General features: G+C 46.9%; 1 protein-coding gene and 1 pseudogene across 2 annotated transcripts; both read right to left on the reverse strand.

The window, feature by feature from the left end:
- Window positions 1-15,288: 15,288 nt before the first annotated feature.
- ets1 (v-ets avian erythroblastosis virus E26 oncogene homolog 1) lies at window positions 15,289-130,341 on the reverse strand. 2 transcript variants are annotated; one of them, XM_070894264.1, is made up of 10 exons: window positions 130,221-130,341; window positions 128,872-128,953; window positions 117,769-117,910; window positions 53,523-53,642; window positions 51,017-51,217; window positions 47,963-48,049; window positions 47,128-47,370; window positions 45,324-45,584; window positions 22,326-22,444; window positions 15,289-18,957 (listed from the first exon to the last, which is right to left on the reverse strand). In XM_070894264.1, the coding sequence occupies exons 2-10, from the start codon at window positions 128,938-128,940 to the stop codon at window positions 18,742-18,744; spliced, it is 1,458 nt and encodes a 485-aa protein (XP_070750365.1). In that variant the 5' UTR covers window positions 128,941-128,953; window positions 130,221-130,341; the 3' UTR covers window positions 15,289-18,741. The 2 variants fall into 2 exon arrangements, with proteins under 2 accessions (XP_070750365.1, XP_070750364.1); XM_070894263.1 differs by lacking the exons at window positions 117,769-117,910; window positions 128,872-128,953; window positions 130,221-130,341 and adding an exon at window positions 81,722-82,014.
- Window positions 122,765-123,212, reverse strand: LOC139275882 (macrophage migration inhibitory factor pseudogene; annotated as a pseudogene).
- Window positions 130,342-288,358: the final 158,017 nt, after the last annotated feature.

Here is a 288,358-nt window from a genome sequence, read left to right on the forward strand (position 1 = left end):
ATCCTCAACCAGACCAACATCCCCAGCATCGAAGCACTGACCACACTCAACCAGCTTCGTTGGGTGGGCCACATTGTTCGCATGCCTGAGACAAGACTCCCAAAGCAAGCGCTCTACTCGGAATTCCTACACGGCAAGTGAGCCCTAGGTGGGCAGAGGAAACATTTCAAGGACACCCTCAAGGCCTCCTTGATAAAATGCAACATCCCCACCGCCACCTGGGAGTCCCTGGCCAAACACCGCCCTAAGTGGAGGAAGAGCATCCGGGAGGGCGCTGAGCACCTCGAGTCTCATCGCCGAGCGCATGCAGAAATCAAGCGCAGGCAGCGGAAGGAGCGTGCGGCAAACCAGTCCCACCCACCCTTTCCCTCAACCACTGTCTGTCCCACCTGTGACAGAGATTGTAATTCTTGTATTGAACTGTTCAGTCACCTGAGAACTCACTTTTAGAGTGGAAGCAAGTCTTCCTCCATTTCGAGGGACTGCCTATGATGATGATATTCTAAAACATTTCATCTGATGTAGCTTTTTTCTTATTTAGTTCTCTTGCATTTCTTTCTTTGATTTGAAAACATTAGTTTAGAAATTTGGTGCTCATTTTTGGGTGTGTAAGGTATGATTCCTGTGCTGGAATGATGAGGCCCAAGGTGCCCCCGATATTGGGCCTCGGGCCTCATTGCCACAAAGTGGGCGACCTGCCAAGAATAAGAATTATCTCAACCAGCGAAGAATCAATTAAGATTAGGCCACTGCAACGCTAGCAGCGCCCCTCAGGTCAATGCTGAAGGGGGCAAGTGGGTCAGAGGGTTTGCGGGGGGGGGTATCATAAGAACATAAGAAATAGGAGCAGGAGTAGGCCATTTGGCCCCTCGAGCCTGTTCCGCCATTCAATAAGATCGTGGCTGATCTGATCTTGGGCTCAGCTCCACTTCCCTGCCCACTCTCCATAACCCTTTACTCCCTTATCACTCAAAAATCTATCTATCTTGCTTTAATATATTCAATGACCCAGCCTCCACAGCTCTCTGGGGCAGAGAATCCAAAGATTCACAATCTTCTGAGAGAAGAAATTCCTCCTCATCTCTGTCTTAAATGGGCGACCCCTTATTCTGAAACTATGCCCCCTAGTTCTAGATTCCCCCATATCCTCTCTGCATCTACCCTGTCGAACCCCCTCAGAATCTTAAATGTTTCCATAAGATCACCTCTCATTCTTCTCAACTCTAACGAGTTTAGGCCCAACCTGCTCAACCTTCCTTCATAAGTCAAACCCCTCATCTCAGGAATCAACCTAGTGAACCTTCTCTGAACTGCCTCCAATGAAAGTATATAACCTTCTCTGAACTGCCTCCAATGCAAGCATATCCTTGTTTAAATAATGACACTTAAAAACTGTGTGCAGTAGCTAGGTAGCTGGGTCAGAGGGATCGCTAGCTGAGTCAGAGGGATTGCTAGCTGGATCAGAAGGGTTAGTGGCCGGAGCAATGGTGGCTTGTGCTCTTTCAATGTGGGGTTGGGAGAGGGGTCACTCCTGCTCCTCTCAGCCCCACAATTAGGTAAGTATATTTTCAACACTTGCATTGTTAGTTGCGGCCTGCAGTGGTTCTTTTAAGGCCGACCTGTTGGCCTCATGCTAAGCCAATCCTGCAGTGGTGTCCCTCAAACAGGCCTGAGACCTTTTGGGCTGGATTTTCGGTTGGAGACTTCATAGGGCGCTAAAGGCGGCGGGGCAGTACATTGTGTGCGGGGAAATGGTTTGCGTCGGCATCCGCAAAATTCAGCAGCTGGGCCTCGAGTGTGGAGCGGAGTGCTAAGGGAGGCGTTCCACACCTCTCTCAGGGCGCTAGGCCGTCTGAGCAAGTGAAAATACGCTGCTAAAGATCCAACTTCAGAGCACCTTAAGAGAGGCATCCCTGAAAAAAAAGAATCAGGATACAAAACACAGAAAACATTCCCGATATATTACTGACACGAAATAAAGATAAATCACAAAAAGAATACAAAATAAAACAATCACACTTGCCTCATAGAAAGTCGTTCCTTCTCTCGCCACCACCGGGACGGCTCGGACCACCCACTTTCCCTGCCGGTCCCACTAGGGGGCGCTACGGATGCCACTCCAACCAAATTTCTCAATGCAGTCGGAACCGGGGACATTGCACACAGCGCGATGCTCCCAGGCGCTACTGCGCAGTGCCGCTGCAAAACCCACACCAAAGGTTCCGGTGGGGCGCTGGAAGCGGGCAGCCCGGGCGGTAACCATTTCCAGAACATTCCGGGGCGCTAACAGAGGTGGAATCAAAACGAACACCCAGCCTATTATTTGTAAAAGCAAAGAGATTAACCTCTGTTTTAGGCGTGGGCGCTGTACGGCAATATTTTGGCTTTGAGCAATATGGCGGATTACGTACTAACGACTTGTAATGAGCACACGCTTCCTGCCCATGATATTGGAAGCTCAGGGGACCCTTTAACGTCAGAAAAAGGGGGCTGCACAGTTGAACTTATTATTTGCTGCAGCTACAAATCTTTGCTCATCTAAATTCCCTAAAACATTGTCTCCGCCTTTCAAATCGAGTTTAAAATAGAATTCGCTAACGTTATTCTGCTTTTCTAAACCTATGAGCCTTAAACCTCTAATGCAGACGGGTGACATTACTTAGTGTGGGAAGAGTTAAATTCATAAATTGCTTTGTTGCAATGAAACAATAAAAGCTTAATCAATTTATTCCAAAGAGATTGCTTTTGTAAACTTCAAGGGACTGTGACATTTTATTGACTGGAGTTAGTGGCAATGGATGAATCACCACTTAACCAGGATTTACGTCAGATCTCTGGAATTCCCATTCACAGATCAAGGGGAGTAAAATCCTTGCGAACCATCACATAATATCCTCACTGTAATCCAAGCGGTTTTAGTTTGGTGACAATTCTGGAGATGTTTCTCGGGCCTTTCCCGATTGGGACCAAACATCGTGGAATGCAAACTGGTAACATGCGCAAAGGTCATCTACATAACAGGAATTACCGCAATTCAAAAGTAATCCATCGGCTCTGAAACATTTCGCAAAGTCTAGAAGACATGACTGGCACTATATAAATGCCTTCTTTCTCTGCCTAATTCCGGAGGAGAATGCCAAGTTCAGTCATGTTATTGAAAACCCACTTTTTCATTACTTTATTTATTCTCCCAAGATCAAGACACTGGGCATAATCAGTAGAATAGTGGTTATGTTACTGAACGAGTAATCCGGATGCCTGGACTAATGATCCAGAGACGTGATCCCACCATGGCAGCTGGGGAATTTAAATTCAGTTAATTAATAAATCTGAAATAAAAAGTTGTATCAGTAATGGTGACCATGGAACTACTGGATTGGCGTAAAAACCCATCTGGTTCACTATTGTCCTTTAGGGTAGTAAATCTGCTGCCCTTACCCGGTCTGGGCCTATATGTGACTCCAGACCCACAGCAATGTGTTTGACTCTTAACTGCCCTCTGAAATGGCCCAGCGAGACATCAGCGGTGGCAGCACAGTGGTATAAAGTCAGGAGGGAGTGGCCCTGGGAGTCCTCAACATTGACTCCAGACCCCACAAAGTCTCATGGTTTCAGGTCAAACATGGCCAAGGAAACCTCTTGCTGATTACCACCCACCGCCTCCCTCAGCTGATGAATCAGTACTCCTCCATGTTGAACACCACTGAGGCACTGAGGGTAGCAAGAACACAGAATGTAATCTGGTTGGAGGACCAAGACCATCACCAAGATTGGCTTTGTAGTACGAAGGGTCTTCGATCTGAAACGTTAATTCTGTTTCTCTCTTCACAGAGAGAACCAACCTACTTGACATTATGTTCACCAATCTACCTCCCACGGATGCATCTGTCCATGACAGTATTGATAAGATAGCCACCTTGTGGAGACGAAGTCCTGGCTTCAAACTGAGGACACCCTCCATCATGTTGTGTGGCACTACCACCGTGCTAAATTAAATAGATTCAGAACAGATCTAGCAGCTCAAAACTGGGCATCTATGAGGCGTTGTGGGCCATCAGCAGCAGCAGAATTGTACTCCACCACAATCTGTAACCTCTTGGCCTGGCATATCCCTCACTCTACCATTACCATCAAGCCAGGGGACCAACCCTAGTCAATGAGGAGTGTAGAGGAGCATGTCAGGAGCAGCACCAGGCTTACTTAAAAATGTGATGCCAACCTGGGGAAGCTACAACACAGGACTTCATGCATGCTAAACAGCGGAAGCAGCGTGCTATAGACAGGGCTAAGCAATCTCACAACCAATGGACCAGATCAAAGCTCCGCAGTCCTGCCACATCCAGTCATGAATGGTGTTGGACAATTAGACAATTAAACAATTAATGGGAGGAGGAGACACCATGAACATCCCCATCCTCAATGATGGCGGAGCCCAGTATGTGAAACGTTTGCAACCATCTTCAGCCAAAAGTGCCCAGTGAATGATTACTGAAATGCCCACCATCACAGAAGCCTGTCTTCAGCCAATTCGATTCACTCCATGTTACATCAAGAAATGGCTAAACGCACTGGATACAGCAAAGGCTATGGGCCCCGATAACATCACGGCTGTCGTGCTACAACACTGGCACCTAACTAACAAAGTGGAAAATTTCCCAGGTATGTCTGTCCACAAAATGCAGGACAGATCTAATCCGGCCAATTATCGCCCCATCAGCCTACTCTTACTCATCAGCCAATTGATGGAAGTTGTCGGGAAGAGTGCTATCAAGCGGCACTTACTCACCAATAACCTGCTCACCAATGTTCAGTTTGGGTTCCACCAGAACCACTCAGCTTCAGACCTCATTACAGCCTTTTGTCTAATCATGAACAAGAGAGCTGAATTCCTAAGGTGAGATGAGAGTGACTCCCCTTTACACCAAGGCAAAGTTTGAAGAGTGTGGCATCAAAGAGCCCAAAACTCTCCACTGGCTGGAGTCAAAAAGAAGATGGTTGTAGATGTTGGAGGCCAATCATCTCAGCCCCAGGACATCGCTGCAGGAGTTCCTCAGCGCAGTGTCTTCGGCCCAACCACCTTCAGCTGCTCTATCAATGACCTTCCCTCCATCATAAGGTCATAAGTGGGGATGTTCGCTGATGACTGCACAGTGTTCAGTGCCATTTGCAACCCCTCAGATAATGAGCAGTTTATACCCGCATGCTGCAAGATCTGGACGACATTCAGGCTTGGGCTATTAAGTGGCAAGTAACATTCACGCCATGCAAGTGCCAGGCAATGACTATTTCCAACAAGAGTCTAGCCACCTTCCCTTGACATTCAACAGGATTACCATCGCCGAATCCCCTAGCAGCAAAATCTTGGGGGGGGGGCGGTTGCCGAACATCTGGGTTTCCCGACCTCAGATCATTGCCCTCGCCCCGCTCCCTCCCCGCCTCTGAGCTAATATCCAGCTCAACGTTTCAGGTCAGGGTGGCCAAAAGCTAGGGTGAAGAGGTGGGTTTTTAGGAGGGTCTTTCAAACTCTTGTGGAGGTGAGGGACGTTTTTTTCTCAGGAAGTGAACATTGTTCTCAAGGGCTGGCATTCATGTCTGCGTTGCTAGTTGCCCTGTACAGGGGATGGTGGGCTGCCTTCTTCAACCGCTGGCAGTGGTTTGCTACAACTGAGTGGCTTGCTGGGCCACTTCGGAGGATAGTTAAGAGCTTACCACATTGGTGTGTGACTGGTGTCACGTACAGACCAGACCGGGTAAGGACAGCAGGTTTCCTTCCGTAAAGGACAGTAGTGAACCGATGCGCTTTTTATGACAATCAGCCAGCTTCCTTATCATTGTTACTGGTACCAGCGTTGTTTTTATATCACTGAATTCAAATCCTCAATCTGCCATAGCGGGAGTTGAACTCTGGTTGAATTATTAGTCCAGGCTTCTGGATTACTGATTCAGTAATATGGCACTTACACAACCTTTGTAGCATCTGCAACATTCAAAGGTGTAGCTATGCATGAGTCAAGTTTCTGTCAAAACCGCAATGTCAATGCCATTACCCAAAATAAGGTCATGGATGGCCTTGTTTGTGAGGGAAAGAACATTCGGTATATTTAAATCTTTCGATTTCAGAGTCAAAACCAATAAAGCCCAGTAACATACACAGTCACTTTGCCTGTTCAGCCCAGTGACTGGTTTATTGTCATGGTGAGCAGCTTAAAGCTTGATGTCAAATCTGCATCACGTCAGGACAGAGGACAAAGTTCCATGGGTGGAAGGTACTGATGATTCAGCCAATGAAGCATCTCAACTCTTTTGTACATTAAAGTACAGCATTCTTTCTGATAATAAACTCAATTCTGGTTACAAGCGTAGTCTTTGACCCAAAGGCTGATTTCCTTTTGACCTAAATTCAGCAAAAATAAAATGTGAAATTGAGACAAAATGCATGTTTGCACTGTGAGGTGTCCTAACCTGATTATCTCAAAACCAAGGCGTTCCTTACTCATTTCTGCATAAGCCATTGCTCTGTGTCACAACCAACGCTGGTTAATATCACAAACATAACCAGCTAAAGTGCTTTAGCCGACCACAGACTCATAAACCTTTTCACACCTAGCCTAACTGTCAATTATCCAACCCAAACCACATGAACTATCAGCATATGCACGCCATGAGCTGTGAACTCACTCCCATCCCCACCCCCACGCACACACACCAGCAACAATAACTTTTATTTATACTCTTCTGCTGCGGAAACCTTCATTCATACCTTTGCTACTTCTAGACTTGACTATTCCAACTCACTCCTGGCTGGCCTCCTACATTCTACACTACGTAAACTTCCAAAACTCGGCAGCCCATGTCCAAACTCGCATCAAGTCACGATCACCCATCATCGCCCCTGTGCTTTCTGACCTACACTGGCTCCTGGTTAAACAACGCCTCGATTTCAAAATTCTCATCCTTCTTTATAAATCACTCCATGGCCTTCCCCCTTCCGATCTCTGTAATCTTTTTCAGCCTTACAACCCCACAAGATGTCTGCACTCCTCAAATTCTGCCCTCTTGAACATCACTTATTATAAATGCACAACCATTGCTGGCCGTGCCTTCAGCTGCCTGGGCCCCAAGCTCTGGAACTCCCTTCCTAAACCTCTTCACCTCTCTACCTCTCTTTCCTCCTTTAAGACACTCATTAAAACAGACCTCTTTAACCAAGCTTTTGGTTATCTGCCTTCATTTCTTCTTTAGTGGCTTGGTGTCAAATGTATCTGGTTTGTCTTGTAACACTGTTGTGAAGCGCCTTGGGACATTTTACTATGTTAAAGGTGCTATATAAATAAAAGTTATTATTATTATTACTATCAATAATAATAATACTAATGTTTTTATTCATGACAACAGTGATTACACTTCAAAAGTACTTGATTGGCTGTAACGTACTTTGGGACGTCCTGAGATTGTGAAAGGTGCTATATGAATGCAAGTCTTTCGTTCCATCTTTTTATTGTAGATATACATCCCAAGCTGCCTCACAGGAGTGTAATCAAACTGACATCAATGGCAAAAGCTTGATCAAAGAGGTGGGTATTCAGGAGGGATTTAAATGAGCAGAGGGCTGTAGAGGGGTGGAGAGGTTTAGGGAGGGAGTTCCAGAACACAGGGCCTGGGGAGCTGATGTTAGGCAGGGCCACCAATGGTGGGGCAAAGGGAGTGGACGCTGCACAAGAGGCCAGTCAGAGGAATGCAGGGCTCTCGGAAAGGTGTTAGGGAGGGGGGGTGGGCAGTACAGACATAGGGTGGGGTGAAGCCATAAAAGGATTTCAACATTAAATGGATTAGTAATTCAGAGAACGTGATTCCAAATCCCACCATGCCAGTTTGAGAATTTGAATTTGGTTAAAAAACAATCTGGAAATAAGCTGATGGCTCGGTTTCATGTTTGAGAACGCGCTTGTGAACCACCTTGGGATGTTTTACTATGTTAAACACACTATATAAATGCAAATTGTTGTTGTATAGCTAACATAGAGGAGGACTGGAAGACATTAATAAATTTGCAGAATGAGTGCATAATTGGCAAATGAACTTCAACACAGATAAATGTGAAGTGGTACATTTTAGTAGGAAGTATATACTCCACATACTCCTTGGAAAATAAGTGTTTGAATTGGATCGAGGAAGCGAGGGACCTGGGGGCACGGATACACAAAGGTTAATAAGGCCATAAAAACCAAGCAAACCAACCACGGGCTCATTTCTAGAGGAATAGAATGGAAAAGCCGGGAAGTTATGTTAAACTTGTGTAGAGCCTTGGTTCGACCACCCTTGGTGAACTATGAACTGTTCTGGTCTCCATATTATAAAAAGGATAGTGAGATACTGGAGAAGATGCAAAAAAATGACCAGAACTGAGAGTTTGTACCTATCAGGGAATGTTGAACCGGCTGAGAGACTTAGGGGTAACCTAAGAGAGGTCTTTAAGATTATGAAAGGGTTTGATAGGGTAGATGTAGAGGAAATATTTCCATTTGTGGACAAAAACAGAACTCGGGGCCCTAAATATAAGATAGTCTTATAAATCGAATAGGGAAGTCAAGAGAAACTTCTTTACCCAGAGAGTGGTGAGAATGTGGAACTCACTACTACAGGGAGTGGTTGAGGCAAATACCATAGATGCATAAATACATGAGAGAGACGGGAATAGAAGGATATGTTGATGGGGTTAGATGCAGAAGGGCGGGAGGAGGCTCGTGTGAAGCATACAACCAGCATGGACATTTTGGACCGAATGGCCGTTTCAGCACATTAAATGCTATGTAATTCTATGCAACAGTTGCTCATACACCCTAAACTGAAACGTTCATTCGCCATTATCTAATATCCATGACAACCCACACAGATTGGCATAAAGATTGGAGATAAGGAAATGTACATGGAGCGACTATTAATTATACTGTCAGTAATTGCTGCAAACTAAGCTCTGTGCAGCTGCCAGTGTGGGTGGAGTGCACCATAGCAGAGGTAAGTCCTGTCAGCAGCCCAGACTGCATCTTTAACAGGAGTGTAGCACAGGTCAACCAAGGTTACACATTAACTTCCACACAATGCGTGTGGGGCCTTATTAGGCCGAGTGGGATTCTCACACTTTTAGCTGAGTTACAAAGTGCCGACGTTGTGATGTGTACAACTGCATTGACAATGTCGTGGAGAGTTTGACTCATCAAATGCCGACTAGCACTTTAATATCATTATTGCTGGTGTATTCTGATTGGCTGAACACATAGTATTGAGGCTTTTCAAAATACAGCTCTCTGATAATTTCCTTCCCAGGCCTTGGGTTGGGGGAGGGGCAATAACTCCCACTTTGTCGATGAATCGAAGTGTATCCACTAGCTCCAGGAAAAACACCTTGGGATTTTCCGTTTTCGGGGTGAAAACGGAGGTGGGGCAGGAAAGTTACCGGCCGGGAATAGTAAGGAATTTTCACCATCTGGGCCCTGCGTCAGGGTGTGCAGCGCGGAGGGAGGTGTTGCACAACTTTTGAGATGCAAAAATGGGAAACTTGCAAAATAAAGAACTGGACCGTGTGCGCTCCGAGAGAGGCCTTGGGGGGGAGGGGGGGTCATTGGGGGGTGTCGGGGGGGGTTGTTGGGCGGGGTTGTTTGGGGGGGGGGGGGTCGTTGGGCGGGGTTGTTGGGGGGGTCATTGGGGGGAGCGTTGGGAGGGCATTGGGGCGGGGGCGATGGGGGATTGATGCGGAGGGGCGGGAAACCTTTAAAAACCCCATAAAAACATGGAATACAATGTCGGAAAATGTGAGGTCATCCACCTTGGAAAAAAAAACAGAAAAAGGGAATATTATTTGAATGGGGAGAAATTACAACATGCTGCGGTGCAGAGGGACCTGGGGATCCTTGTGCATGAATCCCAAAAAGTTAGTTTGCAGGTGCAGCAGGTAATCAGGAAGGCGAATGGAATGTTGGCCTTCATTGCGAGAGGGATGGAGTACAAAAGCAGGGAGGTCCTGCTGCAACTGTACAGGGTATTGGTGAGGCCTCACCTGGAGTACTGCATGCAGTTTTGGTCACCTTACTTAAGGAAGGATATACTAGCTTTGGAGGGGGTACAAAGACGATTCACTAGGCTGATTCCGGAGATGAGAGGGTTACCTTATGATGATAGATTGAGTAGACTGGGTCGTTACTCGTTGGAGTTCAGAAGGATGAGTGGTGATCTTATAGAAACATTTAAAATAATGAAAGGGATAGACAAGATAGAGGCAGAGAGGTTGTTTCCACTGGTCGGGGAGACTAGAACTAGGGGGCACAGCCTCAAAATACAGGGGAGCCAATTTAAAACCGAGTTGAGAAGGAATTTCTTCTCCCAGAGGGTTGTGAATCTGTGAAATTCTCTGCCCAAGGAAGCAGTTGAGGTTAGCTCATTGAATGTATTCAAATCACAGATAGATAGATTTTTAACCAATAAGGGAATTAAGGGTTACGGGGAGCGGGCGGGTAAGTGCTGCTGAGTCCTCGGCCAGATCAGCCTTGATCTTGTTGAATGGCGGAGCAGGCTCGAGGGGCTAGATGGCCTACTCCTGTTCCTAATTCTTATGTTCTTATGTTCTTTTGTTATTCCCAACACAATGCCCACGCCACCACAATACAAATCGCTAAACAAATTAAAAGAAGATACTCGCACTGACCGTTACACCTTTACCTCCCTCACCGCCGCCGGCACGGTTGGACTGCTCTGGTTGTCCAGGTGGTGATGGCGAGACGCGATTCCAGGCGTACGAGTCGGGTTCGACTCAACACTCAGACGGTGTCGCAACCAGAGGCGTTGCACAAACCAGCGCAGCTCTTCCCGGCGGTGCTGCCCAGCTCCTCCGCAAAACCCGAGGAGCGCGACCGGACGCAGGAGACTTCACCACCGCCTCATTCCAAGCCGCTCCCGGGGAAAATCCGTAACGCAAAGGACCGGAAAGTTCTGCCCAAAATCTTTCGATTTAGGCCATTTACAGCCTTCTGTTCAGAGCATAACCACTGCTCCTATTTCTTCAGAGAGCAAGTGCTGCTAACAGTTCCACTGTTACCATTTACACCTCCTCTCGACTCATATTTTGTTTCCTTTCTTGTCCCATTACCATCTCCTTTCGCCTTGCACCATCATCCCTTTTGTCTTTCAATCTCTTCTGCTGTCCATCTTATCACAGACCTTCCCTTTTGTTCTTTCTTCCCCTCCCCCCCCCCTCACCTTCCCTGCCTCTGTGGTTGCTTAAAACCTGTTACATCTTTCAGTTTTGACAAAAGGTCACAGACCTGAAATGTTAATTCGGTTTCTCTCTCTTACAGCTACTGCCTAACCCGCTGACTACTTCCGGCGTTGTTTGTTTATATTTCACAACAGTCTTAGTGCATCTGTTTGACAGCAAAAGGGGACATAAATGTAGAACCCTTTACCAAAATGTTTGCATATATCTAATATATATTTCAGCCTTTGGTAAAATTACTTGGGTAACGAAGGTGGCAGGAATGATAAATGTGGAGATAGAAAACACAGGTGGGTTCAAAGCTCACATCACGTGTTTTACCCAGCGTCAAAATAGCCCTCATAGTCTTTGGAGTGGAGGGGGACAACTTCATCATCATAGTCAGCCCATTTTAATTGAGGAAGACTTGCTTCCACTCTAAAAGTGAGTTCTTAGGTGGCTGTACAGTCCAATATGGGAATTACAGTCTCTGTCACAGGTAGGACAGACAGTGGTTGATGGAAAGGGTGGGTGGGACAGGTTTGCCGCATGCTCCTTCCACTGCCTGCGCTTGGTTTCTGCATGCTCTCGGCGACGAGACTCGAGGTGCTCAGCGCCCTCCCGAATGCTCTTCCTCCACTTAGCGCAGTCTTTGGCCAGGGATTCCCAGGTGTTGGTGGGGATGTTGCATTTTATCAAGGAGGCTTTGAGGGTGTCCTTGAAACGTTTCCTCTGCCAACCTGGGGCTCGCTTGCCGTGTAGGAGTTCCGAGTAGAGCGCTTGCTTTGGGAGTCTTGTGTCAGGTATACGAACAATGTGGCCCGCCGAACGGAGCTGGTCGAGTGTAGTCAGTGCTTCAATGCTGGGGATGTTGGCCTGGTCAAGACGCTAATGTTGGTGCGTTTGTCCTGCCAGGGCATTTGTCGGACCTTGCGGAGACATCGTTGGTGGTATTTATTGAAGTGTCTACTGTACCTGGTCCATGTTTCTGAGCCATACAGGAGGGTGGGTATCACTCATTTGATGGCTGGCAAAGTGGAGGGGATGCTGTACAAGGTGATGAGGAGGCCGGACCTGTCTGCCAGTGCAGGGCACCCTTCAGGACTGCACTACACGGAGAACTTGAGGGCACAACTGAAAGTTACTAGCACTGGCAGGACTGACCCATGTGCTGCATGGTAGCTGTCGGTGACCTTGCTGCTCTGGTGTCTCCAGGCATCTGCACGCACAGACACTCAATAACAAATAAATTTGACATCGAGCCACATAAGAAGAAATTACAGCAGATGACCAAAAACTTGGCCAAAGAGGTCGGTCTTAAAGGAGTAAATAGAGTTTGAAAGGCGGAAGAGGTTTAAGGAGGGAGTTCCAGAGCTTGGGACCCAGGCAGCTGAAGGCACGGCCACCGATGGTTGAGCGATTATAATCAGCAATGTTCAAGAGGGCAGAATTTGAGGAGCGCCGACATACTCTGAGCAAGATAGCCACTGTGCCCTGACTGTAAATGTGGGCGAGGACTCTGCCACTTCTGGTGCCGTGCCAGCTGCCTGGCATCCCCACCTTGATCCTTCTTCCAGACAAAAACTTCATCAAAAGATTCCCATAGAGCAGCTCTTTATATCAATATTGGGGACACGCCCAACAACTGGGAGAGCTGGGCTCCGTGATACAAAGCTTCTGGAGTAGCAGACAAGAAAAAAATCGAAAAGGTTGAACATAAAAAGCTCAAACTACACCAAACTCTTCTCACAAGGTTCCATGCAGCTCTGCAAATGACACTGACAATTTATATGGGCGGATTCTGGGATATTGTGGTGGAAATAAGTATATAAGTACATAAGAAATAGGAGCAGGAGTAGGCCATACGGCCCCTCGAGCCTGCTCCCATTTCATAAGATCATGGCTGATCTGATCATGGACTCAGCTCCACTTCCCTGCCCGCTCCCCATAACCCTTAATTCCCTTATCGCTCAAAAATCTGTCTATCCCTGCATCCACCTTGTCGAGTCCCCTCATTGTCTTTTATATTTCGATAAGATCATCTCTCATTCTTCTGAACTCCAATGTGTATAGGCCCAACCTATTCAACCTATCTTTATAAGTCAACCCCTTCATCTCCAGAATCAATCTAATGAACCTTTTCTGAACAGCCTCCAATGCAAGTAAATTCCTTAAATACGGAGACCAAAACTGTACACAGTACTCCAGGTGTGGCCTCACCAATACCCTGTATAGTTATAGCAGGACTTCTCTGCTTTTATACTCCATCCCCCTTGCAATAAAGGCCAACATTCCATTTGCCTTCCTGATTACTTGCTGTACCTGCAAACTAAATTTTTGTGTTTCATGCTCAAGGACCCCCAGGTCCCTCTGTACTGCAGCACTTGGTAATTTTTCTCCATTTAAATTATAATTTGCTTTTCTACTTTTTCTGCCAAAGTGGATAACCTCACATTTTCCCACATTATACTCCTTCTGCCAAATTTTTGCCCACTCACTTAGCTTGTCTATATATATCCCTTTGCAGATTTTTTGTGTCCTCCTCACAATTTGCTTTCCCACCCATCTTTGGCTACGTTACACTCGGTCCCTTCATCCAAGTCATTAATATAGATTGTAAATAGTTGAGGACTGAGCACCGATCCCTGTGGCACCACACCAGTTACTGTTTGCCAACTGAAAAATGACCCATTTACCCCACTCTCTGTTTTCTGTCAATTATAACGTTAAGCAAGGCCACATTTAAAGCTTACAACTGGCATTTCCAAAACCTGACCAGAAAATTAAGTGGACACCACATGGGCAAGGTAAGTGCTTTCTGCCCATATTTTCAATTAACTGCACCCATTTTATGCCCACTTATTGGGCTGAACTAACAGTACCATGTCACTCTCTACACTTTGATCAGTTGACAGAGAACTCAGACGCAGTGAAAGATGAACTGATAACCATGTAACTCAAATCAACCATTTGATTTGGGGGAGTCCTGATATTCCAGGGTTCGTTGATCTGTAAAGCACAACTCAATTTATCCCATGAGCTAAATCCCTATGCTCCCCATCCAAGAACCCGATCTGATACTAGGTTATTCCACACATTAAAAACCTCTCATCCCAGTTCAACCAGAGGAAATGACATTCCCATGACTGATGTTGTTTTATTGTGCCAAGTATGCCTTGAGATAGATTTGTACTTTCTCGAGCCCTTGAAACAATCTTCTGAGTTAATGGATAGAATGCTTCATGGTAACTGTTGGTGGCTGACCAACAGTTTGATGAAACAACCAGCTTCCAACATCGTCAAATGTCACCAATAGAAACCGGTTTGACGAAGCAGTTTCCTGTTTATGGACACTTGAATCTCAACCTGTAATCGGTGAAGTCACAACCCAATACCGTTGTGAGAGCGCCATCATAGGAAGTGTCGTGGTTTCAGGAGAAGGCTCAAAACCACCTTTTCAGAGTAACTCGAGATGGGCAATAAATGCAGCCTTGCCAGCGGTGGCCACATCCCATGGAAAAAGAGAGAATTGGAGCCAATTAAAAAAAAACAATAGCCAAACGAGAGAATGCAGAAGCTCATAATGTTGTAGGAAAACTGGAATAGACTCTCACCGAGTCATCTTATCATTCAGGAATCACCAGGAATCATGGTACTGTAGGGACATACTGCCAGGTTTGGAGATAAGAGAGTGACACAATGGTCCCAACAGAATACCGATTAGATCTGGAATTATATAAACTAATTGCAGTTAAAAATAGTTTGCGTAAAATTGCAGCAAGCGTACACCCTGATGCAGTGAACATCATTTTCAGTGGAGGTTGATTTCTTCGCATGGCAACAAAGTTGGTCTATTTTTAAGCCCAAGTGGCAAATGATATTAGTGTGTCTGCATGTCCAGATTATTTTATCTTCCCTGAATTAAATCACTCAGAACGGGACTGAAACCCATGGTCACCATGCCCGTTAGCCTGGGAAACTTGCAATGACACATTCAGTGTTAAATATAAATGGAAGGCAGAAAGACCAGGCGGAATTGTACAGAATAAGCACTTTTTTTATTGAAATAACTCTAATAAACTTCATAAAAACACAGAGTCTTGAGTTCCATCTCAAATGGATGTGGAGGCACTAGCAGCCTTGCATGTCGGCCACAGAGGGCAGGGTTTGGATCGGAGCTACAGGAGGTAGATTCTAACAACTTTTCTGTAAAAATCTTTGAAGAACATTGGCACTGGTATTACATTTGGAGCCAAAAATAATCCAAGTTTCACAGCTCGTTTCTTTTTATGAAGCATTTCCACAATTTGTAACACTTATATTTAAACTAAGAAAGAGTACAATTATATAAAATATCTCCAGCAACATGATGTGCCAGCATCAGCATCTAAATTTACAGGAATCCTCACTCTGCTCCAATGAGATCGCTACATCTCTAAGCTACCTCAGTTTACAAAGCACCAGCTTTCATTTTGCTTTTTTGTCCTTTTAAAAAATATAAATTATTCTTAAAAAAAGCTAAAAAATAAGTCTTGAACAAAATACATAAAACATCTTTTTTTATATCCACTATTTTAGACTTTAAACCTGCAGTAAGAAACCGTTTACTCTGTTGAGGCAATTCATCGGGTTTAAAAAAAAATCACAGAGCCAATGGAATGTCCGGTGGGTTAATACCTGGTCACGGCAACTCTGAAGCAGTGAATTCTGCTTTTGGATTCACACATACATGAGGACATTTGGAGGATGCTCTCTAAAGCACGTTCCACATACTTGCAACATATTACCACATTCCAGCTCCTTGCTCACTCACCAGTGAGACACACAAATCTGTTGAGAAGCAATTTTTCTCTTTGAACAATTGCATGATGAACTGCAACTCTTGACTGCAATCAATCTACGGAACGACTTTGAGAGTTGGGTTCCAGCTCAAAGTCTCATGTTCACCCTTACACATATTCACCCTGACATAATCGCAAGCACTTGTTAATCAAGAACTCAGACATCACCCTTGAAACAGCTACAGAAAGTGGACAAGTTGTAGACTACCTTTCCCCTAGTGCAGTAATACTCATCATACATCTCTGGGGTCATTTGTAGCCTGTTCTCCTTCACCAATGGCCCTCAGGAGACTTACTATACCATGTGCCTCTGGGCTCCATTCACAGCCTGAGCCCACTTGTTGACCAAGCTGAGAATCAATGCTGTTCCCTCTCCCTTTCTTGCTCTCAAGAAAAGCAAAGCTAAGCGCTCATTGTCTATCTCAGCTTCCATACGGTAAGTGGAGAGCCCTCTTAAATAGAATGTTGGCCCTGTAGTTTTTCCCACTTTCTCTTAGGAAGTGACCGAGCTTCCACTTAGATCTGCCCTTCATTGAAAGTTACAGCTCACTGTGTGGGGGAAATCACAGATCCATGTTATGGCCAATATTTACCTCTCAACCAACACCTAAAAACAGATTATCTGGTCATTGTCACATTGCTGTTTGTGGGAGCTTGCTATGCGGAAATTGGCTGTCGCGTTTCTCACATTACAACAGTGACTACACTCCAAAAGTATTCATTGGCTGTAAAGCGCTTTGGGACGTCCTGAGGTCATGAAAGGTGTGATCTAAATACAAGTCTTTCCTTTTTTATTTTCTATCACTCCATTGTGCTGTGTTTCCCAACATTCTTGGCAGTGACCCTTGCTTAACATATTGGCTGGGATTGATGCCCTTGAGAAAAAGGTTGGTAACAAAGCACAACTACATAACTCATCGGCATTTGAATATGAAATTCACACATGACTTGGTCGTTCTGACAAAACTCATATTGCCTCCATTTTCATCATCTTTTGATTGAGCTGGTCGCGCTCATTGGAAAGATAACATGGCCTGTGGGCCAAGTAACCATGAACCAACCATCTGATACTTTACAGTGCAACACTTCAGTTCTTCACTGACGCTTAATACAGTCAAACTGGGTTTGTAAGCAAACTGGATGAGATGGTGCCCGAATGACATTTCACAGGTGGTATAACGTCACTTACTGACGATTGGTAGAAACACCTCGCTAGCAACATGGTCAGGAAAAGTCAGCAGAAAAATGAAGTTAAGTTACACAGTGCACTCCAGACAATGTCTAGACACTCTGGTCAAACATTTTACATTAAAGTCACACAATAGTCTTTGGCTCATTGAAGATAGCAAAGAACAACCATCTCCATTTTGTATCCAGTGACCATACTTAAAGCCTCCCTAGTTCAGTAGTGAAACAAAGTCACGAGGAGGACTGCACTTCCCTTGCTTGGCCCTAATAATGGAATTTCTCCTCAACTTCACGCAAAACTCCAATCAGACAGGTTTCCTGTCTACCTCTGTCATTCCAGACTCTTTGAAGGTTCAAAATGTCCATTCATTCAAACATACACCTGTCCTTCAAACTCTCCCTGCCCGCAGATTAGTTGGAGACTGCCTCAACTCAGTTCACCTGCGAGGCTCCAGAGCCATGAGACCTTGGGGTGGACCTGGGTGGTCCTCTGCCCTTCACCTTATTTTGTTTGGCGAGACTCGAACATGGAGATCTAATCAAGATTCACATCTATCCCATTGTTCTATCTCTTTGGATCTCCCTGGCATAACACGAGGGCCAGTATTCAATTTACCTTTCCATGTAGCCTTTTATAAAGATCTTCCAGAAGTGGTCTAGTTGCACAGAATATATCACAATACATATTCTCTCTATATATAAGCAGTTGTGTCAGACAGTATCACAAAACAATCATAGTGCTTCAGAGCATCTCATCGCCTATATCTCTGTCGCTGACTACTCTCTATTTATAAAATGATGTAACGGACCACATTGATTGTCACACCGGACAAAGAACAAGTCACAGATTCCAATGGGCTTGGCATAACGTGACGTTTTTTGATACTTCAACCTATTGCAACCCTCTTTCAGGTTCTTAATGAGTCATCTTGACGTGGTCTACAGACCTTCAATACTTGATCAGACCACAGCTGGTAAGGTTCCTACACTGCAAATACTGAGACCAACTTAGATATGAGCTTAAGACAAAAATACTGGCAAATAAGGAACATAGTAAACTACCTAATGCATTAGTTTAGTCCACCAATGAGCAAGTCTGTCAATGGATGAGTGGACAGTGGCAATCATACAGCTGGCCATTGCTGGCAATGGTTTCCCTTGCAGGCAGCATGCTTGTTACCGCATTCCACAATGCTTTATGTCATCACAATCCTTGCACAGTCTGTCTGTCGCACTAGTAAGGCAGGGAAAACAAGAGTTTACAAAACCAAAAACACAAATAAAATGATTTTTTTTTTAAGAAGAAGAAACTGGTTTTGTTTGCCTTGTAGAGCTGTGCATTGTCTTTAAATGTCTGACTTCAAAGCGATGATTCTTGGCTTTCTCTACGAAGCTTAAGCAAACAAACCATATACAAGTTCTGCACGTGAGCACATCTTGGAATCCAGTCCCGTGAGCAAGTGCTCCTTATTCATCAGCGTCTGGTTTAACATCGAGCATGGCATGTAGCTCCTCGGGTATGTACCCCAGCAGGCTCTGGAGGTCGCAAACAAACCGGTACACGTAACGCTTGCCCGCTGTTTTGTGAATGATGTTCTTGTCATAGTAATAACGTAGGCCTCGGCTCAGCTTCTCGTAGTTCATCTTCGGCTTATTCTTCCTCTTTCCCCACCGTCTGGCCACCTGAAACGAGTAGAGGCACTCATAGAATTACATTGCATTCACAACACACAAACAGGCAATTTGGCCCAACAGGTCTACGTGGTGTTTGCGCTCCACACAAACCTCCTCCTACCCTATCAACATATCCTATTCCTTTCCCCCTCATGTGTTTATCTAGTTTCCCCTGAAATGCATGTACGCTATTCGCCTTAACCACACCCTGTGGTAGTGAGAGTCACATTCTCACCACTCTCTGGGTAAAGAAGTTTCTCCTGAATTCACTACGGGATTTATTGGTGACTATCCAATATTTATGTGGCTGGAATTTCGGTCTCCTGCTACCCCTCTTAGCGCCCCGGAGGGGCGGCAATGGCGGCGGAGAGGACTTGCGTCCGGGCGGCCAGCTTCCAGCGCCCTGCCGGGACATTCGGTGCCGGTATCGACAGGGCGCGGCGCATTGCCGCCCGGAAGAGGCGAGTTGGTGTGCAACGCCCCTGGTTGCGACACCGGCTCAATTTTTGGTTGCCGCCCAACCCTTAGCACTCCGTAGCGCCCCCTGCTGGGAGCGCCTGCGAAAGCGGGCGTTCCAAGCTCTAGCGGCCATAGTGAGGTAAGTAATGGCCACCTCAGGTAGGTGCGCTTGTTTTAAAAAAAATTTTGTCGAGTTATGTTGTGGTGACGTGAGCTATGGATTGGGAAGGTTTTTGGTGCTTCTTTCTGGTCCCACCCCCACCATCCCAGACCTCTGCTATGGTGCTGCGAGGCCGGCTGTTTAGCTCGGGATTTTCCCATGCTCAGCCGGCTGAACGCCCTTAGATAGGTGTGCAACACTTCCCTTAGCACTCTGCCCCACACTCTGGGCCCAGCTGATGAATCTGCCATATTCTTGCCCACATCCCTTTGCAGCCTTGTTGTGTCCTCCTCACAGCTTACTTTCCTAGCGAACATTGTATCGTCAGCAAACTCCGTCCCCTCATCTAAGTCATTGATATAGATTGTAAATAGCTGAGGCCGCAGCACTGACTGTGTGGTACCCTACCAAAAGTCCCTATCAGCTGTGCACGCGTAACTCTCTGCCGGTCCCACACTGCCCAAGATTGGCTTTTGCAATGTTATTAGTTACAGCCTGCCAATCCGAAAATGGCCTGTTTATTCCTACTCTCTGTTTTCTGTCTATTAACCAATCCATGTCAATATATTACCCCAATCCCATGAGCCCTAATTTTGTGTAATAACCTCTCGTGTGGTACCTTATCGAATGCTTTTTGCAAATCCAAATAGACTACATCCACTGGTTCTCCCTTATCTACCCTGCTCATTACAACCTCAAAAAACTCTAATAGATTTGTCAAACACAATTTCCCTTTCATAAATCCATGTTGACTCTGCCTAATAATATTATGATTTTCTAAGTGACCTGTTGCCATGTTCCTAGTAACGGATTCTTGCATTTTCCCTACTTCTGATATCAGGCTAAATGGTCTATAGTTCCCTGTTTTCTCTTTCCCTCCTTTCCTGAATAGCTTCCTTCCGATCCATGGTGACTGCTCTGGAAAATCAAAGCCAATGCATCCACTACCTCTGCCCATCAGGTCCAGGGGGATTTGGCGACTTAGCCTGACCTGATAAAAATCTATTGATGTCAGTCTTGAAAATATCAACTGACCCAGCCTTTTGAGGCAACAAGTTCCATATTTCTACTCCTTGTGGCAAAAGTGTTCCCTGATTTCACTCTCGAACGGCCGAGCTCTAAGTTTAAGGTTGCGCTCCCTCGTTCATAGTTTCTCTCCATCCTTTCAACATTTTAAGCACCTATATTAGATCACTCCTCAACCTTCTAAACTCAAGGGAATACAACATACGTTTATGCAACCTGCTCTCATAATGTAACCCTTCCAGCCACGGTATAATGTTGGGCCATCTAGCTCAGTGGGTAAGTGGGCTTGCTCAGTGTGGTTGAGCGAGGTCCCATGTCCCGAAGCTGGTCTGTGTTGAGTTTATTGATCTTAGGAAAGCATTCCAATTGTCCTCTCTGTTTCTGGGTTAGAGTGCAGTAGGGCCGGGGAAAAACAAAACCACAAGAAAGCCATTGCTCGCACTCCAGGAACTCCTCAGGAATCGACCTTGGCTGAGGCTTTAATTCAGCGCCACAGACCAATATTTATTCACCAGGGTCGCACCTTCCATGTGAGTTGGGGACGGTACAGAGACTGGTTGCTTTCTAATGGAATCTTGAGCAAGCATGTTGCTGCTTTCAGGCTAACGAAAGGGTGAATGGTACTGCACCTACAAGCCAGCAATAAATTCACCAGGACTCATCTCCCTTCTCAGTACAGGAACATAATATGCATTGGATCACTAAATAGAGGGTGGCGACTCTGAATTGTGACTCTGATTCCCAAAGGAGCCTAAAGAATCCACCATTTGGACCAATACCAAGTCTTGGAGATCTCGACAGCTCCCTGGCTAACATTGGGCTTCTCCGGATCGGAAGTTCTAAGAACTCCACCCAATCTCGTCAAGTGCCCACATCTCAAAGTGGCCTAGGCATTTATGTAAGGACAGAGGAGGCTGAGGGGAGACCTTATTGAGGTGTACAAAATTATGAGGGGCCTAGATATAGTGGATAGGAAGGACCTTAGCAGAGGGGTCAACAACCAGGGGGCATAGATTTAAAGTAATTGATAGGAGATTTAGAGGGGATTTGTGGGGAAATGTCTTCACCCAGAGGGTGGTGGGGGTCTGGAACTCACTGCCTGAAAGGGTGGTAGAGGCAGAAACCCTCACCACATTTAAAAAGTACTTGGATGTGCACTTGAAGTGCCATAACCTACAGGGCTATGGACCGAGAGCTGGAAAGTGGGATTAGGCTGGATAGCTCTTGGTCGGCCGGCACGGACAAGATGGGCCGAAATGGCCTTCTTCTGTGCTGTAAGGTTCTATGATTCTGTGAATATATCCACAAGATGGGGACATTAAGGGACAACAAGGTCAGCACCACAGCCATTGTGGGTGTAGAACACAGCCACAGGAATAACTGACTCAACCATGGTTTTACTCTCCTGAATGTTTAATACTATTCACAACCAAAAGGAAATAATTAAAACCCTGGCCAACAAATTAATAGATTATGATTTCAAAAAATGTCACAAAAAGCTCTTTACTCAAGAGCAGGTTTAATACAGAAACTGGAGAGAAGGATTAACTTTTACACGGTTCCAAGTGACTGGGGATCTGGCAGCCAGATTGGTCCCTGGGCTCTGTGCTATGAACCTGCAGCCTGTGTAAGAATTTGAATACAAGTCTCTAAACCCAGCTTAATGCAAAAACCATAAAAAGCTGGCGATTGGCCAATGTTCATGACACACTCAATGTAACTGCACCCTTACCTCATCGGGATCCGCAAGTTTGAACTCCCAGCCATCACCCGTCCAACTGATAAAGGACTGGCAAGATTTGTCTGTCAAGAGCTCCAACAGAAACTGCCATAATTGGATGGGTCCACTCCCTGTCAGAGAGAGAGAGAAGAGGACGTTAATATACAGATCGCAGAGCGATCACAATGCTCCGACTGTACCTGAATGGGCTGTGCTGCTGACAAGAATTTACTTGCACACAAATCCGAGCTAACTATCTGGGTGCAAAAACACAGTCTCTCGATAATCCCACTGACTTGTTCTTAGAGCAAAAGAAAATCCTAGCGATTGATTACATCCCGTTCACCACCCTGCACTCCTGCAGCAAGGGCGCATTAACACGGCAGTATTTTAATGGACACAACTGGAAGATAGGGGAGAAGAGGGATGTTGCAAGAGGGGAAAAAGACAGGAGAGGGAAAAGAGGGGAGGGGGAAAGGGACGAGGGGAAAAAGGGGTGGGGAAGAGGATTGGCGAGGAAGAGGGCGGGGGGAAGAGGATAGGTGAGAAAGAGGGCGGGGAGAAGAGGGCGAGGGAGAGAGGAATGGGGAAGAGGATAAGGGCGGGGGGAAGAGGGCAAGAGAAAGAGGGCATGGGGAAAGAGATCATGGGGCTGGGGTAGGAGGGAAGAGGGGAGTTGCCAAGTAATCTCACTGGTTGAAGAGATTCACAAACATTACAATTCCCAACTAATGCATCATTCAACAGGAAAAGCAGCAGGATTGATTGCATCAATCTGCATCATGGAAAAGGATAATGACTATTTAACAAGTGTGAATGCTTGCGATGGAAGCGGTGAGAGGATCAATCCAGACCTGCTGGAATTACAGGCATATATTGGGACCGAGAGGCAGAGGGGCGACTGAAGCATGTAACCATTAACAGCACAGCACTGGCAGCCTGGTCCCTGGTGCACCCATACAACGGGCACAGGCTGTGCCCACGGGTGTGGATGAGGAAAGGTACACAGCCTGTGCGGAGCGATCAGCAAAAACACAAGACCTGAGAGTGGCTGCAACTGCGACATGATGGGTGGTTATTGTAATTGCTCACCACTCAACAAACAGCCTTGGAGCCCGGGCCTTGGCACAGGCTGAAGGTTGCAAGTGGGACAGTGATTCCTGAAGGGCATTCCCCGCTCAGATGACCAACTGGTAGGGAGCAGTGCCAGCAATCTGCAGGCTGTCCATACAACACAATTGTTCAACTCTACATCACAATCCAATTCTGGCATCTGACCACGTTACCCCCGAGAGAAAGAGAGAGAGAGAGAGAGAGGGGGGAACTCTTCAATCCAATCTACAGAAAATACATCTTCCTTTGGATGACTATTGAGCAGGTGTGTGTATGAGAGTGTGTGTGTGAGAGAGTGTGTGTGAGTGAGTGAGTGAGTGAGTGAGTGAGTGAGTGAGTGAGTGTGTGTGTGTGTGTGTGTGAGTGTGTGTGTGCATGTGTATGCGAGTGTGCGTGTGTGTGTGAATGTGTGCGTGTGTGAGCGTGTGAGAGTATGTGTGTGAGTGAGGGTGTGTGAGAGATTGTGTGTGTGTGTGAGTGAGGGTGTGTGAGAGAGTGTGTGGGTGTGTGTGTGCATGAGTGTGTGTGCGTATGAGTGTATATGAGTGTGAGTGTGCGTGAGTGTGTGTGTGTGAGTGTATGTGAGTGTGAGTGTGTGTGTGAGAGTGCGTGTGTGAGTCTTTGTGTGTGTGTGTGCGAGAATGTGTGTGTGTGTGCGTGTGTGAGTGTGCGAGAGAGTGTGTGTGTGTGAGGGTGTGTGAGTGAGGGTGTGTGAGAGAGTGTGTGTGTGTGTGTGTATGAGTGTATATGAGTGTGAGTGAGAGTGTGTGTGTGTGAGTGTGTGTTGTGTGAGTGTGTGTGTGTGTGTGTGTGTGTGAGTATGTGTGTGTGTGTTGTGTGAGTGCGTGTGAGTGTGAGTGTGTGTTGTGTGAGTGTGTGTGTGTGTGTGTGTGTTGTATGAGAGTGTGTGTGCCTGTGTGTGTGAGTGTGTGTGCATGTATGTGAGTGTGTGTGAGTGAGTGTTTGTGTGTGTGAGTGTGTGTGTGTATGAGAGTGTGTATGTGAGAATGTGTGTGTGCATGTGTGTGAGAGTGTGTGTGTGTGTGTGAGTGTGTGTGTGAGTGAGTGTGTGTGTATATGTGTGTGATTGTGTGTGTGTGTGTGTTATGTGAGTGTGTGTGTGTGAGAGAGTGTGTGTGTGTGTGAGAGAGAGTGTGTATGTGTGCGTGTATGTGTGTGTTTATGAGTGTGTGTGCATGTATGGTTGTGTGTGAGAGTGTGTGTGTGTGAGAGTGTGTGTGAGTGTGTGAGAGTGTGTGTGTGAGAGTGTGTGTGTGTGTGTAAGTGTGCTGCGTGTATGTGTGTAGGGGGTGGAGGGGAGAGGGGTCGAGAACTTGTGGTATCAAAACAAACTCAGGATCTGTGACTCAATAGCATTGCTCTACCCACTACACCCATGACACCCATTACCCTCCAATTACCGCTCACTGTGAACGCTGTCCTTGGTCAGCTTGTTCACAGATCTGACTTACTATCCATCAGCAGTGGATCTGGCAGCCTGCTATAAGGAAAGACTTGCATTTCTATAGCGCCTTTCACAACCGCAGGATGCCCCAAAGTGCTTTACAGCCAATGAAGTGTTGTCACTGTTGTAATGTGGGAAACGCGGCAGCTAATTTGCGCACAGCAAGCTCCCACAATGAGATAATGACCACATAATCTGTTTGTTGAGGGATAAATATTGGCTAGGACACTGGGGAGAACTACCCTGTTTTTCGAAATATTGCCATGGGATCTTTTACATCCACCTAAGGACAGATGGGGCCTTGGCTTAACATTTTATCCAAAAGACGGCACCTCCCTCAGCACTGCTGGAGTGTCAGCTTGGATTACGCACGCAAATCTCTTGAGCAGGACTGAACCCATGGCGGTGTGACTCAGAGATAAGGGTGCTACGTCTGAGCCACCACTGACATCTAAGCATAAGATTCAAATTCACGCACCCACCTACTCACCCAACAGTCAGCTAAATATAGGGAGGTCTTTTAGGAGGTGCAGAGGGTTCACACTGCATTAACCCTGCCCTTCCTCGCACGCAGCCTAAGAATAGAGCGTGCACCAGGGGATCACGTGGGCACCATTCCCCACAACGAGCACAGTGTCTGCTGAGCAAAATGCCCCCTCGCCCAAAATAAAAAGCTCATGCAGAAATATTTCAGCAGAACTCACAGATGTACGATGGCATCAGTTTATTAGAATGTGGAAACTGAGTATTAGTGTCTCTCTGCTCCCAATCGGGAACAAGGAAGGCATTGATGGGACTGTGAAATGCAGTACAGATAATCACATACAGACACTCAGTCAGTGTTTCCACCCAGAGGTGACAGCGCTGGACTCTTAAGGTCTCTCAAGTTTTCTGGTGATTTCACTAACAAACCCTTTTATGGCAGCGATGATGCAACTGTACAAGAATGTGAGCAGGGTCGCTTGAGGCAAGTGCCGCCAAAATAGGCAGCCAAGAAACAGTCACTGGGAGCCTTAAATCACGAGCTGCAACTCCCCACAACATTCTCAGGCCTGAACGATGTGACTTCCCTATTGCTCCAGCCTGTACTAAAGCTGACAGCACCAGTTGCAGCGGCTGTTTTCTTTACAACAGAAGGGATTAAGCGGGGATTTGATAGAGTTGTTTCAATTTATGGAAGATTGGGACAGGGGAGATAGAAACAAACTGTTTGCAGTGATTGAGAGGGTCTGGATAAAAGGGACATAACTGGAAGATTAAATACGAGAGGACAAAAAGCAGAAGCAACCTTTTTGCACGGAGAGTTGTGGGATAGTCCCAGAGTCAGTGACTGATGCGGAGAGTGTGACAGCATTGAAGAATAGGTCAGATAACTGGCTGCAGGAAAGGGGAGACTAAAGAGAGATGGGGACAGAGTAGGAACGTGGGATTCGGATACTGCTCATACAGGATCAATACCAACACGGACTGCTTGGGCCCAATGATCAGCTTCTACCTTATAATTTCTATTGTATTAACCCATTTATCATATGGTCAGGGCAGGGTTGACATTCTTTCACCCGTCCAACTTTTGCCCTTCCATTCCTGAATCCGCCGAAGGCTTCCACGAGAGCCCACAGCCCTCCCGCTTTACTCAAAGGCAATCGACAGCTTTCACATTCCAGGAAGTTATCGCTGCCATTGAGGTTGATAAACCTCTGTGACAATCCTGGCCCCAGGACACACACACACATTCACACACACACACACACACACACACTCACACACACAATCTTACACACATGCACTCACACACACACACACTCTTACACACTCACAAACATACACATTCATACACACACTCTTACACACACACACTCTTACACACACACACACACACTCACACAGACATGCACTCACACACACACACTCTTACACACACACACTCACAAACATATACACACACACACACACACATTCACACACTCTTACACACACACACACACTCACACTCACACAAAAATGACCTAGTCTTCTGAGCCATTGGAGACGCACTCAAGCCTGAATGGTATGAAGCTAAGACTCACCTATACGAGTAATTTAAAATATGAAAGCCAAAATATATAGAAAGGGTAAGAAAGATCTAAAAAGCTTAATGTCATCCTTTGGGTGAGACATTGGGCTAAGGACGTGTTTGCCTGTTGAGGTGAGCATTTAAAGCTGCAAGGGGAGCGGGAGGACAAAGGGCTCCTCTCGAGGATAGGTCAGGTGCTTCCTACAGCAGAGATGGAGAGCTCCAGATGCGACTGGGCCAATCTACGAGTGGCTGCCTTCGCAGTGGCACAGATTGTTACCTGGCTATAAAACTGGGGCTTAGAACAAGTGAATGGCGTAGGCGGGGGGGAGGAGGGGTGGGGGGAGTCATCTTGGGACAGGGTGGGTATATGTGATTCTTAACGTGGCCCTCGATTAGTGAGTAGGTGGATCTTTCTCAAGATAGAACGCTGACTCTACACTAGTGAGTAGGGTCCATGTGTTACAGTGAGAGACCCTCCCCATAGACTATCCGTCTCCCTGTATTACAGTGACAGACCCCTCCCCATACACTGTCCGTCTCCCTGTGTTACTGTGACCGACCTCTCCCCATACACTGTCAGGATCCATGTGTTACAGTTACAGCCCTCCCCATTCAGCCTGAAGCTCTGTGCATTTACAATGACTGTCCTTCCTGCCCCTCTCGCTCCTGAGCTGAGCAGTCTGAGCCTGGTGTGAGGATTGATATCCCTGAGAGACTATCGGCCACAATGCAAGTTAGAGTCAGCAGCATTCAGCTCAGCTCTCGCCTCAAACAACGTCACTCTGGGAGTAAGTGTGCGAAGTCTCAGGGAAGTCTCCAACCAATCACCTTCCCCCCCCAATTCCCAGGGTAGTAGGGTGGGCTCAGTTTAGATTTTACATTTGTGCTGTGGTGCAGCAGCAGTGTAAATAACACTTGCCGGTATTTATTCGCAAATACATCAAATTCAGGCGATGGCAGATGGTGATTAAACACGGAAAGCTGCAACTCGCTGTCTGAATCGCGCTGCTCTGGTGTTAGCTTCACAAAAACGGCATCTCATCGTCTGGCTCCCCAATGCAATGCAATGAATGCCATGAATTGCTGTATTTGCATGGTAAACTCGCCACAGAGTTACGCCTTATCCATCTCAGTCTAAATAATCTTTTAATGCCATGATAATTGCAAATCAACCACTCTGGCACAAAAATTAAATATTACAAGTGTGGAGTCTCATTCCATCTGATTTAAATTTTTAAAATGTCAAATATGAAATTATAAAATTTTTGCTTTACTTTTACTCTCTCTAATCCAATCTTTCTTCCCTTCACTTTATTTCTCTTTCTGTACTTGATTTGACATTGAATTCACCCACTCTAATTTACACTTCCTTCTCAGTCTCTGCACTGTGAATTTTGCAATCGTACAGCCTGATTGGTTCAGGAGATACCTTGTTGCTTTCCCTGCTCACACAGGTCCCAGAAACCCAGTTTCGCTTGCTGCGGGGTTATCAGCTCACACTTCCAGCAATTTGCCATACAAACTCTTTTAAACCTAAACGTGCAAGGGCAAGTCGAACCACAGCAAGATGCCCCACCACAGCAAATTGTGGCCCAATATCCACTAAACAATACAGATGAACCGTACAACCCTATATTACAAAGCCTTGTACAGTGCGACCATATATGACAAGACTTTATACAGTGCAAACCTATATTATAACACTGTAGAGGTGTGGCCCTATATTCGAACACTCTGTACAGTGTGACCCTATATTCGAACACTCTGTACAGTGTGACTCTATATTAGAACGCTCTGTACGGTGTGACCCTATATTCGAACACTCTGTACAGTGTGACTCTATATTAGAACACTACTGAGCCTGAAATTCATCGGCATAGCGCTCAAAAATGCAATTTTGGCGAAAAAACACCTACATACCACCGACATACCGCCTGCCGATATGCAACCGCCCGTCCATGCAGACCGCCGACATACCGCCCAAAAGTGCAAAGTTCATGACATGCCACCGACATACTGCCGGAAATGCATACCGTCCTGGAGAAGGTGGGCGGTATGGACACAGAGCTGACGGGTTTGTTTGATATTTATAGTTCTCCACAGTTTGATGTATTTTTAAATGAACTGTAGCATTTTCTAATGGGAAATAATATAAATGGTCTAATAAAGTCTTATTTACTCCTTTATCAATGAACTATAACATTTTATTAGTGTACCCCCCAATCTCTCCCACAACCCAGTCTCTCACACTCCCCCAGTCTCTCTCTCTCTTCCGACCCCCAGTCTCACTCTCTCACCCCCCAGTCTCTTCACCCCTACACTGATCTCTCTCCCCCCACAGAGATCTCTCCGCCTCCCCCCACAGCAATCTCCCCCTCCCCCACCCCCACACAGCGATCTCCCCCTCCCCCACACAGTGATCTCTCCCCCCCCACACAGTGATCTCTCCCCCCCCACACAGCAATCTCCCCCCTCCACACCACACAGTGATCTCTCCCCCCCATACAGCAATCTCTCCCCCCCATCCCACACTGTGATCTCTCCCCCCCAACACAGCGATCTCCCCCTCCCCCACACAGTGATCTCTCCCCCCCCACACAGTGATCTCTCCCCCCCACCCCACACAGTGATCTCTCCCCCCCCACACAGCGATCTCTCCCCCCCACCCCACACAGTGATCTCTCCCCCCACATACAGCAATCTCTCCCCCCCCACCCCACACAGTGATCTCTCCCCCCACATACAGCAATCTCTCCCCCTCCCCCACACAGTGATCTCTCCCCCCCCCACACAGTGATCTCTCCCCCCAACCCCACACAGTGATCTCCCCCTCCCCCACACAGTGATCTCTCCCCCCCACCCCACACAGTGATCTCTCCCCCCCCACACAGCAATCTCTCCCCCCCCACCCCACACAGTGATCTCCCCCCCCCACACAGTGATCTCTCCCCCCTAACACAGCGATCTCCCCCTCCCCCACACAGTGATTTCTCCCCCCCACACAGTGATCTCTCCCCACCCACACAGTGATCTCTCCCCCCCCACACAGCGATCTCTCCCCCCCCACCCCACACAGTGATCTCCCCCCCCACACAGCGATCTCTCCCCCCCCACCCCACACAGTGATCTCCCCCCCCACACAGCGATCTCTCCCCCCCACCCCACACAGTGATCTCTCCCCCCACACACAGCAATCTCTCCCCCCCACCCCACACAGTGATCTCTCCCCCCCCACCCCACAAGGTGATCTCTCCCTCCCCCCACATAGTGATCTCTCCCCATCCAACACAGTGATCTCCCCCCCCCCCCACACAGTAATCTCTCCCCGCCCCACAAAGCGATCTCCCCTCCCCCCACACAGCGATCTCCCCCTCCCCCACAGTGATCTCCCCCCGCCCTGCACACAGTGATCTCTCCCCCCCGGACACAGCGATCTCCCCCTCCCCCACAGTGATCTCCCCCCACCCTACACACAGTGATCACTCCCCGCCCCACAAAGCGATCTCCCCTCCCCCCACACAGCGATCTCCCCCTCCCCCACAGTGATCCCCCCCCCCCCCGCACAGTGATCTCTCCCCCCCACACAGCGATCTCCCCCTCCCCCACAGTGATCTCTCCCCCCCCACACACAGCGATCACCCTCCCCCACACAGCGATCTCTCCCCCCCCACACAGTGATCTCTCCCCCCGCTACACAGCGATCTCCCTCCCCCCTACAACAATCTCCATCCCCTACACAGCGATCTCCACCCCCTACACAGCGATCTCCCCCGCTACACAGTGATCTCTCCCCCTCCCCCACAGCGATCTCTCCCCCCACACACAGTGATCTCCCCCCTCCCCCCACAGTGATATCTCCCCCCCCACACAGTGATCTCCCCCCCACACACAGCGATCTCCCCCCCGACACAGCGACCTCTCCCCCCGCCCCACACAGCGATCTCCCCTCCCCCACACAGCGATTTCTCCCCCCCCCCCACACAGCGATTTCTCCCCCCCCACACAGCGATCTCCCCCCCACAAAGTGATCTCTCCCCCCCTCGCACACAGCGATCTCTCCCCCCCCCACACAGTGATCTCTCCCCCACCCCACACAGCGATCTCCCCCCCCCACACAGCGATCTCCCCCCCACACAGCGATCTCCCCCCCACACAGTGATCTCTCCCCCCCACACAGCGATCTCCCCCCCCACACACAGTGATCTCCCCGCCCCCACACACAGCGATCTCCCCCCCGACACACAGCGATCTCCCCCCCCCACACAGTGATCTCCCCCCCCCACACAGTGATCTCCCCCCCCACACACAGCAATCTCCCCCCCGACACACAGCGATCTCCCCCCCCACACACAGTGATCTCCCCCCCCCACACACAGTGATCTCCCCCCCCCACACAGTGATCTCTCCACCCCCCACACAATGATCTCTCCCCCCCCTGCACACAGCGATCTCACCCCCCCCCCCATACAGTGATCTCCCCCCCCCCACACAGCGATCTCCCCTCCCCCCACACAGCGATCTCTCTCCCCCCCCCCACAGCGATCTCCCCACCTCCCCCACGCACACACAGTGATCTCCCCCCCCCCACACAGTGATCTTCCCTCCCCCCACACAGCAATCTTCCCCTCACCCCCTCCCCCCACACAGCGATCTCCCCCCCCACACAGTGATCTCTCCACCCCCCACACAGCGATCTCTCCCCCCCACCACACAGCGATCTCCCCCCCACCCCCTCCTCCCACACAGCGATCACTCCCCCCCCACACAGCCATCTCCCCCCCCACATCCTCCCCCCCACATAGCGATCTCCCCCACACACAACGATCTCACGCTCACTCCCTTCCCCCCCACAGCAATCTCTGGCCTCTTGTCGGTGCCTCTCGGGGGGGGGGGGCGGAGTTTAAGAGCCGTGTGCACAACTCGGGAACCGAAGATTCCCGAGTCGACACGCCTCTCCGCCACACACCACCCGCTGCACTCCGCTCGGCTCACCGTCGAAAAAAGTGCGCTGAAATTCCTGCCCACTCGGCCCGAGTGGTAAAAAATGACGCACCGTCCACGGACCGCTGAAAAACGGACGGACCATGTGTTTGACCAATTTCGGCCCCTCTGTACAATGTGACCCTATATTAGAACGCTCTGTACAGTGCGACAATATTTTAGAACACACTGTACAGTATGGCCCTATATTACAGCAGTCACTGTACAGTATAGCCAGCGATGTATTATGTGGTAATGAGGTAGAAGTCATCCTTTAACATTGCTTCACTGAACAGTTCTGAGTGCAAAGGAGCACAGTGCTTTACTCTCCTTGTACGCACAGACGGAGTACAGGTGGAACGGAGAGATCAGGGTGTGATCTCTCCGTTGTGAAACAGTTTCACCTTTAAATGGTGCAGAGTGGAGCGATGCAGTTCAGCAGCACACTCCGAGTTCTTTGCTGATCTGTGGTTAGAGCCATGTCCTTACACAGCACTCCGAGCCCCGGCACAGGCCGCAATAGAACAAGGGCAGTACCACATCTGAGAGCTGGTGGGCAGCTGTGCCACACGTGACTGTGTGGGCGTGCGCCATGTTCCGAGACAAACACTCTTCTGCATGAAGCCCTTGCAGGTGGCCTATTTACACATCAGCAAGCACAACAAACTGAGGCTTAGTCGCAGCCCCAGAACAGTGCAGTAAATTGAAATTGGGGTACACAAGATTACATCGGATATACAGCACAGAAACAGGCTATTCGGCCCAACCAGTCCATGCCGGCGTTTATGCTCCACTCAAGCCTCCTCCCGTCTTTCCTCATCTTAATCTATCGGCATAACCCTCTATTCCCTTCTCCCTCATATGCTTGTCTAGTCTCCCCTTAAATGCATTTATAACATTCGCTTCAACCACTCCCTGTGGCAGCGAGTTCCACATTCTCACCACTCTCTGGGTAAAGAGGTTTCTTCCGAATTCCCTATTTGATTTCTTGATGACGATCTTTATATTGATGGCCTCCAGTTATGCTCTTCCCCACAAGTGAAAAACACTCTGGCCTAGAAATTCGGTAGGTCCTGCAAACAAGCACGGGTTGCGATGTGATAGGAACCCGCGCCCATTCGCAGGACTGCGTGCTTGAAGCGTTCAGCCGAGCACTGAACAGGCTACTGAGTGGCTGAACTCTCAGCAGCGGGCCCAAGTGCGTGCGAAGCTAGCTCCAATTAAAGCTAGCCCGCACAACTTAAAGGAAGTCTGCACTTCTTAAAGTGGAGGTGTCTCCTGCCTGCAACATGTAGTGGAAGTGATTGTAAAGGATGCGATCAGAAAAATTGTGTAAGGGCTCAACAGGCTAGAGAACAGGCTCCAAGATTCTCCGATGCTGCACTGGAGGCCAGGAGGTCAACTGCAAGAGAGAGGTCCTCTTTCCATGGGGTGGGGTGGAGGAACAGGAGGCCCTCTAGGGAATAGACGAGAGTGGGGACAGACAGCCAATGTGGTCAATGCCAGCAGTATAGCTGTGAGGACTTGGACTCAGTGCAGGAAGACATTTAATGACCTGATATGCATAGTCAAGGATGCAAATTCACCTTGCAATGCCATATCCCACCATCTGCACCACTAGCCTCACACACTGCTCAATGCACCACACCCCGATCACTCATCTACCAGCAATCTCTGCCAAACAAAACTCACATTCATAGCTTCACCTCACTGCTGCAAGCCTTACATCCATATCTCACAGCTTGAACACAATGTCAGCTATTAAATAATAACAGGCACATCACCTAAACACGTTACACCACACTGACTGACACACTTCCCCTTCTCTTACAGCACAAGGTGTTGCATAATCGCAGGCAGCAGAGCTTAACAAGCGTGAGTCAGGCACGCCTGTGTCAACTCATCCCCATGGACTCACACAATGAACCTAATGGGGCGGCCTGCAGAAGAATACTGATGGTTACGCACAATGAAACGCTTGGTACATTGGCAGGCCTGCCAGAGAGCTTGAATTCAGTGTCAAGGAGCATGGCGGAGTCCAGCTCCAGCCTTACACAGGGCTTTGGGCAGAGCTTGGAGCCCGTCCTTTCCAATGTGGAAGGACTGGCCAGATCCATTAATGCACTTGTGGGCCCAACACTCATGCAGCGTCTGATGGCCGAAGACTCTGCTTCCAGTGTCAGCTGTGGCTCAGTGGGTAGCACTCTCGCTACACACTGAGGCCCCGACCTACGAGGAAACATCAGTGGCAGGTCGGGGCCATAAAAGGAGCAGCGAGCGGCGGCCATGAGCAGCAAACCCCTGCAAGGTACAGCGCGAGCTGGTGCAGGAGGGTGACGGCTGTGAAGAGTGATGTCACTGTCATCAAGATCCAGGTCGGTGATTGGAGCGTGGGCAGATACAGCAGGAGCGGCGAGGTCGGAGCGAAGGAGCAGTGAGAGACTTTGGAGGGACGTGATTGGGGCGCAGGGGAGGCGTGAGTTCGGGGCCAGGGCGCCAGGGGCAGCACGGGCCAGCCCACACTGCGATATAGAAACATAGAAAATCGGTGCAGGAGAAGGCAATTCGGCCCTTCGAGCCTGCATCACCATTCAACAAGATCATGACTGATCGTTCACCTCAGTACTCCTTTCCTGCTTTCTCTCCATAACCCTTGATCCCTAAAGCCGTAAGGGCCATATCTAACTCTCTCTTGAATATATCCAATGAACTGGCATCAACAACTCTCTGCGGTAGGGAATTCCACAGATTGACAACTCTCTGAGTGAAGAAGTTTCTCCTCATCTCAGTCCTAAATGACTTACCCCTTATCCTTAGACTATGTCTCCTGGTTCTGGATTTCCCCAACATCGGGAACATTCTTCCTGCATCTAACCTGTCCAGTCCCGTCAGAATTTCATATGTTTCGATGAGATTCCCTCTCATCCTTCTAAACTTCAGTGAATACAGGCCTAGTCGATCCAGTCTCTCCTCATATGTCAGTCCTGCCATCCCAGGAATCAGTCTGTTGAACCTTCGCTGCACTCCCTCAATAGCAAGAATGTCCTTCCTCAGATTAGGAGACCAAAACTGAACACGATATTCCAGGTGAGGCCTCACGAAGGTCCTGTACAACTGCAGTAAGACATCCCTGCTCCTATACTTAAATCTCCTAGCTATGAAGATCAACGTGCCATTTGCCTTCTTCACCGCCTGCTGTACCTGCATGCCAACTTTCAATGACTGATGTACCATTACACCCAGGTCTCATTGCACCTCCCCTTTTCCTAATCTGCCACCATTCAGATAATATTCTGCCTTCGTGTTTTTGCCACCAAAGTGGATAACCTCATATTTATCCACATTATACTGCATCTGCCATGCGTTTGCCCACTCACTTAATCTGTCCAAGTCACCCTGCAGCCTCTTAGCATCCTCTTCACAGCTCACGCTGCCACCCAGCTTAGTGTCATCTGCAAACTTGGAGATATTACACTCAATTCCTTCATCTTACAAACTTGGAGATATTACATTGTGTGCGCACTAGGTCGGTGCAGCAGAGCAGGTCTCCAGTCGCCTTGGTTAACCCTTGCCACTGGACCAAGACCTTGCTCTGTCAAGCCCGTGTGGTGACTGGTGTGCAACGCCATCACACATTAAAAAAATCCATGCACAAGCATCTTCCGTCCTTCAGGATGTAGTTCGGGCCCTTCATTGAAACACTTGTGAACTCGTCCTTTTTTTGTCGTGGAAGCAAGTCATCCTCGTTTCGAAGGACCGCCTATGATTGATTGAGCACTCGTGCCTTTGAGTCCGAAGGTTGTGGGTTCAAGTCCCACTCCAGGGACTTGAGCACAAGAAATCTAGGCTGACACTCCAGTGCAGTGCTGAGGGAATGCTGCACTGTCGGAGGTACCGTCTTTCGGATGAGACGTTAAACCGAGGCCCCGTCTGCTCTCTCAGGTGGATGTAAAAGATTCCATGGCACTATTTTGAAGAAGAGCAGGGGAGTTATCCCCGGTGTCCTGGCCAATATTTATCCCTCAAAAAACAGATTATCTGATCATTATTACATTGCTGTTTGTGGGAGCTTGCATGTGTGCAAAATTGGTTGCCGCATTTCCCACGTTACCACACTGATTACACTCCAAAAATACTTCATTGGCTGTAAAGCACTTTGAGACACCCGGTGGCCATGAAAGGCGCTATATAAATCTAAGTCTTTATTTTTTCCATTGCAACACAAGCACCGAATGTCTGAGTGCTGCACCGGAAGCTGAGGCTAGTCATGCAAGCACAGTCTGCTGCCATCATGGCTGGGTTTATCAGTGTGGAAAAGCGCTTGCAGAGTCTCTCAGCAGTCCAGCTGTCTGTCCTCCAGAAGATTAATAGGATTGCTAAGGCGCCGCCCCTGGGGAGTGGCAATGGATCTGTGGATACTGACCCTGCTGTCCTCTCTCAGGCTAACAATAATCATCCTCCCACAACTGACACTCCGCCAGTGCCCTTGCTATTGCCTGTCAGCCAGCCAGCCCAGGCTGCTGCCACCTTTCAGAAGGGATGCAGTCCGGAGCCGGGCCTACCAGGCCCAGAGCTGCTCGAGGTCATCCTGCAAGGCTATCTACAATCTCGCCCACTGAAAGGCAGCAGCCTTCCACCAGCCATGCTGCAGCCACTGGGGTAGCACTGAGTAGGAACACTCGGAATTCTTCATGTAATATTGGATGCATATATGGATAACGTTTGATTGGAATGTGTTACGTTTAGAATAACTCCACAAGACTGTACATCTTCAGCTCAAACTATTGTGACCTTGGTCTCTTTATTGCAACTCCAGAGTGAGGAAGCAGCATGGTAGACTGCCTTTTATACCTGCTTGCCCGGGGTGTTCAGGTGACCCTTGGGTCTCCCGCAGGTGCACCCCTGGTGGCAAGTTTTACACATTGGTAGTATTTACATACATAACAGAACGTTTGCTTTTTTTTGGCTTTTATTTCAGCATTGTGACCAAGAGGACGCTGTGATGGTCAGTAACAGAGGGACGGTAAGGCGTGGGACTGGTGTTGAAGGGAAATTGGGGTTGAGTTCGTCGTACTGCAGGCGGATGATTTGATCCCAAATATCTCTGCCAGAAAGGGACTGTGTGGGTTTCCACCTTCCTTCCATTTCCTCCTCTTCTGGTCCCTCCTCCTCCTCCTGCTCCTGCTCCTGATCCTGAGCTGGTGGTCGTAACCCTGGTGGCAAGGGCTGTAGCCTCATGATGGCCGCGTTGTACAAGATACAGCAGAGGCCGACGCATCGGGACACCCACTGCAGGGCTCCTCCGGAGCAGTCCAGGCAGCAGATGCTAATAGTCTGTTCTGTGATGTTCTGTGTGGCAGCATGGCTCTCGTAAGCATGCTGCCTACATGTGATTTGGATGCGGAGCGAAGTCATGAGCCATGTCGTTAACGAATAGACCTTGTTGTCCAGTAGTTATCCTCAGTCTTGTCTTGGTGGCTTAAAGACTGATGGAACAACGGGCCGGTGCAGAATAAAAACATTGTGACTGCTGCCAGGATAGCGGGCGTTCACCATCGTGGTCGCACTCCAACTGCATATTCAGCGAGTGGCAATCGTTGCCGTTGCGGTGCAACTGAGCATTTTTATGCGGTGCCCACAAAGCCATGTGCGTGTGGTTGATGGAGCCGTGCACCGTGGGGAAGCCCGCTATCCTGGTAAAGCCACGTGCACGCTCTGGTGCCCCTCTCCGGGCATAAAGAGCTTCTGCCACCCCTCTTACGCAGAGCTGGACGGCCAACTGGGAGATGCTACAGATGTCGCCTGCTCCCGACACGAAGAAATTCAGGGCTATGGCCACAGGCAGTGCTGTCCTTGCCCTGGTGAGAGGCTGCAAAGAGGCGGCAGAGTTCTGTGAGCACCTCCTTCGTAAAGCGCAGACGCCTCACACACTGCTCCGGACTCAGGCTGAGGTAAGAGAAGTGCTTCTGGAAAACCCTAGGTGCTGAGAGCCCTTCGCCCCCACCTCCTCTCTCTGCGAGCAGCTTGTCCTCTTCTTCTCTGCCTCGGCTCCATCCCCCTGTCATGCTGCAGGCCAAGAACTAGAGAACCCATGACTGGGAGCAAGTGGTCTGACCAGAACCCTTGAAGTCAGAAGCAAGGCCTTCTCCACTTGCACACCGCTCCCTCACCTCACCAACTTTAAACAGCTCTAGAAAGCTCCAAACACTTCCACAAACGTACTCAGAGCCATTAGAAATCAAAAGGTTGTTGATGATCCATGTTCAGCTGTGTGGGGTTAAGGGCGTTAGCTCTTGCAATGACGACAAAAATGGCAGGGCTGGCATCAAATCCGCGGTGCACTCTGAGTGACATCATGATCTGCCTATTTAATGCATTTCCAGCACACGCTCCGAACAGCCGTCTTACCGCCCTCACCAAGTTGGTGTCCGGTGCAGCCTGCATCGGAAGTGTGCGTATGCTGCTCGGAAGCTATCTGGCTCCCAATTTGGCACCAGTACTGCCCAGACAACGGATGCTATGGGAGTGAATTTCTAGGTCACTCTCTTTAAGCCCCTCAATGTGACTGAGCTTGCAAACTGAGTGTCAGTCTGCATTCTCGTACTTGTGGGCTTGTGCAGTTACAGCTCTGGAAACAGAAATACTCCACATCAGCCAGGATACTTTGTGACACATCACTGGGACCCACATACACTTAAGGTAATTGCTGCTTGCAAGAATGACAAAGTATAAATATGAATCACTGCCTTCTGAGCAGTGTATAATCGTTGCACACACACACAAACATGTACATACACACACACAAACATGAACATACACACACACGTACACATACACGTACACACACACACACACTTACATACACACACACACATGTACACACACACGTGCATACACACGTACACACACATGTACACATACACAATGTACACACACATGTACATACACACATATACACACACACACACGCACACACACATGTACACACACACGCACACACACATATGTACACACAGGTATTACGTATGCACACACACACGTGCACACACACACACACACGTATACACACACACACAGGTATTACGTATGCACACACACACACACACACACGCACGCACAGCAAATTTAACCAGAAACTAATGCCAAATCCACAGAGCATATGGTTCAAATTTAACTCAGTTTGAATGAATGTGCAACAGTTTTTCTGCTAAGTTAGGATGGCTAGTGGCAGCTTGAAAGAACAGCACCTGTTAAAAAATACACCCTTCTCATCTCAGGTCCTGGGCTTGAATTTAACCCGGAGTGATGGAATGAAAGTCTTGGCTGTCTCTGCTGGCTGTAGGAATGCTTCTCAAAATAAGTTCAGGCCAGTGTTGATTCAGTTCTCACTGCATGTGGCACAATGGTGCCCCTAATTCACCAGAAACTTCCACCAAAATTGGCAATGTCACTCACAGAGGCTAATCCCTGAATTAATAATCCACTCATTTCACGATTACATGGCTGGGGGGAGAGGGAGGGACAACTCCCAGCACTGTGGGAGCACCTTCACCACACGGACTGCTGAGGCTCAAGAAGGCGGCTCACCACCACCTTCTCGAGGACAATTAGGGATGGGCAATAAATGCCGGCCTCGTCAGCATATCCTATATCGTGTGAATTAAATTTTTTTAATCCAGGGGAGAAATCACGGGGGCATTAAAAGAAATTGCATGCTTTTTTCAGTTTCTTTGAACCCGTCCGTTTATTAGTTGTAAATATATTGGAGACGTGGAAATAAGGCTGTTCCACTAAGAGTCAAGAATCATCCAATTGGGTAATGGAGAGTCTGTCTGCTTCCTAATTGGCCATGGGGCAATTGGCGGGGCACCGCAAGTATGGATGTGGTGACCAATGGTGGCTGGGGGCGGAGCGGTTGGAGGCAAAAGGTCAAACTTGGAGAGACCGTCAGGAACTCGCCCAGAGTTGGCAGCCCCACAGGTAGGCCACAAGCAATCGACAATGCAGCAGGAAGCAAACGGTTCACCGAGTCACTCGTACGGCACGTGACCGGGAGTACTGCACATCTCACCCCGTCGGTCAGAGTCACGTGACGTTCCTGGTGGGGGAGGGGCAGAAAGGGCAAATCACTCGTACGGCACGTGACCGGGAGTACTGCACATCTCACCCCGTCGGTCAGAGTCACGTGATGTTCCTGGTGGGGGAGGGGCAGAAAGGGCAAATCAGCCGTCATTATGGATTGGGAATGTTTTGATGGGAGGCACCTTTCCATTTCTGTCCCGCTGACTGCTTTGTTGCGGTTTGATTCAGAAATTAATTAGTTAAAGCTAAAATTAGCCACACTATAATCACTTCGGTGTATTAAACTCGAGACTACATGTAAATCCAGCAGTCCGGCTACAGTCAGCCTTCCTTCAGTCAAGTCTTCTCCCTACTTGGATCTTCTCAAGAACCAACCTTTAGACCAGACCCACAAAACCACAGCACACCAGAGTTTCAGCTCAGCCAGTCTGTCAAAACACCCAACGTGCCCAAAACAACCAACCCAAAGGTTGTCTTACTCAAAATAAATCTTGCTGTCACAAAAACCTGTTGCAGCAAGGAATGCAGCCAATGTCCTGCACCCCATTCCACACCCTACCCCATTCCACCCCACCCCTCGCCCCTAGTCCCCGTGAGCTCAGGGTGGTCACTGTTTCCCATTCACCCTCCATCCAACATTCAGCAAAAACCGAGAGGACGGCAAGGGCTGAAGGGAGCAGCTTTCCCTTCCCCAGTTTTCTCCCCTCCCCTCGGGAAGGCACTGACTCTTAGAAACAGAAACATAGAAAATAGGTGCAGGAGTAGGCCATTCGGCCCTTCGAGCCTGTACCACCTTTCAATAAGATCATAGCTGATCATGCAACTTCAGTACCCCATTCCTGCTTTCTCTCCATACCCTCTGATCCCTTTATCCGTAAGGGCCATATCTAACTCCCTTTTGAATATATCTAACTGCCCTCTGGTACCTCACCCAAGTGCCTGTTCTAAACGTGTTCCATATTTAGTATCAACAGGTTATTCCCAGGCAGGGACATCACATCTGAGCTCAACTTTGTCCCGGTGTCACCTCCACACACGTGCCCTGACGGGACAGTGACGGCACTGGGCATTTGTTACCCCTTCTCGAGCCCAAAGCCAATATGATCTCATCGCCACGGAGATCAGTTGGCGGGTGGAGACCGAAAGCTTTTTGATCTCTGTTCGACCCACCCCCCCACCCTTCACTTGCTGCAGTTCCCGAGCAAGCCAGCAAATGAGCTGAAAAGAGCCTCAAATCCAGCCAGTTGCCGGTCATTGTATTTAAGACCACAGAAAAGAGGATCAGTCAAAAATGAGAGGGAGGCCTTCAAACGTGTGGTGTCTTCGTATTGCCACAAACCCTTGCACCCAGGGCTGACTCATCTGTGACAAGACTGGGTCCCATTTTACAACAGATAAGATCTGGGTGACTGTTACTAGCAGAGTGAGACATGCAGTCACCTGAGGTGTCATTCATTGCCAGAGCATCTCAGTGCTTACTGTGCACCCGGACAGGGTGACAAGTCATAGGACCCCTGCCAATCGGCAGATCCGGAACCTTCTCCTCAGCGGAGTGAATCGGTGAGAGCGGGAATCAGCATTGGGACTGGAACTTCAAGCTCACAGCAGTATCAGCACACACTTGGTCCCAATAATGTGGCTTAGCAGTAGCCTGATATGAGTCAAGGAATCGAGGAAGACTTGCTTCCGCTCTTAAAGTGAGCCCTTAGATGGTTGAACAGTCCAATACGAGAACCACAGTCTCTGTCACAGGTGGGACAGACAGTTGTTGAGGGAAAGGGTGGGTGGGACTGGTTTGCCGCACGCTCTTTCCGCTGCCTGCGCTTGGTTTCTGCATGCTCTCGGTGATGAGACTCAAGCCTGAGAGTAGGACACTACAGTGTAACATCACCTGGTTCCTCACCAGCAATCCTTTGGTGTCTTTTAAGAGTGACTGCCAGTTTGGCGCCAGTGAGGACAGAATTGTGGGCTGTTCTGTGCATCAGAACCATGTGGACGAGAGGCTAAATTGAGGATGCCCCAAACACATTTTGCTTAGGCCCCTTACAGCTAGTGCTCCCAATCATGCTGTCCCTCGCTGCAGCCCACTGCATTGGAGACATGCTGAGAATTGATCCCGTCTCTGTGTTTGTTCTGAATCAGCAAGTATGATGCGGTGCTTCGAAGGTATACAGGGGCAGAACACAGGATGGGTGCTCACTGGGGAGGGAAGGGGCGAAGAGATAGTAATACACCATTAAACAAGTCACCGAACATCTCACTCACAGTCGAGACTCAAGGAGAGGCATCTTTCAAAGCAGAGTTGCAATTCTGTCTCTTTGACTTTCCTATAGAAAAAACCTTGTATACGTGATTTTATCAGTTTCCACAATCTGACCTACTTCTACCAAAGGGGTGAGGTTTCCTTGACAACCAAAGGAGGTAATAAAAACAATCGGTATTGTTTTTTTTAAGTTGTCTCTTTGCAAGTACATCTGCTAAATATTAAAATTGGTGATGGGCTATACTAGACTGGGAAAATCCAATCCTGGGTACTTGGAGCCAAATTAGCCCCAACGTCGACTCTGCTCTCTCCTCGTCTCTAATCTCTTCTCATCATGGTGCAAACCACAGATGATTAATAACACATGCACATTACCAACTGCCGAGATTAACTCTTCAACGCTTCTTCAGATTCAGCTTCAAACCATCAGAGAATCACACTGTATTGTTTCAGAGTATAGCATTAAAGTCAAGCCAAGGGTCAGGAGCGTCCATGAAAGAGCCACCTTTCACTATTCAAACTGGTCAACTCCAAGAATCTTCATAGAATAGGGATTAACTGGTTGTAAATGAGGCATTAACTGATAAGAATGAGGAGCAGGAGTAGGCCATTCGGCCCCTCGAACCTGCTCCGCCAGTCAATGAGATCATGGCTGATCCACCTCAACTTCACTTGCCTGCACTATCCCCATATCCCTTGATTCCCTAATATTCAAAAATATATCGATCTCTGTCCTGAATATAATCAACGACTGAGCCTCCACAGCCCTCTGGGGCAGAGAATTGCAAAGATTCACCACCCTCTGAGTGAAGAAGTTTCTCCTCATCTCAGTCCTAAATGGACGACCCCTTATTCTGAGACTGTGACCCCTGGTTCGAGACTCCTCAGCCAGAGGAAACATCCTCCCTGCATCTACCCTGTCTAGCCCTGTAAGAATGTTGTATGTTTCAATGAAATCACCTCTCATTCTTCTAAATTCTAGAGAATATAGGCCTAGTCTACTCAGTCTCTCCTCATAGGACGATCCCCCATCCCAGGAATCAGTCTGGTGAACCTTTGTTGCAGTCCCTCTATGGCAAGTATATCCTTTCTTCGGTAAGGAAACCAAAACTGTACACAATACTCCAGGTGTGGTCTCACCAGGGCCCTATAAAATTGCAGTAAGATGGCTTTGCTCTAATACTCAAATCCTCCTGTAATAAAGGCCAACATACCATTTACTTTCTTAATTGCTTGCTGTACCTGCATGTTAACTTTCAGTGATTGGTGTACAAGGTCCCTCTGAACACCATTTCCCAATCACTCACCGTTTAAAAAATACTCTGTTTTTCTATTTTCCTACTAAAGTGGATAACGTCATATTTCTCCAAGTTATATTCCATTTGCCATGTTCTTGCCCACACACTGAGCTGATAGTAAACTAGGCATTAATTGACACATTGCTGCTCCTAAAGGGAGGAGTTTTTGTTCCACTTCATGCTATATTAAGGCTCCTTTATGGCAGCAGCATGATGGTTACATAACTGGACGAGTAATCCTGAGAAGGCGAGTTCACATCACACCATGGAAGTTTGAGAATTTCAACTTGGTTTAAAAATCAATCTGGACATAAAAAGCTCTCAAATGTAAAAGTAACCATGAAGCTGTCGGATTGCCATAAAAAACCTAACTGGTTCATTGAATGTCCTGTAGGGGGGAAACCTGCCGCCCTTACCTGGTCTGGCCTATACATGACTCCAGTCCCACAACAATGTGGTTGTCTCTTAACTGCCCTTTGAAGTGGGGTAGCAAGGCTCTCAGCTATATCTAACTGCTTGCAGTGGTTCAAGAAGAAAGCCTACCTGTACCTTCTCAGAGTAACTTCGGATGGCCAATAAATGCCAGCCTTGCCAGTGAAGCCCACTTCCTGAGAATGAATGAACAAAAACAGTGTTGCCACCAACGACAGCCCAAGATTTAGCAGTAATGTAAATAAGACAATGATGGAGATCTATCTGAGGAAACGACTCTTCGGCATGTAGGATACTGTCGCTGCTGCCTCTTTTCCCGCCGGTTCGAACTAGCTACTCGACCCAATCGCAGGTTTCACACAGGCTGGCTCCAGAAATAAACCCCCAAATCACCAGCTTTCAAACTACTGTCTGGCAGTTGTCCCCGTGGAACCTTCCCGAAACATAAATGGGGCCAATCCCAGAGCGGTTCTGTGACATAACGACAGCGGCAACAAAAAACGATCATTATTCACACAATGCCGACAGCCTAATGAGCTGGACACAGGGCTGACAAACTTCACTTGCCACCTGGCCTAGCCTTCACACAAGGTCGAGAGGCAAAAAGCTCACCAGTGAGTCATGTGTGTGTTCTCCCAAGCTCTGGTTCTCCAATTTCCTGCAGCACCGGACCCAATATCTTTCTCTGTCTCTGTTCCCTGACCAGCTCCTCAACTCTGCCAATGTTAGCCGTGGGTCAGTGCTCGCACTCTCACCTCTGAGCCACAAGATCATTCTTGACTTGAGGCGAGACTTCAGCAAAAAGTCCAGGCTGAACCGAGGCCCCGACTGTCCTCTCAGGTGGCGGTAAAAGATCCCATGGCACTATTCGAAGAAGAGCAGGGGAGGCCTGGCCAACATTTAACCCTCAACCCACACCCTGAAGCAGATGATATGGTCATTATCACATTGCAGTTTGTGGGAGCTTGCTGTGCACAAATTGGCTGCTGTGTTTCCCACATTACAAAGGTGATTATACTTCAAATGTAGTTCTTTGGCTATAAAGTGTTTTGTGATGTCCTGAGGATGTGAAAGGCACTATATAAATGCAAGTCTTTCTTTCCTTATGCAAAAAACAGGCACAGATTTGTGAAAAATAGGGATCAGCATCCACTTCCAAATATGAACCAGGTCCTCGACCTAATCCACATCCCAAATCAGAAGCTCCTAAATCCATCGAGCTATCCAGATTTGCATAAATACATCATGATCCCGGCAGCTGTTCCTCCCAGTTGTTGTACCGTACAGTGCACAGGTCACGGGGCGAGGGAGCAGACCTTACCTGTGTATCCAGCCAGAGCTGCGGCAGGGATCACCGGCTTGTCCTTGTTTAGGTCGGTTCGTTCTCGTACATAGTCCTTGAATGTCCCTTTGGGCTTGTGATTGGGCAGGTTGCTGGAGTAATCCTCAGAGTCAAAACTGTCGTAGGAGGGCACTCGCTGGAGGCTGCTGAAGGAGGACTGGCTGCTCCAGGACTGTGTCAAGCGGTCACAGCTGTCAAAACTGTCGATGCTTTCAAAGGAGTCCTGACCACCGAGCTTACCTACGAGAGCAATGAGAGGAGCAAGAGTCAACAGGCAGTTTCAGTGTCTCAGGATGCAAACCTCTCTCTCCACTCTCCCAAAAAATGATGAGAAAGAGCATGGGAATGGGACGATGGGGTAGAATGTCAGAGAGCTGGAACATGGAAGACTGGCCACATGCAATAATTATTTATGGCTCTGATCGACTCGGCTTATATTCACTGGAATTTAGAGGAATAAGAGGGGATCTCATAGAAACATAAAATTTTGACGGGATTGGACAGGTTAGATGCAGGAAGAATGTTCCCGATGTTGGGGAAGTCCAGAACCAGGGGTCACAGTCTAAGGGTAAGGGGTAAGCCATTTAGGACCGAGATGAGGAGAAACTTCTTCACTCGGAAAATTGTGAACCTGTGGAATTCTCGACCACAGAAAGTTGTTGAGGCTAGTTCGTTAGATTATATTCAAAAGGGAGTTAGATGTGGCCCTTATGGCTAAAGGGATCAAGGGGTATGGAGAGAAAACAGGAATGGGGTACTGAAGTTGCATGGTCAGCCATGATCATATTGAATGATGGTGCAGGCTCAAAGGGCCGAATGGCCTACTCCTGCACCTATTTTCTATGTTTCTATGATCTTTCGGCTCTGTATCGCAGGTGTGAAACTACAGCTAGCTGTTCCTTTGCCTCAACAGCCTCTGGTAGTGATATGACAGTATCTGGTTTGAAGTAGACATCTATTCTCTCTCAGCACAGGAGACTTCTGTGGCTTATGTCGGCTCTCAACTGGCTGCCTGATGATGCAATTGTTCCCCTGTTATTGCAGATTTTCAATTTTTATAAAAACGACAACCAGAAGAGACAACGGAAGAGTTGGTGATTAGCCACCAGCCCACCACGAGCCCCTGGAGATTGGCATCAGTCACTGAGTGCCACACACAAGTGTTCCAGGTCTAGTCACCCCCCACCGCTGCTGGTCTGTCTCAGCCTCTTGCTGCTTCACAGGGGCCATCGCTCCAGATCTTTCAAGGCAAGACGTCAAACCCAGAAGTTACTGAATTTTAGCAACAAGCCTCCGCCCCAAGTCCACCCCCTTCACAGCCAACTCTGCCTGTGTGTATTCCAGGAGGTTGCATCACGTGACCTCCCACCTTGAACCGCCATGACCCCACGCTCCCACCATTGCTCCATCCTCTGGGTTCACCGCCTTCCCACGGCCAATGGGAAAGGGGACAGACTCTTTGTTGTCCATGGTGACTGTCAGTCAAACAGTCTTTCCCCGCGCCCACAATCAGCAATATTGTTAAAACTAATAAATGAAAGTGATCAAACAAAAGGAAAACACGCAACGGTCCAATGATTTTACCCCCGGGCGTTGCTCCCATCAGCCAGATGAACCTTCGATTCCTGGAGGCTCTAGCACAATCCTGGACGATTGCCAACCTTACCCAAGTCCCACTCTTTCCTCCCGGGCTCTACAGCTTCCATATTCCCGGCAGGAATTCCACTGGGCTCCTGGTCACCCGCTGCCGTGCTACCCTGCCCCGCGCACGGCCCTCACCTACCTCGGCTGATGCGGCCCACGCACATGTTGTCAGGCGATACCACTTCCTGCTTGATGTAATACTCGGTCTGCAGCGAGTCCACGGGAGCATCGCGGGTGATCACGGCCTGATAGTCCGCCTCGTACTTGAGCGACAGCAGCTCCTCCGAGCTGATGGGGTGCAGAGTTTGGTACGACTCAGTGATGAATCCCGGGTCAGAGTACTCAGAGGGAGGGACACACTGAGCGTGCTCTATGCCGTAGCCTGTCAGGAGAGAGGCTGAAGTCAATGCACAGCAGGGAAAGAGACAATCTCAGAGGAAACAAACCCAGAGCCTCAGCCTGCCCCAGGATTATAGAAACGCAATGGAGGTACTCCGCCGGGAGCAGGGGACGGCCTCACACCGAACTGGCTGGCCGCATGACACCATAATTGCTTCACACTGCTGATTAGTGGTCAGGAAAACCCTGGCTAATGTTTGCTCTCCCGAGCCCAGGGGCAATGAGCCAAGTATAGCTCACCTTCCATTGCCTTGCATGGCTGGGTTTAACAGTGAATAATTGCCTTCACCCACTAGCCACTGCAAGGAGCCATCCATCCACATCTGGGAGGGAGTTCGACCCACACATCTGGGCGGGAGTCTGACCCACACATCTGGGCCGGAGTCTGACCCACACATCTGGGCCACAGCCCTACATCTACATCTGGGTGAGAGTCTGACCCACATATCTGGGCCACAGCCCTACATCTACATCTGGGTGAGAGTCTAACCCACACATCTGGGCGGGATCCCCACATCCATCCGCGAGGCAGGCGACCGTGGACTGATCCCTCTGGAGGTTGAGCTGTAACTTACCCATGGGATAGGCAGAGAAGAGGCTGTTCTCGGAGTAACTTGTAACCACACCATTTACCAGAAAGGGCTTGATGTCTTCTTGGCATTCTGGCGAAAGCGAAAGTTAGACAGTCAGCAAACAATGCTTTATAAACAGGCTTTTTATGCACTCATCAAGTAGAGAGATGCTCATGCTGCATAATGCGGCACTTTGCATTTTAGACACCCAGTGTCAGCATCATATACTCCTAGTCAGGTACAGCACAGGTTACATACGGAGTAAAGCTCACTCTACATTGTCCCATCAAACACTCCCAGGGCAGGTACAGTACGGGTTAGATATAGAGTAAAGCTCCCTCTACACTGTCCCATCAAACACTCTCAGGGCAGGTACAGCACAGGGTTAGATAAAGAGTAAAGCTCCCTTTACACTGTCCCATCAACACTCCCAGGACAGTTACAGCACGGGGTTAGATACAGAGTAAAGCTCCCTCTACACTGTCCCATCAAACACTTTTTGGGCAGGTACAGCACGGGGTTAGATACAGAGTAAAGCTCCATCTACACTGTTCCATCAAACACTCCCAGGGCAGTTACAGCACGGGTTACATACAGAGTAAAGCTCCCTCTACACTGTCCCATCAAACATTCCTAGTCAGGTACAGCATGGGTTAAATACAGAGTGAAGCTCCCTCTACACTGTCCCATCAAACATTCCCAGGGCAGGTACAGCACGGGGTTAGATACAGACTCAAGCTCCCTCTACACTGTCCCATCAAACACTCCCAGGGCAGGTACATCTTGGGGTTAGATAGAGTAAAGCTCCCTCTACACTATAACAACAATATGCAACAGCCCAAATCTTAAGTGCACCCTTTCGCTATAATAGTGTCACAATGTTAGTTCCGATATCAACCATCTTGTGCCCTTGGAGTGAGATTGCCAATTTAAGTTATTTGCCAATTTATTCCTCTGCTTATTTGTGAAGCACTATATGATGTTCTTTGCATTAAAGGTGCACTATAAATGCACCTGTTGTCAATGCATTAGTGCTAAATCAGGGGCAGTTCCGTGCTCTGGACCCGAGCCTGCTGGGAGCTGAGTTGCGATTGGCCAAACTTGCTCCAGGTAGGACCTTCCACAAGGCTGCAGACAGAAGTGACCTTCATTGCAGTCTGGGTCGATGTGATAAAATCGTACAACCACACTCCAGCTGGGTCCTGGCCACATGGCGGCCCCGTATACCAACACTGCCCCAAAACTGGACACCACCTGGAACCTGCACCATGAAACACTTCACACCAAAACGGAGTCATTGGGCTCAATGCTTATGTGGTTGATACAACACTTGTTTCAATACAAGCCGGAGCAGATGTGTGTATGCCTGTGGAAGTGTGCGTTACTGTGTGCGTGTTTATGCATGTGTACGGGTGTGTGTGTGTGTGCGTGTGTGTGTGTGCGTGTGTGTACATGTGTGAGTGTACACATCACATGCCTGTGCCTGAATTAGCAGCTTTACCTGATTGTACATTCTATGGGTCAAATCTCACATCCTGCTGCCTAAACAGGAGCAGTTTCGCATATACTGTCAAACTGGACATCACCAGGCAGTGTGAGCATGGTGTTTGGGGGAGACCACACTCCCACCATCAACAGGCAGTGTGAGCATGGTGTTTGGGGGAGACCCGGCCAGGGTAGATCACACTCCCACCATCACCAGGCCAGTGCGGCAGTCAGTTAAGAACAAGGGGGTGGATTTTCCATTTCTTTGCGCTCCATTTTTCGCCCTGGAGTGACGGCGATGAGGTTTTCTGGGCCCGAGGGGGTTTCGGGACTGATTTAGCGGCGGTGCAGAGGAGCACCAGCCGGAAGTTCTGCGCCCGGTGTGCAATGCCCTGGTTGTGACACTGGCGCGTTTTTGATTTCCACCGACCCATCCGCCCCGCAATGCGCCCCACAGTGACCGTTTGGGAAATCGGGCGGTCCAACCTATACCGACTGCAGAGAGGTAAGTAATGCAGTCCTAAGGTAAGTGTGATTGATAAAAACATTTTTTTTGCGATGTATGTTGTGGTGGCGTGGGCTATGTATTGGGAATATTTTTGTGGGGGGTTTTTTCAGGTTCACTCCCCCCCTCCCGCCCCCCGGCATCTCTCGGAACGCTCCCGGCCTGGCTCTTTAGCTCGGGATTTTCCTGTGCTAAATGACAAGAGCGGCGTGCAACGCCTCCCTTAGCACTGCACCCCACACTCAGGGCCCAGCTGCCCAACCTTGCTTATTGAGGCGCAAACTGTTCCCGGGTGCAAACTTTATCGCCCCGCCACAATTACTGCCCCGAAATCACCAAAGCCAAAAATCCAGCCCAAAGAAAATAATTAGTGTTTGAAAATGAAATGGAAGAAACACACAGCAAATTCTAAACGCAAGCAAACTCCATTGTACTCGTGCTGATAACACAGTTTACTCTCAGTAATTTGACCAGATTTAGCTTTGAATACAGACACAAGTCAGGCAGGCCTGGGAAAAATAATGGTAGCAGAAGTGTGCAGGTCTCACCAGCACAAGTGTCAATGGTTTGCACTCTTTTGATCAGTGCCCACAGAGAGCACGCAAACCTGCTCTTTATGGTCAGCGGACACACGGCCCTCCAGCACTGGGCCATCGAGTCTGGAATGTAAATACCTCAGTGGGATGTAGCAGGATGTCTTGGGGGCGGGCCTTCAGCGGGGCGGGTAAGCGACCAACCGATGTGCAATATACATTAAAGCACTGATTCCAGGTGCTTCTCTACTTTACACTAGAGAACCGTCATGAATCCCAGGGGAATGATCCGACACTTAGGACACAAAGATTAGAACCATGGGGTTATACATTAGCTTAGCGCCCCTGGAAAGGTTTGGGACAGGGGAACTAAAGGGGCGCGGAGCCGTGAACGCCGGCATTCACGCCGCCCGGCACATTCGGCTGAATTTTGTGGCTGCAGACGCAAACCATTTCCCGGCGCAATATTTACCGTCTCGCCGCCATTAGCGCCCTGATTAGCCTCAAAGCGAATTTCCAGAGCCTGCGGCCTACCTTTCTGTAGCTGCTCCAGATGCTCCCAAAGGATGTCGCCCACAAAGTCGGGGGCCAGCTCCAGAAAGCTGTCCCTGCCCAGCGCACACAAACTGGCTCCACTCATTCGGAACTGGTGGAAGTCCACATTCTTCAAGCTGAATTCGTTGACAGCCCAGACTAGCCAGTGAGTCACGTGCTCGTCCATCCACTGTCGCGGGTCTGCGGGGAGTCACAACAAATACGTGGCGTTTCTGTGTCCGACGGCAATCATTCTCTAATTCTCAAAGTACAGGCAGGGCTGTGCCACAACACTCTCTAATCCCATCCCACCCGAGATGGCTCCACTCCGGGGAGGGTTCCCAATGCTCCAGGATTGACCTAGATTCTTCAGAAATTTAAAGATTAATTGCCTGAACACTGCCAGGAGAAATAGCACAGGGCATTTAAAAACAATTGTATTTGTTTTTTTAAAATTTCTTTGCACATTTTTGTTTATTCAAATATTGGAGATGAGGAGAGGGCTGTTTGGCTGGGCGGGATGGCTGAAGGTGGAAGTTCACGTGTTGAAGCCTCCAGGAATACGTCTAAACAGAGTTGGCAACCCTAACCCTAGGCTGGGCCAGGCTTTAGGAGATCACACTGACACTGAAGTGAGCGGGCCAATCGCAGGTCAGTTCCTCCCGCCAGTGAAAGTGTGCAGCGATAGCTTGGGCACGTTTACCTAACTGTCGTACTAACTAACTGCCTGGACAAAGGCTGGTAGTCAGTGAGCCAAGGATCCCATCTCTTGGGTAGAGGTGACAAGTGATCCCCAATGTTCAAAGTGGACGCTGGATTTTTCAATGTTATTTTAACACTGGAGGTAGCACATTTGTGTTAAATTGATTGTAAATGGATCACTGCTAAGATGAGACTGAATATCTAGGTTCAACAATGTGAAATTGAAAAACACAAGTTTTCTTCTCCACTCATGTCCTTTGACCTGGAGACGTGAATTAGGAATCTTCAGCAATAGCAAAATTTCAGAACTCAAGCCAGGATTCCAGCTCCTTCAACATACATCTGAAGCGATTCAAGATGGCAGCCCATCACCAGCTTTAGAGCAAAACTCGGGATCAATAAACCTTGCCAGCTGCAATGTATTTGCTTCATGGGTTCTTTACTTAAGAATCAATAGCAACACATTGCTATTAAGAACTAGTTGGTTTATTAACAAAGGTTTAACAATCACACTACACATTACCAGTTCATCCACCAGGCTCACAACCACCTGCCTCATCGTGGCTCCCCCGAACCCAACTGGCCGGGGTTTTATTGAGTCTTGTGCACATCACGTGACTGGCTAAGCCACTCCCAACTCAACAGCTCTACAACTATTTTTATATAACATTAAATCAAGTGCCCACTTTTGTAAGGGCACCAACACCCACAAATTAACAATGCAACCTTGTCAAATCAAATTCAAATGTGGTTGTCGGAGGTGATGGTGCACTTCAGTCCCTCCGGTGCCCACCTCTCGCGGAAGGCCGCCAGCATACCGATGGAACACCGCGTGCTCCATCTCCAGGGACACTCTGGCCCGTCAACAGCTTTACAACTATTTTAAGCTGAACGTTTAAATCAAGTACACCCTTTTTTAAAGGGCACTAGAACCTATAAATCCAAATTAACTTGGGAACTTTATCAAATTAAATCCAAATCATGTTCCCGGGGGTGATGATGCACTCCAGTCCCTCCGGTACCTACCTCTCGCGGAAGGCCATGAGCGTACCAGTGGACACCACATGCTCCATCTCCAGGGACACCCCGGCTCGGATGTACCCGCGGAAAAGAGGCAAGCAGTCGGGCTGAACGACCCCCTCGACCGCCCGCTGACTGGACCGATTAATGACTTGAGCATACTCACAGGTGCATACATTATACCAGCCACACACACATCCCAAGAATGAATTTTAAAAAGGTCTCTACTATTACCAATGATATAGAATCAGAAGCAGAACATTATTGGTTGGTTACCCACCTTCAGAACACTTTACCCCTTCCCCTAAACACACTTTCTTAATTCCAAACACTGACCCCAATATCAGCTCCCAATCTTGATCCAAACTCGCAGTTAACTAGCTTCACTGCCACGTTCAGACTGGTATAAATTTAAACAGATGGTGCGACAATACATCACTCGTGCGCCCTGAAATGATTTTCCTCCATTTCTACCCTGGACAGGCCTGAGCATTATTTAAGAGGTGTCCATGATTCATACACAAAGGGAGGTGGCCCCATGTTGTCTGATTTTGGAAGAGCTGGGTGCCCTTTTTGATGTCAGACGTAAATATAAATGGGATATTCACAGTGTGATAGACAACACTTCCTGCTTCGAAAGAAGCTAGAAAGCTCCCCTGAAGGTGTGAGAGAGCCCCTTTAAAAATGGCATTACCCCTGGCCACAGCAGCATCTGATTGGAAGATACCCAAGGTGAAGCCGATATAGGAGGAGCTCTCCCATCGCAGTGAGCCGTAATGTTTACCTTTTGGGATTCCCAGTCTCTGCTGTTCCCTGGTGAATTCGCTAAACGTGGCCTTGAGGGCTTGAGACATCATTTTGTTGCTGCTGGGAGTCAGGAGTGGGATATCCCCACATTCCAGATCTGAAAGGAATTGAGAAAAAACAGAGGCATTTTATAGCAAACATCACTCAACATCCAGGAGTCCCGACAACACTTGTGGGTCTGTGAAGGGATGCCGATATTACTTAGGCTGTGTGTCAGTTGGGTATGGGACATGACCATCCAACGCTAGACTCTGGATGGTTCGATTGTGGGAACTGCTGAAAATAACCAGCCAGAGACTATGGCCGTGGTTGCTCACACTCCATCCTCTATCCCGTTCACACACACGGCCCATGAGGCTCCTTTAAATGAGAAATTGAGAAAAAACAGAGGCATTTTATAGCAAACGTCACTCAACATCCAGGAGTCCCGACAACACTTGTGGGTCTGTGAAGGGATGCCGATATTACTTAGGCTGTGTGTCAGTTGGGTATGGGACATGACCATCCAACGCTAGACTCTGGATGGTTCGATTGTGGAAACTGCTGAAAATAACCACCAGAGACTATGGCCGTGGTTGCTCACATTCCATCCTCTATCCCGTTCACACACACGGCCCATGAGGCTCCTTTAAATGGAGGTAACTGGGTAGTGAATCGGCGGCCAGCTTGGGCTTTAGGCCGGAGAGGCCAGAGCCATCCATTGCTTCACAACAAAACACCAAAACACTGCGGATGCTGGAGATCTGAAATATAAACAGAAAGTGTTTATATTTCAGATCACCATGTTCTGATGGAAGCTCATCAACCTGAAACGTTAACTCTGTCTCTCTCTCCATAGATGCTGCCTGACCCGCTGAGATTTCCAGCATTTTCCCTTCTTATTATCATTTTGTAATGCCTGCTGCCATCCACTAACCATGCCATCTCCTGCTCCACCTCCTCTCCTGAACTCACAGATTGGTGCTGGGCTAGAATTTGGTGGGAATCCACTGCCCTCCCATACCTCATCCAAGTGGCTATCCTACATGTAATTATTGTTCCTGTTCATGGTTGGACACTGCCAGACATGGCACTCAATTACTAATGCAGATATGAAAAAAAGAAAGACTTGCATTTATATAGTGCCTTTCACGACCACCGGACGTCTCAAAGTGCTTTACAGCCAATGAAGTATCTTTGGAGTGTAGTCACTGTTGTAATGGGGGAAACATGGCAGCCAACTTGCGCACAGCAAGCTCCCACAAAAGGCAATGTGATAATGACCAGATAATCTATTTTTTGTTATGTTGATTGAGGGATAAATATTGACCGGAGATAACTCCCCTGTACTTCTTCAAAATAGTGCCCTGGGATCTTTTATGATCACCTGACAGGGCAGATGGGGCCGCGGTTTAAAGTCTCATCCGAAAGACGCACAAATGTCCAATACATGCCTCACACCAGGGACTGTCGATGTCAGCTCAATTAACGAAGGCCAGATTCATCTCATCAGCCCGTTCCGACACGGACAAAGAGAGTAAATCAGGAGCAGAGCAGAGTGGGAAGCAGCAGCACAGGAGAGCGAGGAGTGGAATGAGATAGCAATTTGGAGGGAGCTGGCAGATCCTAAGTCAGCTCGGAATGCAGCCATTGGCATTCTCCTCCGGCCTGGGTCAATTCAACCCCACAACACCCAGCTCTACCAACCCCACAACACCCAGCTCTACCAACCTCGCAATACTCAGCTCTACCAACCCCACAACACCCAGCTCTACCAACCCCTCAACACCCAGCTCTACCAACCCCACAACACCCAGCTCTACCAACCTCGCAACACCCAGCTCTACCAACCTCACAACACCCAGCTCTACCAACCTCACAATACCCAGCTCTACCAACCTCACAATACCCAGCTCTACCAACCTCACAATACCCAGCTCTACCAACCTCACAATACCCAGCTCTACCAACCTCGCAATACCCAGCTCTACCAACCTCGCAACACCCAGCTCTACCAACCGCACAACACCCAGCTCTTCCAAACCCACAACACCCAGCTCTACCAACCTCACAACACCCAGCTCTACCAACCTCGCAACACCCAGCTCTACCAACCTCGCAACACCCAGCTCTACCAACCGCACAACACCCAGCTCTACCAAACCCACAACACCCAGCTCTACCAACCTCACAATACCCAGCTCTACCAACCCCACAACACCTAGCTCTACCAACCGCACAACACCCAGCTCTACCAAACCCACAACACCCAGCTCTACCAACCTCACAATACCCAGCTCTACCAAACCCACAACACCCAGCTCTACCAACCTCACAATACCCAGCTCTACCAACCTCACAATACTCAGCTCTACCAACCCCACAACACCCAGCTCTACCAAACTCACAACACCCAGCTCTACCAAACCCACAACACCCAGCTCTACCAAACTCACAACACCCAGCTCTACCAAACCCACAACACCCAGCTCTACCAAACCCACAACACCCAGCTCTACCAAACTCACAACACCCAGCTCTACCAACCTCACAAAACCCAGCTCTACCAAACCCACAACATCCAGCTCTACCAAACCCACAACACCCAGCTCTACCAAACCCACAACACCCAGCTCTACCAAACCCACAACACCCAGCTCTACCAAACTCACAACACCCAGCTCTACCAACCTCACAAAACCCAGCTCTACCAACCCCACAACACCCAGCTCTACCAACCTCGCAACACCCAGCTCTACCAACCTCACAAAACCCAGCTCTACCAACCCCACAACACCCAGCTCTACCAACCTCGCAACACCCAGCTCTACCAACCTCACAACACCCAGCTCTACCAACCTCGCAACACCCAGCTCTACCAACCTCACAACACCCAGCTCTACCAACCTCGCAACACCCAACTCTACCAACCTCGCAACACCCAGCTCTACCAACCTCACAAAACCCAGCTCTACCAACCTCACAACACCCAGCTCTACCAACCTCGCAACACCCAACTCTACCAACGTCACAACACCCAGCTCTACCAACCTCACAACACCCAGCTCTACCAATCTCGTAACACCCAGCTCTAGAATCGGAACCACGGGCAGCGAGAAGAAAACGAAAGCCAGAACTGAGGCATTCTGAAGTAACGCAGGTGACTCGGTCACCCACACACACCAGTGATTTTCTCTAATATATTAGTTTAAACACGTGCAAGAACTGGCCTGATACACAGTACGTGCGGCATGGCAGGTTACACAATGCTCCAAATGTATGGAGAGTGAAGACCAAATTCCCAGCTGGGAATCGCTATGAACGTGGGGATAGGCACAAGGCGGGCCACCGGGTCAAGCTTCAGTTGATACACTTTTTCTCTCTAAAGGCCTATTTCAGATTTCAGCAATACTATTGGCAGGCCCCACTGAATTATACACATTAGTTATTCCTAAACAATGAGATGGTAATTAGGATTCTAGTTTCACGACCCTCTCTTGAATAGACTGAAGTCCTGGCATTGACTGGCACTTGAGTCTGACCATCACCAGCTTGTGAGGACTGTGCTCGGTATAGGCCATTCAGTGAGTTGCTATGGATACAGACAACGGAAGATCACAGTGAGTTCCTCTCCTGCCAACACGCACTAACAGCTCTAAATTAACACCGTCCAATAAAGAGATTTAAACTCGCTACAAAAGGAGGAGCTCGGAAAGAGACCAAATTAGATACCACCCTGGAGGAGAGAGGTGGACAAGGACAGAGGTGAAAGGGAAAGGGTAGGAGGGGGAAGGAGGGTAGAGATGCAGAGAGAGGGGACGAGGAGGGAGAAGAGAGATGACAAGGGGGAAGGGAGGGCCAGTAGACACTGCAGGTAGTGGAGGTGTAACACAATGCACCCCACAGACCAGAAGAGGTAGAAGAGCAGGCCAGAAATCACAAAACATAAATTCTCTTAGTGTCAGGCACGGTGAAAAATACACACAGCTCCACGATTTTATCAGACTTCTCTATGTTGCTGCGCATAAATAAAATGACTCCAAATAGTTCAAAATAATTGTGTCAGCTGTGGCTCAGTGGGCAGCACTCTCACCTCCAAATCAGAAGGTTGTGGGTTCAAGTCCCACTCCAGGAACTTGAGTACACAATCCAGGTATCCAGGTTGACACTCCCAGTGCAGTGCTGAGGGAGTACTGCACTGTCGGAGGGGCCGTCTTTCAGATGAGATGTTAAACCGAGGCCCTGTCTGCCCTCTCAGATGGGTGTAAAAGATCCCATGGCACTATCCAACGAATAGTTGGGGAGTTATCCCTGGTGTCCTGGCCAATATTTATCCCTCAGTCAACATAACAAAAGCAGTTTATCTGATCATTGTCATATTTCTATTTGTGGGAGCTTGCTGTGCGCAAATTGGCTGCCGTGTTTCCTACATTACAACAGTGACTACACTCCAAAAGTACTTCATTGGCTGTAAAGCACTTCATTGGCTGTAAAGCACTTTGAGACGTCTGGTGGTTGTGAAAGGTGCTATATAAATGTAAGTCTTTCTTTCTTTTTCCCTAATGCTGTCATTGTGAAGAACGTACCTTCCGACTGTGGACCCCTTTGCCATCCGGCTGAGCAGGAATCGATGGACCACAGTCACTGAACACACACGCATTCTCTCTCTGTGTCAGTCTGTAAACATTACTTAGACACAGGGTGAAGGGCCAAGGCCTATAGTGCAGGTCAGCACCATAAGTAATCTAGCGACACCAAGATTAGGCTATGGAGCCTGTAGATTGTAGAGAGGGGAGAAGGCTGAGAGCCCGAGTCAGTCCACACTCGTGAGGTTCTAGGACAGCACGTGGTACAGCAGGAGATGGTGCAGTGAGTCGGGATTATTGACAATGGAAAGGAAAGTTGAGCAGCATGAATAATGGGTGATCGATTGACCAGCACCTGCTCTGTGCCCCATCAAAGTGAATCTTACCTCAGTGTTTGGAATCATGGATTTTGAGATTAGGAAGAAGAGACAGTAGTATCAGAGGAGGGGAAAGTGTGAGAGAGAGGAGAGAAAGAGAGAGGGAGAGAGAGAAAGGGGGAAAGAAATGAGGAGAGTGGGAGGGGGAGAGAGAGGGGGAGAAGAAGGGGGAAGAGAGAGAGGGGGAAAGCAATGGATAGAAAGAGGGGGAAGCGAGAGAGAGAGGGGGTGAGAGAGGGATAGAGAGAGGGAGAGAGAGAAAGGTAAAGAGGGAGATAGAGAGGGAGGAGAGAGAGGGGAGAGAGAAGGAGAGAGAGGGGAGAGAGAAAGACAGAGAAAGTTAGAGAGAGAGAGAGGGAGAGAGGGAGGGAGAAGAAAAAGAAAGAGGGGGGAGAGAGATAGAGAGGGGGCAAGAAAGAGCAGATGAGAGATGGGAGAGGGAGAGGGGAGGGAGGGGGAGGGGAGAGAAGGGGAGGGGAGAGGGGGAGGGGAGAGGGGGAGAGAGAGAGGGGAGAGCGAGGGAGAGAAGGGAGAGGGGGAGAGGAGAGAGGGAGGGGGGATTATAAATATGAGAATATTTAACAGATAAGAAGAACTTTTCATTTCAAATTCCTTCAACAAGAGATCTCTGTGAAACTGGCCAACTGGGTATTGGGAGTTTTTTAATTAGAGAACCCAGGACACACAGCAGCCCCTCACCAACAATCCCCGGGCAAACCTCCCACCAACCCAGCATCGCCAGCGACTCTCCTTCACACTTTCCCACATTACAACAGGGACGACAATCCAACAGTGCTGCATTGGTTGTATAGTGCTTTGAGATGTCCGGCAGTCGTGAAAGGCACCATATAAAGGCAAGTCTTTTTCTCTTTTGCAGCAACATTGTTGGTTTGGGTCTTGAGCAAACAGCGGCTGAGCCCACACTGCTCGGTCTTCTAGCTCTGAGGGAACGCAGGCAGATGTGAGTTGGGAGGTCTCGCTGCTCCAGATTGCTGAGCTGCTGGTCGTTCACCGCTTGCGCTCAAAGCAAGATAAATCCCAAACTCGGACACAGCCACACGTCAGGAACGCGGATATTATGGACTATTGTGAGTTCTGCTGCTGTGCCTGGGAATGGAGCCATCCAATCTAAGTCAGAGAACGAAGGTCCTTCACCGATAACCCCTGTCCATTACCGCAGTACAACATCCCAACTGGGACACGCAACATTTGGTCCGATCATTTAGGAAAACCTTCACGGCAGGTTTCACAAGGCTGCGTTGGCAAAACAGCTCACAACACGTTCATGTCTCTGGTCACATAGTCACAACACACAGGGGATTAGCCAGGTGTCAGATTGCACACAATAACAAGCTCTGTCCACTCCCGTTAACATCTGGAGTCCGGGCACTGTCCACTCCCAGTAACATGGAGTCCGGGCACTGTCCACTCCTGGAGTCCGGGCTCTGTCCATTCCCATTAACATCTCGAGTCCGGGCACTGTCCACTCCCATTAACATGGAGTCCGGGCACTGTCCACTCCTGGAGTCCGGGATCTGTCCACTCCCATTAACATCTGGAGTCCGGGCACTGTCCACTCCTGTTAACACCTGGAGTCCGGGCTCTGTCCACTCCCCGTTAACATCTGGCATCCGGACCCTGTCCACACCCGTTAACATCTGGAGTCGAGCTCTGTCCACTCCTCGTTAACACCTGGAGTCTGGGCCCGGTCCACTCCTGTTAACATCTGGAGTCCGGATCCTGTCCACGCAAGTTAACACCTGGAATCCGGGCCCTGTCCACTCCCACTAACACCTGGAGTCTGGGCCTTGTCCACTCCCGTTAACACCTGGAGTTGGGCTCTGTCCACTCCCGTTTACATCTGGAGTCCGGGCATTGTCCACTCCTGTTAACATCTGGAGCTCTGGCCAATCTTGGACATTCTGTGGTAAAGGATTAGTTTCCTTCGGTGGGAGGAATCCATCGCATCCATCAGTGCCAAACTATCAACAGACACTGGCTACTTGGATGATCTGTTTGAGCAGAACCCGTTTTGCTGCCAGCTTGTTTGTTTGCGGTGAGCCGGACAGGTACCAGACGATGGGATGCGGTCAGATTCAAAACAAATTCTCGCACGTTCATGGGATGTCACTGACAAGGGACAACTTCACAGCAGAGTGCAACAGTCGCATCAACTAAATCATTTGGCAAGTTAAATGGAGAAAGACTGATACAGACACATGTGTTAAAGCCAGAGAGATGTCAGTGGGCATTGTTTAATGAGGAGTGAGTGATGGTTACTGTGCACAGACAGCATGCTCGAGACTTCAGATCTCAGACACAAACCAGAATCTCTCTCTCTGTGAGGCCGTCGGGAGAAAAACAGAATGCATTGCTTTCTTTCTCCCCCACCACAAAATGTCCTGCACCACAACCAAGATCGGCCTGGACTCCAGATGTTAACGAGAGTGGACAGGGCCCGGTCCGGATGTTAACGGGAGTGGTCAGAGCCTGGACTCCAGATGTTAACGGAGTGGTCAGAGCCCGATCCGGATGTTAACGGGAGTGGTCAGAGCCCGGACTCCAGATGTTAACGGGAGTGGACAGGGCCCGGTCTGGATGTTAACGGGGAGTGGACAGGGCCCGGTCCGGATGTTAACGGTAGTGGACAGGGCCCGGTCCGGATGTTAACGGGAGTGGTCAGCGCCTGGACTCCAGATGTTAACGGGAGTGGACAGGGCCCGGTCCGGATGTTAACGGGAGTGGTCAGAGCCTGGACTCCAGATGTTAACGGGAGTGGACAGGGCCCGGTCTGGATGTTAACGGGGAGTGGTCAGAGTCCGGTCCGGATGTTAACGGGAGTGGTCAGAGCCCGGTCCGGATGTTAACGGGAGTGGTCAGAGCCTGGACTCCAGATGTTAACAGGAGTGGTCAGAGCCCGGTCCGGATGTTAACGGTAGTGGACAGGGCCTGGTCCGGATATTAATGGGAGTGGTCAGAGCCCGGTCCGGATGTTAACGGTAGTGGACAGGGCCCGGTCCAGATGTTAACGGGAGTGGTCAGAGCCTGGACTCCAGATGTTAACGGGAGTGGTCAGAGCCCGGTCCGGATGTTAACGGTAGTGGACAGAGCCCAACCGGATGTTAACAGTAGTGGACAGGGCCCGGTCCGGATGTTAACGGGAGTGGTCACAGCCCGGACTCCAGATGTTAACGGGAGTGGTCAGAGCCCGGTCCGGATATTAACTGTAGTGGACAGGGCCCGGTCCGGATGTTAACGGGAGTGGTCAGAGCCTGGACTCCGGATGTTAACGGGAGTGGACAGGGCCCGGTTCGGATGTTAACGGGAGTGGTCAGAGCCTGGACTCCAGATGTTAACGGGAGTGGACAGGGCCCGGTCCAGATGTTAACGGGAGTGGACAGGGCCCGGTCCGGATGTTAACGGGAGTGGACAGGGCCCGGTCCGGATGTTAAGGGGAGTGGACAGGGCCCGGTCCGGATGTTAACGAGACTGGACAGGGCCCGGTCCGGATGTTAACGGGAGTGGACAGGGTCCGGTCCGGATGTTAACGGGAGTGGTCAGGGCTGGAGTTACAGCTGTTCGGAGTAATGGACAGGGTCATGTATCCAGATGTTAACAAAATAGGGCTTGGTGAGGCAGCTTTAAATAACTACACTATCCAAATGATCTGCTTCTGGAATATTCCCAGCAGTTCGGAAAAAAGAACTCAACACAAAAAAAAGGTTAAAATAACCCCCTGACAGATTTCCTGCTGCAGAGTGGAAGTTACTTCATAAAGTTGACAGTATATTTTGCAAAGACTCCAATTGACAGGAATAGAATGTCTGACTGTGTCGTTTTGCAGGGCTGCAGTCAGGCCCTGTATCTGTTCACTCACTCCGAACATGGCCAGGGTTATCCGTCACCCCTTGCCTTCCCAATCGCTCCTCCCAGGCACTGTCCATCTGTCAGTGATCGAGCTGCTGAGATTATCGCAGCGTGATTCCTTTTCAATAACGATTCAGCACATTTCCCAATATCGCCAAATATTATTCCCAGCCCCCCAAGTCCCAGGAACTCCAAGCTATGCACAAGGAGCTTGGGGCGCGCCAGCCATGAGGCAATGCCATTACACGGAGGGTGAGGGAGTGCACTCGGCTGGAGGGAGGGAGGGTGGGGACCGATCTGTTTCCTCGCAATCAATTCCTTTCGAAGAGAACGATTTTTGTTTTCTGATTAAACAAGAGCCATTCTGCCGTCTTAGAGCGCCATTGTACAGGCTGAGAATGTGGAGCCCACCCCCACCCCAGGGGACAACCTCCCTCCCCAAACTCGCACCATACCTTCAGCTAATGAGAGAACAGTAGCTTCAATGTAAGAAGATGTGATTGAGGGCAAAACCCTGCCCGAGTCTGACCCCGGGTGACTTGGCCCTTGTAACTGAGCCAGGGACAGGCTGCAGGTCAGGGTCTGACACATTGCAGGCTCTGTTTCCAGCACCCCCCTCGGACACTGAGTAGCTGCTGGTTGTCCTCAATCAATTGGCATCAAAGGGCTCCTTGTCTGTCGGCTTTGAGAGCTATATAAAATCGCCCAGACACACAAGGTTCGAAAAGAGCTAAGTGCTGAATCTCAATGTACAAACTGCAAACACTTTGCTGCTACAGTGTGTGAGTGTGCATCTCTCCCTCTCCATCTCGCTCCCTCTCCCGCTCTCTCTCTCTCCCTCTCCATCTCTCCCTCTCCATCTTCTCTCTCCATCTCTCCCCCTCTCCCTCTCTCTATCTCTCTCCCTGTCTCTCTCCATCTCTCTCTATCCCTCTCTCCCTCTCGCTCTCTCTCTCTCTCTATCTCTCTCCCGCTCACTCTCAGGTGGACGTCGAAGATCCCATGGCACTATTTTGAAGAAAAGCAGGGGAGTTATCCCCAGTGTCCTGGACAATATTTATCCCTCAATCAACATAACAAAAAAACAGATTATCTGGTCAATATCACATTGCAGTTTGTGGGAGCTTGCTGTGCGCAAATTGGCTGTCGCGTTTCCCACATTACAACAGTGACTACACTTCAAAGGTACTTCATTGACTATAAAGTGCTTTGAGACATCCGGTGGTCATGAAAGGTACTATATCAATCCAAGTCTTTATTTTTCTTTCTCTCTCTCCCTCTCTCTCGTTCCCCCGCTCTCTCTCTCTCTCTCCCCCTCTCCCTCTCTCTCACTCTCTCTCCCCTTCTCCCTCTCTTACTCTCTCTCGCTCTCTCCCTCTCTATCTCGCTCCCTCTTCCTCTCTCCCGCTTCTCCGCTTTCTCTCTCCCTCGCTCGCTCCCCTGCTCTCTCTCTCTCTCTCTCTCCCGCACTCCCGCTCTCTCTCTCTCTCTCTCTCTCGCTCCCCCGCTCTCTCTATTTCTCTCCCTCTCTCGCTCTCTCTCTCCCGCGCCCCCGCGCTCTCTCTCCCTCTCTCGCTCCCCCGCTCTCTCTATTTCTCTCCCTCTCTCTCCCTTCCTCCCCACCGTAGCCCACATCTACCTCACCCCCAAGCACCATTTTTATTTCAAGGTGTCTCAGTTTCTATCCGATCCTGTCAGATAATTTTGCGATATCAGTCCCAAACAGAGCAAACAATTAACAAAAAAAAATTTCAGATGAAAAACAAAATAATTCCATTGAGAAAAGCAGAACTCAGCAAGTTTCCAGAGAATGGGAACTATGCAGATATTCAAACGTTGAAATAATTGTGACTCGTATCGCAAGGTATGAAACAGGATCAAACGGTCAGTAATTTCCAGGCACTGTGTGTAGTTGAGAGTCAGTGTGATGGCTGCATTGGTGAGCTGCCCAATTTTGCTCACTGAGGCACAAACTGTTCCGATCCAAAATTTGCCGCCCCGCCACCATTGCCGCCCCAAAATGAGCAAAGTTGAAACCTGTTAACCTGTGGAATTCCCTGCCGCAGAGAGTTGCTGATGCCAGTTCATTGGCTATATTGAAGAGGGAGTTAGATATGGCCCTTATGGCTAAGGGGATCAAGGGGTATGGAGAGAAAGCAGGAAAGGGGCACTGAGGGAATGATCAGCCATGATCTTATTGAATGGTGGTGCAAAGGGCTCGAAGGGCTGAATGGCCTACTCCTGCACCTATTTTCTATGTTTCTATCCAATGCAGTGGATTCATGAACAAGCACAATTATACCCACACCAAGCAGGGGAAGTAACATGCATCAGATCACACGGTATGGGCCACTCTCGTAATCCCAGGTTACATCAGGGGCTCAGCGTATGGTGACTAAAGCCAGCCCATCACGAACTCAACCTTCGGCCAGTAACACCGGCAGCCACGAGGCTGTGGAATCTTTGAAAAGCAAAGTAAAGCAAGTTCAAACTGGGGTTATTCTGATTGAATCCCAGCTTGCTAACTCTCATTTTCCCAAGTAGTGACGGAGTCACAGTTTAACATTATTAGAACCACCTCTAAGTGGGTTTGGGGCAATCACAATTTGGAAGATGTCGTACAGTTTCTTGCCGTGAAGTATGCTTCATCTCACAGCGTGGTTTGATTGGCTCTGCACTCGTGGTACAGTCAATATCCGGGAATATGAGGACGAGGGGGTATGAGGAATAGTGCTGGATGTCTAGGTCCAGAGCTGCCTGGAGCATGAGTGGATATAGCTGGCAACACCCAACACTTGTCCAGCTGGCCAGAGGAGATCAGCGAGTGCGGTCAACTTGACCTTCATGGGATTAATGAGTTTCTGTTTGACCGTGGGACCCTGTAGCTTCAGCCAAGAGAAAGTAACCCTGAATTTTAATAGGATGCTCGTCCAGGTCCCTTGAGGACTAACTAGCAGCAATAACCCAGTGCCAACGCTGGAACAATCTGGGGCACGGAGGGTGCCTGTTTCTTGCTTCAGTGCAGAGACCTGCTTCGATCCAATCCCAATCCAAACTAGCTGCTACAAAACCCAGTGCATGGTTTCACTGGCCTGGAATGTGAGGTCAGCACACCCCTCCCGCCATTGCTGTTTACCCTCCCCCAACAAAGTTGGTACATTCCAGTGCTCGGATTTTTTATTTGTTCCTGGGATGTGGACGTCGCTGGTTAGGCCAGTATTTATTGCCCATCCCTAATTGCCCCTCAAGAAGGTGGTGGTGAGCCGCCTTCTTAAACCGGTTCTTCGTAGCGGTTTGGTTCAACTGAGTGGCTTGCTAGGCCAGTTCAGAGGGCAGTTAAGAGTCAACTACATTGCTGTGGGTCTGGAGTCACATATAGGCCAGACCGGGTAAGGATGGCAGATTTCCTTCCCTAAAAGACATCAGTGAACCAGATGGGTTTTTACGACAATCCGGTAGTCTCATGGTCACCATTACTGATACATTGTATTTTTTTATAATTCCAGATTTATTTAATTAACTGAATTTAAATTCCCCAGCTGCCGTGGTGGGATTTGAACTCATGGACCCGCATTAGCCCAGGCCTCTGGATTACTCGTCCAGTAACAAAACCATGTTGCTCCCATTACCTTGTGGCTTCCGTCTTATTCCAGTGTGATTTTCCACATTCAAGAAAAATTCTTCAAAAATTCAAAACGAAGATGACGAAAGAATCTCGCTCACCCTGAGCAGACAGAACTCGAGGATAGGAATATCAGCCGGTCTCTCTGTGTTCCAACTCCTGCCTAGAACCAATCACCACAAACCCGCTGGGGCAGCGTGAACAATGCCTCAGTGGAGTAGCTCTGGATACTGAAAATAACTTGCTAAGAATCCATGGGAGGCAGAGCTGGACTGCAGCAAGAGGCGGGGAGAAGCCTGCGATAGGATCCAACTCACTAACACATCGATTGAAACGCTGCCCTCAAAACGGCAGTGCAGAAGGAACGTAGACCTAATTTAAAAACAGAGAGATTCCCCTACCCAGTGTGACACTAGGGTTAGAGGTTTGATGACCAGTCGAGCTACCTATCATGGCCCAGAGCAGCAGTCGGCCACTACAGCTGGCCTTACTCTTCCTGGACTGGGCGAGGAAAATCTTCCAAAGTTCTTGCTCCTGCTCGCTGTCCAGTGGCCCTTGCAGGAAAGCAAATGCAGGACGTGGATCGCATGGGACTTGACTATGATGCCTTCTGCAGTCAAATAACCTGTTACAACTCATTGGCTCACACATTAAGAATGACTACTTGGGTGAGATACCTGAAGATTGCTCTGTCTGTGGAACGTGTATCCCAACATGATTCAGCACCTTCAGAAGGAGAAGGGTAATAGGTGGAACGAGCTGAAGGACCACTCATGGGGGGCCATTGGACAGATAGGTGGGCCACTGCCCCGAGGTGTTCCCAGCACAATTCCAGCCAGAATGTCATAGAGCTTTGCCACATCTCAATGGAGATTTATCCTCAAGTATTTCTGCTCTCCTGATGGGAAGCAGGTTCCACAATCCTGGGCCATACCACTACCCAACTCATTCTTGCTTTGTGACTCTCGCCAGTAAATGCTGGCAAGCTGTTCAACCATGGTAGGGCAGAATAGCTGAACGCATTTAAATGTCCACAGTAGAAGATGCTGGATAGCCATTTTCCTAGCTCCCCAAGAGCATGGATGCTAAATACAGAGCACCTACCTCCAACTTATATTTATCCCAATAATTCACAAACCCCTCCGAGTTATTATTCAAAGTATCGGGGCCAATTGGACTGATACTAATAGGTTAATGCTGTGGGATCTGTTCGCATCTTTAAGTCCTCACTTTAAGTAGGAGACAAATGAGGGCTACAGGAGCAAGGTGGGGAGAGGTAATTAGAGTGCGAGGAGGCCCGTGTGGAGCATAAACACCGGCACAGACCACCTCAAACACTCTCCACAGGCAAAACTCACGTTTTGAAGGACAGAAACCGAAATCGGTGTTTTTTCACATTTAAGAACGTAAGAAATAGGAGCAGGAGTAGGCCATACGGCCTCTCGAGCCTGCTCTGCCATTTAATACGATCATGGCTGATCCGATGATGGACTCAGGTCCACTTCCCTGCCCGCTCCCCAATACCCCATAATCCTTTATCAGTTAAGAAACTGTCTATCTCTGTCTTAAATTTATTCAATGTCCCAGCTTCCACAGCTCTCTGAGGCAGCGAATTCCACAGATTTACAACCCTCTGAGAGAAGAAATTCCTCTTCATCTCAGTTTTAAATGGGCGGCCCCTTATTCTAAGATCATGCCCTCTAGTTCTAGTTTCCCTCATCAGAGGAAACATCCTCTCTGCATCCACCTTGTCAAGCCCCCTCATAATCTTATATGTTTCGATAAGATCACCTCTCGTTCTTCTGAATTCCAATGAGTAGAGGCCCAACCTACTCAACCTTTCCTCATAAATCAACCCCCTCATCCCCGGAATCAACCTAGTGAACCTTCTCTGAACTGCCTCCAAAGCAAGTATATCCTTTCGTAAATTTCAAGTGAATACAGTAACACCAACTATTGGGCTTCAATGAAATCCCACAAATAATAATAGCCAGGGTCGCTCTGCAACATATCACGATGAACATTGAGGTTTAACAGTAGTATCTACAGAATGCAACTCACCCCGACTGTCTCTCTACTCATCATCATCATAGGCAGTCCCTCGGAATCGAGGAAGACTTGCTTCCACTCTAAAACTATGTTCTTAGGTGACTGTGTACACCAGTCCAATATGGGTATTATAGTCTCTGTCACAGCTGGGATGGACAGTGGTTGAGGGAAAGGGTGGGTGTGGAGTTTGGTTTGCTGCATGCTCCTTCCGCTGCCTGTGCTTGGTTTCTGAATGCTCTCAGCGACGAGACTCGAGGTGCTCAGCGCCCTCCCGGATGCTCTTCCTCCACTTAGAGTAGTCTTGGGTCAGCACAGAAACACACAACATTCACACGGACCCTTGCGTGCAGAATAAACTCCAGTTTGGACCAGTTGGGCCGAATGACCTGTTTCTATGCTGTAGATTCCATGGCATTTATGTTAAAAAAAATCCCCAAATCAGCAAATCAGGCAAAGGAACCGAATCACCCAGATTCCCTAGCATGAAGAGCAGTTCAGTGCCTTTAATGATACAATGTTCAGATTATAGGCCAAACACTGCACATTACTCTTGTGAGTCCAAATTGAATGAGATGATCCAATGCACTACAGATCTTTAATCAATCAATCCAATACCATCCCAGCAACAACTGTGAGTTCCCCACCAACAGACCAACACCATGCGGGGAGGGGAAGCGAGGAGCTTTCAAAGCTGCAAAGAAGCAAATGAGGCCGCGGCTGAAACAGGAGCAGAACCTGCAGTGGAAAGGGCGTTTTAATCTGGGTGATAAATCTGAGGATGGGGAGGGGAGAAAGTCTGAGGATGGGGGTGTGGGGGGGGCTGAAAATCATAGGTCTCCCCTGTATTGTACAACTCTTTACATAGATCTCTCGTGACAAGATGCCGAGTACGTTTAACCTAGTTAAAGAAATGGCAGCTCTCTGAGGCCACGGCTTCCTGCAGATCAGAATAAAGATGACATTACAGCTAACCAAAGTTTTCATGTGGCCCAAGTGAGAATTCACTGACCTACAAAATATTGCACAGATCCCATCTCTGCACCTGAGCATCCTCCACACCTCAGCCTCTCTTGTACTCTTGCATGCTGTCAGTCATTATCAGCAAGGCTCCAACTTAGTGCCTCATCACAGGAGCGCACGGAGGGAAAGTAAAGTAGATCCTGAAATCCCTCCTGATGGGGCCAGGACGTGACTGTCTTTTTCTACAGGGAAAAGAGCGTGTCCCAGCTTTTGTCAGCCCTATCACAACCTCGAATTTCACACCCAATAAATTGGCATACCATACTTCCATAAAATTGCTTCCCCTGCCATCAACCTTTCACTGAAAAGTACACTGCAACTCCAAAGTCTGAGCCTCCCAATCTCTGTATGTTTACTTCCGAATTCCAGATTAAAATATTTTAGTTATCAGATCGGAACAATGTGCTGTGTCTCGATACTTTAGAGCAGCGTGGGCTCGGATGATGATTTTTGTCGCGGTTTAGAAGAGAATGGGGCCGATATTGTCCCCCTTCGTTAAGGCCTCTGGTCGCCGGAACGCAGCGGCCACGGGGAACCGGGGCATGGCCGCCGAGTTTCTGCGGAGTGGCCGTCATTCGCGCAATTGCCCTTGCGCATTTTTCCGGCGGTGAGCACATCCATCCAGCTACTGCCGAAGCCTCTTTAAGTGAGTCATCAGTGCGCGCACCGCCGAGGGCAGAACCGCGCTAGATGTTGGGAGGTTCTTCCTCTTCCATAGAATAGTGGGCCCATGGAACAGGCTGCCGGTTGGTGAGGTGAACGCTGATTCACTGTATTCCTTCTAGTGAGAGCTGGACCTGTTTCTGGCTGGGGCGGAGATGGCCTTGGACAAGCGACAGATATTCTGGGTCAGGGTAATCTCCTGGACTCATTTTGGTCACTTAAGGGGATTGGAGAGGAATTTTCCAGATATTTTTCCCCCTAATTAGCCTGGGTTTTTATCTCCTGGGAGATTAGATGGCTCCGGGTAGGGTGGGGTGTGTCGCTATTGTGTTTCACAAGGCGCTGCAGTTGTGTGGGACAGGTTGGATAGACCAGTACGTCGTTACCTATTCATTTTCCTTAAACTGTCCAGCCACTGCAATCATGAGCGCCCAAAATTTTATCAGTCATTTTGTTTTTCATCTAAGCCTGTTCCTCAAAGTCCACCACAAGACAGGATACTGTTCCTAAATTGCCTGTGGTGTTGCACGGTCAATTAACGGTTGGAGTTTTATTATGTGCAAGATGGTGATGGAATTGGGAGAGAGACTTGAGAAGCCTGCTCCACAGAGCTACCTACTGGCCAGAGCCTGCAACTACATCTAGACAACTGACTTGTCAAAATTGCCATAGCAATTTACAATAGTAAATGCTAACAGCAAATAGTGACAAAAAATCGAGCCAACAGGAAATTAGGTTTAGGGACATCAAGTGTGTGCCCTGCATGAGATTGTTAAATGAATATATAGATGGGCCTGGTCCTCGAAATGCATTCTGTACAAAGACTGCCAGAATAAGCTAACCAGGAATCTGTTCCACATCCTTCACCATATAAAAGCATGGAACAACTCCAATAATTGAATTATTCGTACCATTTGCTCACAGAACAGTAAACGTATGGCCGTGATTCAAGCAGCTAACAGCAAACTGAGACACTCCACAGCCCTGACAAGCTTCTCCACATTCTGTTGAATAACCAACAGGATAATGAAGTTCCAGGGCTGGGTTGCTATCAGGCTTTGTGTCATGGGAGTTACATCTCTGGACACAGCATTGAAAATTGGTTTCTTGTTTCAACATAAACACACAGAGAAATTCAGTCAAAGAATGTTACTGAACTCAATTATTTTTTAAACGTTAATCTTAAATTCTTGAAAGATTGTGCGTTGGAAAGGGTTACACAGCCTCCTCGGCTCTCACTGGCTACAGAACTAAACCCATTTCTGTTGCTTTACTTGGAACTGATTATGTTGAGTTTTGATAAACTTGTGAACCATTTGGAATGGGACCATCTCGCACACCCACACAAGAAACTGTTTACTTTACGTCAATCCCTATAAACCCTTCTGTAGACTGCGCTGAGAGACTGATACGTGTGTGAAGCATTGCAAACTCTGCCCACAGTATCCTCCATAAACCCACACCAGATTTGCTTTTTAGATTTGTCTAATCCACATTCAGACCAGGATTGCGTGACCATCCTAGCTTTTTATCCTCATTTACCCTCCCATATGATGCCCTCTCTCCTGAGGATGGTCTTCCCTCTAGAGTGGGCCTCCATTCTCTCTCCACCCCCTACACCACCCCCCCCCCCCCATGTGGCCAGATTTCACCATGGACTCTGGGCACTAAACATCAGTGGTGTAATCATCTGGCCGGGGGCAACAGAGTTGAGCCTGACCCTGTTACACGTAACGTACACTTTCCAGCAGGCTGGATCGGAAGCAAGGGTGAGGGCGGGTGTCCTGCCTGACTTAGGGTACTACGGCAAATGCAGTACCCCTCTAACTGCAGTTGGTTACACAGCAGTCACAGGGGTAAACATGGGTTCTACTGGCCTGTATGGCTCAGTAATTCACCATGTGATGCATCTGATCAATAGATTTCTTGTTAGGCAACGGTATCAAGGGATATGTAGTTAAGGCAGGTAAATGGAGTTGAGGTATAGGTCAGCCATGATCTAATTGAAGCAGGCTCGAGGGGCTGAATGGCCTCCTCCTGCTCCTGTGTTCCCATTTTACACACTGAGGGTGGGAGGGGAAGAGATAAGGAATCACAATGAAGATGCCTTTTCCGTCTACCCAGAAATGCACTGACTAGACATTATGGTTATCATAGTCATGCTGATCACTAGCTGCCTCACTATTGTAGGCTTTCAATCAGAAATAACAATGCAACTCCAGACATCAAGGCCAACACATGTTCAGTGAGGAGCAGAATCGGGTCTGCAGCAAATCCCCATGTTCGACCAGTTTAATGGCTATCTGGGAGTGGCTACAAGGCTCCCATCGATTGCCAGGGTTCATAGGATGTAACAAAGTGTGAAAGCACATCCTAGACAGTCTCACCTCGGAACCCATAACATGGGGTGATTGCACCATGGGTACCAGCTAAATGCCACTGCTATACATTGCAAATCTTCCAGCCGTCATCCCACAAACAGTGGATCGTGTGTCCAAGGGGTGGGATCTTGGCATGGAGAAATAGAACATGTTCTTACTTCCCGCTCCCATTGTCATCATCAATCATTCCCTGGTTAAGCATACTAGTTAGAGAATAAATCTCCTTCTTGACTGAACCATGTGTCTTAGTCCCCAAATTCATTCACCTTGGGCCAGAGAAGTGGCTGTAACTGGCAACTGCTCTCTGACAGGCCAGAGAATCCCTGACTCATGAAATAGCAATTGGACATGTTCTCCCTGATGCTGCGAGCAGAGGGAGCTTGGCTTTGAATTTGACATTGTACAGTGCAGAAACATCTTACTCTGTATCTAACCCATGCTATACCTGCCCTAGGAGTGTTTGATGGGACAGTGTAGAGGGAGCTTTACTCTGTATCTAACCCCGTGCTATACCTGCCCTGGGAGTGCTTGATGGGACAGTGTAGAAGGAGCTTTACTCTGTATCTAACCCCGTGCTGTACCTGCCCTGGGAGTGTTTGTTGGGACAGTGTAGAGAGAGCTTTACTCTGTATCTAACCCCGTGCTGTACCTGCCCTGGGAGTGTTTGATGGGACAGTGTAGAGGGAGCTTTACTACCTGCCCTGGGAGTGTTTGATGGGACAGTGTAAAGAGAGCTTTACTCTGTATCTAACCCTGTGCTGTACCTGCCTTGGGATTGTTTGATGGGACAGTGTCGAGGGAGCTTTACTCTATATCTAACCCGGGCTGTACTTGCCCTGGGAGTGTTTGATGGGACACTTGTTTTTCACTTACCCAAGCGGCAATACCATTAAATCCCACTCCCTGAGTGGCCGGCCTCCCTCACAATGCCTGCTGCAGCTGCCAATGCTGATGCCCGGCAATGCTGCAGGGGGCGGAACTAATGTTCGTATCTGGGGAGGTACCGGGGCGCAGGAGATGGTGGCATTAGGGGTTACCACAAGGCTATCCGTGGGTGTCGGTATTCTCGCCGCGCCTGGTCGCACCGTTAGTGCCCCCCCCGGAGGTGCTGTCGGGAGGCGCAAAGGAGACCAATTTCTCCTCCCTTGTGTCTAGCATGTTATATTCACCACACTCAGCATATCATACTTTGTTAGAGATGGAAAACAATGGTTTAAATAAAGAACACCATTTAATGCTAGATGCCTCTGACCTGGAGCTTGATACTATATTTTCCAACCTGCGATTCCCTCACCAAACAACAATTAAACTCTAATTGACGTAAAATTGTGTTTACTTCATAACAATTAAGCTTTGTGGCCTTAAAATGACATTTCTACCATAACAGTGTAATAGTACCTTGTGTATTACATGGCATAACACCCCTCTACATATTAAATATTGCATCATTCACCTGAACTCCATGAGTTTCCCCTGAAACCAATGATAACAGTTCCCCCACTTTATCCACTCAAGGTTACAGCACAATTCCTGCTCACTTAGAAATGTTCATCCTCTGGAATCTCTAGGCCCCGAGATCAATGAGAAAAAACCTTCTACGCCCCTTTAAAGTAGATTGGAAATACTGAAGAATTTACATCTGTCCTACAAGACCGACTGGGAACCTGCAAGCTCCTTGAGGATGTGAGGTTGAAGAGTGGTTGAAGAGCTACCCTCGGACATCCACCTGAAAGGGGGAAGAAGGAAGAGGAGAAATGCACAAGCACCAGGCTCCAGATTGGGAATGTGTCTGCTTATAACAGTATTAAGCTTTGTCTGCAGTTTGGAGAGGGTGTATGTCAGGTCATGAAACCGAGAGAAGGCACATCTGTCAGCTAGCTAGAGTTCATGTGACACTGGCTTCTCAAAATGTGTTAGCTAACAGAAAAGGAAAGAGTTTGACCTGCACTCAATCGCTGTAAGCCTTGTTGAGGAACATCTTGCCGTCCTATCATCATCATAGGCAGTCCCTCGTATCAAAAAGGGATGAGTTCACAAGTGTTTCAATGAAGGACCTAATATTCCAGATCCCGAACTACATCCTCAAGGGTGGAAGATGCCTGTGCGTGGATTTTTTTAACGTGTGATGCCCGTTGCACACCAGCCACCACACGGGCTTGACAGAGCTAGGTCTTGGTCCAGTGGCAAGGGTTAACCAAGACGACTGGAGACCTGCTCTGCTGCATGGACCTAGTGCGCACACATATTGCAGTGTGGGCTGGCCCGTGCTGCCCCTGGGCCCTTGCCTCTTCTAGCCCCGAACTCTCGTCTCTCCTGGGCCCCAAACTCATGCCTCTCCTGGGCCCTGATCACGTCGCTCCTTCGCCCCGAACTTGCCGCCGCTGCTGAATCTGCCCACGCTCCAATCAGTGACCTGGATTTTGGTGACGTCCAATCCAGTCGCCCTCTTCATAGCCATCACTCTCCTGCACCAGTTCATGCTGTACCTTGAAGTGGTATGCTCCACCTTGCTCCTCCTTTAAGGCCCCGACCTGCTGCTGATGGTCCTCATAGATTGGGGCCGCCGACCTGTGAGACCTTGTTGAGGAACATCTTGCTGTCCTATAATCACCTCACAAATGACGTGGTCTTTTCACCTACTCATTTCAATCACTACGACCTTGGCCCTCCTTAGATTTATCAATAATAATAAGAACTGGCAGTTACATAGAGCCTTTCACATACCCTAACATACCCCAAAGCTCTTTAACAATGATGCACTTTTGATGTGTATTGTTGTAATGTAAGGAACCCAGCAGCCAATTTGCAAACAGCAAGCTCCCACAAACAGCAATGAGATAAATAACCAGGTAACCACAAGGAGTGGTTGAGACGACTAACACAGATGCATGTTCATTATAGGTTGAGGGGAAGCTGGATAAGTACACGAGGGAGAAAGGAATAGAAGGTTATGGTGGTGGGGTCAGATGAAGAAAGGTACGAGGAGGCTCGTGTGGAGCATAAACACCGGCACCGACCAGTGGGGCCGAATGGACTTCTGTCTCTGTGCTGTAATTTCTATGTAATAATCTGTTTTTATTCTTAAAAGAAAAACTTGCATTTCTATAGCACCTTTCACAACCTCAGGACGTCTCAAAGCACTTTACAGCCAATAAGGTATTTTTGAAGTGTAGTCACTGTTGTATGGTAGGAATGTTGGTTGAGGGATAAATATTGGCCAGGACACTGGGGAGAACTCCCCTGCGCTTCTTTGAATAGTGCCGTAGGATCTTTTACATCCACCTAAGAGGGCAGATTTTGATTTGATTGCAACACGAATTACTTTTTGAGTGTTGAAAGATTCTATCAAAAAACATCTCTTCAACAAGGATTACTGACTACTACTCGAGGTTTTCTCTTGGTTTAATGTCTTATTTGCAAGATACGCCTCCAACGGTACAAAAACAAGCCATCAGTTGAGTACACAATACATGTGAAAAAGATACAGGATTCCTATTCCCATCCCCTCCAAGTCTGCAAGACTTTTTGTCACCCCCTAGTGAACAGCCCATCCCTCTCCACCATTCATGAAAATACACGTTCCAGACTCCAGACCTCAATCCCTCCGACAGTGAACACTGAAAACCTCCCCCACATATAACGAACACAAGTATTTCACTTTTTCTTTCCTTTTAATGAACATGAGAATGAAATGACTAACTGCTCTCATTTTCTAAATTGTGGTTATATGGAATCTGCCTGGGCCGACTGCATGGACAGTGACATTCCAGCACAATTATATCAACTAATCAACAGCACATGAGTCTCATTTACTACATGGAACTTTATTCAATTTACGCCATGAATTAAGAGATCACAGTTAGAGAGTAATGTCATTAAAATAAAACACTACACCGTTATTTATGAAACCAGAATATTCAGCTGGAAATTGATCCAAATAAACTCCCTCCCCCTCCTAGCACTCGTGTACTGGTTACTGGTATATTGGTTACTGCGTGTTCTGGGTACTTGTGTACTGGTGAACTGGTATATTGGTTACTGGTATACAGATTATCTGGTCATTATCACATTGCTGTTTGTGGGAGTTTGCTGTGTGCAAATTGGCTGCTACGTTTCCTACAATTACAACAGACCACACTCCAAAAGTACTTCATTGGCTGTAAAGCGCTTTGAGACGTCCGGTGGTCATGAAACACGCTGTATAAATCCAAGTCTTTCTTTCTTTTTTCTTTACTAGGTACTTGTGTACTGGTGAACTGGTTACTGGTATATTGGTGTACTGGGTACTTGTGTACTGATGAACTGGTTACTGGTATATTGGTATACTGGGTACTTGTGTACTGGTGAACTGGTTACTGGTATATTGATGTACTGGGTTCTTGTGTACTGGTGAACTGGTTACTGGTATATTGGTGTACTGGGTACTTGTGTACTGGTGAACTGGTTACTGGTATATTGGTGTACTGGGTACTTGTGTACTGATGAACTGGTTACTGGTATATTGGTATACTGGGTACTTGTGTACTGGTGAACTGGTTACTGGTATATTGGTGTACTGGGTACTTGTGTACTGATGAACTGGTTACTGGTATATTGGTATACTGGGTACTTGTGTACTGGTGAACTGGTTACTGGTATATTGCTGTACTAAGTACTTGTGTACTGGTGAACTGGTTACTGGTATATTGGTGGACTGGGTACTTGTGTACTGGTGAACTGGTGAATGTTGTACTGCTCAACATACGGATGGTTTCAATGACCTCTGAAGCCATGTCAACTTAATCAATATCACTCCAGAAAACTCGGACCAGCCGAGTCAAATGATGGGATCTAACCCAAACAGTCTCTATCACACCATGAGATTCAGGAGACCCGGCAGGTCAATTTTACTCCAGAGTAAAGCTCACATCACATTGCTTTGCTATCAGAGTACTATGAGCAGCAGAGAGGCAATGCAAACAAGGTGGGATACAGAGAAGGGCTCCACGGTTATCCCTGAACTAACAGAAATGATGCACCAGGAAAGATCGACTACCCTGGGTCTTTTCACTCTTGAAAAGAGCAGGCTGAGAGAGGATATGATGGAAGTGTTTAAAATTATAAAAGGTTTGGACAAATTGGACACAAGTAAGCTTTTCTGCCCCGTGCACAGAATGTAAGCACAAGGGGTTATATTTACAAATTAAAGATATGAAAATTAAACAGCCAATGCAGCGGACCTTTTTCACTAAAGTGATGGTCAATATGTGGTACAGGTTACGAGCATGGAGGGTAGATCAAGAAATGTTAATAAGTTTCAAGAAGGAACTAAACAGGTTCTTGTCAACAAATGGGATTCAGGGTAATGAGAAAAGCGACTGTGAATAGGAGGGCTGGGTGGACCAACGGTCTAGTCCTGCCTGACACTGTTCCTATGCTACATCTGCAAAGGTTCCCTGATTGAAGTAGCTCTCAATCCCCAATGTTTGGGATTTAACAATGTTGAATTTGAGCTGTATTGAAAACAACGGGCAGTCTCAACCCAGCGCTCATAGCACAAAGATACCCTTAATTCAACACTAATTGGCCCTCTCATTCAGAGGTCAGAATTATTGCTGCTGGTAGGCATGTCACATTGGTGCAGTCGGGAGTTCAACATGGAGGTTAAGGAACAGTGACAAGATATTGTCGGAGAATTATTCTGAATCTAATCAAAGACAATACCTGACCAGTATAAAGGGAGCATTACTCTATATCTAACCCCATGGTGTACCTGCCCTGGGAGTTTTTGATGGGATAGTGTAGAGGGAGCTTTACTCTATATCTAACCCCATGGTGTACCTGCCCTGGGAGTGTTTGATGGGACAGTGTAGAGGGAGCTTTACTCTGTATCTAACCCCAAGGTTACGGCATTTCAAGTGCACATCAAAGTAGTTTTTAAATGTGGTGAGGGCTTCTGCCTCTACCACCCTTTCAGGCAGTCAGTTCCAGACTTCCACCCACCCTCTAGGTGAAGAAATGACCCCTCAAATTCCCTCTAAACCTCCTACAAATTACTTTAAATCTATGCCCCCTGGTTGTTGACCCCTCTGCTACGGGAAATAGGTCCTTCATATCCACTCTATCTAGGCCCCTCATAATTTTATACACCTCAATAAGGTCTCCCCTCAGCCTCCTCTGTTCCAAAGAAAACAGACCCAGCCTATCAATCTCTCCTCATAGCTAAAATACTCCAATGCAGGCAACATTCTCGTAACTCTCCTCTGTACCCTGTCTAGTGCAATCACATCTTTCCTGTAATGTGGTGACCAGGACTGCACGCAGTACTCCAGCTGTGGCCTAACTAGTGTTTTATACAGTTCAAGCCCCTAACCTCCCTGCTCTTATATTCTATGCTCTTGTATTCATGTCTGAATGTTGGATGAGGTTAGGGTGAGGCTCAACTATGACACCCCTCCCCCCCCCCAATGTATAAACAACACTTTCTGGGCTCACACGAAGAGGAATGGTCACTGGTCTGGGGTACTGGTGAACTGCTGGCTCCAATGTCTACAGGAAAGGAAAAGCAAAACAAAAGACTCTAATGCACGTCTTCACATTAAGTATGCAACCCATTTGTGAGTCGACAGGTGAAGTTTTAAGTGTAATAACTGTCTTATGTCACTGATATTTCCGGATGCTCTGGGGCAGTGCAATCCAAATCTCGAAGGCCATTTTGGACCGTCGCTGAAGCCCTTCAGCGATCTCCCCTCAGCCTCGATGACCGAGGGAGGAATGCTTGGAAGAACTGCGGCATGCGGAATGGATTCCTTATAGAGGAGCCCACAGTACAACCTGAAGGATCAAACCTTCCTCACAAACAGTGGGCAACCATCAACCGCCTCAGAACCGGTCACGGTCGATGCTGCCACCTTCTCCATGGGTGGAAGATTAAAGCCTCCCCATCACACGACTGTGGAGCTAATGATCGGACCCTGGAGCACATCATTGAGCACTGCACTCAGGGGAAATCCTCAGGCAGCCTACAAGCTATCCGCGCTGTTACACTTTGGCCTTTAGCCAGCTTTGGCCTGGATATCTGGCGTAGATATTGACATTTGATTTGCTTTGCTACTACCACACGAAAGGAGAAGTGCAATGCAGCTTGCACCTTGCCAGTCAGTGCCTGCACCCACTCAATACAATGACGGACACTTTGTCAGCTCAGTGGGGACTGCGCTCGCCTCTGAGTCAAAAGGTTGTGGGTTCAAGTCCCACTGCACTGTCGGAAGTGCCGTCTTTCGGATGAGATATTAAACCGAGGCCCCGTCGCCCCTCTCCGGTGGATGTAAAAGATCCCATGGCACGATTCCGATTAAGAGCAGGGGAGTTATCCCTGGTGTCCTGGCCAATATTTATCACTCAATCAACATCACTAAAACAGATTATCTGGTCATTATCACATTGCTGTTTGTGGGAGCTTGCTGTGCGCAAATTGGCGTTTCCTGCATTACAAGTGACTACACTCCAAAAGTACTTCATGGGACGTCCAGTGGTCGTGAAAGGCGCTATATAAATGCAAGTCTTTTTTTTATTTCCACTGTTCAGACCAGTCAGCTGGTCCCAGCCCAATAGTCTGACCCCCCGCCCACCGGCAATCCTTCGGCAAGACCCTGTCATATGAGGCTTGCTAAATGGTGAGCATGGTGAAGGCGGAAAGATGTGTGCGGTGAGGCTTGGCGTGGCACCGCAGCCACAGGCAGCCTCGCTGGGAGGAACATACAGCCGCTTCTGGGACTGCCAGTTATCCGCCTGTAATATACCGCTTTGTCCTTTTCCCCCCCGAGGGTGGAGTCACTTTGCGGGAATGCAGGCGATGCTATTGTATGCTAATGAGCCCGAGGTTGAGCCTATTTTGGGCTGCGTATTAAAGCCAGCTTTCGGATGTGATGTCAGTAATAAGGCAGCCAGAAAAGTGAGCGAGAAGGCAGATTGGGTGGCCTTGCCTTGCCTTGGTCTGATGCCGCGGTGGGATACAGGCAGCCTGAACTCGCAACAGCCGATAGACGCTTTGCAACATGCAACATGCACATTTACTGAAGCCCAGAGCCCCTGTGCCTGCACCCTTAATTTTTGCTAATCTCTCTTCAGTGGTGAATAAGTCTGTAGCTGTCACTGGAGGCAGCATTAATCTCTCTCTCTCTCTCTCTGCACCTTCCCCAGAAGGTCTCAGCACACATTGAAAGCGGGCTGCTCGATCGAAAACTAGCGTTTCTATAAAACAGCGCAGTCAGATAGAGGAGACTGTGCGCATGTTTTTGAACAATAAGCCAAACTCCCACACAGTGCTGGGCAGACTATAAAACGGAGCAAGACTGGGGAAGATGTTCCTGGAAATCTTGTTAAGGGGAGAGGTTTTTTTAAAAAACAGAATTTCACAAGTGAACCAAACCTCCCCCAATCTGGATAGAAACCTACATTAAAATGAGCTCTCAGACAGGAACATCGCTGCGCCTCCCTTCTCCCATCGGCTGAGAAATTGTTGGCGGATTTCTCTCCATGCCAGCTCCCGAAAAAGTAATAGTCTGGAGAGACGTGCTGAGAGCGTGATTTGGGCGTTGCTGTTCCCACATCCATTTACGTCCTGACTAAGAAAAGATTATCACCCAGGGTGAATCATTCCTGTATTGTACCGCTACCTTTCAACCAGCAAACCCCCCACCCAGAGCAGGGACACCCTGACACTCCGGCTCCAACAACTCCTGCAGTGTCGCCGCTCGCACCGTGTGCATTTGTAGATTGTATTACAGTCTGTCATTTTACAATCAAATCCCAGGCATTAAATCCTGAGCGTTAGTCCATCATGGCCATCTCACAACACTGCCAGTTTCAGACACACCTACATCAGAAGTATTGGGACCCCCCACCCTCCCCTCACTGTAACATACTCCCCCTGCAGCTCCCGCCCCCCCCCCCCCCCCCACACACACACACACACACACACACATACACACAGAGTAAATCAGAGAGGGCCAGGAAGAGGTTAATGTATAACAGCAACTCTCTGGGAAGTGGAGGCTGTTAAGTGCAATATCGCCCAGAGCTGCGTCCATTGGATCGGTGTCTTTAAGAGCTGCAGTCCAATAAAGATGCGAAGCAGGGCTTGGAGCGCAGCCAGAGAGCAGTGAACGCACACACTGGGGCTACAATCAGACTGCCACCATAAAACCCAACTCACACTGCTTAAAACGGGCGAGATTGGAGCTGAGAGCAGGGCACAGCGTCCTCTCACTCTCCTTCCAGCCTGTCACTGTGCTGAGTAAAGCCCTTTGCTGGTTCTTGGTGCAACAGGTAGTTCAAGTCTGATCCCAGTGACAGTTCCCCAGCTCATCGCCAACTTAAAGCTCTCTCACACACACACAAACCTAGCCCAATCTAACCTGCGGCAATCGGCTCGTTTGTTTAAGAAATAATGCAACCAGGAACTGGCAGGCTCGGCCCCACAGGGTAGCGACCCCCAAGCCCCGGACACAAAGCGACAGGACGGTTCCCTGCTTGCCCACGCCCGACTGACAGCTCGCAGTCTGTCCCATTCACAAATATACAGCACACCCGGGGGGGGGGGGGGGGGGGGGGGTGAAGAGAGGCGGGTAAACCCGCGCTTTGAAACTCACCATCAGCTTTCTCCGTCTTAATGATAGTCAGAGTCGGCTGGTCAACCGCCGCCTTCATGGTCCTCGGCACACACCCAGGAGTGGACAGACCCGGCAACAAAGCTGAACTCAGTTGATGCACCAACTTTTGGGCGTGTGACCGCTTTGGGAGTTGGATGGTGCTCTGCTCTCTCTCTCTCTCTCCAATATCTCTGTGGTGTGTGGCGAGATCTCACTGATCCAGGCTCAGTCACTCACTGATTCAGGGCGTCTCTCTCAGTGTGTGTGTGTGTGTGTGTTGGGTGGGCTTTGAGTCGCATCGAACTTCCAGCCCAACTCATAGGCTCCTCCAACACTTAAAGCAGGGCTCAATCTCCCAAACACTCAGCTTTTTGCTGTCAGTGAGGACTCCCTTCGCCACCAGCCAGATAATTAAATCTCCCCCCTTCTGCACTGGATCAGGCGGATGTGACGCCAATCTTGTTTCTGCTTTTTTTTCTGTCTCTCTGTTTTTTCTTTCTCTCTGTCTCTCTTCTGGGGAAGTGTGTGCGTTTTAACAGATTACAATCGCTGTTTCCTCCTCTTCCCATAACCTCCCAGACCTTGCGGCTCATGTGTTTACACTGAAATATATTTGGAAAAAAGAATGACTGCAATCTGGGACCTCTCCTCAGCTCTGAGCCCACAGCTGGCCGGCTGCAGCTCAGTGAGAGAACAACATGAAACAGAAAGCTCACCATCCTGCTATCAGCATTCTCTAAACACCACACATCTGCAGACATACTCCTGCAAAGCCACACTGCTCCCACTGCAGCCTCTGTTTTGGAAATCAATCTATTCTCATACTCCTTGAAGATTATTTTGCTCTCTGCTCTGTCTTCTTAACGTGAAATCCAACTTTGCCCCAGTCTTCCAGTTGCCGAAAGTTATTTTTAGTTTTGGTTTAACCCTCACAATTTCCCCTACATAGGTATGTAAGGCAAGTTGGCAAAGGTAGATGGGGAAAATACATTATAAGGTACGGCAGTAGATAAGCAGCGGGTAACATTTGAAGAAATATTTAATCATTCTCAACAAAAATACATTCCATTGAGAAACAAAAACTCCACAGGAAAAGTTATCCATCCGTGGCAAACAAAAAAAGTTAAGGATAGCATTAGATTGAAAAAAGAAGCTTAAAATGTTGCGAAGATAGTAGTAAGCCTGAGGAATAGGAACATAGAAAACATAAAAAATAGGTGCAGGAGTAGGCCATTCGGCCCTTCGACGGCCACAGAAACCAGCAAAGGAGGATGAAAAAATTGATAAAAAGGGAAAAATAGAATGAGAGAAAACTAGCAAGAAATATAAAACAGATTGTAAGAGCTTCGACAAGTATGTAAAAAGGAAGAGAGTAGCAAAAGTAAACGTTGGTCCATTAGAGGCTGAGACAGGAGAAATTACTATGTGGAATAACGAAATGCCAGAAACGTTAAACAAATATTTTGTATCTGCCTTCACAGTAGAAGATCCAAAAAGCATACATAAAATGGTGGGAACCAAGAGTCTAATGAGGGTGATGAACTTAATGTAATTAATATAAGTAGAGAAAAAGTACGAGAGAAACTAATGGGATTAAAGCCGATAAATCCCCTGGACCTGACGGCCTACATCCTAGGGTTCTAAAAGAGGTGGCTGCAGAGATTGTGGATGCATTGGTTTTGATCTTCCAAAATTCCCTAGATTCTAGAACAGTCCCAGCAGATTGGAAGGTAGCAAATGGAACACCGCTATTCAAGAAAGGAGAGAGAGAAAACAGGGTACTAAAGGCCAGTTAGTCTGACATCAGTCGTCGGAAAATACTGGAATCCAATGTTAAGAAAGTGGTATCAGGGCACTTAGAAAATTATAACATGATTAAGCAGAGTCAACACGGTTTTATGAAAGGGAAATAGTGTTTGACAAATTTATTTGAGTTATTTGAGGATGTAACTAGCAGGGTGGATAAAGGGGAACCAGTGGATGTAGTATATTTGGATTTCCAAAAGGCATTCGATAAGGTGCCACATGGAAACATAGAAATTTACAGCGCAGAAGGAGGCCATTTCGGTTCATCGTGTCTGCGCCGGCTGACAAAGAGCCGCATGGCCTTTGCTCAGCAGCCCTAAAGGTTATATATAAACCTATGAATAATGACGGAAAGGCAAAGAGCACCCAGCCCAACCAGCCGCCTCACACAACTGCGACATCCCTTATACTGAAACATTCTGCACTCCAACTGGAGCCATGTGATCTCCTGGGAGAGGCAAAAACCAGATAAAACCCAGGCCAATTTAGGGAGAAAAAAATCTGGGAAAATTCCTTTCCGATCCATCCAGGCGATCGAAACTAGTCCAGGAGATCACCCTCTCCCTGCAGTACTTAACATTATATCTGCGCCGTCCAACAAAAGGTCACCCAGTCTAATCCCAATTACCAGCTCTAGGTCAGTAACCCTGCAGGTTACTGCACTTTAAATGCCCATACAACCATCTCTTAAAAGTGGTGAGGGTTTCTGCATCCACCACTCTTCCAGGTAGCGAGTTCCAGATCCCTACCGTCTGCGTAAAGAAGCCCCCTCTCAAATCCCCTCTAAACCTTCCACCAAGCACCTTAAAACTATGTCCCCTCATAATAGACCCCCCCCCCACCAATGTAAATAGACCCTTACTATCCACTATGTCCAGGCCCCTCAATATTTTGTACACTTCTATGAGATCTCCTCTCAACCTCCTCTGTTCCAATGAGAGCAAACCCAGCCTATCCAATCTGTCCTCATAACTAAGATTCTCCATTCCAGGCAGCATCCTAGTAAATCTCCTCTTCACCCTCTCTAGTGCAATCACCTCCTTCCTATAATATGGCGACCAGAAATGCATGCAGTACTCCAGCTGTGGCCTAACCAAAATATTATACAATTTAAGCATAACCTCCCTGCTCTTATATTCTATGCCTCGGCCGATAAAGGCAAGCATTCCCTCTGCCTTCTGAACCACCTTATCCACTTTGGCTATTACTTTCAGGGATCTGTGGACAAGCACATAGAAGCTTATTACACAAGATAAGGGCTCATGGGATTAGAGGTAATGTATTAGCATGGATAGAGGATTGGTTAATGGACAGAAAACAGATTTAGGGATAAAGGTCTTTTTCAGGTTGGCAGGCTATAACTAGTGGGGTGTCGCAAGGATCAGTGCTGGGGCCTCAGCTATTTACAGTCTATATTAATGGCCTAGATGAAGGGACCGAGTGTCATGTATCCAAGTTTGCTGACAATACAAAGCTGTGAGGAGAACACAAAGTGTCTGCAATGGGATATAGATAGACTAAGTGAGTGGGCAGTAAGTTGGCAGATGGAGTATAATGTAGGGAAATAAGAGGTTATTCACTTTGGTAGGAAGATTAGAAAAACAAAATATTTTTTTAAATGGTGAGAAACTTTTAAATGTTGTTCAGAGAGATTTGGGTGTCCTCGTGCAAGAAACACAGAAAGTTTGTACAGCAAGCAATAAGGAAGGCAAGTGGCATGTTGTCCATTATTGCAAGGGGGTTGGAGTATAAGAGTAAGGAAGTCGTGGTACAATTGTACAGGGCCTTGGTGAGACCACACATGGAGCACTGGGCACAGTTTTGGTCTCCTTATTTAAGGAAGGATACACTTGGCTTGCAGGCGGTGCAACAAAGGTTCACGAGATTGATTCCTGGGATGACAGGACTATTATGATAAGAGATTGTGTAGAATGGGTCTAAACTCTGGAGTTTAGAATGAGCAGTGATCTCATTGAAATATACAAGATTCTGAAGGGGATTGACAGGGTAGATGCTGAGAGGTTGTTTCCCCGACTGGAGTGTCTAGAACCAGGGGGCACAGTCTCAGGATAAGGGTTAGGCCATTTAAGACAGAGATGAGGAAGAATTTCTTTACTTAGAGGGTTGTAAATCTTTGGAACTCTCTGCCCCAGAGGGCTGTGGATGCTGAGTCTCTGAGTATATTCAAGGCTGAGATAGATATATTTTTGGAGCCTAGAGGAATCAAGATATATGGAGTAAAAACAGAAAATGCTGGAAATCTCAGCGGGTCAGGTAGTATTTGTGGAGAGAGAGAGTTAACATTTTGGGTCGATGACCCATCAACAGAACGAGTGAATGTTCAAAAAGAACACATTCTTAAGAAGCACTGAAAGGGGGAGGGGAAGAAAGAACAAAAAGGAAGGTTTGTGATAGGGTGGAAGGCAGGAGAGATTAGAGAGACAAAAGGGATGATGGGCCGACTTGAAATGGTAATGGCAGGAGTTAGAAAAAGGTTAGTCTAAATAGGGTGTGAATGATGGGATAATGACCAGCTACCACTGAGACAAAGAGAAAAAACATAAGTTCGGGAGGTGCTGAGGGGAAAGGGAGCCAAAGATTGCTGGCGATTCTGGTCTGAAATTGTTGAACTCCATGTTGAGGCCAGAAGGCTGTAAAGTGCCTAAATGAAAGATGAGGTGCTGCTCCTCGTGCTTGCGTTCAGCTTCATTGGAACAGTGCAGGAGGCCAAGGATGGAGAGGTCAGAGTGGGAGTGGAGTGGGGAATTAAAGTGACAGGCAACCGGAAGCTCAGGGTCACGCTTACGGAATGAACGGAAGTGTTCCGCAAAGCAGTCACCCAACCTGCATTTGGTCTCCCCAATGTAGAGGAGACCGCACCGTGAGCAGCGAATACAGAATACTAAATTGAAAGAAGTACAAGTAAATCGCTGTTTCACCTGGAAGGAGTATTTGGGCCCTGGACAGTGGGAAGGGAGAAGGTAAAAGGGCAGGTGTTGCATCTCCTGCGCTTGCACGGGAAGGTGCCATGGGAAGGGGAGGGGTTGCTGGAGGTGACTGTGGAATGGGCCAGGGTGTCGCAGAGGGAGTGGTCCCTGCGGAATGCTGAGAGGGGAGGGGAGGGGAAGGCGTGATTAGTGGTGGGATCATGCTAGAGGAAGCGAAAATGGTGGAGGATGATCCGTTGAACGTGGAGGCTGGTGGGGTGAAAGGTGAAGACAAGGGGAACCCTGTTGTGGTTCTGGGAGGGAGGGGAAGGAGTGAGAGCAGAGGTGAGGGAAATAGAACGGACATAGTCGAGGGCCATGTTAACCACGGCGGAGAGAACTCCTCGGCCGAGGAAAAAGGAAGACATGTCAGAGGCACTAGTGTGAAAGATGGCATCGTCAGAGCAGACGTGATGGAGACGGAGGAACTGGGAGAATGGAATGGAGTCTTTACAGGATGCGGGGTGGGAGGAAGTGTAGTCCAGGTAGCTGTGGGAGTCAGTGGGCTTATAGTGGATACTGATCGAAAGCCTAGCCCCAGAAATGGAGACGGAAAAGTTGAGGAATATGGAGATCAGGCGGGAAAGTGGAGTTGAGGTCGATGATCAGGCATGATCTTATTGAATGGCGGAGCATGCTCAAGGGGCCATATGGCCTATTCTTGCTCCTATTTCTTATGTTCACTCTGACACCAGTTCCTCGGGTTATCTCCTTATCAGTCCAACTGTAGGGGAATAGGGAGGTAGGGGGAGGATGATAACCCCCTACCATTCAGTCTCTCCCTCCTTACTTCTTTGAGGTGTTGACGCACTGGATTAAGCACACTTCTGTACTTTGCCCAGAAGATTGTGCTTCCTATGTGAACCCAAACAATGGGCGTCACTATTTGCCTGGAGGAGGCATCACAGCAGTCCCAATTCTATCTTCATTCAAAACCCACACATGAACTTTCCGACAGGGATCAATGGATTGTGAGCAGAACATAAGAACATAAGAAATAGGAGCAGGAGTAGGCCATTTGGCCCCTCGAGCCTGCTCCGCCATTTAATAAGATCATGGCTGATCTGATCATGGACTCAGCTTCACTTCCCTGCCCGCTCCCCATAACCCTTGACTCCCTGATCATTCAAAAATCTGTCTATCTCCGCCTTAAATATATTCAATGGCCCAGCCTCCACCGCTCTCTGGGGATAATTCCACAGATTTACAACCCTCTGAAACATTGAAACATAGAAAATAGGTGCAGGAGTGGGCTATTCAGCCCTTGGAGCCTGCACCACCATTCAATAAAATCATGGCTGATCGTTCACCTCAGTACCTCTGAGAGAAGAAATTTCTGCTCATCTCAGTTTTAAAGGAATGGAAGACCGGGCCCATTTTGCTCTCACAGACCCAGGGGCATTGAGGTCAATTCCAGTGCCCAACTCAGGCCAGCTCGCTCAGCAATGGCCCATGGTTTGAGCCTGGGACATTCTGAAATGGGATAGCTCAGTTACACACTGACTTAACAACTGAGTCATCGAGGGAACTAGACGCACTATTTTTAAACTAAGTACATTGCTTGTGGCTAGTCTCATGTCTGAGGTTTGCTTTTAATGTTCAGTTTCTAACCTGGCCTCTGACCTTAAGGCAACAGCTCTAATTAGAAAATCCAGGTAATTGGTGCTGCTTATGTACTGTTGTGCCTACTAGTAAATGTGAGGGACCAGGTCAGTAACTGGCCTTGAACTGTGCTCGCTGACCTACATTTTCTCCTGGTTTAAAATTCTCATTCTCGTGCTCAAATCCCTCCATGGCCTTGCCCCTCCCTTTCTCTGTAACCTCCTCCAGACCTACAACCCTCTGAGAACTCTGTGTTCCTCCAATTCTGCACATCCCGATTTCCTTCACCTCACCATTGGCGGTCGTGCCTTCTGCTATCTCGGCCTTAAGCTCTGGAACTCCCTCCCTAAACCTTCACCACCTCACTTTCCTCCTTTATGACACTCCTTAAAATCTACCTCTTTGATCAAGTTTTTGGTCACCTATCCTAATGTCTCGTTCCTTAGCTTGGAATTAAATATTTGTCTGATAACTCTCCTGTGAAGCGCCTTGGGACATTTTCCTACTTTAAAGGCGTTATATAAAGCAAAGTTATAATTGTTTCTTTTTTTAAAGCCTTGTTTCTATTTTTAATGAACAGTAAGAGCTGGACAATGATGAGTGGTGTGTGACATTTGACGTGTGACGTCCTTATGCTAGATGCAAGACCTTAACATGTAACCAATGAATTGTCCATGGAGCAGCTCATGATAGGTCAGATGATACACTGCTTTATAATGACATTGATAAGGGGAGTGTTTATATTTTGCTAGCTCTTTGCTAATAAGCATAAAGGGACTGACTTGAGAAAAGCTGTCTGATGCTGAGGAGGTGCAGTGTTTAAATGGCCTGTCTCTTTAAGGACACAAAGTCTAATTGCTGTATAGAGGCACATACTGAGGTCTATTACAATCTTGTGCTGAGCGCAGTTTATCTGCAGATTGGGAGCTGTTAAATGACTCCGTCTCCAGGTTATCAGGGTCAGAAAAACCAACAAGAAATACCTGGCTTTTTTTCTCCTTTCCATATACATTGCTTGTAAAGATGTCACTCGTTCATTGATTCACTCGCTGTTCCGTGGTGACTTGTTGCTATTTAATGAATATATTTGCACCAAGCAACTCCCAGGCTGTCACATACTTTGCATGTGTGACACTTCCAAGTGTGACATCTTAAGGTGTGACGGACGAGCTAGACACAAAGTTTTAATTATATATGTTGGCAATGGTCCTGTGGCATTGATGTTATATTGTATTGTAAGGATGGGAGTGTTACACACTGTATTATTCTGCTGAATCTAACCAACATTCTAAATACTTGAAGAAGAAAGGAATTGCAGGAATTTTAGGGAAAGAGCGGGGGGAAGTAGGACTAATTGGATTGCTCTTCGAAAGATCCGGCGCAGACTCGATGGGCCGAATGGCCTCCTTCTGTACTGTACTATTCTATGATTCTAAGATGAGTCCGTGCACTCTTTAAAGCCACAAAATCTTCTTGATATGTAAACAAAAAAGTTGAATTTAACGCGGGGCAAGAGTTATGTGGACAAGGGCCGAGGTGGATGACAAACTCCCAGGCCTCATCTGTATAGGCCCTGTCAGTCTTCCGCCCGAGTCAGGCAATAAACAAGCCTGCAATCTAGTATCAGAAGGAATATCCTGCTAGCCTATCTGAGGCCCTGGATTAATAATGAAGAGCATGCTCATTATAGTTGCTGTATGTGAGCTGATCAGAGGGTGTGAGTCGAACCAAGAGCCTAGCCTACTGACTGCAGAGACAGCGCCTGGCCTAACTTAGAAAGTGGGAACTCAAGCTGGTTACAGTTTTATCTCAGTTGGTAAGGACATGTTAGGTGTGGAGCTATGCGATACAGAGCAGGAGGTCCTAGGTTTGATCCTGCTCTTTTTGGACTTAGCGGAGCTCAGCTTTTTGGGGACAATTTTCCACTTGTGTGCTGAGGCATACCTGTCCCACTGGGAGTGTGTGCGCGGGAAAACGGCCCAATCACAGGTACTTTCCAGCACAGATTACTGGACAACAGTCAGAAGAGGGCACCCTGGGTCATCTTCCCTTCCTTAGCCCAGAGGTACCTTAGTTACTGCCTGGAATGAGATCAGCTAACTCAATGCAAATCAATATTTGAATCTGGAACCTTCCCGATTCCATGGCTTAATACTGCTCACCCATTATAGGACAATATGTATTAAGGAGTATATAACCAGGGCTAATGACACGGAATAATATTTGTACTCTAATATACTGAGAAATATGCTGATTAAATTTGCACTAATAAAGTTCAAAACTACTTGTCCTGCGATATTGGTCTAAAAATGTTTAGGTGAGAGCCTTGGCTCAGTGGTAGCAACATTGCTTCTGAGTCAGAAGGTTGCAATGTAAAGCTCTTTCTCCCATGACTTGACCATATAATCTCAGCTGACACCTCAGTGCAGTACAGAGGGAGTGCTGCCCTGTCGGAGGTGCCGTCCTTTGAATGAGACATTAAACCGAAGCCCTGCCTGCCCTCTCAGATGGGTGTAAAAGATCTCATGGCGCTATTCGAAGAAGAGCAGGGAGAGTTCTCCCTGGTTTCCTGGCCAATATTGATCCCTCAACAAGCATCACTAAAAAAAATTATCTGGTCATTTATCACATTGCTGTTTGTGGGAGCTTGCTGTGTGCATACTGGCTGCCGCGTTTCCTACATTACAGCAGTGAGTGCAATTCATTGGCTGTGAAGTGCTTTGGATCATCCTGAGAGATGCTGCAGAAATGCAAGTTCTTTCCTTCTGTGGAGTCACTGGAACAATTCAAACCACACAGAAGGGAATAGCTGTATCTCAGAAGTGCGAGTGGTAACAGTGACGCTACATGCTGGGTGAGAAGGAGTGCGTGTAACCCTTGCACTCGCAGAATACAGGGGCTCTGCACGTAGACGGAACAACAACAGGGTAGAAAGTCAATGTGGACAGCACAGGATGAGGGCAATATCGATACAGCACATGCAGCTCAAACCACAATGCCAGCAGAAGCTAACCGATAGCTTCAAAAAATCTCCCAAGATGGTTGTAATGTATGTGCTTCATGGGTTCTTTGCTTAAGAACTCATAACAACACAATGCTATTAAGCACTAGTTGGTTTATTAGCAAAATGTTTAACAATCACACTACACGTTACAGTTAATCCACCAGGCTCACAACCACCTGCCTCGTCGTGGATCTTCTGAACTCAACTGGCTGGGGCTTTATTGAGTCTTGTGAACATCACGTGACTGACTAAGCCACTCCCAACTCAACAGCTCGACAACTATTTTGTGTAGACACAGCAATCAAGTGCCCCCTGATTAAAAGGGGGGGGGGGGTGGGGTCACACTCCAAAAACATTTCAAGTGCCCCCTTGTTTTTTTTTGAGGGCACCAAAAACACAAATTATACAAGTGCCCCATGGCTAAATGGGGGGTGGGGGGGGGGGGGGGTGGCGGCAGAGGCACTAAAACCGACATAGACAAATTAAATTTTAAACATTAAGGATCAAATTAAAATTTGGTTGCCGGGGGTGACGATGCACTCCAGTCCCTCCAGCGCCCACCTCTCGCGGAAGGCCGCGAGCGTACCGCTGGACACCGCGTGCTCCATCTCCGGGGACACCCTGGCTCGGATGTAACCGTGGAAGAGAGGCAGGCAGTCAGGCTGAACGACCCCCTCGACCGCCCGCTGCCTGGACCGGCTGATGGCCCGCTTGGCCATGCCCAGGAGCAGTCCTACGAGGAGGCCTTCTGACTGCCCAGTCCCCTCCGCACAGGGTGCCCAAACATCAGGAGCATGGGACTGAAGTGCAACCAGAATTTGAGGAGCAGCCCCTTCAAATATTGGAATATCAACAGCTCTACAACTATTTTGAGTTGTATCAGTAATCAAGTGCCCCCTGATTAAAGGGGGACACACACTCCAAAAAATCTTTTCAGGTGCACCCTTGTTTTTTTTGATTTTTTTTTTAGGGCACCAAAACACAAATTATACAAGTGCCCACCCTTCTGTACCTGGGCCCTGCCGATGTTCCTGCCCACACTCCAAAATGGCGACCAGAGTTTTGATGACGTCACCCAGTCGCCCATCTCAAAATCCCTGGAGCAGCTCGCACTGGAGGTTGAAGTGATATGCCGCTCCATCTCTTTTATAGCCCGACCTGCGGAGCTGTTCTCTCAAAGGTCGGGCGGGGGGGCCACGATAGCATATGCTCATTAAGTGATTGTCAACTTGACACGCCGATAGTTGACATGTGTCTTGGGATACCTTGGTGACTTGTGCCATTATCTGATGTGACAATACATTTGTCCTAATTGTGAAAAAGGCATTAGGTAAGTTATTGAAGAGTGGCTGACTGCATGGAACTAAACTCTTTCAAGAAAAGAGTGGAGAAAATCAGCAGCTAACGGAAGACCAGTACTGAGCTTGAAAGTCGGTATCCCACTGTGCTCAATAGTGACACTTCTGGTGTGTCGGGAACTGCGTCTCAAACAAGCAATGCAAAATATTTGAGAAGCAAAAAATACAGAGTTCTGTTTGCGATTTTTGCCAGGAACACTAAGCAGCTCAGTTTTAATAGTTTTTATTCTACTTTATCGGAAAGCTTGAAGGAACTTGGGTATATATCCTATCGCATCCCCAGAAAGTCCCAAAGCACCTTTTGAAGTGCAGTCAGTGTTGTTATGTAGGTAAATAGGTCCCACAAATAACTCGATCCATTTCTGGTCATGCTGGTCGAGGAAAGCTAGTTGGCCAGGACATCGAGAGAACTCTCTGCTCTTCTGTGAATCTTGCTGTGGACTCGCTTACATCCACCTGAACAGGCAGAAAGGTCCTCAACTTAATAGGGTCCATTTTCAGCTTGTCACTTGGGTGTAAAGCGAGCATTGTGGATGGGCTGCCTATTATAGAAACCGTCTGATTTGCATTTCTAGTGATTTAATGTAAATGAAACTAAAGAAGGTTTCTATAACGGGCGGCCAATCTGCAAGGACAGTTTTGTGCCAGGCAGCTAGTTGAGAATCTACTCCAATGGCCCAGAAATTCCAGTTGGCTGCTTCCCGCTGGTGATCTGGTAAAAAACTTTAAAAAAAATGCACACTTACCTGTTCCTACTGTGCCCACGCGAGTTCCCGGTCCTGAGGCCTCCCCTGACCTCGCGTCACAGCACGTGCACGTCGGGACGTGCGCAGGGCTAGAGCTGCAGTCACATGCCTCTGGGCAGCCAATCAGGTATAGTATGTCCTCATTCATAACAATGGAAACTCCGTAAGTTGGAGTTATATATATTTTTCCTATTCCTTTTAAAGATTTTTTAATTATGGTTTAAAATAAACTTACCATAGTGGGGAGGTTTTTTTAACAATAAAATGTGTTTTTATAATTTTATTTTTTAAAAGTTTTTGTGTATTTTAAAACTCTCACACCTGTAAAAGTAGGCTATGCACCTGCTTTTATCAGGCGCAAGAGTTTTGAGGACATTTGCTGGGCAAGATATGGGTAAATCCCGCAACCATGCCCGTATAAATGTCCTCGCTCCTGAGATACGGAACATTTGTCGAGCTCCAACAAGACAGATCGGAAAGGCCGGTTTTCAGTGCATGCGCATTGTGCGCTGAAACCCGGCTTTTGCAATGCCTTCCCGGGTCCGTACACACTCCGTACACGCTCCGTACGGTCCCGGGGAGGCCGGAATTTCTGTCCCATTGAGTAATCCAAATGACAGCAGCCCAGAGAATGCAGCAGTCACTCAGTACTGCACTGGAGGGTTTGCCTAAATTACATATTGAAGTCCTGGAGAGGCGATGTGGGGCGGGTGAGTCCTGAACACAACCGGCTCAATCAGAAGTGAGAAGTCTACTGAGTCCAGCATTTAGGACCATTCGGTTTTTATCACTCTCTTTTTCTTAATGGGGACAGAGGCTAGTCAGTATTGTGCACATCAGATTGAGTGTGGTCAGCATTGAGCAGTGGGATATGGCTCCACTCATCCCCCTAATGTTAGCAAAGGCATCCCAAGATCATAGGTTAAATGTTGAGTGAAGCTTCCTCTCTATTCATTCCACCTTGAGAACTTCCCCAACGTGCTGAACACGGCACCAATGTGGGATTACCGTTCCCTCGGGATCTCAATCCAGACAGTGATTTTCCATCATTGAAGTTCACACTGGTGGGGGAGGCCCATGAGCGGAGTTCCTTAAGGCCTTTAAGTCCACATGAGAAGCCTCATCTTCTGCATCTTCACAGCAATATGGTGGAGCAGTGAAAACCTGGCTCCCATTCCATTGCGTCGACGGTAGAACCAAATTAGCAGCGATCCATTGGTAGCTGAAGATTGTCTGCTACCTATAGTCACAAAAAGTCCCTGACAGACTGAAACCTGCTGAACGATAAATGCTGAACTTTTGCCTTTGGACCAGAGTTCAAAAAGTGATGGGATAAAATTCTCTCTTTTCTGCTCCCTACAAGATTACTAAGGAAAAGAGTTTTCCAATGTCTCATTCCAGCTCCTCATCCCACAGAGAAAACCTTATACCGAATGGTACTAATTGGTAATCACACTGAATGGAAAAACAATCACTGGTACGTAGGGAACACCCTTGTAAAGTGGGGCCTGAGGCACATTGTCGGGTAAGATTAGTGGACTTTATTCTGTATCTAACCCCATGCTGTACCTGCCCTGGGAGTGTTTGATGGGGGCAGTGTAGAGGGAGCTTTACTCTGTATCTAACCCCGTGCTGTACCTGCCCTGGGAGTGTTTGATGGGACAGTGTAGAGGGAGCTTTACTCTGTATCTAACCCCGTGCTGTACCTGCCCTGGGAGTGTTTGATGCAGACAGTGTAGAGGGAGCTTTACTCAGTATCTAACTCCGTGCTGTCCCTGCCCTGGGAATGCTTGATGGGACAGTGTAGAGGGAAGTTTACTCTGTATCCAACCTGTGCTGTATCTGCCCTGGGAGTGTTTGATGGGGACAGTGTAGAGGGAGCTTTACTCTGTATCTAACCCATGCTGTCCTTGCCCTGGGAGTGTTTGATGGGACAGTGTAGAGGGAGCTTTACTCTGTATCTAACCCCGTGCTGTACCTGGCCTGGGAGTGTTTGATGGGACAGTGTAGAGGGAGCTTTACTCTGTATCTAACTCCGTGCTGTCCCTGCCCTGGAAGTGTTTGATGAGACAGTGTAGGGGGAGCTTTACTCTGTATCTAACCCGTGCTGTACCTGCCCTGGTAGAGCCTAAAGCTGACAATGGGTGCTCAAATTGGAAAGTAACCCATTCTCTAATACAGTTACATACAACATAGATGTTTTATTTTATAAATAACAATCAAAAAGTCTTATCTGAAATGGAATAAAAAATTTCATCATTACCTTCTTCTCCGCAGGTTACAAATCTCACTTGTACTTTGTACAAATGACGTCCCTTAGTTTTGAGGGTTGGGAAACAATTGTGAATCAATTGTATGCCTCTGTGTATATTCTTGGATTTCATATGAGAAGATTAGAGTTTGATATTACAGCCCACCTTCCCGCTGACCCTCTTTCCCAGGCAGTGTATGGCTCAGTAACATACTCGCTACCCGATGGAGGTATGTCACCGGATTCTCCAGACAGACACATGTGTGAGGAGAGCCAATAAGGAACTACTCCGGAACCAAGACCCAATCCTGGGGCTTTCTGTGGAACAATGGACTTAAGGGATATAAAAACCCAAGCACAGATTGCTTTTTCTCTTCTTCTCTCCTGAGCACACGGCAAACCGCCCGCTCAAGACCAGCCAAAACAGCAGGCCGTGTGCTCAGCCAGCCAGCCAGAGGAAAGTGACGTATACCTTTTTATAAATCATTATTAGTGCTGGGGGCGGGGGTGCTGCACTGTCGGAGGTGCCGTCTTTCGGATGGGACGTTGGGCCAGGGCCCTGTCTGCTCTCTTGGGTGGATGCGAGGGTTCCCGTGGCACTGTTTCAGGGAGGAGCAAGGGAGTTGTCCCCGGGATCCTGGTCAGTATTTGTCCCTCAATCAACATAGCGTGAGGTGGATTGGCTGGTCATTGTCGCATTGCTGTTGTGGGAGCTTGCTGTGCGCACGTTGGCTGCTGCGTTTCCACAAATGATCGTGGAGCGACGTGATCGGGGTCTAGGAGAGGCGTGAGTTTGGGGTCCAGAAGAGGCGAGGGCACAGGGGTAGCATGGCCAGCCCACACTGCGATATAAGTGTGCATTAGATCCGTGCAGCAGAGCTGGTCTCCGGTTGTCTTGGTCTATCCTTGCACTGGACCGAGACCGAGCTCTGTTAAGCCCGTGTGGTGGCTGGTGTGCAACAGCCATCCCACGTTAAAAAAATCCACGCATAGGTATTTTCCACCCTTCAACATGTAGTTCGGGATCTGGAATATTAGGTCCTTCATTGAAATAACAATGAATTCATCCCTTTTTGGCGTGGAAGCAAGTCATCCTCGCTTCGAGGAACCGCCTATGATGATGATTGTAACATTGTATCTGTTGTAACTAAGTCGATCCGTAGGATAGCTGATGACTGCTGATCGATGTGCATGTGTGTGTGTTTAATAAACTATTACAAATTGTTTTCAAAGAATCAGTCTTGCTGTCAATTTAATGCCAGAGATTTAGAAACCTTACATATGCCCACATGGGAAATTTTCCCCAGCATAAGTCACCATGTTTTTGAGAGAAGGTGAGAAAATTGGAAGAGGAAAGGATAAATATCGGCAAGGTAGCCAGTCACCATCCTGAGTTATTATTAACGGCTTCCTCCCTCTCAGGTAACACCCCCTCACAGGTAACACCTCCTCACAAGTAACCACCCTCACAGGTAACATCCCCTCACAGGTAACATCCCTCTCACAGGTAACACCTCACAGGTAACCCCCCTCACAGGTAACATCCCCCTCACAGGTAAAACCTCCTCACAGGTAACACCACACAGGTAACCCCCTCACAGGTAACACCCCCTCACGGGTAACCCCCATCACAGGTAACCCTCATCACAGGTAACACCCTCCACAGGCAACACCCCCTCACAGGTAACATCCATACAGAAGTTTTGTTTTGAAGCAACTTATCAGTGTTACAGCTTAGCATTGTTAGGGAAGTTTCAATAAATGCCCAGTTTTCAAAGAATGTTATAAGATCACATTACCGTAAGAATGCCCAGTAAACATGCTTACAATTACAAGCAGTCACCACACTTAAAACAGTCCACTTCATCCTTGCCAATGAATAGCACAATCATTCCAGGCACAGATTTCAGCCATCAACTATCCATCTGATTTTCAGAGATTCAGGATTTTAAAATATTCCACAAACAGAAACAATCAAACACTGTCCCTTCAGCACTGGAATTAGTCTTGTGGATGAACTGAAAAATTCCTTTCATTTGCTATGCAAAGCAGGTCTGGTGAATTTATAAAAAAGCAACTCACCAACTTGAGAGTTACGTTAGTCTGTCTCAGTCTAGCTCGAATCTTCCAGTGTGTCGATCCCTCCCTCTCTATGTCCTATGTATCTATCCCACTATCTCCAGTCTCTCAGTGTGTCTATCCCTCGATCTCCACTCTCTCAGTGTGTCTATCCCTCTATCTCCAGTCTCTCAGTGTGTCTATCCTTCTATCTCCAGTCTCTCAGTCTATCTATCCCTCTATCTCCAGTCTCTCAGTGTGTCAATCCCTCTGTCTCCAGTCTCTCAGTCTATCTATCCCTCTATCTCCAGTCTCTCAGTGTGTCTATCCTTCTATCTCCAATCTCTTAGTCTATCTATCCCTCTATCTCCAGTCTCTCAGTGTGTCTATCCCTCTATCTCCAGTCTCTCAGTCACTCTATCCCTTTATCTCCAGTCTCTCAGTCTATCTATCCCTCAATCTCCAGTCTCTCAGTGTATCTATCTAACTATCTCCAGTCTCTCAGTGTATCTATCTAACGATCTCCAGTCTCTCAGTGTGTCTATCCCTCTATTTCCAGTCTCTCAGTCTATCTATCCCTCTATCTCCAGTCTCTCACTGTGTCTATCCTTCTATCTCCAGTCTCTCAATTTATCTATCCCACTATTTCCAGTCTCTCAGTGTGTCAATCCCTCTATCTCCAGTCTCTCAGTGTGTCTATCCTTCTATTTCCAGTCTCTCAGTGTATCTATCCCTCTATCTCTAATCTCTCAGTGTATCTATCCCTCTATTTCCAGTCTCTCAGTGTATCTATCCCTCTATCTCCAATCTCTCAGTGTGTCATTCCCTCTATCTCCAGTCTCTCAGTCTATCTATCCCTCTATCTCCAGTCTCTCAGTGTGTCTATCCTTCTATCTCCAGTCTCTCAGTGTATCTATCCCTCTATCTCCAGTCTCTCTGTGTGTGTCTATCCCTCTATCTCCACTCTGTGTGTTTGTCTATCCCTCTATCTCCAGTCTCTCAGTGTATCTATCTAACTATCTCCAGTGTCTCAGTGTATCTATCTAACTATCTCCAGTCTCTCAGTGTATCTATCTAACGATCTCCAGTCTCTCAGTGTGTCTATCCCTCTATCTCCAGTCTCTCCGTGTGTCTATCCATCTATCTCCAGTCCCTCAGTGTATCGATCGCACTATCTCCAGTCTCTCAGTGTATCTATCCCTCTATCTCCAGTCTCTGTGTATCTATCCCTCTATCTCCAGTCTCTCAGTGTATCTATCTATCTCCAATCTCTCAGTGTATCTATCCCTCTATCTCCAGTCTCTCAGTGTGTCTATCCCTCTATCTTAAGTCTCTCAGTGTATCTATCTAACTATCTCCAATCTCTCAGTGCATCTATCTCAATATCTCCAGTCTCTCAGTGTGTCTATCCTTCTATTTCCAGTCTCTCAGTGTATCTATCCCTCTATCTCCACTCTCTCGGTGTATCTATCCCTGTATCTCCAGTCTCTCAGTGTATCTATCCCTCTATCTCCAGTCTCTCAGTGTGTCCAATCCTCTATCTCCAGTCTCTCAGTGTGTCTATCCCTCTATCTTAAGTCTCTCAGTGTATCTATCTAACTATCTCCAGTCTCTCAGTGCATCTATCTCAATATCTCCAGTCTCTCAGTGTGTCTATCCTTCTATTTCCAGTCTCTCAGTGTATCTATCCCTCTATCTCTAATCTCTCAGTGTATCTATCCCTCTATTTCCAGTCTCTCAGTGTATCTATCCCTCTATCTCCAATCTCTCAGTGTGTCATTCCCTCTATCTCCAGTCTCTCAGTCTATCTATCCCTCTATCTCCAGTCTCTCAGTGTGTCTATCCTTCTATCTCCAGTCTCTCAGTGTATCTATCCCTCTATCTCCAGTCTCTCTGTGTGTGTCTATCCCTCTATCTCCACTCTGTGTATTTGTCTATCCCTCTATCTCCAGTCTCTTAGTGTATCTATCTAACTATCTCCAGTCTTTCAGTGTATCTATCCCTCTATCTCCAGTCTCTCAGTCTATCTATCCCTCTATCTCCAGTCTCTCAGTGTGTCTATCCTTCTATTTCCAGTCTCTCAGTGTATCTATCCCTCTATCTCCACTCTCTCGGTGTATCTATCCCTCTATCTCCAGTCTCTCAGTGTATCTATCTAACTATCTCCAGTCTCTCAGTGTATCTATCTAACGATCTCCAGTCTCTCAGTGTGTCTATCCCTCTATCTCCAGTATCTCCGTGTGTCTATCCCTCTATCTCCAGTCCCTCAGTGTATCGATCGCACTATCTCCAGTCTCTCAGTGTATCTATCCCTCTATCTCCAGTCTCTGTGTATCTATCCCTCTATCTCCAGTCTCTCAGTGTATCTATCTATCTCCAATCTCTCAGTGTATCTATCCCTCTATCTCCAGTCTCTCAGTGTGTCTATCCCTCTATCTTAAGTCTCTCAGTGTATCTATCTAACTATCTCCAGTCTCTCAGTGCATCTATCTCAATATCTCCAGTCTCTCAGTGTGTCTATCCTTCTATTTCCAGTCTCTCAGTGTATCTATCCCTCTATCTCTAATTTCTCAGTGTATCTATCCCTCTATCTCCAGTCTCAGTGTGTCTAACCCTCTATCTCCAATCTCTCAGTGTGTCTATCCCTCTATTTCCAGTCTCTCAGTCTATCTATCCCTCTATCTCCAGTCTCTCACTGTGTCTATCCTTCTATCTCCAGTCTCTCAATTTATCTATTCCTCTATTTCCAGTCTCTCAGTGTGTCAATTCCTCTATCTCCAGTCTCTCAGTCTATCTATCACTCTATCTCCAGTCTCTCAGTGTGTCTATCCCTCTATCTCGACTCTCTCGGTGTATCTATCCCTCTATCTCCAGTCTCTCAGTGTATCTATCTAACTACCTCCAGTCTCTCAGTCTATCTATCACTCTATTTCCAGTCTCTCAGTGTATCTATCCCTCTATCTCCACTCTCTCGGTGTATCTAGCCCTCTATCTCCAGTCTCTCAGTGTATTTATCTAACTATCTCCAGTGTCTCAGTGTATCTATCTAACTATCTCCAGTCTCTCAATGTATCTATCTAACGATCTCCAGTCTCTCAGTGTGTCTATCCCTCTATCTCCAGTCTCTCCGTGTGTCTATCTCTCTATCTCCAGTCCCTCAGTGTATCGATCAAACTATCTCCAGTCTCTCAGTGTATCTATCCCTCTATCTCCAGTCTCTCAATGTATCTATCTAACGATCTCCAGTCTCTCAGTGTGTCTATCCCTCTATCTCCAGTCTCTCAGTGTGTCTATCCCTCTATCTTAAGTCTCTCAGTGTATCTATCTAACTATCTCCAGTCTCTCAGTGTGTCTATCCTTCTATTTCCAGTCTCTCAGTGTATCTATCCCTCTATCTCTAATTTCTCAGTGTATCTATCCCTCTATCTCCAGTCTCAGTGTGTCTAACCCTCTATCTCCAATCTCTCAGTGTGTCTATCCCTCTATTTCCAGTCTCTCAGTCTATCTATCCCTCTATCTCCAGTCTCTCACTGTGTCTATCCTTCTATCTCCAGTCTCTCAATTTATCTATCCCTCTATTTCCAGTCTCTCAGTGTGTCAATCCCTCTATCTCCAGTCTCTCAGTCTATCTATCACTCTATCTCCAGTCTCTCAGTATGTCTATCCTTCTATCTCCAGTCTCTCAGTCTATCTATCCCTCTATCTCCAGTCTCTCAGTGTGTCTATCCCTCTATTTCCAGTCTCTCAGTCACTCTATCCCTCTATCTCCAGTCTCGCAGTCTATCTATTCCTCTATCTCCAGTCTCTCAGTATGTCTATCCTTCTATTTCTAGTCTCTCAGTGTATCTATCCCTCTATCTCCACTCTCTCGGTGTATCTATCCCTGTATCTCCAGTCTCTCAGTGTGTCCAACCCTCTATCTCCAGTCTCTCAGTGTGTCTATCCCTCTATCTTAAGTCTCTCAGTGTATCTATCTAACTATCTCCAGTCTCTCAGTGCATCTATCTCAATATCTCCAGTCTCTCAGTGTGTCTATCCTTCTATTTCCAGTCTCTCAGTGTATCTATCCCTCTATCTCTAATCTCTCAGTGTATCTATCCCTCTATTTCCAGTCTCTCAGTGTGTCATTCCCTCTATCTCCAGTCTCTCAGTCTATCTATCCCTCTATCTCCAGTCTCTCAGTGTGTCTATCCTTCTATCTCCAGTCTCTCAGTGTATCTATCCCTCTATCTCCAGTCTCTCTGTGTGTGTCTATCCCTCTATCTCCACTCTGTGTGTTTGTCTATCCCTCTATCTCCAGTCTCTTAGTGTATCTATCTAACTATCTCCAGTCTTTCAGTGTATCTATCCCTCTATCTCCAGTCTCTCAGTGTATCTATCCCTCTATCTCCAGTCTCTCTGTGTGTGTCTATCCCTCTATCTCCACTCTGTGTGTTTGTCTATCCCTCTATCTCCAGTCTCTTAGTGTATCTATCTAGCTATCTCCAATCTCTCAGTGTATCTATCCCTCTATCTCCAGTCTCTCAGTGTTTCTCTCTAACTATCTCCACTCTCTCAGTGTATCTATCGCTCAATCTCCAGTCTCTCAGTGTATCTATCTAACTATCTCCAGTCTCTCCGTGTCTATCCTTCTAGGTCCAACCCAACGGGCTTGTGTTTTGTTTTAATTTACATCACATGGTGTCGCGTTCTTTTAACTTCCTCACATCTGACCAGTCTCGTGCTAGGATGTGATGTAAAAGTGAGACGGAACCAATGGGTTTTCATCCAATCATTCTAGCTCACTGCTGGGAGCAGAGAACAGGAGTCAGTTGGGACTGTTTTTGTGAATGAGGGGTTCTTATGATGCAACACTTGCATTAGCAAAGCTCCTGTATCCAGGCTGGCCATTCTAGCAGAACAGAGCGACATAGCCATATATGTTTTATTTTTAACTGGCACAGGAAGTGCTTATTTCCCTTTTTTGTGTTCAGGTAGGAAATACTAACATTGGAAAATGGAACGTTTTCTATTTCAGGCATTCAGTATTGGCCCAGTCTTTTCCTTGCAGTTACAGGCCAAGGTTTAAGATGTACTGGAATAGATCTCAGGGTTTATGATGCCGGGGTTTATGATGTGGGGTTTTTGATGTTGGGTTTATGGAATACTGAAGTCACATCCATATTTACACTCTATTTGATGGCAATTGCAAAGTATAAACACATGCCAGTGTAGGTCCTTTTTAGTTTCATTGTCTTGCATTCTTTAATCTTAATCAGATATTTACAGCATAAACAAATAACACATCAAGAATTATGAACAAGCTTAATTTGATTTTAAACATAAAGCCATCTCAGTGGGAAGGAAGTCTGTGATGTTAATGATAGTTATCAGGACTGACAGACTAATAAGAAAGTAGTCCTACATTCCATAACTCTTACTATTAGGGCATTGAAAATTTGAAATGTGAAAGTTTAGATCCAAGCATCAGCCGGTAAATTAACCCGACACTTACCTTCAGGCTGCAATGTACTTGTATCTGCACAAGACTTTGCAAAGGAAATCGATATTTATTAACTGTAGATAGAATTAAAACCAGCTTCAATATATTCAGTCGAATTTACAGGTATCAGAAAGAAATCCCATCAATATCAAACAGCAATTTCAATATATGTTAACTATCTTTATTAATGCAGCGTAAAACAGAGGAATGCAAAGCAGGAGCTAAACTGAATTTGGAAAGAAGGCAGTCATTGATACCAAGCAAACCTGAATCCAGGTAGAGTTTACATCAGGTCCACCAATAAGTACCTAGTCCGATCTGTGTCTCAATGTCCAGGATACAGGAGTGCCTATTTCACTTAAGTTGGTGTTTTTGGGAAGTACAAACCCTACCCCCCCCCCCCACCCCCCACCATTTGAGTTTGTGTTTGAGCACACATGATGTGATGAAGATTCAGCGAAGGAAGGATTTGACACTTGATGCTAGCCAGTAATAACAAACTAACGAATATGTACACACTCTTTATAAAGTCACAGCTTGGCATATTTCATGTCCGAGTTGCAATCAACAGGTATGAATCTTTCAGTTTGAAGTCTCGTAGGAGTCAACAATACATTTTACAAAGTTTTCTATTAATTTCTAATGTGAATTTGGCAATAATATCCACAGCACTAAAGCAACAAGTGACAGTGTTGCAATAGGAAGTCGTAGTTCAGGCTTAATCAAACACACAAGAGCAGAGCTAGTATTGGCAAATAATGCCTCTTTAAGTTGAAACTGTTACCAAATTAGTGAATATGATCAAATCCAACCCCTCCTCAGCACACAAGCTTGAGTCAAAAGTGGAGAACGGCCACTTTGCGTCGACAATGTGTTTTGCTCTAACCTCAGAAGACTAATCGCTTTGCTGCACTAACGTGACATTTTTCCATTTCCCATACCAGCCATTCTGTGGTTTCTCTGTGAGATTGCTAAACAGTGCAGAACTCGGTCTGTTCTGCAACCTGTGTTGACTCTCACTGGCAATCCCAGTTCAGCTGCAAGACTGCCTTCTTACAATAAAAATGCAAAAAAAATCTGCATTTTCTGCATGATCTTTCAGATCTGCCACACTGACAGGGGCCTTGGCTTCATGCAAATGAGGACAGTCTACAGAAGAGATTTGTGGAAAATCCCCTCAAACCAATAGCACAATATATAGATAGCACAATGTACAGCGATGGTGAAAATGGCAAACAGTATCTTAGGATCTGTAAGTCAAGAGAGAGAGAACGAGAAGTGATCATTAGTTTATACGAAACACTGGTTCATCCCCCACCTTGAGTACTATGTAGTGTTCTGAGTGGGAGGCATCTCGGCAAACGAAGTTGATGGATGGCACTGAGAAAGAAAGAGAGAAAGAAAGAAAGAAAGGCAGAAAGAAAGAAAGGCAGAAAGAAAGAAAGAAAGACTTGCATTTATATAGCACTTTTCTCGATCACCAGACGGCTCAAAGCGCTTTACAGCCAATGAACTACTTTTGGAGTGTAGTCACTGTTGTAATGTGGGAAACGCGGCAGCCAATTTGCGCACAGCAAGCTCCCACAAATAGCAATGTGATAATGACCAGATAATCTATTTTTGTTATGTTGATTGAGGGATAAATATTGGCCAGGACACCGGGGATAACTCCCCTGCTCTTCTTCGAAATAGTGCCATGGGATCTTTTATGTCCACTTGAGAGAGCAGACGAGGCCTCGGTTTAACGTCTCATCCGAAAGTCTGAGTATGAGAAAGGATTAAGGCTGGGAATTTCCTTGGTGCTGCTCCCACTCTGTCACCATAACCACGCCATGAGTGCATTGAAAACCCCGTTTCCACATATAAACATGGTTTCTGCCACATTCTGGCAAAGGTAGGCAACAGGAGCAGCTCCAAGCAAATTCCTGACTAGTAAGTGTATAGGAAACAGAGGCTTTGAGGTGATCTTATTGATCATAAATTGGCGTGACACAAGTGCCCATTACCTACTAGAAAGTCCTCATTCCATAAATTGTGTTGCCTAAGTATGCAGATCAATGGAGTAAATGGAAGGTAGAGAGAAGTACAAATACTGAGGCATATAGCACACTGGCAGCTGTATGCTACGTGTGGTCGTGTCACCTTGTGATCTGTATTTCCACAGTTAGGCAATGGTTTACGTGGCAGTATGACAGAATATATTCAGGTTTGGATGCAGTTTTTAAATTAAATTTTTTTAAATTTTCTCCAATTAAATTTAGGAAGACCAAAGCCACTGTCTTCGGTTCACACCACAAACTCCATTCCCTTTCTACTAATTTGATCTCTCTCCCCAGCAACTGTCTAAAGCTGACTAAGTCTGTTCGCAACCTTGGTGTCATATTTGATTGTGAATTGAGCTTTGCATAACCTCATAGTCACTCTATCACTGAGACGGTCTACTTGCACGTTAGTAACATCGCCCATCTCAGCCCTTACCTCAACTTATCTACTACCAAAACCCAAATCCATGCCATTATCACCTCTAGACTTGACTATTCCAATGCACTCCTGGCTGGCCTCCCTAGTTCCATCCTCCATAAACTTGAGGTCATCCAAAACTCTGTCGCCCATGTCCTAACTCGCACCAAGTCCCGTTCACCTATCTCCCTTGTGCTCGCTGACCTACTTTGACTCCCAGTTAAACAATGCCTCGATTTTAAAATTCTCATCCTTCTTTTCAACTCCCCCCATGATCTTCCCATTCCCTATCGCTGTGATCTCCTCCAGCCCTGTAATCACCCAAGACATCTGTGCTCCACCTATTCTGGCCTCTTGCACATCCCCAATTTTAATCGCTCCAACCCTGCCGGCTGTGCCTTCAGCTGCCTGGACCCAAAGCTCTGGAATTCCCTCCTTAAACTTTTCCAACTCTCCACTTCTCTTTCTTCCTTTAAGACGCTCCTTAAAATCTCGATCTTTGACTAGGCTTTTGGTCATCTGCCCTAACATCTCCTTATGTGGCTCAGTGCCACATTTTTTTTTGATAACAGCCTGTGAAGCTTCTTGGGACCTTCATTACATTAAAGGCACTATATAAATATAAGTTGTTGTTGTTTTACTTATAAATGACTCGAGAGGCTTTAAGGACAAGAGCTGATTTTGAAACTGACCCTGTACGTTTTGAACTATTTTCAGAAACTTGTAGCAATTTCTAAAAAATTGCCATCATATTGTTCTGTTGACATTACAGCCAGAGTAATTCTAGCCATTGCAATATGGAACTAATCTCAGTCTCGTTTTACCTCAATATCGAAATAATTTGAGCCTAGGTGTTAGCCTTGGCTCAGTCAGTAGCATTTTGTCTATAAGTCAGAAGGTTGTGGGTTCAAGCCCCACTTTAGACAGTTGAGTACATAATCTAGGCTGAAACTTCAGATCAGCACTGGCGATTGCTGTACTGTCGGGGGTGCAGTCTTTTGGATGAGACATTAAAATTAGGCCGTATCAGGTGGATTTAAAAGATCTCATGCCACTCTTTGAAGAAGAGTAGGGTGCTGGTGTCTTGAACAACATTTATCTCTCAGTCAACATCATTAAAATTTAGTAACTGATCATTTATCTCATTGCTGTTTGTGGGACCTTGCTGTGCGCTAATTGGTGCTGAGTTTGCCTACATTACAACAGTATCCTATTGCCTGTGAAACATTATGGGATTTCCTGAATTCATGAAAGGTGTGATAAATATACTCGGAGTAGTAGTTAAAAGAATGAATAAATTGGATCCCAGAGATATGTTCACTATTAACTGAAGCTTTGGGACAAGGAGATATGGATTTAAACAGGCAAAAAGGAAAGGGGGGGGGGGGAAATCGCCCTTCAGAAAAAGGCCCACTAGCGGCTCTAAGAGGCAGTAACGTGGCTGTAATGCCTTTCCGACCGGGGCAGGCGGTGGGGTCGACCCATCCGAAATTACCCTCGAGCCGGGACAACGGAAACAGAATTCCACTGCGCCCTGTGCTTCCACCCCGCCTGGCGTCCCGACCTATTGTTGGCCGTGAGCCCACCCCTTACCGTCCGGCAGCGACCCCTTTTCTGCCCGCAGGGTGGGTAATTGCCCCGAGGGAGCGCAGCTGCTGCCGCTCAGTGCCCCCGCCAGCTTCGGGGGCGGGAAGCTGCCAGTGGCTGGGTGGTGCGGCTGCCCTTAAAGGGGAGGGTGCACCACTGCGGCCAACATTTTGTTTTAATTGTCAGCCAACTCCTGAGTTCGGCCGAACCCCTCCCTGGTGGCCCAGTGGGCTTCAGGTGGGCCTTGCAGCATCCCTCCTCTTTAACGGAAGGGGAAGGACGTTACTACGCATCAGCGCACCCTGTACGCGTCGCGCTAATGTCATCACCGCTGCGCTGACGTGGTCAGCTTTCAAGATGTAACGTATAAACCATTCGATCATTTGTTTCCTCTCCTTGAGCAAAAAAAGTTTGGCAAATACATTTGTATGGGAGGCGATGTCAGAGTTAAAGACCCAAATTTTCCGGCTCTTCCCTCCGGCGCTATATTTCCAGATAAATCAAAATAGCCTCCCCAATTTCTCACTAAGGGCAATTTCGGCCCCGATCTCTTTGCACAGAGGTCGGTGTACATGTGTTACTGCCCATTCAGGGAGGCAGCGGGAGCGGAGGAGGCTATGAATTTTGTGAGGGTGATCAGCAAATCTTTGCCAGATAAGGATAAGATCGATAAAGTTCGGCGGGGAAGTTTAGCTCATTGAGTCATGAGTAACAGTGGTTACCCAGAGTCTGCCTGATTACCGCCCAGAATGGAGATTTAGCTAAAATTGATCAATTTGTTTCTGTTTATCTGCCTCCCCCAGGAGTTAGCATTACTGGTGGTTTTGGATCATGGAGAATGAGCTTACACTATCTGATGGTCAGGGTAAACATCGATGGGCTGTTGCTCCCCTTTTCCTATGTTCATATATAAACATATTTGCCAAACTTTTTTTGCGAAAGTAGAGGAAACAAATGATCGAATGGTTTATACATCACGTCTTAAAAACAAACAATTTCTCTTCAGCTGATGGGATGTGACTGCTCATGACTTGTCTGTTGGGACAAATCAGTCAAGGTTAAGAAAATGCCATTTAAAACATTGAAGCTTGTCCCTCGAGCACTCTAACTCTCCGAGACTAGCATCTTATGGCCCTGATGTCTTTGTCCCACTTATCTGGGCTGGCAGATAAGCCCCAATATTTATCATTGTTGTCTAAATTTACTGCATCGGCACTTTAAAAGAAACAGTATTCAATATGTATGTATAGGGCAGGTCATTAGCTAATGAGACAATACTCAACCAGAATCAGATAAGCCGAGGTAACACTTTGTACACAAGGTACACAAAGTAAGCACCACAAACCACGCGTTCCTGTGTAAACTGAAGACCGATGAATATGTAACACATCGGCGAATCAAAGACGGGAATTGGAGCGGGTTTCCACGAAAACTCAGTGGAATAGAGCTGCCTCCTCAGTGCAGATCAAGGAACACGTGCACCTGATCCCTGATCCACCCTGAGTTAGCGGATCTCAGCCAGGGTTGTAATGCAGCTGCTGCATTTACAGTAGGCACCTCAAAGCGCTGGAGAAGTACCACCAACGCTGCCTCTGAAAAATCCTGTAGGATAGGTGCACCAACATCAGCATTCTCTTCCAGGCCAACAGCCCCAGCATTGAAGTATTGGCCACGCTCGATTATCTGCAGTGGGCGGACCACATCGTCCACATGCCCGACACTAGGGTCCCGAAACAAGCACTCTACTCCGAGCTACGTCATAGCAAGCGAGCCCCAGGGGGTCACAGAAAATGCTTCAAGGACATCCTCAAAGCCTTCGTGAAAAAATGTAACATCCTCACCGACGCTTGGGAATCCCTGGCCCAAGAACGCCCAAAGTGGAGGAGAAGCATCCAGGAAGGCGCTGAACACTTCGAGTCTCTTCGCCGGGAGCACGCGGAAGCCAAGCACAAACAGCGGAAGGAGCGCACGACAACCCAAGCACCCCACCCAACCGTCCCTCCAAGCACCGTCTGCCCAACCTGTGACAGAGACTGTAAGTCCCACATTGGGCTCATCTGTCACCTTTGAATTCATTTTAGTGTGGAAGCAAGTCATCCTCGACTCCAGGGGACTGCCTAAGAAGACAGGTACCCTCCTTGACTAGGAAGGGCTCAAATCTATCCAATCAGAAGGAAGCTGCATGTTCATGGATCCTGGGTGAGACAAAGGGACAGCCATTGTCTGGATGCTCAAGAAATTCCAACCAACATTTGGCAGGAGCTGAGCTGTCAAATTCCTACATCCGCATTTTTAATTCCCACAACCCTACTTCATTCAAAGGCTTATCCCTGGTTTATTTTGAATCTTCCTGGCTGATTCACAGTTCCCTCTGACTTCCTCATCTCCTTGCTGCTCCCCACACAGCCGCTGGCAATGCTGCAGGATTTAAAACCGATTTAGAGTATAAGAGACAAAAGAGTGTGCAAGAGGAGAAAAATGAAACGCAAAGCATAAGATAGAGAGAGAGGGATGGAAAGTGAGGGAGATATTTAAGAAACAAATGTGAACAGAAAGATATACTTGCTTTGGAGGCAGTTCAGAGAAGGTTCACTCGGTTGATTCCGGGGATGAGGGTGTTGACTTATGAGGAAGGGTTGAGTAGGTTCGGCCTCTACTCATTAGAATTCAGAAAAATGAGAGGTGATCTTATCGAAAAGTATAAGATTATGAGGGGGCTTGACAAGGTGGATGTAGAGAGGATGTTTCCACTGATAGGGGAGACTGGAACTAAGCGGCATAATCTTAGAATAAGGGGCCACCCGTTTAAAACTGAAATGAGGAGGAATTTCTTCTCTCAGAGAGTTGTAAATCTGTGGAATTCGCTGCCTCAGAGAGCTGTGGAAGCTGGGTCATTGGATAAATTTAAGTCAGAGAAGGACATTGAATAAATTTAAGTCAGAGATAGATGTTTCTAAACCGATAAGGGATTAAGGAGTTATGGGCAGGGAAGTGGACCTGAGTCCATGATCGGATTAGCCATTATCGTATTAAATGGCGGAGCAGGCTCGAGGGGCCGTATGGCCTACTCCTGCTCCTATTTCTTATGTTCTTATAAGGAATGAAGGAGAAACCGGTGAAAACAGAGAGAGCATGCCATTGAAGGAGGAGAGAGGCAGAACAGAAATGGAGGATCAGAAAAAGAAAGAGACAAAGAGAACAAGTAAAGCAAATTAAGGTTGTTGCTTTCAGGAAAAGAAAAAAGAAAAAGGCTGCTGAGAAAACTTTTCACAAAATCTTGAACAACATTACCCAGGGTTTGAAACATTGCCAGGTACTTATCTCTTGAGAGAGAAAGAAAGAAAGAAAGACTTGTATTTATATAGCGCCTTTCACGACCACCAGACATCTCAAAGCACTTTACAGCCAATGAAGTACTTTTGGAGTGTAGTCACTGTTGTAATGTGGGAAACGCGGCAGTCAATTTGCACACAGCAAGCTCCCACACACAGTAATGTGATAATGACCAGATAATCTGTTTTTTGTTGTGTTCATTGAGAAATAAATATTGGCCAGGACACTGGGGATAACTCTCCTGCTCTTCTTTCAAATAGTGCCATGGGATCTTTTACGTCCACCTGAGAGAGCAGACGGGGCCTCGATTTAACGTCTCATCTGAAAGCACGTGGGCACATAATGAATGGGGAATATGGAGATTTGTTAGTTGATTAAGTGACAGCACCAAGCTAGATTATTGAATCACTCCAGTAGTTGACTTTAGCCTACAATGTTGGTCATAGTGATATTGCTATGCACTGTCCTGGCTCTCAAAACTAGTATGGTGGGACAGGCCACAATGAAATGGATAGGGCAGAGTTCATAATCATAGTTCCCAATAACCTGAAATCCTGAGACCCTTGCATTGGAGAAACCAGAGAGCAGAGGCATGGAACTTCCCAGAACAGCAAGACAATCCACAGGTGAAACATACAAGGTTCATCCCATGTACCTCACAACGTTTATTTTACTTTTATCACATTAATAGAGAGACGTTCTTGGGTTTGTTCTTACTAAGATGCATAGTGAAGAGCCAATGCCCACAGTGTAGGACGCCAGCTGGGATGGAACTGAGGAGGGGGAACACAAGATGAGTCAAAAATTGTGATTCGATGACACCAAACTTGAGTCAGTTAGGAGGAAGGGAAGACAAATCCCATAGCTTTGAGGGTCAGTGAAAGAATGAGTTGGAGCAGGACACAGTACAAGAATATAAGAACATAAGAATTAGGAACAGGAGTAGGCCATCTAGCCCCTCGAGCCTGCTCCGCCATTCAACAAGATCATGGCTGATCTGGCCGTGGACTCAGCTCCACTTACCCGCCCGCTCCCCATAACCCTTAATTACCTTATTGGTTAAAAATCTATCTATCTGTGACTTGAATACATTCAATGAGCTAGCTTCAACTGCTTCCTTGGGCAGAGAATTCCACAGAATCACAACCCTCTGGGAGAAGAAATTCCTTCTCAACTCGGTTTTAAATTGGCTCCCCCGTATTTTGAGGCTGTGCCCCCTAGTTCTAGTCTCCCCGACCAGTGGAAACAACCTCGCTGCCTCTATCTTGTCTGTCCCTTTCATTATTTTAAATGTTTCTATAAGATCATCCCTCATCCTTCTGAACTCCAACGAGTAAAGACCCAGTCTACTCAATCTATCATCATAAGGTAACCCCCTCATCTCCGGAATGAGCCGAGTGAATCGTCTCTGTACCCCCTCCAAAGCCAGTATATCCTTCCTTAAGTAAGGCGACCAAAACTGCACACAGTACTCCAGGTGCGGCCTCACCAATACCCTATACAGTTGCAGAAGGACCTCCCTGCTTTTGCACTCCATCCTTCTCGCAATGAAGGCCAACATTCCATTCGCCTTCCTGATTACCTGCTGCACCTGCAAACTAACATTTTGGGATTCATGCACAAGGACCCCCAGGTCCCTCTGCACCGCAGCATGTTGTAATTTCACCCCATTCAAATAGTATTCCCTTTTTTTGTGTTTTTTCCCAAGGTGGATGACCTCACACTTTCCGACATTGTATTCCATCTGCCAAACCTTAGCTCATTCGCTTAACCTATCTAAATCTCTTTGCAGCCTCTCTGTGACCTCTACACAACCCGCTTTCCCACTAATCTTTGTGTCATCTGCAAATTTTGTTACACTAAACTCTGTCCCCTTTTCCAGGTCATCTATGTATATTGTAAACAGTTGTGATCCCAGCACCGATCCCTGTGGCACACCACTAACAACCGATTTCCAACCCGAAAAGGACCCATTTATCCCGACTCTCTACTTTCTGTTAGCCAGCCAATTTTCTATCCATGTTAATACATTTCCACTGACCCCGCGTACCTTTATCTTCTGCAGTAACCTTTTGTGTGGCACCTTATCGAATGCCTTTTGGAAATCGAAATACACCACATCCATCGGTACACCTCTATCCACCATGCTCGTTATATCCTCAAAGAATTCCAGTAAATTAGTTACACATGATTTCCCTTTCATGAATCCATGCTGTGTCTGCTTGATTGCACTATTCCTATCCAGATGTCCCGCTATTGCTTCCTTAATGATAGTTTCAAGCATTTTCCCCACTACAGATGTTAAACTAACCGGCCTATAGTTACCTGCCTTTTGTCTGCCCCCTTTTTCAAACAGAGGCGTTACATTAGCTGCTTTCCAATCTGCTGGTACCTTCCCAGAGTCCAGAGAATTTTGGTAGATTATAACAAATGCATCTGCTATAACTTCCGCCATCTCTTTTAATACCCTGGGATTCATTTCATCAGGACCAGGGGACTTGTCTACCTTGAGTCCCATTAGCCTGTCCAGCACTACCCCCCTAGTGATAGTGATTGTCTCCAGGTCCTCCCTTCCCACATTCCTGTGACCAGCAATTTCTGGCATGGTTTCTGTGTCTTCCACTGTGAAGACTGAAGCAAAATAATTGTTTAAGGTCTCAGCCATTTCCACATTTCCCATTATTAAATCCCCCTTCTCATCTTCTAAGGGACCAACATTTACTTTCGTCACTCTTTTCCGTTTTATATATCTGTAAAAGCTTTTACTATCCATTTTTATGTTTTGCGCAAGTTTACCTTCGTAATCTATCTTTCCTTTCTTTATTGCTTTCTTAGTCATTCTTTGCTGTCATTTAAAATGTTCTCAATCTTCTATTTTCCCACTAACCTTGGCCATCTTAATCGCATTGGTTTTTAATTTGATACTCTCCTTAATTTCCCTGGTTATCCACGGCTGGTTATCCCTTCTCTTACCGCCCTTCTTTTTCATTGGAATATATTTTTGTTGAGCACTATGAAAGAGCTCCTTAAAAGTCCTCCACTGTTCCTCAATTGTGCCACCATTTAGTCTGTGTTTCCAGTCTACTTTAGACAACTCTGCCGTCATCCCACTGTAGTCCCCTTTGTTTAAGCATAGTATGCTCGTTTGAGACACTACTTTCTCACCCTCAATCTGTATTACAAATTCAACCATACAGTGATCACTCATTCCGAGAGGATCTTTTACTAGGAGATCGTTTATTATTCCTGTCTCATTACAGAGGACTAGATCTAAGATAGCTTGCTCCCTTGTAGGTTCTGTAACATACTGTTCTAAGAAACAATCCCGTATGCATTCTATGAATTCCTCCTCCAGGCTACCCCGTGCGATTTGATTTGACCAATCGATATGTAGGTTAAAATCCCCCATGATTACTGACGTTCCTTTTTCACATGCCTCCATCATTCCCTTGATTATTGCCCACCCCACCGTGAAGTTATTATTTGGGGGCCTATAAACTACGCCCACCAGTGACTTTTTCCCCTTGGGGAAAGGACGGGCGATGGCCTCCGTTGCCTTCAGCCAAGTTGCATGTTCAGCCATGAACTCATTGAATGGTGGTGCAGGCTAGAAGGGCCGAATGGCCTATTCCTGCACCTATTTTCTATGTTTCTATGTTTCTATGTTTCTATGTCTAATCTCCACCCACAATGATTCAACAGTTTGTTCATTAGAGCCAATATCATCTCTCACAACTGCCCTGATATCATCCTTTATTAACAGAGCTACCCCACCTCCTTTCCCTTCTTGTCTATCTTTCCGAATCGTCAGATACCCCTGTATGTTTAATTCCCAGTCTTGGCCACCCTGCAACCACGTTTCTGTAATGGCCACCAAATCATACCCATTTGTAATGATTTGTGCCGTCAACTCATTTACTTTATTTCAAATGCTGCGTGCGTTTAGTAAGAGTGTTTTAATACTAGTTTTTAATCCATGATTTTTAGTTTTGACCCCTCCTGCAGCCCCTTTACATTCAGTGGCCCTTTTTGTTTTTTGCCTTGGGTTTCTCTGCCCTCCACTTTTACTCATCTCCTTTCTGACTTTTGCTTTTGTCTCCTTTTTGTTTCCCTCTGTCTCTGTGCATTGGTTCCCATCCCCCTGCCACATTAGTTTAACAAAGACTCTTCACTTCAACTTGGTCAAATTATCGAGAGAGAAGAGTGCGAAGGAAGGCTTTATTGGAGCTTAGAAGATACAAGAGAATCACTAGAATGGTTCTAAGGATGAGGGATTACAGTTATGTGGAGAGACTGGAGAAGCTGGGATTGTTCTCATTAGAGCAGAGAAGGATAAGAGGAGATTTAATAGAGGTGTTTGACATCATAAAGGCTTTAGATAGGATTTAAATAAAAATAAATTATTTCCAATGGCTGAAGGGTCAATAGCCAGAGGACACGGATTTTAGGTGATTGGCAAAAGAACCAGAAGCAACAAGGGGAAAAACGTTCCTATGCAACGAGTTATTAGGATTTGGAATGCACGGCCTGATAGGGCGGTGGATACAGATTCAATAGTAGCCTTCAAAAGGGAATCGGAGAAATAATTGAAGGAGAAAAAATTGCTGGGATATGGAGAAAGAGCGGGAGAGTGAGACTGACTGGATTGTTCTGTGAAGAACCAGCGCAGGCACGATGGGCCGAATGGCCTCCATCTGCACTGTACTATTCTAATTCTGTGCCCTTTGGTTATTGCGCCAATGCTCTTCTCAATCTTCCTCGCTGCAATGCTTAAGCTCACCCTTAACAATAATCTACAGTGCAAGCGGTAAATTGTTCAACCCCCGACGCTTCCAGTTCAGATCCAAGGTTGCTCCAACCTCTGTCATTGAATTACAATATGCAGATGACGCTTGCGTTTGTGCACACTCGGAGTCCGAACTCCAAACCATCGTTGACACCTTTACTGAAGCGTACGAGAGTCTGGGCCTCACATTAAAGATCAGTAAGACAAAGGTCCTCTGCCTACCTGTCCTCACCACATAGCACAGCACCCCAGTTATCAAGATCCACGATGAGACCTTGAACAATGTGGACCACTTCCTATACCTTGGGAGCCTACTATCAGCAAGGACACTCATCGATGACAAAGTCCAACACCGCCTTCAGTGTGCCAGTGCAGCCTTTGGCCGCCTGAGGAAAAGAGTGTCCAAAGACCAGGATCTCAAACCCGGCACCAAGCTCATGGTCTACAGAGCAGTACTGATAGCCGCCCTCCTATATGCTTCAGAGACATGGACTATGTACAGTAGGCACCTCAAAGCACTGGAAAAGTACCACCAACGCTGCCTCCGCAAAATCCTGCGCACTAACGTCAGTGTTCTCTTTCAGGTCAACGTCCCCAGCATCGAGGCATTGACCACGCTCAACCAGCTCCGGTGGGCGGGCCACATTGTCCGCATGCCTGATGCTGGACTCCTGAAACAAGCACTCTACTTCGAGCTCCGTCACGGCAGGTGAGTCCCTGGAGGGCATAGAAAACGCTTCAAGGACGCCCTCAAAGACTTCATGAAAAAATGCAACATCCCCACCGACTCTTGGGAATCCCTGGCCCAAGTTCACTCAAAGTGGAGGAGTAGCATTCAAGAAGGCGCCGAACACTTCGAGTCTCTTCGTCGGGAGCACGCGGAAGCCAAGTACAAACAGCGGAAGAAGCGCACGACAAATCAAGCACCCCACCCACCCATCCCTCCAACCACCGTCTGCCCCACCTGTGACAGAGACTGTAGATCCCACATTGATCTCATCAGTCACCTTTAAACTCATTTTCATGTGGAAGCAAGTCATCTTCGACTCCGGGGGACTGCCTCAGAAGAAGAGACTATTCTATGATTCTATGAGTGGAAACTCAAAAGAAGCACTAACATTCATGATAAAATAGAAAAATACAAGAAAGGTTGTGATGGAGCTTCTGTTTCAGTAGTGATGACTCAATGTGGTTTATGATAAGGCTCACATCAGATGTGTGGCAATGCTGCATTAAGTGCACAGCCTGGCCTTCATGTTTGTAGTTCTCTGTTAATCACAAGGTATTATTATTGTGTTGGTTTGTGGTGCAGTACTGCTCTTTCTGGAATGAATCCTGCCACCTTTTTTTGGCTAAAAGTAACACTTTGACACTGACTGCTGTTTTAAGGGGTGCCAACCTGCAACACCAAGTTATACTATCTGCTCACCAGCGTGTGGAATGCCAGTGACAGTTTTAGTGTAGAACAAAGAGCCAGCTACACTGTTGGCTCTTTAGTAACATAAGAAATCTGCTAGGCCTTTTTAAACATTCAAATAAAGTTTAACTGGATTTATTTTTGCATCAGATGCCGTTTTACTGCAAGCCCCAAGTGTTGTGAGACTACTGGCTAACGATAGTCTCACAACACTTGTCAACATTCTAGTCACGGTCAGATTGCAGACCTCTGGCTGTACTTCGTGTCTCAATCAACATGCAAATTGCAGTATGAATGTCCTTTAAACTCAGTTTTGTTCCGGTGCTGAGGGAAGTGGATGGATAGCTTGGCTGGAAAGGCACGGTGGGGTGTGTGGGCCACTTTCCATCCAGTGAAAGTACCATGGATAGAAGTGACTCAGTTCAGACTGATCCACAGGTCCTAACTCTGAACTATCTCTCAACCCAAGAAGATAGACTCCTGCACCATCAGCACATTTGCAACTCCTTACACTCCTTTCTGAACTATCCCGAGGAACAAGTTCCTCTGCATGAAAGAATGGATTAAAGTAGATCAAATTAACTTTACATCATTCACATCAGTTTTGCCGAAGGTATTTTATTGAAGTGTAAGCCTGCCTTTCTCTTTCAAATGCCAATGGAACTGCTGTGTATTTCCAACTGTTTTCTGGGATTATTTTTTTATTCGTTTTTGTCCTTTTATCTTTATTTATAGCCATTAGAGAAAGACCTTCATCAGAGAGAGGTCAGATAGCTAATATGTCAAAGAGAAAAAGAGAAAAAGGACCTCAATCAGAGAAAGGAGACCTTCGTCAGAGAGTGAAGATCACCTGAGGGAGGCGATCAAAGGAAGAAAATAATCACAAAGAGACCTTAATCAAAGAGAGAGAGTCTCACAGGAGAGATAAGATCTTCATCAGAGAGATAAAATCTTCAGCCGTCAGTGTAAACCTTCAGCAGCGGCAGGAAACCTTCCTCCCGATCGGTCCTGACGAGAACCTATTTCCATGGATGAAATGTCGGTTTTCCAACCCATTGCACTAATCTGCCTCCACAATGAAGTCAGATACATTCAGAAATGGAGTTGCAAAGCACACATTGTTTGGGGAGGGGGGGTAATTGGTGTGTTGTGTCCCTCTATATCCCTTACCTGGAGTGGTGCACTCAAGTCCAGTAGGTACCTCCTGCGCTGCCAGCTCGTCCTGCATTTGGTAGTAGAATTTTGGTTGGTAGCAGTTATCAGGAAATCCTACCATGGCTGGATCCTCGCACATGTCAACATAGACCTGCCTCTGAATACAGGAAGCAACATCTCATTATATGGTCGTCCACGTCAGGTACATACAAGGATTACTCACTAACTACGTATTAGGGTAGACAATCCCAGCCAGCATCTTGGTTGATGGACCCAATCAGGAGGATCACAACATTCTGTGTTATGGAGTGATGGGAATCAGGTACAGCACAGATTAGATACAGAATGCTATTCCTTCAACACTGCTGCTTTGAGCACTCTCAATTCAGGTACAGTATGGGCTAGATGCAGAGTAAAGCTCTCTCTACACTGTCCCATCAAACACTCCCAGGGCAGGGACAGCATGGGGTTACACACAGAGTAAAGCTCCCTCTACACTGTCCCATCATACACTCCCAGGGCAGGTACAGCACGGGTTCGAGACAGAGTAAAGCACCCTCTACACTGTCCCGTCAAACACCCCCAGGGCAGGGGCAGCACGAGGGTGGATACAGAAGATCACCCCCTATGTGCTCGTGTGAGGCTTTTATTCATTTCCCAACAAAACTACTGCATCCCACTGAGTGTACCATGCTCCACGACTCACACACAGAGCTTGCAGGGATAGACCTGTCAGTGGGACTGAGGTTTGTCCTTCTCAGATCCAGATAACACCGCACTGGAACAACTCCTCCAGTGTGAAGCACATACTGCACGCAGCACCTATCTGCAGCAACGTGTGTAAGAGACAGACCGCAACCATGTGGAGTGGGAGCGTGGAAAGCGTGCTGCAAATATATGTCGTGACACCCTGTGCTGTGTATTCGTGCTCCGATGTACCACGCTGTCTTAATGTTGCATGTGTTAATCTGCAGTCAACAAGTAAACGGAGTCTATCTTTCAGTTTGTGCTAATAACTTCAGTATAATCCGTATCAGAAAAAGACAGATAGCCAGTACAGGTTGCACCTCCTTTATCTGGCACTCTCGGGACCTGGCCTGTGCCAATTAAGGGACTTTGCCGCATAAAGGGAGGTCAGCCCGAGGGAAGGGGGGAGGTGGTCCGAGGTCGAGGAGGAGGGGAGGTGGTCGGTGTCCCCAGCGGGCTGAGTGTCGGCGGGCCCACGGCGGTCCGAGTGTTGGCGCGGCCCCAGCAAGTGTCAGCGGGCCCCAGCCAATGTCAGCGGGCCGAGTGTCAGCGGGTCCAGCGAGTGTCAGCGGGCGCCAGCGCGTGTCAGCGGGCCGCAGCGAATGTCAGCGGGCCCCAGTGAGTGTCAGCGGGCCGAGTGTCAGCGGGCCCAGCGAGTGTCAGCGGGCCGAGTGTCAGCGGGCCCCAGTGAGTGTCAGCGGGCCGCAGTGAGCGTCAGCAGGCTCCAGCGAGTGTCAGCGGGCCCAGCAAGTGTCAGCGGGCCCCAGCAAGTGTCAGCAGGCCGAGTGTCAGCGGACCCAACGAGTGTCAGCAGGCCGAGTGTCAGCGTGCCCCAGCGAGTGTCAGCGGGCCCCAGCGAGTGTCAGCGGGCCCCAGTGAGTGTCAGCGGGCCGAGTGTCAGCGGGCCCCAATGAGTGTCAGCGGGCCCAGCGAGTGTCAGCGGGCCCCAGTGAGTGTCAGCGGGCCCAGCAAGTGTCAGTGGCTCCAGCGAGTGTCAGCGGGCCCCAGCGAGTGTCAGCGGGCCTAGCGAGTGTCAGCGGGCCCCAGCGAGTGTCAGCGGGCCGCAGCGAGTGTCAACGGGCCCCAGCGAGTGTCAGCGGGCCCCAGTGAGTGTCAGCGGGCCCAGCAAGTGTCAGCAGGCCCCAGTGAGTGTCAGTGGCTCCAGCGAGTGTCAGCAGGCCTAGCGAGTGTCAGCGGGCCCCAGCGAGTGTCAGCGGGCCCCAGCGAGTATCAGCGGGCTGCAAAGTCGGGGTGGAGGTCGGCCGCATTCTGCACATGCGCCCCCGGCCACCAGAATCATGCCGGACGAGGGGTGATGCCGGATAAGGGAGTCCCGGATAAAGGAGATCCAAACCGTATTCAAATACGTAGATACACATAGAATTTACAGCACAGAAACAGGCCATTCGGCCTAACTGGTCCATGTCGATGTTTATGCTCCTCACGAGCCTCCTCCCACCCTACTTCATCTAACCCTATCAGCATGTCCTTCTATTTCTTACTCCCTTATGTATTTATCTAGCTTTCCCTTAAATGTATCTACGCTATTCGCCTCAACTACTCCTTGTGGTAGTGAGTTCCACATCCTAACACTCTCTGGGTAAAGAGGATTCTCTTGAATTACCTGTTGGATTTATTAGTGACGATCTTATATTAATGGCCATTAGTTTTGGACTCCCCCACAAGTGGAAACATTTTCTCTACATCTACTCTATCAAACCGCTTCATAATTTTAAAGACCGCTATTAGGTCACTCCTCATCCTTCTCTTCTGCTCAGAGAAGGTTCATGAGATTGATTCCAGAGGTGAGGGGGTTGACTTATGAAGATAGGTTGAGTAAGTTGGGCCTCTACTTATTGGAGTTCAGAAGAATGAGAGGTGATCTTATCAAAACATATAAGATAATGAGGGGGGCTCGATAAGGTGGATGCAGAGAGGATATTTCCACTCATAGGGGAAGCTAAAACTAGGGGGACAGTCTCAAAATAAGGGGCCGCCCATTTAAAACTGAGATAAGGAGGAATTTCTTCTCTCAGAGGATTGTAAATCTGTGGAATTCTCTGCCCCAGAGAGCTGTGGAGGCTGGGTCATTGAATATATTTAAGGCGGAGAGAGACAGATTTTTGAGCGATAAGGGAATAAAGCGTTATGGGGAGCGGGCAGGGAATGGGAGCTGTGTCCATGATCGGATCAGCCATGATCTTATTGAATGGCGGAGCAGGCTTGAGGGGCCGAATTGCCGACTCCTGCTCCTATTTCTTATGTTCTTTCCTGATAGTTGTACCCTCTCAGTTCTGGTATCATCCTTGTCAGAGGTGCTAATCTACAGATGAGGCATTAAACCTGTTGCTGGTGATTCAGGTCGACAGTAAAGATCCCTGTGTACTCCCAGTGCGCTAGCCAACACTCGCCTGTCAATCAAGATCCTTCAAACACAAATTAAAAAGAAAGAAAAATAAAGACTTGAATTTATATAGCGCATTTCGTGACCACTGGATGTCTCAAAGCGCTTTACAGCCAATGAAGTACTTTTGGAGTGTAATCACTGTTGTAATGTCGGAAATGCGGCAGCCAACTTGCACCCAGCAAGCTCCCACACATAGTAATGTGATAATTACCAGAGAATCTGTTTTTTGTTATGTTGATTGAGGGATACCAGGGATAACTCCCCTGCTCTTCTTTCAAATAGTGTCATGGGATCTTTTACATCCACTTGAGAGAGTAGACGGGGCCTTGATTTAACATCTCATCCAAAAGACGGCACCTCTGGCAGTGTAGCGCTCCCTCAGCACTGAACTGGAGTGTCAGCCTAGATATTTTTTTATAGTCAACCCACAACCTTGTGACCTTGAGGCAAGAGTGCTACCCACTGAGCCACAGCTAACACTGACTTATTAACAAGTCATTCATCTCATTGCTATTTGAAAGATCCTGCTGCACACATAATTTCTGCCACATTCGCTGAAATAACATCACTACAATTCAAAGTAATTCACTGTATGGAAAGCGCTTTGAGATGTTTGAGAGAGATGAAAAGTCGATTTTCTATAATAGTTATTACAGTATATTATTTTGAAAATCTGCAAAATGACTGTCACTGTTCAAAGGCTTACTAATTATTTACTAATATATTGTGACTTTATCACCTCAAATCCAGATTTAAAAATAATACGACGGCAGCCAATTATTTGAACAGTAAACTAAGCAAATAAATTGTATAATGAGAATGACATGAATCTGGCACATAGGATTACTAACAGGCCTACAAATATAGATGGCAACGCTGCTTCCTACAATGTCTAGTCCTAGCAGCGCCCTCAGCCATTTAGAAATCCTTCAGACAAGAGTTGGTTTCAAAGTTTTATTTGTGGCATTGTATTTTTTTTTTAAATCAAGTTGAATGCAAGAAGAGAAGTGAGTGACAGCTAGAGGCAGAGAGGTTATCACTGATCGCAGACGGAGTGGCTGGGATCCGCTGTTTCTTTCCCATTTGCCTCTGGCTTTGACCAACCTCTGTTCTAACCATAGGGAAGTCAAATGAAGAAAGCTTTGCTCCAGCAACATCAATAAACCCGTCATCATCTGCTAATTAATCAACTCTCAGGGAAAATGCCCACCCACCACATCTCCATTACTGGGATCACGTCTAAAGAGACTCTTTCTCTCCACGTTTCTTACCCCCCTCCTGCTGAACCTTACCAGAGACCCAGAATTCAACTTCAAACCTTCTCGTCTGCCTGTCTCAGGGTTGTCTCACGTGCCCATCGGGGGAGCCTGACTGCAAATAATACAGCTGCCTTTGCAAGTTGAGACATCTTGAAGAGATACCATGTTCATAAAAACATTTCAAACATATGCTATAAATCCTATCAAAAGGCATCAACTGCCCACAATGTGATGGAGCATGATACAGTACTCTCCTACGTTTCTTCCCTCTGCAAACAAAATAAGATTCTGGCAAAGGTTTTCCTTGGACCATACCCCTGTAACAGCACAAGCAATTCAAATAATAGCACACTAGTCTGAAAACGTTTGATCTTGTTTGATCTCAAAAGTTAAGCAGAATCAGCCCTGGTTAGTATTTAGATGGGAGAATGCTGGTTAATCCACTAGGCTCACAACTGCCTGCCTCATTGTGGCTGACCTCGGCCCAGCTGGCTGGGGTTTTGTTGAGTCTTGTGAGGATCACGTGACTGGCTAGGCCACTCACAATGCAACAGCTTCACATCTACTTTATTGTTAAACTAGCAAGAAGACACATGATTTCAGGAATCCTCTCTCTGGCCCACTGGCCTCTATCATTACTGATGAACAAACAAAACACAAGTTTACTACAGGGAGCATTCCGGAATGTTCTGGATCCGAACCTAACCAAAGGTGTTGCTATTCCAGCCAACATTAGCAGCCTCCAGATCGTGGAAGACGATGTACATCCTGTCTGGAGAAATGTGCAGGTGCTTGTTGACCAGGTCAAACAGCACCTTGGAGTAGGTGTTAGGCTTGCCGCCGATTTTGCCAATGCTGGAGAGATGGCAGAGGGCACAGGGCTCGGTGGAACCGCCGAAGTGCATCATCTGGTCCGGCACGATGTGCACTGCGATGTACTGCACGGGTTTACCCAGCTCCTTGGACAGCACCGCCGTCAGTTCCTCCCCCAGGACGTCCGGGATGGTGGAGCGGTTCAGGTTTGTGTTGAGCATGAATGTCGGCATGTCTGCTCCTGCTCCCGCGAGACAAACCTGTGAGCATACTCACAGGTGCATATATTACACAACCTAACTCTGTGGGCAAGCTTTTGATCATCTGGTCAAAGATCTCCTTATGTGGCTTGGTGTCAAGTTCTGTTTGACAAACGCTCCTGTGAAGCACCTTGGGACATTTTACTATGCTAAAGGTGCTATATAAATGCAAGTTGTTGTTTTAATTGTGTGAGCTGTCACACTCAACACCAGCAGTTGAGAGAAAGGACATGAAATGGAAATAACTGAGATTAAAAAAAAATAGAACGTTAAGTCATCCCTTGGATATCTTAACCATTCGAAGCCCATTCCTCTAGTGCTCTAACTTACCCAATGAAGCCCATCCTTCCAGTATCGTAACTCTACCATTGAGGCCCATCCCTCTAGGGTCCTAACTCTCATACAGATGCCTATTCCTCTGGTACACTAACTCTCCCATTGAAGCCCATTTCTGGTACACTAATTTTACCATTGAACCCTACCCCTCTGGTGCACTAACTCTCCATTGAAGCCCATCCCTCTGATAACCTAACCCTCCCATTGAAGCCCATCCCTCTGGTACCCTAACCTTCCCATTGAAGCCCATCCCCCTGGTGCGTTAACTCTCTCATTGAAGCCCATCCATCTGGTGCACTAACCTTCCCATTGATGCCCATCCCTCTGGTAACCTAACCCTCCCATTGAAGCCTGTCCCTCTGGTAACCTAACCCTCCCACTGAAGTCCATCCCCCTGGTGCATTAACTCTCCCATTAAAGCCCATCCCCTGGTACACTAACTCTTCCATCGAAGCCCATCCCCTTGGACCCTAACTCTTCCATACGTTCTCTGAAACACACAAACAGACAAATATACAGTCAAACATACAGTAGCATACACTCAGTCATGCGCACATAGTTGCACATGCTCAGTCACAAACTCAGTAACATAGTCACACACTCACACACACTCACGTTCACACTCATACACACATGTATACACGCGTACACACTCTTAGATACCGTCTCACACAGTCGCGCATGCTCACTTCCATATTTCCAGTATTTAAATACCTACAACTTTTAGGGGAGAAAGTTGGGGTGTTTGTGCCTCCCGTTAGCGCCCCTGGGCAACTTCTCACCCGGACGCAGCACCGCTACCGACACCTGCAAAATTCCACGTGAATTTAGTGGCGGTGGTAACCGATAGCAGCCCGCTCCGGTGCGCCTGCGATGAAAACGTTATCACCATGCGCAGTGACCTGTTTTCGCCCCGGAGCAAAAATTCGGTAGGACCCCCTGAAGCTGTGCCGGGAGTTCCTAGCGACAGCTTCAGGGGGCACGTAGATCCCTCGGGGGGGGGGGGCAGGGGCAAAATTTAACGGGGAGGTGGCAATTTGAAAAAAGAAATGGTCAATTTACCGGTTGCGGCCTGCTTCATGGTGAATCGCGGGGTCCGTGCCACGATCTTCCAGACTGACACTCCGCTTGTGTGCCGGGCCGATGCCACGGCACCCCTCTCCCCTGTGGTCCAGGTAGGGACCCGTTCCTCCCCTGCAGAGTCAGCAGCTTGGCCCTCCCCTTTAATGAAGGGGGTGGGCCCCGTTAACACGGCAGCACTATGCGTCCCACCGTGTAGCGCTGCACCCCCTCACGGAGTCCATCCGACCCGCTCGTTCCCCACAGAGCAAGCGGAGCGCGATATTTTGTGCTCCACTTGCTCTCGGGGACGGTAACCCCAATTTAGGTCGCGGGGCAGCACTTCCGCGCCTGGCGCAGTTAATCCCGCCTCGCGGCCATTACTGCCCCCAAACGGAGCGCTACGCAATTTCCCCCACTTAGTCTCCAGTCTTCTTTTATTAGCTAAAGTTCTGAGACCAGTTGAAACAATGTGGAGTACAACAACAACAACAACAACAACTTGCACTTATATAAAACCTGTACTGTAGAAATACTTCCCAGGGTGCTTCACAGAGATGTAAGAAATCGAATGGACGCCGAGCCAAGGAAGGGTGACCAAAGCTTGGAGAAAGATTTCGGTTATAGGGTCTTAAAGGGAGAGTGCAAGGTGGAGAGGTTTAGGGAGGTAATGCTATAGCTTGGGGGCTAAGCAGCTGAAAGTGCGGTAGCCAATGATGGGGCAAAGGGAGAGGGGGATGCACATGACACCAGAGTGAGAGGAATGGAGAGTTGTGGGGCGGGGGGGGGCGTGGCGGGATGGGTTGCCTTGGATAAGTTACAGAGAGAAGGAGGGGCAAGGCCATGAAGGGATTTAAACATGAGGATAAGATTTCTATATCTGAGGTTTTGGGTGATCGGGAGACAGTGTTGATCAGTACAGAAAGGAGTGATGGGTGAACGGGAATCAGTGTGCGCAGTAGAGTTTTGGCTGAGCGGGTGGAGGATGGGAGGCCAGCCAGGAGAGCATTGGAATAACTGAACTGGAGGTGACAAAGGCCTGGATGAGGGGTTCTCCCACAGAAGCTGGGGCGGGACAAGTGCTATTATCAAGGTAGATGTAAGCAGTCTGGCTAATGGAGAGCATATCAAGTCAGAGGCTCAGCTCAGGGTGAAAAAGGACAGCAAAGTTGTGACGTGTTTGGCTCAGCCTAAAATAGTGACTGGGGGGTGGGTAATGGTGTAAGTGGCAAGTGAATGGAGTTTGTGATGAGGGGCTGAAGACAATGGCTTTGGTCTTCCCAACGTTCAACTGGAGGATATTGTGGCTCATCCAAGATTGAACGTGCAAGAATTAGAACTATAGAGGATGCTCCCATGTTAGCCAACATTGTTTACGGTTCGCTCTCCTCAGGTACTTTTTCCCTCTCCTTCAAATGATTTCTATCATCAACCCTCTCCTCAAAAAACCAATCCTTGACCCCACTTTACTTGCTAGCTATCGCCCCATCTCCAACCTCCCTTTCCTGTCCAAAGTCCTTGAATCTGTTGTTGCCTCCCAAATCCGTGACCATCTTTCCCGAAACTCAATGTTTGAATCCCTTCAATCTGGTTTTCGCCCCTGCCACAGTATCGAAAATGCTCTCATCAAAGTCACAAATGACATCCTTTGTGACTGTGACCAAGGTAAACTACCCCTCCTCATCCTCCTGGACCTGTCTGCAGCATTTGACACAGTTGACCACTCCATCCTCCTCCAACGCCTCTCCACCATCGTCCAGCTGGGTGGGACTGCACTCACCTGGTTCCATTCTTATCTATCTAATCGCAGCCAGAAAATCTCTTGCAATGGCTTCTCTTCCCACTCCCGCATCGTTACCTCTGGTGTTCCCCAAGAATCTGCCCTTGGTCCCCTCCTATTTCTCATCTATAAGCTGCCCCCTGGCGATATCATCTGAAAACACGGAGTCAGTTTCCACATGTGCGCAGATGACACCCAGCCATACCTCTCCACCACTTCACTCGACCCCTGCTTGGTCTCTAAATTGTCAGACTGCTTGTCCAACATCCAGTACTGGATGAGCAGAAATGTTCTCCAATTAAATATTGGGAAGACCGAAGCCATTATCTTTGGTCCTGGGCACAAACTGCATTCCCTAACCACTGACTCCATCCGTCTCCCTAGCATCAATCTGAGGGTGAACAAGACTGTTCAAACATGGAATTCAGGGAAAGATAGTCACAGATTTGGGAGGCGACAACACGTTCAAGTACTTTGACCCTGAAATGAGTTTCCGACCACATATCCGTGGCATAACTAAAACCGCCTTTTTCCACCTCCGTAACATTTCCCGCCTCTGCCCCTGCCTCAGCTCTTTCTGCTGCTGAAACCCTCATCCATGCCTTTGTTACCTCTAGACTTGAGTATTCAAATGCACTCCTGGCTGGGCTCCCACATTCTACACTATTTAAACTTGAGTTCATCCAAAACTCAGCAGCCCATGTCCTAACTCGCACCAAGTCACGATCACCCATCACCCCTGTGCTCACTGACCTACATTGGCTCCCGGTTAAACAATGCCTCGATTTCAAAATTCTCATCCTTGTTTACAAATTACTCTATGGCCTTGCCCCTCCCTAACTCTGTAATCTTTTTCAGCCACACAACCCCACAAGATATCTGCGCTACTCAAATTCTGCCCTCTTGAATATCCCCCATTATAATCGCTCAACCATTGGTGGCCATGCCTTCAGCTGCCTGGGCCCCAAGCTCTGAAACTCCCTCCCTAAACTTCTCTACCTCTCTACCTCTCTTTCCTCCTTTAAGACACTCCTTAAAACCTACCTCTTTAAACAAGCTGTCGGTCATCTGTCTTAATTTCTTCTTTTGTGGCTCGGTGTCAAATTTATGTTTTGTCTTGTAACACTGCTGTGAAGCGCCTTGGGATGTTTTACTACGTTAAAGGCGCTATATAAATAAAAGTTGTTGTTGTTGTTGTTGTGACTACCTCAAGTAGATCTAGATGCACTGAAGGAGTTTGCCCACGATTGGCGAATGCCGTTTGACTTAGATAAGTGCAGCGTTATGAATGTAGGCCGGACAAATGCTGAACATACATACACCTTTCAGGGAAAATAACAAAAGCCTGTGATGAACGAAAGTGAACTGAGTGTTTTAGTGCATCAATCTCTAAAGATTCATGACTAATGACGTGGGAGAGGAGCTGGAGACAGAGGTTCAGGACTAGGGCAGGGGGTCCAGTGGGTGGGGGTGGGGGGTGGGGGATTTTGCTTGGGGAAGGGAGAAAGCAGCAGAGGCAGCTGAATGGATGGTCTCTATCTTGGTAACGTGAGCTCCGTCCGCTTGTTTATAGAGCTTGGGTGGAGCGGGCAGGGGAGAGGGGCTTTAAGAAGATGCTTAGTGGAGAAAAGAATGGGGTGGCCACTGCTCATCCATCCCTCCACCCCCGGACTATCTTCACGTCCTCACCCAGCATCTAAGCTGACCTCTGGGGCCACAGCTGGCAAACTCCAAACTGCCCTGCCTTTGGCCTTCCATTCGCCCCTGGATGAAGCTCGACTAATTGTCTGATTTGGAGCACAATGTGGCCTGGAAGAGCTTGATGTGGCCCAGCTTGATCTGGCGATGAAAAGACAAGCCAGTTGCGCACCAGATATGCTCAAGTCTGCATCCCTTGGACTTGAGGAAATGAAGATGGAGGCTGTACCAGCGGGAATGGCTGTGGTGGGAGACAGTGAAGGTTTTACTGTGGTCGAGATCATCAAAGGTCGAGGTGAGGGAGTGATTGAACAACTCAACAGTGTAGAAGTATTGTGGTGCAGCATGATCTAATTTCAATGGTCTATGTCTATTACACAGTACGTTAGGTATTAATCAAATTCAGTGGATATATCTGACATGGCCATGCACGGTCCTTTAACGTAACAGCTAAGGACGCCAAGTTCCCTTCCTTGTGTTTCAACATTCAATGTTTCTTTTTTCTGTTTGTATCACTTGTAACAACCTGACAGATCGGCCAGCATATTCTAATAGTCGGGCTGGGAGATTGTAAGCTCATCGTTCCCCCCCGCCCACCCCCTCTCCCAATAGGAAGATAGCTGACAGGGGGAGTATGTAGGGGCTATGACAAGGTAAGAAATGTATCCTTTAGTCTGCACCTCTGCCTGCGTTGTGTGTGTTTACCGTTTCCTACCTCTCTGGAGGCTCAGAGGGCAGGGTGTCAGCAAACATACTTACCATCAGGCCCATGTAAGGTGGAGGGTAGGAACTGCAGCTTCCAGCCATTGCCTCGGGGTAATAATTCATCTTCAAGATTTGCCTAAAACCACAAGAAGCAAGAGCCTTTTTACTGTTAGATCCTCTGACAGTCCCCAGGGAAGGTCATTTATTCCTATTTCACCATTTGTATTTTTTTTAATGGATTTCTTTCAATCTTTTGCACACATTTATATCAAAACCAAACTTAAAGCACAACAGGTCATCTACACCTTGCTTTCTGGCAGTGCTTTATTGACAGTAACACTAAATGCCATTTAAAAATGCAGTTGAAGTGTTTAATATGTTTTTAATGTGACTGCAGTAATAAAATGCAGGGGTCTATATAAGGTGGGCACTGATCTACAGGTGAAATGAATGGTGCAGACATCACAGTGCCACACACTGTTGTGTGTAGTTACTGACGCACACTAAATTGTGCACACCGATTAATGTGCAATGTTGTACACAACGGCTGATACACACTGTTGTGCAGTAATGAACACACTCTGCTGTGTGCAACGATTCATATATTCCACTGTACCATGATTGATGTATGCACAATAATTGATACATGTTCTTGTGTACAGTAATACATTGTTCACACTGATTGACACACATTGTTAAACAGTTATTGATACATATTTTGCTGTGCACAATGATTTTGCACAAACTATTACTGGTTCACACTTTACTGTACACATAATGTATTCTGTGCACATTCATTAGCATACATGTTGCACACAGTGATTAATACAGTGTTGTACACAGTGATTGATGTGACCGGTGATTGATACACATGTTGCAGTGACTGATACACTTGTGCACAATGTCTGATGTACATATTGTTGTACACATTGAATGATGCACACTGCTGTGCACAGTGACTGGAATACATATGCACAGTGACTATGGCACACACTGCTATGCACAGTGACTGGAATACATGTGCACCAGTTACCGATGCATGGCGATTGTTATCCAGCCCACATTGCAGACTGCACGCTCAATGCACAGTTGCTTTTCCGGAATCGCACATCTCCCCATGAAAGCAGCCCCGCTGCCCGGTGTTGTACTGGGAGCTCTGGACTGTGGGCTCGGTTAGGGAAGAAAGGTTCAACCTGATTTCCACCCCTCACCACAAACAAAACTGATTTATTGAAAGTGAAGCCTTGCAAGTTCTCGCAGATTGACAGCACAAAACCTCGGCACCATTCCCCCAGGACCTTCAAACCAGAGCAGCAGAGGTTTTGGAATAAAGACATTTCAAATGCATTCCCGTATGTGCGGACTCCGCACACATAAAGCAGAGAATAACAAACAGCATGTACCTTGAGGCTCAGTACAGGGGCTGAGAGGCTCCGTCAGCGGCTGATTGACTTCTCTCTGGATACCCTGAGCTCCCGGAGCTAACCCTCTCACTCCCTTACACCGCTGCCTGGTCTCCAACAATCTCCAAATGCTCGGGGCCACAGTGTCAGGGACAGCCCGTGGGCTCCACCTATTTAGCAGCCCAGTGTCATTTACATCACGTCCGACCGGATCCCAACCTTCCTGCAACAGGAATTGCGAACGGTCTCCCAGATTGGTCTGGTCCCACATGTATCGGGAGGATTCAATCTCACACAGCCCTCAATATTCATGCTCCGGGCCGGCACTGGCACAGTTCGGAATATTGGGGTCTGGGCGAACAAGATCAGTTAACTGAGCAGGCCAGGGTCACTGTGACATCTAGAAGGGGTAAGGTGACATGGTGCAGTGATTGGGATACAGTGACCAGGGATAAAATGACCAGTAATACGGTGACCATGAATACAGTGACTGGGATTCAGTGACCATAAGAACATACGAAATAACAACATAAGAAATAAGAACAGGAGTAGGCCATACGGCCCCTCGAACCTGGTCCGCCATTCAATAAGAACATGGCTAATCATCAACCTCAACTCCATTTTCACGCCCGATCTCCATATCCCTTGATTCCTTATGACTCCAAAAATGTGTCTATCTCAGCTTTGAATATATTCATAGACGCAGCAACCACAGCTCCCTGGGGCAGAGAATTCCTAAGATTCTCAACCCTCTGAGTGAAGAAATTCCTCCTCATCTCAGTCTTAAATGGCTGACCTCTTATCCTGGGACAGTGCACCCTAGTTCCAGACACTCCAGCCAGGGAGAACAACCTCTCAGCATCTACCCTGTCAATCCCCTTCAGAATCTTTATGTTTCAATCAGACAGGGCTAAAGTGACCACGGATACAGTGACTGGGATACAGTGACCAGGTCACAGTAACTGGGATACATTGACCAGGGATAAAGTGACTGGGATACAGTGACCATGGATCTGGGATACAGTGACCAGGGATACAGTGACTGGGATACAGTGACCAGGGATAAAGTGACTGGGATACAGTGACTGGGATATAGTGAATGGAATACAGTGACTGGGATACAGTGACCAGGGATACACTGACTGGAATACAGTAACTGGTATACAGTGACTGGGATACAGTGACCAAGGAGACAGTGACTGGAATACAGTGACTGGGATACAGTGACCTGGATACAGTGACTGGAATACAGTGACTGGATACAGTGACTGGGATACAGTGACCAGGGGTGCAGTGACTGGGATACAGTGACCAGAGATACAGTGACTGGGATACAGTGATCAGGGATACAGTGACTGGGATACAGTGACCAGGGAAACAGTGACTGGGATACAGTGACTGGGATACAGTGACCAGGGATCCAGTGACTGGGATACAGTGATCAGGGATATACAGTGACCAGAGATACATTGACTGGGATACAGTGACCAGAGATACAGTGACTGGGATAACGTGACCAGAGATACAGTGACTGGAATACAGTGACTGGAATACATTGACCAAGGATACAGTGACTGGAATACAGTAACTGGGATACAGTGACTGGGATACAGTGACTGGAATACAGTGACTGGGATACAGTGATTGGGATACAGTGGCCAGGGATACAGTGACTGGAATACAGTGACCGGGATACAGTAACTGGGATACAGTGACAGTGATACGGTGACCAGAGATACAGTGACTGGGATACAGTGACTGGGATACAGTGACCAGAGATACAGTGAGTGTGATACAGTGACCAGGTATACAGTGACTGATACAGTGACCAGGAATCCCGTGACTGGAATACAGTGACTGGGATACAGTGACCAGGGATACAGTGACCAGGGATACATTGACCAGGGATACAGTGACTGGGATATAGTGATCATGGATATACTGTAACCCGGTATACAGTGACTGGGATGCAGTGATCAGGGATAGAGTGACAAGGGATACAGTGACTGGGATACAGTGACCAGAGATACAGTGACTGGGATACCGTGACCAGAGATACAGTGACTGGGATACAGTGATCAGGGATACAGTGACTGGATACAGTGACCAGGTATACAGTGACTGATACAGTGACCAGGAATCCCGTGACTGGAATACAGTGACTGGGATACAGTGACCAGGGATACAGTGACCAGGGATACAGTGACTGGGAGACAATTACCAGGGATACAGTGACTGGGAGACAATTACCAGGAATAGAGTGACTGGAATACAGTGACTAGGGATACAATGACCAGGGATACAGTGACTGGAATACAGTGACTGAGATACAGTGACCAGGGTTACAATGACCAGGGATACAGTGACTGGGATACGGTGACTAGGATACAGTGACCAGGGATATAGTGACCATGATACAGTGACCGGGATACAGTGACTGGGATACAGTGACCAGGGATACAGTGACCAGGCATATAGTGACTGGGATAAAGTGACCAGGGATACAATGACCAGGGATAAAGTGAACAGGAATAGAGTGACTGGAATACAGTGACTGTGATACAGTGACCAGGGACACAGTGACCAGGGATACAGTGACTGGGATACATTGACTGGGATACAGTGACCAGAGATACAGTGACTGGGATACAGTGATCAGTGATACAGTGACTAGGGATACAGTGACTGAGATACAGTGACCAGGGATACAGTGACTGGGATACAGTGACCAGGGATATAGTGACTGGGATACAGTGACCATGGATCTGGGATACAGTGACCAGGGATACAGTGACTGGGATACAGTGACCAGGGATAAAGTGACTGGAATACAGTGACTGGGATATAGTGAATGGAATACAGTGACTGGGATACAGTGACCAGGGATACACTGACTGGAATACAGTAACTGGTATACAGTGACTGGGATACAGTGACCAAGGAGACAGTGACTGGAATACAGTGACTGGGATACAGTGACCGGGATACAGTGACTGGAATACAGTGACTGGGATACAGTGACTGGGATACAGTGACCAGGGATGCAGTGACTGGGATACAGTGACCAGAGATACAGTGACTGGGATACAGTGATCAGGGATACAGTGACTGGGATACAGTGACCAGGGAAACAGTGACTGGGATACAGTGACTGGGATACAGTGACCAGGGATCCAGTGACTGGGATACAGTGATCAGGGATATACAGTGACCAGAGATACATTGACTGGGATACAGTGACCAGAGATACAGTGACTGGGATAACGTGACCAGAGATACAGTGACTGGAATACAGTGACTGGAATACATTGACCAAGGATACAGTGACTGGAATACAGTAACTGGGATACAGTGACTGGGATACAGTGACTGGAATACAGTGACTGGGATACAGTGATTGGGATACAGTGACCAGGGATACAGTGACTGGAATACAGTAACTGGGATACAGTGACCAGAGATACAGTGACAGTGATACAGTAACCAGAGATACAGTGACTGGGATACAGTGATCAGGGATACAGTGACCAGGGATACAGTGACTGAGATACAGTGACCAGGGATACAGTGACTGGGATACAGTGACCAGAGATACAGTGACTGGGATACAGTGACTGGGATACAGTGACCAGAGATACAGTGAGTGTGATACAGTGACCAGGTATACAGTGACTGATACAGTGACCAGGAATCCCGTGACTGGAATACAGTGACTGGGATACAGTGACCAGGGATACAGTGACCAGGGATACATTGACCAGGGATACAGTGACTGGGATATAGTGATCATGGATATACTGTAACCCGGTATACAGTGACTGGGATGCAGTGATCAGGGATAGAGTGACAAGGGATACAGTGACTGGGATACAGTGACCAGAGATACAGTGACTGGGATACCGTGACCAGAGATACAGTGATCAGGGATACAGTGACTGGATACAGTGACCAGGTATACAGTGACTGATACAGTGACCAGGAATCCCGTGACTGGAATACAGTGACTGGGATACAGTGACCAGGGATACAGTGACAAGGGATACAATGACTGGGAGACAATTACCAGGGATACAGTGACTGGGAGACAATTACCAGGAATAGCGTGACTGGAATACAGTGACTAGGGATACAATGACCAGGGATACAGTGACTGGAATACAGTGACTGAGATACAGTGACCAGGGTTACAATGACCAGGGATACAGTGACTGGGATACAGTGACTAGGATACAGTGACCAGGGATATAGTGACCATGATACAGTGACCGGGATACCGTGACTGGGATACAGTGACCAGGGATACAGTGACCAGGCATATAGTGACTGAGATAAAGTGACCAGGGATACAATGACCAGGGATAAAGTGAACAGGAATAGAGTGACTGGAATACAGTGACTGTGATACAGTGACCAGGGACACAGTGACCAGGGATACAGTGACTGGGATACATTGACTGGGATACAGTGACCAGAGATACAGTGACTGGGATACAGTGATCAGTGATACAGTGACTAGGGATACAGTGACTGAGATACAGTGACCAGGGATACAGTGACTGGGATACAGTGACCGGGGATATAGTGACTGGGATACAGTGACCATGGATCTGGGATACAGTGACCAGGGATACAGTGACTGGGATACAGTGACCAGGGATAAAGTGACTGGAATACAGTGACTGGGATATAGTGAATGGAATACAGTGACTGGGATACAGTGACCAGGGATACACTGACTGGAATACAGTAACTGGTATACAGTGACTGGGATACAGTGACCAAGGAGACAGTGACTGGAATACAGTGACTGGGATACAGTGACCGGAATACAGTGACTGGAATACAGTGACTGGGATACAGTGACTGGGATACAGTGACCAGGGATGCAGTGACTGGGATACAGTGACCAGAGATACAGTGACTGGGATACAGTGATCAGGGATACAGTGACTGGGATACAGTGACCAGGGAAACAGTGACTGGGATACAGTGACTGGGATACAGTGACCAGGGATCCAGTGACTGGGATACAGTGATCAGGGATATACAGTGACCAGAGATACATTGACTGGGATACAGTGACCAGAGATACAGTGACTGGGATAACGTGACCAGAGATACAGTGACTGGAATACAGTGACTGGAATACATTGACCAAGGATACAGTGACTGGAATACAGTAACTGGGATACAGTGACTGGGATTCAGTGACTGGAATACAGTGACTGGGATACAGTGATTGGGATACAGTGACCAGGGATACAGTGACTGGAATACAATGACCGGGATACAGTAACTGGGATACAGTGACCAGAGATACAGTGAGTGTGATACAGTGACCAGGTATACAGTGACTGATACAGTGACCAGGAATCCCGTGACTGGAATACAGTGACTGGGATACAGTGACCAGGGATACAGTGACCAGGGATACATTGACCAGGGATACAGTGACTGGGATATAGTGATCATGGATATACTGTAACCCGGTATACAGTGACTGGGATGCAGTGATCAGGGATAGAGTGACAAGGGATACAGTGACTGGGATACAGTGACCAGAGATACAGTGACTGGGATACCGTGACCAGAGATACAGTGACTGGGATACAGTGATCAGGGATACAGTGACTGGATACAGTGACCAGGTATACAGTGACTGATACAGTGACCAGGAATCCCGTGACTGGAATACAGTGACTGGGATACAGTGACCAGGGATACAGTGACCAGGAATACAGTGACTGGGAGACAATTACCAGGGATATAGTGACTGGGAGACAATTACCAGGAATAGAGTGACTGGAATACAGTGACTAGGGATACAATGACCAGGGATACAGTGACTGGAATACAGTGACTGAGATACAGTGACCAGGGTTACAATGACCAGGGATACAGTGACTGGGATACGGTGACTAGGATACAGTGACCAGGGATATAGTGACCATGATACAGTGACCGGGATACAGTGACTGGGATACAGTGACCAGGGATACAGTGACCAGGCATATAGTGACTGAGATAAAGTGACCAGGGATACAATGACCAGGGATAAAGTGAACAGGAATAGAGTGACTGGAATACAGTGACTGTGATACAGTGACCAGGGACACAGTGACCAGGGATACAGTGACTGGGATACAGTGACTGGGATACAGTGACCAGAGATACAGTGACTGGGATACAGTGATTAGTGATACAGTGACTAGGGATACAGTGACTGAGATACAGTGACCAGGGATACCGTGACTGGGATACAGTGACCAGGGATATAGTGACCAGGGATATAGTGACTGGGATACAGTGACCAGGGATACAGTGACTGGGAGACAATGACCAGGAATACAATGACTGGAATACAGTGACTGGGATACAGTGACTGGGATACAGTTATCAGGGATACAGTGACCAGGGATACAGTGACTGAGATACAGTGGCCAAGACTGTGACTGGGATACAGTGACCAGAGATATAGTGACTAGGATACAGTGACCAGGGATATAGTGACCGGGATACAGTGACTGGCATACAGTGATTGGGATACAGTGACCAGGGATAGAGTGACCAGGCATATAGTGACTGGGATACAGTGACCAGGGATACAGTGAGTGGGATACAGTGACCAGGGACACAGTGCCTGAGATACAGTGACCAGGGATACAGTGACTAGAATACAGTGACTGGGATACAGTGACCAGGAATACCGTGACTGGAATACAGTGACTGAGATACAGCGACCAGGGATAAAGTGATCAGGGATACAGTGACTGGAATACAGTGACTGGGATACAGTGACCAGGGACACAGTGACCAGGGATACAGTGACTGGGATACAATGACTGGGATACAATGACCAGAGATACAGTGAGTGTGATACAGTGATCAGTGATTCAGTGACCAGGGATACATTGACCAGGGATACAGTGACTGGGATATAGTGATCAGGGATATACTGTGACCCGGTATACAGTGACTGGGATGCAGTGATCAGGGATAGAGTGACAAGGGATACAGTGACTGGGATACAGTGACCAGAGATACAGTGACTGGGATACTGTGACCAGAGATACAGTGACTGGGATACAGTGATCATGGATACAGTGACCAGGGATACAGTGACTGATACAGTGACCAGGAATCCCGTTACTGGAATACAGTGACTGGGATACAGTGACCAGGGATACAGTGACCAGGGATACAGTGACTGGGAGACAATTACCAGGAATAGAGTGACTGGGATACAGTGACTAGGGATACAATGACCAGGGATACAGTGACTGGAATACAGTGACTGAGATACAGTGACCAGGGTTACAATGACCAGGGATACAGTTACTGGGATACAGTGACTAGGATACAGTGACCAGGGATATAGTGACCGGGATACAGTGACTGGCATACAGTGACTGGGATACAGTGACCATGGATATAGTGACCAGGCATATAGTGACTGGGATACAGTGACCAGGGATACAGTGAGTGGGATACAGTGACCAGTGATACAATGACCAGGGATACAGTGACTGGGATACAGTGACCAGAGATACAGTGACTGGGACACAGTGACTGGGATACAGTGAGTGGGATACAGTGACCAGGGACACAGTGCTTGAGATACAGTGACCAGGGATACAGTGACTAGAATACAGTGACTGGGATACAGTGGCCAGGAATACAGTGACTGGGATACAGTGATCAGTGATACAGTGACTGGGATAGAGTGATCAGTGATACAGTGACTAGGGATACAGTGACTGAGATACAGTGACCAGGGATACAGTGACTGGGATACAGTGACCAGGGATATAGTGACTGGGATACAGTGCCCAGGGATACAGTGACTGGGAGACAATGACCAGGAATATAATGACTGGAATACAGTGACTGGGATACAGTGACTGGGATACAGTGATCAGGGATGCAGTGACCAGGGATACAGTGACTGAAATACAGTGGCCAAGACTGTGACTGGGATACAGTGACCAGAGATATAGTGACTGGGGGTCAGTGATCAGGGATACAGTGACTGGGATACAGTGACCAGGGATACAGTGACTGGGATACAGTGACCAGGGATACAGTGACTGGGATACAGTGATCAGGGATATACAGTGACCAGAGATACAGTGACTGGGACACAGTGACTGGGATACAGTGAGTGGGATACAGTGACCAGGGACACAGTGCCTGAGATACAGTAACCAGGGATACAGTGACTAGAATACAGTGACTGGGATACAGTGACCAGGAATACAGTAACTGGGATACAGTGATCAGTGATACAGTGACTGGGGATACAGTGACTGAGATACAGTGACCAGGGATAAAGTGACCAGGGATACAGTGACTGGAAGACAATTACCAGGAATAGAGTGACTGGAATACAGTGACTGGTATACAGTGACTAGGGATACAATGACCAGGGATACAGTGACTGGAATACAGTGACTGAGATACAGTGACCAGGATTACAATGACCAGGGATACAGTGACTGGGATATAGTGACTAAGATACAGTGACCAGGGATATAGTGACCTTGATACAGTGACTGGCATACAGTGACTGGGATACAGTGACCAGGGATAGAGTGACCAGATATATCGTGACTGGGATACAGTGACCAGGGATACAGTGAGTGGGATACAGTGACCAGGGACACAGTGCCTGAGATACAGTGACCAGGGATACAGTGACTAGAATACAGTGACTGGGATACAGTGACCAGGAATACCGTGACTGGAATACAGTGACTGAGATACAGCGACCAGGGATAGAGTGACCAGGGATACAGTGACTGGAATACAGTGACTGGGATACAGGGACCAGGGACACAGTGACCAGGGATACAGTGACTGGGATACAATGACTGGGATACAGTGACCAGAGATACAGTGAGTGTGATACAGTGATCAGTGATTCAGTGACCAGGGATACATTGACCAGGGATACAGTGACTTGGATATAGTGATCAGGGATATACTGTGACCCGGTATACAGTGACTGGGATGCAGTGATCAGGGATACAGTGACCAGGTATACAGTGACTGATACAGTGACCAGGAATCCCGTGACTGGAATACAGTATTTGGGATACAGTGACCAGGGATACAGTGACCAGGGATACAGTGACCAGGGTTACAGTAACTGGGAGACAATTACCAGGAATAGAGTGACTGGGATACAGCGACTAGGGATACAATGACCAGGGATACAGTGACTGGAATACAGTGACTGCGATACAGTGATCAGGGTTACAATGACCAGGGATACAGTGACTGGGATACAGTGACTAGGATACAGTGACCAGGGATATAGTGACCGGGATACAGTGACTGGCATACAATGACTGGGATACAGTGACCAGGGATAGAGTGACCAGGCATATAGCGACTGGGATACAGTGACCAGGGATACAGTGAGTGGGATACAGTGACCAGGGATACAATGACCAGGGATACAGTGACTGGGATACAATGACTGGGATACAGTGACCAGGGATAGAGTGACCAGGCATATAGTGACTGGGATACAGTGACCAGGGATACAGTGAGTGGGATACAGTGACCAGGGATACAATTACCAGGCATATAGTGACTGAGATACAGTGACCAGGGATACAATGACCAGGGATAAAGTGAACAGGAATAGAGTGACTGGAATACAGTGACTGGGATACAGTGACCAGGGACACAGTGACCAGGGATACAGTGACTGGGATAAATTGACTGGGATACAGTGACCAGAGATACAGTGACTGGGATACAGTGATCAGTGATACAGTGACTAGGGATACAGTGACCAGGGATATAGTGACCAGGGATATAGTGACTGTGATACAGTGACCAGGGATACAGTTACTGGGAGACAATGACCAGTGATACAGTGACTGGGATACAGTGACTGAGATACAGTGACCAGGAATAACGTGACCAGGGATACAGTGACTGGGAGATAATTACCAGGAATAGAATGACTGGAATACAGTGACTGAGATACAGTGACTCGGGATACAATGACCAGGGATACAGTGACTGGGATATAGTGACTAGGATACAGTGACCAGGGATATAGTGACCGGGATACAGTGACTGGCATACAGTGATTGGGATACAGTGACCAGGGATAGAGTGACCAGGCATATAGTGACTGGGATACAGTGACCAGGGATACAGTAAGTGGGATACAGTGACCAGGGACACAGTGCCTGAGATACAGTGACCAGGGATACAGTGACTAGAATACAGTGACTGGGATACAGTGACCAGGAATACCGTGCCTGGAATACAGTGACTGAGATACAGCGACCAGGGATAAAGTGACCAGGGATACAGTGACTGGAATACAGTGACTGGGATACAGTGACCAGGGACACAGTGACCAGGGATACAGTGACTGGGATACAATGACTGGGATACAATGACCAGAGATACAGTGAGTGTGATACAGAGATCAGTGATTCAGTGACCAGGGATACATTGACCAGGGATACAGTGACTGGGATATAGTGATCAGGGATATACTGTGACCCGGTATACAGTGACTGGGATGCAGTGATCAGGGATAGAGTGACAAGGGATACAGTGACTGGGATACAGTGACCAGAGATACAGTGACTGGGATACTGTGACCAGAGATACAGTGACTGGGATACAGTGATCAGGGATACAGTGACCAGGGATACAGTGACCAGGTATACAGTGACTGATACAGTGACCAGGAATCCCGTGACTGGAATACAGTGACTGGGATACAGTGACCAGGGATACAGTGACCAGGGATACAGTGACTGGGAGACAATTACCAGGAATAGAGTGACTGGGATACAGTGACTAGGGATACAATGACCAGGGATACAGTGACTGGAATACAGTGACTGAGATACAGTGACCAGGGTTACAATGACCAGGGATACAGTTACTGGGATACAGTGACTAGGATACAGTGACCAGGGATATAGTGACCGGGATACAGTGACTGGCATACAGTGACTGGGATACAGTGACCATGGATAGAGTGACCAGGCATATAGTGACTGGGATACAGTGACCAGGGATACAGTGAGTGGGATACAGTGACCAGGGATACAATGACCAGGGATACAGTGACTGGGATGCAGTGACCAGAGATACAGTGACTGGGACACAGTGACTGGGATACAGTGAGTGGGATACAGTGACCAGGGACACAGTGCCTGAGATACAGTGACCAGGGATACAGTGACTAGAATACAGTGACTGGGATACAGTGACCAGGAATACAGTGACTGGGATACAGTGATCAGTGATACAGTGACTGGGATAGAGTGATCAGTGATACAGTAACTAGGGATACAGTGACTGAGATACAGTGACCAGGGATACAGTGACTGGGATACAGTGACCAGGGATATAGTGACTGGGATACAGTGCCCAGGGATACAGTGACTGGGAGACAATGACCAGGAATATAATGACTGGAATACAGTGACTGGGATACAGTGACTGGGATACAGTGATCAGGGATACAGTGACCAGGGATACAGTGACTGAGATACAGTGACCAGGACTGTGACTGGGATACAGTGACCAGAGATATAGTGACTGGGGGTCAGTGATCAGGGATACATTGACTGGGATACAGTAACCAGGGATGCAGTGACTTGGATACAGTGACCAGGGATACAGTGACTGGGATACAGTGATCAGGGATATACAGTGACCAGAGATACAGTGACTGGGACACAGTGACTGGGATACAGTGAGTGGGATACAGTGACCAGGGACACAGTGCCTGAGATACAGTAACCAGGGATACAGTGACTAGAATACAGTGACTGGGATACAGTGACCAGGAATACAGTAATTGGGATACAGTGATCAGTGATACAGTGACTGGGGATACAGTGACTGAGATACAGTGACCAGGGATAAAGTGATCAGGGATACAGTGACTGGGAGACAATTACCAGGAATAGAGTGACAGGAATACAGTGACTGGGATACAGTGACTAGGGATACAATGACCAGGGATACAGTGACTGGAATACAGTGACTGAGATACAGTGACCAGGGTTACAATGACCAGGGATACAGTGACTGGGATATAGTGACTAAGATACAGTGACCATGGATATAGTGACCGGGATACAGTGACTGGCATACAGTGACTGGGATACAGTGAACAGGGATAGAGTGACCAGGCATATCGTGACTGGGATACAGTGACCAGGGATACAGTGAGTGGGATACAGTGACCAGGGACACAGTACCTGAGATACAGTGACCAGGGATACAGTGACTAGAATACAGTGACTGGGATACAGTGACCAGGAATACCGTGACTGGAATACAGTGACTGAGATACAGCGACCAGGGATAAAGTGACCAGGGATACAGTGACTGGAATACAGTGACTGGGATACAGTGACCAGGGACACAGTGACCAGGGATACAGTGACTGGGATACAATGACTGGGATACAGTGACCAGAGATACAGTGAGTGTGATACAGTGATCAGTGACTCAGTGACCAGGGATACATTGACCAGGGATACAGTGACTGGGATATAGTGATCAGGGATATACTGTGACCCGGTATACAGTGACTGGGATGCAGTGATCAGGGATGGAGTGACAAGGGATACAGTGACTGGGATACAGTGACCAGAGATACAGTGACTGGGATACTGTGACCAGAGATACAGTGACGGGGATACAGTGATCAGGGATACAGTGACCAGGGATACAGTGACCAGGTATACAGTGACTGATACAGTGACCAGGAATCCCGTGACTGGAATACAGTGACTGGGATACAGTGACCAGGGATACAGTGACCAGGGATACAGTGACTGGGAGACAATTACCATGAATAGAGTGACTGGGATACAGTGACTAGGGATACAATGACCAGGGATACAGTGACTGGAATACAGTGACTGAGATACAGTGACCAGGGTTACAATGACCAGGGATACAGTTACTGGGATACAGTGACTAGGATACAGTGACCAGGGATATAGTGACCGCGATACAGTGACTGGCATACAGTGACTGGGATACAGTGACCATGGATAGAGTGACCAGGCATATAGTGACTGGGATACAGTGACCAGGGATACAGTGAGTGGGATACAGTGACCAGGGATACAATGACCAGGGATACAGTGACTGGGATACAGTGACCAGAGATACAGTGACTGGGACACAGTGACTGGGATACAGTGAGTGGGATACAGTGACCAGGGATATAGTGACTGGGATACAGTGACCAGAGATACAGTGACTGGGACACAGTGACTGGGATACAGTGAGTGGGATACAGTGACCAGGGACACAGTGCCTGAGATACAGTAACCAGGGATACAGTGACTAGAATACAGTGACTGGGTTACAGTGACCAGTAATACAGTAACTGGGATACAGTGATCAGTGATACAGTGACTGGGGATACAGTGACTGAGATACAGTGACCAGGGATACAGTGACTGGAATACAGTGACCAGGGATATAGTGACTGGGATACAGTGCCCAGGGATACAGTAACTGGGAGACAATGACCAGGAATATAATGACTGGAATACAGTGACTGGGATACAGTGACTGGGATACAGTGATCAGGAATACAGTGACCAGGGATACAGTGACTGAGATACAGTGACCAGGACTGTGACTGGGATACAGTGACCAGAGATATAGTGACTGGGGGTCAGTGATCAGGGATACAGTGACTGGGATACAGTGACCAGGGATACAGTGACTGAGATACAGTGACCAGGGATACAGTGACTGGGATACAGTGATCAGGGATATACAGTGACCAGAGATACAGTGACTGGGACACAGTGACTGGGATACAGTGAGTGGGATACAGTGACCAGGGACACAGTGCCTGAGATACAGTAACCAGGGATACAGTGACTAGAATACAGTGACTGGGTTACAGTGACCAGGAATACAGTAACTGGGATACAGTGATCAGTGATACAGTGACTGGGGATACAGTGACTGAGATACAGTGACCAGGGATAATGTGACCAGGGATACAGTGACTGGGAGACAATTACCAGGAATAGAGTGACTGAAATACAGTGACTGGGATACAGTGACTAGGGATACAATGACCAGGGATACAGTGACTGGAATACAGTGACTGAGATACAGTGACCAGGGTTACAATGACCAGGGATACAGTTACTGGGATACAGTGACTAGGATACAGTGACCAGGGATATAGTGACCGGGCATATAGTGACTGGGATACAGTGACCAGGGATACAGTGGGTGGGACACAGTGACTGGTATACAGTGACTGGGACACAGTGACCAGGGACACAGTGCCTGAGATACAGTGACCAGGGATACAGTGACTAGAATACAGTGACTGGGATACAGTGACCAGGAATACAGTGACTGGGATACAGTGATCAGTGATACAGTGACTGGGATAGAGTGATCAGTGATACAGTGACTAGGGATACAGTGACTGAGATACAGTGACCAGGGATACAGTGACTGGGATACAGTGACCAGGGATATAGTGACTGGGATACAGTGCCCAGGGATACAGTGACTGGGAGACAATGACCAGGAATATAATGACTGGAATACAGTGACTGGGATACAGTGACTGGGATACAGTGATCAGGGATACAGTGACCAGGGATACAGTGACTGAGATACAGTGACCAGGACTGTGACTGGGATACAGTGACCAGAGATATAGTGACTGGGGGTCAGTGATCAGGGATACAGTGACTGGGATACAGTGACCAGGGATACAGTGACTGGGATACAGTGACCAGGGATACAGTGACTGGGATACAGTGATCAGGGATATACAGTGACCAGAGATACAGTGACTGGGACACAGTGACTGGGATACAGTGAGTGGGATACAGTGACCAGGGACACAGTGCCTGAGATACAGTAACCAGGGATACAGTGACTAGAATACAGTGACTGGGATACAGTGACCAGGAATACAGTAACTGGGATACAGTGATCAGTGATACAGTGACTGGGGATACAGTGACTGAGATACAGTGACCAGGGATAAAGTGACCAGGGATACAGTGACTGGAAGACAATTACCAGGAATAGAGTGACTGGAATACAGTGACTGGTATACAGTGACTAGGGATACAATGACCAGGGATACAGTGACTGGAATACAGTGACTGAGATACAGTGACCAGGGTTACAATGACCAGGGATACAGTGACTGGGATATAGTGACTAAGATACAGTGACCAGGGATATAGTGACTGGGATACAGTGACTGGCATACAGTGACTGGGATACAGTGACCAGGGATAGAGTGACCAGGCATATCGTGACTGGGATACAGTGACCAGGGATACAGTGAGTGGGATACAGTGACCAGGGACACAGTGCCTGAGATACAGTGACCAGGGATACAGTGACTAGAATACAGTGACTGGGATACAGTGACCAGGAATACCGTGACTGGAATACAGTGACTGAGATACAGCGACCAGGGATAAAGTGACCAGGGATACAGTGACTGGAATACAGTGACTGGGATACAGGGACCAGGGACACAGTGACCAGGGATACAGTGAATGGGATACAATGACTGGGATACAGTGACCAGAGATACAGTGAGTGTGATACAGTGATCAGTGATTCAGTGACCAGGGATACATTGACCAGGGATACAGTGACTGGGATATAGTGATCAGGGATATACTGTGACCCGGTATACAGTGACTGGGATGCAGTGATCAGGGATACAGTGACCAGGTATACAGTGACTGATACAGTGACCAGGAATCCCGTGACTGGAATACAGTATTTGGGATACAGTGACCAGGGATACAGTGACCAGGGATACAGTGACCAGGGATACAGTAACTGGGAGACAATTACCAGGAATAGAGTGACTGGGATACAGCGACTAGGGATACAATGACCAGGGATACAGTGACTGGAATACAGTGACTGCGATACAGTGATCAGGGTTACAATGACCAGGGATACAGTGACTGGGATACAGTGACTAGGATACAGTGACCAGGGATATAGTGACCGGGATACAGTGACTGGCATACAGTGACTGGGATACAGTGACCAGGGATAGAGTGACCAGGCATATAGTGACTGGGATACAGTGACCACGGATACAGTGAGTGGGATACAGTGACCAGGGATACAATGACCAGGGATACAGTGACTGGGATACAGTGACTAGGAAACAGTGACCAGGGATATAGTGACCATGATACAGTGACCGGGATACAGTGACTGGGATACAGTGACCAGGGATACAGTGACCAGGCATATAGTGACTGAGATACAGTGACCAGGGATACAATGACCAGGGATCAAGTGAACACGAATTGAGTGACTAGAATACAGTGACTGGGATACAGTGACCAGGGACACAGTGACCAGGGATACAGTGACTGGGATACATTGACTGGGATACAGTGACCAGAGATACAGTGACTGGGATACAGTGATCAGTGATACAGTGATTAGGGATACAGTGACTGAGATACAGTGACCAGGGATATAGTGACCAGGGATATCGTGACTGGGATACAGTGACCAGGGATACAGTGACTGGGAGACAATGACCAGGAATACAATGACTGGAATACAGTGACTGGGATACAGTGACCAGGGATACAGTGAGTGGGATACAGTGACCAGGGATACAATGACCAGGGATACAGTGACTGGGATACAGTGACTAGGATACAGTGACTAGGGATATAGTGACCATGATACAGTGACTGGGATAGAGTGACTGGGATACAGTGACCAGGGATACAGTGACCAGGCATATAGTGACTGAGATACAGTGACCAGGGATACAATGACCAGGGATAAAGTGAACAGGAATAGAGTGACTGGAATACAGTGACTGGGATACAGTGACCAGGGACACAGTGACCAGGGATACAGTGACTGGGATAAATTGACTGGGATACAGTGACCAGAGATACAGTGACTGGGATACAGTGATCAGTGATACAGTGACTAGGGATACAGTGACTGAGATACAGTGACCAGGGATATAGTGACCAGGGATATAGTGACTGGGATACAGTGACCAGGGATACAGTGACTGTGAGACAATGACCAGGAATACAATGACTGGAATACAGTGACTGGGATACAGTGATCAGGGATACAGTGACTGGGAGACATTTACCAGGAATAGAGTGACTGGGATACAGTGACTAGGGATACAATGACCAGGGATACAGTGACTGGAATACAGTGAGTGGGATACAGTGACCAGGGATACAATGACCAGGGATACAGTGACTGGGATACAGTGACTAGGATACAGTGACCAGGGATATAGTGACCATGATACAGTGACTGGGATACAGTGACTGGGATACAGTGACCAGGGATACAGTGACCAGGCATATAGTGACTGAGATACAGTGACCAGGGATACAATGACCAGGGATAAAGTGAACAGGAATAGAGTGACTGGAATACAGTGACTGGGATACAGTGACCAGGGACACAGTGACCAGGGATATAGTGACTGGGATACATTGACTGGGATACAGTGACCAGAGATACAGTGACTGGGATACAGTGATCAGTGATACAGTGACTAGGGATACAGTGACTGAGATACAGTGACCAGGGATACAGTGACTGGGATACAGTGACCAGGGATATAGTGACCAGGGATATAGTGACTGGGATACAGTGACCAGGGATACAGTGACTGGGAGATAATGACCAGGAATACAATGACTGGAATACAGTGACTGGGATACAGTGACTGGGATACAGTTATCAGGGATACAGTGACCAGAGATATAGTGACTGGGGGTCAGTGATCAGGGATACAGTGACTGGGATACAGTGACCAGGGATACAGCGACTGGGATACAGTGATCAGGGATATACAGTGACCAGAGATACAGTGTCTGGGACACAGTGACTGGGATACAGTGAGTGGGATACAGTGACCATGGACACAGTGCCTGAGATACAGTGACCAGGGATACAGTGACTAGAATACAGTGACTGGGATACAGTGACCAGGAATACAGTGACTGGGATACAGTGATCAGTGATACAGTGACCAGGGATACAGTGACTAGGAGACAATTACCAGGAATAGAGTGACTGGAATACAGTGACTGGGATACAGTGACTAGGGATACAATGACCAGGGATACAGTGACTGGAATACAGTGACTGGGATACAGTGACCAGGGTTACAATGACCAGGGATACAGTGACTGGCATACAGTGACCGGGATACAGTGACCAGGGATAGAGTGACCAGGCATATAGTGACTGGGATACAGTGACCAGGGATACAGTGAGTGGGATACAGTGACCAGGGACACAGTGCCTGAGATACAGTGACCAGGGATACAGTGACTGGGATACAGTGATCAGGGGTACAGTGACTAGGGATACAGCGACTGGGATACAGTGACCAGGGATACAGTGACTGGAAGACAGTGGCTGATATAGTGACCATGATACAGTGACCGGGATACAGTGACTGGGATACAGTGACCAGGGATACAGTGACCAGGCATATAGTGACTGGGATACAGTGACCTGGGATACAGTGAGTGGGATACACTGACCAGGGACACAGTGCCTGAGATACAGTGACCAGGGATACAGTGACCAGGCACACAGTGGCTGGGATGCAGTGACTGGGATACAGTGACCAGAGATACAGTGACTGGGATACAGTGATCAGGGATACAGTGACCAGGGATACAGTGACTGAGATACAGTGACCAGTGATACAGTGACTAGAAAACAGTGACTGGGTTACAGTGACCAGGAATAACGTGACTGGAAAACAGTGATCAGGGATACAATGACCAGGGATACAGTGATTAAGATACAGTGGCCAGGAATACTGTGACTGGGATACAGTGACCAGAGATATAGTGACTGGGATTCAGTGATCAGCGATACAGTGACTGGGATACATTGACCAGGGATACAGTGACCAGGGATACAGTGACTGGGATACAGTGACAAGGGATACAGTGACTGGGATACAGTGATCAGGGATACAGTTACTAGGGATACAGTGACTGAGATACATTGACCAGGGATATAGTGACTGGGATACAGTGACCAGGGATACAGTGATTGGGAGACAATGACCAGGATTACAATGACTGGAATACAGTGACTGGGATACAGTGACTGGGATACAGTGATCAGGGATACAGTGACCAGGGATACAATGACCAGGGATACAGTGACTGGAATACAGTGACTGCGATACAATGACCAGGGTTACAATGACCAGGGATACAGTGACTGGGATTCAGTGACTAGGATACAGTGACCAGGGATATAGTGACCGGGATACAGTGACTGGCATACAGTGACTGGGATACAGTGACCAGGGATAGAGTGACCAGGCATATAGTGACTGGGATACAGTGACCAGGGATACAGTGAGTGGGATACAGTGACCAGGGATACAATTACCAGGCATATAGTGACTGAGATACAGTGACCAGGGATACAATGACCAGGGATAAAGTGAACAGGAATAGAGTGACTGGAATACAGTGACTGGGATACAGTGACCAGGGACACAGTGACCAGGGATACAGTGACTGGGATACATTGACTGGGATACAGTGACCAGAGATACAGTGACTGGGATACAGTGATCAGTGATACAGTGACTAGGAATACAGTGACTGAGATACAGTGACCAGGGATACAGTGACTGGGATACAGTGACCAGGGATATAGTGACCAGGGATATAGTGACTGGGATACAGTGACCAGGGATACAGTGACTGGGAGACAATGACCAGGAATACAATGACTGGAATACAGTGACTGGGATACAGAGACTGGGATACAGTTATCAGGGATACAGTGACCAGGGATACAGTGACTGAGATACAGTGACCAGGACTGTGACTGGGGTACAGTGACCAGAGATATAGTGACTGGGGGTCAGTGATCAGGGATACAGTGACTGGGATACAGTGACCAGGGATACAGTGACTGGGATACAGTGATCAGGGATATACAGTGACCAGAGATACAGTGACTGGGACACAGTGACTGGGATACAGTGAGTGGGATACAGTGACCAGGGACACAGTGCCTGAGATACAGTGACCAGGGATACAGTGACTAGAATACAGTGACTGGGATACAGTGACCAGGAATACAGTGACTGGGATACAGTGATCAGTGATACAGTGACTGGGGATACAGTGACTGAGATACAGTGACCAGGGATAAAGTGACCAGGGATACAGTGACTAGGAGACAATTACCAGGAATAGAGTGACTGGAATACAGTGACTGGGATACAGTGACTAGGGATACAATGACCAGGGATACAGTGACTGGAATACAGTGACTGGGATACAGTGACCAGGGTTACAATGGCCAGGGATACAGTGACTGGGATACAGTGACTAGGATACAGTGACCAGGGATATAGTGACCGGGATACAGTGACTGGCATACAGTGACCGGGATACAGTGACCAGGGATAGAGTGACCAGGCATATAGTGACTGGGATACAGTGACCAGGGATACAGTGAGTGGGATACAGTGACCAGGGACACAGTGACTAGGGATACAGTGACTGGGATACAGTGACCAGAGATACAGTGACTGGGATACAGTGACCAGGGATACGGTGACCAGGGATACAGTGACCAGAGATACAGTGCTGGGATACAGTGATCAGGGGTACAGTGACCAGGGATACAGTGACTGGAAGACAGTGGCTGATATAGTGACCATGATACAGTGACCGGGATACAGTGACTGGGATACAGTGACCAGGGATACAGTGACCAGGCATATAGTGACTGGGATACAGTGACCTGGGATACAGTGAGTGGGATACACTGACCAGGGACACAGTGCCTGAGATACAGTGACCAGGGATACAGTGACTACAATACAGTGACTGGGATACAGTGACCAGGGACACAGTGACCAGGCACACAGTGACTGATATGCAGTGACTGGGATACAGTGACCAGAGATACAGTGACTGGGATACAGTGATCAGAGATACAGTGACCAGGGATACAGTGACTGAGATACAGTGACCAGTGATACAGTGACTAGAAAACAGTGACTGGGTTACAGTGACCAGGAATAACGTGACTGGAAAACAGTGATCAGGGATACAATGACCAGGGATACAGTGACTAAGATACAGTGGGCAGGAATACTGTGACTGGGATACAGTGACCAGAGATATAGTGACTGGGATTCAGTGATCAGCGATACAGTGACTGGGATACATTGACCAGGGATACAGTGACCAGGGATACAGTGACCAGGGATACAGTGACTGGGATACAGTGACCAGGGATACAGTGACTGGGATACAGTGATCAGGGATACAGTGACTAGGGATACAGCGACTGGGATACAGTGACCAGGGATACAGTGACCAGGGATACAGTGAATAGGATACAATGACTGGGATACAGTGACCAGAGATACAGTGCTGGGATACAGTGATCAGGGATACAGTGACCAGGGATACAGTGACTGGAATACAGTGACTGATATAGTGACCATGATACAGTGACCGGGATACAGTGACTGGGATACAGTGACCAAGGATACAGTGACCAGGCATATAGTGACTGGGATACAGTGAGTGGGATACACTGACCAGGGACACAGTGCCTGAGATACAGTGACCAGGGATACCGTGACTAGAATACAGTGACTGGGATACAGTGACCAGGAATACCGTGACTGGAATACAGTGACTGAGATACAGTGACCAGGGATAAAGTGACCAGGGACACAGTGACCAGGGATAAAGTGAACAGGAATAGAGTGACTGGAATACAGTGACTGGGATACAGTGACCAGGGACACAGTGACCAGGGATACAGTGACTGGGATACATTGACTGGGATACAGTGACCAGAGATACAGTGACTGGGATACAGTGATCAGTGATACAGTTACTAGGGATACAGTGACTGAGATACATTGACCAGGGATACAGTGACTGGGATACAGTGACCAGGGATATAGTGACCAGGGATATAGTGACTGGGATACAGTGACCAGGGATACAGTGATTGGGAGACAATGACCAGGAATACAATGACTGGAATACAGTGACTGGGATACAGTGACTGGGATAGAGTGATCAGGGATACAGTGACCAGGGATACAGTGACTGAGATACAGTGACCAGGACTGTGACTAGGATACAGTGACCAGAGATATAGTGACTGGGGGTCAGTGATCAGGGATACAGTGACTGGGATACAGTGACCAGGGATACAGTGACTGGGATACAGTGACCAGGGATACAGTGACTGGGATAAAGTGATCAGGGATATACAGTGACCAGAGATACAGTGACTGGGACACAGTGACTGGGATACAGTGAGTGGGATACAATGACCAGGGCCACAGTGCCTGAGATACGGTGACCAGGGATACAGTGACCAGGAATACAGTGACTGGGACACAGTGATCAGTGATACAGTGACTGGGGATACAGTGACTGAGATACAGTGACCAGGGATACAGTGACTGGGATACATTGACTGGGATACAGTGATCAGAGATACAGTGACTGGCATACAGTGATCAGTGATACAGTGACTGGGGATACAGTGACCAGGGATGCAGTGACTAGAATACAGTGACGGGGATACAGTGACCAGGGACACAGTGACCAGGGGTACAGTGACTGGGATACAGTGACCAGGGATATAGTGACCAGGGATACAGTGACTGGGATACAGTGACCAGGGATACAGTGACTGGGAGGCAATGACCAGGAATACAGTGACTGGAATACAGTGACTGGAATACAGTGACTGCGATTCAGTGACCAGGGATATAGTGACCAGGGATACAGTGACCAGGGATACAGTGACTGGGGGTCAATGACCAGGAATACAGTGATTGGAATACAGCGACTGGGATACAGTGACCAGGGATACATTGACCAGGGTTACAGTGACTGGGATACAGCGACCAGGAATACAGTGATGAGGGTTACAGTGACTGGGATACAGCGACTGGAATACAGTGACTGGGAGACAATGACCAGGAATACAATGACTGGAATACAGTGACTGGGATACAGTGACCAGGGATACAGTGAGTGGGATACAGTGACCAGGGATACAATGACCAGGGATACAGTGACTGGGATACAGTGACTAGGATACAGTGACTAGGGATATAGTGACCATGATACAGTGACTGGGATAGAGTGACTGGGATACAGTGACCAGGGATACAGTGACCAGGCATATAGTGACTGAGATACAGTGACCAGGGATACAATGACCAGGGATAAAGTGAACAGGAATAGAGTGACTGGAATACAGTGACTGGGATACAGTGACCAGGGACACAGTGACCAGGGATACAGTGACTGGGATAAATTGACTGGGATACAGTGACCAGAGATACAGTGACTGGGATACAGTGATCAGTGATACAGTGACTAGGGATACAGTGACTGAGATACAGTGACCAGGGATATAGTGACCAGGGATATAGTGACTGGGATACAGTGACCAGGGATACAGTGACTGTGAGACAATGACCAGGAATACAATGACTGGAATACAGTGACTGGGATACAGTGATCAGGGATACAGTGACTGGGAGACATTTACCAGGAATAGAGTGACTGGGATACAGTGACTAGGGATACAATGACCAGGGATACAGTGACTGGAATACAGTGAGTGGGATACAGTGACCAGGGATACAATGACCAGGGATACAGTGACTGGGATACAGTGACTAGGATACAGTGACCAGGGATATAGTGACCATGATACAGTGACTGGGATACAGTGACTGGGATACAGTGACCAGGGATACAGTGACCAGGCATATAGTGACTGAGATACAGTGACCAGGGATACAATGACCAGGGATAAAGTGAACAGGAATAGAGTGACTGGAATACAGTGACTGGGATACAGTGACCAGGGACACAGTGACCAGGGATATAGTGACTGGGATACATTGACTGGGATACAGTGACCAGAGATACAGTGACTGGGATACAGTGATCAGTGATACAGTGACTAGGGATACAGTGACTGAGATACAGTGACTAGGGATACAGTGACTGGGATACAGTGACCAGGGATATAGTGACCAGGGATATAGTGACTGGGATACAGTGACCAGGGATACAGTGACTGGGAGATAATGACCAGGAATACAATGACTGGAATACAGTGACTGGGATACAGTGACTGGGATACAGTTATCAGGGATACAGTGACCAGAGATATAGTGACTGGGGGTCAGTGATCAGGGATACAGTGACTGGGATACAGTGACCAGGGATACAGCGACTGGGATACAGTGATCAGGGATATACAGTGACCAGAGATACAGTGTCTGGGACACAGTGACTGGGATACAGTGAGTGGGATACAGTGACCATGGACACAGTGCCTGAGATACAGTGACCAGGGATACAGTGACTAGAATACAGTGACTGGGATACAGTGACCAGGAATACAGTGACTGGGATACAGTGATCAGTGATACAGTGACCAGGGATACAGTGACTAGGAGACAATTACCAGGAATAGAGTGACTGGAATACAGTGACTGGGATACAGTGACTAGGGATACAATGACCAGGGATACAGTGACTGGAATACAGTGACTGGGATACAGTGACCAGGGTTACAATGACCAGGGATACAGTGACTGGCATACAGTGACCGGGATACAGTGACCAGGGATAGAGTGACCAGGCATATAGTGACTGGGATACAGTGACCAGGGATACAGTGAGTGGGATACAGTGACCAGGGACACAGTGCCTGAGATACAGTGACCAGGGATACAGTGACTGGGATACAGTGATCAGGGGTACAGTGACTAGGGATACAGCGACTGGGATACAGTGACCAGGGATACAGTGACTGGAAGACAGTGGCTGATATAGTGACCATGATACAGTGACCGGGATACAGTGACTGGGATACAGTGACCAGGGATACAGTGACCAGGCATATAGTGACTGGGATACAGTGACCTGGGATACAGTGAGTGGGATACACTGACCAGGGACACAGTGCCTGAGATACAGTGACCAGGGATACAGTGACCAGGCACACAGTGGCTGGGATGCAGTGACTGGGATACAGTGACCAGAGATACAGTGACTGGGATACAGTGATCAGGGATACAGTGACCAGGGATACAGTGACTGAGATACAGTGACCAGTGATACAGTGACTAGAAAACAGTGACTGGGTTACAGTGACCAGGAATAACGTGACTGGAAAACAGTGATCAGGGATACAATGACCAGGGATACAGTGACTAAGATACAGTGGCCAGGAATACTGTGACTGGGATACAGTGACCAGAGATATAGTGACTGGGATTCAGTGATCAGCGATACAGTGACTGGGATACATTGACCAGGGATACAGTGACCAGGGATACAGTGACTGGGATACAGTGACAAGGGATACAGTGACTGGGATACAGTGATCAGGGATACAGTTACTAGGGATACAGTGACTGAGATACATTGACCAGGGATATAGTGACTGGGATACAGTGACCAGGGATACAGTGATTGGGAGACAATGACCAGGATTACAATGACTGGAATACAGTGACTGGGATACAGTGACTGGGATACAGTGATCAGGGATACAGTGACCAGGGATACAATGACCAGGGATACAGTGACTGGAATACAGTGACTGCGATACAATGACCAGGGTTACAATGACCAGGGATACAGTGACTGGGATTCAGTGACTAGGATACAGTGACCAGGGATATAGTGACCGGGATACAGTGACTGGCATACAGTGACTGGGATACAGTGACCAGGGATAGAGTGACCAGGCATATAGTGACTGGGATACAGTGACCAGGGATACAGTGAGTGGGATACAGTGACCAGGGATACAATTACCAGGCATATAGTGACTGAGATACAGTGACCAGGGATACAATGACCAGGGATAAAGTGAACAGGAATAGAGTGACTGGAATACAGTGACTGGGATACAGTGACCAGGGACACAGTGACCAGGGATACAGTGACTGGGATACATTGACTGGGATACAGTGACCAGAGATACAGTGACTGGGATACAGTGATCAGTGATACAGTGACTAGGAATACAGTGACTGAGATACAGTGACCAGGGATACAGTGACTGGGATACAGTGACCAGGGATATAGTGACCAGGGATATAGTGACTGGGATACAGTGACCAGGGATACAGTGACTGGGAGACAATGACCAGGAATACAATGACTGGAATACAGTGACTGGGATACAGAGACTGGGATACAGTTATCAGGGATACAGTGACCAGGGATACAGTGACTGAGATACAGTGACCAGGACTGTGACTGGGGTACAGTGACCAGAGATATAGTGACTGGGGGTCAGTGATCAGGGATACAGTGACTGGGATACAGTGACCAGGGATACAGTGACTGGGATACAGTGATCAGGGATATACAGTGACCAGAGATACAGTGACTGGGACACAGTGACTGGGATACAGTGAGTGGGATACAGTGACCAGGGACACAGTGCCTGAGATACAGTGACCAGGGATACAGTGACTAGAATACAGTGACTGGGATACAATGACCAGGAATACAGTGACTGGGATACAGTGATCAGTGATACAGTGACTGGGGATACAGTAACTGAGATACAGTGACCAGGGATAAAGTGACCAGGGATACAGTGACTAGGAGACAATTACCAGGAATAGAGTGACTGGAATACAGTGACTGGGATACAGTGACTAGGGATACAATGACCAGGGATACAGTGACTGGAATACAGTGACTGGGATACAGTGACCAGGGTTACAATGGCCAGGGATACAGTGACTGGGATACAGTGACTAGGATACAGTGACCAGGGATATAGTGACCGGGATACAGTGACTGGCATACAGTGACCGGGATACAGTGACCAGGGATAGAGTGACCAGGCATATAGTGACTGGGATACAGTGACCAGGGATACAGTGAGTGGGATACAGTGACCAGGGACACAGTGACTAGGGATACAGTGACTGGGATACAGTGACCAGAGATACAGTGACTGGGATACAGTGACCAGGGATACGGTGACCAGGGATACAGTGACCAGAGATACAGTGCTGGGATACAGTGATCAGGGGTACAGTGACCAGGGATACAGTGACTGGAAGACAGTGGCTGATATAGTGACCATGATACAGTGACCGGGATACAGTGACTGGGATACAGTGACCAGGGATACAGTGACCAGGCATATAGTGACTGGGATACAGTGACCTGGGATACAGTGAGTGGGATACACTGACCAGGGACACAGTGCCTGAGATACAGTGACCAGGGATACAGTGACTACAATACAGTGACTGGGATACAGTGACCAGGGACACAGTGACCAGGCACACAGTGACTGATATGCAGTGACTGGGATACAGTGACCAGAGATACAGTGACTGGGATACAGTGATCAGAGATACAGTGACCAGGGATACAGTGACTGAGATACAGTGACCAGTGATACAGTGACTAGAAAACAGTGACTGGGTTACAGTGACCAGGAATAACGTGACTGGAAAACAGTGATCAGGGATACAATGACCAGGGATACAGTGACTAAGATACAGTGGGCAGGAATACTGTGACTGGGATACAGTGACCAGAGATATAGTGACTGGGATTCAGTGATCAGCGATACAGTGACTGGGATACATTGACCAGGGATACAGTGACCAGGGATACAGTGACCAGGGATACAGTGACTGGGATACAGTGACCAGGGATACAGTGACTGGGATACAGTGATCAGGGATACAGTGACTAGGGATACAGCGACTGGGATACAGTGACCAGGGATACAGTGACCAGGGATACAGTGAATAGGATACAATGACTGGGATACAGTGACCAGAGATACAGTGCTGGGATACAGTGATCAGGGATACAGTGACCAGGGATACAGTGACTGGAATACAGTGACTGATATAGTGACCATGATACAGTGACCGGGATACAGTGACTGGGATACAGTGACCAAGGATACAGTGACCAGGCATATAGTGACTGGGATACAGTGAGTGGGATACACTGACCAGGGACACAGTGCCTGAGATACAGTGACCAGGGATACCGTGACTAGAATACAGTGACTGGGATACAGTGACCAGGAATACCGTGACTGGAATACAGTGACTGAGATACAGTGACCAGGGATAAAGTGACCAGGGACACAGTGACCAGGGATAAAGTGAACAGGAATAGAGTGACTGGAATACAGTGACTGGGATACAGTGACCAGGGACACAGTGACCAGGGATACAGTGACTGGGATACATTGACTGGGATACAGTGACCAGAGATACAGTGACTGGGATACAGTGATCAGTGATACAGTTACTAGGGATACAGTGACTGAGATACATTGACCAGGGATACAGTGACTGGGATACAGTGACCAGGGATATAGTGACCAGGGATATAGTGACTGGGATACAGTGACCAGGGATACAGTGATTGGGAGACAATGACCAGGAATACAATGACTGGAATACAGTGACTGGGATACAGTGACTGGGATAGAGTGATCAGGGATACAGTGACCAGGGATACAGTGACTGAGATACAGTGACCAGGACTGTGACTAGGATACAGTGACCAGAGATATAGTGACTGGGGGTCAGTGATCAGGGATACAGTGACTGGGATACAGTGACCAGGGATACAGTGACTGGGATACAGTGACCAGGGATACAGTGACTGGGATAAAGTGATCAGGGATATACAGTGACCAGAGATACAGTGACTGGGACACAGTGACTGGGATACAGTGAGTGGGATACAATGACCAGGGCCACAGTGCCTGAGATACGGTGACCAGGGATACAGTGACCAGGAATACAGTGACTGGGACACAGTGATCAGTGATACAGTGACTGGGGATACAGTGACTGAGATACAGTGACCAGGGATACAGTGACTGGGATACATTGACTGGGATACAGTGATCAGAGATACAGTGACTGGCATACAGTGATCAGTGATACAGTGACTGGGGATACAGTGACCAGGGATGCAGTGACTAGAATACAGTGACGGGGATACAGTGACCAGGGACACAGTGACCAGGGGTACAGTGACTGGGATACAGTGACCAGGGATATAGTGACCAGGGATACAGTGACTGGGATACAGTGACCAGGGATACAGTGACTGGGAGGCAATGACCAGGAATACAGTGACTGGAATACAGTGACTGGAATACAGTGACTGCGATTCAGTGACCAGGGATATAGTGACCAGGGATACAGTGACCAGGGATACAGTGACTGGGGGTCAATGACCAGGAATACAGTGATTGGAATACAGCGACTGGGATACAGTGACCAGGGATACATTGACCAGGGTTACAGTGACTGGGATACAGCGACCAGGAATACAGTGATGAGGGTTACAGTGACTGGGATACAGCGACTGGAATACAGTGACTGGGTTACAGTGACCAGGGATACAGTGACCAGGGATACAGTGACTGGGATACAGTGACCAGGAATACAGTGACTGGAATACAGTGACTGGGATACAGCAACTGGGATACAATGACCAGGGATAGTGACCAGAGTCACAGTGACTGGGATACAGTGACCAGGAATACAGTGACCAGGAATACAGTGACCAAGGATACAGTGACTGGGATACAGTGACCAGGGATACAGTGACTGGGATACAGTAACTGGGGTACAGTGACTCGGATACAGTGACTGGAAAACAGTGACTGTGAAACAGTGACCAGGGATACAGTGACTGGGATACAGTAACTGGGGTACAGTGACTCTGATACAGTGACTGGAATACACTGATTGGGAAACAGTGACCAGGGATACAGTGACTGGGATACAATGACTGGGATACAGTGATCAGGGATACAGTGACTGGGATACAGTGACCAGAGGTACAGTGACTCGTGTACAGTGACTGGAATACAGTGACTAGGATACAGTGACCAGGGATGCAGTGACTGGGATACAGTGACTGGGATACTGTGACCAGGGATACAGTGACCAGGGATACAGTGACTGGGATACAGTGACTCGGATACAGTGACTGGGATACAGTAGCTGGGATACAGTGACCAGAGATACCATGACCAGGGATACAGTGACTGGGATGCAGTAACTGGGATACGGTGACCAGGGATACAGTGACTGGGATACTGTGACCAGGGATACAGTGACTGGGATACAGTGACTGGGATACAGTAACTGGTATACTGTGACTGGGATACAGTAACTGGGATACAGTGACCAGGAATACAGTGACCAGATATACAGTGACTGGAAAACAGTGATCAGGGATACAGTGACCAAGGATACAGTGAAAGGAATACAGTAACTGAGATACAGTGATCAAGGTTACAGTAACTGGGATTCAGTGACCAGGGATACAGTGACTGGGATACAGTAACTGGGATACAGTGACCAGGGATACAGTGACTGGGAGACAGTGACTGGGATACAGTGATGAGGGATACAGTGTCTGGGTAACAGTGACCAGGGATACAGTGACGAGAGATAAAGTGACTGGGATGCAGTGACCAGGGATACAGTGACTCGGATACAGTGACTGGGATACAGTAACTGGGATACAGTGACCAGAGATACAGTGACCAGGGATACAGTGACTGGGATGCAGTAACTGGGATACGGTGACCAGGAATACAGTGATTGGGATACTGTGACCAGGGATACAGTGACTGGGATACAGTGACCAGGGATACAGTGACCAAGGATACAGTGAAAGGAATACAGTGACTGAGATACAGTGATCAGGGTTACAGTGACTGGGATTCAGTGACCAGCAATACAGTGACTGGGATGCCGTAACTTGGATACAGTGACCAGGGATACAGTGACTGGGATACAGTGACCAGAGATACAGTGACTGGGATACAGTGACTGGGATACAGTGACCAGGGATACAGTGACTGGGAGACAGTGACTGGGATACAGTGATCAGGGATACAGTGACTGGGATACAGTGACCAGGGATATAGTGACGAGAGATAAAGTGACTGGGATAAAGTGACTTTGAATACAGTGACTGGATTACAGTGACTGGGATACAGTGACTGCGATACAGTGACTTGGTTACAGTGACCAGGGATACAGTGACCAGGGATACAGTGACTGGGATACAGTGACTGGGATACAGTGACCAGGGATACAGTGACCAGCAATACAGTGACCCAGTATACAGTGACTGGGATACATTGACGAGGGATACAGTGACCAAGGATACAGTGAAAGGAATACAGTGACTGAGATACAGTAACCAAGGATACAGTGACTGGAATACAGTGACTGGGACACAGTGACCAGGGATACAGTGACTGGAATACAGTGACCGGGATACAGTGATCAGGGATACAGTGACTGGAATAGAGTGACCAGGGATACAGTGACGAGAGATAAAGTGACTGGGATAAAGTGACCAGGAATACAGTGACTGGGATACAGTGACTTCGATACAGCGACTGGGTTACAGTGACCAGGGATACAGTGACCAGGGATACAGTGACTGGGATACAGTGATGGGATACAGTGACCATGTATACAGTGACCAGGGATACAGTGACTGGGATACAGTAACTGGGGTACAGTGACCAGGGATACAGTGACTGGGATAAAGTGACCAGGGATACAATGACTGGGATATAGTGACTGGGATACAGTAACTGGGATACAGTCACTGGGATACAGTGACTCGGATACAGTGACTGGAATACAGTGACTGGGATACAGTGACCAGGGATACAGTGACCAGGAATACAGTGACTGGGATACAGTGACCAGGGATATAGTGACCAGGGATACAGTGACTGGGATACAGTGACCAAGGATACAGTGATCAGGGATACAGTGACTGGGATATAGTGACCAGGGATACAGTGACAAGAAATAAAGTGACTGGGATAAAATGACCAGGAATACAGTGACTGGAATACAGTGACTGGGATACAGTGACCAGGGATACAGTGACTGGGTTACAGTAACTGGGTTACAGTGACCACGGATACAGTGACCAGTAATACAGTGACTGAGATACAGTGACTGGGATACCGTGACCAGTGATACAGTCACTGGGATACAGTCACTGGGAAACAGTGACTCGGATACAGTGACTGGAATACAGTGACTGGGATACAGTGGCCAGGGATACAGTGACCAGGGATACAGTGACTGGGATACAGTGATGAGGGATACAGTGTCTGGGTAACAGTGACCAGGGATACAGTGACGAGAGATAAAGTGACTGGGATGCAGTGACCAGGGATACAGTGACTCGGATACAGTGACTGGGATACAGTAACTGGGATACAGTGACCAGAGATACAGTGACCAGGGATACAGTGACTGGGATGCAGTAACTGTGATACGGTGACCAGGAATACAGTGACTGGGATACTGTGACCAGGGATACAGTGACTGGGATACAGTGACCAGGGATACAGTGACCAAGGATACAGTGAAAGGAATACAGTGACTGAGATACAGTGATCAGGGTTACAGTGACTGGGATTCAGTGACCAGCAATACAGTGACTGGGATGCCGTAACTGGGATACAGTGACCAGGGATACAGTGACTGGGATACAGTGACCAGAGATACAGTGACTGGGATACAGTGACTGGGATACAGTGACCAGGGATACAGTGACTGGGAGACAGTGACTGGGATACAGTGATCAGGGATACAGTGACTGGGATACAGTGACCAGGGATATAGTGACGAGAGATAAAGTGACTGGGATAAAGTGACTTTGAATACAGTGACTGGAATACAGTGACTGGGATACAGTGACTGCGATACAGTGACTTGGTTACAGTGACCAGGGATACAGTGACCAGGGATACAGTGACTGGGATACAGTGACTGGGATACAGTGACCAGGGATACAGTGACCAGCAATACAGTGACCCAGTATACAGTGACTGGGATACATTGACCAGGGATACAGTGACCAAGGATACAGTGAAAGGAATACAGTGACTGAGATACAGTAACCAAGGATACAGTGACTGGAATACAGTGACTGGGACACAGTGACCAGGGATACAGTGACTGGAATACAGTGACCGGGATACAGTGATCAGGGATACAGTGACTGGAATAGAGTGACCAGGGACACAGTGACGAGAGATAAAGTGACTGGGATAAAGTGACCAGGAATACAGTGACTGGGATACAGTGACTTCGATACAGCGACTGGGTTACAGTGACCAGGGATACAGTGACCAGGGATACAGTGACTGGGATACAGTGATGGGATACAGTGACCATGTATACAGTGACTAGGGATACAGTGACTGGGATACAGTAACTGGGGTACAGTGACCAGGGATACAGTGACTGGGATACAGTGACCAGGGATACAATGACTGGGAAACAGTGACTCGGATACAGTGACCAAGGATACAGTGATCAGGGATACAGTGACTGGGATATAGTGACCAGGGATACAGTGACAAGAAATAAAGTGACTGGGATAAAATGACCAGGAATACAGTGACTGGAATACAGTGACTGGGATACAGTGACCAGGGATACAGTGACTGGGTTACAGTAACTGGGTTACAGTGACCACGGATACAGTGACCAGTAATACAGTGACTGAGATACAGTGACTGGGATACCGTGACCAGTGATACAGTCACTGGGATACAGTTACTGGGAAAGAGTGACTCGGATACAGTGACTGGAATACAGTGACTGGGATACAGTGGCCAGGGATACAGTGACCAGGGATACAGTGACTGGGATACAGTGACCAGGGATAAAGTAATCAGAGATACAGTGACTGGAATACAGTGACCAGGAATACAGTGACCAGGGATACAGTGACTGGGATACAGTGACTGGGATAGTGACCAGGGATACAGTGACCAGAGATACAGTGACTGGGATAGTGACTGGGATACAGTGACTGGGAGCATTACAGACGGCTTAAGGCTGAGGTCTAACAAAAAACCTGGGAACTAAAGAACAGGTGGTGGATTGAGAAAGCACAGGAGATACAGCAGCTGGCCGACAGCCATGATGTTCGAGCATTCTTCATCACAGTCAAGGCCACCTGCGGCCCAAACAGCCAAGGCCCCACCCCACTGCTGGCCAAGAAAGGGGAAACACTCATCAAGGACACCAAGGCAGTCAGGGCCCACTGGAAGGAGCAATTTGAAGATCTCCTCAATCGAGACTCTGACTTTGACTCGCGTGTTCTCAACTCCATCCCACAGCATGCGACCCACCACCACCTCAGTGAAACCCCAACGTTGCACGAGACAGGAAAAGACGTAAGACAGCTTAAGGACAACAAGGCTACGGGAGCGGATGGAATCCCCACTGAGGCGCTAAAGTATGGTGGGGAGGCACTGTTGGCGCAAATACATGACCTCATCTCTCTCATCTGGAGACAGGAAAGCAAGGCGGGAGATCTCAGAGATGCAGTGAACGTGACCATCTTTAAAAAAGGGGACAAGTCCGACTGTGGCAACTACATGGGAATCTCCCTGCTATCAGCCACAGGGAGAGTCGTTGTTAGAGTCTTCCTCAACCATCTTCTACTTGTGGCCGAGGAGCTCCTCCCAGAGTCGCAGTGTGGATTTTTCCCCTACGGAGCATATGGATATAAATTTTACAGCGTGACAACTGCAGGAAAAATGCAGGGTACAGCACCAGCCCTGACACATGGCTTTCTTCAACCTTACAAAGGCTTTGACATTGTCAACCGCGAGGGTCTATGGAGCATCCTCCTCCGTTTCAGAGGCCCCCAAAAGTTCATTACCATCCTTTGCCTGCTCCACGATGACATGCAAGCCGTGATCCTTACCAATGGATACATTACAGACCCAATCCACGTCCAGACCGGGTTCAAACAGGGCTGCATCATCGCCCCAACCCTCTTCTCAATCTTCCTCGCTGCCATGCTCCACCTCACAGTCAACAAGCTCCCCACTGGAGTGGAACTAAACTACAGAACCAATGGAACCTGTACAACCTTCGTCGTCTTCAGACCTGGTCCAAGACCATCCCAACCTCTGTCGTCGAGCTACAGTACACGGATGACGTCTGCGTCTGCGCACATACAGAGGCTGAGCTCCAAGTCATAGTCAACATAGTTACTGAGGCGTATGAAAGCATAGGCCTCATGCTAAACATCCACCAGCCTGTCCTCACCGGACAGTACTGCCCCCCCCCCCAGTCATCAAGATCCATGATGCAGCCCTGGACAACGTGGACCATTTCCCATACCTCGGGAGCCTCTTATCAACAAGAGTAGACATTGATGACGAGATTCAACACCGCCTCCAGTGCAGCCTTTGGCCGCCTGAGGAAAAGAGTGTTTGAAGACCAGGCCCTCAAATTTGCCACCAAGCTCATGGTCTACAGGGCTGTAGTAATACCCGTCCTCCTGTATGGCTCAGAGGCATGAACCACGTATAGCAGACATCTCAAGTCGCCGGAGAAATACCACCAACAATGTCTCCGCAAGATCCTACAATCCCCTGAGAGGGCAGACGCACCAACGTTAGCGTCCTTGACCAGGCCAATGTCCCCAGCATTGAAGCACTGACCACATTTGATCAGCTTCACTGGGCAGGCCATATTGTTCGCACGCCAGACACAAGACTCCCAAAGCAAGCATTCTACTTGGTACTCCTTCACGGCAAACGAGCCAAAGGTGGGCAGAGGAAACATTACAAGGATATCCTCAAAACCTCCCTGATAAAGTGCAACATCCACACTGACACTGGGAGTCCCTGGCCAAAGACTGCCCTAAGTAGAGGAACTGCATCCAGGAGGGCGCTGAGCATCTCGAGTCTCATTGCCAAGAGCATGCAGAAATCAAGCGCAGGCAGCAGAAAGAGCATATGGCAAATCAGTCCCACCCACCCCTTCCCTCAATGACTGTCTGCCCCACCTGTGACAGGGACTGTGGTTCTCGTATTGGACTGTTCAGCCACCTAAGGACTCATTTTTAGAGTGGAAGCAAGTCTTCCTCGATTCCGAGCAACTGCCTATGATGATGTTGACAGTGACCAGGGATACAGTGACTGGGATACAGTGACTGGGATACAGTGATCAGGGATACAGTGACTGGGATACAGTGACTCGGATGCAGTGACCAGGGATACAGTGACTGGGATACAGTGACTAGGATACAGTGACCAGGGATACAGTGACTGGGATACAGTGACTAGGATACAGTGACCAGGAATACAGTGACCAGGAATACAGTGACTGGGATACAGTGACCAGTTTTACCTTGAGCAAGGATACAGTGACCAGGGATAATATCGTGGCGACGCGAAATGCTGACTGAGTGACTCCATGATAGGTGACATAGTGTGATGGATATGATGCCTGGTGATACGGTGACCAGAACTTTGATGGCTGAGGATATAGTAACCTGCCTAACTATGAGTGGGATTAATTTGTTCCCCAGTAACCAGTTTATAAACAAATTTTGAGAAGCATAATTCGGTCAGGCAGAGTCAGTATGGATTTATGAAGGGGAAGTCATGTTTGACAAATTTGCTGGAATTCTTTGAGGATGTAACAAACAGAGTGGATAAAGGGGAACCAGTGGATGTGGTGTATTTGGACTTTCAGAAGGCATTTGACAAGGTGCCACATAAAAGGTTACTGCACAAGATAAAAGTTCACAGGGTTGAGGTTAATATATTAGCACGGATAGAGGATTGGCTAACTAACAGAAAACAGAGAGTCAGGATAAATGGTTCATTCTCGGGTTGGCAACCAGTAACTAGTGGGGTGCCTCAAGGACCCCAACTATTTACAATCTATATTAATGACTTGGAAAAACGGACCGATTGTAACGTAGCCAAGTTTGCTGACGATACAAAGATGGGAGGAAAAGCAATGTGTGAGGAGGACACAAAAAATCTGCTGAAGGACATAGACAGGCTAAGTGAGTGGGCAAAAATTTGACAGATGGAGTATAATGTTGGAAAGTGTGAGGTCATGCACTTTGGCAGAAAAAAATCAAAGAGCAAGTTATTATTTAAATGGAGAAAAATTGTAAAGTTCTGCAGTACAGCAGGGCCTGGGGCTATTTGTGTATGAAACACAAAAGGTTAGTATGCAGGTACAGCAAGTGATCAGGAAGGCCAATGGAATCTTGGTCTTTATTGCAAAGGGGATGGAGTATAAAAGCAGGGAAGTCTTGCTACAGTTATATAGGGTATTAGTGAGGCCACACCTGGAATACTGCAGACAGTTTTGGTTTCCATATTTACGAAAGGATATACTTGCTTTGGAGGCAGTTCAGAGAAGGTTCACTAGGTTGATTCCAGAGATGAGGGGGTTGACTTTTGAGTAAAGGTTGAGGAGGTTGGGCCTCTACTCATTGGAATTCAGAAGAATGAGAGGTGATCTTATTGAAATGTATAAGATTATGAGAGGGCTTGACAAGGTGGATGCAGAGAGGATGTTTCCACTGATCAGGAAGACTAGAACTAGGGGGCAAAATCTTAGAATAAGGGGCAACCCAGTTAAAACTGAGATGAGGAGGAATTTCTTCTCTCAGAGGATTGTAAATCTGGAATTCGCTGCCTCCGAGAGCCATGGAAGCCGGGACATTGAATAAATTTAAAACAGAGATAGACAGTTTCTTAACTGATAAGAGATTATGGAGTTCTGGGGAGCGGGCAGGGAAGTGGACCTGAGTCCTTGATCGGATCAGCCATGATCGTACTAAATGGTGGAGCAGGCTCAAGGGGCCGTATGGTCTACTCCTGCTCCTCTTTCTTATGTTCCTATGTTCTTAAATTAATAAGGCACTGGCTTCCCCAACTTTACCAACTTAGCTTAATGTTGCATTAAAGATGGGCATACCTTTAAAATGTAATAATTTTTTCCAAGCTATTACAGGTAAAAAGGCAGACATCTATTAAGGGAATCATTTGTTTCCAGAGCCCCTTAAATAACTGTAAGTTACTGAACGGATACTTTTAGAAACTTCTCGGAGGTAGAGTACATATCAGGAATTGTAAAAGACTTTCAGAGTTGAGAATATCTTACATTTTCTTTGGGCTGCTATTACTGCATACTTCTTCTTCACCTCCCTGAAGTCTGTACCCCTGAAAACCCAAATGCCAATACCTTCCAGATGAATGTAATCCCCCTGGTTCTGGAACCGTCAGCAAAGCTGCTTGCAGAAAATTTGCACCAAATGTGCATCAGGAAGGAAACCAGTCAGATCAGTTCAGGGTTAAGAAAATAGATAAAAGAAAGAAAAACTTGAATTTTTATAGCACCTTTGACGTCCTCAGGATATCCCAAATTTCCAGCCAATGAAGTATTTTCTCAAGTGTAGTCGCTGTTGTAATGTAGGAAACCCGGCAGCTAATTTGTGCACAGGAAACTCCCACAAGCAGCAATGTGTTAATGACCAGATAATCTGTTTTAGTGATGTTGGTTGAGGGATTAATATTAGCCAAGACCCCTGGTAGAACTCCCCTGCTCTTCTTCAAAGAGTGCCATGGCATATTTTGCGTCCACCTGAAATAAATTACGAACAATGTCAGGGTTAATATTGAGATCAGGGCAAATCTGATTAAATGGGGTTAATGGGAATGAGAATAATGTTATATTTAGGGTTAGCATTGAGATCAGAGCAAACATTGTGGCACGATGATCAGGGTAGACTATATTGATAAATTTAAGACGTGAGAAAGATTTGGAATCCTTGTTAAATTTGCAAGTTGTGGAGGTATGGTAGAGAAGAGGATGAATATACCCTTCAATTAGGGTTGGTCTTGGAATAGAAACAGTTCAGTGGTTTGGTTTAGGTTGTATGGTTGGTGTCATACTTGACCCTGAAATAAGCTTTTGAGCACACATCCGCAGCATAACAAAGACCTCCTATTTCCAGCTCTGTAACATCACCATCTCCGCTCTTGCCTCCGCTCATCTGCTGCTGAAGCTCTCATCCATGCCTTTGTTACCTCCAGATTTGTCTATTCCAACGCACTCCTGGATGGCCTCTCACATTCTACCCCACGTAAACTCGAGTTGGTCCAAAACTTGGCTGCCCATGTCCTAACTCACACCAAGTCCCATTCACCCATCACCCCTGTGCTCACTGACCTGTGTCCTAACTCGCACCAATTCCCGCTCACCCATCACAACTGTGCTCGCTGACCCATGTCCTAACTCACACCAAGTCCCGCTCAGCCATCGCCCCTGTGCTCGCTGACCTACATTGGCTTCTGGTTAAGCAAAGCCTCGACTTCAAAATTCTCACTCTTGTTTTCAAATCCCTCCATGACCTCGCCCCCTCGCTATCTCTGTAATTTCCTCCAGCCCCACAACCCCCCCGAGATATCTGCGCTCCTCTAATTCTGCCCTCCTGAGCATCCCTGATTGTAATCGCTCAACCATTGGTGGCCATGCCTTCTTTTACCTGGGCCCCAAGCTCTGGAACTCCCTCCCTAAATCTCTCCATCTCTCTACCTCTCTTTCCTCCTTCAAGATGCTCATTAAAACATATCTCTTTGACCAAGCTTTTGGTAACCTGCGCTAATTTCTATTTAGATGGCTCAGTGTCAAATTATTATCACATAATACTACTGTGAAGCGCCTTTGGACATTTCACTACGTTAAAGGCGCTATATAAATATACGTTGTTGTTGGTGTTTTATTGGAATCGCGGTATGGTAAAGATTAGGGTTTGGGGAGGGTCAGGGTTAGATTTAGGGTAATTTCTTGTGCATCCCTGATTTCCTTTGTCCCATCAATGGGGCAATATGCCTGAGGATACAGTAACCAGGGTAACAGTGACTGAGATTAATCTGTTCTCCAAAAACCACAATTTGAGTGTTTTACAGACACATTAATAGACATAGGCTTCCCAAACTAAATGCAAGTTGTTGTTATTATCTCAGTGGAGGGCTACGGTTACAGGGACATCCCTGGGGTTGTGGAGCTCAAAAGTATGAGGAAAGGTACAATTCAAAAGCAGACCAAAAGGGACATGGGACCATGAAGGCATGACAGGGGACACACAGTACCATAAACCACTTTCTCTAACAGTAAGTACCCTCCTTACCTCTGTATCTGAAACAGTGGTGGGGGAGGGGGAATTCCATCTGCACCATGCACAACAAAATGGCAGACTTATTTATATAGAGCAGATTAATATTCAGGTACACATAGCATACAATGGAAATCTTCCTACGTCTATGCACAACTGTCCACTGACACTGATAGTACAGTAACTTCTCCTGGGGTGGAATAGCTCAGACCACTATATAACTTTGATTTCATCTGTAAACACATGACAGGTAGGTTTTAAGGAGCTTTTTAAAGGAGGAGAGAAAGGTAGAGAGATGGAGAGGCTTAGGAAGGGAGTTCCAGAGCTCAGAGCCTAGGTAATTGAAACCAGGCCACCAATGGTGCAGCGATTAAAATTGGAGATGCATAAGTGACCTGAATTGGAGCAGCACAGATATCTCAGAGGTTATAGGGTTGGAAGAGGTTAGAGATAGGGAGGGTGAGGCCATGGAGGAATTTGAAACCAAGAATGAGACTTTTAAAATCAAGGCATTGCCAATTGGGTGATAATGTAGGACAGCGAGCACAGGAGTGACAGGGTCAGGCAGTATTACCTCAACCTCAACCTGACCCCTGTCTCAGGGTGAATAGCAAGATAGCTCTGTGGCATGGGTGGAAATTGTTATATATTCCTTGGAATATGATACGCTGTGGGGAATATGGAAATGATTCCTTTTGTTTGGCTGGCCAGCATCTGACACGGGCAGAAATCTATCTGTATGTTTAAGACTGTCTGAGCTCGGCTCTCTGTTTGCCCAATATGGAATGAACACTCTCTCCACAAAGAGCCACACCACGTTCACCTGTCAAGAGAGTTGAGGTGAAGGTTGACAGAACCAAGTGAAGTCCTTCAAGTGAGTGCAGGGCTACTGTTGAAGCTTAATCAGCTAAAGCCCTCCGCATTACCATCACAGAGCAGTGGTTTCTGCTTGTCCAGCTAGGATCGACCTACCCATTAGAGAGCTGGCCTTCAGGGTTGTTCTGGAGCTGAGCGGGAAAAATCCCAGCCCCCAGTGACAGGTCTACCCCTCCGGGTTCCGTTAATAAGCCAGGCTAGCTGGTCAATTATTAGCAGAGCCCTAGAGTATTGTGGCTCTGCCTAGTTCAAGTATCGGATTACCGAGTCTGCCATAGAGAGCTGACACTTCAAACTACCATCGCCAGATGTGTCGCCCCGGAACCACTTTGACCCCATAGACCCCACCCCCCTAACCAGTTCTCTGTGAAAAGCAACTGGTAGCTTGAATAGTGTAGACTGTTGTAATGTTAAACAGATAATATGCACATTCTGCTCCATTATCCTTTGCAGCACACTCTCTCAGATTGAATACGTGATGTGAAATCTGTGAAGGAATAGGTTGTTCACTGTTTTTGGAATAAATTTACAAGTGCCAGTTTGACTCAATTGGTTGTGGGATCAAGCTGCATTATGGACTTGAGCACATAATCTAAGCTGATGCTTCATAAGATCATAAGAAATAGGAATAGGAGCCACTCGAGCCTACTCCGCCATTTAATAATATCATGGCTGAAAGAAAAAGAAAGACTTGCATTTATATAGCGCCTTTCACAACCACCGGACATGCAGCACTGAGGGAGTGTTGCACTGTTGGAGCGGCCTTTTTTCAAATGAGTCTGTCTGTTCACGTGGACGACACTATTCAAAGAGGAACAGGAGAATTCTCCTGCTGTCCTGGTTAACATTACTCCCTCGTCCACCACCGCCCCAAGAATAAATTATCTGGTCATTCATTCATTTGCCATTTGTGGGACTTTGTTATGTACAGATTAGTGGCTATGTTTGGTTATTTGGTTGCTGCACTTCAAAAGTAATCTGTTGAAACATAGAAACATAGAAACATAGAAATTAGGTGCAGGAGCAGGCCATTTGGCCCTTCGAGACTACATCGCCATTCAATAAGATCATGGCTGATCATTCAACCTCAGTACCCCTTTCCTGCTTTCTCTCCAAACCCCTTTATCCCTTTGGCCGTAAGGGCCATATCTAACTCCCTTTTGAATATATCTAACGAACTGGCCTCAACAACTTTCTGCGGTAGAGAATTCCACAGGTTAACCGCTCTCTGAGTGAAGAAGTTTCGCCTCATCTCGGTCCTAAATAGCTTACCCCTTATTCTTCGACTGTGACCCCTGGTTCTGGAACTCCCCAACAATGGGAACATTCTTCCTGCCTCTAACCTGTCTAATCCCATCAAAATTTTATATGTTTCTATGAGATCCCCTCTCATTCTTATAAACTCTAGTGGATACAAGCCCAGTTGATCCAGTCTCTCCTCATATGTCAGTCCTGCCATCCCGGGAATCAATCTGGTGAACCTTCGCTGTACTCCCTCAATAGCAAGAATATCCTTCCTCAGATTAGGAGACCAAAACTTACCACAATATTCCAGATGTGGCCTCACCAAGGCTCTGTATAACTGCAGTAAGACCTCCCTGCTCCTATACTCAAATCCTCTAGCTATGAAGGCCAACATGCCATTTGCCTTCTTCACCGCCTGCTGTACCTGCATGCCAATCTTCAATACTTTGGGACTTTCTGAGGATGTGATTAAAGTGCTATATTCTTGCAAGTTCCTTCTTACAACAACAACAACTTGTATTTATATAGCACCTTTAACATAGTAAAACATCCCAAGTTGCCTCACAGGAGCGTTATAAGAGAAAGCAAATAAATTTGACACCGAGCCACATAAAAAGAAATTACGGCAGATGACTAAAAGCTTGGTCAAAGAGGTAGGTTTTAAAGAGTGGCTTAAAGGAGGAAAGAGGTAGAGAGGTGGAGAGGTTTAGGCAGGGAGTTCCAGATCTTGGGGCCCAGGTTGCTGAAGGCACGGCCACCGATGGTTGAGCAATTATAATCAGGGATGCTCAAGAGGGCAGTAGCAATCTCAGTGTAAAGTGCATTTTGCCTGAAATGTTTAATTATTCTTCAGGCTGTTATATTGCGGATACTACAAGAGTTCTGTGCACAATTATATTTTATAGTTGGAAATAATGTGAGCTATTTGCCTCAAACTGACAAGTCTCATAACAAAGAGTTCAATTCGTGAAAGGTCATCAATGGAATGGAACAAATGCTGGTGACTGTACTGATTCAGGCAGTATTGCAGAGGAGAGTGACTAGAATCCCAGAGATGGGCAGAAGCCGAGCCTTTTGCCCTTTATGTTAATTCCAAGATTTACATGTGTGATTGAGATTCTGGGCGATGATTGCTGAGAGTTGGTAACCGAGCATCTGGGGGACCGGTCGGTATTCAGTGCTGCCCATTCTTTGCCATCACTTATAACCTCCGCCTCCTCCCCCTGCCAGCAACTGCTTGTCATCTGAGCTCCAGGGCTGGAAGAGGTAAAAAAAAGCAGCTGGATTTTATCCCGGCACAGCTTGGAACTGATTTGTAATTATTGCAGCTCTATTCTGTGGAATGAGCTGGTGTGTTTAAACCCAGTACAAACGGTGCAGGGCTATACTACTCTTAATTTGATAAACAATTTACATTTAATCACTTAATAGAGGGTAAACATCCTCACAGAGGTGCTGGGGCACTGTGAAAGAGTCAGGGTGCACTTGCTTCAATATAAAGCGCAGTCCGTTTTCTCACTGATTGTCTGGGAAGTCTTGGGTTTAACATGGAATCTGTCACACTGGTAAACAGCAACAAACTGCAGATGCCGGAAATCCGAAAAAGAAACAGAATATGCTGGCAGCGCTCTGCAGGACAGGCAGCATCTGTGGAGCGATGAGAGGCTGTGGAGCCTCCATCAAATCGGCAGGTTATTACAGGTGGAAAAGTAACAAAAGGAAGGGGAGTAAATGATCATGAACAGAAGAGGCTGGGGGGAGACCTTATTGAGGTGTATAAAATTATGAGGGGCCTGGATAGAGTGGATAGGAAGGACCGATTCCCCGTCGCAGAGGGGTCGAGAACCAGGAGCCATAGATTTAAAGTAATTGGGGGGAGATTTAGAGGGGATTTGAGGGGTAATTTCTTTACCCAGAGGGTGGTGGGAGTCTGGAACTCACTGCCTGAAAGCGTGGTAGAGGCAGAAATCCTCACCACATTTAAAAAGTACTTGGATGTTTACTAGAAGTGCCGTAACCAACAGGGCAACGGACCGAGAGCTGGAAAGTGGGATTAGGCTGGATAGCTCCTGGTCGGCCGGCGCGGACACGATGGGCTGAAATGGCCTCCTTCCGTGCTGTAAATTTCTATGATTCTATGATTCTAAAAGGCACACATACAACATAACAAATGGAACGAGCTGTAAAATGCTTAATTGAACTGCAGGAGATATTTTAAATAGCAGAACCTTGCTGGGGGAAGGGATCTGCAGTGCTGGTGTCGATTTGCTCCCCCCCCCGCCTGCGCCCCCAGGCTCAAGTGCTTTGGGCCTGCTGTTTCTGGCCAAGTATCATGCATCCATTTCTAACCTGCCATCCCCATCACCACAGCTATTCACACCTTCTCTGTGTCTCCTAAATGTCTTCTATTTCTGTGATTTATTTCGCTATGCCTCCTATTGTCACATGCTAATGTCATTCTTCCATTTATCCATCTCCTGCTTTTCACTTAAGCATTTTACAGGTAATTCTATTCCATCTTTTGTGTTGTATGAGTCTGTCTGTGAGTGTGTTTATGAGTGTGTGTATGTACATACTGCAGTGACTATCCGCACTTGTGTTTATGTGTGAGTATGTGTGTGTCCTATCAACAAGAGCAGGCATTGACGACGAGATCCAACACCGCCTCTAGTGCGCCAGTGCAGCCTTCAGCCGCCTGAGGAAAAGAGTTTCCGAAGACCAGCTCCTCAAAACTGCCACCAAGCTCATAGTCTACAGGGCCGTAGTAATACCCACCCTCCTGTATGGCTCAGAAACATGGACCATGTATAGTAGACACCTCAAGTCGCTGGAGAAATATCACCAACGATATCTCCGCAAGATCCTACAAATCCCCTGGGACAGACGCACCAACATCAGCCTCCTCAATCAGGCCAACACCCCCAGCATTGAAGCACTGACCACACTCGATCAGCTCTGCTGGGCAGGCTACATAGTTCGCATGCCAGACACGAGGCTCCCAAAGCAAGCGCGCTACTCGGAACTTCTTCATGGCAAACGAGCCAAAGGTGGGCAGTGAAAACGTTACAAGGACACCCTCAAAGCCTCCCTGATAAAGTGCAACATCCCCACTGACACCTGGGAGTCCCTGGTCAAAGACCGCCCTAAGTGGAGGAAGTGCATCCGGGAGGGCGCTGAGCACCTCGAGTCTCGACACTGAGAGCATGCAGAAATCAAGTGCAGGCAGCTGAAGGAGTATGCGGCAAACTAGTCCCACCCACCCTTTCCCTCAACGACTATCTGTCCTACCTGTGACAGAGACTGTGATTCTTGTATTGGACTGTACAACCACCTAAGAACTCATGTTAAGAGTGGAAACAAGTCTTCCTCGATTCCGAGGGACTGCCAATGATGATGATGGTGTGTAAATGTGAGTGTGTGTGTGTGAGCGTGAGAATGAGTGAGTGTATGTGAGTACGTGTGCGAGTGCGTGTATGTGAGTGTGTGTGAACGTGTGTGTGTGCATGAGTGTGTGAGTGTGTGTGAGTGAGAGTGTGAGTGAGAGTGTGTGTGTGTGAGTAAGAGAGTGTGTGTGAGTGTGTGTGTGCATCTGTGATGAGTGTATGTGAGTGAGTGTGTGAGTGTGTGAATGTGTGTGTGAGTGTGTGTGTGAGAATGTGTATGAGTGAGTGTGCGTGTGTGTGTGAGTGTTTGTGCGTGTGTGAGTGAGTGTGTGTGTGAGTGAGTGAGTGTGTGTGTGTGAGAGTGTGTGTGAGTGTGTGTGTGTGAGAGTGTGTGAGTGTGTGTGTGAGTGAGTGTGTGTGTGTGAGTGTGAGTGAGTGTGTGTGAATGAGTGTGTGTGTAAGTGAGTGTGTGAGTGAGTGTGTGTGAGTGTGTGTGTGAGAGTGTGTGTGTGTGTGAGTGTGTGTGTGAGTGCGTGAGAGTGTGTGTGAGTGAGTATGTATAAGTGAATGTGTGTGTGAGTGAGTGAGTGTGTGTGAGTGTGTGAGTATGTGTGCGAGTGTGTCTGTGTGTGTGAATGTGTGTGAGTGCATGTGTGTGTGTGGGTGTGTGTGTGAGTCTGTGAGTGTGAATGTGTGTGTGCGAGTGTGAGTGAGTGTGTGAGTGTGAATGTGTGTGTGCGAGTGTGTGAGTAAGTGTGTGAGTGTGAATGTGTGTGTGCGAGTGTGTGAGTGTGGGTGTGGGTGAGTGTGTACACCCGCATTGACTATCCGCACATGTGTTTATGTGTGAGTGTGCACCATGAATCTGCTTTTCTCCTTCTTCCCCGTGTTCTTTTCCTTTTTAAATGGTGTTCCTCTGTAATATGCAACAGTGTCAGCCGTGGCTCAGTGGGTTCAAGTCTCACTCCAGAGACTTGAGCACATAAATCTAGGCTGACACTCCGATGCAGTGCAGAGAGAGCACTGCACTGTCAGAGGTGCCATCTTTTGGATGAGATGTTAAACCAAGTCTGCTCTCTCAAGTGGACGTACAAGATCAATGGCACTATTTCGAAGAAGAGCAGGGGCGTTATCTCCAGTGTCCAGGCCAATATTTATCCCTCAATCAACATAACAAAAAAAAACATTAGCTGGTCATTATCGCATTGCGGTTTGTGAGAGCTTGCTGTGCACAAATTGGCTGCCGTGTTTCCGACATTCATAGGCAGTCCCTCGAAATCGAGGAAGACTTGCTTCCACTTCAAAAGTGAGTTCTCAGGTGACTGAACAGTCCAATACGGGAATTACAGTCTCTCACAGGTGGGACAGACAGTTGTCGGAGGAAAGGGTAGGTGGGATTGGCTTGCCGCACGTTCCTTCCACTGCCTGCGCTTGCTTTCTGCATGCTCTCAGTGACGAGACTCGAGGTGCTCAGCTCCCTCCTGGATGCACTTCCTCCACTTAGAGCGATCTTTGGGCAGGGATTCCCAGGTGTCAGTGGGGATGTTGCATTTTATCAAGGAGGCTTCAAGGGTGTCCCATGCCCATCTGGGGCTCGCTTGCTGTGTAGAAGTTCCAAGTAGAACACTTGCTTGCATTACAATATTAAAACAGTGACTACACTCCACATACTTAATTGGCCGTAAAGCGCTTTGAGATGTCCGGTGGTCGTGAAAGGTGCTATATAAATCCAAGTCTTTCTGTCTTTAATATGCTCCAATTCTGAACATTAACTTGCCTGTTCTCTCGATATATACTTATTAACTGCTCTGAAATGTTTTTGGAGGGAATTCAGATGTGACATGGAAATGAAACGGGACATGGACAGAATTTACAGCTATTTAACAAAAATGCATGCATATTTATTTAAGTACAACTTTTTGTGTGGCGTTGAACCCAATCTCACCCATCCAACGCTCCCAAAGCCTTGAGTGCATTGACACTATCTGCATTAACAGAAGATCCAGAAATACAAGGGTCAGAAAGACAGTAGTGCTGGAGAATAAGGGCCTTATAACCCTGATAGAGCCCCAGATAGAGACTGACAGTGGGCTGCTGGGAGGTTAATGTGGCAGCGTCTCCCTGAAAGAGACTGCCTGCAGCCCCAGCAGTGGAACCCTGAGTGATATGGCCAATCTATCAATTAACAGAATGAATTATTTCGCAGCGACACTGGAACAGCCCCTGGTCCTGAACCACGAGGTGCTAATGTGTGAAAGAGCAGTCTGTTCTCCCAGCCCCATGATGAGGGTCTGCACTCGTGAGGATAAATCCGGAACAGTGCGTGAGGTGTTGATTTTCCTGTCTCTCTGACTCTCAGATGGTCTCTGGCCAGTGAGATAAGTTTGTTTGTGACATTTTGGTGCTGTTTCTGGGTGTACGAGGCAGGGCCGGGCTCTGCTCTCTCTCCCGCCGGAACTGCCTTTATTTTTAGCTCAGGTTGACGTGTGGGATGTGAGTCTATCCGCTGTTGTGAGGCTGTCAGGAAGCAGCAGGGAAACTGCTTGTGATTTTCCCAGAGGGATCAGTGCGAGCTGTGTCAGCACCTTGACATTCCTACTCTTTATCTCCAGCCTCCTCACCTCGCCAGACTATCTCGCTCGCCAGACACATTCATAAAAAATACATCGAAACAGGCAAATCTCCACTGCACTGAATCTAATCTCTGGTGCTGCAACATTTCTTGAAATAACCCCTAAGTAGAAACACACACAGTCCCCAGTTTTACTTCCCAATATCATAGAACTTGTCTTTGGTAATATTCATTTAACAAATAAACTCCTGCTGAATGCATGTATCTAGTGGTTCTATCTATGGAACACCATTAAAGCAGGCCAGGGAGCGGAAGGAGCAGTGTGGCAGCCTGGCCCAGCAGTCTGTGCAGCCCCCAGCCTGCGAACATCATCGGAGCAGGCCAGGGAGCGGAAGGAGCAGCATGGCAGACTGGCCCAGCAGTCTGTGCGGCCCCCGGCCTGCGAACATCATCGGAGCAGGCCAGGGAGTGGAAGGAGCAGTGTGGCAGCCTGGCCCAGCAGTCTGGCGGCCCCCGGCCTGCGAGCACCATCGGAGCAGGCCAGGGAGCGGAAGGAGCAGTGTGGCAGCCTGCCACTCCAGGGAGCAGCACGTGCTGGAGCAGGAGAGCAATGGCAGCGAAGAGGGCGACTGGATTGGACATCACCAAGATCCAGGTCGCTGATTGGAGCGTGGGCAGGTACTGCAGGAGCAGCGAGGTCGGGGCGAAGGAGCGGCGAGAGATTGTAGAGGGATGTGATTGGGGCCCAGGAGAGGCGTGAGTTCGGGGCCCAGAAGAGCCCAGGGCCCAGGGACAGCACGGGCCAGCCCACACTGTGATATGTGTGCGCACTAGGTCCGTGCAGCAGAGCTGATCTCCAGTCGTCTTGGGTAAACCTTGCCACTGGACCAAGACCTAGCCCTGTCAAGCCCGTGTGGTGGCCGCTATACAACGGCCATCACACGTTAAAAAAATCCACGCACAGGCATCATCCACCCTTCAAGGGACCTGAAATATTAGGTGCTTCACTGAAACACCCGTGAACTTTTTGACGTGGAAGCAAGTCACCATCGACTCGGGGGACTGCCTATGATGACTGTAAAAGGGAACACTCAGGCCCTACAATCCAGGCAGAAGCTGCAGACCCTAGAACCTCCCAGTTCCCCACGAGTAAGCGTTTTTTCCCAACGTGTACCTGAGCCCTACAAAGCAGCTAGGCCCCAGGATTGATTTGTAGCCTGTGGTAAATTAGCTGATCGCCCAGGTTGTTACACTCATTGTCAGCACCTCCAGATTAGACGGAGGAAACTCACCAGAGTTCTCAGAAGGGACAAACACCAACATGAAGTCATGGCTTTGGAAATGGTGGGAAAAACTGATAGAAGGGGAAAGAACGAAAAAAGATCAAGAAATCAAGGCATTTGACAGGAAGATTTGGGCCCTGTACAATTGGTTCTTGTTGCAATCTGCTAGTGAGTTGATTATAATGTGTTAAATATGAACTATTTTAAACTTTAGTAAGCAATTATATTCAATAAGTCAATAGGATTCAGTTTGGTGCTTTGGAATTTAACAACAACAACAACTTGTGTTTATATAACACCTTACAGAGGGGCTGGACTGAGACTGTCCCAGCCCATGGTGAGCTCAACATTTTCATTTTGTTGGTGATTGGAGCCAACTGCGAGCGTAAAATTTTCAAAAATGAGATCAATAGAATTTTGTTAGGTAAGGAAATCAAGAGATATGGAGCAAAAGCTGTGTCTTGAGCTCCCCACCATCACAGGAGCCAGTCTTGAACCAATTCGATTCATTTCACGTGATATCAAGAAACAGCTGAACGCACTGGATACGGCAAAGGCAATGGGCCCCAACAACATCCAGAACTAGCCGCAGCTCCAGCCAAGCTGTTCCAGTACAGTTACAACACTGGCATCTACCCAACAATGTGAAAAACTGCCCAGGTATGTCCTGTCCACAAAAAACAGGACAAATCCAATTCATCCAATTACCGCCCCATCAGTCTACTCTCAATCATCAGCAAAAATGATTGAAGGTGTCATCGACAGTGCTATCAAGTGGCACTTACTCACCAATAACCTGCTCACCGATGCCCAGTTTGGGTTGAGTTGAGTTGAGAATGACTACCCTTGGCATGGAGGCAGTATTTGACTAAGTGTGGCATCAAGGAGTTCCAGTAAAACTGAAGTCAATGGGAATCAGGGGAAAACTCGCCACTGGCTGGAGTCAGACCTAACACAGAGGAAGGTGATTGTGATTGTCGGGGTCAATCATTACAGCCCCATAATTCATATACACGTGTGAATCATCATCATAGGCAGTCTCTCAAAATCTAGGAAGCCTTGATTCCACTCTAAAAATGAGTTCTTAGGTGACTGAACAGTCCAATATGGGAATTACAGTCTCTGTCACAAGTTGGACAGACAGTTGTTGAAGGAAAGGGTGAGTGGGAAGTCTGGTTTGCCACACGCTTATTCCGCTGCCTGCGCTTGTTTTTTGCACGCTCTCGGCACTGAGACTTGAGGTGCTCAGCACCCTCCCAGATGCTCTTCCTCCACTTAGGGTGGTCTTTGGCCAGGATTCCCAGGTGTTGGTGGAGATGTTGCATTTTATCAAGGAATCTTTGAGGATATCCTTGAAATGTTTCCTCTGCCCACCTGTGGTTTGCTTGCCAGGTAGGAGTTCCGAGTAGAGCGCTTGCTTTGGGAGTCTTGTGTCAGGCATGCGAACAATGTGGCCCGCCCAACGGAGCTGGTCGAGTGTGGTCAGTGCTTTGATGCTGGGGATGTTGGCCCGATCGAGAACACTGACGTTGGTGCGTCTATCCACCCAAGGGATTTGCAGGATCTTGCAGAGACATCGTTGGTGGTATTTCTCCAGCAATTTGAGGTGTCTGCTGTATATGGTCCACGTCTCTGAGCCATACAGGAAGGCGGGTATCACTTCAGCCCTGCAGACCATAAGCTTGGTGCCAGAGTTGAGGGCCTGATCTTGAAAAACTCTCTTCCTCAGGCGGCCGAAGGCTGCACTGGCGCTCTGGAGGCGGTGTTGATGTCTGCCCTTGCTGATAATAGGCTTCCGAGGTATGGAAAGTGGTCCACGTTACATAGAAACATAGAAACATAGAAATTTACAGCGCAGAAGGAGGCCATTTCAACCCATTGTGTACGCGCTGGCCCTTGGTCAGCAGCCCTAAACCTATATATAAACCTATGAACAATGGCGGAAAGGTAAAGAGCACCCAGCCCAACCAGTCCGCCTCACAATTGCGACACCCTTATACTGAAACATTCTACACTCCACCCCAACCAGAGCCATGTGATCTCCTGGGAGAGGCAAAAATCAGATAAAAACCCAGGCCAATTTAGGGAGAAAAATCTGGGAAAATTCCTCTCTGACCCATCCAGGCGATCGAAACTAGTCCAGGAGATCACCCTGGCCGTATTCTACTCCCTGCAGTACTTATCATTATATCTGTACTGTCCAACAAAAGGTCATCCAGTCTAATCCCAATTACCAGCTCTAGGTCTGTAACCCTACAGGTTACTGCACTTCAAGTGCCCATACAACCATCTCTTAAAAGTGGTGAAGGTTTCTGCATCCACCACTCTTCCAGGCAGCGAGTTCCAGATCTCCACAACCCTCTGCGTAAAGAAACCCCCTCTCAAATCCCCTCTAAACCTTCCACCAACCACCTTAAAACTATGCCCCCTCATAGTAGCCCCCTCCACCAATGGAAATAGACCCTTACTATCCACTATGTCCAGGCCCCTCAATATTTTATACATCTCAATGAGGTCTCCTCTCAACCTCTTCTGTTCCAATGAGAACAAACTCAGCCTATCCAATCTGTCCTCATAACTAAGATTCTCCATTCCAGACAGCACCCTAGTAAATCTCCTCTGGACACTCTCTAGTGCAATCAAGTCCGTCCTATAATACGGCGCGTAATACTCCAGCTGTGGCCTAACCAAAGTATTATACAATTTAAGCATAACCTCCCTGCTCTTATATTCTATGCCTCAGCCAATAAAGGCAAGTATTCCGTATGCCTTCTTAACCACCTTATCCACCTGGCCGGCTACTTTCAGGGATCTGTGGACAAGCACTCCAAGGTCCCTTTGTTCATCTACACTATTAAGTGGCCTACCGCTTAATATGTATACCCTTTCCTTATTAGCCATCCCAAAGTGCATCACCTCGCACTTCTCAGAATTAAATTCCATTTGCCACTGCTCTGCCCAGCTGACCAGTAGATTGATATTCTCCTGCAGCCCGACTTTCCTCTTCTTTATCAACCACACAGCCCATTTTAGTGTCATCTGCAAACTTCTTAATCATACTTCCTATATTCAAATCCAAATCTAAATACCACAAAAAGCAAGGGACCCAGTACTGAGCCCTGCGGAACCCCACTGGAATAAAACCCTTCACTCACAAAAACATCCATCAATCATTACCCTTTGCTTCCTACCTCCAAGCCAATTTTGGATCCAACTTGTCACTTTGCCCTCTATCCTATGGGCTTTAACCTTCATGACCAGTTTCCCATGTGGAACCTTATCAAAAGCCTTGATAAAGTCCATATATACTATATCGTATGCACTACCCTCATCGACCCTCTTGGTTACCTCCTCAAAAAATTCAATCAAGTTAGTCAAACATGATCTTCCCTTAACAAATCCGTGCTGACTGCCCCCAATTAATCCTTGCCTTTCCAAATGCAGATTTATCCTTGTCTTTCAGGATTTTTTCCAATAATTTTCCCACCACTGAGGTTAGGCTGACAGGCCTGTAATTACTCGGCCTATCCCTTTCTCCCTTCTTAAACAAGGGTACTACATTAGCAGTCCTCCAATCCTCCGGCACCATGCCCAGAGCCAAAGAGGACTGGAAAATGATGGTCAAGGCCTCTGCTATTTCCTCATTTACTTCCCTCAACTGCCTGGGATGCATTTCATCCGGGCCTGGGGACTTATCTACTTTCAAAGCTGCTGAACCGCTTAATACTTCCTCTCTCACTATATTTATTTCATCCAGAAGATCACACTCCTCCTCGATAGCAGTATTTGCATTATCCCTTTCCTTTGTGAAAACAGATGCAAAGTATTTGTTAAGGACCCTACCAACATCTTCCGCCTCCACACAAAGATTACCCTCATAGTCTCTAATAGGCCCTACCCTTTGTTTAGTTACCCTCTTACTCTTAATATATTTATAGAACATCTTAGGGTTTTCCTTAATTTTACTGGCCAAGAATTTCTCGTGCTCTCTCCTAGCATTCCTAATATCCTTCTTAATTTTGCCTCTTAACTTTCTATATTCCTCTAAAGATTCTATAGTATTTAGCCGATGGTATATGACATAAGCTTCCCTTTTTTTCTTAATCCTCCCCTGTAAGTCCCTATACATCCAGGGGGCTCTATAACTATTTTTCCCAGGTTTTTCTTCAAGGGAACATATTTGTCCTGAGCCTTCCGGATCTCCTCCTTGAATGCCTCCCACTGTTCCGACACTGATTTATCCACAAGTAGCTGTTTGCAGTTCACTGTGGCCAAATCACTCCTTAACTTAGCAAAATTAGCTTTTCCCCAATTCGGAACTTTTATTCCAGGCCTATACTTGTCCTTATCTGACTTGAATCTGACTGAATTATGGTCACTAGTATCCAAGTGCTCTCCCACTAATATCCCTTCAACCTGCCCAGCTTCATTCCCCTAAACTAAATCCAAGACCGCCCCCTCTCTTGTTGGGCTTGCTGCATACTGACTAAAAAAGTTCTCGTGAAAGCATTTAAAAAATGCCGCACCCTCTATACCCTTCACACTAAATTTGTCCCAATCAATATTTGGATAGTTAAAACCCCCTACTATTACTACCCTATGGTTTTTGGACTTCACAGTAATTTGTCTACATATTTGCTCCTCTATCTCCCTCCCACTGTTTGGGGATCTATAATACATGCCCAGCAGTGTGATCTCCCTTTTTTATTTTTCAATTCGACCCATATGGCCTCATTTGATGATCCCTCCAACATATCACCCCTCCTCACCGCTGTAATAGTTTCTTTAATCAGTACTGCAACACCCCCCCCAGCCTCCTTTTTATCCCCCTCTCTTTCTTGTCTAAAAATCCTGTAGCCAGGAATATTAATCTGCCAAACTTGGCCCTCTTTCAGCCATGTTTCTGTATTGGATATAATGTCATACTCCCAAGTGTCTATCTGTGCTCTTAGCTCATCCACCTTATTCGCTATACTCCTTGCATTAAAATATATACCATTCAGCACAGGAAGACCTCCTTGCTTACTACATACTAAGCCCTGTTTCCCCTGTCTTATAGATTCGCTTTCTAGATTCTTGCTATCCAATTTCTGCTTTACTTCCTTCCCTTTTGAATTCGTTCTCAGGTCCCATCACCCTGCCAAGCTAATTTAAATTCTCCCCAACAGCACTTGCAAAACTCCCTGTGAGGTTATTGGTACCGGCGCTGTTGAGGTGCAACCTGTCCGGTTTGTACAGGTCCCATCTCCCCCAGAAGCAGTCCCAATGCCTCAAGAATTTAAAGCCCTCCCTCCTAAACCAACTTTCCAGCCACATGTTCATCCTCTCTATCCTTCTATTCTTATACTCAGGGCCGTTGTCCAGGGCCGCGCCGTGGATCTTGATGGGGTGCAGTGCTGTGCGGCGAGGTCAGGTTGGTAGAGGACCTTTGTCTTATGGATGTTTAGTATAAGGCCCATGCTTTTGTACACCTCGGTGAAGATGTTGACGATGACTTGGAGTTCAGTCTCTGAATGTGCACAGATGCAAGCGTCGGCCGCGTACCGTAGTTCGACGATAGAGGATGGGACGGTCTTGGATCTGGCCTGCATATCTAGGAGTTCTCATTGCTATTAGAAACATAGAAACATAGAAAATATGAGAAATAGTAGGCCAGTCGGCCCTTCGAGTCTGCAACGCTATTCAATATGATCATGGCTGATCCTCTATCTCAACACCATATTCATGTTTTTTTCCCCATACCCCTTGATGCCTTTTGTTTCTAGAAATCTATCTATCTCCCTCTTAAATATATTCAGTGGCTTGGCCTCCACAACCTTCTGTGGTAGAGAATTCAGGGGAAACATTCTCCCCACATTCATTCTATCCAACCCAGTCAGAATTTTATACATTTCAATGAGATCCCCTCTCATTCTTCTAAGCTCTAGTGAATACAGGCCTAGTCGACCCAATCTCTCCTCATACGACAGTCCTGTCATCCCAGGAATCAGTCTGGTGAACTTTCGCTGCACTCCCTCTATGGCAAGTATATCCTTTCTTAGGTAAGGAGACCAAAGCTGCACACTCACCGAGGCCCTGTATAACTGCAGTAAGACATCCTTGCTCCTGTACTCAAATCCTCTTGCAATGAAGGCCAACATACCATTTGCCTTCCTAATTGCTTGCTGCACCCCATATTTGCTTTCAATGACTGGTGTACAAGGACACTCAGGTCACTCTGTATATCAACACTTCCCAACCCATCCCCATTTAAATAATACTTTACCCTTATGTTTTTCCTATCAAAGTGGATAACTTCACATTTATCCATGTTATACACCATTTTGCCCACTCACTCAACCTATCTAAAACGCCTTGCAGCGTCTTTGCATCCTCCTCACAACTCACAATCCCACCTAGTTTTGTGTTGTCAGCAAACTTGGAAATATTACATTTGGTTCCCTCATCCAAATCATTTATATATATTGTGAATAGCTGGGGCCCAAGCACTGATCCCAGTGGTACCCCACTAGTCGCTGCCCACCACTCCAAAAAAGACCAGTTTATTCCTACTCTCTGTTTCCTGTCAGTTAACCAATTTTTAATCCATGCCAATACATTACCCCCAATTCCATGTGCTTTAATTTTGCACAATGACCTCTTATATGGGACATTATCAAAGGCCTTCTGAAAATCCAAATACACCTCATCCACTGGTTCTCCCTAATCTATTCTATCACTTACATTCACAGCAAAACTCCATGTTGACTTTGTTTAATCCCGTTGATATTATCTAAATGTGCCATTATCACATCCTTTATAATAGACACTAGCATTTTTCCTACTACTGATGTTAGGCTAACCGGGCTGTAGTTCCCCGTTTTCTCTCGCCCTCCTTTTTTAAATAGTGGGTTTACATTTGCCACCCTCCAATCTGCAGGATCCATTCCATAATCTATAGAATTTTGGAAGATGACAACCAATGCATCTACTATTTCCATGGCTACCTCTTTTAGTACTCTGGGATGCAGATCATCAGGCCCTGGGGATTTATCGGCCTTCAGTCCCATTAGTTTCTCAAGCACTATTTTCTTACTAATTATCATTTCCTTTAATTTCTCTTGCCCTTGGTTCCCTAGCATTTCTGGGACGTTATTTGTGTCCTCTTCCGTGAAGATAGAACCAAAACATTTATTTAATTGTTCTGCCATTTCCTTGTTCCCCATTACAAATTCTCCTGTTTCTGTCTGTAAAGGACCTACATTTATCTTCGCTAATCTTTTTTTTTACGTACTTGTAGAAACTTTTGCAGTCGGTTTTTATGTTCCTTGCAAGTTTACTCTGATACTCTCTTTTTCCCCAAAATTAAAAACACACCTCACATAATTAAAATTAATTGAAATTAAAATTAATAAATGTCCTAGAAAAAAAATATATTTTTCCGATTTTTTAAAAAAGTTTTTTTAATTCTGCTTTAAAATAAACTTACCTTAGTGGGCAGGTTTTTTAACAATAAAATGTGTTTTTGAAATTTTATTTTACAGTGTTTTTTTCGGTTTTAAAACTCTTATGCAGCTAAAAGTAGGCTATGCACCTGCTTTTACCAGGCGTAAAAGTTTCAAGGACATTCGCTGGGCAAATAGCTCAATCTCGCCTGCGCGAATGTCCTTTGTGCGGCGATGCGGAGGATCTATCAAGCGAAATCTTGACAGATCAGAAAAGCCTATTTTCGGTGCATGTGTATTCCATATGGACCCGGTAAGGCCGTTATTTTACCCCCAGCATGTTAGTTTATGAGGTATGTTTGTTTGCGAAGGCTGCACTGGCGCACTGGAGGAGGTGTTGAATCTCGTCGTCAATGCCCGCTCTTGTTGATAGGAGGCTCCTGAGGTTTGGGAAGTGGTCCACGTTGTCCAGGGCCGCGCCACGGATCTTGATGACTGGGGGACAGTGCTGTGCGGCAAGGACAGGCTGGTGGAGGACCTTTGTCTTACGGATGTTTAGCTTAAGGCCCATGCTTTTGTATATCTCAGTAAATACGTTGACTGTGACTTGGAGTTCAACCCCTGTATGTGCGCAGACGCAGGCATTGTCCGCATACTGTAGCTCTACGACAGAGGTTGGGGTGGTCTTGGACCTGGCCTGGAGACGATGAAGGTTGTACAGGTTCCCACTGGTTCTATACTTTAGTTCCACTCCAGCAGGGAGTTTGTTGACTGTGAGGTGGAGCATGGCAGCAAGGAAGATTGAGAAGAGGCCTGGGGCGACGACACAGCCCGTTTGACCCTGGTCCAGACATGGATTGGGTCTGTGATGGATCCCGGCCTGCATGTCATTGTGGAGCAGGCGGAGGATGGTGATGAACTTTTGGGGGCATCCGAAATAGAGGAGGACGCTCCATAGACCCTCGCGGTTGACAATGTCAAAGGCCTTTGTAAGGTCAAAGAAGGCCATGTATAAGGGCTGGCGCTGTTTCCTGCATTTTTCCTGCAGCTGTCGTGCTGCAAAAATCATGTCCATTTTGCCCCGCAGGGGACGAAATCCACACTGCGACTCCGGGAGAAACTCCTCGGCCACAGGGAGAAGTTGGTTGAGGAGGACTCACGCGACAACTTTCCCAGTGGCTGATAGCAGTCGCCTGAGGAAGAAAGTGTTTGAAGATCAAGCCCTCAAAACTGTCCCCAAGCTCATGGTCTACAAGGCTGTAGTAATACCTGCCCTCCTGTATGGCTCAGAGACATGGACCATATACAGTAGACACCTCAAGTCGCTGGAGAAATACCACCAACGATGTCTCTGCAAGATCCTACAAATCCCCTGGAGGAAAGAAGCACCAACATCAGTGTTCTTGACCAGGCCAACATCCCCAGCATTGAAGCACTGACCACACTTGATCAGCTCCATTAGGCAGGCCACATAGTTCGCATGAAAGACATGAGAATCCCAAAGCAAGCGCTCTACTCGGAAGGGGAAAACGCTACAAGGACACCCTCAAAGCTTCCCTGATAAACATAGAAACATAGAAACATCGAAAATAGGTGCAGGAGTAGGCCATTCGTCCCTTCGAGCCTGCACCACCATTCAATATGATCATGGCTGATCATGCAACTTTAGTACCCCATTCCTGCTTTCTCTCCATACCCCTTGATCCCTTTAGCTGTAAAGGCCACATCTAATGCCCTTTTGAATATATTTAACGAACTAGTCTCAACAACTTTCTTTGATAGAGAATTCCACAGGTTCACAATTCTCTGAGTGAAGAAGTTTCTCCTCATCTCAGTCCTAAATGGCTTACCCCTTATTCTTAGACTGTGACCCCTGGTTCTGGACTTCCCCAACATCCCCACTGACACCAGGGAGACCCTGGCCAAAGACCGCCCTAGGTGGAGGAAGTGCATCCGGGTGGGCGCAGAGCATGCCGAGTCTCATCGCCGAGAGCATGCAGAAATCAAGCGCAGACAGCGGAAAGAGGGTGCAGCAAACCAGTCCCACCCACCCCTTCCCTCAACGACTATCTGTATCACCTGTGACAGAGACTGTGACTTTCGTATTGGACTGTACAGCCACCAAAGAACTCACTTTAAGAGTGAAAATAAGTCTTCCTCGATTCTGAGGGACTGCCTATGATGATGAGTTTGTGAAGACAGAGGGATCAAGCGTTGTTTTTTTTAGGAGAGGGGTGCTGACGGCAGATTTGAAGGAGAGGGGTACAGTACCCGTTAACAATGGCGGCTAGCATGGGGACAGGAAGGGAAGTTGAATTTAGTGGGGATAGTGTTCAACGAACAGGAAGTGGGTGTCATGGACAAGATGAGCTTGGAGAGGTCAAGAGAGAAGATAGGAGAGAAACTGGAGAAAGTTGCGAGTTCAGGAGTAGGGCAGGGGGAACTGTTATGTATTTAACCTTTGTAACCTGCATGACACCTGACCACCAGAGGGCCTACCTGTTGGAGTCCCAAGGGAACCCAGCATCCCTTTGGAGCACAGTATATAAGCAGGCCACCCACGAGGTACCTGACCCTGGAATCTTATTAAAGGAGCTAAGATCACACTTGCTCATTCCACACAGTACTCAGTCTCACCCTCTATTATGAGTGTAATAGGAACCTTAGGGTAAGTTTGGCCTGGGGGGCTAGGGGAAGGGAGGGAAGCAGCAGAGGCCGTTGAACGGGTGGTCTCAATCTTAGTGACAAAGAAGTCTATCATCTGCTCGCACTTGTTGTCGGAGGTGAGGGTGGAGGAGACTGGGGAGACGAGTTTAAAAGAGGGTTCTCAGTAGAGAAGAGAAGCCGGGTGGGGGTGGGGGGGGTTATTTTGCACTCCAGGATGACCTGGAATAGTGAGCAGTTTTGGTCGACGAGTGTGAGTCACTTTCTGCTGAGCAAACAGTAACTGGTGGGGAGCAGCAGGGATCGGTGCTGGAGCCTCAGCTATTTACAATCTATATTAATGACTTGCATGAAGGGACCAAGTGTAATGTTGCCAAGTTTGCTGATTGATACAAAGATGGGTGGGAAAGCAATGTGTGAGGAGGACACAAGAAATCTGCAAAGGGATATGGACAGGCTAAGTGAGTGGGCGAAAATTTGACAGATGGAGTATAATGTGGGAAAATGTGAAGTTATCCACTTTGGCACAAAAAATAGAAAAGCAAATTATAATTTAAATGGAGAAAAATTGCAAAGTGCTGCAGTACAGAGGGATCTGGTGGTCCTTCTGCATGAAACACAAAAGTGAGAATGCCGGTACACCAAGTAATCAGGAAGGCAAATGGAATGTTGGCCTTTATTGCAAGGGGGATGGAGTATAAAAGCAGAGAAGTTCTGCTACAACTGTACAGGGTATTAGTAAGGTCACACCTAGAGTACTGCATACAGTTTTGTTCTCCGTATTTAAGGAAGGATATACTTGTTTTGGAGGTAGTTCAGAGAAGGTTCACTAGATTGCTTCCGGAGATGAGGGGGTTGACTTATGAGGAAAGGTTGAGTAGGTTGGGCCTCTACTCATTGGAATTCAGAAGAATGAGAGGTGATCTTATCGAAACGTATAAGATTATGAGGGGGCTTGACAAGGTGGATGCAGAAAGGATGTTTCCACTGATGGGGGAGACTAGAACTAGAGGGCATGACCTTAGAATAAGGGGCCATCCATTTAAAACAGAGTTGAGGAGAAATTTCTTCTCTCAGAGGGTTGTGAATCTGTGGAATTCACTGCCTCAGAGAGCTGTGGAAGCTGGGACATTGAATAAATTTAAGACAGAAATAGACAGTTTCTTAAATGATAAGGGGATAAGGGGTTACGGGGAGCAGGGAGGGAAGTGGAGCTGAGTCCATGATCAGATCAGCCATGATCTTATTGAATGGCGGAGTAGGCTCAAGGGGCCGTATGGCCTATTCCTGCTCCTATTTCTTATGTTCTTACGCGAGCAGGACCTGATGCACTGTTCAATGACAGCACTCGGTTACCTCGCAAGCACATCAGACTTTTTAATGATAGCTCTTGTTACCCAGGGTAAGCACATCTGTCTGTTCAGTGATAACGCTCAGTACCATTGGTAACCTGGTAAGTTTGGTGACGCACTGTTGCTGAGTTGTCAGTTTCTGCTATTGTGCTTCAGGAAAATAAAACTTCCTGCAAAGCTAAAAAGGTCTCCCTGTGAGGGGGTGGGGCATTGTGCTTGTCCGCAAATTTCAGCTTTCCTTCCTGTTTGGACATCTCCATATCCTTCTTTTAGAAAATGAGGCTCACGCATGTTTTGCAGCCATGAAACTTAAATCGAACCAGTCAGAATGTTTCTGTCTTGCAAACTGTTTTACTTATTGATAAAATATTCAGATATGTAGAAAGCTGAAGAGCTGGTGATATTTTGATTAGAACGAGAATCCTCACTTAGAAGAAACACATCTTGCACTTGTATGATGCCCTTACATGGAGTGTTGAGAAGTGGAAGAGACCATTGTAATCCCTCTGGTCAATCCCAGTGGAATTTCCCAAATACCACCACCAACAACAGCAACAACTTGTATTTATATAGCACCTTTAATGGAGTGAAACGTCCCAAGGAATATTATGAGATAAAACATTTGACACCGAGCCGCATAAGTAGAAATTAGGGCAGGTGACCAAAAGTTTGTTCAAAGAGATAGGTTTTAAGGAACGTCTTGAAGGAGGAAAGAGAGGTAGAGCGGTGGAGAGGTTTAGGCACAGAGTTCCAGAGCTTGGGGCCTAGGCAACAGAAGACACGGCCTCCAATGGTTGAACGATTACAATCAGGGATGCTCAAGAGGGCAGAATTAGAGGAGGAGTTGTGGGGCTGGAGGAGATTACAGAGATAGGGAGGGGCGAGGCCATGGAGGAATTTGAAAATTTTGAAATCGAGGCGTTGCTTAACTGAGAGCCCATGTAGGTCAGCGAGCACAGGGGTGATGGGTGAGTGGAACTCGGTGCGAGTTAGGACACCGAGTTTTGGATTTCCTCTAGTTTACAATCGGTGTGTATAATATATCATATATTATATCCAGTACATAATAGATGAGAGTAATAATAAAATACTCCCCCCTCATGTTTCAGGTGATTTGTTGTAATGGGTTAACATATTATCTGAACTCAGATAAGGTTTTCCTCTTCCATTCACCTCCAGATACCAGTTCTCTTGGTTTTGTACATGGTCTGGTTGGAGCCTATCACTCCGACATCGCAGTCCCTTTCTTTCCTGAGTCACGAGGTCGTGGGTTCAAGTCCCATTCCAGAGCTGTGAGCACAAAACCTAGGCTGACATTCCTTTGCAGTACTGAGGGAGTGCTGCACTGTTGAAGCAGCCGTCTTTTTAATGAGACGTTAAAGCGAGGCCCAGTCTACCCTCTGTGGTGGATGGAAAAAGTCCTGTGGCTTTATTTGAAGAAGAGCAGAGGAGTTCTCCACAATGTCTTGACCAATATTTGTCCCTCAACCAACATCACTAAAACAGATTACCTGGTCATGTATCACATTACAGTTTGTGGGAGCTTGCTGTGCACAAATTGTGCCGTTTCTTACAGTACAACAGTGATAGTATTTCAAAAGTTTTTCATTGAATGTAACACAATTTGGGACATCCTGAGGTTGTGAAAGGTGCTTTATAAATACAAGTTCATTCTTTCTTTCATTCCTCTATCCTTTTTTCTTTCCTGCTGACAATTTGCCATCATCGACAAACTTGGAAAGCTTCCTCCAAACTATTACTGTATATTAAAAACAAAACCTCCAGGGCTTAGGAACATTAGAATAGTGGTTATATTACTGAATTAGTAGTCCAGAGACATGAGTTCAAATCCTACCATGGTAGCTTTGGAATTTAAGTGTAGTTAAATAAATCCAGATCAGTAATGGTGTCCATGGAACTACCAGTTTGTTGTAAAAATCTATCTAGTTCACTAACATCTTTTAGGAAAGGAAATCTGCTGCCCTTAACCGGTCTGACCTATATGTGACAGCAATGTGGTTGACTCTAACTGCTCTCAGAGTTGTACCAAACCATAACACAGAAGTATCACCACATGGTCTGCAGCGGTTCAAGAAGGTGGCTCACCACCACTCAAAGGTAATTGGGGTTGGCCAGCGACGCCCACATCCCGCGAGTGAATAAAAAATATGTTTTTTTTAAACTGACCCCTGAGTTCACCCCCTTCCATAACAGCTGAGGAAACCTCGAGAGACTTAATGCAGAGCAGCAATACCAGGGGCAATGTTATCGCTTCAATCAACTTGAGCGGAAGCTGATATGCTGCCTTCTCTTTTGCCGGTGATGTTGGTTTTAAGAGAGAAATAATTTGCTCTTATGTGGCACCTTTCATATCCTCAGGATGCCCCAAAGTACCTCACAACCACTGAATTACTTTAGAAGTGCAGTCACAGTTTTAATATGGGGAAATGCGGCAGCTAATTTGCACACAAACAGCAGTGCAATAAATGAATGAAAACATAAATGAGCATATAATCTGCTTCAGTCGTATAGATTGAAGGATAATGTTTTGACTAGGAATTCAGGAAAATGACTGTTTCCCCTGGCTGCAGAGTCGAGAACTAGGGAACATAGTCTCTGGATAAGGAGTTGGTTATTTCGGACTGAGATATGGAGGAAAAATGGCTACACTCAGAGGATTGTGAATCTTTGGAATTCTCTACCCCAGAGAGCTGTAGATGCTTGATCGATGAGTGTATTCAAGACAGAGATCGATATATTTTTAGGCAATAAGGGAATCAAGTGACTTGAGGATTGGTGGGAAAGTGGAGTTGATCTCGAAGTTCAGCCATGATCTTATTGAATGCGGAACAGGCTCGAGGGACTGTATAGCCCACTCCCGGTCCTATTTCTTATATTCTTATGTAGGAGAACTCTCCTACTCTATTTTAAATCCCTGGGCAGCGTGGTGGCCCCGACCTGCGAGAGACCATCAGTGGCAGATTGGGGCCATAAAAGGAGCAGTGAGCGGCGGCCATGGTCAGCGTGGAGGCATACCACTTCAAGGTACAGAGCAAGCTGGTCCAGGAGGGCGATGGCAGAAAAGAGGGACGTCATCAAGGTCCAGGTCGGTGATTGGAGCGTGGGCAGGTACAGCAGGAGCAGCAAGGTCGGGGCGAAGGAGCGGCAAGAGATTGTAGAGGGACGTGATCGGGACCTGGGAGAGGTATGAGTTCGTAGCCAGAAGAGGCGAGGGCCCAGGGGCAGCACGGGCCAGCCCACACTGTGATATGTGTGCGCACTAGGCCCGTGCAGCAAAGCTGGTCTCCAGTCATCTTGGGTAATCCTTGCCACTAGATCAAGACCTCTGTCAAGCCCGTGTGGTGGCTGGTGTGCAAAGGCCACCACACGTTAAAAAAATCCACGCATAGGCATCTTCCACCCTTCAAGATGTAGTTCGGGACCTGGAATGTCGGGTCCTTCGTTGAAACACCTGTGAACTCATTCTTTTTCGACATGGAAGCAAGTCATCCTCGTTTCGAGGGACTACCTATGATGATGATGATGATCTATTTTGAATGGTGACATTGCATCTTTAGCATCCACCTGAACAGGAAGGCATCTCATTGGAAAGATGGCACCTCCAATAATGCATCACTCCTTCGATGGTGCACTGTGTTGGTTTAGATTACATAGAATCTACAGCACAGAAATAGGCTTGTGCTGGTGTTTATATTATACACGAGCCTTCTCCCACTCTAATTGCCTCTTCCTGCCCTGCCCCCATCTCCCTCTATTCCCTTCCCCTTCATACAATCCCCTAAATGCATCAATGCTCTTTGCTTCAACTACTCCATGTGGCAGCATGTTCCATATTCTTGCCACTCTCTGTGTAAATAAGTTCCTCTCAAAAGTCTTTATTTGATCTGTTAGCGACTAATTTATATTTATTTTCCTTTGTTCTGGCTTTCCCACAAGTGGAAACAGTTTCTTTACATCCACCCTATCGAACCACTTCAAAATGTTAAAGGTCTCTATCAGGTTTCCTCTTAGTCTCTTTTCCAGAGAAAAGAGCTGCAGACTGTTCAATCCTTCCTGGAAGTTGCACCCTCTCAGATCTTTTTTTTCAGGGGGGGGGGGCGGGTTGTGGGTGGGGGGGCAGGGTGGGTGGCGGTGGGTGGGAGTAGGTCAGCAACTTTAGTGAGGGGTGTGGGGCAGGAACTTGTTTGGGGGGTGGGAGAAGGTCTTACCCTGGTAGTGAGCTTTATTCTGTCTGGAGTCGACAGTCAGATTGGCTCGAATTACACTTTGCAAAGTGACTGATTACGTAGGCAGGGCGGTCTTGATTACATGTTCCAGAGAAACTGCTGGGTATGTCTTATCCTCCAAGGGGATCAATCAGTCTTGTGATCAAGAGGAGCCAATCAGAGCTTTTAGTTGTTACAAATAAACACGTCCAATCTTTTCTGCATTTTCTCCAGTGCTTCTGTATCCTTTACTTACACACTCATTCATGAGCTCACAACCGTCTGGTTCAAAGGTGTGAAAGCTATCACTAAGTGCCCTTCTGGCTTGTCTATGACATTAGAGTCCTAGCAGTTAAACATAGGCTTCCCAACAGCCACATTTTTATATTATTCAGCCATTTTCTAATGTCACAACAACCCTTTTTATCCTCTGGATCTTATATATTAATCTGCAAAATGTCCTCCCAGTGCTCAATTGATCCTCTGGTCCTTATCTGTTGGAACTCATTACATTGCTCCATAAACCAGTATGATTGAGGGATCGAGGGATTGGATTACGATGAGCAATTACGTAAATTGAACATGTTCTTACTGGAGAAGAGAAGGCTGAGAGGTGATATAATTATAATTGCTGTTTTAGTGACCATGACAAGCTGTTTCACTGTGTCGAGAACAGTAAAACCAGAGGGACATGGCCTTCGTTTGAAGCGAGGTAAATTCAAAACCAATCTGCAGAAATAATGGCCTTGATATCAACCACCATCCCCGCCCCCCCCCCCCCCCCCCACCGCCGATCTCCCCCCATGACGGGCTAGAGTGAGTTGTGAGGGAGTTAAAGAGTTAAATATGGGGAACACAACCCCAACATCCCATGCACGTGCCTTCTGTATTTTTTATGGTGGTGGATAGCGGGCTCTCGGGACAGTTAATTAATATATTTAAATCGAACTCCGACAGTGCAATTGGGAGCCCCGTTTAAGTACTGTTGCAGGGTTTCCCAGGGTTTAGGAAATCTGGCAGTGAAAGGGTACCAGGAATTGTCTCAAGGAAGCCTTCGGCTCCCCCCGCCCCAATCGCTGACCTCCGCCCTAAGCCCCTCTGATTGCCGACTTCTCTCCACCCATCCAATCGCAGCCTCTCTCTCTTCTCCCGACTGTCCCAAGGGTCTTCGGCTGCGGCCTCCTACAACTGGTGATCCCTCCTGGCTCCCGGCCAGACTGTCCACTTGACCAGCTTCCCGGTGGGAAAAGGATCTGACAAAAATGAATGAGGTCCTCCTGCTAAGTTGGGCTGGACCTCGCCGTTCCTGGCCTTGCTAGTTTCTCCGACCTTTGTCGCTCTAACCCACACTCTCCCCCACCTCCCTGTAAATATCGGGGTCAAAAATTCAGTCAGTGAGTGGTCTATCTATGGAACAGGCTGCTGAGGGAGATAGTGGAAACAGTCAGTATTTATTCACTCAAATGCAAATTAGATCGATTTCTTTTAGAAAATAACAATTTGGGATACAGTATATGAGTAATTTGAGACATGACGTGGTAAGTGTAGAATGCTTGGGAGGAACAGGTAACTTTTAACCTATAATTCCCAAAGTTCTCCCCCACTGGGGGTTTCTCACCTCATGTCGGGATCTGTTGTGGATTGCTTACCATGATTAGTCAACAAATCCATTGTCGTTGTATTATGCCACTACCAGGATGGTAGAAGGTGAACTAGATGGACCTTGGTATTTTTTCATCTAGCGATTCCTATGTTCCTAATGTTCCCTCCTCCCCAGGCCCTGAACTCACATCTTTCTCTAGATTCTATCCCATCTCCTACCATGCTCTCTCCAAGCTCATCTTGTGCTTGTGCATGAGACCCACCTCCTGCGCCCTCAACCCTATTCCCACCAAACTTACTTTCCTGGCCCCCACATTAGCTGATGTTGTTCACAGCTCTCTCTCCTCGGGTACTGTCCCCCTTCCCTTCAAATCTGCCGTCATCACCTCTCTACACAAAAAGCCCATTCTTGGCATCTCTGTCCTTGCAAACTACCGCCCCATCTGCAACCTCCCTTTCCCCTCTAATCTCCTTGAATGAGTTGTTGCCGTCCAAGTCCGTGCCCCTCGTTCCGGCAATTCCATGTCTGAATCCCTCCAATCAGGTTTCCACCCTACCACAGTATTGAAAAGTTATAAATGACATTCCATGTAAATGTAACCAAAGTAAACAATTCCTCATCGTCCTTCTTAACCTGTCTGCAGCCTTCGATACAGTTGACCACACCATCCGCGTCCAATTCCTCTCCTCCGTCGTCCTGCTGGATGGAACTGCCCTTGCCTGGTTCCATTCTTATCTATCCAATTGTAACCTTCAATGCTTCTCTTGCCGCTCCCGCAGTGTTACTTTTAGAGTCCCCCGAGGATCTATCCTTGGCGCCCTCCTATTTCTCATCTAAATGCTGCCCCTTCGCAGCATCATCCGAAAACACATCAGGTGCCACATGTACGTTGACGACACTCAGTTCTATCTCACCATCACCTCTCTTAACCCCCGTATTGTCTCTAATTTGTCACACCTTTTGTCTGACATCCAGTATTGGATGAGCAGACATTTCCTCAAACTAAATATGTGGAAGGCCAAAGCCACTGTCTTTGGTTCCTGCCACAAACTCCATTACCTGACCACCATTTCCATCCCTCTCCCTGGCAACTGTCTGAAGCTGAGCCAGACCATTCACAACCTTGGTGTTGCGATTGACCCCGAGATGAGTTTCGGACCACGTTACCATTCCATCACCAAGACTGCCTACTTATACATCTGTAACATCGCCTGACTTTGACCCTGCCTTAGCTCATCTGCTGCTGAAACCCTCATCCATGGCTTTGTTAAGTCTAGATTTGACTCTTCTAATGTTCCCCTGGCTGGCATCCCATCTTCTACCCTACATAAACTTGGACTCACCCAAAACTCTTCTGCCCATATCCTAACTCACACCAAGCCCCGTTCACCCATCACCGCTGTGCTCGGCTCCAAGTCCAACAACGCCTTAATTTTAAAATTCTCATCCTTGTCTTAAAATCTCCATGGCCTCGCCCCTCTCTATCGCTGTAACCTCCTTCAGCACTACAAGCCTTCGGGATGTCTGGACTTCTCCAATTCTGGCCTCTTGAGCATCTCCGATTTTAATCGCTTCAACATTGGTGACTGTGATTCCAGCTGCCTTAGCCTAAGCTCTTTCTCTCCCTAAACCTCTCCGCCTCGCTACCTCTCTTTCTCCTTTAAGTCGCTCCTTAAAACCTACCTCTTTGACCAAGCTTTTGGTCATCTGCCCTAAAATCTCCTTCTGTGGCTCGGTGTCAACATTTTTATTGATATTGCCCTTGTTAAGCACCTTGTGATGTTTTGCTAATTTAAAGGCACTATATAAATGCAAATGTTGTTGTTGTACTGTAAGCCACAGAACATCAATACTGCAGGACTCTTTAACTGCTTTGCATTTTTTTCTTCCCCGTACACTGTCTGGGCTTAGACCAACTAACTCAGCACTGACCGCAATGAATTAACAACTTTCTAATCTTGAGCCTTTTTTTAGAACTACATCAGGCAATCGGGCGAGGAGAATGTTTCTATATTTTATTGAGATGGCATTGATCATTGCTGCTTGCATTTATATAGCATCTTTAATGTAGAAACGTGTTAAAAGAGAACGGGAGCAAGCACTGAGCCTTTGTGCAGGTGCACTCACACCTGTAGTCCTCAGACCTAAAGGTGGGAAGGTGGGAGCTCAACCAAAGGATGAGCAACGTACATGCGGGAGTCAGAGATAGAAGTGAGGTAATTACTCAGCAGGTTAATAGTGGCAGCCCACACTGCGATATGTGTGCGCACTAGGCCCATGCAGCAGAGCAGGCCTCCAGTCTTCCTGGTTAACCCATGCCACTGGACCAAGACCTAGCTCTGTCAAGCACGTGGGTTGGCTGGTGAGCATCGGCCACCACACGTTAAAAAAATCCACGCACAGGCATCTTCCACACCTGGAGCTCAGGAGTGGAATATCGGGTCCTTCATTGAAACATCTGTGAACTCATCTCTTTTGGTGTGGAAGCAAGCCATCCTCGTTCGAGGGAGCGCCTATGAGTGGCAGCAAAATCAATACTCACACATACAATCAAAACGTACAACACAAACAACATCCAACACACACAAAGTCCACACACACAACATACAATAGACACACAACATATAACACAAAATACAACACACACAACATACAACAGACACACAACATACAATACATACAACACATACAGTACAGATACGTGTTGTATGCTATGTGTGTGTTGTGCATGTACTTTGTTAAAATGTCTACCTTTTTAAAATCACCTCAATTTTAAACTCCTCATACTTGTTTTCAAATCCCTCCATGGCTGCGCCTGTCTCTGTCTCTGTAACCTCCTCCAGCCCTACAACCCTCCAAGATCGCTGCACTCCTCCAATTCTGTTCTTTTGTGCATCCCCGATTTTAATGGCTCCACCATTGGCGGTAGTGCGTTCAGCTGCCTCGGCCCTAAGCTCTGGAATTACCGCCCTAAACCTCTCCGCCTCTCTTTATTTTGTTTCTTTATATGCTTGACAATACAGGCCTGCTCTCAGTTTGCGGCTAGACTGGTTGATTATAGCAGTCACACACTGACAGGTACTCGCTGGTCTCTGTTTCCAAGTGCTAAACCTAGGCCCTGGCTGGCTTCATACTTCACAACATTCTTATGCCGTCCACTGAAAATCTCCGAGTCGGCGGAACAGTGGCAGTTGAAATTTATAATTTTTTCATCAACACACTTGCCTCTGAAAAGGCTATAAAAATAACTTTGAGGGTATGCAGAATTTATTTAGAACAAAGTAAAATATAGAAGAGCAGAAAAGTGCTGAAGAAAGTAACACATGATTTGTGAATGTCATATGGGGCTTCTTATCTGATGCGACAGCATCTGATACTGGCACCCAGCCCAAACTCCCCCTGCACTTCTGCAAATATTTTTTAGAAAACCTTCATCTAGCAATGCTGCACCCACACCGTTAGAAAGAAAAAGGTTATCTGAAAGTTGCAGGATGTAATCTGTTGAATATGTCTCAAACAAAAGAAACTCACCAATGTCTGCAAGATTAACACAAAGTATTGGTTACTGCGTGACTGACTCTGCAACTGAAAGGATTAAAAAAAGAATTAACTTGCATTTATAGAGCGCCTTTCACGACCTGAGGTTGGCCCAATGCGCTTTTGAACCAATGAATTGCTTTTGGAGTGTAGTCACTGTTGTAAGGTAGGAAAACACGGCAGCCAACTTGCACACAGCAAACTTGCCCACAAACAGCCCTGGGCAGAGCCACGTTCTACAGTCTTGCCTGTGAAAGGCACCATTCTGTGTGCAGTACTTGCCGGGTTTGAGTCCACAGGATGAATAATTTGCTTGGTGCTGCAGGTCGAGGTCATGAACGCCTGACTGATGCTGATGGCCTTCTGTCGGTTGACTGTGGTGTCGGCAGATAATAGCTTGTGAAGGAGGCCAATTCCTATAACGAAGATGTCTCGCAATGCTTCGTTGAAGTGAGTGCCAAAATAACATGGTGCCGCAAGTCTCCTGAGGTCGGCAGCATATTTTGCTATCTCCTGGCCCTCAGGTCTGCGGTGAGTGTAGAATCTGTGCCTGGCTGTGAGGATGCTCTGTTTTGGTTTAGTTGGTCACGAATTACTTCAGTCAGCTCATCGTATGTCTTATCCTTGACTTCGTGGGTGCCAGCAAGTCCCTGATGAGGCAGTAGACCTCGGGCCCACAACTGGTCAGCAGTATAGCCTTGCGCTTCTCCGCCGATGTGTATGTCTCCCCTGCCAGGTCGTTTGCCATGAAATATAGCTCGAGCCTTTCCATGAAAGCATCCCAATCATCACTCTCTGCGAAGTCTTTAATGTACCAAAGGTAGCCATAATCGCATGAAAGTCCGTATTCTCGTCGGCAGTTATTATGTCTGTAGTGTACCTATGAATGACTCCACGAGACAATGTGTTGTACTCAAACTGTAGTGACCTTGGTGCTTTATTCGTAACTCCAGAGTGAGTCAGCTGCATGGTGGCTTCCCTTTTATACAGCCCCTGCCACCAGGGCAGGAAACCCCGGTCTCCACCAGTTGCACCCTCCAGTGGTGCCAGCATGAATATACACAGTGTAAACCTTATTGACAGTACATCAGGTAAACAAGACTCCATTTTATGCAACTATAAAGTGACTATACAGAGAGTATATCTATAGTCTGCATATATAAAAGTGGGGCGCGGGGCCGGACTCGCCGGACGATCCTACATCTCTTGGCTGAGGATGTCCAATTCTTGCCCGTCAATCCGTTGGGTCTGTTCTCTACGGATGAGAGCGCGGACTTCGAGGAACCTGCATCGTCAGGCTCCAGAAGGCATTCCACCCAAGGCCATCTAGTGCTTCTCCCGCCATTCCCGCTTCCACTCTGGAGGTACCGGGCCCAAGCACCTTGCACCCCATTTGTCCAGCGCCGACCCCGCGGTGGTTTCGTGGACGTGGCAGGTCTGGTCCATGAGCACCGTATGAGAGTGAAGAGATGGTACAGTTGTCCAGGAGGACTGTAGACATTGGTGACCAGATCCTCGATGCATTGGGGGGCATATCCCGACAGCTGCCACCATGATTGAGTATGTTCCGCAGATGGCAGAGGCCTTGGAGGCGATAGCCAGGAACACTGCTGACACAGGCCTCCCAGTGGTCCTGGAGCACGCCACTTCACCTCTAGGTTCCGCACCACCAGTTCCAATGACACATGAGAGGCAGGACCAAGATCCTACTTCTGGATCAGAGAATGTTGCCCCCTCAGCACTCCCCGCTCCCGTACCCATGCAACCACGCCCTCTGCCTTCATCCCCCCCCCAATGAGGCACCGCCTGAGGAGCCCTTCGTCAGGCGGCGTGGAGCGAGGACAGGAGGTGATAGAGGTGGGGAGAAGAAGGGGAGGGAGGGAGGAATAAAAGTGAGATGCATGTCCGCAGGTGATGGCTGTGTTATATATATCTCCATCTGGGTGTATGCAATTTGTTGCAATATATGGGGGGAGGGAACCACCCTCCTGCTTTACATTTGTATTCTGTGTTGCTGGACATGTTGACCATTTGATTGATGTCAATGGTCAAAAAAGTGGGCTGGGGGTGGGGTGTTTTTGCCCATAATACTTATGATTTCAGACCAATGGTCGTCTAAAATGTTTTTTATTCACATAACCTTGTTGTGCATTGTCTCAGATAGCTGGACCATTACACATTGGTGATTCCTTAACATGAAAGGGTTAAATAAAACTTAACTTGAATCAACTTAAACTTTAACTGGCACCAAATGATGGATACCATTGATGTCTGAGCTGCACACACACAGCAGTGTGTCAGCGTTGTCAATCACAGCAACGTTCTTTCAGACAAATCGCTCATTTATGTGCTCCTGACGTAAGAGTCTTGCAGCTATGTAGCCACCACAAGCCCTTTCCTGAGGTCTGGAGGGGGGGCGTGGGCATGGTTACATAGTCAGCCTGATTGTCTGGCCCTAGCTCAGTGTCCAGCCCCACGTCCTCCTCTTCCTCTCTCTCCTGAGTTGGAGCATCAGTCCCTTCTGAAAATTCTTGTCCCCTCCTGATAGCCAGGTTGTGCAGCATGGAGCACACAACCACAAATTTAGCTACTTGCTCAGGGTTGTATTGTAGCTCCCCTCCTGAGTGCTTCAGGCATCTAAAGCACTGCTTAAGCACAGTTATTGTTTTCTGGACCACATTGTGTGTGTCTCTGTGGCTCAGGTTGTATCGCTTCTCGGCTTCAGTCTGGGTCACGCAGGGGGGGTCAGCCAGGTGGCTAGGCCATGTCGGTTATCACCAAGCACCAGCATTGTCCTTGTGGCTGACAGTACAGAGGGACCTGGGGGTCCTTGTACATGAAACACAAAAAGTTAGTATGCAGGTACAGCAAATAATCAGGACGGCAAATGGAATGTTGGCCTTTATTGCAAGGGGGATGGAGTATAAAAGCAGAGAGATCCTGTTACAACTGTACAGGGTATTGTTGAGGCCATACCTCGAGTACTGCATGTAGTTATGGTCTCCATATTTAAGGAAGGTTCATCATAGGCAGTCCCTCGGAATCGAGGAAGACTTGCTTCCACTCCTGAAGTGAGTTCTTCGGTGGCTGAACAGTCCAATACGAGAGCCACAGACTCTGTCATAGGTGGGACAGATAGTCATTGAGGGAAAGGGTGGCTGGGACCGGTTCGCTGCACACTCTTTCAGCTGCCTGCGCTTGATTTCTACATGTTCTCTGCGTTGAGACTCGAGGTGCTCAGCGCCATCTCGGATGCACTTCCTCCACTTAGGGCGGTCTTGGGCCAGGGACTCCCAGGTGTCAGTGGGGATGTTGCACTTTATCAGGGAGGCTTTGAGGGTGTCCTTGTATCATTTCCGCTGCCCACCTTTGGCTTGTTTGCCATGAAAGAGCTCCGAGTAGAGCACTTGCTTTGGGAGTCTCGTGTCTGGCATGCGGATTATGTGGCCTGCCCAGCGGAGCTGATCGAGTGTGGCCAGTGCTTCAATGCTGGGGATGTTAGCCTGAATGAGGACGCTGACGTTGGTGCGCCTGTCCTCCCAGGGGATTTGTAGGATCTTGCGGAGACATCGTTGGTGATATACTTGCATTGGATGCTGTTCAGAGAAGGTTCACTAGGTTGATTCTGGAGATGAGGGGGTTGATTTATGAAGATAGGTTGAGTAATTTGGGCCTATACGCATTAGAGTTCAGAACAATGTGAGGTGATCTTATTGAAACATATAAGATAATGAGGGGGATTGACAAGGTGGATGCAGAGAGGATATTTCCACTCATAGGGGGAATTCTAGAACTAGGGGGCATAGTCTCAGAATAAGGGGCCACCCATTTAAAACTGAGATGAGGAGAAATTTCTTCTCTCAGAGGGTTGTAAATCTGTGGAATTCTCTGCCGAGAGAGCTGTGGAGGCTGGGTCATTGAATATATTTAAAGCGGAGATAGACAGATTTTTGAGTGATATGGGAGTAAAGGGTTAAGGGCAGGGAAGTGGAGCTGAGTCCATGATCAGATCAGGCATGATCTTATTAAATGGTGGAGCAGGCTCGAGGGACCAAATGGCCTACTCCTGCTCCTATTTCTTATGTTCATATGTTTTGGTGCTGCCTGTGTGTATGTTTGTGGTGTTTCAATGATGCCTGTGTGTGTGTGTGTGTGTGTGTGTGTGTGTGTGTGTGTGATCTTACAGGTCAGGGCCTTAAATGGAGCCTGTCACTGCAGGGTGCAGAGCGAGCTGGTATAGAATGGCGATGGCAGTGAAGAGGGTGACTATTGGATATCACCAAAATCCAGGTCGGTGATTGGAGTGTGGGCAGATACAACAGGAGCGGCGAGGTCGGGGCGAAGGAGCGGCAAGAGATTGCAGAGCGACGTGATCGGGGCCCAGAAGCGATGTGAGTTCGGGGCCCAGAAGAGGCGAGGGTCCAGGAGCATCATGGGCCAGCCCACACTGCGATATGTGCGCGCACTAGGTCTGTGCAGCAGAGTTTGTCTCCAGTCATCTTGGTTAACCCTTGCCACTGGACCAAGACCTAGCTCTGTCAAGCCCGTGTGGTGGCTGGTGTGCAACGGCCACCACACGTTAAAAAAATCCACGCACAGGCATCTTCCTCCCTTCAACATGTAGTTCGGGAACTGGAATATTAGGTCCTTCACCTGTGAAATCATCCCTCTTTGTTGAGGAAGCAAGTCATCCTCGATACGAAGGACCATCGAAGAAGATCTTTCAATGCTGCCTATGTGTGTGTGTCTGTGTGTGTGTGTATGTCTGTGTGTGTCTGTGTAAGTGTGTGTCTGTGTCTGTGTGTCTGTTTGTGTCTGTGTGAGTGTGTGTGAATATGTGTGTGTTTCTGTGTGTTTGTGTCTCTGTGTCTGTGTGTGTCTGTCTGTGTATATATGTGTGTGTGTGTGTGTGTGTGTGTGTGTGTGTGAGTGTATATATATATATATCTATGTGTGTGTGTATGTGTGCCTTTGTGTTTGATGTTTCAGTGCTGCCTGTGTGTGTGTGTGTGCGTGTGTGTGTGCAGGATATTTTATTCCTGCCCGTGTGTTAGTTTGCAGAGTTATGCACAGTCAGGCACTGATTCACAGCTACTGATTAGTGTGTGTGTTAGGTGTTTCTGTTCTACCGTTTTGTGTGTGTTGGCTGTTTTAGTTGTTCCTTTGTGTGTGTTATTTGTTTCAGTTCTACCTGTTTTTCTGTGCATTGATTGTTTCAGTTCTGCCTTTGTGTGTGATATCTTCACTACTTTCCAAACTGCCAAACACCCAACTTCCCTTCCTGGCCCCCATGTTAGCTGATATTGTTAACGGTTCTATCAGGTAGTGTTCCCCACCAGCCCCTTTAAACCTGCCGGCATCCTCATAAAAACAACCCTTGACCCCTCCATCCTTGAAAATTACCGCCCCATCTCCAACCTCCCTTTCCTCTGCAAAGGCCTTGAATGTGTTGTCGCCTCCCAAATCCATGACCATCTTCCTCCCATCTATGTTTGAATCCCTCCAATCAGGTTTCCACCCCTGCCACAGTACCGAAACGGCTCTCATCAAAGTCACAAATGACTGTGGTGAACTAACCCTCCTTGTTTTTCTCGACCTGTCTGCAGCCTTTGACATGGTTGACCACATCACCCTCCTCCAACGCCTGTCCTCCGTCACTCAGCTGGAGGCACTACCCTCGCCTGGTCCTAGAGCAAAAACAAATACTGAAAACATAGCACAGCCAACAGCACTCCCAAATATTGAAGTGTTCACCCTGCTGCTTCCCCTCAGTGGCTCTCCCATACAAGCTCTTGCCTACTCTGGTGCTTCTACAAAATGCGACCCAAGTGGCAGCAGAAGGCGAGGTGATTGGTTGCTGAGCATTTGAAGAGCGCAGTTTCGATATCCCTTAGTGATACCTTCGAGAGGATGAGGGCCGTGATGGCCCCACCTCAGAATGCACCCCCTCAGCATGGGCTTCAGCAGCCTGGGCTGCTTGACCAGCAGGCAGGGGCAATGGTGGAGTGGCGGGGGAGGGCGCATGAGTGCTGGCATCCGGAGCGAGGCCAGTAGGTTGCTGCTACATGATTCCTATGCCACTACCTCAGTGCGTCCATTCAGCTTTCCCAGACAGATCTTTGGTCAGCTGAGGCACTCTGCAAGCCTCGTTCAACCAAAGAGCCCAGAGCCACCATGGCAACTACCTGAGCTTCTATTGTGGCACTTTACCATCCAGCCAACATCCCAGACTCCTCCATCACCATCCCTGGGTATGTCCTGTCCCACCGACACAATACACCCACCAACGGTCGTGGCTCAGTGGTACACAGTTGGTAGGGAGTGACCCTGGGAGTCCTCAACATTGACTCTGGACCCCATGAAGTCTCATAGCATCAGGTCAAACAAGGGCAAGGAAACCCCCTGCTGATTACCACCTACTGCCCTCCCTCAACTGATGAATCAGTACTCCTCCATGTTGAACACCACTTGGAAGAAGCACTGAAGGTAGCAAGGACACAGAATGTATCTGGGTGAGGGACTTCAATGTCCATCACCAAGAGTGGCTCGGTAGCACCACTACTGACCGAGCTGGCCGAGCCCTGAAAGACATAGCTGCCAGAACAGATGGCCTGCGACAGGTGGTGAGAGAACCAACATGAGGGAAAAACCTACTTGTCCTTGTCCTCACCAATCTACCTGTCGTAGATGCATCTGTCCATGACAGCATTGGTAGCAGTGACCACCGCACAGTTCTTGTGGAGATGAAATCTCAGCTTCACACTCAGGACACTCTCCATTGTGTTGTGTGGCACTACCACCATGCTAAATGGGATAGATTCAGAACAGATCTAGCAGCTCAAAACTGGGCATCCATGAGGTGCTGTGGGCCATCAGCAGCAGCAGAATTGCATTCCACCACAATCTGTAACCTCATGGCCCGGGTTATCCCTCACTCTACCATTACCATCAAGCCAGGGGACCAACCCTGGTTCAATGAAGAGTGTAGAAGAGCATGCCAGGAGCAGCACCTGAGGTACCTAAAAATGAGGTGCCAACCTGGGAAAGCTGCAACACAGGTCTACATGCATGGTAAACAGCAGAAGCAGCATGCTATAGACAGAGCTAAGCGACCTCACAATCAACGGATCAGATCAAAGCTCTGAAGTCCTGCCACATCCAGTTGTGAATGGTGGTGGACAATTAAACAACTAACAGAAGGAGGAGGCTCCATGAACATCCCCATCCTCAAATACTTGCCCAATTCCCTTTTAAATAATGTACGAGTCTCTACTTCAAAACGATTCCACCTTCGATTAATACTCTGCATTTCCTTTTTAGAATATTCAACCACATCTCAAAATATTCATCGAGTTTATTCACCAAACGTTTTGCTGATTTGAAAAATACATGCATGCCTATTAAAGGACTATCAATAGAATTATTGGAGACAAAATAATTAATTGGCTGTCAAGGTGCAGTAAACTGTGTGCAGGTGATGTTTGGAACACTTGGCAGGACTTAATATTTCACATCATCTTTGTTAGGTCTGCAAATCTCACCTATGTGTAAGACTTTCCATTAGAGGGCACACCTGTGGGAGACCTATGGGTCACCTGTGCATCCTGGAGCAAGCAGGTATCATAGGCAGTCCCTCAGAATCGAGCAAGACTTGCTTCCACTCTCAAAGTGAGTTCTTTGATGGCTGAACAGTCCGATACGAGAGCCACAGACCCTGTCACAGGTGGGACAGACATTCATCGAGGGAAGGGGTCGGTGGGGCTGGTTTGCTGCGTGCTTCTTCTGCTGCCTGGGCTTGGCCTCTTCACTTTCTTTGTGTTGAGACTCGAAGAGCTCAACGCCCTCCCGGATGCACTTTCTCCACCTCGGGCGGTCTTCGGTCAGGATCTCCCAGGTGTCAGCGGTGATGTCGCACTTTACCAGGGAGACTTTGAAGATGTCCTTGTAACATTTCTGCTGTCCTCCTTTGGCTCATTTACCACGAAGGAGCTCCGCATGAAGTATTTGCTTCGGGAGTCTCGTATCTGGCATGCGAACTACGTGGCCTGCCCAGCGAAGCTAATTGACTGTGGTCAGTGCTTCAATACTGGGGATGTTAGCCTGGTCGAGGACACTGATGTTGGTGCGCCTGTCCTCCCAGGGGATTTGCAGGATCTTAGGGCGACATCATTGGTGATATATCTCCAGTGACTTGAGGTGCCTTCTATACATCGTCCATGCCTCGGATCCGTACAGGAGGGCTGGTATTACTACAGCCCTGTAGACCATGAGCTTGGTGGTAGATTTGAGGGCCTGGTCTTCAAACACTCTGTTCCTCAGATGGCCGAAAGCTGCACTGACACACTGGAGGCGATGTTGAATCTCCACATCAATATCTGCCTTTGTTGATAAGAGGCTCCCGAGAAATGGGAAATGGTCCACGCTGTCCAGGGCCGCACCGTGAATCTTGATGATTGGAGGGCAGTGCTGTGCGGCGGTGACAGGCTGGTGGAGGACCTTTGTCTTACGGATGTTAAGCGTAAAGCCCATGCTTTCATATGCCTCAGTGAATACATTGATTATATCCTGGAGTTCAGCCTCTGAATGTGCGCAGACGCAGGCGCCGTCCATGTATTGCAGCTCAATGACAGAGGTTGGGGTGATCTTGGGCCTGGCCTGGAGGCGGCGTAGGTTAAACAGCTTCCCACTGGTTCTGTAGTTTAGTTCCACTGCAGCGGGGAGCTTGTTGATTGTAAGATGGAGCATGGCAGTGAGGAAGATTGAGAAGAGGGTTGGACTGCAGAGGCTGTTCCTTGGCAACAATTAACGCCTTCAAGAGGGAAGAGGAGATACATTTTGGATAAAAAGATACAAAATGGGTTTGTAATGTGGCAGCGAGTTGGAGCGAGGTTGTGCATCGCAGATGATCAATATCGAGATCAGCTCAACTGTCGGTGTGTTAAGATTGTTATCAGGATTGAGATACTTATCAAAGCATAAAATTAATGTGACAAGTACTACATTCAAGGTCTCAATGTTTTCAACAGATTAATATTAATTTTAAGGAGCAATTAATTCGTTTATTGGTCTTAGAAAATCAGTTGAAGATGCTTTGAGATTGTACCTTGTACTCATGTGAGAATAGGACAGAATGAAGCAATTTTGTCCAAGATTTAGAATAGTGTGGGCCTCTTTAATCTTATACAACAGATTAAAAAAAGCTTCACTCACAGAATTCATACCCAAACTGCAACCTGGTACAATTGGTGCAGTTGATTATCAGTGCCTGCTGTCTAAGGGGAGGACTGAGGGTTCAAGCCATTCAATTCAAATGCAAACAAATCGTTCAAATATGTGTTTAACTTGCAGTTTTTTGAAAAATTTATCATTATTTAAATCTTCTTGGTCCTGGCCAATTTTTTGAATGTATTTATCAACCTATCTCATTAGAATTAGGGAGTCTGTATGAAGCCTTTAATGAACGATCAGCAGGCGAGATAGTTCCATTGATGATGAGGAAAGGCAAAGAACATTGTACGTCTGCTTTTTCAGGCACAAGAGTTTTGAGGACTTTTGCCGTGCAAGATATGGGTAAACAGCCCAAACTTCCACGTACAAACGTCCTCGCTCCAGCTTGACAGATCAGAAAAGGCGGTTTTCAGCACACTGTATTGCACGCTGAAAACTGGCTTTTCGGATGTATTCCCGGGTCCGTATAAACTTCGTACGGGCCCGGGACGTTGGAAATTCTGCCCCTATGTAAAAACATATATCATAGCTCAGCACAGCAGTTGCAAACTATTTGTTATTTTCTGTTATTCAGGTTGCTGCTTAAGCTTAACAACCACAGGACTCGACGAAGAATCCAGAGAAGTCGTGTTCAAATCCCATTGTGTCAGTTTTAAAAATTTAAATTCCGATTTAAAAATCTGGAAATAAAAAGCTGCTTTCAGTAAAAGTGACCACAAAGCTGTTGGATCATCGCAAAAGCCCAAGTGGTTCACTAATGACCCTGAGCGAAAGAAACCTGCCGTCCTTACCCAGTCGGGCCTGTCTGTGTCTCCAGTCCCACGTCACTGTGCTTGACTCTTAACTGCCTTCTGACATTGCCTAGCGAGCCACTCAGTTAAATCAAACTGCTACTACGTGAAGGCCCACTGTCACCTCCTCAGGGCACCCAAGGGATGGGCATTAAATACCAGCTTGCCATTGATGCCAACATGCTGAGTTTGAATAAAGCAGAAAACGCAACCACCATATCAAAACCCTTTATAATTATAAAGACTTCTGTCAGCTTACCTCTTAATCTTCCCTTTTCCCGAGAAAAAAGAGCTCAATGTTTCCTGATAGTTGCACCCTCTCAATTCTGGTAACATCTTTTTATCTCTTTTCTGGACTTTCAACCAGTGCTTCAATATCCTGTGCTGATGGGTGGAAGCAGGTTTCATGGAGTGGGTTCCATGTCCTAGAAATTCGGGTCGTTCGTGCCAACGGGAGGCGCAAACGGGACGCAAACGACTTTTCGTCCCGGGTGCAGCACCGCTAACAACTCCCGCTAAATTCCGCGGGGTTTAGCGGGGGCGGTAACCCGTAGCGCCCCGATCCGCTGTGTCAGCAATGACAATGTCATCACCGTGCACAATGCCCCATTAGCGCCCCGGACCCTAACTTGGGTATCTCCCCCTGAGGTTACCCCCTGGGCGATGCCAGCGACAGTTTCAGGGAACGCATACAGGGTGACTGGCCGTTCGGGGGGCGCTAGTTAAAGGGGAGGTGTGGGCCATTACAAAAAAAAATGCAGCTGATTTTACTGAGCGCCCTGTTGGTGCATTGAATGCAGGGACGGTGCCGCGATCGATCAAGCAGAGTGCCGGGCTGTTGGCATGGCCACCCCGCTCCCCGGTGATCCAAGGAGGCCACTTTCATCGCTGCAGAGTTTAATTAAGGGAAGAGCCCCTCCCTTCCTGCCTGCCTGCCCCGGCAAGGAAGAGGAGTGCGTTATTTTGTGCTCCACCTTCTTTTGGAGGTGGTAACCCGAATTTAGTGAGCGGGGCGGGACTTCGGTACCTGGCGCAATATGTCCCGCCTCCCGGATGTTACTGCCCCCAAATGGGGCACAGCCAAATATTGCACCCCAACTGTTTACAAAATTGAGAAATATGGATGAAGGGTTAAGCCCCACTTCATGTCCTTACCAGGACCTTACCAGGGTTGACAAGAGTAAAACAGAAACTGAGATAACTGAGGAATTAGCAGTGAGATGATTAATAAAGCCAATCTTGGATTTTAAAAGCCTGTAGATTGTAGGAGGAAGAGTAGACTGAGAAAGATGATGAGTTCCACAGTTGGGAGATTCTGGGAAAGAATGAGTTCGAGTGGAAAATACTGCGAATTTATGCAGACAATTCCTGCCAGTTCATTTAAATTAAACTGATATAAAAACAGAAAATGCGGGAAATACTCAGCAGGTCTGACAGCAGCTGTGGAGAGAGAAACAATTAATGGCTGGAATCTATACATGAGCGTTGGGGCGGGTGGGTAGCGGGTCACCACCCTGGACTTTTTAACAGCGCTTTCTGCATTGTGCGTTTAACTCAATTACATCACTTGAAACAGTCATGCACATTTCCCAGCCCACTTAAATGGAGCATGTCTGCTGACGTCACCGATAACTCATTTTCAGCACAGATATTTAAAGCAGCCTTGCACCAATCCCAGCTGAAGGTTGTTGTAGAAGAGATAAAGGTGTTGAGGAGAGGTAGAGATTGCTGCGTATCACTGAGATTTGTGTGGGTCATGGAGTTACTCAGACAGAAGGCTGTGCCAAGATTCCCTAGTGGCTCCCTGGAAGTGCTGGTCCAGGGAGTCAGAGCATGCAGGAAGGTCCTCTTCCCTAAGGATGGGCGCAAAAGACCAGTCAGACACACCAAGGGAGCATGGCTGGAGATCGCAGAGGTAAGTCATCAGCAGGGATATGGTGAGGCGGTCCTGGATTCAGTGCCGGAAAAGATTCAATGATCTCATGAGATCAGGAAAGGTGTGTGCAATGCCACACTCGCCTACAGCCTGATGTGCGTGTCACCACAACCCCATCACTCTGCCTTCCCAAGCCTTCTCCTGCACATCACTCCTCACGCCAACTTACCTTGCAGTTGCACCCATCGCTCTTTGTCTATGCACCTACTCACATCCCCATCTGACTAACCACCACTGACACTCACCTTCACCTTTCAGATGAGACGTTAAGCCAAGGCCCCTCTCTCAAGTGGACGTAAAAAATCCCATGGCACTATTTCGAAGAAGAGCAGGAGAGTTAACGCTGGTGTCCTGGCCAATATTTATCCCTCAATCAACAGAACAAAAAAAACAGAGTATCTGGTCAATATCACATTGCTGTTTGTGGGAGCTTGCTGTGCGCAAATTGGCTGCTGTGTTTCCCATATTACATGAGTGACTACAATTCAAAAGTACTTAATTGGCTGAAAAGAGCTTTGAGACGTCCGGTGGTCGTGAAAGGCGCTATATAAATCCAAGTCTTTCTTTATTTCATTCTAATGCAATCATAGCAAGTAACACCACAGAAGGAGGCCATTTGGCATTGGCACCACGCTCTGTCATAGTCACCCTCTACAGATGTAACCCATCCGTTCCTTACACTCATTCCATCACTCTCACTTAACATTCACTTCTGTCCCTCATTGAAGGAGAAGAGAGCCCAGAACACATGGGAGAGGCAGAGAACGGGAGATGGCCCTCCAATATTCACCAATTTGACTCCAACAGAAGAGGCGCTTGTAATCTCTGGAGCTGCAGAGTTGCTGGCAGTGGGAAATGGAGAGAGGGCGATCTCTCAGCAACCTGGTGACAGAATTAAGTCTCATAACTTTACTCCCTCACAGGTCCATCAAGCGTCCCTCTCTTCCCCTCCCCGCCGCCCCCTCCACCACTGTCCAGCCGGAGGAGGAAGACGACTCCACAGAAGAGCCTCCAGCCTCTGAGGTCGCATCATCATATGACCCATGCGCAACCAGCATCAGCGCAGATACGCACACCTCATTGGGTACTGTTGCCACCTGGTGTCTCACACAGTGAGCAAGAGCAGATGGTGGAGACAAGGACAGCAGTGGAGATTCCTTGACAGAGGGCGTAGGATGTTCCTAGCTCTGCTCAGCTGCATGTAGACACTGAGCCTCGGTTACCGAGAAAGATGGAGATCTTGGAGGGGGCAGCAACAATTGCGTGAGGCTCTGGCAGCTTTTACAGCCGCGATGTGTTCGACTGTACAGAGAATGGAGGAGTCCATCTCCAACATCAGTATCATCTCGCAGGTGATGGCTGCGATGCGCTGCTCCATGGAAAGGATGGCCACCTGCATGGAGCAGTCAATGCTCCAATCCAATGAGAACATGCTCGCTGTGAACAACAGGTGGCAGACGCTCATTGACCGCATCTTGAGGAGAGATATTAACATAGACTTGGACCATCATTGCCCCACTGATGTGCAGCAAGGTGCTCTCCACCTCCTTGCTAGCAGGGAAGTGTGGATGGCCCATGAGAGGGATGGTGATGAGAGAGAACATGGAAGTGGGGGCTCTGCTCAAAGCACTCCCACTTCTCTCCCGTTGCCCCCACCTCAGTCAGAGCCCCACATGCTGCCTTGGATCCCGATGGCCGAGTCTGAAACTGCACAGTTGCAAGAGGAGCAGCTTTTGGCAAGGCCCTCACAGGCTCCAAAACCCAGAGGACGTCAACCAAAAGTGTCTTAGCAGTTGCAGCAGGGAAGTGAGCAGCCTGCCTCTACCTCTGCTGAAGCCATGGGGGTTGCACCTCGTAGAAGCTCACAGAAAAGAAAAAAGGCACAATAGTAGATGCACAAGGATATGCGCATGGTTACTTGACAAAATGTTAATGTTAAGTTTCAGTTATATTGCTGACGCACATAAATTTATATTTTTGCACTACTTTCCCATCTTGTGCATTTTTGCCGGATATCTGGCTTTGTCACTTGGAGTGAATGGTGAGACATTACTTAACCTCGAGCAATAGGGGTTTGGGTCACAGCAATGGCTTGGTCATTGTAGGACAGCTTGTGCTGTTGTTGGGGCGGGGAAGTTAGTCCAGCATCTGGAAGCCATATGGGTGCACTGGTGCAAGTTAAGTAAATCTGGCCATTATGAGGCCATCTTGGACTACCCGGACAGCAATATGCGCCGCTGCTGGTGCCATCTCCACCTCAGGTTCCTCCACCTCCTCCTCATCTTTGACCTGCTCCTCCTCCTACTCTGAAAAGGCTGTGTGCCCTGCCCTTTGCTCATTCTGCAGCTCCAATCCTTGTTGCTGTGTTATGTTGTGCAGCGCGCAGCAGACAACGATAAGAGGATAAGGGTATGGTGAGCGGGCAGGGAAATGGAGCTGAGTCCATGATCAGATCAGCCATGATCGTATTGAATGGCGGAGCAGACTCGAGGGGCCGTATGACCTACTCCTGCTCCTATTTCTTATGTTCTTATGTTGACCCTGAAGACCCTGGCTGGTACGTACAGAAGGACTCATCCATATCTTAATCATGCCGATTGCTTACTCTATGACACATCTGGTTGATATGTGGCTGTCATTATAACACTCCTCAGCCTCATTGCTTGGCCTTCTCAATGGTGTCATCAACCAAGTCTTCAGTGGATTGCTCTTGTCTCCAAGAAGCCAGCTGGTAAGTTTGTTTGGCGGGGTGAAGAGCTGAAGGAGGATGGACTTGTGCAGCACAAAAGAGTTATGGCAGCTGCCAGGGAATCTGGCACACACATGCATGATGATCTTTTTATGGTTGTAGACGAGCTGCACATTGAGGGGGTGGGAGCCTTGCAGTTCAGAAACACTCCTGGATGATGATGGGGTACCCTGATGGCCACATGTGTGCAGTCGATGAAGTCCTGCACTTGTGGGAAGCCAACCCGAGCCACAAAGCTGCACGCCCACTCAGTAACACTGGCTTCATCAATGGCAAAGTTTACATAATTGGCTGACTTGTGAAACATGGCATTGGTGACCTGGGTGATGCATCTGTGGGTGACCGACTGCGAGATCCTGCAAATGTCTGCTGCAGATCCCTGGAAAGAGCCTGAGATGAAGAGGTTGAGACCGGTGGTGACTTTGATAGCCGCTGTTAACATGTGTCCACCAGGTCCTCTGGACAGCAGGTCTTCTTCCAGCAAGCTACAAATGTCTTCAGTGACCAGGCGCGATAGCCTGAGCCTCCTGAAGCACTGCTGCTCAGTCATGTCCAGGAAGCTCATCATCTGTCTGTATTCCCTGTATTGAGGGTATCGCCCCCGGCATGGTGCACCCCTGTGCTGACCCCCTCTCTCCTGTGGAGCATCAGGTTATTGAGGAGAAGGCTGGTGTTACTGCTGCTGGTGTTGTTGGTGCTGGAGCTCATCTTGGTCCGATTCTGAGGTCCAAGGTAAGATTGAATAAGTGGCACCCATGCTGATCTAATAAATGGAGATCAGAGGCACAATCCTTCAATGTACTGAGAGTGACTGGCAATGTGGTGAGAGTTGCTTACGAGGTTTCAGAAATCACCCGAAAGCTCCTGAAAGCTAAATCTCTGCAAATAATGGAGTCAGCACGAGCCTTTCCCTACAGCAAGGCAGCAGGTATAAGGAGGGAGTATTTGTGTCACTTAATGGACTCGCACAATGGACACTGAGCTCTGCCTCCCCTTCACAGGCGGGTTCCCGAGGTGCGTGAATCCCGTGCGCAATCGTTTAAAGCCCAAACCTGAGGTTAAAAAGGTAGTTAAGAGTTTGTAAAGTACCTGAATGAGGTCGCCCGCTTCTCCCGAGCAGGTCTGTGTTAGCCTCGAAATGCGCCCGAATTAAATATGGAAGTCAGCGGGATGCCACCGTGCTACCAATTTACGTGCTTTTAACCGGCAACCCATCCCCAAACCCACACGCTCTCTAGTGTGAAAATTCCAGACAGTGTTTTGGCCAATTACTGCTCTCTCCTATTGGGAAACCTCTCATGTCTAGCAAGCTCAGATCTAGCTCAGGTGAGCCAAGTGGACCTAATGGTACTGCTGAAATTTAACCAGATAAAACTGCAGTTTATCAGCAGAGACCATGAGTAGGTTTCCCACTGCTTATCCAGCCTGGATTGCTCTTTCCATTAAGGCATTAGCTTCCAGGATTATCTGGTGAAGAGTTGGAAGAATTCCACCCCCTTGCCAGTGATATGTCTATTCAATTCAATTTGTGAGCCAGGTTGGTTGGTCAATCATCCGAGGCCCAACTATTTTCAACTGTTTCATCAATGACCTTCCCTCCATCAGAAGGCAGCAATGGGTCAATCCACTTGTGATTGTACAGTGTTGAGTTTCATTCACAGCTCCTCAGATAATGAAGCAGTCCATGCCTGAATGCAGCAAGAGCTGGACAATATCCAGGCTTGGGCTGATAAGTAACAAGTAACATTCGCACCACACAAGTGTCAGGCGACGATCATTTCCAGCAAGGGAGAATTTAACCATCTCCTCATGACATTTAATGGTATTACAATCGCCAAATCCCCATCATCCGTATCCTGGGGTCACCATTGACTAGGAAAGCAACCTAGTGCGCAGGATGACAGACCATAAAGTGTATGAATGCATTGCCACCATTATCATGACAATACCATGGGCAGACCCTACCTCACTGAATTTCAGATACTCCCGTTGGATATACAACAGCGTCTGCTTGCCACCAAACCCTGGATATATGAGTATGGGTAACGATAGCTGGCACCTGTGGAGTCTCTGTAGTTCTCTACCAATTTGAGGGGAAATTTCTGCCCCCTGTGGGGAACTGTGTGCCAATAGCTCATGATTGTTCATCGGTTAATTCTTAAAGGCAGTTAATCCCGAATTTTGTGATGCTTTGTGATGTGTCTTTTCTGTTCGTCGAGATTGGAGAACTCTTACGTCAATCGTGTGCCATAAGAACATAAGAAATAGGAGCAGGAGTAGGGCATTTGGCCCCTCGAGCCTACTCCGCCATTCACTAAGATCATGGCTGATCTGATCATGGACTAAGCTCCACTTCCCCGCCCGCTCCCCATAACCCTTTACTCCGTTAGTACTTGCATATTGACTTTTTGTGTTTCATGCACAAGGACCCCCAGGTCCCTCTGTACTGCAGCATTTTGTCATCTCTCTCCATTTAAATAATAATTTGCTTTTTTATTTTTCCTGCCAATAATTTGCTTTTTTATTTTTCCTGTCATGCTTTGTTCAAGAATGCAATGTTATTGGATACCAAAGATTGGATGTTAGATAAGGAGGAAACCATGGCCCTGATTGTAAAGGGAGCATGGATATGGTGCATGCGAGCCTCAAAGCAGACAGTAAAAAGGGGAGTCCAGGGACATGAAGGGCCAGTTGATCTTTTCGGCCAGACTTTATTACCATAGATTTTCTCACTGACCCACCCAAACCGAACAGATCCATCATCATCATAGGCAGTCCCTCGAAATTGAGGAAGACTTGCTTCCACTCTAAAAGTGAGTTCTCCGATGACTGTACAGTCCAAAATGGGAATTACCGTCTCTGTCAAAGATGGGACAGACAGTGGTCGAAATAAAGGGTGGGTGGGACTGGTTTGCCTTACGTTCTTTTCGCTGCCTGCGTTTGTTTTCTGCATGCTATTGGCGGTGAGACTCGAGGTGCACAGCACCCTCCTGGATGCTGTTCCTCCATTAAGGGCAGTCTTTGGCCAGGGATTCCCAGGTGTCAGAGGGATGTTGCACTTTATTAAGGAGGCTTTGAGGGTGTCCTTGAATCATTTCCTCTGCTTACCTCGGGATCGCTTGCCGTGTAGGAGTTCCGAGTAGAGCACTTGCTTTGGGAGTCTTGTGTCAGGCACGTGGATGATGTGGTCCCCGAACAGATCCACTACCCTGCCGGCGGGCGTGGTCAGGAATTCGGCAGCATGAGGCCACAGTCGTGGATCCAGGTGAGTGGTGAGGGGATCTCTGGACACGATCGGGGAATGAGGGGAGTCGGAGGCAAGGAAGGTCCAAGGCTTCTTTGTGAGGCCCACAAGGAAACCTAAATTAGTTACCTGCTGGGCCTCTTCCGGCCCATGATCCCTTTCCCGGCAGGACTGTCCTGACCGGGAAGCCATTACTGATCCCATGCTCAGGCCTCCAACTACAATTGCAGATCAGGTCCTAATGAGTCACATTTTCACATTTAAAGAGGAACTCGCTTTCTTCCTGCAGATGTACCCCCTCGCCTGCTCAACATCAGGACATGGCAGGAAGGCAGCGGGATTAGAGTAGGCCGCCCTCATTTTAACTCACGCCTCCCCACTCCACCAGGTGTGTGGCAGCAAGCAATGGTGATCAGTGTGACACTGCGAAGGCTAAAGGGTTAACAAAACTATTCCTAGAATGAAAGGTGAAGACAGGGAAGCAAGGGTCCATCAATGGGCCTTTGAATGTGAATATGTCTCTTCCAGCAGGAAGCAGCCAGTACTGTCATTGCAGCTTTTATCTGTTTTCGAACATACTCACGGCTTACCCATATACAATAATAAGAGGTTTCATAATCAGTCCTTGTATCTCTGTCCAGTGCACTTATTTTTTGCCAATGTTTATCTTGCCTCTCCTGAGGACACTAGTTCTGCTAAGGTACAGTTCCATGGGCACGTCGTTCTCGAAGCGATCGCGCAAGTTGCCATTTTAACGGGTAATTGATTTGCACACAGTTCCTGTGACGCCTGAGGCAAGTGGGGCTTAATTAAAATGTAAAAAAGTAGCTCTCTGATGACATCATCCGGACCTGCGCCCCATTTGAACACAAAATCAATGAAGCCCCACCTTGTCCCAGACGCGCCAGTAAACCATGGCGTGACTGGACTGTGGGAACCCCTAAAGAGGGCTCTTAGGTCTAGGTCCCTGGATCACAGGGGCTTGGTAATGTCTGTGGCAGAAGGGCAAGCTGCCTGAGGAGGATTGACAGACGCTGATAGTTCACTCACGTTAGGTCTCAGGTCTCTCAGTTCGGCACCTGTTGCGGCCCCGCCACTACATCCGTGCCCGAAGTTTTGCCCCACTGTGACTGCACTAAGGACCTGTACTATTGGATGTCTTGCTGCAGATTGCCCTGCATCTGGTACATGCCCCATTCTAGACTGCAGTACCAGAAAACATTCATGCATAATTGCACAGATGGAGCTGGTGGACCCTTGCACACCCAGACCTTGGAGAGATTTTGTACAAACTCAGTAGATGATCGTGCTCGGGCAAATATCAGCCCTGTGAGGCTCTACAGTTGAAGAAGAAAGGGAGCTAGCCCAGCTATCAGAAGCCTCATGCTCCTGCACTCCCATGTCTCTTATTTCTCCCTATCTACACTGTGGTTCACATAGTGCTCTCTCTCCTCCACCTCCCTATCTAAATCACTCGGGATTGATTGTGCATTTGGTCCATTTTTGGCTTGTCACTTCTTAGGAAGTATGCAAAAGGTGGTGTACGTTTGGAACTCTCTTCTGCACACAGCAGTAGATACTGGGTTAATTATTAATCTTAAATCTTAGATTGATAGATTTTTGCTAACCAAACGTATTAAGGGATATGGAGGTAGGTCACTGATCAGCCATCACCTCATTGCATGGTGGAACAGGTTTGAGGGGCAAAATGGCTTCCCTCCAGTTCCCAAGTTCCGATTAAATAGTCAAGTCTAGAGGTAACAGAGGCATGGATGAGGGTTTGAACCGCAGATGAGCTGAGGCAGGGGCGGAGATGGACAATGTTGCTGAGCTATAAGTTTGTGATGGATAGGATGTGGGATTAGAAGCTCAGCTCAGGACTAAATAAAAAGACTTGCATTATATAGCACCTTTCACAGCCACGATGCATTTCAAAGCGCTTTACAGCCAATGAAGTACTTTTGGAATGTAGTCACTGTTGTAATGTGCACAAGCAAACTCCCACACACAGCAATGTGACAATGACCAAATAATCTATTTTTTTGTTATGTTGATTGAGGGATAAATATTGGCCAGGACACAAGGGATAACTCTCCTGCTCTTCTTCAAAATAGTGCCCTGGGATCCTTTATATCCATTTGAGAGAGTAGACAGGGCCTTGGTTTAACGTCTCATCTGAAAGATGGCACCTCCGACAATGCAGCGTTCCCTCAGCACTGCACTGGAAAATCAGCCTAGATTTATGTGCTCAAGCTCCTAGAGTGGGACTTGAACCCACAATCTTCTGACTCAGAAGCAAGAGTGCTACCCACTGAGCCACAGCTGACACAGTGGACACCAAGATTGCAACCAGTCTAGTACAGCCTGAGGCAGTGGTCACAGAGTGGGATGGAATTAGTGGCAAGGGAACGGAGTATCTGGCAGAGGCTGAAAACAATGGGCCCGATACTGACAGGGGGGCAGAGAGGGAGCGGAGGATGAAACCTGAAAATGTTGGGAATGCAGAGGTCCTGCCAAATTGAACGGAAGGACCTCATTATCATTTTATTCCCTTTCCCATCCAGCAGCCAGCCAGCTGGGAACGGTCCCTGGCAATCGGAGAAAATTGGGCCTTGCAGAGGTAGGGGGCGCGGGGGGGGCCTTGGAACGCGGCAGCGCGGGGGGAGGGAGGGAAAGATCGGGCACAGTAGTGGGTGGCGTGGTTGGCAGATCGTTGCAGAAGATTTACTTGAGGGGCTGGGGGAAGCAGTCCTGCTTCTGCTGGCCCACATCAGCGTCATCATAGGCAGTCCCTCGGAATCGAGGAAGACTTGCTTCCACTCTTAACATGAATCCTCAGGTGGCTGAACAGTCCAATACAAGAGCCACAGTCCCTGTCACAGGTGGAACAGATAGTCGTTGAGGGACAGGGTGGTGCTGCACGCTCCTTCCGCTGCCTGCGCTTGGTTTCTGCATGCTCTCGGCGACGAGACTCGAGGTGTTCAGCGCCCTACCAAATGCTCTTCCTCCACTTGGGGCGGTCTTTGGCCAGGGTCTCCCAGGTGTCAGTGGGGATGTTACACTTTATCAGGAAGGCTTTGAAGGTGTCCTTGTTGTAGTATATGCAAGCACTGTAATAATGACTCCACGAGGTAAGGGTATTGTACTTGAACTGTAGTGACCTTGGTCTATTTATTGCAGCTCCTTGAGTGAGGACACAATGAGGTGAGCTCCCTTTTATACTTGGTTACCTGCAGTGTGCAGGTGACCCTTGGGTCTCCACCAGTAGCACCCTCTGGTGGTACAGGTATGGTGTATACAGTGTGAAGGTACACTCAGTGGTCTAATGTTACATTACATACATTATACATACACAACACTTGTACCATTTCCGCTGCCCACCTTTGGTTCGTTTGCCGTGAAGGAGTTTCGAGTAGAGCGCTTGCTTTGGGAGTCTCGTGTCTGGCATGCGAACTATGTGGTCTGCCCAGCGAAACTGATCAAGTGTGGTCAGTGCTTTGATGCTGGAGATGTTGGCCTGGTTGAGGACGCTAAGGTTGGTGCGTCTGTCCACTCAGGGGATTTGTAAGATCTTGCGGAGTCATTGTTGATGGTATTTCTCCATGTTTCTGAGCTATACAGGAGGGCAGTATTACTACAGCCTTGTAGACCATGAGCTTCGTGGCAGTTTTGAGGGCCTGGTCTTCAAACACTCTTTTCCTCTGGCGGCCGAAGGCTGCACTGGCACACTGGCCCACAAGCAGTGCTCTAAAAAGCCACCATATCCCGCCTCCCTTTAGCTCCCGGGTTTCCCGAGCCCTGAGAAACCCAGCCTGCCAGCATTACATTCAAATGGCTGTCACAATCTGAGAATCAAATCCTCCTTAACATACTAGAATCATGGATCCACCTCTCCAGAGAGGGTTACTCAGACGCTTCAAACCCACCGTGGTTAAGTAGGCGTGTTCGTGGCGGGTTGGGGTCAGGTTTCATATATTTGCCAAATTATCTCCCCCCCCTCACCTGCCTGCCATGGATCTCGATGCAGAGGTGCATTATATGCATTGGATAAGTGCATGTTTTTGGGTTCCTGCTCACCCAGCTAGTTCCAATAGGACCATTCCTACTGATTGCAAAATGTACTCACAGGTCTCAACACTGAGCCAATTCAGGGAGGCGGGAGCGCATAAAAATTCAAAATACTAAAAGTCGGCAAATAATCTTGCTTAAAAAGAAAGTTTTACTTTTCCCAAGTTATTTGACCAGTGATTGCAGTGAATACCATTGTGCAACACTGATTCAGCACAAAAATCCTGGGTCAATGCAGCTTTTCTGAAAGATAGAATGTGCTGCTGATAAGCTGGGTTATAAATACTGTCCAAGGATGAATTATGCTATGCTTAACCATCCCAGCTGGTTGATCTCAGTAGTTCTAGGCAACCAGAGCCCCATTTACACACACATCATAATACAGCAGCTTGTGAGATACCCAGGGAGAGCTCAGACAAAGTCATCTTGCTGAAAAGAAAGAGCTTGAATTTCTATAGTGCCTTTCACATGATGTTCTAAAGCACTTTACAATTAATGCATTTCTTCTGAAGTGCAATCACTGTGGGGTATGTAGGCAACCATGGCAGCTAATGTGAACACAGCAAGGCCTCATAAACAGTAAATAAATGAATTACCAGATAATCAGTTTTTGGGGTGTAAGTTGAAGAATAAATATTGACCAGGGCTTTCAAACAATGCCATGGGACATTTTATGCCGACCTGAACAGACATGTGAGACCTCACTTTATCATATTCAAAGAACTGCACCTTCATACATGGCAGCATTCCCTCAGTACTGCACTGGAATGTCAGCATAGGTTATGCCCTCAAACCCTTCATGGGTTTAAACCCACAACCTTCGATATCTCAAGAGGGATAGTGTTACTGACTGAGCCAAGATAATAATATGGACTTCCAGGTGGACGCCCTACAATCAGTTGGATGTGACATTAAACCGAGGCCCCGTCTGCTCTCTCAAGTGGACGTAAAAGATCCCATGGCACTATTTCGAAGAGGAGCAGGGGAGTTATCCCCGGTGTCCTGGCCAATATTTATCCCTCAATCAACATAACAAAAAAACAGATTATTGCTGTTTGTGAGAGTTTGCTTGTGCACAAATTGGCTGCTGCATTTCCCACATTACAACAGTAATGGGCTGTAAACACTTTGAGATGTCCGGTAGTGTGAAAGGCACTATAGAAATCCAAGCCTTTCTTCTTTCAGTAGCGAGTGGATGATTTCATCCCATCCGTCTGGCTAGATTCAAATCGAGGGTGCAGAGGTGCCAGTGCACTGTACTAATCCGCTGTAATACCCAATCACGTCATGCAAATATTTGGAGTTTTTCTTTAACACACAAAAGTAAGCATTAATTGCAAAATAGAAAAATGTTTGCTGTTTTACTATTTGAAACCACAGTTCAACTATTAAACAATGAGCCAATGACACAGAAATAAGCAAAAGGTGTGGGTGTTAACAGAGAGAGGCTTTCTCAGACAGATTTGACAGTTGGTGTGTTCCTTCTCTACTGAAATACATCAGGAAAAGCAAAGTTTACATCGGATCTACTGCACAGAAGCAGTCGGCCCAACCAGTCCTCGCTGGCATTTATGCCCCACACGAACCTGCTCCTCTCTTTTCTCATCTAAATCTATCAGCATAACCCTCTATTCCCTTCTCCCTCATATACTTGTCTAGCCTCCCCTTAAATGTATCGATACTATTCACTTCAACTACTCCCTGTGGTAGCAAGTTGCACATTCTCACCACATTTACATGAACTAATTTCGGCTGTCCCCAAATAACTCTCAGGCTGAATGTGTGCACGCAACCCGACAGACCAGAAAAGTCCCAGGTTGGAGGGCTGCTCTGTGCTGAGTTAGCTGATCTCAGGCAGCAGACGGTGGATGAGGTGGGGAATAGGAGGGGGGGGAGGGTCGGCGGGGAGCAGTGGAGTAGTTGCGATGATTGGTTTCATTGTCCCGAAGCTAGCGAAAGGAAAATTGAGTCAGGACTGCCACTTTTGATTGTGATCGAGACTCCTGCTCGAAGTAAGAGTGTTATTGTGTTTGCGTGTGTAAGTGTGCATTTGTATTTGTATGTGTATGTGTGTATGCACTCTGCTCCGAGCTCCGTTACGGCAAGTGAGCCCCAGGAGGGCAGAGAAAATGTTTCAAAGACACCCTAAAAGCTTCCTTGAAAAAATGTAACATTCCCACTGACGCTTGGGAATCCCTGGCCCATGACCGATTAAAGTGGAGGAGAAGAATCCGAGAAGGCGCCGAATATCTTGAGTCTCTTCGTCGGGAGCCGTAGAAGCCAAGTACAATCAGTGGAAGGAGCGTGCGACATACCAAGCACACCACCCACCCATCCCTCCAACCACCACCTGCCCCACCTGTGACAGAGACTGTAGATCCCCCATCGGTCTCATCAGTCACCTTAGAACTCATTTTAATGTGGAAGCAAGTCATCCTCGACTCCGAGGGACTGCCTAAGAAGAAGAAGAAATATGGACTGGAGACAAGTCAGGTCTGGCTCTAGTGAGCCTTATTGTCAAATCACTGATGCAGCTTATGCATGGAGAATGTCACTTGGCTGAGGTATTGAATGAGCTGTCACTGCTTGTGATCGCCACCTCAATACTGATCTAAAAGATTGGAGGGATAACAAATGGCATCAGTCTTTTTATTGCATCAGAACTATTTACAGAAGAGAAATATTTCAGACATCATCATAGGCAGTCCACCGAAATCGAGGAAGACTTGCTTCCACTTTAAAAGTGAGTTCTCAGGTGACTATACAGTCCAATACAAGAATTTCAGTCTCTGTCACAGGTGGGACAGACAATTGTTGAAGGAAAGGGTGGGTGGGACTGGTTTGCCGCACGCTCCTTCCGCTGCCTGTGCTTGTTTTCTGCATGCTCACGGCGACGAGACTCGAGGTACTCAGCGCCCTCTCAGATGCTCTTCCTCCACTTAGGTCGGTCTTTGGCCAGGGACCCCAGGTGTCGGTGGGGATGCACTTCATCAAGGAGGCTTTGAGGGTGTCCTAGAAATGTTTCCTCTGCCCACCTTGGGATTGCTTGCCATGTAGGAGTTTCGAATAGAGCGTTTTCTTTGGGAGTCTTGTGTCGGGCATGCGGACAATGTGGCTGCCCAACGGAGCTGATCGAGTGTGGTCAGTGCTGCGATGCTGGGGATGTTGGCCTGTTCGAGAACACTGACGTTGGTGCATCTATCCTCCCAGGGAATTTGCAGGATCTTGCGGAGACATCGTTGGTGGTATTTCTCCATCAATTTGAGGTGTCTACTGTATATGGTCCATGTCTCTGAGCCATACAGGAGGGCAGGTATCACTACAGCCCTGTAGACCATGAGCTTGGTGGCAGATTTGAGAGCCTGATCCTCGAACACTCTCTTCCTCAGGCGACCGAAGGCTGTGCTGGCGCACTGGAGGCGGTGTTGGGCATCGTCGTCGATGTCTGCCCTTGCTGATAGTAGCCTGCCGAGGTATGGAAAGTGGTCCATGTTGTCCAAGGCTGCGCTGTGGATTTTGATGACCGGGGGGAACAGTGCTGTGCAGCGGAGTTAGGTTGGTGGAGAACCTTTGTCTTATGGATGTTCAGTGTAAGGCCCATGCTTTCGTATGCCTCGGTGAAGCTGTTGACGATGGCTAGGAGTTCGGCCTCTGAATGTGCGCAGACATGATCCCTAATTGGCAGACATTCCGTCAAAGTAGGAAATCTACTCTGCGATGTGCAGTGATGTAAGTCAGCAGTGCAGGCAGAGGTAGTTGTTCTGGGTCACTTCCATTTCAACTTTAGCTAAACTGCGCCCCCACTTGAATGCTGCAGGTACTGGATCCTTGAGGCACGGCTGAGAGCCGCAGTAACTGGCCTAGGCAGCACGGATTGGCTGCAGATTTGCTGCTCCATATACTTGTATGAATCTCAGTTATTCAACCAAAGGCAGCAGGACTGACTCCAAGACAACGGCCCGTGAATTAACTGCAGCCTGCCTTCCTCTGAGATACTTCCTCAAGCTGACAAACAGCATTACTGCATCAAGGGGATACACACTTACAAAACATCCTGTCTGTCAATAAACGGCTTCAGTTAGAGCAGCCCTGTGTTTATACAGATAAAGCCTCTTGGTTAATCTCTGTTCTAACCTGTTACTTTGATTGCCTAGATGATTGACTGGAGTGAAGTTAAAGTAAACAATTCACATGTATAAATGATCACTTAGCAACAACACTATGTGCTCCAAATTGTTCAAGTCTCTCTCACTGGGTTTACACTCCTGACTGCCCAGTGACCCGAGCTGGAAAGTGTGCATTGCGTGAGGAGAAGGTTGAGTTTGGCCATGATGCTCCCACAAACAATAGCTTTTCGTCACTCACTGTCGAACTTCATTCATGAACAAAATAACATGTATTTATATAGAGGCTTTTGCGACATCAGGACATCCCAAAGCACTTTGCAGCTAATGAGATACTGTTTTTGAAGGTGAGTTACTGTTGTAAAGTGAGAAACATGGCTTCTAATTTGTGCACAGCAGGGTCCCACAATAGCAATTAAATAACCAAACAGAAAATCTGTTTTAGTGATGTGGGTTGAAGGATAAATATTGACCGGGACACCGGGGAAAATGCCCCTGCTCTTCTTCGAAATAGTGCAACGGCATATTTTACATCCACGTGACAGGGCAGACGGGGCTAACTAACAAAAAACAGAGAGTCGAGATAAATGGGTAATTTTCCGGTTGACAAACAGTAACTAGTGTGGTGCCGCAGGATCGGTGCTGGGGCCTCAACTAGTTACAATCTATATTAATGACTTGGATGAAGGGACCGAATGTAATGTAGCCATCATCTCCAGAATCAACCTAATGAACCTTCCCTGAACAGCCTCCAATGCAAATATATCCTTCCTTAAAAAGGGAGACCAAAACTGTACACAGTATTCTAGGTGTGGCCTCACCAATACTCTGTACAGTTGTAGCGGACTTCTCTGCTTTTATACTTGGTTATAACGTCTCATCCGAAAAGACCACTTGGGCAAGGCACAGAGGGTAGCCGATGTCATAGAATCATAGAATGGTTACAACATGGAAGAAGGCCATTTGACCTGTCGAGCCTGTGCCAAAAGAAAATATGAACTAGGAGCAGGAGTAGGCCATTTGGCCCCTCAAGCCTGCTCCGCCATTTAATAAGATCATGGCTGATCCGATCATGGACTCAGCTCCACTTCCCTGCCCACTCCCCGTAACCCTTTAGTCCCTTATCGCTCAAAAATCTGTCATAAATATATTCAATTACTCAGCTTCCACAGCTCTTTGGGGCAGAGAATTCCACAGATTTACAACCCTCCTCATCCCAGTTTGAAATGGGCGGCCCCTTATTCTGAGACTATGTCTCCTAGTTTTAGTTTCCCCTATGAGTGTAAATATTCTCTCTGCATCCACCTTGTAGAGCCCCCTCATTGTCTTATATGTTTCAATAAGATCACCTTTCATGTTTCTGAACTCCAATGAGTATAGACCCAACCTACTCAACCTATCTTCATAAGTCAACCCCATCATCTCCAGAATCAACCTAATGAACCTTCCCTGAACAGCCTCCAATGCAAATATATCCTTCCTTAAAAAGGGAGACCAAAACTGTACACAGTATTCTAGGTGTGGCCTCACCAATACTCTGTACAGTTGTAGCGGACTTCTCTGCTTTTATACTCTATCCCCCTTGCAATAAAGGTCAACATTCCATTTGCCTTCTTGATTACTTGCTGTACCTGCATTCTAACTTTTTGTGTTTCATGCACAATGACCCCCAGGTCCCTCTGTACTGCAGCACTTTGCAATTTTTCTCCATTTAAATTATAATTGCTTTTCTTATTTTTCTGCCAAAGTGGATAACCTCACATTTTCCCACATTATACTCCATCTGCCAAATTTTTGCCCACTCACTTAGCCTGTCTATATCCCTTTGCAGATTTGTTGTGTCCCCCTGACAATTTGCTTTCCCACCCATCTTTGTATCATCAGCAAACTTGGCTACATTACATTCGGTCCCTTCATCCAAGTCATTAATATAGATTGTAAATAGTTGAGGCCCCAGCACCGATCCTGTGGCACCACACTAGTTACTGTTTGTCAACCGGAAAATTACCCATTTATCTCGACTCTCTGTTTTTTGTTAGTTAGCCAATCCTCTATCCATGCTAATATATTACCTCCAACCCCATTAACTTTTATCTTGTGCGGTAACCTCTTATGTGGCACTTTATCAAATGCCTTCTGGAAATCCAAATACATCACACCCACTGGTTTCCCCTTATCCACCCTGCTCGTAACATCCTCAAAGAACTCCAGCAAATTTGTCAAACATGATTTCCCTTTCATAAAACCATGCTGACTCTGCTTGATTGAATTATGCTTTTATAAATGTCCTGCTACTATTTCCTTAATAATGGGCTCCAGCATTTTCCCAATGACAGATGTTAGGCTAACTGGTCTATAGTTTCCTGCTTTCGGTCTGCCTCCTTTTTTAAATAGGTGAGTTACATTTGCGGTTTTCCAATCCGCTGGGACTGCCCCAGAATCTAGGGAATTTTGGTGGATTACAACCAATGCATCCACTACCTCTACAGCCACTCCTTTTAAGACTCTAGGATGTAAGCCATCAGGTCCAGGGGACTTGTTTGCCTTTAGTCGCATAATTTTACCGAATATTACTTCTTTAATGATAGTGATTGTATTACGATCCTCCCTCCCTATAGCTCCTTGATTATCCACTATTGGGATGTTTTTAGTGTCTTCTACCGTGAAGACCGATACAACATATTTGTTCAATAGCTATGCCATTTCCCTGTTCTCCATTATTAATTCCCTAGTCTCATCCTCGAGGGGACCAACATTTACTTTAGCCACTCTTTTCCTTTTTATGTACCTGTAGAAACTATCTGTTTTTATATTTTGTGCTAATTTATATTCATAATCTATCTTCCCTCTCTTTAATTTTTTTAGTTGTTCTTTGTTGGCTTTTTTAAAATTTTCCAATCCTTTGGCCTCCCACTAGCCTTGGCTACATTGTATGCCCTTGTTTTCAATTTGATACCATCTCTTATTTCCTTAGTTAGCCATGGATGGTTATCTCTTCTCTTACAGTCTTTCCTTCTCATTGGGATATATTTTTGTTGAGAGTTATGAAATATCTCCTTAAATGTTTGCCTCTGCTCATCAATCGTCCCACTCTTTAATCTATTTTCCCAGTCCACTTTAGTCAACTCTGCCTTCATACCTTTGTAGTCTCCTTTATTTAAGCTTAGGACACTGGTTTAAGATCCAACTTTCTCACCCTCCAACTGAATTTGAAATTCAACCATGTTATGATCACTCATTCCAACAGGATCCTTTACTCGGAGATCATTTATTAATCCTGTCTCATTACACAGTACCAGATCTAAGATAGCCTGCTCCCTGGTTGGTTCTGCAACATACTGTTCAAGGAAACTATCCCGGATACACTCTATGAACTCTTCCTCAAGGCTACCCTGGCCAATTTGCTTTGTCCAATCAAAACGAAGGTTAAAATCGTCCATGGTTATTGATGTTCCTTTTTTACAAGCTTCCATTATTTCTTGATTTATACTCTGTCCTACAGTGTAGTTATGCCCACCAGCGAATTTTCCCCTTATTATTCATTATCTTCACCCAAACTGATTCAACATCTTGATCTTCTGAGCCACTATTGTTTCTCACAAATGCACTGTTCTGATCTTTTATTAACAATGCTACCCCACCTCCTTTTCCTTTCTGTCTGTTCTTCTTAATTGTCAAGTACCCCATAATATTTAGTTCCCAGCCTTGGTCACCTTGCAACCACGTCTCTGTAATAGCTAGCAGATCATACCCATTTGTATCTATTTGTGCCGTCAACTCACCTATTTTATTACGAATGCTGCATGCATTCAGATAAAGAGCTTTTAAATTTGTTTTTTTATCATTTTGTCCTGCTTTAACCGACTCTCAGCTAGTCCCACTCACCTGCCTTTTCACCGTAGCCATGCATTTTTTTTTTCCTTCAGATACTTATCCAACTCCTTTTTGAAATATGAAATTGTGTCTGCTTCCACCACCCTTTCAGGCAGTGCATTCAAGATCTTAACCACTCGCTGCGTAAAAATGTTTTTTCTTATGTCGCCTTTTGTTCTTTTTACCAATCACCTTAAATCTGTGTCCTCTAGTTCTCGACCCTTCCGCCAATGGGAACAGTTTCGCTCTCTCTACCCTGTCCAGAACCCTCATGATTTTGAACACCTTTATTAAATCTCCTCTCAATCTTCTCTGCTCCAAGGAGAACAACCGCAGCTTCTCCAGTCTATCCATGTAATTGAAGTCCCTCATTCCTGGAATCATTCTTGTAAATCTTTTCTGCACCCTCTCCAAGGCCTTCATATCCTTCCTAAAGTGCGGTGCACAGCTTGACAGATCGGAAAAGCTGGCATTGTGCGCTGAAAACCAGCTTTTCCGATGCCTTCCCGGGTCCATACACACTCCGTATGGACCCAGGAGGCCGGAATTTCAGGACCAATATATATCAAGAGAAGCAGTAGTGCTAGAACCGATGCCTGGGGAACCCCACTGTATACCTTCCTCCAGCCTAAAAAACAACCGTTCACCACTACTCTCTGTTTCCTGTCACTTAGCCAATTGCTGCCATTGTCCCTTTTATTCCATGGGCTTCAACTTTGCAGCATGTCTGTGGAACTGTACACCTGTGAGGGTCGACTTCTCGAGGAGAGAACAGGGCTGAAGGTATTTAAATCAGTATAATTGAAAGGTCAGAATCTTAAGGGCCGATTTTCTCAAGCTCTATCAGTGATGTGGAGCCTCGATTGCGGTGTGTGTGCGTCAGAATATCAGGCACTTAGAACAGCCTAATTTTTCGCTGGAAATTTGGGGGGAAGCAAAGAGACTGTGCGAACAACAAGCAAAACACAGATTTCTCCATGTACATGATTTAAAGCAGTGTCAGCCTGGTTTGGTTTGTAGCACTCTTTCCTGCGAGTCATAGGACTGCGACTCCAGGAACTCAGGCTGACATTTCGTACAGATGCTGTCCTTCAGATTCGACAATAAACTGAGGTCATGTCTGCCTGCTCAGGTGGATATCAATGATTCCTTGGCATGATTTGAAGAAGAACAGGTTTTGATGTCTTGGACAACATTTATCTTTGAATCAGCACCACCAAAAAACAGATTAACTGGTCAGTTATCTCATTTTCTGTCTGTGGGAAACCTTGTTGTGCACAAATTCATTGCTCCATTTACCCATATAACCATGATTGTATTTCACAAAGTACTTCACTAATGTTGAAGCACTTTGGGATGTCCTGAGGATGTGAAAGACACTATATGAATGCCAGGCTTTTGTTCTTAAATCAGGTCCCATGCTGAATTTCACAAGTTCTAGTGTGGGATTGCCTACCAGCCCACAGCTTGTCCATATGGGCACAAGTAAATGTACCTGGCCTGCTTTGGAGTGTCTCAAAGCAAAGTTGTCCAATAGAAAGTATTGACTTGCTATAGCGATACCATTTTAGCCGCATACACTAGGTTTAATTGAAAGCCCCTTATATACACTGCAGTTAAATGTACTTTACATATGTATATTTACTTAACAGACATAGAATAGTCTCCCTTTCTTAGGCAGTCCCTTGGAATCGAGGATGACTTGCTTCCACAATAAAAATGAGTTCTCAGGTGACTAATGAGTCAATTGCGGGACCTACAGTCTCTGTCAAAGGTGGGGCAGACCGTGGTTGAAGGGATGGGTGGGTTGAGCTTGGATTGTCGTGCGCTCCTTCCGCTGTTTGCACTTGGCTTCTGCTTACTCCTGGCAAAGAGACTCGAGGTGTTCGGCACCCTCCACTTTGAGCAGTCTTGGGCCAGGGATTCCCAGGTGTGGGTGGGAATGTTGCACTTTTTCAAGAAGGCTTTGAGGGTGTCCTTGAAGCATTTCCTCTGCCCACCTGGGGCTTGCTTGCCGTGTTGGAGCTCTGAGTAGAGCGCTTGCTTTGGGAATCTAGTATCGGGCATGTGGATGATGTGGCCCATCCATCGGAGCTGATTGAGTGTGATCAATGCTTCGATGCTGGGGATGTTGGCCTGAGCGAGAAGAACACTGACATTGGTGCGTCTATCCTGTGAATGGATTTGCAGGATCTTGCGAAGGCAGTGTGGTGATACTTCTCCAGTGCTTTGAGGTATCTACTGTTTATAGTCCATGTCGCTGAAGCATATAGGAGGACGGGTATCACTAATGCTCTTTAGACCATGAGCTTGGTGCCAGGTTTGAGGTTCTGGTCTTCAAACACTCTCTTCCTCACACAACCGAAGGCTGCACTGGCACATTGGAGGGGGTGTTGGACTTAGTCATCAAAGTCTGCCCTTGTTGAGAGTAGGCTCCCGAGGTATGGAAAATGGTTCATGTTGTCCAAGGACTCGACATGGATTTTGATAATCGGGGGGCATTAGTGTGTGGCGGGGACAGGTTGGTAGAGAACTTTTGTCTTATGGATATTTAGTGTAAGGCCCATGCTCTCGTACGCTTTGATGAAAGTGTTGACAATGGTTTGCAGTTCGACCTCCGAGTGTGCGCAGATGCAAGCGTCGTCTGCATACTGTAATTCAATGACAAAGAATGGGACGACATTGGATCAGGATTGGAGGTGACGGAGGTTGAACTGTAGATTAGTTCCACTCCAGTGGGGAACTTTCTGAGGGTGAGATGGAGCATTGCAGCCAGGAAGATCGAGAAGAGCATTGATGCGATGACATAGACTTGCAGAGAGTCGGGATGAATGAGTTATTTTCCTGTTGGCAAACAGTAACTAGTGGGGTGCCACAGGAATCGGTGCTGGGGTCTCAACTATTTGCAATCTAGATTAATGACTTAGAAGAAGGGACCTAATGTAGCCAAGTTTGCTGATAAATAAAAAGATGGGTGGGAAACCAAATTGTGAGAAGGACACAAAAAATCTGCAAAGGGAATAGACAGGCTAAGTGAGTGGGCAAAAATTTGGCAGATGTATTATAATGTGGGAAAATATGAGGTTATCCACTTTGGCAGAAAAATAAGAAAAGCAATTTATAATTTAATTAGAGAAAAATTGCAAAGTGCTTCAGTACAGAGACCTGGGGGTCCTTGTGCATAAAACACAAAAAGTTAGTATGCAGATACAGCAAGTAATCAGGAAGGCAAATGGAATGTTGGCCTTTATTGCAAGGGGGATGGAATATAAAAGCAGAGAAGTCCTGCTACAACTGTATAGGGTATTGCTAAGGCCACACCTAGAGTACTGCATACAGTTTTGGTCTCCGTATTTAAGGAAGGATCATCATCATAGGCCTTCCCTTGAGCCGAGAATGACTTGCTTCCGCTTCAAAAAGTTCACAGATGTTTCAATGAAGGACCTAATATTCCAGGTCCCAAACTACATGTTGAAGGGTGGAAGATGCCTGTGCGTGGATTTATTTAACGGGTGTTGGCCGTTGCACACCAGCCACCACACGGGCTTGACAGAGCTAGGTCTTGGTCCAATGGCAAGGATTAACCAAGACGACTGGATACTAGCTCTGCTGCACAGACCTAGTGCGCACACATATCGCAGTGTGGGCTGGCCTGTGCTGCTCCTGGGCCCTCACCTCTTCTGTGCCCCGAACTCACACCTCTCCTGGGCCCTGATCACATCATTCCTTCGCACCGACCTCGCCGCTCCTGCTGTACCTGCCCACGCTCCAATCAGTGACCTGGATCTTGGTGACGTCCCTCTTCACTGCCGTTGCTCTCCTGCTCCAGCACGTGCTGCTCCCTGGAGTGGTATGCTGCCACGCTACTCCTTCCGCTCCCCGGCCTGCTCCGATGGTGCTCGCAGGCCGGGGGCCATGCAGATTGTTGGGCCAGGCCGCCACGCTGCCTTAAGGAAGGATATACTTGCATTGGAGGCTGTTCAGACAAGGTTCACTTGGTTGATTCCGGAAACGAGGGGGTTGACTTATCAAGATAGGTTGAGTAGGTTGTGCCTATACTCATCGGAGTTCAGAAGAATGAGAGGTGATCTTATTGAAACATATAAGATAATGAGGGGGCTCGACAAGGTGGATGCAGAGAGGATATTTACACTCACGGGGAAACTAAAACTAGGGGACATAGTCTCAGATTAAGGGGCTGCCCATTTAAAACTGGGATGAGGAGGAATTTCTTCTTTCAAATGGTTGTAAATCTATGGAAATCACTGCCCCAGAGAGCTGTGGAGGCTGGGTCATTGAATATATTTAAGGTGGAGATGGACAGATTTATGAGCGATAAAGTAACAAAGGGTTATGGGGAGTGGGCAGGGAAGTGGAGCTGAGTCATGATCGGATCAGCCATGATCTTATTAAATGGCGGAGCAGATCGAGGGGTTAAATGGCCTTCTCCTGCTCTTATTCTTATGTTCATAAGTTCTTATGACCCCGGTCCATATGTGAATTGGATCTATGGTGGATCCATTGGTCAGGATCACGTCTTGCATGTCATCATGACGAAGGCGGAGGATGGTGACAAACTTCAACGCAGCCGAATTTGAGGACACTTCATAATCCCTCACGCTTGACAGTGTCGAAGGCCTTTGTGAGGTCAAAGAAGGCCATGTGCAGCGGTTGTAGGTGTTCCCTGGATTTCTCTTGAATTTGTCGCACGATGAAGATCATGTCCATTATGCCCCTCAGTGGGCGGAATCCACATTACGACTCTGGGAGGAGCTCTTCAGCCACAGGGAGAAGGCGATTGAGGAGGATTGTTGCGATGACTTTCCCTGTGGCAGACAGCAGGGAATCTCCTCTGTAATTACCGCCATCGAACTTGTCACCTTTCTTGAAAATGATCACAATTACGGCGTCTCTGAGGTCCCCTGGCATGCTCTCCTCCTTCCAAATAAGAGAAATTAATTCATGTATTCACGCTAATAGTGCCTCTCCACCATGCTTTAATGCTTAGGCGGGGATTCCATCTGCTCCTGAGCCCTTGTTGTTCTTCAGTTGTCTGATGATCTTTTCAACCTCATGCCGGTCTGAGGTTGTGCTGAGTTGGTGGCAGGTGGCATGCTGCGGGATGGAGTTGAGGACATCTCGTCAAATGTAGAGTCTCGGTTAAGGAGATCTTCGGAGTGCTCCTTCCAGCGGCCACTGACTGCTTCTCTGTCCTTGATGAGTACCTCTCCATTCTTGGCCCACAGTGGAGTAGGACCTTGGATGCTTGGGCCGTAGGTGGTCTAGATTGCGCTAAAGAATCCACGCACGTCGTGGTTGTCGGCTAGCTGCTGGATCTTCTCTGCTTTCTCGAATAGTGCAGCACAGAAGGAGGCCATTTGGCCTTTGAAAAGTGGTAGCTATTTCAAAACCAGTTAGTCCCACCCTCTCTGTTACCTCATCAAGTTAGTCAAACACAATTTGTCCTTAACAAATCCATATTGGTTCTCCCTCATTAGTCAATGCTTATCCAAAATCCTGTTAATTTTCTCCCAGATTATTGTTTATGAAAGCTTCCCCACAAAATGTTAAACTGACTGGTCTGGAGTTGCTGGGTTTATCATTCTCCCCCTGTTTTGAACAAGGGTGTAACATTTGCAATCCCTCAGTCCTCTAACACTACCCCTGTATCTAAAGAGGATTGGAAGATGTTGGTCAACACCTCTGCAATCTCTACCCTTATTTCCCTCAGCAACCTAGGATGCATCCCATCCAGATCGGGTGACTTACCTACTTTAAGTATGGCCAGCCTTTCTAATATCTCTTCTTGATTTATTTTTATCTGATCCAGTATCCCAGAAACCTCTTTGTTTACCATAGTTTTAGCGATGTCCTCTTCCTTGGTAAACACCAATGAAAAACACTCATTTAGTACCTTCTATCTCCACCAATAGATCTCCATTTTGATCCCAATTGGGCCCATCACTCCTCTAACAATGCTGACTATGGGTTTGAGAGTGCCACACTCCCGGAAGATTCCTTTACTGCCTGCCTCATCCTACCCTTCCGGGTGGCTACCCACTTGCTAATCTGAACTTTATCTGGCTGTAGGGTGACCACCTCCTGGAACCTGTGATCCAGGAAACACTCAGCCACCTGCATGCCCTGCAATGAATCCAACTGGCCCTCACATTCAGAAACTCTCAGCATGACTTCGAGCAGCTGGAGGCACTGCCAACATTGAGTAAGCAAGGAAGTAAAGCACTCACAACAACCAAAAAAACACTCGAATGCTCTGCTGTATGTCTCAGAGGCTGAATGCTGCCACTGTGACACGGCTGACATTGGAAGGTGGAGAAGCCACTGGGTTGTGCTGGCACACACCATCGGCTCAGAAAGGAGAGATTTTGGTACAATCTACCATGGCACTATTTGAAGGGCAGGGAGTTCTTCCGGTGTCCTGACAGACATTTATCCCTCAACCAACAGCACTAAAAGTGGATGACCTGGTTATTTATCATATTGCTGTTTGTGGAACCTTGCTGCGTTTCTGTGCTAAACAACAGTGGCTACTCTTTAAAAGTCCTGAGTAGGCTGTGAAGTGGCTTGGGACATCTTGAGGTCAGGAAAGACTAAATAAATACATGTTCTTTCTTCCTTTCGCTATGCCCACTCCCTTCCTGCTTCCTGAAGCCTGTTTGAAAACTTTTCTTTGATTGTGACTTTTCTTCCTCATAATTTCTCTCCTGTCAATTCTTTTCCCTCCTCTTAGTGTCAAATGTCTTTCCTTTTTAATGAGGCATTTGTCTGAGTACTCATGCACAAATGGACATCTGAAGGCGAGGAATAAATTGTTGACTCAACATTGTTTGTAATCAGCGCTTGTTTCTTAAATGATCCAGATTTTGGCTCAGTGTGAATGTGAATGTGTGTGTGTGCACCAATAGGTATGTGTGCACATGTGTATATATGCATATACATGAACATGCATTAGTGTGTCTGCAGAAGCATTTGCATGTGTGTGTATTCATATGTGTACGGTGATTGGTGATACTGCAACAAAGGTAGATCCAATTATATGATTTTTAAAATATTTATATATTGGTTAAATATTTCAGTTCATAAACCTAGACTGGATTAAAATGACCTCTGTTGATGTACAATTAAATGTTGAGATGCATCTCAGTCCGTGATTGTTGTCAATAAGCCTCTCACTGACTCTCTCTGACTGGGGTTAGGCCATCGACCAATGTCTACTATAAACCTGTCATGTATGTAGAACATGTACACTAACTGTAAAGTTACATAAGATGTGCCACCAGAGGGCACTGCGTTGGGAGACCTGAGGGTCACCTGCATAGGTGTGCAGGACCCAGTATAAAAGGCTGCCCACCATGCTTGTGCTCACTCTGGAGTTACAATTAATGGGATTAAGGTCACAACAACTCTAGTACAATACTAGACCTCGTGGAGCCATTCATAAGAGTAACATTGAAACAAAGAAACATAGAAAATAGGTGCAGGAGTAGGCTATTTGGCCCTTCGAGCCTGCACCACCATTCAATAACGTCATGGCTGATCATTCCCTCAGTATCCCTTTCCTGTTTTCTCTCCATACCCCTTGATCCCCTTAACCGTAAGGGCCATATCTAACTCCTTCTTGAATATATCCAATGAACTGACATCAACAACTCTCTGTGGCAGGGAATTCTACAGGTTAACAACTCTCTGAGTGAAGAAGTTTCTCCTCATCTCAGTCCTAAATGGCCTACCCCTTATCCAGGACTGTGTCCCCTGGTTCTGGACTTCCCAACATCGTCTACATTCTACCTGCACCTAACCTGTCCCGTCCCGTCAGAATCTTATATGTTTCTATGAGATCCTCTCTCATCCTTCTAAACTCCAATGTGCAAAGGTCCAGTTGATCCAGTCTCTCCTCATATGTCAGTCCTACCATCCCGGGAATCAGTCTGGTGAACCTTCGCTGCACTCTCTCAATAGCAAGAATGTCCTTTCTCAGATTAGGAGACCAAAACTGAACACAATATTCCAGGTGAGGCCTCACCAAGGCCCTGTACAACTGCAGTAAGACCCCCATGCTCCTATACTCAAATCCCGTAGTTATGAAGGCCAACATACCATTTGCCTTCTTCACCACCTGCTGTACCTGTATGCCAACTTTCAATGACTGATGAACCATGACATCCAGGTCTTGTTGCACCTCCCCTTTTCTTAATCTGCTACCATTCAGATAATATTCTGTCTTCGCGTTTTTGCCCCCAAAGTGGATAACCTCACATTTATCCACATTACACTGCATCTGCCATGCATTTGCCCACTCACCTAACCTGTCCAAGTCACCCTGCAGCCTCCTAGCGTCCCTCTCACAGCTCACACCGCCACTCAATTTAGTGTCATCTGAAAACTTGGCGATATTACACTCAATTCCTTCATCCAAATCATTGATGTATATTGTAAAGAACTGGGGTCCCAGCACTGAGCCCTGCGGCACTCCACTAGTCACTGCCTGCCATTCTGAAAAGGACCCGTTTATCCCGACTCTCTGCTTCCTGTCTGCCAACCAGTTCTCTATCCACGTCAGTATATTACCCCCAATACCATGTGCTTTGATTTTGCACACCAATCTCTTGTGTGGGACCTTGTCAAAAGCCTTTTGAAAGTCCAAATACACCACATCCACTGGTTCTCCCTTGTCCACTCTACTAGTTACATCCTCAAAAAATTCCAGAAGATTTGTCAAGCATGATTTCCCCTTCATAAATCCATGCTGACTTGGACTGATCCTGTTACCTCTTTCCAAATGCGCTGCTATTTCATCCTTAATAATTGATTCCAACATTTTCCCCACTACTGTTGTCAGGCTAACGAGTCTATAATTACCCGCTTTCTCTCTCCCTCCCTTTTTAAAAAGTGGTGTTACATTAGCTATCCTCAGTCCATAAGAACTGATCCAGATTCGATAGATTGTTGGAAAATGATCACCAATGCAGCCACTATTTCTAGGGCCACTTCCTTAAGTACTCTGGGATGCAGACTATCAGGCCCCGGGGATTTATCGGCCTTTAATCCCATCAACTTCCCGAATACAATTTCCTGCCTAATAAGGATATCCTTCAGTTTCTCCTTCTCACTGGATCCTCGGTCCCCTAGTACTTCCGGAAGGTTATTTGTGTCTTTCTTCGTGAAGACAGAACCAAAGTATTTGTTCAATTGGTCTGCCATTTCTTTGTTCCCCATTATAAATTCACCTGAATCCGACTGCAAGGGACCTACATTTGTCTTCACTAATCTTTTTCTCTTCACATATTTATAGAAGATTTTGCAATCAGTTTTTTATGTTCCCGGCAAGCTTCTTCTCGTACTCTATTTTTCCCCTCTTAATTAAACCTTTTGTCCTCCTCTGCTGAATTCAAAATTTCTCCCAGTCCTCAGGTTTGTTGCTTTTTTTGGCCAATTTATATGCCTCTTCCTTGGATTTAACACTATCCTAATTTCCCTTGTTAGCCACGGTTGAGCCACCTTCCCTGTTTTATTTTTACTCCAGACAGGGATGTACAATTGTTGAAGTTCATCCATGTGATCTTTAAATGTTTGCCATTGCCTATCCACTGTCAACCCTTTAAGTATCATTTGCCAGTCTATTCTAGCCAATTCACGCCTCAAACCATCGAAGTTACCTTTCCTTAAGTTCAGGACCCTAGTTTCTGAATTAGCTGTGTCACTCTTCATCTTAATAAAGAATTCTACCATGTTATGGTCACTCTTCTCCAGGGGGCCTAGCACAATAAGATTGCTAATTAGTCCTTTCTCATTACACATCACCCAGTCTAGGATGGCCAGCTCCCTAGTTGGTTCCTCGAAATATTGGTCTGGAAAACCATCCCAATACACTCCAGGAAATCCTCCTCCACCGCATTGCTACCAGTTTGGTTAGCCCAATCAATATGTAGATTAAGGTCACCCATGATAACTGCTGTACCTTTATTGCATGCATCCCTAATTTCTTGTTTGATGATATCCCCAACCTTACTACTACTGTTTGGTGGTCTGTACATAACTCCCACTAACGTTTTCTGCCCCTTGGTATTCCGTTGCTCTACCCATACCGATTCCACATCATCCAGGCTAATGTCCTTTTTTACTATTGCATTAATTTCCTCTTTAACCAGCAATGCCACCCTGCCTCCTTTTCCTTTCTGTCTATCCTTCTTAAATGTTGAATACCCCTGGATGTTGAGTTCTCAGCCTTGGTCACCCTGGAGCCATGTCTCCGTGATGCCAATTACATCATACCTGTTAACTGCTATCTGCGCAGTTAATTCGTCCACCTTATTCCGAATACTCCTCGCATTGAGGCACAGAGCCTTCAGGCTTGTCTTTCTAACACACTTTTCCCCTTTAGAATTTTGCTGTAATGTGGCCCTTTTTGCTTTATGCCTTGGGTTTCTCTGCCCTCCACTTTTACTTTTCTGCTATCTTTTGCTTCTGCCCTCATTCTACTTTCCCGTCTCCCTGTATAGGTTCCCATCCCCCTGCCATATTCGTTTAACTCCTCCCCAACAGCACTAGCAGATACTCCCCCTAGGACATTGGTTCCGGTCCTGCCCAGGTGTAGACTGTCCAGTTTGTACTGGTCCCACCTCCCCCAGAACCGGTTCCAATGTCCCAGGAATTTGAATCCCTCCCTTGTGCACCACTCCTCAAGCCACATATTCATCTGAGCTATCCTGCGATTGCTACTCTGACTAGCACATGGCACTGGTAGCAATCCTGAGATTACAACTTTTGATGTCCTACTTTTTAATTTAGCTCCTAGCTCCCTAAATTTGTCTTGTAGGACCTCATCCCGTTTAGTATTACTGACATGACAAAACCCACTGACTCATACAGCTTCCTTGATTGCAGTTCCTCCAACCCCACTTCCTGTAAGGACTCTATTCCACTCTCCCAGTTTCTCTGTCTCCGTCATATCTGTTCTGACGATGTCACCTTCCATACTAGTGCTTCTGATATACCTTTCTTTTTCGTCAACCAAGGATTCCGCTCAACAGTGGTTTACAGGGCCCTCATCCATGACCGTCCCATTTCACACACTTCTGCTCTCACCCCTTGCCCTCCCTCCCAGAACCACAATAGCGTTCCCTTTATCCTAAACCTTCCATCCCACACAGCCTCTACATTCAATGGATAAGCCTCTGCCATTTCCGCCACCCTCAGTGTCACGTATCCTACATGGCTACTGTTTGTACTATTACAAGATGTGCCACCAGAGGGCACAGCAGTGGGAGACTTGTAGTTTACCTGTACAGGTGTGCCTGGCCTAGTATAAAAGGCAGGCCACCTTGTGTAATCCTTACTCTGGAGTTATTAATAAATGACTAAGGTCACTACAGTTCAAGTACAACACATTGCCTCGTGGAGCCATTATCAGTGCATCTAAAGACATAACAATTTTAGTGCAAATTGCCTCTGCATTGACTGTGCTCTGGGCTTAGCTCTATCTGGTTGACCCTCGGCGGGTCGTTTCCAACTTGGGTGAGTGGGTGGTGTTTCGTTGGCAGTAGAGTGCTGGTGGTTTCTGTTTGTGTGTCCATGACCACTCCACTCAGCATGATGCCACTATCAAGCACATCTTCTCCTGCCCTCCCATTTCAACATTCTTCCACGAAACCCTGGCCCACTCTTCAATCACCCCCAGCACCCCCTCCCCTTCCTGCGGCACCTTCCCGTGCAAGCACAGGAGATGCAACACCTGCCCTTTTACCCCCTTCCTTCCCACTTCCAGAGCCTCAAATACTCCTTCCAGGTGAAACAGCGATTTACTTGTACTCCTTTCAATTTAGTGGACTGTATTTGTTGCTCAAGATGCAGTCTCCTCTAATTGGGAACACCAAATGCAGATTGGGTGATCACTTTGCGGAACACTTCCCTTCAGTCCGTAAGTGTGATCCCGCTTGTCATTTTTATTCTCTGCTCCATTCCCATTCTGACATCTCTATCCTCAGCCTCCCATACGGTTCTAATGAAGCTCAATGGAAGTTCGAGGAACAGCACCTCAGCTTTCGATCAGGTACTTGACAGTCTTCCGGACTCAACATCGAGCTCAACAATTTCTAATCACAACCACAGCAGCTGTTGGTAATGCTTCTCCTATTGCCATTTACACCTCCTCTAGACCCATCTTTTGTTTCTTTATTGTCCCATTACCATATCCTTTTGCTTTGTACTATCATCCCTTTTGTCATTTAATCTCTCTTGCCTTCCACCCTATCACATTCCTTCCCTTTTGTTCTTTCCTCCCTTCCCCCTTTTCCCTGCCTCTGTACTTGCTTAAAATATGTTACATCTCCAACTTTTTCCAATTCTGATGGAAGGTCATTGACCTGAAACGTTAATTTTGTTTCTCTCTCCTCAGATGCTGCCTGACCTGCTGAGTATTTCCAGCATTTTCTGATTTTATTTCTCTCACTTTCAGTGAGCAATCAGTAAATAGACACAAATCCTTTCCATTTCTGCCTTGGCCAATGGACATTCATCCAGGGAGTGCACATGATTCTGTTCTGTTTCAATGTACTGCACATTTCACATGGCCAGGTTACATTCATTCTGTCATTTCTTACCTCTTATGGCCTCGGTACTCTTGATGTGAATATGTGAAGCATTACCAACAGCTGCTGTGGTTGTGATTAGAAATTGTTGAACTCGATGTTGAGTCTGGAAGACAGTCTAAGGATAAGGCGTAAGCCATTTAGGATCGCGCTGAGGAGAAACTTCTTCACCCAGAGAGTGGTGAACCTGTGGAATTCTCTACTACAGAAAGTTGTTGAGGCCAATTCACTAAATATATTCAAAAAGGAGTTAGATGTAGTCCTTACTACTAGGGGGATCAAGGGGTATGGCGAGAAAGCAGGAATGGGGTACTGAAGTTGCATGTTCAACCATGAACTCATTGAATGGTGGTGCAGGCTCGAAGGGCCGAATGGCCTACTCCTGCACCTATTTTCTATGTTTCTATGTTTCTATTAGGAGCATCAATAAAATGCTTCTCAGCAGGTTATTAATAATGGCAATCATACCAAACAATACTACCAAGATCAGATCAGCCATGATCCTATGAAATGGCAGAGCAGGCTCGAGGGGCCAAATGGCCGACTCCTGCTCCTATTTCTTATGTTCTTATAGATCGGGCATATGCTCTCCAATACCCATCACTACTCACCAATACCACCAGGGATCAGACACATGCTCACCAAAACTCAGCATTACTCACCAATATCCTTCAGGGATCGGACGCATGCCTACCAAAACCAAGGGACTTGTGTGGCCTGAATGTTACTTGCCACTTATCAGCCCAAGCCTGAATGTTGTGCAGGTCTTGCTGCACACTGGCATGGACTGCTTCATTTTCTGAGGAGTTGCAAAAGCGACTGAACACTATGCAATCATCAGCGAACATCCCCACTGATGATCTTATGATTGAGGAATGGTCATTGATGAATCAGCTGAAGATGGTTGGACCTAGGATGCTGCCCTGATGAACTCTTACATTGATGTCCTGGGGCTGAGATGATTGGCCTTCAACCATAACCATCTTCCTTTATGCTCGGTATGACTCCAGCCAGTGGAGAGTTTTCTCCCTGATTCCCATTGACTTCAATTTTACTATTGATTGAGCATATATGATGAGCATCGACTCACAAATATCACTGGAGACAGAACATCATCATCAGCAAAGGCAGTCCCTCGAAATTGAGGAAGACTTGTCTCCACTCTAAAAGTCAGTTCTTATGTGGCTGTACAGTCCAATAGGGAAATTACAGTCTCTGTCACAGATTGGACAGACAGCCATTGAAGGAAATGGTGGGTGGGACTGGTTTGCCACACGCTTCTTCCGTTGCCTGCACTTGCTTTCTGGGCATGCTCTCGATGACGAGACTCGAGGTGTTCAGCGCCTTCCGGATGCTCTTCCTGCACTTAGGGCGGTCTTTGGCCAGGGTCTCCCAGGTATTGGTAGAGATGTTGCATTTTATCAAGGAGGATTTGAGGGTGTCCTTGAAACATTTCCTCTGCCCACCTGGGGCTCGCTTGCCGTGTAGGAGTTCCAAGTAGAGCACTTGCTTTGGGAGTCTTGTGTCAGGCATGCGAACAATGTGGCCCACCCAACGGAGCTGGTCAAGTGTGGTCAGTGCTTCGATGCTGGCCTGATCGAGGACACTAACCTTGATGTATCTGTCCTCCTAGGGGATTTGAAGGATGTTGCGGAGACATCGTTGGTGGTATTTCTTCAGCGATTTGAGGTGTCTACATGTCTCTGAGCCATACAGGAGGGCGGGTATCACTACAGCTCTGTAGACCTTGGTGGAAGTTTTGAGGGCCTGATCTTTGAACACTCTCTTCCTCAGGCAGCCAAAAGCTGCGCTGGTGCACTGGAGGCTGTGTTGAACCTCGCTGTCGATGTCTGCCCTTGCTGATAATACACTCCCAAAGAATGGAAAATGGTTCACAATATCCAGGGCCATGCCGTGGCTCTTGATGACCGGGAGCAATGCTGTTTGGCGGGGTCAAGTTGGTGGAGGACCTTTGTCTTACGGATGTTTAGTGTAATGCCAATGCTTTCGTATGCCTCGGTGAAGGTGTTGACTATGACTTCGATTTCAGCCTCTGAATGTGTGCAGATGCAATCGTCATCCGCGTACTGTAGCTCAATGACAGAGGATAGGACGGTCTTGCATCTGGCCTGGAAGCAACGAAAGTTGAACAGGTTCCCACCGGTTCTGTAGTTTAGTTCCACTCCAGTGGGGAGCTTGTTGAGTGTGAGGTGGAGCACTGCAGCAAAGAAGATCGAGAAGAGGGCAGAACATCTGCTCACTAACACCACTTTTAATAGTTCCAATCCCTGGGTGGCAATGGTTGGTTCGTGCCAATCTCTGATGGCATTGGGGAGGTGGCAGAGAGGTTTAGCGCTAATAGCTTCTAGTAATGGTGTTTTTTTTTAATCAATCTGTGGAGGTCTGGTGTGGTTAAGAGTCAAATTCTTTGACCATTGAGTGAAAACTTTTGCCTGCTCATGCATATCCCTCAAACTTCAGATAGTGAGACCCAAAATTGAATCTACTGAATGTGAAGTCTCACTGAAAATGAAACTTGGGGTAGAGTTTCCGCTCGGCTGCCCTGTTTTTCTTCAGCGTAATTCGTCTAAAATGGAAAAAGATTACGGAATTTTAAGCGCAAATTACATTAAGTGCAAATTGAGTTTCTGCGATTGTTTGTGTTAGTGTAAAAGCATTGAGCTAGAATCTAGTCCTGCCCACAAAACCGGCCACACCCCAGGATGAAATGATCACCATTGGGAGCTTCTGCTAATTACGCTCGATTATGGGCCTTCAAAGAAGGCTCTAAAAATTAAGGCGGTTGTTTTGGGCGCAAAGACACTAATAGGCACATTTTAAAGCTTTTCAATGGAACTTTTTTTGACTACTGTAACCCAATATAACTAGGAAATGGTTCTGTGTATTTTTTTTAATGATTTTGAGTAATTTAAAATGAGGTTTTTCACTGGCGGAATGAAATTCGGGTGCGGATGGAATCCCTGCTGAGGCGCTAAAATATGGCAGAGAGGTGCTGTTGGCGCGGATACATGACCTCGTCTCCCTCATCTGGAGGGAGGAGAGCATGCCGGGAGATCTCAGAGATGCAGTGATTGTGACCATTTTTAAAAAGAGGGACAAGTCCGACTGTGGCAATTACAGGGAAATCTCCCTGCTTTCAGCCACTGGGAAAGTTGTCGCTTGAGTTCTCCTCAATCGTCTTCTCCCTGTGGCCGAGGAGCTCCTCCCAGAATCACACTGCGGATTTCATCCCGTACGGGGCACAACAGACATGATCTTTGCAGCGCGCCAGTTGCAGGAAAAATGCAGGGAGCAGCGCCTTTATACATGGCCTTTTTCGATCTTACAAAGGCCTTTGATACTGTCAACCGTTGAGGGTCTATGAAGCATCCTCCTCCATTTCGGAAGTCCCCAAAAGTTTGTCAACATCCTTCGCCTGCTTCATGATGACATGCAGGCCGTGATCTTTACCAATGGATCCATTACAGACCCAATCCATATCCGGACCGGGGTCAATCCGGGCTGCGTTATCGCTCCAACCCTCTTCTCAATCTTCCTCGCAGCCATGCTCCATCTCTCAATTAACAAGCTCCTCGCTGGAGTGGAATTAAACTACAGAACCAGTGGGAAGCTGTTTAACCTACACCGCCTCCAGGGCAGGTCCAAGATCACCCCAACCTCTGTCATTGAGCTGCAGTATGCGGACGACGCCTGCGTCTGCACATTCAGAGGCTGAACTCCAGGATATAGTCAATGTATTCACTGAGACATATGAAAGCATGGGCCTTACGCTTAACATCCGTAAGTTAAAGGTCCTTCACCAACCTGTCATCACCGCACAGCACTGTCCTCCAATCATCAAGATCCACAGCGCGGCCCTGGACAACGTGGACCATTTCCCATATCTCGGGAGCCTTTTATGAACAAAGGCAGACATTGATGCGGAGATTCAGCATCGCCTCCAGTGCGCCAGTGCAGCCTTCGGCCACCTGCAGAAAAGAGTGTTTGAAGGCCAGGCCCTCAAATCTACCGCCAAACTCATGGTCTACAGGGCTGTAGTAATACCCGCCTTCCTGTATGGATCAGAGGCATGGACAATGTACAGAAGGCACCTCAAGTCGCTGATGATATATCACCAACGATGTCTCCGCAAGATCCTACAAATCTCCTGCGAGGACAGGCGCACCAACATCAGTGTCCTTGATCAGGCTAACATCCCCAGCATTGATGCACTGACCACACTCGATCAGCTTCGCTGGGCAGGCCACATAGTACGCATGCCAGATACGAGACTCCCTAAGCAACTGCTTTATGCGGAGCTCCTTCATGGTAAACGAGCCACAGGAGGACAGCAGAAACATTATAAGGACACCCTCAAAGCCTCCCTGGTAAAGTGCGACATCACCACTGACACCTCGGAGACCCTGGCCGCAGACCGCCTGAGGTGGAGAGGGTGTTGAGCTCTTTGAGTGAGGCTCAACGCAAGGAACATGAAGAGGCCAGGCACAGGCAGCGGAAGGAGCGCGCGGCAAACCAGCCCCACCGACCCCTTCCCCCGACGAATGTCTGTCCGACCTGTAACAGGGTCTGTGGCTCTCGTATTGGACTGTTCAGCCATCAAAGAACTCACTTTGGGAGTGGAAGCAAGTCCTCCTCAATTCCGAAGGACTGCCTATGATGATGATTCACTGGTGGTGGATTGAAATTGTGTCTAAAAATGCTTATTTTTGTGATAAACTCATATTCAGCTGTATTAATCAAACTGAACCATTCTTAAATATGCCAAGGAATATTTTCAAAGCGACATTTTTTTTACAAAACGCTGCCGGATTGCACCGGTTCATGGCAGATTTTACGTTCGCCAATATGCAAATGAGTTTGAATGGACTTTCGAGAAATAAAAGCACTTCTCAAAATGGAGCAATTTTGGCCACAACTTGCACCCGGATCGGCGATTGTGCCCAAAGCGATAGTCTACCGCATGATGTAACTAATATTGTGCACTTATCCAAGGCAGTAATAACTGTCTTCTGGAATGCAATAAACCAACTCGATATCAAGTGCTCCCTGGTCATGTAAAGTTTAGATTATAGGGCATGGAGAGCTCACCCTATACCCAACATAACATAGTTGTGGAATTCAAGCTAATTAGTCCAGTTCTATGTCAGGGAAGGGAAGTGGACCTGAGTCCATGATCGGATCAGCCAGGATCGTGTTAAATGGCGGAGCAGGCTCGAGGGACCGTATGGCCTACTCCTGCTCCTATTTCTTATGTTCTTATGTCAGAGTCCCTTTTATATATTTGGCAATCACTGCATCATTTGCTGTGGACCTGAAAAACTCAACAATGTCATCTTCAAATCGCTGAAGAGAAAAATCTGCCAGTATCGCTGCGCAAAATAATTCAAGAGGCTGACAGTATATACAATTGCAAAACTTAGCCCCTCACTCCAAAGGGCACTATGGTCTCTGAAAGGTCCACTGCTTGCTCATACAGAGGCTCTGGAATGGGAGATGTATAAAACATGTCTCACATTGTGAAATGTAATCTGCACTTGCAAAAATCTATTAAATTTCAACTTGGCCTGAGCCAATAGTTTTCTTTAAATGTTACCTGTTCCCCACTTTACATGCGAAGGCCTCTTAAATAATGTGCCCCAAGGTGCATTCCAGTTGATCCATATTGTGTGAAATAACAGTAACGTACACAGCAATGCCAAACCCTAGCAAACTATTGTTGAATATTTTTTTTAATCCATTATTCACTCAATTTCTTAGGTTTCTATTAATCTATATAGAAACCATACAAACCTTGATTATATTGCAACCCGTAACTCATTTCTGGCTGTTCATTATCTGTATAAATCAGCTGAGCCCTTCAATTAGATTCCAGACTCTAACTCATTCCTGCCTATCCAGGTTACAGTTCTTGTTTTTAACCAACATTTAGTCTTGTGCACACAGCAAGGCTACACTTTCCATAAGGAGAGAATACTTTGTAAACTGAAAACATGTGTTTATTGACATGGGCTAGGGCGTTCGGGTTTAACGATTAACCCTTAATTTCAGAAAACTACTTATGCCCACCAGTCATCATCGAAGGAAAAATAACACATCGACAACACCAATATACATCGGTTACAACCACTTGATCACCTGCCAGCATGGGGAAAACACAATCCCACTTGTGTGGCTGAAATTAAATCAGTTTATGAAATGTCCCTTGTCCTTCAGAGAACCTGTAATTTGATTAATTTGGGCTTAAAGCCTCACTGGGACTTTGACCCAGTCACACCATCTGCGGCAGTCATTACAGTGTTATAGAGAAGAGTTGGACTCTATTTTGAGGGTAACATCATTTAAACTTTTTTACTATATATTTGTCTCATGGTCACCTCATCGACCCTTTCTACAGCCATGGTAGGTATCACAGCTGGAGACTGGTTGCATGACAGTCTGTCGAATGTCTCTGAGATGGGTAAGACCCACTGTCACTGCTTTTTCCAAACAATTTACAATTCTTTACAATCTGTCAGCAACAGCCTTCTGTAACTGAGTGCCCATGGTCTCATTGGCATCACTTGTGAGAGAGCTTTATTCTGGGACTCTCGTGCAGATAGCTATGAAGAAGCTACTCACTCAATGGTATTCTTCATTTGATAAAATCCCTCTTCCAGCACGGCAATGATGAGCAAGATGTTCTGCCACACACTCGGACAACTGCTGCATGCCATTTATGATGGAATGCGAATACCTTGTTCTCTTACATCAACTGGCACTTGAAGGCAGACCCAGTAAGACACTCCACAGACTCATAAATTGGATGCTCCAGCAGGCTGATAGCTGGGCTGATGCTGGGAGCAGGGGGAATGCTTGTCTCAATCCATTGTGATGTGCAAGAGTTTTGTTGGGCCTCATCTTGGGAAGAACCTACAACAATAACTTGTATTTAAATAGCGCCTTTAACATAGTAAAATGTTCGAAGGCGCTTCACAAATTTGACACCAAGCCACATAAGAAAAAATTACAGCAGATGACCAAAAGCTTGGTCAAAGAGGTAAGTTTTAAAGAGTATCTTAAAGAAGGAGAGAAAGGTGGAGAGGTTTAGGGAGGGAATTCCAGAGCTTAAGGCATGGGATGTTGTAGGCACGGCCACCAATGGTTGAGTGATTATAATCAGGGATGCTCAAAAGTGTAGAATTAGAGGAGCGCAGATATCTTGGGGGTTTGTGGGGCGGGAGGAGATTACAGAGATAGGGAGAGGCGAGGCCATGGAGGGATTGAAAACAAGGATGAGAATTTTGAAATCGATGTGTTGCTGGGACTGGGAGCTGATGTAGGTCAGTGAGCACAGGGGTGATGGGTGAACGGGACTTGGTGCGAGTTAGGACACGGATTTGGATGATCTCAAGTTTGCCTAGGGTAGAGTGCGAGAGCCCAACCAGGAGTGCGTTGGAATAATCGAGTCTAGAGGTAACAAAAGGCATGGATGAGGGTTTCAGCAGCAGATGAGCTGAGACAGGGGCGGAGACTGGCGATGTTACGGAGGTGGAAATAGGTGGTTTTAGTTATGCCGCCTATATGTGGTTGAAAGCTCATTTCAGAGTCAAATATGACACCAAGGCTACAAACAGACTGGTTCAGCATCAGACAGATGCTAGGGAGAGGGATAGAGTCAGTGGGAAGAGGGAACGGAGATTGTGGCAGGGGCCGAAGACTATGGCTTCGGTCTTCCCAATATTTAATTGGCGAAAATTTCTGCTCATTCAGTACTGGATGTCGGACAAGCAGTCTGATAATTTAGAGACCGTGGAGGGGTCGAAAGTGGTAGTGCGGTGGAGCTGGGTGTTGTCAGCTGTGTTTTTAGATGATGTTGCCAAGGGGCAACATGTAGATGAGAAATAGGAGGGTTTCAAGGATAGATCTTTAGGGGACACCAGAGGTAATGATGTGGGAAGAGAAGCCATTGCACGAGACTTTCTGGCTATGGTTAGATAGATAAGAATGGAACCAGGCGAGTGCAGTGCCACCTAGCTGGACAATGGTGGAGAGACGTTGGAGAAGGAGAGAGTGGTCAACCGTGTCAAAGGCTGCAGACAGGTTGAGAAGGACAGGAGGAGAAAAGGACAGAAAGTTACAACGCATTCCCAATACTTTCAAAGATAAGACTTTGTTGCTTAGCAATTGTAGACACAGGAGAAGAAGACTATAGGGAGTGTGGGAAAGATGTACAAAAAAGCTGTAGGAAGGCCGACCAGTCAAAACTATACTCAAGACATTCTGTAATAAAAAGATTAATCCTCAAGTTCTGCAAAAATGAAACTTAGATAAAGAATCCTAATATAACTGAGGTAACCAGGGGACTGGTGCCTGCCTGCCTTGGATCTGAATGAGACCTCGCAAGGTTATAGATCAGTGCACTGGTCAAGGTGCTGGAGGTCTTCTTTGAATAAAATAATAAGCAAGGAAGAACCCTAAGAAGCAATTGATATCAGACCTTACAGTTCATATCTTGACCTAGGACTCGCAAAAAGGAAGGCAGTGGTGCATCTAATTGTCCTTTGTCAAACTAATTGATATCTGCTGATAATTCTTGTCTTGCTCAGTCTTGGAGGTTGTGGAGCTGGATGATGCCAATGAGGTTACCTTGGTGAGAAGCTGCAGTGCATCCTATGGATAGTACAAATTGCAGCAACAATACGCAGGTGGTGGAGGAGTTGGATATCGCGTCCAGTTGCAGGGGCACCGATTATGCAGACTGCACTGTCCTGGATGGTGTTGTAGTTGTACCCATCCAGGCGATTCATCAGTGGTCTATCACACACCTGACTTGATCCTTGTTGATAGTGGATAGGTTCTGAGGGGTCAGGAAGTGAGCCGCTCATCGAAAATAACCCAGCCTCTGCCCTGCTCTTGCAGCCAGTTTTAATATGGTTGACAATCGCTACGGGTTCTCGGAAAGAAGTTGAAGCTCTTGGTGCCAATTTTTCCTGAATTGAAGGCAGGTTGGAGCTTATAGTTTCAGCCCACTAAGACTGCGCCAACTCATTTCACAAAGGACTTATACAGTTGGAAATGGAGATTTACATCCCATCAATCAGAGCCAAGCTCCAGTGGTAAAGGGATAGTGTGCCAACCGCCTGTAACCTTCCAAGCTCTGTGCATGGAGACTATAAGCCTGGATATTACATTGTTCAATATTCTTGAACAAACATGCTTGTATCAAATTTCTGTGTGATTTTAATGGAGGCATTTGAAATAAGAACGTTAATGTTAAAATAGCTCACATGGGAATTTGATGCAAACATGACACACATTCATTTGATAATATCAGGCAGAGCTATTTCCAGGCTTACATTCCTTGCAATAGGAGACACAATGGGGTAAATTTAAGCCCAAGGATGAGTGGGAGAGGGGCAGCTGTCGAGGGGAGGGGGTTAAAATTTCAAAAAACAGATACCCCCTGCCGATCCACCATCTCCCCGCCACCCTGACTTACGGTCTCCCCTGACCCACCATCTCCCCTGACTCTGACCCACCATCTACCCCCTCCCCCGACCCACCATCTCCCCTGACCCTGGCCCACAATCCCCCCCCCGACCCACGATCTCCCCCCCTCCCCCCGACTTACGAACCCCCCCCGACCCACCATCTTCCCCCCTCCCCCCGACTTACGATATCCCCCCCCCAACCCACCATCTCCCCCCCTCCCCCGACTTACGATATCCCCCCCCCGACCCACCATCTCCCCCCCCCGACCCCCGACTTATGATACCCCGCCCCGAGACCCAGCATCTCTTCCACCGATCCACCATCTACCCCCTCCCCCGACTTACAATACCCCCCCCCCCCAGACCCACCATCTTCCCCCGTCGAGCCACCATCTCCGATCTCACCAAGGCCTTTGCGATGTCACCAAAGCTTTTCTGATGTTCCCAAGACTTTTCAGATCTCCCCCACTCCCCCACCCTCGTCCTTTACAATCGCTTCCTCCCTCCCTCCTCTCCACTCTGCTCCCTGGCTGTGGTCTAGTGCCACAGGCCTACCTGTATGGCAGCCAACTTCTCAGTCTGACTGGCTGTCTGTCGGGAAAGGAGACAAAAATGTTAAATGAGCATCTGCCATTAAATTTAGCAGGACCTCCAGGTTACATGCATTTCCAGGATCTCGGCAGTTATGAACACTCCTGCTCTTTCCCCTCCTCCCGTAAATAGCGGGGCCAATGCATCTTATATTTCTACTGCAGACTGTATTCATTGGAGTAACACACGCATTCGACATTGTGTTATTACATTACACTGTGTCAGTTGATGTTATAGGGGCTCTAGAAATAATATTATTAACAAACATTGTATATTTGAAGTTATAGATAACACCATAATTAGAACTATAAAGAGACAGATTAACAAAACTACCATAAGTAATATACATGTTAATTCACCACAGTTTAGGAATTGAACTCTGGCCTATTATGGTCTCAATGGCACGACACATGGTGACCGAGGTATCAGATAGCATCGTAGTACTGTGTTCTTAATTGAGAAATGTTGCTAATAAAATCATTTGAACAGATTTACAATAAAATTGAGGAAATATAGTTAATATATAAACAATATGGAACAAAAGATAGATTGGCTCTTTACCAAGTCACTAGTACTCGGCTTTGTTTTCTGTCAGTGCTATTTGAGTGGCTCCCATGTACTGGATGGTGGGCAATGTTCTGTGTATTTCATAATAATACTCCAAATTGTGCACATAAACAATTCAGTGATTTTGTTCTGAAGTTTACAGCACACAATGAGGCCATTTGGCCCATCAGCAGTTAGGAGCGAAATTAAAAAGTAGGACTTCATAGGTAATAATCTCTGGATTATTGCCCGAGCTACGTGCAAACTGGCAAAGAGACAGACAGAATTAACACGTGGCTAAAGGGCTGGTGTGGAAAAGAGGGATTCCTTTTCATGGGACACTGGCATCAGTTCTGGGGCAGAAAGGAGCTGTACTGATGGAACAGGCTACCACTTGAACTGGAATGGGACCAGTGTACGAGTGAAAAGGGTAAATAGGGAGGTAGCAAAGGCTTTAAACTGGCACGATAGGGGGAGGGATCTACAAAAAATGAAACCAGCCTAAATATAAACAAAACAGGAAAGGAAAGCATAAGAAAGACTAAACTAAGGGTGGACATAAATGGGCAAGGAATAAATAGAGTTATACAATAGGAGTATAAAAAGATGGTTGAAAATAGAGTGAAAGGAACTGCAAAGAAAATTGAGTTAAACTGCAATGCAGTGCCCGTAATAAAACATATAATAGGAATTACTGAGACATGGATACAGACTGGGAATTAAACATTGCAGCGTATAACATATTCAGAAAAGAGGTGAAATAGCTGTACTTATTAGAGATAACATAATATAGTAGAAACAAGTTATACAGCTATCAGCAAGACAAAAATAGAATCAATGTGGATAGAGATTAAAGATAATCTTCTCCTTCTTAGGCAGTCCCTCGGTGCTCCCACACCAATATGAATTCTCAGGTGATTGATGAGTCCAATGTGGGACCTACAGCCTCTGTCACAGGTGGGGCAGACGGTGGTTGGAGGGACAGGTGGGTGGCGTGCTTGGGTTGTCGTGCGCTCCTTCCGCTGTTTACGCTTGGCTTCCGCATGCTCCCGGCGAAGGGACTCGAGGTGTTCAACGCCTTCCTGGATGCTTTATTAAATATAATAAAAGATCAATCACACTAATAGATGTAGTTCACAGACCACCTAATAGTGGAAGGGAGGTGAAGGGAGAAATATGCAAACAAATTAGGGAAATGCGTTAAAAACATAGATTATTAATGTATTGGAGAGAAGAGGTAGGTAAAGGGGATAAGGAAATGGAGTTCCTGCAATGTGTACAGGACTCCTTTCTAACCCAGAAGCCCAACAAAGGTTAACTACTTGATCTAATAATGGGGAATGAACCAGACCAGATAAGAGAAGTAAAAGTAGGGGAACATCGAGATAATAATGACCATGATATAATATGCTTTAAGATAATGATTGACTTGGACATAAGCATGACAAAAACCAGTGTAATGGATTGGACAAAAGCCGATTTTGAAGGGCTGGGAACAGAACGTGGGAAAATAAAATGGACAACAATATTGGAAACAATGATGTAGAACAGCAATGGGAAACATTTGAAAAGGGTGTTCAGCAGCCTAGTAAAAATATATTCTGCTCAAAAACAACAAGCTAAACACTGATGAGGCACTATGGATGTATAAAGACATAAGGTAAAAATTTAGGACAAGGAAAGAGACATACATTAATTACATGGGCTGCAGGGGAGAGCATGACTAGGGAGAATATGAAGAGATTAGGAGACAAGTTGAAAATAAACAACAATTAGAAAGGCAAAGTGTTTACCTAGGAGACAGATCAGGTGAACATGACATTAGAAATGATATAACCACATTTAAAATAATGAGGAGAAATATTAAATAAACCAATTAAACTCCAAGAAAATAAAGCCCCTGGTCCAGATAGATTGCATCCGTGCATTTTAAAATGCGTCGGAGCGGCCTATAAAAGGCCCAGCGGGAGCTCGAGAGTCAGCGGCAGTTGGCGAGAGGTGGGAGCAGCGTCGGAGCGGCCTATAAAAGGCGTACCGGTGCAGCTACAGCGGGAAAGGAAGCAAAAAAGAAGGAGAAAGGAATCAAAAGGTGACGTCACAGCCAATGGGGTAAGTGATTGGCTGGTGATTGGTGAGTAGCTTTTCTTTTTCTTTTTATATAAGTAAGTAAACTGTAACATTGTTATTACAAATTTAAGGGTATCTAAGGGTTAAGGCATGGCAGGAGAGTTCGGTCACGTAATATGCTCCTCCTGTGCCATGTGGGAACTCAGGGACGCTTCCGGTGTCCCTGACGACTACGTGTGTAAGAAGTGTATCCGCCTCCATCTCCTGATGGACCGCGTTGTGGAATTGGAGCTGAGGGTGGATTCACTCTGGAACATCCACGATGCTGAGAATGACATAAGTGACACGTGTAGTGAGTTGGTCTTACTGCATGAGAAGGATCCACAGCCAGCTAGGGAATGGAAGACCAGCAGGAAGAGTAGTACAAAGAAGGTAGTGCAGGGGTCCCATCTGGTCATCCCCCTGCAAAACAGATACACTGTTTTGAGTGCTGTTGAGGGAGATGACTCATTAGGGGAGAGCAACAGCAGCTAAGTTCATGGCACTGTGGCTGGCTCTGTTGTACAGGAGGGCATAAAAAAAAGTGGGAGAGCGATAGTGATAGGGGATTCAATCATAAGGGGAATAGATAGGCATTTCTGCGGCCGCAATCGAGACTCCAGGATGGTATGTTGCCTCCCTGGTGCAAGGGTCAAGGATGTCTCCGAGCGAGTGCAGGACATTCTGAAAAGGGAGGGAGAACAGCCAGTTGTCGTGGTGCACATTGGTACCAACGACATAGGTAAAAAAAGGGATGAGGTCCTACGAGACAAATTTAAGGAGCTAGGAGTTAAATTAAAAAGTAGGACCTCAAAAATAGTAATCTCGGGATTGCTACCAGTGCCACGTGCTAGTCAGAGTAGAAATCGCAGGATAGCACAGATGAATATGTGGCTTGAGCAGTGGTGCAGCAGGGAGGGATTCAAATTCGTGGGACATTGGAACAGGTTCTGGGGGAGGTGGGACCAGTACAAACCGGACGGTCTGCACTTGGGCAGGAATGGAACCAATGTCCGAGGGGGAGTGTTTGCTAGTGCTGTTGGTGAGGAGTTAAACTAATATGGCAGGGGGATGGGAACCAATACAGGGAGACAGAGGGAAACAAAAAGGAGACAAAAACAAAAGACAGAAAAGAGATGAGTAAAAGTGGAGGGCAGAGAAACCAAAGGCAAGAAACAAAAAGGGCCACTGAATATAAAAGGGCTGCAGGAGGGGTAAAAACTAAAAATCATGGTTTAAAAACTAGGATGAAAACACTCTACCTAAATGCACGCAGCATTAGAAATAAAGTAAATGAGTTGACGGCACAAATCATTACAAATGGGTATGATTTGGTGGCCATTACAGAAATATGGTTGCAAGGTGGCCAAGACTGGGAATTAAACATACAGGGGTATCTGACGATTCAGAAAGATAGGCAAGAAGGGAAAGGAGGTGGGGTAACTTTGTTAATAAAGGATGATATCAGGGCAGTTGTGAGGGATGATATTGGTTCCAATGAACAAAACGTTGAATCATTGTGGGTGGAGATTAGAGATAGTAAGGGGAAAAAGTCACTGGTCGGCGTAGTTTATAGGCCCCCAAATAATAACTTCAGGATGGGGCGGGCAATAATCAAGGGAATAATGCAGGCATGTGAAAAAGGAACGGCAGTAGTTATGGGGAATTTTAACCTACATATCGATTGGTCAAATCAAATTGCAGGGGGTAGCCTGGAGGAGGAATTCATAGAATGCATACGGGATTGTTTCTTAGAACAGTATGTAACAGAGCCTACAAGGGAGCAAGCCATTTTGGATCTGGTCCTGTGTAACGAGACAGGAAAAATAAACGATCTCCTCGTAAAAGATCCTCTTGTAATGAGAGATCACAATATGGCTGAATTTGTAATACAGATTGAAGATGAGGAAGTTGTGTCAGAAACGAGCGTACTATGCTTAAACATAGGGGACTACAGTGGGATGAGGACAGAGTTGGCTAAAGTAGACTGGAAACAAGGACTAAACGGTGGCACAATTGAGAAACAGTGGAGGACTTTTAAGGAGCTCTTTCATAATGCGCAACAAAAATATATTCCAGTGAAAAAGAAGGGCGGCAAGAGAAGAGAAAACCAGCCGTGGATAACCAAGGAAATAAAGGAAAGTATCAAATCAAAGACCAATGCGTGGCCAAGGTTAGTGGGAAACTAGAGGATTGGGAAAATTTTAAGCAACAGCAAAGAATAACTAAAAAAGCAATAAAGAAAGAGAAGATAAATTACGAAGGTAAACTTGTGCAAAACATAAAAACAGAAATAAAAGCTTTTACAGATATATAAAACGGAAGAGTGACTAAAGTAAATATTGGTCCCTTAGAAGATGAAAAGGGGGATTTAATAATGGGAAATGTGGAAATGGCTGAGACATTAAACAATTATTTTGCTTCCATCTTCACAGTGGAAGACACAAAAACCATGCCAAAAATTGCTGGTCATAGGAATGTGGGAAGGGAGGACCTTGAGATGATCACTATCACTAGGGAGATAGTGCTGGACAGACTAATGGGACTGAAGGTAGACAAGTCCCCTGGTCCTGAAGAAATGCATCCCAGGGTATTAAAAGAGATGGAAGTTATAGCAGATGCATTTGTTATAATCTACCAAAATTCTCTGGACTCTGGGGAGGTACCAGCGGATTGGAGAGCAGCTAGTGTAACGCCTCTGTTTAAAAAAGGGGGCAGGCAAAAGGCAGGTAACTATAGGCCGGTTAGTTTAACATCTGTAGTGGGGAAAATGCTTGAAACTATCATTAAGGAAGAAATAGCAGGACATCTGTATAGGAATAGTGCAATCAAGCAGACGCAGCATGGATTCATGAAAGGGAAATCATGTTGAACTAACTTACTGGAATTCTTTGAGGATATAACGAGCATGGTGGATAGAGGTGTACCGATGGATGTGGTGTATTTAAATTTCCAAAAGACATTCGATAAGGTGCCACACAAAAGGTTACTGCAGAAGATAAAGGTATGCGGAGTCAGAGGAAATGTATTAGCATGGATAGAGAATTGGCTGGCGAACAGAAAGCAGAGAGTCGGGATAAATGGGTCCTTTTCCGGTTTAAAATCAGTGGTTAGTGGTGTGCCACAGGGATCAGTACTGAGACCACAACTGTTTACAATATACATAGATGACCTAGAAGAGGGGACAGAGTGCAGTGCAACAAAATTTGCAGATGACACTAAGATTAGTGGGAAAGCGGGTTGTGTCGAGGACTCAGAGAGGCTGCAAGGAGCTTTGGATAGGTTAAGCGAATGGGCTAAGGTTTGGCAGATGGAATACAATGTCGGAAAGTGTGAGGTCATCCACCTTGGGAAAAAAAACAGTAAAAGGGAATATTATTTGAATGGGGAGAAATTACAACATGCTGTGGTGCAGAGGGACCTGGGGGTCCTTGTGCATGAATCCCAAAAGGTTAGTTTGCAGGTGCAGCAGGTAATCAGGAAGGCAAATGGAATGTTGGCCTTCATTGCGAGAGGGATGGAGTACAAAAGCAGGGAGGTCTTGCTGCAACTGTATAAGGTATTGGTAAGGCCGCACCTGGAGTACTGCGTGCAGTTTTAGTCACCTTACTTTAGGAAGGATATACTAGCTTTGGAAGACGATTCACTAGGCTGATTCGAGAAATGAGGGGTTTACCTTATGATGATAGATTGAGTAGACTGGGTCTTTACTCCTTGGAGTTCAGAAGGATGAGGGGTGATCTTATAGAAACATTTAAAATCATGAAAGGGATAGACAAGATAGAGGCAGAGAGGTTGTTTCCATTGGTGGGGGAGACTAAAACTAGGGGGCACAGCCTCAAAATACGGAGGAGCCAATTTAAAACCGATTTGAGAAAGAATTTCTTCTCCCAGAGGGTTGTGAATCTGTGGAATTCTCTGCCCAAGGAAGCAGTTGAGGCTGGTTCATTGAATGTTTTCAAGTCAAAGATAGATAGATTTTTAAGCAATAAGGGAATTAAGGGTTACGGGGAGAGGGCAGGTAAGTGGAGCTGAGTCCACGACCAGATCAGCCATGATCTTATTGAATAGCGGAGCAGGCTCGAGGGGCTAGATGGCCTACTCCTGTTCCTAATTCTTATGTTCTTATGTTCTTAAAAGAACCTGGAGAAGAGATAGAAAAGGCACTATTACACATATTTGATAATTTGTTATAAGCAGGTGTAGTGCCTGAGGACTAACAGATAGCTAACGTTATACCTATATTTAAGAAAGTTGATAGATCATGTCCAGGGAACTATAGACCAGTCAGCTTAACATCAGTGGTAGGAAAAATAATGGCATTCCTACTAACAGAGAAAATAGAAAACATCTAGAAACAAAAAATTATGAATAGACAGCATAGATTTCAAAAGGGAAAGTCTTGCTTGACCAACCTCATTGAATTTTTTGAAGAGGTAACAAGGCTAATGCAGTCGATGTAATTTATCTAGATTTCCATTAGGCCTTCGATAAGGTGCCACATAATAGACTAATGAATAAGGTCAGAGCATGCAAAATCAGGGGAAAAGTAACAGAATGGATAGCTAGCTGGCTGCAAGACAGAAAGCAGAGGGTAGGGGTAAAGGGTAGTTATTCAGAGTGACAGGTGGTAGAAAGCTAAGTCCCACAAGGATCAGTGCTGGGACCACTGTTACTCACAGTTTATATTAACAATTTAAACTTTGGAATCAAAAGCACAATTTCTAAATTTGCAAATGACACTAAATTTGGGGGGGCGGGGGGGTATAGTCAATACTGAGGACGACTGCACCAAATTATAAGAAGACATTAAACTTGCAGAATGAGCATATAATTGGCAAATGAATTTCAACACAAGTCTGAGGTTTTACATTTTGGTAAGGAAAATAAGACTCAAATGGGGTAGAGAAGCAAGGGATCTGGGAGTACAAATATACAAATCACTAAAAGTAGCAGTTCAGGTTAATAAGGCCAAAAAAAGCAAACCAAGCACTCGGGTTTATTTCTAGAGAGATAGAATTAAAAAGTAGAGAAGTTATGCTAAACTTGTATCGAACCTTGGTAAAACACACTTGGAGTACTGTGTACAGTTCTGGTCACGATATTATAAAAATGATATAGAGTTACTGAAGAGGTGAAAAAAGGATTAAAAGGATAATACCAAAATTGTGAGATTATACATATCAGGAAAGGATGAATAGGCTGAGGGGTGACCTAAAAGAGATCTTTAAAATGATCAAAGGTTTTGACAGAGTAGATAGAGGCCGGAATTTTCCCAGTCCTGCCAGTGCGGGTTTGGAGGCGGGCCCACTGTTAAAATGGCTGTGATTGACAGCGGGGCAGAAGACTGCGCTGAACCTGCCTCCGTGTCAGTTTCTCAACTGTTGGGTCTGTGTGCGGATTGCAGACCCGACAGCAAGCGGCGGGCCAGTTAATTAAGATGCTTAAGAGGTACTTTAGAGGTATTTAAAAGGATTTTAAACCAGGCACTTACCATTTTACCAAGCTTTTGACTAGTTTGCCATCCCTCAGGGAACACACTAGGTAAGTGTGTCATTCTCAGTGACTCTCCATTGCTTTGACTGGTTAACAGTTGCAGAAGTGGTATAAAAGCTACCATTTCACAGCTGTTCACTTTCCAATGTCATAAGCTGAAGCTTTCACGATTTGGAAGACTTTTGAGCTGTATGCAGTTTGAAAGTGTTTGCAATGAACTCTCTAATCACGGTCACCTCCTTGGAGCAACCCTTCTCACCACTGACAGATCACTTCTGTCATCTCAACCTCACCTACCATTTATTCCAGCAGCATCGGTGCTATTCAAAAAATCTCACCTTAGTCCTCAAAATCCCATCACAATCAGCCCCAACACCAACATCACTGAACACACCAATATCACCAACAACAACACCAACCTTCTCCGCAATCACCCGATACTGCACAGGACACAGGGCATCAGCAGCCGACCACATTGCTGCCCGGGACGTCAGGGATGTACTCACCATGGCACATTTACTTCACTTGACAGTGTACACCCTGACTGCCACATGATGTGCCAAATTGGCACCACCCCACACCAACTCCATAAAATATCCCTGCAACACACAAGCCACTCCTTTCACACTCATCACCATTGTGAGGGGTACCCTTATGTCCCACCATTCACTGCAACTTACTTGCCACTTCCAAAGATGCTCACAAATCTGTCAGGAACCCAAGTGATTTAAATGTTTGACAACACATCAACATAAACTTTACATGAACACTGGCTAAAAGACCCAAGTACCTACCCTTGTGTGTTCTTAGTTGGTATGATTGGACAAGGATAAGGGTGAGTGTGAGGGATGGCTAGTGAGATGGGAATGTGATAATGTAGATAGATAGAGAGGGATGGGTGGAGGTGCAAGGTAAGTTACTGTGAGTAAGGATGTGCAGGGGCAGAGTAGGGAAGGCAGAGTGATGGGGATGTGATGAGTGGCACAGCAGGATGAGTGTGACTTTGAGTGTGGCTTTGCAGTAACGCTTCGTGATCTACTGAGATCATTGAAAGGTTTCCGCCACTGCAGCCAGGTCCTCCTGACCACATCCCTACTTGTGTTCTCCTGTGCAATGCGCAACCAGGCTGCATTGATCTTCTGGGGAGGTCTCTTCCGCACATTGTAAGGGGAGAGGACCTCCCTGTGTGCTGTGGCTCCCTCCATAAGCATAGGGAAGGCGTCATGGGAGAGCCTGGGTGCAACCGTGCCCCTCTGTGCAGTGCTTGTCAGTGTTTGCAGCAGCTCAATGCTGTAGAACATGGACAGCACAATTTTCAAAATGAATGTGGGTATGGTCCCTTTAAGGAAACTGGCTGATTACGTCACATCAAATGACATCATCAGGCCTGCTTTCTGTTAATTGTCTGGGAATCTCGCAGGGCAGGCTTAACAAGCCCAATCTAGGGAAGATTGTGTCGACAGAGCAGGCTGCAGAGAGGAGCGGGCTCCCCACACGCCACCGATGCCAGCCGCACTGGACTTGCCACGGTTGGAAAGATCATGGCCAGAGAGTGTTTCCACTTGTGAGGAAAAGCAAAACTAGAGACCATCAATATAAGATAGTCACCAAGAAATCAAATAGGGAATTCAAAAGAAACTTCCTTACACTGAGAATGTGGAACTCACTAACACAGGGAGTAGTTGAGGCGAATAGTTCAGATGCATTTAAGGGGAGGATAGAGAAGCATATGAGGGAGAAGGGAATAGATGAGGAAGGACGGGAGGAGGCTCAAGTGGAACATAAATGCTGGCATGGACTGGTTGGGCCGAATGGCCTGTTTCTGTGCTGCATATCGTAAATAATTCTATGTTTTTGTGCTAGCTCTGTCCTGAGCAATAGAAAACCTGCTACCCTGCTCTCTCTCCATAGTCTTTTAAATATTTGGACACTTTTCCTTTAAACAGTTGCTCAATAACTCCCCGTGGCAAAGAAAACATGGCTATCAGTTCTGTTTTGTAGTGCATTTAACTATTTTTATTTCTCTTGCAGTTACTGAACTTTAAAGTAATTTATTGCACACAAAGTGCTTTGGGACATCCTGATAGATGCGATAAGATGCTATATATAAATGCAAATTCTTTCTTTACTTGAGCCTCCGACACAGAAGCGGACTCTGATCCATAACAGGTCATTTCAAGACAAGAAGACACCAGCAGAATGAAAAGGGCAAATGTTCCTCCTTGGCTGGTTACCAGGCATGCAGGGCACAACCCAAGCGGCAATGGTGTGAAACTAGTGAAATTTCAGTATTCAAATTGTTTCCTCCACCTGACATACCACAAAGAAAGGCCCACCCATATGTGATGAAATGAGGGTAAAAATACAGTTGGCAGAAGGGAGAATGACCTCCAGCTAAAAGGCTTCCAGGCCAGTAAATCCATGGGGAGTTTGGGGGAAAAAAAGGCTGTACATAACTTTTTGCTCTCCCTTGCGTTGGTGCCTGCACCCAACCCTCTGGTCCTCCTATCTTAGGGGAGCATGTGATGCAAGGCCCTCTATCAACCTTCCCCGGGGCTTTTTAACCCCTCCCACCCCCACCTCCCCATATTTTATGTATTTTTTTCTCTCTCTCCGTTTCCCATGGCAGTTGTTAATTATTCCGCCATTCACACCCTATCTAGACATCTTTTTTTAACCCATCATCTCTTTTTTTCTTTCCCCCCCTCCCTCTTTCAGTGCTCCTTAAGAATCTGTTAATTTCAAACTTTTCCAGTTCTGACGAAGGGTCACAGACCCGAAACGTTAACTCTGTTTCTCTTCACAGATGCTGCCTGACCCGCTGAGATTTACAGCATTTTCTGTTTTTATTTCAGATTCCAGCATTCGCTTTTGTCTTGTACCAACCTGTTCTGGTGCACCTGAGTCTGAGCACCTATCCATAAAATACCCTGGGGAAAATGGTGCGGGAGGGTCCAGAATAACCCCTGCCTGGGTCGTTACCATGTCTGTGCTTTGCCTGTGCTTGTTGCAGGTGCAGACGCTCCAACCCAGTCCCCCTGGGGCAGCATAAAAGGGCAATTATCCACCATCCTTTTCCTCTCTTTTGCATGTTCCCAGCATGCAGCGAACAGGATCACTGGCCTTGTGAGCTGCAAGGTTAGGCATCTATATCTTTAGACAGTGATGAATAGATTACAGTTGGAAAACGCATAGGAGGCCAAGGCTACGGTGGCGGGACTGAATGGAAAGCCCTGCATTTAAAAGAGATGGAGTGTGCAATGGCAAATTGCTGTGGTGTCTTTGGCCAGTCTGCCTATGAAAAGTGGCTGACTAAACAGAGCTGTGCCATATACTCTGGGTACATTGGGTGTGGATATGGTGGAATATTAGCCAACACTTTTCTTATAAATATAAAGCTAAGATGTGATTGGGCAAAGCAGTGTGTGATGACTTAAACTATTTTTTGTCAATTTTGTGCCCATTGAGATGAGATATCAATGCTGGGAGTTGAATATTTTCCCATTTCAGGCACTCAGTGTCAGCATCAAGCATGTCCAGGTCAGGCATAAGAAACAGAAGCAGGAGTAGGCCATTCAGCCCTTTGAACCTGCTCTGTCATTCAATAAGATCATGGCTGATCTTCTACCTCAACTCCACCATCCCCTTACCATCCCCATATCCCTTGATTCCCTTAAATATCCAAAAATCTATTTATCGCTGTCTTGAATGTACTCAACAACTGAGCCTCCACAGCCTCTGGAGTAAAGAATTTTGAAGATACACAACCATTTGAGTGAGGATATTTTTCCTCATCTGGCATGGCATGGATTATATGTAGAATAAAGTTGCCTATGCTTTGCCCCAAGATGTAGAATAAAGCTGCCTCATTCTCAGACCCTCCTACTGCATCCGTGTGGCAATTTTATTTCCCATACAAGCCATCCTATGGCCTTTCTGAGCAAGGTTTCCAATATAATCCAATTGGAACTGAGTTTGGGGCAGTTTTGTTCTATATAGCCATGCCTACTCTGGCCTAAGTTGGCACAGACATAGGGGGTGCAATTAGTCTTGAAAATGGGCGGTAGTGCAAGATGAGTGCTAGCACATCGGCAGCCTGTTTTACACTACGTCTGATTTTGTTTTTTATTGATGTCATGTTGGCGGATTGTAAAATTGGCGGCCATTTTACGTTTCCGCCTGTGACTAACTTCACCCTCATGTACTTAGCAATTCACCAGTTCTGATCTATAATTACTGACTAGAGCTTTTCCTGGTCCTGTGCTATTGTGGAGCACTTAGAGTGAGTCCTCCATGGGCTGATTTGGGTACCTAACAGGGCATTATTTCCATTAGTAAAAGGAAAATGAAAAATGTTGTGAAAGATGAATCATCATTTTGAGATATTAAGAGGAAGAACAAAATAACGTTCAGGGTAAAGGGAAGAGTGGAAGTTAGATTTAAATGATAAGGAGTGTTTGAAAGATGAATTAAAATGTTCCAATACTACTGCAAGGATAATTCAATATAAAAAATTTGCATTTATATAGCACCTTCTTGATTCTGAGTCATAAGGTTATGGATTAAAACTCCTTTCCAGAGACTTGAGCACAAGATCTCGGCACTTCAATGCAGTACTGAGTATGTGTTGCATTGTTGCAGGTGCCATCTTTCAAATATGATATTAAACTTCTGCTCTCTCAGCTGGATGCAAAAGTTCCTATGGCATTATTTGGAGAAGAGCAGAGGAGTTCTTGTAAACATTTATCCCTCAACCAGTATCACTAAAACAGATTATCTGGTATATTATCTCATGTCTCCTTACATAACAACAGAGACTACACTTGAAAAAATGATTCATTGGCTGTAAAGTATTTTGAGACATCCTGAGGACGTGAAAGGTGCTATATAAATACAACAAATGACCAGATAATCTGTTTTCTGATGATGCTAGTTATCGGATAAATATTAGCCAGGACATCAAGAAAACTCCCTTGCTGTTCATAAATAGTGCCATGGAATCTATTACATCACCTGAGCAGGTAGATGGAGCCTCAGTTTAACATATCCCCTCAAACAATGTAGCATTCTCACAATATTGCACTGAACGATCAGCCTAGATTATGCCTCCTCGGTTTGGAGTAGAATAGGAACCCAAGACTCAGAGACATGAGTGCTACTATTGAGCCAAGACTGACACAAGGTGCAAAATATTGGAATTAGAGGTGTACGTAGGTGAGAGGGATAACTTACTTCATTGGCATCACAGAATGTATTATTTGGAGAATGGGCCGGTGATAGAGCTAAGAGAGTCCAGAATGTTTGACTAAGTTCAACCTGTTAAAAGGACAAAAGTGTCAATATTGCTGAGGGATGATACGATTCCGAGAAGAAGGGGGATATAGCAGCAAAGGTTGGGGGAAGGGGTTAGCTGAAGCAGCTTGGGTAGATCAATAATGCTAATGACAATAAAACTGTTACAAGCTACTGATATAGATCACTCAAGGTCAACAGATGGTTAGTCGATTGTTTAAGAAGATTTGAGGGAACAATTGTTTCAATAGCATAGGAAGTACCATCAGCACAAGGACTACCATGGTTCAAAGAGGAGGTCCATCACCACCTTCACAGGACAACTAAGAAAGGGCAAATAACACGGCCTTGCCAGGGTCCCACAGGAAAAAAAAACTTCAGTATTGCTAAAATGAGCATTTGGAAGGAATAAGACATAAATAGAAAGGAATATTATCAGCAGCAACAAGTAGGGTCCAATTAGTGATTTAGCACTGTATGAGCTAGATAGAGTGTTGGGGAAAAGACAGATCCTTTAAAGTAGGAGTATCTAAGATCTTTGTCTTCAGGGGTTGCATAAGTATGTATCTCAGAGCTTTGCGAGTCAAAGTTTAAATAAATGTTCCATTAATTTGCCTATGTTTCAATCTATGAATGGAAACAGATCTTGGGGCCCTGACTTGGGATTTATCCACCCATGAGGCAACAGTGCAAAGAATGGCACATTCCAAACTTCCAGGCCCACAAAAGTCAGAGTAAACTGGCAAAAAAACAAATACTATCTCCAGGAGGACTGAATTGTTGGAGCTTTGACAACCAGATTACCAGGTCTCAGGGGCCAGTTGAAATCCTGCCTCTGAACTCCTTGTGGTCTTGCTCTGCTGCTGGAGCTGCTGTAGGCCACTCATTAATTGTGACCAGGACTCGGATCCATTTTGCGGGGTCAAAGTCATTACCATTCTTCAGGCAATAGCTGAGGCTATTTACAATGCCGCTGTGGTGCCCACCATATGTGAGGGCAGGGAAATCACTGTGGTATTTTGTCATACTTTAAGTTGACCTGACCAAACATTTCCAAGAGATTAAAAAGTGCCCTTTAAAAAAATATATATGCCAATCTCCTTAATGTAAGTGATTACAACAGGAAAACTGGCCATTTATAATGTATCCCCCCACCCCACCCCCATAAGCCTCTTCGCAATGGTGGATTCCAAAGACGCATAGTGCATTCTGTAAGCCCAGCATCGCTAGAGGGTAAATGATGTTGTGCTATTTGCCTCTCATTATAATCGGCTAGCCCGATTTTCCTTCTGCACTCAGCCAGCTTATGCCAGTGTACCAGCAGAACTAGTGTGGAAATTTGTGAATCTCTGATTTATAGGATAAGCTTCATACAAGCTGGGCACAGAAATAGCACATCTACTTAGTAATTTCTTCACATCAGTTTCCGTGAGACTGTGGAAAAAATTCATATCCCTGGGACATTGGCTCAGAAATCTATAACATGTGTAAAAGTCAGTGAGGAATTTGTAATAAGCATCTATAGGGCACCAACTACAGATGGATTACAAAACAAAGGAAATGAGAAAAGAAATATGTAAGGTTGCAGCAATATGTTGAGGATTCTGAGGAAAGCAGGGCCATTAAGAGTGGAAGGCACAAAGAATGCACTGCCTAGACAGTAAAGCACGTAACGTGTGCAGTATGTAGAGAATATAACACATGCCAATTGTAGATGTAGACAGCAGTAGCCTGCATCTCAAGGCGGGCTGGAATACAAAGGGCTGAAATTTATGTTACGGTTAGAAGAGCTCTGGCTAGACCACATCTGGAGCACCGCGTTCAGTTCTGGGACCACACCTCAGCAAGGATATCTTGGTCTTGGACGGGGGAGCAGCGCAGATTCATCCGAAATATGCCAGGACTAAAAGGGTTAAATTATGAGGGCAAGTTGCACAGACTCAGCCTGTATTCCCTCGCGTATAGAAGTTTAAGGGGTGATACAATTGAGGTGTTTAAGATCATGAAAGAATATGATAGGGTAGTGTCATGTATGTATGCTTGGGTTTACTAGCCACCAGGTAGCGGCACTGTCGGAGGTCATTGGGCTGTACACATGTGTGTGTGGCCCAGGTATAAAAGGCCAGCCACCTTGTAATGTAATCACTTCGGGCCCTAATAAAGTAGAGCAAACCTTGCACCTGTTCACAGTTTACAGTATTCAGTCTTTTGAGTTATTGCATACACAATGTTTGGCGACGAGGTAACAAAAACCTTAGCATGCAAAAATAAGCACAATTGGAATTTTGGAGTGTGATATATTCACAGAGCACAACACACACAGCTTCCTACATGGCAGGCAGCTCTCTCGGAAGCCTCCGGAAATCTGCCTGGTTCTGTTTATTATTAAACCTGCACTTGCAGTACACAATACGTCCACATCCACAGTGTGGGGCCACAAACATTACAAGCTTACAGACATTACACTTCTCCCTCCTTAATGAAGAAGCCATCATAACAAACAACACACAGAACTTTCATGTTTATACATAACACAGGATATAAACTTATTTATTTCCATATTTACAAATTTAACTTTACCACTTGTTTTCTGTTTTGAAGAGGATACCTTCGCTCTCGAACAGAACCTTCCAAACATGGTGTCGATTTCACACTCATTCGAGACTCATCCTGAGGAACGTTTTCCTCCATGGAATTTCCTTGATTTTATTTGAACTCACTCTAACTTCAGGCTCTTTGTTTTCCTGACTTGGACTCAGACTTTCATTCAGATTCTCTCCTGGATTTGTTTCCAGTACATTGGATTTAGGATTTGCTACTGGTGTATCAAAACTATCTGATGAGTCAGAAATAATTGAATCATTCCCACCTTCAACTCCTTCCATGTCTGTAGGTAAAATATGATCAATATGAACAAACCTAACCTGTCCATTATCAAACATCTTTACCAAATATATGCAAGGACCACATATCTTCACCACTCTTCCAGGTAACCACTTTACCCATTTATGGTGATGGTTCTTCACTCTCACCTTCTGGTTTAATTTCACACTTTTCTCTTTTACTCTACCTCTATCATGATTCTCTTTCTGTCTTAATTGTGTCGCTTCTACGGATTGTGCCAAATTTGGTTTTAACAACGAGAATCTGGTTCGTGGCTGTCGTTTGAGAAAAAGCTCTGCTGGAGTTCTACCAGTAGTTGTATGAGGAGTATTTTGATATGTAATCAAAAAATTAGCCAATTTGTGATCCAATGACAACTGTCATTTCCTTGGATTTGGATCTAACATTTGTTTTATGAGGGCACGTTTTACAATTTGTACAGTGTGCTCTGCTGCACCATTCGAAGCAGGATGGTATGGTGGAACCTTGGTATGTTTCACACCATTTTTGCTCGTGAATTGTGCAAATTCTTCTGAATGAAATTGTGGTACATTATCTGAAACAATCTCTTCAGGGAGGGCAAATGAAGAAAATAGTTTTTGTGAAATGTCCAATGTTTTACTTGTTGTTATTTTCCACATTGGAAACACCTCAACCCACTTCGAATGGCTATCAATCACAATGGACAATTGTTGTCCTTGTAACTCAGCAAAATCAATATGTAGCCTTTGCCACACCCAGGGAGGACATTTCCATGGCTGTAATGGTACTGGTGGTGGTTGCTTGCTTACCGATTGACATGTCGTACACTGACTCACGAAGTACTCTATATCTTTATCAAGACCTGGCCACCATAAATAACTGTGTGCAAAACTCTTGGTCAAGCATATTCCTAGGTGCTGGTCATGGAGGTCTCCTAATAATTTGGACCTGAATTTATTTGGAATAACCACTCTTGCACCCCACATGATACACTCTTTATCGACTGATAATTCATTCCTACAAATGAAGAATGGATGTGTATCTTTTTCTGTTACCTGGTTTGGCCATCCATTTGCAATATACTCACACACCTTTGACATCACTGGATCACGTTTGGTTGCTCTACCAATCTCTTCAGCTGTGACTGGCAGTTCATCAATGTTTGAAAAATGAACACTTCTTCTCTATTGGGTGTAACTTGTGATGGGGAAGGCAATCTCGACATTGCATCAACATTACTGTGATCAGCTGATCGTCTGTATTCAATATCATATATACATGCTGACAAAATCAAAGCCCATCTCTGCATTCGGGCTGCAGCTAATGTTGGAACTGGGGACTTTGGATGGAGGATTTCTGATAGGGGCTTACGGTCCATAACGATGGTAAACTTACGACCATACAAGTATTTGTGAAACTTCTTGACCCCAAAAATTAATGCCAAAGTTTCCTTTTCAATTTGCGCATAATTACTGGCACTGAGAGTGTGTGAAGCAAAAGCAATTGGTCTCTCCTCCCCACTACGTGATACATGAGAGGTCACTGCTCCAACTCCATATGGGGAGGCATCATATGCTAGCTTAATCTCCTTAGATATGTCATAGTGAACTAACATGGTGCTCTCTACCAATTTGCTTTTACACTCCTTGAATGCTGTATTGCATTTTTTTTAACACTTCCAATAGACCTGTTTTTTCAAAAGTTCATTCAGTGGATGTAATACTGTAGCCAAATTTGGTAGGAACTTCCCATAATAGTTCAAAAGACCCAAGAATGAACGAATTTCAGTGACATTCCTGGGAGTGGGAGCATTTCTAATTGCATCCAATTTTTCCATGGTTGGATGTAAACCATCTTTGTCTACTCTGTACCCTAAGTACTCCACTGAGTTTTTAAATAACTCACACTTACGAGCAGACATTCATACTCTGTGCTTCTCTAGCCGTTTGAGGACTTCATTCAATATGTTATTATGAATTTTCCTATTTGGTGCTGAAATTATTATGTCATCCAAATAACATACTACCCCTTCAATACCTTGCAAAATCTGGTTCATCACCCCTTGGAATATGGCAGGGGCGGAAGACACTCCAAACGGTAGCCTATTAAATTGATATAGGCCTAAATTAATATTTATAGTTCAATCTGTAAGTTGGCATTCGTAAGATCCAGTTTTGAGAAGATCTGACCACCTGTCAGTGTTGTGAACAAATCTTCTATATTCGGCAATGTATTGGGGACATTACCCTCTAGAACCTGATTTACGGTTACTTTATAATCACCACACAATCTTACCTTACCATCGGACTTAGGTTCAACAACAATGGGTAAAGCCCAATTACATCGATTTATCTTACAAATAATGTTCCCAGTCTCTAGTCTTTTGAGTTCTTGCTCAACTTTCTCCTTGAGTGCATATGTACGGAACATGGCTTGTCGTAAACCAATCTAGCATCCTTCTGTAACCTGACACTCGCCTTAAAGCCTTGGATCTGACTGGCCGTTTTGCAGAACAACTTCGAATACTTCTTGATAACTTCATCCGTTGATGAAAATCTCGCATCCACACAGTAAATCTTACTTCAATCCAGCTTCAGTGAGCTCAACCAATTTCTTCCTAGTAAGGCAGACTTGTCTCCTTTCACTGCTATTAGAGGCAAGTTCTGAAATTGATCTTTATATTTCATCAGTACGGTGATATGACCTACCACAGGAATTTTCTCTCCTGAGTAGCCTCGCAGCTCTATCTTGGATTTCTCCAGTTGGAAATCACGCAATTTGTTGAGGTTCAGCGATTCCGGTACTACACTCACGGATGCACCGGTGTCAATTTCCATTGGTATCTTGAATCCCGCCACCATCTATGTGGATTTTGATGCTTTCTAAATCGCTGTCCGTTAACCTCGTGCTCCTGATGACTTGTAACTCTAACATCTCCTCGTTCTGTTGTTGTTCTTCCATGCTATGTAGTCTCTTGGGATTTCTACTCATAGCTTTGAACGCTGGATCATAGCTTTAAAAACTGGTTTATCCTTCAGTCGGCATGCCTTCGCAAGATGCCCAGTCTTTCTGCAGAAGAAACACTCTGCCTTCATGTATGGACAACTTTGAGCAATGTGTTCTCCCAGGCACCTATAGCGTGACTTCGACGCTCTGTTAGAATTTTCACGGTTGACTGACGACCGTAATCATTATTTAATTCTCGGGAATATTGTTCGGCCATGCCCATCGACCTCGCTGTCTGACAAGCAATCTCAAAAGTCAAGTCATCCATCGTCAATAACTTACTTCTGATCGCATCATTTTTCACCCCCCCAAACAAAATGATCCCTTAATGCTCGGTTTTGAAAGTTTCCAAAATGACAGTGGATCGATAGCTTTTTTAATGCTATGATATAATCACTGATACTTTCATCAGCCTTTTGATTCTGAATCCCAAAACGATAGCTTTCAGCAATTTCTAATGGTTTGGGGTTATAGTGCTGCTTCAGCTTCGTTAAAATCTCTTTAAGCGCTGTGTCCTTTGGCTCGTCAGGCACAAGCAGATTTACAAGGGTTTCGTATAATGTCGGACCTGTCTCCAATAAGAAGATCGCTTTCTTATGTTCCAACACAGCCCGGTTCTGGACTACATTGTCTGGAACTTTGATTATGTTATTTGCAGTGAAATACATTTCTAGCCAATCCACATACGCTTTAAAACATTCCCGATCGTGTCTATATTCCCTCAAATGTCTGATTACACCTGCCATTTTAATCTCTAGCTGTTTACACCGTGTGCTGTATTTTACCTTGGAATTTTGTAGCTTTTTCCAAAGATAGAAACTTCCAAAGTCTCTCTGTCGGCTGGCTGAATCCTTCACCAACAAAATTTCAGCTTAAAATCATCTGAAAAATCCCATCCTTGTCGCCAAATGTGATATATTCACAGAGCACAGCACACACAGCTTCCTACATGGCAGGCAGCTCTCACGGAAGCCTCCGGAAATCTGGTTGGTTCTGTTTATTATTAACCCTGCACTTGCAGTACACAATACGTCCACATCCACAGTGTGGAGCTACAAACATTACAAGCTTACAGACATTATATGGAGTGATTCGTGGAGGGAGAAGATTGGGCAGACTTTGTAGCCCGCTTGAACCAATACTTTGTGGCCAACAAAATGGAGAAAGAGGCAGACGCAGTTCGGAGCAGGGCGGTCCTCACGGTTTGCAGCCCAAAAATCTCTGGACTCAAAGAATCTCCTCTCGCCCTTAAGTCCAATGGACAAGGACTAAGAAACATTGTGTGGTCTGGTATGTGACCATCTCAAACCAGATGAAGGCATCAGCCTCTCAAGATATCAATTCTATACGCACGTTCGTTCTGAGGGTCAGGATGTATCGGAATTCATTGCTGACCTAAGACGCCTAGCTGGACCGTGTAAGTTCAAAACTGCATTGGCAGACATGCTGCGGGACTTCTTTGTGTTCGGCATCAATCACGAAATGATCCTGCATAAGCTACTGGTGGCAAAGATGCTGGATTTGAGCAAGGCCATCATGATTGCATGACAACGGACAAAAGCATAAAGCAGATATCATTGAAAAATCGGAACTCGGCAAGGACTGTAAACAAGATAATATCGTCGTTTGGCAGAGCTGCATATGGCAGGGCCTACCCGACTGCGTACGCGAAACCTGTGGCTGCTCAAAGTCTGCCAACGGGAATGAATCCGACATCACTGTGTTGGTGTTGTGGGGGAAATCATCAGCATCATCAGTGTCAGTTTAAACAGTATATTTGTAAAGGCTGTTCGAGAGTGGAGCATTTCCAGCGCATGTGTCCGCAACTGAGAAAGCGTGCTGCGACACACCACATGGAGGATGATGACGAGTCTAGTGCGGATCCGGATATGCAATCCGAGATAATAGAAGAGGAAGTGTATAGACTGTATTCGTTTCTAAGAAAGAGCCAACCGATAATGATTAATGTAAAACTTAATGGTGTGCCAGTATCAATGGAATTGGACATGGGTGCGAGTCAATCAATAATGAACCAGAGGACATTCGACAGGCTGTGGGATACTAAGGCTGTAAGGCCTAAGCCGAGTCCACTCAATGCCAAGTTGTGTACGTACACTAAAGAACGCGTAACGGTGATTGGTAGTGCAGTAATCAAGATGTCGTATGATGGTGCGGTTCATGATTTACCGTTATGGATTGTTCCAGGAAATGGTCCAATGCTGTTCGACAGGAACTGGTTAGAAAAAGTCAAATGGAACTGGAACGAGATCAAAGCATTTTCGTCGGAGGAGGATACTCCATGTGCTCAAGTACTGAGCAAGTTCCCCTCGCTGTTTGAACCAGGCGTCGGCAATTTCACGGGAGCCAAGGTGCAGATCCACGTGGACTCGGATGCAAGACCCATCCATCATAAAGCTCGGGCATTTCTGTACATGATGAGGGAGAAGGTCGAAATCGAACTGGACACTCCAGCATGAAAGTATCATATCACCGGTCGAATTTAACGAATGGGCCAGCCCCATTGTTCCCGTGTTGAAAAGTGATGGCACTGTCAGGATTTGTGGAGACTACAAGGTTACGATCAACCGAGTTTCAAAATGGGATCAATATCCATTACCGAAGGCTGATGACCTGTTTGCAACGCTAGCCGGGGAGAAGTCGTTCACAAAACTGGATCTGATGTCGGCCTACATGACACAGGAGCTGGTCGACACGTCGAAGAATCTATTTGCATCAACACTCATAAAGGACTGTTTATCTACAACAGGTGCCCTTTTGGAATTCGCTCGGCTGCAGCCATATTTCAGAGGAACATGGAGAGTCTATTGAAGTCCGTCCCCAGAACCGTTGTGTTCCAAGATGACATACTGGTCACAGGTCGTGACTCCGCTGAACATCTGAACAACCTGGAAGAGGTTCTACATCATCTGAACAAAGTGGGACTCAGACTGAAACGTTCGAAGTGTGTCTTCATGGCACTGGAAGTCGAATTCCTGGGGAGGAAAATTGCTGCTGATCGCATCAGGCCGACAGACGCAAAATCCAAGGCCATCAAAAATGTACCCAAGCCTCAGAATGTGACGGAGCTGCGTTCGTTCCTTGGTCTACTCAACTACTTCGGTAGTTTCCTATCTAGATTGAGCACCTTATTAGAGCCACTGCACGTGCTAAGAAAAGGCGACAACTGGGTTTGGGATGCGTCTCAAAATAGAGCTTTTGAGAAAGCTACTAATCTGCTTTGCTCTAACAAGCTGCTGGTACATTATGATCTGTGTAAGCGTCTAGTATTGGCCTGTGATGCTTCCTCATATGGAGTTGGTTGCATGCTCCAACAAGCTAATGAGTCTGGCAAATTACAATCTGTTGCATATGCTTCAAAAAGTTTGTCAAAGGCGGAAAGAGCCTATTGGGAAAGAAGTGTGTGTATGGGGTTAAAAAGATGCATCAGTACCTGTTTGGTCTTCGGTTTGAACTGGAAACAGATCACAAGCCGCTCATTTAATTGTTTTTGGAAAACAAAGGTATCAATACTAATGCATCGTCCCGCATCCAGAGGTGGGCGCTGACATTATCTGCCTATGATTATGTCATTCGCCATAGACCTGGCACTGAGAGTTGTGCTGATGCATTGAGCCTTCTGCCGTTGCCCACACCAGAGGTGGAAACGCCACAACCGGCAGACCTACTGTTAGTCATGGATGCTTTTGAAAGTGAAGGAACCCCTGTCACGGCCCAACAAATTAAGACCTGGATCAGCCAGGACCCGATATTATCAGTTGTGAAACGTTGTATCCTTAGTGATGATTGGTCTGCCATACCCAAGCAATTGTGTGATGAGACCAAACCTTACATCCGTCGCAAAGACGAACTATCCATTCAATCAGATTGTATACTGTAGGGTAATCGTGTTGTTATGTCCAAGAAAGGCAGAGAGATCTACATAGCACGCATCCCGGTATTGCCATGATGAAAGCCATTGCCAAGTCTCACGTATGGTGGCCTGGAATTGACTCTGATCTGGAATCATGTGTGCATCAGTGCAACACTTACATGCAGCTTAGGAATCGCCGCTGAGTCTGTGGTCGCGGCCATCAAAACCATGGTCCAGGATCTACATCGACTTTGCAGGTCCCTTCCTAGGGAAGATGTTCTTAGTTGTGATGGATGCTTATTCCAAGTTAATAGAGTGCACAATCAGATCATCCAGCACATCCGCAGCTACCATTGAGAGCCTTTGTGTCATGTTTGCTACGCATGGTCTGCCTAACATCGTTGTAAGCGACAACGGATCTTGCTTCACCAGTATGGAGTTTCAAGAGTTCATGAAACTCAATGGTATCAAACATGTGAGGTCAGCACCATTCAAACCCGCATCCAATGGACAAGCAGAGCGTGAGATCCAAACCATCAAGCAGAGTATGAAACATGTAACTCAAGATTCACTGCAAACTCGCTTGTCACGCATATTGCTTCGTTACAGGACAAGACCCCGTACGCTTATCGGGGTCTCCCCTGCCGAACTATTGATGAAGAGAGGTCTCTTGTCCACCCTGACTTGAATAATCGTGTCGAATACAGACGTCAAAGTCAGCAAGGGTATCATGATCATGCTATTGTGTCCGCGACATTTCTATCAATGATCCTGTGTATGTACTGAATTATGGTCAAGGTCCCAAATGGATCGCCGGTACTGTTACGGCCAAGGAGGGTAACAGAGAGTCTATCGTTAAGCTCAAGAATGGGCAAACATGCAGGAAACATGTTGAGCAGATAAAGCTGCGGCACACGGATGAACTGGAACAGTCTGAGGAAGACACAATCAGTGACCAACCAACCTCCCCTCAGTCATCAGAGGACTCCGCTGTCATCAATGAATCTGGACTTTCAATAACTGACATGGTCAATGAATCTGGACTTTCAATCCTTGACATGGTCATTGCCACTCCCATCAGATCGGCTACCCAGCTCCCAGTCATAACAGACTCAGAACGCTCGCCCAAGGCTGGAATTGAACTGAGACGATCAACTCGGGAGCGGAAAGCCCCGGACCGTCTCAATTTGTAAAAAGACCGTTACTAATATCTTAAAGGGGGTTATTGTCATGTATATATGCTTGGGGTTACTAGCCACCAGGTGGCACCACTGTTGGAGGTCATTGGGCTGTGCGCACCTGTGTGCGGCCCAGGTATAAAAGGCTAGCCATCTTGTAATGTAATCACTTTGGGCTCTAATAAAGTAAAGCTAGGCTTGTACCTGTTCGGAGTTTACAGTATTCAGTCTTTTGAGTTATTGCACACACAACAGGTAGATAGAGAGAAACTATTTCCTCTGCTGGGTGGAAGCCCAGAACAAAGGTGGCATAACCTTAAAATTAGAGCCAGGCCGTTTAGGGGTGATGTCAGGAAGCTCTTCATCACATAAAGGGTCATGAAAATCTGGAACTCTCTCCCCCGTAAAACTGTTGAAGCTGGTTCAATTGAAAATTTCGAAACTGAGATCGATAGATTTTGTTACGTAAAGGTATCAAGGTAGGTAAATGGAGTTGAGATACAGATCAGCCATAATCTAATTGAATGGATGAATCGGCTTGAGGGTCTCAATGGTCTACTCCTGTTCCTATACAAAAGCAAAATACTGCAGATGCTAGAAATACTCAGCAGGTCAGGCAGCAGCTGTGGAGAGAGATAATAGATATCTCTACCCCTATTTTTTCTGGGTTTTTTCTCTTTCCCATGGCAGCTGTTGATGATTCTGCCATCTTCATTTGCATCCGAACTAGATTCATCTTTTGTTTCTTAACTTGTCCCATTATCATCTCCTTTTGCCTTGCAACGTCATACCTTTTGTCTCTTAGGAGATGAAATTGCCCACCGCTGGGAACAGGGCGCACCTACCCTGTTTCTGTTGTTTTTACCGGCGCAGTGGATGCGGTGATCTCCTGAGTGAAATTCTGCTCTTTGGCTTTTTTTTCCAGCGGACCAGAAGTCGGTCATAATGGGGGCGGAAGTGGGGTGGTAAGCGGAAGTTCGGAATCTTGACGGGGGGGAAGTTGGGGGCGGGCGGAGTGGCCGCCGCTGTCAGATCATGTCGCTGGGTTACCACGGCTCTCTCCTGCAATTAAAGGGGAGAGCAAGCGCGATTTTTTAAGTCCGGTCCACTGGGCCACTAGGGAGGGTTTCGGCCGGGCCTGTGGCCTGGCACCCAAAATGGGGTTGCCAGGCTGCGTGTTGGCGGCCCGGCCAAACTCGGGGGCATAGTTGTCGGCCCGTCATGGCAGTCGGCCGAAAAAAACATGGCGGCAGTAACAGTAGGTCCTCCCCTTTAATGAGAGCCGCACCGCCATTTTACAAGGACTACAGCCTCACTGCACCGGCAGAAAAAAGCAGCTCTTGGCTCCGCTTGGCGGTGCAAGATTTTGTTCGGCGGAATTTTGCCATCGTGGGAGGGGCGGGGGGGAGTCTCGGCGGTGCGCGCTCTGATGACTTAGGATGGATTGGCAGCAGCGGAGCGGTGTGGGGGGGAGCGGATCACCACCAGGATACCGCAGGAGTGGAATTAAAAAAATGGTGGCCATTACATGAAAAATCAGCAGCCATTGCATTCCGCATTATGACCGGTAACAGGCCTGAAGGGAAGGGGCAATTTGGCCCCTGAATCAATTCTGTCTACTTTCCTATCACACATCTTCCATTTTGTTTCCCCCCCCGCCCCCCCCCCCTCCCCCCACCTTCCCCTCTTTCCCTGCCTCTACACTTGCTTAAAGATCTGTTATATCTCTTTTTCCAGGTCGAACGAAGGGTCATCGATCTGAAACGTTAACTCTGTTTCGCTCTCCGCAGATCAACTTGTCTCCTTGACTTCCACACAGCAGAAAGAACAGTGCAATATATGGAGAGTTCAGTTTATGGGCAGTGCAATGTCACCATCAGAGGCAGTCCCTCGAACGAGGATGACTTGCTTCCACGAGAGTTCACAGATGTTTCAATGAAGGACCCGATATTCCAGTATATGGAGCGGTCAGTGTGCAGTGTGTACAGTGCAATATATGGAGCGGTCAGTGTACAGATGGTGCAATGTATGGAGCGGTCAGTGTGTACAGTGCAATATATGGAGCGGTCAGTGTACAGACGGTGCAATGTACGGAGCGGTCAATGTGTACAGTGCAATATATGGAGCGATCAGTGTAAGGACGGTGCAATATATGGAGCGGTCAGTGTGCAGTGTGTACAGTGCAATATATGGAGCGGTCAGTGTACAGACGGTGCAATGTATAGAGTGGCCAGTGTGTACAGTGCAATATATGGTGCGGTCAGTGTACGGACAGTGTAATATATGGAGTGGTCAGTGTTCGGACAGTGCAATATATGGAGTGGTCAGTGTTCGGACAGTGCAATATATGGACTGGTCAGTGTTTATAGTGCAATATATGGAGCGGTCAGTGTACGGACAGTGCAATATATGGAGTGGTCAGTGTTCGGACAGTGCAATATATGGACTGGTCAGTGCAATATATGGAGTGGTCAGTGTACGGACAGTGCAATATATGGAGTGGTCAGTGTTCGGAGAGTGCAATATATGGAGTGGTCAGTGTTCGGAAGTGTAATATATGGACCAGTCAGTGTATGGACAGTGCAATATATGGAGCGGTCAGTGTTCGGACAGTGCAATATATGGAGCGGTCAGTGTTTGGACAGTGCAATATATGGACCGGTAAGTGTATGGCCAGTGCAATATATGGACTGGTCAGTGCAATATATGGAGCGGTCAGTGTACGGACAGTGCAATATATGGAGCAGTCAGTGTATGGTCAGTGCAATATATGGAGTGGTCAGTGTATGGACAGTACAATATATGGACTGGTCAGTATACGGACAGTGCAATATATGGAGCGGTCAGTGTATGGTCAGTGCAATATATGGAGCGGTCAGTGTATGGACAGTGCAGTATATGGAGTGGTCAGTGTATGGTCTGTGCAATATATAGAGCGGTCAGTGTATGGTCAGTGCAATATATGGACCGGTCAGTGTATGGCCAGTGGAATATATGAGCAGTCCGTGTATGGTCAGTGCAATATATGGACTGGTCAGTGTATGGACAGTGCAATATATGGAGCGGCCAGTGTATGGTCAGTGCAATATATGAACCGGTCAGTGTATGGTCAGTTCAATATAGGTGCGGTCCATGTATGGATGGTGGAGTATATAGAGCGGTCCGTGTATGGTCAGTGCAATATATGGAATGGTCAGTGTACAGACGGTGCAATATATGGACCGGTCAGTGTATGGACAGTGAAATATATGGAGCGATCAGTGTAAGGTCAGTGCAATATATGGAGCGGTCCGCCTATGGTCAGTGCAATATATGGAGCGGTCAGTATAAGGACAGTGCAATATATGGAGCGGTCCGTGTAAGGACAGTGCAATATATGGTGCGGTCAGTGTATGGACAGTGCAATATATGGAGCGGTCAGTGTATGGACTGTGCAATATATGGAGTGGTCAGTGTTTGGATAGTGCAATATATGGAGCGGTCAGTGTATGGTCTGTGCAATATATGGAGCAGTCAGTATACGACAGTGCAATATATGGAGCGGTCAGTGTATGGTCAGTGCAATATATGGAGCAGTCAGTATACGGACAGTGCAATATATGGAGTGGTCAGTGTATGGTCAGTGCAATATATGGAGCGGTCAGTATACGGACAGTGCAATATATGGAGCTGTCCGTGTAAGGACAGTGCAATATATGGAGCGGTCCCTGTATGGTCAGTGCAATATATGGAGCGGTCAGTATACGGACAGTGCAATATATGGAGCAGTCAGTGTATGGACTGTGCAATATATGGAGTGGTCAGTGTTTGGACAGTGCAATATATGGAGTGGTCAGTGTTCGGATAGTGAACTATATGGAGCGGTCAGTGCATGGACTGTGCTATATATGAAGCAGTCAGTATATCGATGGTGCAATCTGTGGAGCAGTCAGTGTACGGACGGTGCAATATATTGAGCGGTCATGTATGGACGGTGCAATATATGGACCGGTCAGTGTATGGACAGTGGAATATATGGAGCAGTCCGTGGATGGTCAGTGCAATATATGGAGCGGTCCGTGTATGGTCAGTGCAATATATGGAGCGGTCAGTGTTCGGACAGTGCAATATATGGAGCAGTCAGTGTTCAGACAGTGCAATATATGGACCAGTAAGTGTATGGACAGTGCAATATATGGACCGGTCAGTGTATGGCCAGTGCAATATATGGACTGGTCAGTGCTTTATATGGAGCGGTCAGTGTACGGACAGTGCAATATATGGAGCTGTCAGTGTATGGTCAGTGCAATATATGGACTGGTCAGTATACGGACAGTGCAATATATGGAGCGGTCAGTCTATGGTCAGTGCAATATATGGAGCGGTCGGTGTATGGACAGTGCAGTATATGGAGTGGTCAGTGTATGGTCTGTGCAATATATGGAGCGGTCAGTGTATGGTCAGTGCAATATATGGACCGGTCAATGGATGGTCAGTGGAATATATGAGCTGTCTGTGTATGGTCAGTGCAATATATGGACCGGTCAGTGTATGGACAGTGCAATATATGCAGCGGTCAGTGTATGGTCAGTGCAATATATGAACCGGTCAGTGTATGGTCAGTTCAATATAGGTGCGGTCCGTGTATGGATGGTGGAGTATATAGAGCGGTCCGTGTATGGTCAGTGCAATATATGGAAAGGTCAGTGTACAACGGTGCAATATATGGACCGGTCAGTGTATGGACAGTGTAATATATGGAGCGATCAGTGTAAGGTCAGTGCAATATATGGAGCGGTCCGCCTGTGGTCAGTGCAATATATGGAGCGGTCAGTGTATGGTCAGTGCAATATATGGAGCAGTCAGTATATGGACAGTGCAATATATGGAGCGGTCAGTGTATGGTCAGTGCAATATATGGAGCGGTCAGTATATGGACAGTGCAATATATGGAGCTGTCCGTGTAAGGACAGTGCAATATATGGAGTGGTCAGTGTATGGTCTAAGCAATATATTGAGCAGTCAGTATACGGACAGTGCAATATATGGAGCGGTCAGTGTATGGTCAGTGCAATATATGGAGCGGTCCATGTATGGTCAGTGCAATATATGGAGCGGTCAGTATACGGACAGTGCAATATATGGAGCTGTCCATGTAAGGACAGTGCAATATATGGAGTGGTCAGTGTATGGTCTGTGCAATATATGGAGCAGTCAGTATACGGACAGTGCAATATATGGAGCGGTCAGTGTATGGTCAGTGCAATATATGGAGCAGTCTGTATATGGACAGTGCAATATATAGAGCGGTCAGTGTATGGTCAGTGCAATATATGGAGCGGTCAGTATACGGACAGTGCAATATATGGACCGGTCAGTGTATGGACAGTGTAATATATGGAGCGATCAGTGTAAGGTCAGTGCAATATATGGAGCGGTCCGCCTGTGGTCAGTGCAATATATGGAGCGGTCAGTGTATGGTCAGTGCAATATATGGAGCAGTCAGTATATGGACAGTGCAATATATGGAGCGGTCAGTGTATGGTCAGTGCAATATATGGAGCGGTCAGTATATGGACAGTGCAATATATGGAGCTGTCCGTGTAAGGACAGTGCAATATATGCAGCGGTCCATGTATGGTCAGTGCAATATATGGAGCGGTCAGTATACGGACAGTGCAATATATGGAGCAGTCAGTGTATGGACTGTGCAATATATGGAGTGGTCAGTGTTTGGACAGTGCAATATATGGAGTGGTCAGTGTTCGGATAGTGAACTATATGGAGCGGTCAGTGCATGGACTGTGCTATATATGAAGCAGTCAGTATATCGATGGTACAATCTGTGGAGCAGTCAGTGTACGGACGGTGCAATATATTGAGCGGTCATGTATGGACGGTGCAATATATGGACCGGTCAGTGTATGGACAGTGGAATATATGGAGCAGTCCGTGGATGGTCAGTGCAATATATGGAGTGATCAGTGTATGGTCAGTGCAATATATGGATCGGTGAGTGTATAAACAGTGCAATATATGGAGCGGTCCGTGTATGGTCAGTGCAAAATATGGAGCGGTCAGTGTACGGACAGTGCAATATATGGACTGGTCAGTGTAAGGTCAGTGCATATTGAGTGGTCAGTGTATGGACAGTGCAATATATGGAGCGGTCAGTGTTTGGACAGTGTGATATAGGGAACAGTCAGTGTATGGTCAGTGCAATATATGGACCGGTCACTGTAGGTCAGTGCAATATATGGACCGGTCAGTGTATGGTCAGTGCAATATATGGACCGGTCAGTGTATGGTCAGTGCAATGTATGGAGAGGTCCATGTATGGACGGTGCAATATATGGCCCGGTCAGTGTATGGACAGTGGAATATATGGAGCGTTCCGTGTATGGTCAGTGCAATCTATGGAGTGGTCAGTGTATGGTCAGTGCAATATATGGAGCAGTCAGTATATAGACAGTGCAATATATGGAGCGGTCCGTGTATGGTCAGTGCAATATATGAAGCGGTCAGTATACGGACAGTGCAATATATGGAGCGGTCCATGTAAGGACAGTGCAATATATGGTGCATTTAGTGTACAGACAGTACAATATATGGAGTGGTCAGTGTACGGACTGTGCAATATATGGAGCGGTCAGTGTATGGACTGTGGAATATATGGAGTCATCAGTGTTTAGACAGTGCAATATATGGAGTGGTCAGTGTTCGGACAGTGCAATATATGGAGCAGTCAGTGCATGGACTGTGCTCTATATGGAGCAGTCAGTATATCGACGGTGCAATCTGTGGAGCGGTCAGTGTATGGATGGTGCAATATATTGTGTGGTCATGTACGGACAGTACAATATATGGACCGGTCAGTGTAAGGTCAGTGCAATATATGGACCGATCAGTGCATGGACAGTGGAATATATGGAGCAGTCCGTGGATGGTCAGTGCAATATATGGACCGATCAGTGTATGGTCAGTGCCATATATGGACTGCTGAGTGTATAAACAGTGCAATATATGGAGCGGTCCGTGTATGGTCAGTGCAAAATATGGAGCGGTCAGTGTATGGACAGTGCAATATATGGAGTGGTCAGTGTACGGACAGTGCAATATATGGAGAGGTCAGTGTATGGACAGTGCAATATATGGAGTGGTCAGTTTACGGAAGGTGCAATATATGGAGCGGTCAGTGTTCGGACAGTGCAATATATTGAGCAGTCATGTACGGACAGTGCAATATATGGACCAGTCAGTGTATGGTCAGTGCAATATATGGAGCAGTCAGTGTATGGACAGTGCAATATATGGAGCGGTCAGCGTACGGACAGTGCAATATATGGAGCGGTCAATATATGGACAGTGCAATATACGGACCGGTCAGTGTACGGACAGTGAAATAAATGGAGCGGTCAGTGTACAGACGGTGCAATATATGGAGCCGTCTGTGTGTGGACGGTGCAATATATGGAGCGGTCTGTGTATGGACGGTGCAATATATGGAGCGGTCAATGTACGGACAGTGCAATATATGGAGCGGTCAGTGTATGGACAGTGCAATATATGGAGCCTTCATTGTACAGACAGTGCAATATATATCAAGGTTGTTACATATGGAAGGAGCATGTCCAAATTTCACTATATGGTGGGGTGAGTGTACTGTCCCTTTGGGTGCATTGCAGCAATGCAAACCTGCTGCTCTCACTATTCCGCCTGGTTTCCCTGCTTTGTAACTTTCCAGGAATTCCATGAGCCCTGCTCCATCACTGGAAATGCAGCAGGATGCGACATACGCTTGCCCTTTTGCTCTGACCCCGACTCTCTCCCAATCCAGAGTACTAGCTCATTTGCATCGTAAGGCCAGGCACTTTCCCCACTCACCAGGCTACCAGGGCACTGGCATTTCAGAGTAGCATCATTGGGGAGCAGGGTGCACAGGCTGCTCACTTCCCCCACTTGCCTTGTTTTGCCACTCCTGCGAGCCTTGCTGTTAATTTTGTTGCTGTCGAGCCTGTCAGTCTTGCTGCCATAGTCAGGAAACCCAACCCTCCCTGGAGAGTCAAACCTGTAATAAAATTAGAACAAGAACTTTCTAGGTTAAGCTTGAAAGAATTTGAGTTGAGGGTTGAGAATTTACAGCACAGAAACAGGCCATTTGCCCAACTGGGCTATGCCGATGTTTATGCTCCCACCCATCTTCATCACATCCCATCAACATGTCATTCTGTTCCCTTCACCCTCATGTGCTTATTCATCTTCCCCTTAAATGCATCTAATGCTATTCACCTCTAGTTTCAAGTTGGGTAACTGAGTTTCACATTCCTACCATTCTTTGCACAAAGAGTTTCTCCTGCATTCCCAATTGGATTTATTGGTGACTATCTTATATTTATGGCACCTAGTTTTAGACACCCCCCATAAGTGAAAACATCTACTCTACGTCAATCCCATTAAACCCCTTAAAGATCTTGATAGATCCTTACTACACAGTATAAATGCACATGAGGCCCATGGTTGAGAGAAGGTCAGTCTGTGACCTGTCCTTTATTCCTTCGCACTCAAAGTGATGAAGGTGGGTGGAGCTTCCCCTTTTATACCTGAAGGTCCAGGTTAGGAGTGTCTCCCACCTCGTGGTCATTGTTCTCACAGTGTACAACTTAGGTCAGATTATACATAGGTTACAATGCTGGTTGAATACATGATATCACCTCCCCCCCAAAGTCTTATTGGGATCACAGGTTGAGTCTCTCTGGTGGTTTATGCTCTCTTGTAGAGTGCCTGAGTTGGGGCTCCAGTTGTTGGGCGCTGGCCTGAGTGTCTGCTGTTTGCAGTGCCTCAGGCCTATCCAGACTGCCCACAGTGATTGGGCTCTCCTCCCTTTGGTTCCAGTGTTCGGTCACCTGTGGTGGAGTGAACTCTACATCGTGTTCTTCCTCTGCTTCTTCTGTGGGGTTGCTGAACCTCCTTTTTGTTTGATCCACGTGTTTGCGGCAGATTTGTCCATTGGTAAATTTAACTACCAGAATCCTATTTCCCTCTTTGGCAATCACAGCGCCTGTGAGCCATTTGGGCACTGCAGCGTAGTTGAGGACAAAAACAGGATCATTTACATCAATACATCATGCCCTCGCATTCCTGTCATGGTAGTCATATTGTGGCTGGCGCCTGCTCTCGACAATTTCTTTCATGGTGGGGTGTATAAGGGATAACCGGGTTTTGAGCATCCTTTTCATTAGCAGCTCTGCGGGTGGAACCCCTGTGAGCGAGTGTGGTCGGGATCTATAGGCCAACAGGAGGCGTGATAAGCGTCTTTGTAGGGAACCCCCTTGGATTCTGAGCATCCCCTGTTTGATTATCTGCACTGCTCGTTCTGCCTGGCCATTTGAGGCCGGCTTGAACGGTGCCGTTCTGACATGGTTAATTCCACTGCCTGCCATGAAGTCCTGGAATTCAGTGATTGTGAAGCACGGGCCATTGTCGCTGACCAAGATGTCCAGTAGACCGTGGGCAGCGAACGTTGCCCGTAGACTTTCTACCATGGCAGAGGATGTGATTGAATTTAAAATGTCACACTCGATCCATTTGGAGTAGGCGTCTACTACAACCAAAAACATTTTTCCCATGGTCATGTAGTCCCATGTAGTCCACATGGATGCATGACCAAGGCTTGGCGGGCCATGGCCAGGGGTTAAGGGGGGCTTCCCTGGGCGCATTGCCCAGCTGGGCACACATGTTGCACATGCGAACACAAACTTCCAGATCTGCGTCTATCCCTGGCCACAAAACGTGTGACTTGGCAATTGCCTTCATCATGACAATGCCCGGGTGCTCATTGTGGAGTTCTCTGATGAATACCTCTCTGCCCATCTGGGGCATGACTACTCAGTTTCCCCACAGTAGGCAGTTGGCCTGAATCGAGAGTTCATCCCTGTGCCTGTGAAATGGTTTAAACGCCTCATTTTCTCGTCGCCCTTGATAGATCCTTACTAAACAGTATAAATGCACATGAGGCCCATGCTTGAGAGAAGGTCAATCTGTGACCTGTCCTTTATTCCTTCGCACTCAAAGTGATGAAGGTGGGTGGAGCTCCCCCTTTTGTACCTGAAGGCCCAGGTTAGGAGTGGTCATTGTTCTCACAGTGTACAACTTAGGTCAGATTATACATGGGTTACAATGCTGGTTGAATACATGACAGATCTTTTATTAAGTCATCCCACAGCCTTCTCTTTTCTAGACCCTGCTTAGCCTTTCCTGACAAGTATAACCTCTCAGTTCTGGTATCATCCTTGTAAGTCTTTTTTACACCTTCTTCAGTGCATCTACATCCTTTTTATAATGTGGAGACCAGAACTGTGCATAGTACTGTCACCAAGTACGGGAGCAGGCATTGATGACAATTTCTAGCACCACATCCAGTGCGCCAGTGCAGCTGGCTGCCTGAGGAAAAGAGTGTTTGAAGACCAGGCCCTCAAAGCTGCCACCAAGCTCATGGTCTTCAGGGCCGTAGTAATACCCGCCCTCCTGTATGGCTCAGAAACATGGACCATGTACAGTAGACACCTCAAGTCGCTGGAGAAATACCACCAACGATGTCTCTGCAAGATCCTACAAATCCCCTGGGAGGAAAGACGCATCAACGTTAGCGTCCTTGTCCAGGCCAACATCCCCAGCATTGAAGCACTAACCACACTTGATCTGTTCCGCTGGGCAGGCCACATAGTTCGCATGCCAGACACGAGACTCCCAAAGCAAGCGTTCTACTCGGAACTCCTTCACAGTAAACGAGCCAAAGGTGGGCACTGAAATGTTA

This window comes from Pristiophorus japonicus, chromosome 11 (genome assembly GCF_044704955.1).
Source record: "Pristiophorus japonicus isolate sPriJap1 chromosome 11, sPriJap1.hap1, whole genome shotgun sequence".
NCBI classification, from domain to species: Eukaryota; Metazoa; Chordata; class Chondrichthyes; family Pristiophoridae; genus Pristiophorus; species Pristiophorus japonicus.

What these genes read in the sequence shown, in the direction of transcription:
- ets1 (XM_070894264.1), bottom strand. Translation starts at nt 128,940, where the DNA reads ATGAATTATTACCCCGAGGCAATGGCTGGAAGCTGCAGTTCCTACCCT. An exon ending in CTTCTCTGCCTATCCCATGG is followed by an intron (nt 47,371 to 47,962) that starts GTAAGTTACAGC and finishes CTCTCCTGACAG; the next exon opens with GCTACGGCATAGAGCACGCT. An exon ending in CGTGGGCCGCATCAGCCGAG is followed by an intron (nt 45,585 to 47,127) that starts GTAGGTGAGGGC and finishes TTGCTCTCGTAG; the next exon opens with GTAAGCTCGGTGGTCAGGAC.